Source organism: Pezoporus wallicus, unplaced genomic scaffold (assembly GCF_028554395.1).
Source record: "Pezoporus wallicus isolate ANWC-B61680 ecotype Strahan unplaced genomic scaffold, APGP_CSIRO_Pwel_v1 contig_3815, whole genome shotgun sequence".
In the NCBI taxonomy this organism is placed as follows: domain Eukaryota; kingdom Metazoa; phylum Chordata; class Aves; order Psittaciformes; family Psittacidae; genus Pezoporus; species Pezoporus wallicus.
In genome coordinates, this window is record NW_026637911.1 from 1,533,625 (window position 1) to 1,821,982 (window position 288,358).

Consider the following 288,358-nt stretch of genomic DNA (forward strand, 5'->3'; position numbering starts at 1 on the left):
TATACAATGACTTTCACAAGCTGCCTGAATTGTCATAAGGATGGTGGTTGTCAAAGGAATACATGAACTATAAATAAAAGCTGTAACTGATTATTTCTCCAGGTGACTGCTGTGGGAAATGCTGTTGAATGCTTCACTAAAGTCTAGGGAGAAAACATCCACAGCCTTTCACTCATTCACTAAGCAGGTCACCCTGTCATAAGAAGATCAGGCTAGTCAAGCAGGACATGCCTTTCACAAACCCATGCTGATTGGCCCTGATCGCCTGGTTGTCCTGTAGGTGCCACTGATGGCACTGAAGATGATGTGCTCCAGAACCTTCCCTGGGTTCAAACTAACAGGTCTGTAGCTCCCCAGACCCTCCTTCTGGCCCCTCTGGTAGATGGCTGTCACATTTGCTCACTTCCAGCCAACTGGGACCTCCCCAGTTACCCAGGACTGCTGACAAATGATGGAAAGTGGCTCCATAAGCCTTTCTGCCAGCTCCCTCAGTATCCTTGCACAGATACCATCTGGTCCCATAGACTTGTGTGTGTCTGAGTAGTATAACAGGTTACTATCCCTTGGATTATGGGAACTTCCTCCTGCTCCCTGTTCCTGCCCTCCAGCTCAGCGGGAGCTGGAACAACTGGGTTTTACTGTTAAAAACTGAGTTAAAGATGGAATTAAGTACCTCAGTCTTTTCCTCATCCTTTGTCACTGTTCCCCCCCCCCCCAATTCCAATAAAGGATGGAGATACTCCTTATCCCTCTTTCTGTTGCTAATGTATTTATAGAAACAATGATTTCTTCTTATGTATAAGAACATCCAGACATATGCGCACTTACACTTACCATACAGGTTAAAAACTAGATTGTAGGTTTAAAGAGAGGCATTTGAAGGGTAAAAAAAACTAGCCTTCAAGCTCACAAGACCTCTTCAAAAAGACCTTGCACTTAATTGCTTAGATGAGCTGTGTAACAATGTTATCACTATATACATGATCAGTCTATAACTCACTACAGGTAACTTCTTAAGGCTCCATTCACAATCACCCAAATGCAATGTTAAAAGCTTTTGCAGCAACAACAATTTCTATTTTCCCCATTCGAAGTATTTCCAATTGGAAAAGAAAACCATATGATTCCACACCTTTGAGTAAGCAGCAACATGCAGTGCCTTCTGAACTGTGAAAAGCAGGTACTGGCTTTGTGTAAGAGAAATATTAAATATTGTTATATTATGATTTATCGAACTTTCATGTAGGTTATATGTTTTACAACATTTTTACTTAAAGATGTGGGACAGGTTTATCCACAGAAAGTAGGTGAAAACAAATCTGAATTACGAACCAACTGAATTATCCAATTATCTCCTACTACACTGTGTCACATTCCTGTGGAATTAGTGTGACCTCTGCCAAATTTAAATGTTCTACTTAAATTCAAAGTAGTAGGACAGTAAAGGTCAAAATCTGCTTGATTAAAGCAATCCTCACAGATTTTAAGACCTTTCCTAATTCTGACTTGTTTAAAAAATTAAACCCTTAACCTCTGAGATAGAGTGAGCAACTCTTTGTTACTTTCATGGTAGCTTACTCTTGCACCTTATTCTTTTAAATAATGCATTTACCCCCAAAGTGTTTTATTTGAAACTGATTTCCTTCCAGTAACAGATCTCCCTCATTTTTTTGCCGGAGGCATGTGCTGCTCTTGCAAATGTTGTGACTGTTTGCCAGAAAAGCAACGTTCCTTCCTTGGTCCTGAAAGAAAGTGTCCTCCTGTAAGAGCTGTGAGGTATTATGTGTTTTATACATTATAATTATATATTATATTTTCCATATTCTGAATGCAGTTTACATGCTTATTTTATTGGAAGAAATAAGTTTGACTTTCACACCTTTGTATTTTTTTTCTAGTCTTACATCAATTGCTGCAGTGCATAAAGCAAGAGGATGGATCAGTGAGTGGGCATGCCACCCAGTGGAAATGGGGTCCCTCTTCCTTGGCATTAATTCCTGCTTTAAAATGTTCCTGTACATCCAAGGGCTCAATGTTAAAGCTAGTTTTTAAAACTGTGTAGTAGAAAGTATAACATTTGTGGCGAGATGTTCAATCATCACTGATCACAATACTGGCAAGCACTGCTGCCCGTTACTCCAGCTGCTATGTATACATCACACCACATCAACATCTTAACTGAAGTCACTCCTGCCATCACGTGGCACACTGAAAGCAGTTTAGTGTTCAACAGCATGTGTATTACTAGCAGTGTAACTATTACAAAAGAAACTCAACAAGGATAACAAAGTTTGTCAGATAATCAGGACAGGAAAAAGCAGAGGTTAAACAGACCTACCACTGGAGATACTGCAGTGGGACAGCCAGCAGGACCACTATGTAGTTTGTACATACTTCACTACAGGTATACCATTCACTCAACTGGATGCTCTTTACTCCAGTGCCACACTGTAGCTTTTTTCATATTGTAGTAGCAGGTACTTTTCTAGGATAAAGTATACAGGTTTGTTCCCTTAACTGAGCTCCCTATTGCTGTGACAATAGTAAACCACTCTGATGACCTGCTCATGTACAAAGGAAGAACATAAATGTGAGATGCAAGATTCACGTCCTGAATGAGGAATACTAGGAAGTATTAAAATCAAAATTAATGTTTTAATTTGAAATTGAATAAGCAGTTGCTGTGGCTTAACCTCAGCTGGCAACTAATTCAGTATTTATACAAGCATGATTGCCACTGTACTGCTTAGCATCCTGTTATTTCCACACCCCCCCATGTGCTTTCCCAATACTCAGACATTCAGCTACTGAAAGTTTTCCTGTGCTTTTATATAATCCTCCAAAGTGTAATTCTTCATAATATCCTTCACAGTAGCATTTAAAATCTAAGTAAGCTTTTTTGCAATATAAGCTTAGGATAAAGACTAGGCACTTGAATTCATTTAGGTCTTTTTCGGCAAGGATAATGCAAGATGCCTTTTGTTTTTCATCCCTTGAAAATGGCTGAAGAAGCATCTTTTACAGCTTCCACTGGGCTTTCAAAAACCAAAAATCCACAAAAGGATGAACAAATACATCCTATGTATTCAGCAGAGTTATTAAATGAACAGCAACAATCTCCATGTGTGCTTCTAAGTAAACTCCAACTTCTAAATAAACTCCAACTCAAGTTTATTTTTACATATATTTAGATTTATTTGCTATACATCACTGTGACCTTATAGTACTTAAAATCCAATACAGGATTTTTTTTTGTTGTTGTTGTTGTTGTAATAATCAGTCTTAACTCCACAAAGACAATAATACTGCTGTGGAAGACCAAAGGGGAGAAAAGCCATTTCATTTTATTTACAGTTCTTTATTTTGTAAACATTTAGTCTACACATTGTACTAAGTTCTAGTAAGGATAAAGAGCTATACATAGAGACAGGAACAAAGCCCTGTATTTCTATTCATGTTAAGCATTAGCATATTATAGATGAAACATCTGCCCTTTCTCATTCCCATAGCAGTAAGCTATCTTCAAATAAGTTTTTAAAACTTTCCAGAGATGTAAATATTCTGAAGTAATGTACAACTACATCTACTTAAGCCAACCCACTTGGCTTTTATTCCATTTCTAGAATAATTTAAAGTGCTATAAGCAACCCGTCCATCAACACTTTTCTATAATAACAAAACTACTTTGAACATTAATTTACAAGATAATATACAATGTTCATCTGAAATAGCTGAAATTTCAGCACAAAGTCAGTCACTGTCACACTTAACAGCAATTTTTTTGTGGGTTTTTTTTTGTATTGTTTTGTTTTGCAGAACACAGAATAAAAGCTTTGAAACAAACAGTTCTGTTGAGCTGTTATTGCCACAATGGCTTATCATTTTTCCTACAAAAGTGGACAAGAGCTACTGGAACTGGATTCTAGCCTGTCATTATTTTTTTTTTGAGGTCACATGACAGTAAGTTTGCATATTCCACAAGTCTACTGAATTACAATATTGTCTACCTATAGTACATTATCTCATTTTAATCAGAGCTGGTGCTAACTGTAAATTTACAACATAGACCCACTTAAAAACATCACGACTATTTGTTTCTTTGGACAGGAATAAGCTATATTCTTGGAGTTGATGTGCTACACAGCTACAACAGTATAACAGTATATATCTGACACTTTATGTTGAAGAAAGATGCAGCTGTTTCTGTATTTTTAATGCCCTGCTATAGCTACAGATTGTTCACCCAGTTCGCTTACTTCAGCCTTTTAATTTTGTGGAACTTTGATATTCCCTTGCTATTTTGTAAGTCATTGCCGCGTAGCTCAGTATTGTATTTGGCCCAAACCTGCAGATTATTAACAGCATGTGCAAAACACTCTTTAATACAATCAGCATGCAGCTAGAACACATATTAACCGACTTTTTTTCTAAACATGAACAATAAACAAGACAAGTGGCACTGTTGACTTTGGATATCTTCTAACTTAAGCATATATGTACTGGTATGTGCTAATGAATGCTAGGCTTCTCATCTCTTTGTGGCACCATATGAACTAGCCCATCATTGCTCTGGCCCAATCCCTACAGTACTGACGCCAAATACCCACACACAGCTTTCTTCTTATATCGGTTCACAGAGGGCAACTTCATTCATAAGACTTAATTTGGATACAAAAATAATAACCTATATTCAATGAAGCAGCCCCCTAGCAGGATTGTAGAAAGGTGTGTGTGGGAAACCTGGGAGGCAACTGTAATGAGGATATGAATATTTTGTAGGCTGCAAGGTTTAAAGTAACTGATGTTAATCTTTAGTCCATGTGGTCTCTATTTTGTAAAAGCATCTACAGCTTAGAAAAGTTGGACAGTATATTACAGATGTGAGGGCATGAAAAAGGGTTTGCTATTTAAAAACAAGAACTAGATGGCCACGCTGAAAACTTAAAAAAAAACCCAGGAAGGTAAAATGGTGTGTTATATTGCTCCTAGGGATTTTTGAGCTGCACTGATTAATGTCAGGTTTGGGACAACACCCTGTAGAAATAGTTAAATACTCATTCGAAAGCCCATATTTCTATGTCTTGAATAATGAAGTCTTCTTGCTTAGAAAGTGTGCGATTCCCAAATGTTTTACATGAATGACTTCTTCCATGGTAGAGATCACCATCGAGCCAAAGAGCAAACTCCCCTCTGCAAGACAGACAACATATTAAAGCAAGACCGAGGGAGTAAGCATTAAACTTATGAATGTATCTTTCATTCAGCATTCAGGAACAAAAAGGAACTATGGAACTCTTTAACACAAATACCTCAGAGATGTTGATAAATTTCAAGCTGCAAAGGCTTTTTTTAATTTTTCTTTTACTATTTATTAATTTGGGAATATCCCTTGTTCAGATATGCTGAAATAAAAAAAAACCTAACCAGAATTCCTCAGTTTTCAGCCTCTTCCATATGTATTAAGAAAAAGGCATTACAGTACTCTTAAATGTGAAGAGAACACTGATAAATAAGGGAAATACCCTAGAAGCTTATGCACTTGAATGGATGAGGGAAAAAGGGATTACACAACATATGATTTCTGAAGACTCTGGCATGTCTTAGGATGGCACAATTTCAGTTCAAGCCTCTTCTAGTTACATATAATTTTCACATTTGCATACCTTCAAAATTAGAATGTGTCTATTCTAAATATACCAAGACAACCACGCAAGCAAAGATTAAGCAAAGCATGCAAGGCATCATAACCTTGGAGGGCTGAAACTTCACGCCACAGTATGCTGAAGACAAACCTCCTGTTTAAGTTTGCTCAACACAGGAAGCTGAACACCTGACATAGTAAATCCTTCTTGGCTAGAAGAATCCTAAGCTATCAAACTGAAGACAATTCCAAATTTTCTTTTCAAAGGTGTGCAGACATGCACACTTTTGAGAGACTCTTAATGACAAAAAGAAATTATAACTTACCCTCCTCCACCAAAAGCAAGGGAGTCCATGTCTCCTTTAATGAAGAACATGTTGTCTCCAGTCCATTTGAAAACCTAATAAAAAAACCCAACAACCAATCAGAACAGATTAGCAAGTTAAAATACCTGAACTTTTCATTTCAAGAAAAATCAAACATCAATTAGAAAGACTTGGCTTCAGTACAATGAAAGAGTTGGGTTAAGTTTTTCCACTATGCAAACACTACCAACCTACCGTGCACTTACAGATTCTGTGACAGTACTAGTATGATGACTTTTTTAGGCCAACTCCTAGATTTTTAAAAGTTATTTACTGTTATGATTTATTCAGTAATTATTTCAAGATAATGCATATGGAAAGAAAAAAGCAAAGGCATACAGTTATTATTACTTACCTCAAAATCTGGACAAAAAGTGAACATGAAGGTCTCCCCAGTGCCATAAAAACCATCACTGACTTTAAATGGTTCAGATGCTAATGCGCCAAAAACCTGTGAGAAAAATTATCCAAGAGAAAATACTTAAAAAAACCCTACACAGCATCTGAGACTCTAATAGCTGACAAACACATCAGGTTGTAAATGCTGCCAAATTTGGAATTTGCTACAGGATAAGCACCTGTATGGTGTCATGGTTCCAAATGCATTGATTAAGAGATGGTATGGTGCTCTGTGGTGCAATAAAGTAAGATGACAATGATAAAAGAAGTAAGAGAACTCTTTCTTGAACAAAAGTGAACACAGTAAAAAAAAAAAAAAATCAAAGGGATAAAAACTGAACTCTGGAAATTCTCAGAAATAATGTATGTATTTTTAAAATTTCAAACCAAAAGGTTCTTGCTCCTCTTCCACTTCAACTAGGCTATTTTCAGCAAGTTCCTAGCTCTGAGTTACTTTGCATTGCAATTTACTCATTCCAATACAGGTATCGCGGTAAGCACTGTTTACTCTGTCTTACAACAGACTTTAACTAAGCCTTTGCTGGGTAGTAAAAGTATTTACAATATTCAGGAATAAGAACATTAGAGCTGTAAGTGCCAGCTAGTACTTTGTACTCCCTTTCTCTTGATAGGTCACCTGCCTTCACACAATTTTCCTACCTGTCCATCACTGTCTTTGATAACCAACAGCACAGGCGTGTCTAGTCCCATCATTGTTCGATACAAAGTCTTCAAGCTCATGCCATGCTTTGCAGTACTGTAGACAAGAGTCCATGGATATCCAATGGTCCGTGGTGGAAGAGACTTTGTGAGCTGTTAACAAGATTGTAACAGTGCTCTTAATGTAACACATAACAAGTTTAAGTGCAAAGGATGCTTGGTCGCCAGTTCTTGTGCCTTTGAATGCAGTCAGCCTTAATCCAAACCTTCAATAAACACATTAAATGAGATGACTTTGGACTAGACAGCAAGAACTGCAGTGAAAGCCAAGCTGTTTTCAAGGAAGAATGAAATAAAAGTAAAGACACAGACTAGTATTGTCACAGTGTACTGAAAGTTCTGATAATACAGAAAGCAACACTTTAGATACAAATTGTGCTGTCCTTCTGCACTTAAGACACACACAAGACTATGCGGCCAGATGGGACCACCCAAGGATTCTAAGGGAGCTGGCAGAAGCGCTCATAGAGCCCCTTGCCATCATTTATCAGCAGTCCTGGATAACAGAGGAGGTCCCAGTTGGCTGGAGGTTACCAACTCATCTGGAGTTGGCTGGAGGTGCCACTCATCTACCAGAAGGGCCAGAAAGAAGACCTAGGAACTATAGACCTGTCACAGTCTGACCTCGGTGTCACAGAATCATAGAATAGTTAGGGTTGGAAAGGACCTTAAGAACATCTAAGTTCCAACCCCCCTGCCATGGGCAGGTTATGGAACAGAGCACCCTGACTGCCATCAGTGGCACTTACAGGACAACAAGGTGATCTGGGTCAGTCAGCATGGGTTTATGAAAGGCAGGTCCTGCTTGACTAGCCTGATCTCCTTCTGTAACAGGGTGACCTGCTTAGTGAGTGAGCAAAAGGCTGTGGGTGTTTTCTCCTTAGATTTTAGTAAAGCATTTGGGAGGATTTCTCACAGCATTCACCAGGAGAAAATGGCTGCGCAGGGCTTGCATGGGTGCACTCTTCCCTGAGTAAGAACCAGCTGGATGGGCAAGCCTGAAGAGTGGTGGTGAATGGAGCTAAAGCCAGCCGGCTGTTAGTCACAAGGGTTTTTCCCCATGGCTCAGTACTGGGGCCATTTTTGTTCAGTATCTTTACTAATGATCTCGATAAAGGGATGAAGTGCACTCTCAGGAAGTTTGCAGGTGATATCAAGGCTCTGCAGAGGGATCTGGACAGGCTGGATCAATGGGCCAAGGCCAATTTTATGAGGTTCAACTAGGCTCAGTGCCAGGTTCTGCACTTGAGTCAAACCAACCCTATGCAATGCTACAGGCTTGGAGAAGAGTGGCTGGAAAGCTGCTTGGCAGAAAAGGTTCTGGGTGAACATGAGCCAGCTTGTGCCCACATGATCAAGAAGGCCAATGCTATGAGACAGACACTGATGTGCTGAGAACATTCAAAGAAGGGCAACAAAACTGGTGAAGAGTCTGGAGCACAAGTCTTATGGGGAGTAGATGAAGTAATCTGGGGTTGCATAGCCTGGATAATAGGAGGCTGAGGGGAGACCTGACTAGTGAGGTGGGTGTCAGTCTCTGCTCCCCAGTAACATACAATAGGACAAGAGAAAATGGCCTCAAGTTGCACTGGGGAAGGCTTATGCTGAATACTAGGAAAAAATTCTTCCACAAAAATGTTACTGAGCATTAGAACAGGCTGCCCAGGGAAGTGGTGGAGACACCATCCCTGGAGGTATTTAAAAGATGTGCGGATGTTGCACTTAGGGATGTGTTTTAGTGGTGGACTTGGCAGTGTTAGGTTAATGGTTGGACTTGATCTTAAGGGTCTTTTCCAACTGAAATGATTCTGTACTATTTAATATCACACAAGGTCTTCCTACTAGCATGTTTCACACTATGGTCATGGCATTTGTGATATATTAGTGTACAATACTAAAAGTAACAGATGTAAGTTAATACCTTTTCAATTTGTTCTGGCTGTAATAATTCACTGGGATCGCTAAGATTTGGCCGGAATGCTTCAGGCTCCAGGTCTGTTTTGATATTTGTCTCCTCTTTTGAACTGATGTCTTCTCTTGTTGTTATCTACAACAAGAACAATAATAAAGTAAGTACTTGCCATTCTATTAGCAGGGCAGATAAATTTTGTAGGTTTAAAAATCATGCATTTGCTGATTTGGTTATGCAACTCCTTTAGAAGTTAAGAAATACCTTAGATTTGACCTGACCAAAATCTGCACCATTTCCAATAGCAAGTCCATGTTCAACTATATACTAACAATAAATTACAGTCACCCACTCACAGAAGAAACCTATGGTATTATGTTAAAAAAACAAAATGAGTCCTCACATGCAGCTGAAGGCCTTAAAGTGCTTCTCAGAGGTCAGCTTACAAAGTTCTTGCATTTTAATACTGACATAGCATTCACATTAAATCCAATTAACACGCCCCCCCCCCCAACAGAAAAGAAATTGAAAGTTCAACGTATTTCTCAGTTGCTTCTCATTCAATACTCTTTTAAAGAGTACTTGCAAAAGTTTTCAGATATGTAGTAGACACATGGAAAGCCTGCTGTCAAGTATTTTGAGTAAACCAACTGAATGGAGCCTATTTCTGCTCCATAAGCCCATCTGCTGGAGTACTTATGGGAACCAAAGAAGAAAGAATTGAGAAGGGGAAGCAGCAGTAATACTTATCCTGCATAGTGAGCACTATGCACAAAGATCCATTCATAGTTTAAAATACCTGCCCCAAACATTTGCCCTACTGAGTTGCTGCAGATCACCATAGTGGAGGCAGCAAAAGACCATAAAACTCATCAAATATCAGCTTCCTACCCCACTCCACATCCACTGTCCACTTCACCACCAAGGTAAAGTGGACAACTAGGCTAGCTAAGACCCAAACAGGTTTCCTTCTGTAAATCTTGCTGCAGGAATATTTGAAACTTGCTATGGAGACAGTCAAATCTGACAGAGGAGGAGGACAAAGTGAAGGAAGTTAGTAACTTAAGCCACTGCAGCAAGACTTATTAAAATGTTGAGAGATTTCCTGAGGAAAAATAAAAGAACAAGTGCATCTGAATAAATTATCAGTGAACCAAGTTTCACTGAAAGTCAACAGACTGTCCAAATTATTTAAAACCAGAATCCTGAGAATGTCAAGAAAATACCTGCCAAAACCACCTGCGAACTCCAGAATAACCACCAGTGTGTGCCACACACATCGTACTCTAAACATACAGAACACAACTACAGTATTTCACAATGCCACCATGATAAACTTTACCAAGCTCTTATGAAGACAACTTTCTTAGCTTAAAAAAAGTAAAGCCAAATCAAAGAAGACCCTGAAATACAGATAGGAGTATTTTAACAAATACATCCACCCAAGCAAAACAAACAAAGTCTATGCACTTACCCATACAGCTTCAAGTACAAAAAAGACATCACTATAATGAAGTCTGTAGGCTATCTCTATAAAACATGTTATTTCATCATACAACTCTTTTCCATGTTAAATGCCTTTCATTCACCATACACTACTGCTTCAGCTCCAGAAAAGTTCAGCACAGTTCACTTGTACAGCAAAAAAGCTTATTCCCTTTCTTACTCTCTAATTCTGATTAAAGTGCTCCATGCAAAACATGAATAATTTGGATTGAAGTTGTGTGGGGGAATTGTGACATTTAATGTTGTTGTGTTTGTTTTGTTTCTGTTGGACTTTTTTGCCTTTTTAAAGTTACTATTACAGTAAAGCAACTTTCTTCAATGAAGAACACTGCTTTGCAGAAGTGGACAAAGACAGATGTCTGTTCAAAGGTGTCTGTTTTGCAGAACATGGTGAAGTTCTGAAATTTGCAAATTTATTTATCACTAGACTTTGAAAGGGCAAAATGACCCATGAGCAGATTCCAGGAGCTTCAGAAGTTTGTAACTACCATGCAGTCTATACCAAACACTCTCACATGACCTCAGAGCAGAGAGTTTATAGGCTCTAGCTCAGCATATCACATTTCTCAAGGTGGCCTAAACCTTGAGTTTAGGCATTCCAGGTGAAAGGTATTTGGAAAGAGCTCTTCCAGGCTACTAATACAAGGATTCCCTAGCACCACTTGCCAGAAACAGATTTTTTTATTCTCAAGTGGGAATAAAAATCGTTTTGCTAAATTTATGATTCTCCCATACATGTGCAGCTTTTAGGTTCCCACTCATTAATTTGTGCAAAGCATTTACAAAACACTTAAAAACATATAAATACTGATTATTAAATAAGCAGAAATGATAGCTAAGAAAATGTTTTCTTACATGTAGTTACATAATAGGTGAAAAAAAAAAAAAAGCCAAGATCAGAGTCAAAAAACAGAACTGAAAAGCTTTTACAGTTTAAGCAGCCAATTACTACAGGAAAACAGAATACTCAATGCTTCTATGTTCTAAGCCATGCTTTCCATCAGTAAGTTATGGTGCGATGTATACAGCAACTAATAATTTTATAGTTGTCAAAGAACTAAGAAACACCTAAAGAGAATGCAAACATCAGTTTAAGTCTGTATCAGTAAACCTTCAAAACCCCACACTGAAGTACTGTTTTCAGAATGGTTAGTTCCATTACCAGCTCCACGTGTATGACCTTTGCTGTGTTGAACACTGTAGTTACCTGCTTGTATAATGCGAAGAATACTTACCTATTCCACAGAATTTGTGAAGCTTGCCAAGTACTGTGAGATTCTTGAAAGACTCCTATGTAAAATTAAACACCCATGCAATAATATTTTGGATCCTTCACCTCTTTTGCATTCTTTTTAGGAAAGCTTCTATCTAACACAGCACACCAATCTAATGCAGAAGTTAAAACACATCACTCCAAGTCAAGCAGTACTAAGAACAGCTTTTCAAATTCTGACAGAAAATTCCTGTTTGAAAAGTTGGAAGCAATAATTCTGTAATAAAATTGATTCCATCATAACATTGCACAATTAAAAACATTCAAATCAAAGGAATTTTCTGCTGGATCCTTGTAGTGTTGTAGATAAGACAAACCCACTGAGTGCAGGACTTGCCCTGATCAAAGACACTACAAAGAAAGGTGTTTTTGTATCTGAAGATGGGGTTTAAACTACTGAAGAGGGCACCTGGAGACGTCTGCAGAGTGTGCGCAGTTCTTCGCTATTTAGAGCATCGATCCTGCGGTGATACTCAGCCACTGACACTACCTGAATATGGAGACAGGAAGACAATAATTCCACTGACAGTTGAAGAAAAGTAAAAAGAAGGAAAAATAGTGGGAAAAAGTAATGAAGGGAAAATGTGCAATGGTAACACAAACAAAAACTGCCAAAAGATGTTTGTTTCTGCAAGGACAATGCGCATGAAGGTGATTTTAGACACATGAGTAGACACAGCAAAATTACAAATTAAACACTAATGGCACTAGCAGTCAGATGTATCTCACTGCTCTAGGATGAATACAGAACTGATGTAGGACCTCATAAAGTTACCAGTATCAGGATGCTAAATTAGAAGTCAATGAAGTCGCATGCCTTAATCCAAACCCTTCAGCCTGAAGTTCTCCAAACAGTCTTTACACCCCAACTAATGAATCCTGTGAACCTGGTTTGCTTTACTGGATGAAAACTAGAAGCAAACCTCAGGCTTCTCAGCAGGTTCTGACTCTTCTATCTAGCAGTGAAAATACAGTTAAAGACAAGGAAGAAAGACTAAAGTTTAATAACTCTCAAATACCACCTCACAATATCTTAATCCTGGACTTTCTGTTCACCTCCAAAGCTTTGGGAGCTGCTCATCTGTCAACACACTAACTCCAAACAGCACATCCACTTTGGCAGGAGGTGTAAGCAAGAAAGCCTTTAGACAGAAAGCTCTAGAACATGCTGCTCTGGTGCAACAAGCTGTCTAAAGGACTACAGCAGTAATTTAAATGTAACTACAGCAAATAATGTGATTTTGAGAATGACTCAAAATCATCATTTGTATGAAAGCATCTTAAAACAGCCAGTGGAGAGATTAAATGGATGTCCCATGTAGTAAGAGTGTATTAAAAACGTCTAGAGCCTACCACAATGCATAGGAAGATAACCACAAGTCCAGGAGCTCCCCATCTACCTGCCCCTACTACAGGGAGTTTGGCCAGATACTCGCCACTGTCCCGAGTACAGAGCCCACAGTCATGCATGACTGGCTCTTGAGCAGCGATGATTCACTCTACCCCATGCAACTGCAAGGCAAGGAAAAAGGAATACTTGTGACATCTGGAGTTATTACTGAATAATCAGTAATTACACTCAATTTATTTCCACCATTTTCTACCATTCTCTTAAAAAAAAAAAAAAAAAAAATCGAGAAAAAAATCAAGAAAATTGTTGTAACTTGTGTTGGTTTTCATGTTCTCACAGTCAAACGGCTACAGGCAAAGTTTTAACAGTATTTCACTCAAGCATGTAAGTGATAGTGTAGTTTTATCCTTTTATTTGCTACAACAGTTTACTGTAAATTACATTACCAGCACCTTAGGTAATCCTGAAAAGCAATAATGTGAGCAATTAACGTGCTTCAGGGCAAAAAATATTCTGCTTGGGGACTTGGAATAGTCTGCCAGAGGACAATTCCAAGGGCTAATCAAGTTTGAAATGACATGGCATATATCCTTAGAGATCTAATACTCCCTGCTCTCTTCATAATGGCAACACTGATGAGAAAACATGGGATGAGTCATTTGACTCTTGTAGTGTGAATGGCTCTCAGCTTGACTCTCCACAACAGCTAATATTTAATGAAGTAAGTCAAATTGAGAGTTTGCAAACTAATAATTCAGTCAATCAAGAGGCTTAGGATTCATCCTTTTCGAAAAACTTACGTTTTTAAGCTTTGTTTTTCTGAAAGTATGTCAGAGTACGTAACTCTTGCAGGCTATACTGGGAAAACCAGAAATTCCTAATACAGAACTTTTTTGTCTTTCAACAATACACATGAAAACAGAGTTACAATTGTTTGAATGCCCATGAAAGGCAGCTTGCCATGCAGAAGGTAACACATCAGCCCTTTCAGTCACTGGTCATATCAGTGTGCTATAGATGGCCATAAACATGGAAACTGCTTACATTGAGGCATTCCCCTGCCAGTTTAACAAAGCCAGAGAGACCAACACAGGTGCCCAAACACCCAATTTGCTGACTGGGCTGCGTAATTGCTGCCCTCAAAGCAAATACAGCTAAACTTTCAGAACACAAGTGAGCCAGGAGGTTCCTCGATTGTGTGGAAGACAACTTCCTTCTGCAAGTAGTAGAAGAGCCGGCAAGGAGAGGTGCCGTGCTTGACCTCATGCTCACCAACAGGGAAGGGCTCGTTGGAAATGCAACGCTCCAGGGTAGCCTTGGATGCAATGATCACGAGATGGTCGTGACTGTCAGGACAGTGAGAAGAATGTGCAGCAAGCTCACTGCCCTGGACTTCAGAAGAGCAGACTTTGGCCTCTTCAGGAACCTGCTTAGTAAGGTTCCATGGGATATAGCCCTAGAGGGCAGGGGGGCCCAAGACTCTTGCTTTATATTCAAGGATCACCTGCTACAAGCTCAGGAATGTTGTATCCCAACTAGAAGGAAGTGTAGCAGGTGGGCCAGGAGACCTCCTTGGATGGATAAGGAGTTGCTGAGGAAAATTCAAATGAAAAAACAGGCTTATAAAAGTGGAAGCAAGGACAGGCGGCCTGGGAAGAGTACAGGGATGTTGTCTGGGAAGCTAGGGACCAGGTTAGGAAAGCTAAGGCCCAGTTAGAATTAAACTTGGCTAGGGATATTAAGGATAACGGGAAGGGATTCTACAGGTACATAGCAAATAAAAAAACAGACTAGGGAGAATGTAGGCCCCCTCAGGAAGCTCTCGGGAGAACTGGCTACACAGGATTTGGAGAAGGCTGAGGTTCTGAATGACTTCTTTGCCTTGGTCCTCACTGGCAAAGGCTTTGACCACACCACCCAAGTCTTGGAAGGCAGACACAGGGACTGTGAGAATGAAGACCTCGGGCCCACTGTAGGAGAGGAACTGGTTCGAGACCATCTTAAAAATCTGAAAGTGCACAAGTCCATGGGACCTGATGAAATCCATCCGCGGGTCCTGAAGGAGCTGGAGAATGAAGTTGCTAAGCCACTGGCCATCATATTTGAAAAATCATGGCAGTCAGGTAAAGTTCCTGATGACTGGAAAAAGGGAAATATAACCCCCATTTTCAAGAAGGGGAAAACGGATGACGCGGGGAATTACAGACCAGTCAGTCCCACCTCTGTGCCTGGCAAAATCTTGGAGCAGATTCTCCTGGAAGGCATGCTAAGGCACATGAAATCAACAAGGTGCTTGGTGACAGCCAGCATGGCTTCACTAAGGGGAAATCCTGCCTGACCAATCTGGTGGCCTTCTATGATGGGGCTACAGAACTGATGGACAGGGGTAGAGCAGTTGATGTCATCTACCTGGAATTGTGCAAAGAGTTTGACACTGTCCCACACGACATCCTTGTCTCTAAATTGGAGAGACATCAATTTGATGGGTGGACCACTTGGTGGATAAAGAACTGGCTGGCTGGCCGCACGCAAAGAGTTGTGGTCAATGGCTCAATGCCTGGCTGGAGACCAGTAACGAGTGGCGTCCCTCGGTGTTGGGACAGGTCTTGTTTAACATCTTTGTCACTGACATGGACAGTGGGATTGAGTGCGCCCTCAGCAAGTTTGCTGATGACACCAAGCTGTGTGGTTCGGTTGATACGCTGGAGGGAAGGAATGCCATCCAGAGGGACCTCGACACGCTTGTGAGGTGGGCTGATGCCAACCTCATGAAGTTTAACCATGACAAGTGCAAGGTCCTACACCTGGGTCGGAGCAATCCCAGACACAGCTACAGGTTGGGCAGAGAAGAGATTCAGAGCAGCCCTGCGGAGAAGGACTTGGGGGTGTTAGTTGATGAGAAAATGAACATGAGCTGGCTGCAGTGTGCGCTTGCAGCCCAGAAAGCCAACAGTATCCTGGGCTGCATCAAAAGGAGCATGACCAGCAGGTTGAAGGAGGTGATCCTGCCCCTCTGCTCTTGTGAGACCTCACCTGGAGTATTGTGTGCAGTTCTGGTGTCCTCAACATAAAAAGGACATGGAACTGTTGGAACAAGTCCAGAGGAGGGCCATGAGGATGATCAGGGGACTGGAGCACCTCCTGTATGAAGATAGGGTGAGGAAGTTGGGGCTGTTCAGCCTGGAGAAGAGAAGGCTGCGTGGAGACCTCCTAGCAGCCTTCCAGTATCTGAAGGGGACCTATGGGAATGCTGGGGAGGGACTCTTCATTAGGGACTGTAGTGACAGGAGAAGGGGTAATGGGTTAAACAGGGGAAATTTAGATTGGATATAAGGTGGAAATTCTTTCCTGTTAGGGTGGTGAGGCACTGGAATAGGTTGCCCAGGGAGGCTGTGAATGCTCCATCCCTGGCAATTTTCAAAACCATGTTGGACGAGGCCTTGGGTGACACGGTTTAGTGTGAGGTGTCCCTGCCCATGGCAGGTGGGTTGGAACTTGATGATCTCAAGGTCCTTTCCAACCGTAACTATTCTGTGATTCTAATTAACAAGTAGCTGAAACTGTCCCATTAGGAAAAGGAACGGTCTTATCAGAGCTGAACAGTGCTCCTGAAAGATAAGACTGGACAAAGCATAACGGTCTAAGTGGTTCTCTTCAACTTATGTTATCTACACCCTCATTATTAACTGTTAATATTAAATAAACACTAAGTGAGAAAAAGTTGAACACTTTTACTTTAAAACTTAATGCACCCATGTAAAACCAGGTGAAAACTGTAAGCTTCACAAACATCATTTCTTGAGAGTCAAAAAAGTTTCACCTTTGAAGTTACAGGCTTTTTGATTGAAGAAAAAAAACTCAACAAAAATAATAATAAAAAACACAAACAGAAAAATCAACAAAACAGCTTATGCTAATTTAATTTTATCAGGGCAGCTCCAATTCATCAGTAAATGGGGAGGAAGAAGAAAGGATCAAATTATTTCTGAAGTCTGTAAATATCTCCCAATGAAAATATAAGGTGCATTTATAAACTGAATGCTGTTATTACTATTTTAAGAGAAAACACTGACTTCCTGTTTCAGGGAATTTAGTTTGCTCCCAAAATGTTAAACACTGCTTGAATAAAAAGCAGTACTGAAGAAGTCGTCTTCTCTATCTCAATTCTTCGGGACACACTGATTACATTACAATAATGCATTAATACATGGGGTTTACCACACTGGATAAACAGTCATAAGGTATCATTTTGAAAAAAAAAAAGCCAACAAAAAACAACCAAAGAAATCAAAACCAAGACTAATTTAATTTGTTAAATGAGCATGGCTGCAGAGCTAGCCATTTGCTGTCTTGTGTGGTTTTCAACCAGCTCAGCTTCCTGTCACTCCACTAGTGACAAGGAAGGGATGGTACAAAAGCTGGCTGTTTTAAGCAGGGAAGGGGAATCAGAGAATCACAGCAGTCCCTTGAATTGGCTGGCACTGCATTTCTTTTCCGCTTTCAGTACCTTTAAAACTGCCTGTCTCAAGCTGTTCTGCACACCAATTTGTTTTCCAGAGTAGGCAGAGAAGAACTGAGTACCTTACATGAGAGCAACACTCACCCTGTGATCAATATTGCCCCCTCAGCTTTGCAAGATGGATGGTTAAGTATCTGCTGCAAAGTGCTCTAAGCCCACAGCACATGTACCAAGCCAAAATTAACATATACTGAAGATATGTTAAAATATCTGCAGTAACAAGAATTAATAAATAAACAGCAGTCAAAGCCTGCAGCTCACAAAGAGTCACACTGGCTCCGGAAACCTTTAAAAAGCTATTTTTTCAAGATGGGAGAAATCACTAGTTAGAGCTATATGATAACGTCAGCAAGAGAACTAAATTTAACGTGAGTAAACATTAAACAATGTTTAGGATGTTTGTGCAAAGAACCAAGAATAGGATTTATGAAAACTACTTTCTTAAAGAGGCAGGTAAGGAAGCTTGACTTATTCTGTCAAAATAAAATACATTTAAAAAAAAGAGGAAAAAAAAAAGGAATCTGTAGCAGCATTACCAAAACCCCCGTGCTTTCTTGCATTTGTAGTGAGGCCTAATATGTTAGTATTGTTAAAAATGTAAGCCTAATACTTAAATGGAAGATCTCAGTTTAGGATCAACGCATAACTCAATGCATAAACCCCCTTAGGACAGTGCGTATGGCAAACACCTGTCATCAAGAAAAGGTTATATGCTTGGTGATCAGTGTAAGAAAGTACTGGATCACACTATTTATTTATATATTTTAAGGAGACCAAGATCATCAGTTTATTTAGTCTAAAACAAAACTTAGTACGGAAAGCTGACTTTAAAAGTTCTTTGTAACAATATAATTGGGCTGATGAAAACTCACAGTTCTGACATCCACAGGGATGAAGTACTAAATTCTCATCTTATACACATAAGCCCCTATTATTAGGCCTCCATAATAGCCAAAGAACTACAGCTATTCACTTACCAACTACAGCTAACCAATAAATCAAGAACCTCAGAAGTCCTGCAAGTCTCGAATCATCCAAGCTATTAAAACCATTACCATTTTAATTCCCTTTCTATAATACCTTAAGAATATAAAAAGCCAAAGATTAAGCTTTCATTGCTTTTGCCCCCTCTGGCTACATTGCCTATCCAAGCTCTGCAAAGCATTCAGAGAAGCATTCCCAAAGAAGGCAATCCACCTTTTCTTCTCTTGTGTTGTCTGATGTCTTTTGTCTGAAGTGCTTTGACAGAAAGAATTGTTGCCTGCATTTTTGACATTCTAGAGATCGACTGGCATCTCTTGTATTGCAGTACAAGTCACACAGTAAATACCAAACAGATTTACCAAAAAGTGGGAAGCCACATGACTGTCTTGTTGAAAGGGGAACATAATGCATTGGTTAGTCACCAAAATTCTGATCTCTTATCCTGGGAAAGCACTGAACCCAGCTCTAATTTAGTCTATCAGCATGAAAATAACAAAGGCCTTCAAGGTAAGTAATCCAGAGTGACGTAGTTGCTCCAAGCAAACATTCTTGGTTTGTTGTATCACTCCATTTGGTTCAGCAATTAATTGTTTCATATCAGATGGGTTTTCATCCAAATTGCAGAACAACCACTAATAAAAGATTTCATCAAAAACCTGTACTTAATATAAGCTGCCAGTCTCTTTGCTTCCCACTTTGTCTTGCATTACACAGAAGGGTACCTTCCCTCTTTTCTGTAAGGTTATACTTGCACATTAACTTTCTGATCATTTATTGAAGAAAACACCCCCAACCTCAAGAACAGAAAATGTCTCGTCAACATAGCAACATTTAAAAAATATTCCCATCTGTAGATACTTGTATACCCCTTTTTATGATTTGACTTGGTTTGCACATTAAAATAACTTGCTCTCTACCTCTCCCACAACAAAAAATATTCCCATGATTTCATCAGTTCAGCCTCTACTTAAGAGCTAATAATTATTGCTTTTATTAACACAGTTGAACTCTGGCTAAAATGAAATGTTGATCCTACAGGAAATTATTATAACAAGGGATACTACACTTTTTTCATTAGCTGGGCAAGGTAAATCTACATATCTAAGAACAAATTCTTACTAAACTTCAGATACCTTTTACACTACTACAGGGCACGCTTAAATTATATTTGAATTAATTGAGGAATTACACCTCTGTGCTACATTCTAGTGCCACAGAGGAAAATTAATACCCTATTATTTTAAGAATACTTTGTTAACAACACACCTTTACAGAATCAGTTGTTGCCACATGACATTTTCATATTCTGCAAGTAACCTGGCTACAAAGAAAGATTAAAATAAAAGCCAAAGTCAGTAGCACCTCTAAAAGGAGACTATACCAAACCCAGACATCTGCAACTTTTAAAAAGGTGGAAAAAAGCCTGCCACAGGTAGTCTGAATGAAAAACATTATTTAGATCTACCAGCTGGTAAAAATATAAGTATACTGTCAAAATCACTTTCTCACTATGCCCAAGATGTTACTATTTTGCAAGTCTCAGTGAGAACTATTTCTTTTACGTAGTACTACATTTAAGTCTTCTTGGAAAAAAAAATGATGAAACCACCACAGCTACTTTCATAAATATAATATACTGTAAGCCCAGCGGTAATGGTCCCCCCCATTCATTATAAATGGGAGTGAGACTACAGCATACAGCAATTTAGAATTATCATGAGACCTGCACATGGTTGAATGACCTCCGAGAAGGTATAAACAAACGGCAACTCAGGAGATTTACACTTTTCTAATCAAATCCCAATGCAAAACTACTGTTACTGTTCAGGGTATTTAGCTATAAACAGTATTTTGTATTAGGGAAGCACATGACTCCAACTGAAAACAACCAACCAAAACCAAACACCCTAAAACTGCTGAACCCCTTAATGCTCAATAGTTTTTCGTATCTAAAGCCAACAGAACATCAGCAATTAGGTTATGTACCTGAGAATAATGAAAATTTGTGACTTGCCATCCTGTTTACACATTCAAAATTTAAACTTCCAGAAACTGCCTCTCCGCCACAACATTACAAGAATGCAATAACAGAAATGAACACACTACACTGAAGATTACCAGAGCATATTTATGATTAACTGGCTGGTGCTTTCTTCCCTTCTTTCCATACTAGAGATGAGACATTTCCTTTCTAAAAATAAACTGAGACTAAAAAAGAAATAATAATAAAAAGAAAAATCATTCAAGGTTGTTTGAAAGCATTTTCTGTTCTCTGTACCTGCTATCAGTTCCAGGCACAGGCAGAGCCCCACCACGGCAACAGGACAGTTTGCTAGATGAATGCATTTGACTGACACTGCAGGGAACAAATGAACGAGTGTACAGTAGGGGGATGGATCGCAAACGATGACGGTACAGAAGAAGAGAGGTTCCCTGTATTCAAGTGTGGTTGCAGAGCACGAGTCGGTTAAAAAGGCTAACATATTTAAAGAGACAGAACAACTTAATTTGGTCAGTGAAGTTGTCTAAAAAAAAAAACAAACAACAAAAAAAACAAGACCAAAACCAAACCAAACAAAAAAACCCGACTGTTTTAAAATGAAGCATTCAGGAACTATCAGCCTCACAGCATTTTCAGGTTTGTAAGCTACAAGAAGAAAAAGAATCCTTCTGTCTATAAGCTAAACTTGTTCTGTGGGTTAAATGCCAGTCCCAGCAACAAGGTATTTTTGGAATCATGATTTAATTTTTTTTTTTCTTGAGGAAGGATGTTTGTTTAAACAGGCGTGTGCAGAAGTAGCATGCATAGCAGCCCTTTGAGAATTTCCTTGCAGTGGTGTTACAGACATTTTCCCCCCTGAACTTCCCCCTTAAAAAGAACCTAGCCTTCTGAGTGCTGGGTAGAAGTACAAAATAGGCCAGGGCAGCGGCAGGCAGCATCACAACACTAGAACATTGCTCACTCGTGTTGTTGCGCTGTGATCTAAATACAAAAGCAGAGAAAACCAGTGCCAGAACTTTACTTAACTATACTACAGACTGTGCACTGGAACTCCTCACCTTGTGTTAGTATCTGACAATATAATTTGTGTGGATAGTGTTTTTCTTTTCAGTAAAACCCTTCTCAGGAGCTGGTAACACTAAAACTCTATTTGTTCTAAATTCCAAGAATTATTAAGGTAGCAAGTAAGAACATTTTTATCACTTGGACATTGAAAGCTGGGATTCAGGAAACTCAAATATACAGTTACGTACTAGATACACAGTCAAGAGTGTACGATTCAAAACCATTTAATTTGTTTGTTTTTCTTTTTTTAATAACAAGCTAGCTAATACTGAGGAGAAACAAGAACTGAAAATGGACAGCGTTAAAACTGCTTCAAATCAGATAACTACGATCAATATATAAAAAAGATACAAGCTACAGCCTTCCCCTCCCTTCCCACGCAAGTCTGGCAAACCTTAAAGGAATGGATAGTATGCAGAAAAACTATCTCTGGACATGCAACTTCTAAGCCATAAAGCAAAAGCTAGAAACATAACTAACTGCCCCCCACAAGCTATTTCAGCAGTCTCCTCCTTCCTCCTCCCACCTTCTCCCCCCCCCCCCCCCCCCCCGAAAAAACAAATTCCTCCCCAGTACTAGCCAACAGTGTTTCTCCAAAACTGGGGAGGAAATAAACAATCTAAGTCACCACACTTTATTATTTATTCTAAAACATTTAACCTTAAACAATCCAAACAACTTACTTGGAGGATTTTAGCTTTTCTCTAAATAAAACTGGCTCGTCCCACAGCTTCTCAAAAGGATTTATAAAACTTGCTCAAAAGAAGAGAGCAATAAACTTCTTTGTTACATCCAACAACTCACTTTTTCACCCAATTAGAGATGTAAAGTTCATTGGAGTAAATGCACTAGTAACTCCCTGTATCAGGCCCCCCGCCAGCCTGTTCTGATGGCTCAGGCTTCCTGCAGCAGCCAGCCAACCAGCCAGTCCCTGCCCTGCAGCTGGGGGTGTCTGCCCAGCGCAGGTGTGCAGGACAAGCAGGGCAGGACAGCCTGAGCACCAGCAGTAATCTGTGCCGTCTAAAAGTGGAAAGAGCATTCTCTTGTGACTGACCTCTTGTGAAGGATATATTTATATTAAACCAGAGGAAGAAGCCCACACAAAAAACTTGACCCCGGGAGCATCCCTTTATTAGGATAAATAGAATAAATTGCCCTTTTACTCTTTGTGCATTTGTGGGTTATACTACTGATAATTTGAATCAGGAACTCCTGTCTTGTTGCTAATTGATATATGTCTTGCCATAAAAGTTCTTAATTAAAAGATTCTAAACAGGAGTACCAGCTCCAACTTGACACATGTGCAGAACAGCTTAAACACTTCAGAGCATCCACCCATTTGTTCCCTAAACAAACAGCAAAACAAAATGTATCTAATGATACTGAATCATAATCTTGCTAATGTCATTGTTAGTTTGCAATATCTCAATATCTGTCCATAACCAATGGTCAAAGCAGAAGCCCATAGTCCTTTTAGTAATTACCTGCAAAGTTGTTTTTTTTTAATAAATTAATCTGTCTTGAAAAAAACTAAAAGCAACAGCAGAGAAAAATGAGAGTGCCAACAAACACAGGAACAACTTACGAAATGTCTTATTTCCACTCAGGTACTTTACCTTTACACCTTTTGTCATGCCAGACTTAAAGTCTCAGCTGACAAGATCTCAAAACTGAATGTGATCAACTATCTTGAAACCTCAGTAGAAAGACTGGATGCCGAGAGTGAAAGAACATATTTGCAGTTTGATTAGATGGTATTACAGCGTTTCACCTAGGAATTCACACAATGTCCTGATATCACAGCAATAGAAACTTTATGATGCTGAATTCTACAATCCCTGTATTTAATAGGCATGTTTTTTAAGCAGTATTAGATTAGTAAATAGTAATTTATTTCCCCTGCTCTTCCCCTCCTAAGGGAGGGAAGTTAGCCCAGAGAGATACTGGGGGCTGGGACACAATTACTCAGTTTATATATTACTGTTGGTTCCACAGGAAATAGCGATGTGGGTGACCAGATTTTGTGATGGAAAGTCACAAATGTGATGCACTGAAGGCAAGCATCCCCAAACATGTCCTGAGATTATATACAAAGGCATACATACAAAGTGAAAATTTAATACTCCAATTTCAGAAGCAGCACTGAAAATTAAGGAAAACATAAATCAGAGGAACCAGAGTGTATAACTCCAGTGCCTCAGTGAAATTCATAAGGTATTTGCATTTTTGACTGACAAGAAGAAATCTTGTTTTTGTACTGTTACACTGGTTTGCCTGGGAACAAACAAATCAATAAGCAATGACATCAGTTACTCTCTTAGCAGCCTATCTACTTGTCAGAATGTATTTTTGAAGAGATGAGTCTGCTATTTAATTATATCTAACAGGCACAGATAATAAAGAACTCCCGTCACCCAAGCGCTGCCCAAAAACCCCTGAAAGCTGCCTCAAGTAACGTTTAAAATAGCATAGTTTCAATACATATTAGTATAATAAGGCAGAAATCAACTCTAGATATATAACTGCTACAGTCTTCGAATGTTTTTAAATTTAGAATAGCGTTTTACAGCTCTGATAAGAGACGTACATCTGTATATTTACTCCTTGTATTACAGTTTTAGGATGTAAGTTGTCAAAAACTTCAAATTTAGGAAGACACCTAACTTAGATGCTCAGGTCACCTAACCCGTCATCATTGGAAGGAATCCCAGTAGCTGAAAAGCAGTCTGACATTTTGATATTATATGGCATACAGAAATTAGCTGAACTAAGGTCTAGTTTATCTTTAGTAAAAGGCAGACAAGTTCTATTAGGTGCAAAAAACATTTCAGATTATTAGAAAAGAGTGGCAGGTTTAGGAGTAATGAAGTTAGAATGCAGTAAAGAAATAAAAACCAGGTAGTGGTTACATAACTACTACTTTGACTTCTAGAAGAACTGGTTCTTGGTGAAAGTTGTTGCAGGCGAAGCTAACATAGTATTACAGCTAACTGAGGTCTGATCCCTTCCCCCTTTACTTCTACAAGAAACACACTGAGCACTACAAAAGCCACCGCCTGTGGTATCCTGTACATCACAACTGGCACAGCGTCTTAGTTAGCTGATAATGTTTCCATAAGGAAGGATGTCTAATTTGAGAAATCATCATTTGTTTCCTTTCAACAATTTACAGGAAGTTAGTATTCTCCCCATCCACAAAATTTTCCTCAGGATTTTCAAAGATACACCAAAAGCCATTAAGGGTCTCAAAAGCACAAGCTTTTTAGCTGAAAATTCTGCTTCAGCTCTTAGCAGAGAGACTGCCCCAGTTCTTCCTATTAGATACACAAAATAACCATCAATTCCAATTCCACAGTTATGATTCCAATTACAAGACAGTTCCAAGTAGTGAAAACATCTGAATTTTCACTTACAAGTTATAGATTAAGTAGAAAAAAACAGACAGCAAAGCATGAAATACCCATGCATGATGTTCAGAAAGTCAGTATTTACTCAAGTGAATACTAAAAGCCAGAATGAAAGGTACCTGTCTCTACAAAGGGCACTGCATTATCTTACTGGGCACCAGAGCTTCTCTCTTCAATCACAGGAAGTTTAACAGAAACATTCCTAGTACCGCATGTGACTCCTGAAATTCAAAAGTCTCTCATCCTCCAGTACAAATGCATGTTAAACATGCTTGTTAATGAATAGTAATGTATACAGTGACACATCACAGTTCTTAACAGACAACCACAATGTAAAAGCCAAGCAATAATCTAGCTTGTATATCCAATATACCATTATAAATAGACAACTTTTTGAAAAACATACTGAAAAAAAACCAAAAAGATTGGAAAATCTTATTTTGAGCACTCTTAATGCAGTGCATCTTTACACATTGTGTGCACTGCTTCATTCATGAAGCCTACAGCTTCTAGGCTTCCTCTTCTCTCTACTAATTCAGTTATTATTCAGCTTGTGTTATGATCATAATGCTATAATACGTTTTCAAGTGTAAGGCACAACAAGCAGCTGTTTCACTAAGCATTCAAGCACTGTAGTATACAGTAGCGAATGAAAGCAGATTTACAGAAAAAAAGACCACAATTAAGAACACAAAAAGTTAAGACAGCAGTGCATACTGAAACTGAAAAGCCCATTTTAATATAGAGACATTGTAGGTTACAATAAAGAACTTGAGCTATGTCCAGTACTCAATCCTGAAAAACCTTCTTCAAATGTTACCTGACCAGGAGACATAATCACTGTTTGTGACCTTCATCTTTCTACAAACATACATAAATAGAATTTCAAGACAAAAAAGACAAAGGTAGTGATTATGAAATGTAAGTCCAGAACATGACCCAGTGAATCTGGGAAAAAAAAAAAATCTGCAAATATGTATCAACTCATGCTTCATTTCGGAACTTAACTTCTAGACAATTATAGCTGAAACCAAACTTCTGTATTTTTCAAACAACTGACAAGCTAACGGAAACAATAGAACAGATGAGCTTCCAACTACTTTAGGACCAGCTTGCAGGGCCTAAGACAAGAAATTCCCTGTTTTCAAACATCTTGTGGATGAATAGATTTGTGTGAACCTCAAATATGACTCAATCCTGAGTAACAGTAATAAATACAATCAAATGACAGGGGAAGGAGGGGAAAGGAAGTAACCAGCACTTCAAATAATTATGAGTTATTCTAGTACACAGCAATTAATTCTGTTTCCTTAACAGACTTCAGGTTTAAACAGGAACCAATTTCCTTAACTGACTTCTTCACAAGTGCCCAAGATGAAATTTCCTTAACACCTCTGAAACATTTAGCTGTGGCCACACTCAGTAACTGTATATTTTGCATTTTCTTTCCTTTTTTTTTTTCATCTATACTATGTCTGATGACCAGAGATTTGATCCATCAGCATAAATACTGCATTTCCAGCATTACATGATGACAAAGACACTTAACAGTTATAGTACCCTATACAGATATTGTTTTGGATGTTCTAGATTCAAATCAGGAATCTAAAGCTAGGTGAACAGTCTATGTCAATAAGCCATATTTCTGCATGTAATAGAAAACTGCATTTATATACGTACAAGCAACACAATGGATCACTCCAGTTTTCCAGCTTCCCATTGAAAAAGTTAACTACTTAAAGAATAATTTATTGTTCAAGGAATGTCATTAACTTTGAAAATTAGCTTCACAGACCATCTCAAAGCACTAAGTAAGATAATTCTGATCTCTTAATTTCTTTTCCATCTCCCCTTCATCCTCCAAGATACCAATTAGTCCTTTACATACAAATACAAGGTGCAAAATTCTTATGATAAAAATCACATGGGAAAGCACAAATTGTCATTTCTCCTTTACGGATTAGTGTTTCCTACACAAGTAGTCATTTCCATTATTTCCCCTCTAATACCTTCCTCCCTGTGCTAAACTGTTAGAGCACAATAATTTCCTTTGCACCTAGCATTACTAGAACTGTATAAACCTTTCTTGAAAAATTAGTTTCAGTTGTCCTTACCCCCAGATACGATAAACTGGTTCTCTAAAAATTTTAACAAATTATTTTGTGCAGAAAATTATTTGATCTTATCAGCACACTTTATGTGCGTGTAAGTTCAGCGGAAAGTTGATTTACTTCATTTAACTCTATACTAGATCCCCAATATAGGGAACATTTCACATGACCTCTTGTTTTCCATGTCTTTTTTTTCTCTCCAGTGGCCAACTTCAAAATGCCAACTACCACTTCAGATAGCAACAGCAATCCCATCAAAGTTTTACAATCCATTTTAGGAAAACAGGATTCCCCCCCCCCCCCCCCCCGAACTAAAAAAGTTAAAGAGTCTGCAAGAAAGATCATAAAAAATAATGCATGGGTAGCTCTTCTAATCCTTCTTCAAGTTGTTCTGTGACCAAGTCTGATTCATAATTTGTGCTCTGATCTGTTGGGGTTTCTTGTTTGGCTGGTTTTGTCTTTTTTAAATACAAAACATAGATGCAATGGAACAACATTCATCCTTTACAGGGAACATCAACAACAATTCTTTTCTAAAAGCAACTTGAACTTAAAAAAAGAAACAAAATCAGACCACAAAAGTACTGAGGGAAGCTGCTTCTGAGGCTCTGCACAACAGAAACTGTCAAATCTTACTATGTCTAAATGAAAGTACAGAATATGCTTGGGAAAAAGCAGTTGTTTATCAACACAGATTTCTAAACAGTATTAATTAATTGTGCTAACAGATAAAGAAAGCAATTAGCACGTGAACGCCCATTTGAACTTACATACCAAGTAAAAGAGTATCATGATAAATATACCTCTACACCCACACACAACCCAAACCACCCTCTTCCCTAGTGCATGCCCATTCACTTAAGTACAGAAGGTAAAAAAAGGTAGAGAATTAAGACGCTAGCAGCACAGTTTCATTTCTTACATAATATGTAAAATTCTTGTCTATTCATGTCTAGTGGACACCAAAGAATGGACCGATCTTAAGTGAAAAAGTATACTTTTTAGAGAGCTTTGATAACGGGACTGGCAGAGGCCTCTTAGAAAGTCAGATATTGAAGAACATCATCAGCAACAGAAGCTATGAGATACCGCACACAAAGCTTATTTTAAGCTCTTAGGAAACTGACTACTATGAATCAGTCACCTTTACTGATGGTAATATTAGACAGTAGTAGATTCATGGTTATTTCTAACAAGTCAGTTATTTATAAAGTGTGTATCATACCATAAAAAAGCATCAGCTAAGGGATTCCCTGGTTGGTTTTCTGTTTGTTTGTTTGGGGTTTGGTTGTTTTTTTTTTGACACTTCATACTGTGCAGTGCTTGATGAAACTATTGTTTAATATGGTGGTAGAGGTCTTGATCTCTTTGCTACTTGATCAGTTAAGGTTACATCTACTGGACTACTTTCAGGGAAAAGGCTGATAGGAAATGGACTATTCTATACAGGTAGATAAAGAAAGCATATGCAGATGAAAACCTGGACTAAGTTCAGAGTAAGAGTTCAGGCCTACTCAGTGATTCGTTTAAGAAACCTACAAACCAATCCCTACTACTTGTTTCATATGTTACTAATCTTTGCTTTTGCTTGTTCCTCTTCCTGTAACTCCTTTTCCACTAAAAAAAAAAAAAAAAAATCACAGTACTTCCTTGAAGTGTCTTGATAACAATCTGCAGCTGAACATATTAACAAAGGACTAATAAAGAATAAAAAGCTGACTCAGAGTACCACACCTATGAGGAATGGCTAAGGGAACTGGGGCTCAGGGGGGACCTTACGACTCTCTACAGCTACAAGAAACTAGCTTGTATATGTAGTGAGGTAGGGGTCAGTCTCTTCTCCAAAGTAAAAAGCAATGGGATGAGAGTAAATGACCTCAAGTTCTGCCAGGGGAGATTTAGGTTGGATTTTAGGAAATATTTCTTCATGGAAAGACTTGTCAAGCATTGGAACAGGCTGCCCAGGGAATCCCCAGTGGAATCACTGTGTCTGAAGTGTTCGAAAAAGTGTGTAGATAAACCCCTTAGTTACAAGGTTTAGTGGTGGTCTTGGCAGTTCTGGGGTAGTTGTTGGACTTTAAGATCTTAAATTTCTTTTCCAACCTAGTTGATTCTATGATTCTATGATTAACTCTCTTCCCTGTTTCTCCAGTTTTAAGATACTGTACACCTATAGCTGAGAGAACACTTTTCGGAAGAGAAAGCTATTCCACCAGTTAACTCTTTTGGCAGATCTTGATGAATCTGTCCAACAAGATTTTGCTTTACTCTTCCGTTCCACTCAAGAGTTTTCCCATGACTGTGTTCTGAAGAAGGCAGCCTATTTTTCATCCCAATAGCCACAAGAAGGCTTCGATGATACTGCTCACTTTCTATATTATATTATTTTACATCTGGATCAAGAGCTGACAGAGAAAAAGCTTCTTGCTTTAAAAGAAGGAAGTATACTGATCAAACATAATGACCGAAATTCAATGGGAATAATGGCTATGACAACAGCTACAACTCCCTGTATATACTGATACTTTCTAGAACATGTTATAAAGTCACTAAATTGCAGTTGTATGTAATGACAGGTTGAACCATCTGGTATTGTCAAACACTTCTGATTAAAAAGTTTTTAACAGCTTTCAGATTTGTGCTAGGAGTCAGTCATAAGAAGCCACATTACTCAGTTAAAATGCACAGAAAACCACATTAGCATCTCTCTTACACTTACATAACATCTTTTAAAAAACTTATCCATCTCACTAATCACTTTAACTTCTTTCTAAATCTAGAACACTGTTATTTTATAATCTTAAAGAGATACAAACTTGATGTAATTTTCACTTAACACATATGGAAGTATTTTTTAAATATATGTGTTCTACAGTTGCTTCCAGAGGAGACCTAAATAAAGGCCTCACTCTGCAGTAAATCTTACAGATTTTAATACATGTAAGAAATGGACTGCCTGTACCTTCTTCAGAAATAACTCCTAAAAATTTACAACATCTAGGCCTGAAAAAATTTTGGTCTATTTTCTGTGGAAATTATTCTGTAATTATATTAAGGTGCAAAGTCACTGAAGAGTTCATTAGAAGCTGTGCCTTAAATCTTATATTGATCACTTGCCAGCAGTTTCTGTGTTCCAAAAGGCCAAGTTTTAAAACATCAGATACTTGTAAAGGCTTTGAGCAAAATGCACTGCCACCAAAATACATTGCTGTTAAAAATACTTCAGTATGAAGACTCAAAAGATACATTTTTATGATACTAATGTCAAGGTCTCAAAGCAAAAAACCTCCATGCAAAAATCACTGAACTGCAGAAATAGCGTTTTGTAGCCACAGGCTAATACTTTGGTCAAGTAAGCTAGAAGTTTGAGGTTAGAGTTCTAATATGATTCTGAATTTTGGAACCAAGAACACTATTACCCATAGTCAGACTACTGCAGTTTTTTAAAATTCCTTCTGCGTTTTACATAAAACACATACAGACTTCCTTAATTTCAACATGCTCCACTGTGGGGCAAGGTGGGAAGAGGAAGAAAAGGGGAGGTGGGGGTGGTCAGGAAATCAGTCTTACAGTCAGAGACAGCAATTCCCAAGACTCAAGTTAAACAGTGCTGATGAGTTACTTCTACAATATATGTGACAAGAACCAAACTTCGACTGACACTTGAATGAACAAGACTACAAGCGCTTTAACTGTATGTACACTACAAAACAAAACCATGTAGACATGTAAAGATGTGTCCATATAAACACAGTGGACACAGATTCACATGGGAGACGTGTGTTGGTTATAAAAATAGAGATAGTTCCAGTTACAATATATTACTAAAATCCATGCAACAGCATCTTAATGTATGAAGAAGTTATAACTGAGAAGTTAATTACTGGATTATTGGCAAAAAAATGTCATTAACAGATTGCTTTTCCTTTTTTTTCCTCACCCCTGTTTTGAGACTTACTGATCAGGGATGATAAGTATCAGAACACTGTCAGTTTACGTGACTGAAAACTAAGTCTGCTTCAGAGTTAAAGCTTCTTTGCTGTACTCTCAATCTTTTTAACTCTGAGTTTTAAGTTACAATTCGCTCCATACAAAATGACTTGTAACTGTGAAATGTTGCCCTGAACTGATGTTAGAGCAAAGCATTAGGATGACACAAATTAAACACGTCATGATCATAGTAAGCAAGCTAATAAGCACATTGCTTTGTTAATCTTAATGGAAAGTATTTAACACTTTTAGCTATATTCCTATGAAGGTATTGAAAAAAATAAAATTTGTCTTTGAGACTGCTCTTCTTTACCTCCCACTCTTTAGCAGCATCTTCAGTAGCAGATTCTTCACTAGTTTCAGGCTCCTCCTTCTTTTTTACCACTATAAATCCAGGTTCCCGAAGAGATTCCCCAGTATCTTCTGCATATATCTCTGGACTCCACTGGATAAAGAAGACATACAAGTGATCTGTCCTAGAGAGGTCAAGTAATGATACAGAAAAGAGTAAGTAAGGTAAGTTTGTGATCATGCCTAGTAGTTATGAAGTATTTAAGGTTAAAATAAAAAATACTTACTATTTCATGTTTTACTAGGTATTAGAGACATATTTAAAAATATCTAAAATGCTAGGGTTTTTTTTGTTTGTTTTTTGTTTTAGCTTTATGTAAGTAAAAACAAAGACGACACTGGAGGAAAAACAGGAAACAAGTTGGCAATTGACTAGCTGTGCTTTCATACACAAGTATGGTCCTTCAAGTACTTCTGAAGTGTTGGGAAACTTCTGCTTACAACTGAAGTAACTTTCAGAATAAAACTGAGATTTTTAAAGTTTATTTAAAAAGAACTATATAAAAAAAACAAAAACAAAAAATCAAAACATCAACAAACTGGAATTTAAAGGTGTCTGCATGGTTGTTCTCCCCACCGCTGAAGAACAGCTGAACACTTCTGAGACATGGAACCAAGATAATACAAATTCAAAATTGCTACAGATAGAAGAAATAATGTATTGCTAGATCATAAACTACAGAATATACTAGGTACAGGAAGTACCAAGATTCAAAGTTACCACTTTTTAAGTTATCTGCCAAAAATGGCATAGTTCTCCAGCTCAGAAGTACAGAATGCCCAAGTTCCCAGAAGAAAGTAATTTACAAACCTAATAAATGCCAGCCTATACTGTTTAAGCGATTCCTGTAGGTGGACAGATGGAGCATTTAGAAAAAGGACATGCAACAAATCCACTAATACCTCCTCATCACGGAAAAGACAGCTTCAGAGCCAGAGCTTTATGACTCTGGTTACCAAGAGTTTGAATATTCCTTATGTCTCTCTTCAGAGACATTTATAGTGAACCTATATACTCATCAGCATGTAGAACAGTATTTCCCACCCTCCTTACTAAATCCTTGCAAAACTGAATACTGGAAGAATAGCAGGACATAGAGAGCAGCAAAATCACTCAAAACTGCATCTGTAATTTTCATGTGCCTCTGTTAAAGGGTGCAGCACAAACATGTAGAAAGTCTCTGAACAGGGTCAGTTATTCGAAGTCACCTCTGTTAAAATTAAGGTTCCTGGATAACACTGATGAAAGGAAAAAGGCAGTAAAAGAGAATAAAACATTTCAGATGTGTAAGGCTAGATAAGTTCTATGACAAAGTCGGAACAAGAAGCTGCAGACTCCTCAGACACTGAACAAGATAAAATTTAAAAAGGTCTTACAAGTAAGAAAATTAAGAACTTGAAACAGTCTATATTATAGCAGTTAAAGTAAATAAAACTCGATGTTTAAGGAATCCAAAGACACTCTTCCCAGACTGGCTCATCTGAGATTAAGAACACTGAAATGATGCAGGTTTGGCAGACACCTACTTTTTTTTTTTTTCCTCTTTCTTACCACAGGGTAACAAATACAACTGAGTTAACACTAAGTATTTTGACCAATGCAGAGTAGCACTCAAAGGTAACACTGAATTAAGAAAACAAACACCCTACTACCACACATGACTTTTTGTACACAAAATTTTAGGACACACATTGGATTGATAAAGAACAGATTACTAAATCCCTAAACAGTTAGAGACCCTGCATAGGTGGAGCAATTTCCAAGATCAGATACAGGCTGTAAACTAAAGAACTGTTTCTTCTGAGATAGGTGATAAATCCTGCTTTATATTGAAAATAAGTATTTGCTCTGCTGCATTAGTAAATGAACCAAAGAGACAGTAACCATTTTAATCAGCTGACCTAAATATCACTGTCCTAGGAACATTTAGCTGTATTCAAATTAAATATGAAATGAAAAGAACAAGCAAATTTGAGTTGACTGTAACCACAAGAGCTCACCTGTCCCAGACAGGATTAACTATACCAGAATCAGTGTGACAGACGTTTGTCTCAAGAAACTGCATAATCTCTGCCATTTAGGGATAGTGGTATTTAAAAGCAAGTTAGTGATGCACTACCAGACTCACTTATCCGTGTTGTAAAATTCAAATATTTTGATGTAATTTCAGTCCATTACACATCTCCATTCACAGTGAATACAGAAATCCCCAAACCCAACACCTACTGTGTTTCTTGTGGCAGCCAACTTTAAAGTATGAAATGATTTTATTTTTTAATCAACCTTTGCTCCTTTAGATTAAAGAACCCCACTTACTTCTAATTTTCTTTATATGTTACACTTTCTAGGCATTAATTAGTCTTGCTGCTTTCCTCTGGACTCTCTCCAATTGATCCATATCTGTCCTCAACTGCAGTGCCCCAACTGGACATTCTATGCCATTCAGCTCAAAAGAAAAGATGGAAAAGTGACTTGATCATTGTGTGTAGGTATTTATACAAGATGATATCTGATAGCTTTGTTTCTTTCTTTCCCCCCCTCTTCTGACAAGGATGCAATGATCTCCAACACCCCCAAAAATCACATTCAACTTGAAAACAAGTCAGTTTCCTAGAAGCAAAGATTATTTCAGAATTCAAGATTTTACCAGTGAGTGAACACAGACACATCATGTCTTTGAATCACTGCAACAAGTTTAGACATTTTTCCGATATAGGTGTTTAGATTGCTTCCTGGAAAAGTTTCATGTTCCATATAGAAAGATAAGACAAAGGAACCCCAGCTAGCTCTTCTGAACTCAGAGCTCAAAGAAGTAGAGAGAATTTTTAGAAAGTTTCCAAATAATGGGAAACACAGATAATGACAATAAAAACTTCATTGCAGAACTCACTTCCTTCATCATATACCACTTACTTGAATCTTTCTTTCATTATTTATTTGCTACAAACACAAAGTCTAAGTAATACTGTGACAAGCTACCAGCTGAACCTACATGTCACACAAGTACATCAGTAAAACTTCAGTATTGGAATGAGATATTCCAGTGTTACATACAAGCCAAAAATCAATATGCTCAGTCATTGGTCTTTCTTTTTGTGTTGCTTTATAGACACAGTCAGTGAAAAGTTCCTAATGGTGCAGGGTAAAAAGCTCAAAGATCTATCGGAAAGTGCTGATTTTTGCAGTCTGCCTCCTTACCTTTCTTGTGGAACAGCAAACCAGTACTCGTGCTTTTTGTCCCTCTGTGCATACTGCTGCATTGATGCACTTGCTTGTGAAACAAATGTTTTTCTCATGGGTTTTCCAACCCTGAGACACAGAAACTTGTGAGACCGATGTCGCCTTTTTTCTTTTGTATGAGAAGAACCTATTAGTAAAGAAAAAGTAAGCTATCCAAAAGGTACACATCAAAAGTATTAGCCTATTTTGTATTAGGCAATACAGGTATACAGGCCATATTATAAGTTAGGAATAAGAGATGAGGTAACAAAGGTAGTAATAATTAGCTGTCCTTTTTTTGTGACATAACTTGCATCAGCAGAACTAACTTCAGAGCACAACACACTTGAATAATTCTAATGTTCATTTCTGGTTCCAGCCCCAGATACAAGTCTTTCAGCCTCAACATTCCTGAAAGTATTTCAGAAGGTATTCTCCATGCATACCCCTCAACACTGAATCAGAGAACCCCCCCACTATTAAAAAGATATTCCATATAAATGGCAAAAGACACTGCATTAAATAAGCACCTAGTCTTGATTCACAAATGTCAAAGCTGTACATCAGTTACTTTTCATTTAAAAAAAGAAAAGCTCTGGCACTACTAATACAGGGTTGAGATGAATTTTAATTTATTAGCTATATCAAACATTACAACATGAACACCAAGGTAGAAGTATACTGGATGCTGTGATATGGTATTTTTCCCTCCATCAGTGTATCTAATCGAACTAATAGGATTACATAATTACCCTCAAGGTCTGGATTTTCAAGTCAGCATCAGGTAAAGGAAGAAGGCTTCTCAACAATTGTTTCTTTACTAGACTAATTGCCCAAATCCTAGAACATGAGCTCCAGCCACAAGAGACTTCTTAAAGCAAGGAAGGAAAATGTAAACTTAAGAGTTGTTATGATCAGCTATGACAACAAAGAATTTATCCTACCTCTGGTGTTATATGTACATACAGATATATTCCAGTATTCTAGGATACTCATCTTTTCTTTACAGTTGAAGTTCTCCTTTAGTGTCTATGCAAACTACAGATAACACTGAGTACAGAAAACATCACCTTGATCTAGGAACATCTCTGCTGTATGTTTTCTCAATCAGATTTTCATTATAAAGTTTAGAGAACAGCAGTGTTGCACAAAACAATTCCCCCCCCCCCAGTAAATAAATGTGCAGCTGCACATTTTAGAATGATGCCTGCAGTATAGAGGATAGTAAAATAGTCAGAATACGTATGATTTGGAAGTATTTTATAACTCTGTAAACTCGACAGTAAATAATCAGACTAAAAACAACCCCCCAAAGAACCCTAGATAAACAAAACGCCTATTTCATAGGACTGGCACATGAACTTTATGGCAGTGTTAGGGAATTACTCTGTAACTGATCTGATATTTAGGGCAAAATAAATGACATAATACAACTGAACTACAAATAATATTCAATTGGCAAAGAACTCTGAAAAGCAAGATGAATTTCTGCCAAATGCAGAACATAGTTTTCTATTGAATACAATCTCAACTTTAAGTTAACATAGTGAACTTCACCTTCAAATGTACTTCATGTATCTATAATGCCTGTTACAAATAGATTGTATGTTTTCTTTCTAGCACCCAAAATAGTGCACAATTAAAACAACTGGTTTATCTTCATTAGTAAAGATGTTAAGGCATCAAAAAGTGACCTATGATTTTTTTCAAAAGCAAAAAAACCACACAAATACAGAAACATCTTTCAGTTACTTAAAGAAAAACACATTTTTTGTACTAACTTCAACAGACTTTCAAGATAACTTCCAACTAAGACCTGATTTTTGCAGAGCAGTGCAGGTACTCAAGAAATAATCCTAGTTGCTCCCTATATTCATAGCAATAGCTTCTTATAATCTACTTGTTACTTACCCTGAAAAATGTCTTTCTGTATGTTTAACCTTGTTCTAGTCAGCATGAAAGGGTGACAAGATGCAAGTAAACAAAATTCTGGAATGTTACAATTTTAGTGTTCATTGCTCACATAAACCATAATCACAAGGTAGGTATGCTATCAGTAAGTTGAAATTTATTCTCTGAAATTCATTCATACATATGTACACTAGGGTAAAAATTTAAGTGGCAGTCAACTGATTGCTAAAGAACATTTTTAATTTTGAGCTCAACAGTGACCAATGCAACATGGATCAAATTTACAATCTCATTTATACCTCTCCTACAAAGATACTGTGCTTTAATATGTTAGTAAATATAATTATAGTGAGGAAAAATGACAGTAACAAAGGTATTCACATATTCAGTTTCCTGAGCAATATTTTTCCCCACTGGTTTATATGAAGTAACATATCTTAATGTATCTTCAAACCAATGAGAAATATAAGCAATATGAAGGAAGATGTTTTCTACAGAATGAAAACTAATAAAATTATTATGAGTTAGAGGGAGAAACATTGCAAATCTGAAGGTTAAGAGTGTATCCATAGATACTGACTCACCTTCCAATTGTCCATCTCCCGCAGTCCCAGTTTTCTGACTAGTTTGTTTCTGTGAACTGTGTTGCATGTTCTCTCTTTGTTGTTTTGTTTGTTGCATAGTGTGGGTCTTCCACAGTTTGCGGAGTTCCTCAACTTCTGTCTCTGAGTCCTGAGCTCGCTCTCTCACTACTTTCTCTTTATTAGTTGTCTCTTTCTTTTGAGAGTCTGTGGTATCTTCACAACATGGACATTCCTCTCCTGTCTTACTCTCTCCTTGTGGTTCTTTTCCTAGTGAGGAATCTTGACTGTTGCCCACTTCTGCCTCTTTGTCATGCTCTTCACTACTGTGTGCTTGTTGTAAAGACTGCTGGAGGACACCTGCAGTATTTTCAGTAAGTTCTTTTCCCCCCTTTCTAGACATCTCAGCTCTTTCTGAACCTAAGCTGCAGGTACCAAACTGTTTAACATTTGCAACCATTTCCACACTGGGTTTTAAGTCACTGGCAGCTTCATTTGCGTCTGAAATGACTGCTAAACATTCAGCACTAGTCTGGTTTATTGTTTGGACAGATTCTGATGATGCTCCAGAAGATTTGTCTTGTCGAAGCTCATCCGAGGATACAAGTTCCTCACGTATTGGAGAGAGTTCTGATTCTGTGAAGACGTCTTCTGAAAGAGACTCCTCTGTGCTCCTTGGGGCAGTACTAGCACTGTCATTGCCTGTATCCTGAATCCTGGAATCCATTTCATCTGTATTGCTCTTTGCACCTTTCTTGGAATGGCAATGTTCCCTTAGAGACAGCTGTTCTACATCTCTGTTGAGAAAAAAAGAATGTTGTTATAGCAGGTGACTTTTCCATCAAACTCTTTTATTTACTAAGTTTTGTTTAATGCTTAAAAAAAAACCACCAACAACCCTAGAAGTGCTCTTAATAAAACAACCCTTAAACAACCTTAGGCCAGAGCGTCCATAGTAAGAAACAAGTATAAAATATGTTCTTGTAAGAGTAAACTTATAGTAGACCTTTTCCCAGCATGACATAGGACTTCCCAAGTTCATTACACTGCTTTCACAGGGCTTTTCATGAAACTAACAAGGTTTTTTGAGATGCCTGAAGTATAAAGTTAAAGGAAACACCAAAACAACAGAGGAAAAAAACAACAAAAAGCTACACAGAACCATAACCTCTAAAGGTAAAAACTGTCCATGATCTTTTAAGGTTTGCTGACCAAAAAGGCCAGTACACTTGTATAGGTCTGTCCCACCCTGTCATGAAGTTGACACCTAGCTCACTGATAAGAACATAATGGCAAAAACCATCTGGTCTAACCTTAACTAAGCTAGTCAATGCAGACCAACAGGAACACATTAAGGCAGATCTTACCATTTCGCCCATGCAAAATACCTAAACCAGTGATCAGTGTCTTCTCCAGTCAGGTACCTATCTTTGAGGACACCACTGTTAGGCAAAATAGATCCCTAACTACTTGGCACAACTGAATGATTTAAATAGCAGACATCAGATGTTCATAAATAGTGTAAGAAAAAAGCAAGCATAAAAGAACCTACTTTCCTCAACATAATTTTATTCAAACCTGCCTTTCAAAATCAGCTAATCAGAAATTCTGTGAGTTTTAGAAGAGCACTGAGTATCTTTATACCTTACTTAAAAAATGCAACTCTAAAAATTACATATCAGCAAACAAGCTTTACTCTCTCATATATACATACAACTCTACCTTGTTTAAAGAAGTCCACTTCCCTGCAGTTAGATGGTCAAGGTAGTCTGCAAATATCTGTGCTTTATGAACTGCGACAGGTAAATGTGGCATGATTTTTATTTATTTTTTTTTTAAATCCTTTTTGGCTTTAATGTTAGAGTTCATTCTATTTCTGAAGACAGTATAAAAATTAGGCAACTGACAGAATGGAACAAAGGTTTTTCATAAAGCTGTTTCAAGTCAGTTTTAAATGCCTACCATACTAAATATCAGAGACCCAAACTCACCCTGTCCACCCCTAACAAGCTATACACAAACGCAAACATGCAGTTCCTCTCTTACCCAAAAAGGGAAAAAAATGTACTCCTAATGCCATAAAAATACACATACATCTTAGAAAATGAGTCTTACAACCATTTTTAAGAGCAACAGGAGTTTAAGCAGCAAGTGAAAAATTGTGAACAATAAAGATTTGCACCTAAAGCTGTTTAAGTTGGGCTTTCCTATTCATGTGTCTTTAAATTACTAAGGGATCAAACACATCTGTTCCTGTTTTCACAGTAGGGATGGGGCAGAGGAAGTGGCATAGTATTTCTTTCTATATAGTATTTTTAAAGGAGACTATTGGAAGAAATTAGAATCTGTGTACATAGAAGATTTATTCTATAGAGTATATAGAATGTGAGAACTTAAGGTGAAGCAAGTTCTCATGGGTGCTTCCAAGCTCATCTTCAATGATGTTCTTAGAACAGAAAACAGAAGAAAATGCATTTTTGCTAGTTTTGCATGATCAGCAATATGGCTACCACTCATATTTACTTAAAGTTTTATAAACACTATTCTATCTTACATGCTTAATGAATCCTTAATTTTGCTGTCCACAATTTCCTTATACAGAGCAGCTGACATTACTTCTTCCATTGGACACATGATGCCATACTCTTCACAGCCGTTCTCTTGGACCAGAGGATCCATTTTATGAGGATCAAACATTATATTATTTGGCGTCACTAGCAGCACACCATTGACCGTACCCTAAAATGAGAGGGAAAATATGTGGTAATTTTTCTCCTTTGTATTTCAGCTTATTCTCCATTTTTTTGTAGTTGAAACATGTTTGTAAAGCATTTTTATATTTAAGCAACTTTGCACAGTTTCTTGTGCTTTTCAGTCATCTAGAAAAGCATAACCATTTTTCTGGGGAAGCAAATTAATTGCACCTACTTTCCCAAAATAACAGCTTTGGTCCTTGCAGCTACTTAATATCTGGGTTGAGTAAAAGAACCCCCAAACAACAAAACCCAAAAATACACACTAAAAGCCCCCCAAACCAAAAACCCCTGCACCCTAAAGGATATGCTAGGCAGCTCCTCCGAGGTAAACATAAACCCTTCCCATATAACTACAGGGCTTATTACTAGTTTTACAAATAACTTACTAACTTGAAGCATTGCCTAAATCCTGACTTTTCACTCCTCTCACTTGCTACTATTTAATTAAAGAACAAGAAAAGAATGACCTTAAAAAAATTGTTCATCTTTACACAAAAGCAACAGTAGTATCCAATACAAGTCATTCTAACTTAATGGACTGTTGACTGATTGGACAAGCATATTTATAAAATACAACTAGATTAAAAATATTGAAGATTTTTAAAGACGTGGCAGCACCAAGAAGCAGCTTTAGATGGATTTCATCATAGCTGCAGTACATGAATACAAGTAGGTTTTAAACTTCTAGTATCAAAACATCTGAAGAAAGTTGATACGCATACCATAAGCTGTAGGTTTTTACACAATACAGGTACGAAGGTAATTTACTACACATGGAACTTTTTTCCTTTCTTTCTTTTTTTTAAAGCATTAGAAACACATGCAAACATAACACCAGCTGCCTGCTAAAAAATTAATTAAACTATCTCAATGGTAGAGTTTGAGCTAGAACTATGAACTGGAAGAAGTCTAGCTTTAAGCAGAATGATAGTGAACCTTCAGTCACAGATCTTGAATCCTAATAACTGTACAAATTTAGAAAGACATTCAAAAATTCTGTGCAACAATCACAAGAGTTGCTTTGTGTGAAAAAATGTTCACAGTGATTACAACCATTGTGTATTAGGGAGGTGATTTCAGTTTTGTTTAAAGACAACAGATTGGAACAGTGTGAAATACAGCTACAATCTTCCCCAATTCCAAGAATTTGTTCCCAGCATTATGATGGTTGATGACCTTCACAGTAGAAAAACAAAGATGCTGTGTACTGAGCAGGAAATTGCAAGTTATAATAAACAAACCAAAAATAGTATTAACGCCTACAGCAATGACCAACGGTATTGCCATTATGGAAAAATGGAAACAGTCTCAGGTACACATTCTTAAGCTGCTTTTAAGTCCTGTTAGTTATTCAGTGCCTTGTCTGGTTTTATACATGCCTTTTAGAGTAAAGAGCATATGCTTAAAGTTGTTGAAATCAGCAGAATGTATTTACACAAGTCCAAGGTGTTTAAGACACCAAAACAAAACTGTGACTGGCATTTCTTTCCAGGCAATGTACTGTGGAAACAGATTTTCAAGGTGCCCAAAAGATCTCAAGAGAATGACTGTCAACAGAAGTCTACATCTGGTTATATCCATTGTAGTCTAGAATATAAATTTAACACTACTTCAGAAGTCAGTAAGTCTACTCAGAAGAAAACTGCTTCTCTTTAAAGAGATATTAATTCAGTAAATTCAGTACATAATGCAAAAAAAAGCAGCAGCCTTTCTAGATCTGAAGTCTTTCATTAATGACTGCCCATGAAAGTATTTTATCAAAGCTCTCTACATCTGACCCAGAAAAGTCAAGGCAACAGCCTTGATGGCAGCTGGGCTACATGATCACTGTAGGTCCCTTCCAACTGAAGTACTTCTACTCTTTCACTGACCACATGTTTCATCAACAACAGTCAGGCTGGAGAGAGACATGAGAAAAAGGTAAGGCTGTATGACTGCTCTAGCCAAAGGATTTAAGAGTTCAATACCAACTTCTAGAAGTGTGCAGCTGCCCATCTTCTCGTTTCAGTTATCTTGCTTCAGCCTCAATTTCAACAATTGAGAATACACCAACTTACCCCTCCCAAACCTCACAGTCCAGGCGTATTAATATCTTAATGAAATGTTATCATATCCAAGACAGTAGTCTTTTTCTAGGGCACACCTGATTGTGCTTTTATCATAACAGTAAAAACTTATTCTTTTCCCTGTCCCCCCACCTTGTAGAAATTTTGAACCTTGTCAGTGTCCTCATTCTCACTTCATGAACCAGGTGTACTTTTTGTGCCCCGTTTCCAGGTTGGCTTTTTTTGGTGGCTGTTTTTTAAACCTTAGTATTAGTAATTTTCCTTTACCTACTACTTTTCAAAAGAGGGTAAGTAAACTAACAAAAATCAGAATGAACAAATAATTTCAAAGCTCCTCTATTCACTTCAGTTAAATCAAGTAGCCTGTTTCAGGTACCTCTTTCTGCCTCCAAGGAACAGTTAAAAGAATTAAAGAAACCAGCAGCACACCTTTTCACAAAAGAAGCAAACAGTGTGGCTGCGAGAAAGGACATGCCTACATACACAATAAATGGTGAGTGAAGGTGTTGCTCTGCAGCACGCTGGCTACGCTGATTTATTACCTGACTGGGGTGTGGCATATTGATACCACCCCATTTTTAACCATGCCCAATACCCTACTTCTAACTGTAGCCCTCACCAGGTATCAGAAAACAAATACTGTAACAGAGAAAGTATGTCCAAGTTCCAGACACTGCCTCTCAGAGAATTCCTATATGGTTGTCCAAGAATTCACATGAATGACTTAAGACCAATTCCACACACATACAGAATAAGCAGTCTTGAAAAGTGAGAAGAAATTAGACTGTCTTAACCTAATGCAGACCCTTTCACATGTGAAATTAATCACACTGAAAGACAGGCTTTCACTAGATTGCAGTTTACAAGCATCAGATGTCTGAGATTTCACACCTGAAGCCCTTTCAGACAGTTAACTATGACTTTCAAAATCATTTCTAGAGTGGGAAGCAGAGCAGGAATCTTTTAAGCTTTCTCCAGAAAACCTCTGAAGATACATCCTCCTGCATCATCAGGAAATGTATCAAGGAGAGGATAAGATGACATGCCAAAGGACATTCCTATCACATGTGACAACAGCTAAATTAAATGCTGAACTTATGAAATCTGTCACTCCAATCCAAGCATGTGAGCATACATTCCTCTCCCTATCTCCCCAAGTATGGGCTGATACTGCAGTGGGTTACAACTCTTTAAACAGAAATCTCCTTGAAGCTCGGAAAGATGCAAGCCAAAGACAGATGCTGTGAACATTTCCCATAATATTCTGATGAGGAACAGCACATAAATAATACACAGCAAATTTTAACCCTAGATTTTTCCAGTACAGCCAATCTCTAACAGAGGTTCACAGTCCTTAACTCTTCTGCATCAGAGCACTTAAAACTGGTAAGTAATGACTTGTCTAGGATCGATGTCAAAAAAGTCACCTAAGGACTTCTTGCAAGGAGTGAAGCAAATTAGCTGCAAACTAGAAGAAAGCTACAAACAATAGCTCCAGTATTTGTCTCACCAACTTCTAACACACAGCTTTTGCCAATATACATCTACTGTCAGAAGGCTTCAAGTCTAGACATACACAGATTTGCAGTCCCTCCCATCAGAAAAAAAAAATAAATTAGAGCTGTAGGAGATTATTAATCAGTTTTATCATTAGCATGACTTACCTGCAAACCTACTGCTGAGCAACAGATTCAGCCTTATTCCTATATACATAACCAAACTTCAGGTGAAGGAGGAAATACAAGTACTTTGAGTTTCTTTGCATTCATTCAGCTTGACTGAAGGCATGATTTCCATAGAATCACAGAATAGTTAGAGTTGGAAAGGACCTTAAGATCACCTAGTTCCAACCGCCCTGCCACAGGCAGGGAAACCTCACACTAAACCCGATTAAAGTTCCTAATAGTCATTCACATTTCTGTAGTGTGCGAGAGGAATACATTTTGTGGTTTCTTAAAGCATTCTGAGGTAACATCTTTTGACATTATCTCTGTCCCTGAAAATCTGTGCAAGACTTGTGCACCTATGAGCTGAATGAAAGTGAATTATCTGAAGGCATTTGTGTAATGACATTACTGAGATCTGCAACTACTGCTTCAAAGTAAAAATCAAGATTTCTACTAGACTACACCAAATACAGAAGTGCTTGTTTACAGAATTAGAAGCTAATTCTGCTCATGGTGTTCTGCTTCAGGAAGTGAAGCTATGCAATTACCTATTTCCTTATACTTTAAGCCATGTTCTTCTCCACTGTCAGTAAAGAGATTTACCTAAGGAACAAACAGATCTAAGGGGGGCTATAGGGATGCTACGGATGGACTATTCATTAGGGACGGGCTAAAACTTAAACAGGGAAAGTTTAGACTGGATATAAGGAAGAAATTCTTTACTGTTAGGGTAGTGAGGCACTGGAATGGGTTGCCCAAGGAAGCTGTGAATGCTCCATTCCTGGCAGTGTTCAAGGCCAGGCTAGACAGAGCCTTGGGCGACATGGTTTAGTGTGAGGTGTCCCTGCCCATGGTAGGGGGATTGGAACTTGATGATCTGAAGGTCCTTTACAACCCTAACTATTCTATGATTCTATCTCATGCCCTCATCACAAGAGGATAATTTAACAGTATGGCTACAGGGAAGTTTGTCACAGATTAATCACTTGCTAACTGTTTGCATCACATCTAAGAAACAAGTGGTCTGAGAATGCAAAGGAAAAACTGATTAAAAAAAAAGGTATGTTTATATAAACATATATATGCATATAAGATGATCCACCTACCTATCAGTAACTAAATTTCACTCTGAGTTTATTGTTTAAGTGTACTTTAATTTTACATCCCATACAGTAACAGGAAAATTTGAATGTTTAAATACCTTGCCATTAGTGATGTACTTGCAGTTGATTTTTAGAAATTTCTCTGTAAAAGCTTCCTCCTCTTCGGAGGTGGACGATACCACTCTTGTAGGACGAACACATGGGTGTGCTGGTGAAGCAGCTGACTCTTTCCGTTGGACTCCATCTGGATCCTGTAAGAGAATATTAAGAAAAAATAAACTTAACACCCTGCCTTTTTCAATATTAACTTTAAGAGATTTTGTTGGGTAATTTTTCTTATTTTGGTTTGACATAAAGAAAATTCAAAAATAGGGTCCAAGTCCACTGCAGTTTAAAGGCCTGCTCTGATCTGACAGTTTATGCAATTAACAAAACACAGCTCAACAAGCCCATAAGAAATGCAAATGGACAAAGGTATTCAGAACTGATTTGGGAATAAGCAAAACAATGACTAGAGCTCACATAAAGAAGCCACCCAGTGTCACATGCAAGATTTGAGCAGAAGTTAACAGAAAAGGTTATTTTCTAACTTCAACAGAAGTCCTACTAATATTACTCACTACTTTGTTGCAAGGTCAGCAAGTCCAACCCTGTATTCAAAGCAGGCCTAAGCATACATTACATTATGTCATGTTATGTTGCTCATAATCTTTCCAGTGGAGTTGAAGTCTTCAAGGCTGGAGATTCTACAGCCTCTCCAAGGAACCTACTCCAGTGTTTAACTACCCTCACTGTGAAAAATATTTTCCTGTCATTTAACCAGGACCTCTCCTGCAGCAACTTGCAGCTGTTGCTGCCCACTGTTTTATTACAAACCTCTGAAGACCCCAAACTCTTCTCTCTCACCTGTCAGGTAGTACATACACAGAAATGTTCATTAGTATTTTCTTCTCCAGACTAAAAACGCCCCAACTCTCAGCAAACTTTGTGTCTGATGTTTCCATTCCCTGATCTCTTGATGGCCCTCCACTGGCCTGTCTGCATCATATCAATCTTTACCTTGTACTGGAGGTGCCAGAAGTGGACACAATACTGCAAATGCAGCTTCACGATCCTCCCCCAGACAGGAGAATAAACATTTCCTGCCACCTGCTGGTGTTCCTCTTTCATCTGCCACCTGGCGTATGATTAGCCTTCACCATCACAACAGAACATTGTTCAACATATCTACCAGGACACTACTCCTCAATCTCTGCTAGCCAATCCTTACCCTGTACTGCTACATGAGGTTCTTTCTGTCTCAGGCAGGTCTTGGATGTTGTTGAATTTAATGAGATTTCTGTTACTTCTTCTCTCCAGACTCTTGTCCCTTTGAAGAGCAGCCTTTGCCCTTCCCTCCAGTGTATTGCCCACTTTCCCTAGTTTTTGCTCCCTCCCCCCCCTCCTTACCCCAAGCTTGCTGACAGTGTGTTCTGTCCCGTGTCCCATTATTCAGGTCACTGACGAGCAGATTATCAACAATATTAGCTCAATAGGGACCCTAAGGATTTGCAATTGTCCAACATTACAGAAAACAAACAACAAAAAATAACCAGCTACACACACACAAATGCTGAATCACTTTGAGCCCACTGATACAGCCAATTCTTCCAGCCCATCTTGTAGTCTACCCATTCAGTTCACGTTTCCCCAGTATGTAACAAGGTTACTTTGGGATAGTGACCTTCCTGGGCAGATAACAGGAAGAGTTACCTATGTTGCTGTCTAACAGTACATCCAAAGTAGTGAATATGGAACCTTACAAGGGACAGGACAGACAGTGAAATAAAAGCTACACATACAGTAGGACAGACTGTGCCAAATCCTATTTTATAGTCACAGCAACCCTGTCTTGGAGTTAACCAACACCTAAAGACTCCCATTTCATACATAATTGCTACTTTAGTTACTAATAAAATATTACTATTTGTTAAAAATGTGAACGTTTATGTTTCCTTTTGTTTTCTGCTTTTTTGTTCAGTTCTAGTCACTAGTACAGACTGAAGTTAAACACCTTTAATCACATTCAGGAACATTATACACAGCTTTGTTTCAGTTCATCTCTGGCAATAATGTAGACTTTGTTTGCATCTTACAATTTTAGTTAGAAAGCAAAAAATTCAAAGCATCTTAGAGAACATTGACTTGAATTTTACTGAAAAAAGCTAAAAACTGAACTTCCTGGAAATGATTTATCATTCTATATACGCCTTTCTCCTAAGTTATGTGGTCACCTTTGTGATTCACGTAAGTGGCTGCAAGAATCTTCAGCTGATATCCAAGTCCACTGTGAACAAGCCATCTCTTTCTCATTTATACTGCCATGCAGTATACAACAGGAATAACACTGGGGCAGACTTTCAAATTTAATGATGACTCCCTTGTCACTACGTATTATTTTGAAGTGGATTTTTAAGTTTTACAGGCAGTAGCAATGTAAAAAAAAAACCAACCAAAAATTAACAGGGCAATGCAGGTCTTACATTAGCCACATGCTGATTTGTATTTAACCCATATGGTCGTGTTAAGCTACTCTAGTGTGTGATAAAACAGAAACAAAAGAACATAGTATATAATAATTTCTATCTTACCTCAACAGAGGTTCAGTTGTTCATTAGCCATCTTATTCAATTTCTAGCAAGAACGCATCAGTTTAAATGATCATAGCACACAGAAGACCCTTTATATTATGCAGGTAGCATAATATAGCCTCTTTACCTTGAAATGGGCTTAAATTTAAACTGTACATCTGGAGTCAAAATTGAAGGAGAGTCCAAGATGACAGATTATCAATGCAGAACATAAGAGAATGTATGCTTTCATTCATAATGACAGCAATCAGCAGAGAAGAGAAACACAGAAAACAGGTGCTAAGATTAAGAACAAAACTTTCCAGCCTCTAACTGCTCAAATAGAAATTGAGAACCTTTTGCATTGCTAGAAAAACTGTTTGAAAAGCAAATCCAAACACACAGAGTCCACACTGATGTATGCAAGTGATTTCCATTCTTTGCTTTCTTTTGACAAACTGTATCTACAAATATCCTTTCCCTCCTTCCATGTATTTTGAAAGACCTCAGAAACAGACACTTCCATAATCACTTTATTACATCTTGTCACATTGCTCATTTTACTTTTCCTGAAGCACTTCAGAACTACTTGTAGTAACCCACAACACATAACAACGTGCACAAAATAGTTTTGCAACATCACAGTGTGTCAGTTAAACAACATATAACAAATTGTTCCTAACATTGAACTGTTGACACTAGACAAAACCTTTTGCATAGGAAGATTCTAACTTCTAAAAGATTTTAACCTAGTTGGTTTCTTCTACACTTTCAAGCTTTTATCTATTATATGCACACAGTCAAAGTTTCAGATAAATTACAGGTATGGTTGCACAATTAAGCCTCCTTACTTACTAAAGTATACAAAATAATGCAGAAGAGCAAGCATAAGGTATTTTTCTGATACAGGATCTAGTGCATAGTGATTTCTATTTTCCTTTGACTAACTTCTCATGACATAGGCTATATGGGTAGGTCTATTCTAACATTTACAGTTATTCCAAGACTGATACGGACAAATGTGTTCTTGCAGACTAGTCTGTTTACTGTGCTGCAGAACATTCAGTTTGCCATAAAACATAAAAGAAATTCTTCAACACAACTGACAGCAGACATATTGTGAGAACAGGAATATTAGGCCGTAGTAGTCTACTGCAGTAGACATTTGACAGCTTGACCGAGCACTATGAAGAAAGCTTGGGTTTTGGGAGAAAAGACAGTATCTCGGAAAAGAACAGTAGTAACAGATAAAGAAACATCTGAATAAGCTCATAACTGCACAAACTGCAGAGAAGCTCAGGTTCCAATATGGTGTTTCCTGCTTGGAGGCCTCCCCACAGAGTTCTGTTGACAGCAAGTCAATGTTCCTGGAAAGACATATGAAGCTAGCTCCTAGCTAAGAATCTACATTCAAGCTGAAATACAAAGCAGCTTTGATGGCTAAATAATTTTTATATTAGAAAAAAAAAAAAAAATCTACAAAGGTAGAACTACTGAATAAGCCTTTCACTGAAACTGGCTTCCTCCCCTCCCCATTTTCTTTATTTTGCTAAATGAAATCAGAGAACCCCTGCTCGCACTGCTAAAGGAAGCGGGGGAGCCCTTTTAGCTATTTGAGCATTCTTGCCCATGTGTCACTTCTACAAAAACTCAGTAAGATTAGAGACAAATGTTTAATTAGCTCTGAAAAGTAACAAATACAGAAATGCAGTAGGAACTAGTATTTAAGATTTCAGTGTGCAAGGATAGTAATTTGCTACAAACAGCTTGCCTTCAAAGCAGTTTTCACATAGAAAACTGTCATTTACGAAGACTAAAAGCTTATATTTACTTCTAAAAAGGTACTATTTTAACTTTTCAACTTAGTGTTGTTAAATACTTTCTCCCCAGAATGAAAGGATAGTTTAAGAAGAAAGCATAGCACCTGTAACATTTCTCTTGTAAGGGAAAATTAATTTCAAGGACAACAGGTATACCTACATTTACTGCAGCCTTGTCAAGCTCTGCTTCGGAAGATGTAGGTGATAGGGGACTTATAGGACTTAGAGAGGGGGAGCTGTCCACACTAGAAATGTAGTCTGGGTCAGGAACATACAAAATCTATAAAGAAGATATAATGTAGTTAGAAGTTATGCTTTCAGTTTTACTTTAGATTTCCCAGCAGTTCAGGTGTGAATTTCCTATGCTTTCTCAAAATAAGCCATACAAAAATCATTCCTGTTCCTATTAATTTTAACAGAAATTATGAGTTGACGAAATACATATCACACCAAATACTACTAAATTTTACCTTTTAAAGTTTTGTAAAGCAGTTATATTAAGATTGATTTTCAGTCATTAAGGATTGATTTTAGTTACAATAGAGGAAAAAGTTCACGTAGACAGCATTAGAAGCATACAGCTGGACGGAAACACCCAATACAGTGTTCAAGGAAGACCTGCCCTATTATTTCTCTGCTATTCGAGTAACCAGGAAACAGCCTGGGCAAGTTCATAGACACAGCTCTTAGCACTGGCGGGGGGGGAGCAACAAAACCAAACCAAAATCCCCAAACCAACCAACCAAACAAAAAAAATTAACCCAAACCAACTGTAGTTATTCACCCCCCTTACATACATTATTTTGGCCATTGTAGGCTTTCAAGCTACCTAGACAATTTTGCAATCAGAAATAAACACTGGATGTTTTCAAATAAAGGGCTAATACCAAATGGCCAATAGTTTTCACTTCTTTCCAGCCTGGCTTTCAGAGACAAGTCAAAAGTGAAGGCAAAAGAAGGAAATGAAAAAGATACAAGCAATGGTGACCTCTAAGAAGTGAATGAAAGTTCATATACTGCTGGTAAAGACAGCAAGTTTTCAGACTGGAAAAGAAACATTATTCAGTTTATTAAAATAGAATTGCAGGCAGTAGTATGCCGTCAGGAATGCTGTTTGTAAGTTGTAGCCTGAATTTGTCTTCCAAGTTGGTAAACAGCCTGCTACATTTAAAGTAACAATTTAGCTTGTACCCACGTGTTATTATGCCATTAAGTATATTTAGTTTTAAAAGTCCTCTGATCTTATTTAAGAGAGACAGGTAGCTTCATGAGATGTCCCCCTTTTAAGCAGTTAATAGGCATAAGGAATCACAACCTACAGAAAAATTGAAAACTCTTACAAAGCGAATAGAAAAACCAGTAATAGAAGTAGTTTAACACTTCCTCTGGTAGAAATTAGAAACAAAAGGAAACCAGTCTTTGTTGGATAAATAACATGTATAGTGTAATACCTGTCCAGGAACGACTGCTCTGGAGAAAAGCTTATTTAACTGAACCAGCTCATTGGGTGTTGTATCAAATTTCAAGGCAATACTGTTTAAAGTATCTCTTGATTCCACCTGTATCAATTGGGAAAACAAAAAAGAAAAAAAAACCTGTAAGAAGTTAGTTCAAATAGTGGCTTATAAATTTTATCATGTGTAAATTTACCAGGATTTTGATGAACTATAAGCCTTCATGACTGTCATCCCCTACCCTGCCCTGCCCAAAAAAAAAAAAAACAAAATAAAACCAAAACTAACCAAATAAAAAGAACAAAAAACACCCCAAACAATCACAAAACAAATCCCCACAAGAAACTAAACTCCCAGAAATATACCTACCTCTAAACATGAGGATACTGCCACAAGACACCTGCCTTCCCACTATGCGTCCTTGTGGCCCCAAGTGTCAGTCACACATACTAAGCTGTAGGCTTAGCTACTGCACCAGAACTTCAGGTCTATAAATTCATTTCTGGGTACCACTGGACCAATGCACAATTGTCTGGTTACATAGAACCCTTCATTCCCCAAAACCTCACCTACAGAAAAGCTGAAGCAATCTCTAAATGCAAACACAGTCTCCTCCTACTGAAATAAGCTTCTGTTAACCTGACTTTCAAGTAAAAACCTTTACTGAGATAAAAAGCTAAAGTACTGAAGCAAAACAGGCCAAGTAGGCTGACAGCAGACGGAGCATAAGCATTTTGAGTAGGTGATTCCCAAGTAAAGACAGGGTTTTTTCCAAGTTATTTTCACCCTTGTTTTCTAAAATGCAGTCAGTATGAACCAACAGAAGAAAGTTTTATTCACAGAGACTATTTCAGAATAAAGAATTCTCAGCAGGCATTTAAGAACAGGGATATGACAAGGTAGCATACAACCAAAATAAGTTCACTGCACAATGCACAGGGCTTCATGAACACTGCACCAGGGAAAACAAGAGGTGAACCAATAAAGCAAAGCTATGCTTGTGATGCTAAACATGGAGCACAGCTAGAAAATAAAAAAAAATAAAAAAAAAACATTGCCTCCTGCCTTAAATGTCTTCTCAGGTGTCCTTCTATTTACATCTGCAGAAGCTATACACCTTCCACACTATATAAGTAGCAAGTATTAGACTATCTACTCACAGGTTTATATTTTCCTCCTATTGTCAGGCTGTTCTCTTAACTAACTACTTTTGATAATTACAGAAAAGACTGCTTTCTCTTTTAAATTCCCTCTACTTAATTTTCAAGGGAACAGTGGGGAATTGGGGGAGTGAAAGTCAAACACACACTTTTCTTCATAGCAAAAGCCAGTGGATATCATTAGCTGACTGCATACCCACTAGGTATCTGCCACTTTTCATCCGCTTCCTTAACAAAAATGTGTAGCACCATGCCTTGTATGCCTTGTCAACTGTTACTAGAATTAAACAACAGATATCCTCTACTTCTGTTTGAATGATTAAACTGGGGCAGAAAACAGAATTGAGGCTAGGGTGAAGGGAGTGAAGGAAAGGAGAGGTCTTGGAGCATACACAGCTTTTTGTAGTGCTTGCCTCAAGAATAGACCTTGGCCTTACACAGTCACAGAGAAAAAGGCAGAGTTTGAAACCAAAAGACTAAACCACCTTGCTTTCATAACCATGGTACAGTGGAGGTAAGTAACAAAACATACATTGAGCTAGCCTGCCTCCAACTGTACTCTGTGGTGGATTGTACCAGTTGAATTAATACGTTCCATGTAACTAATCGACATTATACATTTTGCTGTCAGTACACTATAACAAGGCACATTTATTCTTCACAGAAACAGCAAACATTTTGCCAGAATGGAAAAATATGCATCTACAGGTTATAGTGTTAGTTAATATTGAGTGATTAAATACTTAAACATTTTATTTGCATTGCGAGAATAGCTGGCAAACGGAGTTCCTATTGGCTGCAATGCAAAAGTAGTATATAAAAAGTTTAATAATTGCTCCTCAAAACACATTCCCACTTAAACGTTCCAAAGCTTAACACTGAACAGAATGTTCATCCCAAAAGAATTCAGGAAAATAAATGCTCTCTATTAACTTTTCAAAGTTATGTCACATTAGGGAACACATGTCAACAGTACAGGAATAACTAAGTGTAACTGACAGATACAAAGAGAAGTGGGTTGTCCTGCAAAAAAAAAAACAAAAAAAACAAAAACCAAAAATCAGCTACAAATATAATGTACTTTGAAAGCTGTTACAGTTCAACAGATAGAAACAGAGGGCAATCTGGGATACTAGCATAATTAAGGTTCCTAAGAGTTGATGAATTTCCTTCCATACAGAGTTCATTATCATTTTATAAAGGTGCATTTGTCAGCCTAGATTCACTAACGCAAAAAGATAGGATATGGCCAAAAACATGGCAATTAGCTTATTTTAGATAATTTTCCAATTCTATAATGACAATTCTTTAGATAGGAAGCCATTAAGCTAAACAAAGCAGCAAGCATCTCTCTCCAGCAGTATTTGAGATATGACTCTATTGTAGTAGCTCTTATTAATTCACTACTGCATTATCATGTAGATATGCAAAAAATAAGAATATTATCATATGCCACTTTTAATTGGTTCTGAAGCAGAAATCAAGTTAGAACCATAACCTGACCAGAAACGTACTACTTGTCGCACAGATAACAAAATTTGCAACCAAAATAAGGAACTGTGTTTCCATTAGAAGCTCGAGGGCCGTAAAGATGCTCAGAGGGCTGAAGAACCTCTCCTAGGAGAACAGGCTGAGAGAGTTGGGCTTGTTCAGCCTAAAGAGAAGGCTCAGGGGAGACCTTACAGAAGACTTCCAGTACCTAAAGGGGCCTACAAGAAATCCGGAGAGGGACTTTTTACAAGGGCATGTAGGGATAGGACACGGCTTTTATCTGACAGATAGGAGATTTAGATTAGATACAAGGAAGAAATTCTTCCCTGTGAGGGTGGCAAGACACTGGAACAGGTTTTCCAAAGAAGCTGTGGCTGCCCCATCCATAGAGGTGTTCAAGGCTAGGCTGGGAGAGACCTTGAGCAGCCTGGTCGAGTGGAGGGTGTCCCTGCCCACAGCAGGTGGTTGGAACTAGATGAGCTTTAAGGTCCTTTCCAACCCAAACTATTCTATGGTTCTATGATAATTCAGAAGGTCTCCTAAAACAAACTGTAAAGTGAGATGCAAGAGCCTTGCCCAAATCCAAACTCTGCTCTCACATGAATGTTGGAGGACATTAGCTGCTAGGTAGGTATGACTGAGACATTTAAGAGTAACTCATGCCACAGTATAAAATACATTAAAAGCAGCCATTTAAAACCCACAAAGCTTAAGCACTTCAACAGTGCATTCACTCTATTCAGCCTTCAGAAAGAAAACCATCTGGTGAGATGTCTTGGCAGCTACAGGTTTTATCTCACAAACCAGGAGCACATGAATAGCAAATATAAGCTTCCTTTTCTTATTTGGCTGTAAAATTTGCACAGGCACATCTCTCCGCTATATGGGATTTTCAGAGACCAGCACTGATACCTTCTTAAAACAAAGCAACTGTACATGTAATAAAGACTTCCTGAAGTATCTCCTTATTTTCCAAATCCAAGATCTATTTTCCAATTCTCAGATTTTCTGCCATTAAAAAAAATAAAACAAATAAATCTGAACAGCCAAAAGCTGAAAGAATAACTTTGTGAAAAAGCACAGCTTAAGAATTATCAAATTAAAAACATACCAGAACATACCACAGCCACCCCCAGCTTTTCCAATCATTTTTTCCTCACCTATTCAATATTGGAAGAGAGGGTGAAAAATCATAATCAATAAACTCTGTAAACATTCAACTATTAAAACACTATGCTGAATCTTCATGTGATTATTTCCCCTTTTGAGATGAAAGGGGGGTCATGAATGATGACCAGTGACTGCATTGTTTCATGATTTTAAGAGAATGGCAAGATTTGTTCCAATACAAGTAAACCTCTAAAAAACCACCACGAGACATGTGAAAAGACTATTTTATTCCCTGAAACAACTCAAAATAGACTTGAGCTGGCCAGCTGGTGTTTTGAAGTAGTTCAGTACATACCATGCATTCGCTTTGCTTCCTTCAGTATACTGACTCGAATATAAAGATTGAAAGATACTGATTAATGAAAATGTAAAAAGAAAACAACAATCACTTATTCAGGATTGTGTTAACATACACAAACTGCTTTGTACAGTAACTGCTGTTGAAAAAGAGCTTCTCAGAATATTAAGTTGTTTCCTATACTCAAGAGCAAGAGCTTCTAGTCATCAACTCTTATGCAAAGACATGCGAGACCTTACTACCTAGTTACTCCTACCATAGTCACTTACATATGTATACAAATAAGTCTAAAATTCTAAGTTAACTAATTTTTAATAGCTACGACTAGATACAGAAAGAGCCACTGAAGATCCATAGCTTCCATCTTTCTTCGCCAACAGAATCCCAAATTGAACACTCTTTTCAAATCACTGTGTTCCTATGTGAGCAGAGGTACATCTCATTATCCCTTTTCTGTTAACAGAGCACTACTTTTACACACAGATTTGACAGGTGTGCTTGTGTGCAGCAGTAGAGAAACAGATTCAGAGTCATCGCTAACCATGGTTCAAACTGCCTCCACTTCTGTCAGATTAGCAACTGGTGAAGTTATTTAAAAAAAATTATTTAAAACCAAATCCCTCTACCGACATTTTAATGAATTGCATCTCAACAACTGGAGTTCACTCATTCTTCCGTTAAAAGTCAGGCACTGACTAACCATAAACCGGAGTACACAAATAGGTTTTTTAAAAGAATTTCAAGGCTAGCTGTCCAAGAACCAGAAAAGAACAAAACAATAGTTTAAAAGCATTAAAAAGAGCTAACAAAATTGAAGACGTGGGAAGACTAGGAGAGGTGATGAAAAACAGGATAACAATTCGCCTGGAGAACTGACTGTGAATTCTGAAATAACAGATAATACAAATTTGCATCTAATCTGTTGACTGACATTCAGAAAAGGAGAAACTGTATTAACTTAAAAAAATCTGTTCACAGTCTAGACAGTAACAGTGAACATAAACCATTTTTCTGTATCCTTTAGAAGCAGCTCAGGACTTGCTTCCTTCACTTTGTACCAACTTCTGCCGACATCTTCTTGCTGGCACTACATACAGAACAGCAGTTAAAAGTTTTTATGCTTTCAGAATAAAATCTTTAATATTAAAGCTGAAGCCAAAAAGCAGTTAAAGACAAAATGTATCTGATTGTATAATTATCCCCAATGTAACATTATTTTTTTTAAAAATTCCGGTGGGAAGTCTATTTCACCTTAAAAACCCATAGCCTGCATCAGTGAGATGCCATCTTGCTCCAAACTTCAGGAATACAAATAAATCCTTCCCTCCTAAAACCATGTAGCTACTGGAAAAACAAAACATTAAATTATTAAAAAGCACATCCTTCCCAAACACAATAAAAAAAAACAACACAAAACAAAGTAGAAGCCCACTAACTTTTCAAGAGTACTCATGTTTGTGTGTGTGTCTGATGTCTGCCTTTATTCTTCTGCTTCTCAGAGCAGCAACACATGCAGACGTACATGTTTATGTGCCTCTGCTTTGAGAGCTAGCAGGACTAAGAAATAGACATAAATAAGTTTCTCTCTCTACACGTATTAAAGTCATAAATAAGAACTGTACCAAAGTATCACAATAGTTACCAGACCTCTCTTAGACATAGTGAACATAATTTCAGTTTCTTAAGGTTAGATCTGTGTATTTCATTAAAACATACATACACAACATGTAACTGAAGCTCTGAAAATTTATGTTACTTAAGTACTTCATGAGTGAAATGACCAAGACCAGACAAAATAGAGCATTTATGTAGCTGAAATGCAGCATGCTCCATGCATGCAACAGGCTCCTTTAGAACTGGACTAAGTTTAATCACAAAAAGTCTTCAATTCTTATGAATTGCCTTTTTGTCTCACCAGGAAGCAATGCATACTTCAGTACGTACTAAAAAAGTTATTTTTGCAAACAAAACCCCACCTACTGGAACACAAAAATCTGCAGAAGTACATGCAACTTGACGCAAATATATCAATTTTAAGAAGGAAAGCTTGGTGCTTTAGCTTTGCCTGGAATGTTACGTACCAAGGTAAATGCATACGCATGGTGGCAAGAGGAAACTTGAGGGATTTACTGCCTGAATAGGAACCCAAATTTTACAGAGTTACACCTGAGCATTTTTTCCAATAATTTCAAACAAAATGGGGTTAACATAATAGGAACAACAGTCACTTTTACTTTACCATTCTTCAGCTGCTGGAACCTAAGCAGCAGAAATTTCTTTTTTGAATTTCAACTTCAAGGAAGTCTTTAGGTTAGAATTGTATTAAAATTCCCAATATAAACCACACTTCATGCTTCTAGCTCCAATATGCAAATCCTCTGCCCCTCTCTAAATGATTACCACACCATTCTCACACCCACCATAGTGAAGCCGTATCACAGCTTGGCTTAATGCAAAATTAAGAGTTAAGTCTCTCCCGTATCTTACACTTGGAATAAGAGAACACCAAGAGGTCAAGTAAAGACCTTTTATAAAGAAGTTCTCAGTTTTATTTTATCCTGTCCAGCTTCAAAAGCACTCAAAGCTAACTGGTACAGACTTACCTATTTTCATGTCAACCCTATAAATGTTATTTATAGGCTTAATTATATTTCCAGTATATAACATGACAGATACTTCTCACTTCAGTTTCCCTTAGTAACCACAAATGTGAAAAGCTGACTGCAGCATAGTTTGAGGGTCATTTCAAGAACAGAACAGGCAGAGAAAGGCTCCATTTTCAGATACTGCTGCAGAAACAGATCTGTGCAGTGAAAGGTATAGATCTACAAAAATCCTTAGAACACCAGAAGGTCAGTATCGAGCCATAGCTCCCCCCCAACTTCATTCTGTTATTTCTCCTGATATCAACAGTTTATTAATAATGCTGAAAGCAGGGAACTTCCATATGATTTTATAATGTTATTTACTGTTTCTAACTAGTTACCTAAAAGTGAATGCTCAGACCGATTAGCTTGTTTTTCAAAGAAAAACCAAAACCAAACAAACCCCCCCAAAAACAAAAAACCAAACCCAAACATTACTTAGCTACTATTAGCTAATTTCCAATTTAATACCTGTCAAAATAAGCTATTAGATACACATAATTCTAAGCTTAAAAGGTAATGCAAATTATTGTTTTGCTTATATTTTGTAATGAAACTAAGTCTGCACTTGCTATGCAACGACATTCTAACAATAAAGCAGTAACTTACAGAATATTCAATAGTCCCTCTAGGTTTTTGAAAAGACATTCGCCGCCCATCTTTCTTGTCTGGGGTCTTCTTCTGGCCAGTGTCTGAAAAAAATTGAGGCAACGTGCGTGTTAAATTCATTTTACTCTCTCAGTACTGTCACAGGCTGCTGACTACAGCCCCGTGGGCAGACATCTAATTCACCAGTTAAACAGCTTGCTCCCGGTGACTCTGTCTAACAGACAACCGGCTGCTGTAATAGGAACTTCATTCCTCTGCAATGCTTTAAGAATTTGACCAATACCAACCACTGATAACTAGGAATCCACTAACTGCTCTCCAGGAAGCTACTAATGAAGGAAGACTAAATAGGAGATTGACCCCATCAGGCAAGCAACGTTCCTGGAACTACTGGGTTTAATAGATGCTGTATCACACCTATCCTGCTTTCATCTAGAAGGGAGGTGATCTAGAGTTCCTGTATATTTGATCTAGTCAGTGCAGATTTTTTGTCACTGCTTGGTAAGTACACAGCATTTAAAGCTTTTGTATAAAACAACACTAGTGTTTAACTTCAGAGTTATCCTGGCCATAGCAAATACATACAGCCTGTATATACACAATATAGATTCTAAATAAATAAACATCACAAGAACTGTTCTTTTTACTGGGGCATTGTATTTTGATGATTTCCATTTCACAAGCCTGAACCATACTACCTTTTTATACTAATTGGCTTGATATTTATGATAATGCAACAGTGTACTTACATGATTCGACATAAAGCCTTTAATTTTACATCTCTAGAAAAAAGTGGGGGTTTTAACATCCATTTATATACACACATTAATTTTTGAAACTAATCTCTTAAATTATGCCTGTCACAAAGACTCCACCTCAAATAGTTAAATACCTGCTATTAAGGAGCCCAGAACATTTACATGAGATATGCTTTCATGCCACAATGGGATTAGTTATACTCCCATTATGATACACTCAAATTTTTGTTAACCATAACTGAATATATTTAGTCAAATATTTCAAAAAAAAATTAACAGAACAAACAAACCTTACAAAACAGACAAATACTTGCATGAATTTCATATACCCGCTCCCAAAGTTCTTCATGAACAGTTGAAACTATCAAGATACAGGGTAGGGTGGGTGACAGAACAAACCAAAACCAGGCAAAAAACCCCAAACAAATTATATAGGAAGTTCTGCAGTGCCAAGAAAGAGGGAGAGAAGCATCTTACAACTGCTACAACAGGGCAATCTGCAGAGGACAGCAATAAAAGTGATTTATAGCAGACTCAACGTAATAGTCTCCTGGGGTATTTTTAAGGGAATAAATATTGGACTAATTCTACTTTTTTTATATCTTGAAAAAAGTCTGATGGAGAATGTCCCGATACCTACAAGATAAAAAATCATCTATAGATTATATTACTTATAGTAATACAGCTATGAATGACAGTCAAGACTGTAAACCTACTTCAAAAAATTTCCAGAAATTCTGAATACCGAGGCACTGTAACTCTGCCTCCTGTCTTCATTCAAAACATTAAAAGCTATTTCGTCCCTTATTTACTAATTGCAGCTTTTAAAAAGTTACATAAATGAAACCTTAATTTCTGTTTATATTAGTAGCTTTTAACAGCACAAGTAACATCTCTAGAGGAAATTAAGCCAACTCAGTAATGAACAGCATCACTCTAAGCTTGTGTGTAGACTTAACAGTAGCCAACATTCTCCTCTTCCAGGTCAAATATTTTGCTGCTGAAGTCTGACTTTGCAACAACAGATGCCTCTCCCCAGGAAGCTACTGAAAAACTGAAACAACTGCTTCACTGTAGCTCTTCCAAAATTTTCAGCCCATACCAAAGCTTTGCTAGTAGCCTAATCATTTACTTGCAACAACAGTCTGGTTCACATACTCCTAACCAAAAGTCTAAGAACACAGATGAAGACAGACAGCCCAGAATTCCATATATGCCTTAATTATATATGGAACATCCCTACTGTAAAACAAGCATCTTCCCCGGCTGCTGGCCTGGCCCACACCCCTCAGATAGATACAGAGAAGCCCTATACTACAAATGTATATATACATGCTTGTCCTGGGTTCAGCAGTAGCAGTCATGTTTTTTTCCTTTGTGTTAACTGGTGCAGTGCTGTGTTTTGACTTCTAGCTTGAGAACAGTGTGGGTGAAGCCGATGTTTTCAGTTGTTGCTAAGTGATGTTTACCCTGAGCAAGGACTTTGTGAGGCTCATGCTCTGCCAGGGAGGAGGGGAAGCTGTGAGGAAGCAGAGACGGGGTGCCTGACCCGGGCTAGCCGGGGAGGTATTCCATACCACAGCACATCATGGCCTGGGGTGGGGGGTAACTGGGAGTTACCCGGAAGGACAGGGCTTCCGGGTGGAACTCGCTTTCTTGGCCGGTGGTATCGTATTCTCTTCCCTTGTTATTTTCCCTTATCATTGTTTTAGCTGATAGTAGCGGTGGTGATTTGTTGCTGGACTGTTCTTGTCTCAACCCGTAGGAGTTGCACTCTCTCGATCCTCCTCCCCGTTCCTCTGGGAGCGGGGAAGGGGAGAGCCCCGGTGGGGGGGGGGGCAGCCCTCGATTGCTCTCAGCCTGGCACCACTCACTGGGAGTGAGTGAATAAGTTGCCTGACCGGGTTTAAACCACGACAGTTCTTTTGGGCGCCCAACGTGGGGCACGAGGGGTTGAGATAACAACAGATCTGACCGGATTAATAGTCACTCGTCACAATGCTGATTTATTGGCTCTCAAGGTTGTTCCTCTTGATCTCACAGTTTCAGTATATCATATCTTACTTCCATCCGGTATTTGCTGTATTAGTGTCTTTCGAGTGTGGGGCTTGGGCTAAGGTTTTTGTCCCATTGTACTTTATGGTAATGACTTGTAATACAATAGAATCATTGATCATGAAACTGATCTGGCTTATGTTCCCAGTGTGGTCACCACCTTTATACTTTGGGAGGTATATAATAGAAGTGCTTAGCAATTACACATCTTTTTTCTCCTCCTCAGGTGCTCAACCTGTGAAGGAGACATCCTTTTACCCTCCTAGTCGTCCCCCAGACCATTTACATTTGAGAGTTTTGAATTTTTTGAATGGCCTTTTAATGCTGTTGAGACTTGTTTGCTGATGGTGATGGGAATCACCATGCTAACACGCATACAGAGTGTGTTTTGCCCACTACTGATTTCAAGAGTTAAGCAGAGTCAGGTTTGGGTCTTGTCTGGGGTCAAACAACGATGTAGGAGGACCAAGAGATTTTCCCTGAGGCTGGACAGCCATGAGTGGCAGGGTGTGTGGGATAGTATGGGCAAGTATCTAGGTCAGTGGGCCCCTCCAGTACTTTGGAATTTCACTACCGAACAACTGCAAAATCCAGACGAATTAGTAAAACACTTAAATGAGGTGTGTGGTCATTCTGGCCATACCAGAGATGGACAAATCACGGCAACGTGCTGGGGCTTGGCCTATGCTTACAGGGCCTTGTTCAACACTATCCAGCACCTTCAAAAGGAAAAGAATGTCGGCGGATCTGAGGGCAAAGTGACAGTCGCTACTCAAACTTTGGCTGCAATGAACTGCGCAGCTACCCCAGTGGCAAGTACAGCAGCTGCTCAAACTTCAACTGCAACAGACAGCGCGGTTACCCCAGCTCCAAGCACGGTAGCTACACCACCCCCAGCAACAAGTACAGTCGCTACTCAAACCACAGTGATAATCACTGCAGCCAAACCAGAGGACCAATTCGTACCAATATCAGTTGCCCCTGTACACAAGAGAACAAGCAAAAAGGAGGCAAAAAGGGTGAAGCGAGATGAAGAACCAATGAATTCACCACCCGGTCCAGAATCTGATCAGGAGTCATCATCACATGACAAAGAAGAAGAAGAGGTAACTTCTCGACCTCGGACCTCAACCGAGCTGCGGAATATGCGAAAAGATTTTACCCATCAACCAGGGGAGCACATCATCACCTGGTTACTCCGATGCTGGGACAATGGGGCCGATGGTCACGAACTAGAAGGTACAGAAGCCAAGCAGCTGGGATCACTTGCTAGAGAAGGGGGAATTGACAAAGCAATTGCAAGAGAGAAAAAGTCCCTCAGCCTTTGGAGGAGGCTCTTGGCAGCTGTGAAAGAAAGGTTTCCATACAAGGACGATGTTACGAGTCGTTTGGCCAAGTGGACTACTATAAACAAAGGCATCCAGTCTCTGAGGGAATCAGCCATCGTAGAGATGATCTATCACATGAACAAGTTACCTGACTGGGTTTAAACCACAACAATGCTTCATCCATATATAGCCCAATGTTGTTTGTTCATTTTCTTTCCTAACTGAAATTTAAGCTTCCTTTTTCCTCTTGTTAGCTCACGTGTAAGTATCTAAAAAGTCTGCAGACAGGTGCCACTCAAGAGGTCAAGACAAGTTATCTTCTCCAGTAACTGAGCAGTAGAATAATGTCTTGCACAAATAACCACTTCTGTTTCTTATGCCAGAAATAAAAAAAGGAAGGAAAGCTGTTTGTTCTTCAGGGCAGGAGGACCTGCTGCTTTAGACTTCAGTGCACTCCAACTTCAGTAAAGTAAGAACTGGGAGAAGGGGTGGGGAAAGAAGGTCCTTGTTGAAAGCACCCTGGAGAAAAGCAGATGCCAGAGAAACTCCTACCACAAATTCCCCAGGAGATTATTAGCTGCAGTTTATTGTAGGTTGTTATTTTTATTTTTATTTAATGTTATTCCCTCCCCTACTCCCTAAGAGTAATTCCCACCCTTCCCATCAGTGCCCACTTGCATTCCTTCCCTCTGTGGTAGCATTACTTTGCCTTCAGTATATGGATATGGATTCAGGTGTTTCATAACCTGATGAAAAAAAGCCCCCCAAGTCAGGAAGAGCTGGAGGCAGGCAGGGCTGAAGCAAAAACTAGGGCTTTTGTACAATTACAAACCAGGGCTTTTGACAGTACTGGCCACAGCTGTTGAAGCCCACACCTCTGCCCACAGACAGACTGCTTGAGCTGCCAGTTCCTACAGAACACATCCATTTCACCTAACGTCTTAGAAACAAAACTAGGAAGTATTTCAACTGTGAAAATAGGTCACAGTAGTAGAGACATAAATTCAACTTTTGTTGATGGCATACTGCAAAGCCTCCAACTACTTCTCACTGAATGAGCCAGCTATTTTTGAGAGATACGTAAACACATCTTTCAGCCATCCTCATGCTCCTAGTATTCTAGGGAGCACGCGGAAATGGATACAGCATAGGAAGCAGTGGTCTGAAAAGACCTCAACACCAACAAGAATCAGTGTCATCCTTTCATTTTACTCATTTCCTGCTGGCAACTGCTGTACAAAGCCCATCTCATTAGGTCACACACAATCATTATCTCGTCTGCCAGCAGAGAATATCAAAGGCTGATGCACTCAGACCACAAGTATAAGAAAAACCTGACATCACTGAACAAGCTGCACACAGCCTCAAGAGTCACCAGTAACTTGTTGGACATGGGATCTGGGGTGCTAGGTTATCAAATGTCTAGCTGGGCTGTTTCAGAGAGGAACAAGACCACACCTTCCATAACATCAGAGTAGATGCTTTAATTCTGAACTACCATTTTGCAGGCCTGGTCCTTCACAACAATTTGAAACGCCAAGTGAAAAAGTACATAACAGATCCACAAATGACAAAAATATTTCTACTGTCTAGGATTTAAAAGACTGTAACTAGAAATACACAGAAGGCAGTGTTCAAAATGACACTGGACCAATATTTAGTCATAAAGAACACATGTAGAAATTCAAGATTAAACAACAGTAGCATAAGAATGGTTACATATAATCAGCATAATCAGAGAGGAGGATGAACTGTTCCAACATATTTATACAAGATAGGAAAAGGGGTTTTGGGAACATACAGTTTATAAATAAGGCAGCTTTGGCCTTAGCATATGTAACAGTCAGCGGCATTATTCAACAGAAATTTGAAGGCAACTGAAGTTAAATTCCAACATTTGTGGCGGAGTATCAACTATCAGCTTCTATATGGTCTTGTGCCACTGAATTTTGGTTGGCTGGAAATATTCCTGTGGCACTGCTAGTTCAAACTGACATGACAAGAGTGACATTTCTCATTTCTTAGCATGTTATCTGAGGTGAATGGTAGACCTTCATTCTTCTGTTTGCTGGTCCTTCTATAGCACATCCTGGCAATAAAAGCTGGTAAATAGAACTCAAGATTTGTACTGTGACTAACAATGCAATAATACATGCTAAGAACTGTTTAGGAGTATCTTCAAGCTCTGCACAGATCAGGAATGTATTAAATTTTCCTTTACCCTACTATTTTTCTGCATGATAAACTTAAAACTCAAAATACCTTGCAATGCTTCTCAGCTGTTGATTTTCCATTCTTTTCTATGTTAACAGCAATTACAAAGATCACTTTTTCCAGATGAATAAATTGATAAATCAAACAGGTATCCTCCAAGATAAAGCAAGTTAGCTGGAAAAGTCAACACAGTGCCAATTGCTTGTAAGTAATAACTGAGCTTAATATGATTTAGATGAGAAAAAGATTATTTATTCCCTCTTATTCCTGCAACAAGAACTGCAAGTTACGCATTAGATTTACATGTGTTAAGAAAAAGGCAGAGGCAGTAACCTTGTTAAATGCTTGTCTAGGACACAGTTTTCACAGGATCTTAAAAAAAAAAAAACACACAAAAAAAACCAAAATCACACAAAAAAAACAAACCCATGCAGCACATATGGGGTAAAGATTTTTAAAAACTGAATCATAAAAAAGCAAGGAAAAGAAGTCTCTTTTTTAAAATATTTGCAAATACACTGTTACTTAGCAGCACATGAAGCAACTTTCTAATTGATAAAACAGAGGCACAGATATTACATCTTTGTAAGATTAGTTCTCCTTAACAGCCATTATATCTTTAAATTCTATTAATATATAAACAAAAAAGATTAAAGTAGGAAATCTTCATATTATGTAAGGCCTGGTGACTTGTGTTTCCTAACAGCAGGAGCTACATCTCAATAGAGGGACTGTCTCATTGATCCTCCTCCCTCTCCTGCAGATAGATATGCTTATGCTAATTACTGAAACATTCTCAGTTATCTTCCAGTGTCTTAAGAACTAGAAATAAGAGGCCTTAATGGTAGCCTACAAGATGCTCACAGCCTGCAGTTTTGTAGCCAAAATGTTAGGCTTTCAGACCAAGGCAGCACCATAAACAATGACCCCTTTAATGCCCTCTTTAAGCAACTGTTACTTATTTGTGATTCAGTCTAACAAAGTCATGCTCTCAACACTCTTGATCCTTATCACTGCTCTCCACATGATGCTTTTGTTCACATTTTTCTCAACCAAAACCCCAAACTAAATGCATCCAAGACCTCATTAATACTGCGTCAGCACCTCAACACATCAAAATAGTTTTCCTGCAACAGATTCAGCACCGATTCAAATTATTTTTGTGATCCCCCTAACACATAACAGTAAGCCTCCTTTCCTGTTCCATCTGGAATACGCATGTATACAGTTTAATCATTTTATAAGTTTACTGCATTAGGTTTGCAGGTGACATCAAATGGGGGGGCTCAGGCAACAGATCTGAGGGCAGGATTACCATGCATGGGGACCTGGAGAGGATGGAAGAGCAAGCTGACAGGAACCTTATGAAATTCAACAGAACACTCCTCCACACGGGAAGGAAGAGTCTTTGTGCTGTACAGAGTGCCACCGCCTGACCAGGGAGCAGCTCTGCTGAAAAAAAGCCTCCTGTACCTTCCAGCTAACTTCCACATAGGTATCAAGACAACAGAGCCAGGCTCTTCAGCGATGTACCAGGGAAGAACAAAGGACAACAAACATAACAGACCAAAAGGAGAGGTTCTGACTGGATAAAAGGTAAAAATCTAATTGCCCAGAGCAGTTGTACAGTTTCCATTCTTGGACATTTTCAAGGCCGAGTGATTAGCACTGAGAACATTGCCTTCCCCGCTTTATGCGGGACTAAACCATCTTGCTTGCAATTTGAGCTATTGGTACCTATGACTCCTCCCCACATTCTTCTGGCAGGCAATGCAGATGCATGAGGCCACCACCAAACCAAGCCCGAGTAAGATCCACACATGTAACACAATGAGGTGCATTGCTTACTGACGCACAGAAATTTATCATTCATACATGTAGTAAGTTGAAATGCAGCCACGTGCATGCAGGATGTCATAAAGCATCAGCTTCAAAACTGTTTTAATGCTGGAAATGGGAATTAACCAGAAAAAATAAGACGTTGATGAAACATGATGCATTAAAACAAAAATGCAATGCAGTCAAAGGACACTAGATTACTAGAATAAACTATACTTAGATTATAAACTAACCTGGCATATAATTGGAGCTCCTATAAACTGAACTTCAGTAAAACATTTGATACATCAGAATCCTGTTGAACAGCAAAAGCAGACTAAGAATTGTAAACTATGTCAAAAATTCAGCAGAGGGGAGAGTGAAATAGAAACTAGCAGAATGGAGGGGTCTGTTAATGAGTTCCCAATGGACTAGTTTTGAAAACAGTTCAACAGTACATCAGCAAACAAACTCAAAAGCACAATCAACAACAAAGGCTGCAGAAAAAGTCCCAATGCTTGGAAGAAAAAAAAAACAAATCAAACCAACCCAAAACAACAACAACAAAAAAAAACCCAAAAACAGCGGGGCAAGATATAGCAGTACAAACCATAACATGAAGTAAAATATCATTTAGCATCACATGCACCAAGGGAATAGTCAAGCACTTCTATATACTAGTAGCGTGTAAGTCAGAAGATTGTGCATACATTAACATATCACAAGATGACTGAGTCACCAGCCCAATACATTCCAAGACTACATTTGCTTCTTATGCTTGTACCCACTGAAGTATTTTCAGACATGAAAGTGAAGCATTAGCGTTTTTGTAAAGGGTGCTGGTACATTTCACATGTGCTTCATCCGGAACAGTATGTACAAGAAAACTTACAGAAATTTGTCTCTCCAGTTTGAAGCCTCTCTCATACTTTATTATACACCTGTTAATTTCTTGAAAAAGAAGTACTGCGTGAGGGTGAAGTGAAGAAATCACCTACCTTATTCTTATGTCTGCTTTATTCTGAAACAGACTTCTAGGAGATACTAACTTTTACAGGAGGACTTGACAGATGTACCGTAACTTGGCCCTGCACATTTATCTTTCAAATGCACTGCTGTTGCCTTACAGAGGACTGACAAGCCACATGGCTTAACAGGTATACTGTGTATGGTTACCTTACTGGCCAACTCAAAAATTGATAGGAAAAACACAAGTAAATAAACCCACAAGCCACACAGTTCAGAACTGATCAAGTTGAGCCTGAAGAGAAAAACAACAACAAAAATTCTTTTAATAGAAGGCAGCTAGAACAATTTCTCTGACAGACTGGTTAAGAGGATTCTCTGAGCAAGTAGCTCTGAATGACTGGTTTTCATTTCTTAAACTTCTGTACTTTTTGAGAGACATACTGCAGGAAATCAAGATTGCCTGTGCAGTATATTTTCTCCCTCTATGTAGTGACTGCAGACAGAAGTGAAATGAAAATGCTTAGGAGGGAAGAAGGATGAGACTCCAGGCACGGATTCATATCCTCACAGAATCCAAGTGTTATCTGGAGAAACGTCTTGAGTACATCTACTTCAGCCTCCAGTGTGAAGCAGCAATACTGTCAACATCAAATTAGGTCAGCTTAAAACTGTATGCTGTGCCAGGGATGGACCACTATCCTATGTGAAGTTTACTCTGTTGTCCAAGACCTCTCAAGCCAAAAGTCGTGACCTACTCTCTTCTCAGGAGTAAGAGAAGAGAAAAGTAGGGGCAGCAGCCACGATCAGATTGCCTCTAACCCACCATGGTCTTCTCTTTGCAAGGTTAAAGCCCAGCTCCTTCAATCCCTCACAGGTGATACACCCCCAAACATGGAACCTCTGCAGTTTCTCAGAAGCCTCCTCTAACAATGGTACACCAAACCAAAGAGCATATTCATAGTATGGCCCCAGCAGTGTCACTGAAAAGAAGAAAACATATGTCCCTTACTGCTGGCCACAGTCCCTCTTTCACAGCAGACAACACAAACAGCACAATAAGAGACATGCTGTTGGCTCATTTAAGAGGTTTGTATACATGAGACTCAAATTAAACTGAACATTCAAGTTAATTCTGCAGCAAAGATAACCCTCAATCACACATTCTCTAAAGCCCTGACTTGCATTTCCAAGCAAATAAAAATGCATGCAACTTTGATATGCTAACATCTACAGTATTACCAATAAACAAGAAAGCTACATTCCATTCCAGGTGAATCTAGGCATACATACATACTAGCTCTTTCTAAAAATTATCAAGAGACTATCTTCAGAAGTATTTCAAAGCCCACAAGGCTGTTTTGCTGTTCTGGGTTGCCTTTTTTTTTTTTAAGGAATTTTACACTGAAATTATTGGTAGCACCTTTACTAAAGTCATACTTTCTCCACAATTTCTGGTTCTCCTTGCATTTTTACCCTCCACCACAATCATTAATAGATAAAACACCTTCCTAAAGTTATTTCACTGACTTGGCTGCTGACACAAACAGAGGAAACTGGTTAAACAGGTTTACAGCCTCCTGTGGCACTACTCAGTATCCCAGCGTCTCCTCTTTCTCCCTGCTAAGAAATACTATAAACTGTTCTGCACATACCCAAAGTAGTACGCAGGCTCAGAGCAGTGATTTAAGGTACACCATTTGAACAGACTTGCCTCCTGGACTTGGAACCCTTGTAGAGCTGTTCAACTGTTTCGGAAGACAAGCAAGAAAACAATAGAACTTAAATCTACAAATATTTAAAAAAAAAATTAATTTCACTTCTACAATACAGTATGAATAAACCCAGTTGTTTTGCTTCAGAAATGTGGAAACAGGGCTTTAAGGTATTTGCAAAAAACTGTTCTTTTAAAAAGTAATGCATAGTCAATACTGAACCATGCAAGAACAATGAACACTGACAAGATCTTTCTGAAAGTCTTAAGTGGGGGGAAAAAAAGCTAGAGTAAAAATTAGGCCTGGATCCTGAACACCCCACACAGAGACTGAACATTTGGAGTAGTTGGGATTTGCCATAAAGGTTTAAGTTAATGTCAGGGGACCCATCTCTAACTAAAACAGCTTGGATTTCAACTGAAGTATTCTCATCATCCTTACAACTTCTACAGTACTCATTACCAGGGCACAGGCAGCTTGTAGAAGCCAGCAAAACACTTGCCAAAGAAGAATCCTACAGTCACAAGTATTTTTCTTCTGCCCGTAACTGACCCTGTGAAGGAGAAGACAGCATGGGGCAGTCAAGATCTAACTGCCTTACACAGTCTGCTTTGCCTAGGTGAGGAAAACCCCTCGGTACGGTTCTGTCAAAAAGGCATATCAAATTACATATACACAGAAACCTACACTGCTTTCCAGAACTGCAGTCACATTTCATTAACACAAATCTTAAGTATTACATTATGAAAGTATCTGAGGAAATACTTTTCCTGCTCAAAGCTAGGGAAAAGCCAAAAGATTGTAATACAGTCTAAGTTGATCCTTTGTCCCAGGGCAAGAGGGGAAGAAGAGTCACAGAGATCTTTTTGCTTCAAGAAATCACACTTAGCAGACGCTTTAGACCAACAGCTGAACACATGGCCTTGTAATTAAAAGGCCAGCAGATGCTGAAGAGTTTTACTGACATTTCACTTCTGCAAAAGAACATAAGCAATCTTTGTCAACAAGCCTTTAACAATATGTACAGGCCTTATTCAAAGTACTTAATTTCCCTGCTGAAAATCAACTTACTACCTCTTTTTTTCCCTGTATGTCTTAGTGAAGAGGGACACAGAATAATGAAAGAGGTACTGTAAATATAGGTAGTTATCTATTATTCCTCTGTGCGAGAAGTGTGATTTAAGGCACACAAGGAGACATCATCTACATCTGACAGGCTGCATGATAATTCCTATTGCCTTGCCTACTAAAGTAACAGATTTTGTTTCACTTGAGGAAAAAACGATTTTACTCTTCCACGTGGAAGGAATTAAGAAATTTAATTACCTTTAATAATACCTTTTAGTAGAGACCTGACTTCAACCTTACCTACAGACCATGATAAAGATGCTATCAACCACTCAGCAGAGAGCTTCTTGAAACAGGGAAAAAAGGGCAAGATTTACTATTCATTGTGTATCATTCTTGATATTTTATAAAGTATTTTTACAAATTTAACTTTACAGTCTTTCCAAGCAGTCCTAAGACCATGCTAACTTTACTAGTTGCATTATGGTTTGTTTTTAATTTCCAAACAGTAGCATTATGTCTCTAGAGTCCTTACGGGCCAGCCCTCTTTTGCATACCGTCTCCGTACATTCGCTGTCCACCCCTCCAGTTCTCATGGTATTGCTTGCCAACCTGAGTGCTCACTTCAGATGACTACATTACGATATTCATATTTACAGCCCAAAGGCCTCTTGCTCTCAAGCACAGGACAAAGTCTCCTGACTGTCCTGTTGGACCACTGAAAGGCAGAGCCTTACTTCTGCCCTTACCACCACCAAACCTACTTCCAAAGCCTGTTCTTCAGTAGCACACAGGAGCCAGACACCACCTCGTACACAACAGAGCTCTCACTCCTGGGAGCTTGTGTTCCAGTCACCTTCCCTCACCCGGCTCAGTAACAGTACCAAAAATGTGTGTGGGACGGCAGCAGGTAATGAAAGTAAGTGTAACAGCACTGCCGTGAAATCAGGAAGACGTAGAGCAAGAGCAAGGCTGGCTTTTGCTCTCTACCCGTCCTGTGCCACCACTCCTTCGGGGCGCAGGCTCCGCTCAGGCAGCCACCGGGCATAGGCAGGAGCCCCGGCCCCGCAGCGGGACAGGCCGTAGCCCACGTACCGCACCCCCACCTTAACCGTCTTCGACCGCCGCCCCCTCCCTCAGCCACCGCTCACAGCCGCCACGGCACAGCCCCGGCGCCAGAGGGAGGGCCAGAGCCCGCTGCAAGTCTCCCAGCCACACGGGCCGCTCCCCGCTGGAGAAGTGGTCCTCTCCTCTCCCACTCCTGCTCCTACTCGCGCTTCTCCCAGAGCTCGCTCCTCTCCAGGAAAGCTCGGAGGGGCTGAGAAGCCGAACCCGTTACCGGAGAGGCTCCTGACCCACCGTGGAGCCCGCCGGCCCCCACCCCTTCCCCGCCGGTACCTGGCGCCGGCTCGGCGGGACTCTGTGCCCCTCGGCTCCGGCCGTCCTGGAAGCGGACCTGGCGGAAGCCGCCGGGTACGACGCCCCAGAGGCGGCTGGCAGTACCGCGCAGGAGGCGGCCGCCCTTGCCGGTGAAGGTGGTGAGGTAGTCCATGGCGGGAGCTACTAACGGCCGCTGAACCCCATGGCCGGGCCGGACACGCAGCTCCGCCAGCCGCACTCCACAACTCGGACAAACTTTAGAGCTCGGCCCCGCCTCCATTTAAAGGCGCCGCGCTGCTGCCGCCGGCGGCGCTGGGAGCGGACGGCTGCGAACTGGTAGCCGCGTATGGAGCGGGCCGCGACAGCCGAGGGCACGGGGGCCTGAGGCCGCCCTTGCTCTCCTCGCCGGCCCGGGGCAGGACCCGGAGCAGGGGCCTTGGCCGGGGCCGGAGCAGATTCGTTGGCGCCTCGCGGGACTGGGTGTCGCGGTGCGGGGCTGTGCGGGTGAGGCCGCTCTCCGGCGGAGGGGCCCCACAGCTTTCCAGCGAGTCACTGTTTTTAATACAGGCCGGCGGAGCTAGGAGGCAGCCTCCTGAACTGTTTTGCTGCAAGAAGATGGCCCGTCGTGGGCACGACTTTCAGAGGTGAGGCCCGAGGGCAGGACGGGTGGGCACCTGGATCTCCTCACCGCCTCCGTGACCGCTTGGGATATCGCTGCCTTTCAGTCTCAGGCAGGCTCACGGCCACCTGTACATCTTCATGAACTTACCCCCAGTTTGGGGTTTTAGTTACGTTTTGTGAAAGCTCACTGCTTAACAAGCATGTGCTGCAAAGCTTTGTATTAACTTTATAACTTTTTATGTTCCAGCATTCCTTTACTAAGAACCATGGAAATCAAGAGTCAAGGCATATTTTAAGTCTTCTCACAGTTTTTGATACTAAGATGTTTTACTACTGTAACTGTAAAACAAGACCAGCTGTGAGTGACACTGTCGGCTTTTGCTGTTCTGTTTTCATCCCTCACGCTCAGTTTCCTGTCATCTGGGATGGAAGTGTCATCTGGGATGACACTGTCCTCGCTGTGCTAGGCCAGCCCGGGTCCCCCTGCCTTCCTTCGAGTATTTGCCCATGTTGATACCTGACTCAGCCTTTGAACTGTGTCAGTTCAGCCTTCCTGCAGAACATACTAGATACACAAATGTTTCTTTCTTTTTTAAAATGACGTTTGGTTTGTGGGGGTTACTTGTGCCCTTGCATTTTTTGTCCTTGCAATTCTTGGGACTTCTAAGGTTTGGAGAAACAAAACCAGTTAGAGCATGATCCAGCATTTTAACAGAGAAAAAAAATACCTAAGACATTGAATCTGTTATTAAAATCTGCTTTACAATGTGTGTTCTGCAAGTATTGAGGCTGGAAGAACAGCCATACTGTTATATTTAATACCTGTGCCATAGACCTTAAAAACAGAACTATAATGTGCTTATATTCTAAACAGAGAATGATGCAATTATATACTGCATTTAGCTGCAAATGAAAGAATTGTTTAATAAAAAATGTTCTTGTAGAGCCAAATCTATTGTGTACATGCAGAACAGAGGAACAAAGTGCTGAGCTATCTCAACTCCTATTCACTTGTAGCAGCTGCTCAATTAAATCAGAGTTTAAAGTCAGCATTTTGGAGCGCTCATTTCTGAGGGTTACTTGATGTAAACAGTACACTCAAATCCACCTTTCTACTACTTAAATCAGTTGCTGCTCAGGAGATAATGATGCTCAACACTCTTTCCACCCCACCCCCACCCCCCCTCAATAAAACGTTTTCTCTGAAACAGAACAAGAAATTTTCAGCAGAATTAGCTTTCCCTCCCTCTCTCCCCCCACGACCTGCCAATAGAAATGGGTACGTAATCTGTCTGTTCAAGGAGCAATGAATAAATCAGAGTCACTGCATGGTCTAAGTACCACTTGATGTTTGGTATATAAACTATTCTGCCTACCAGATCTGTCTTGCCCTAAACACTGTAATTAGTTTTCATTTCATTACAGTGTTTCTGCTGTGGAGGAGCTATAGTTGGTCTTTAGCCAAATTCAGCAAAATTTACCTACATCTTTGCACCAGGCATTAGTTTACACAGGTGGTGCTCTGCACTTTCGAAACTTTGAGCTAGCTTGTCCACCAGAATTATAGCCACATACACACCTCTCTTTTTATACTGATTGCACGTATTTCCTCTGTGGTTTGGAATAGTTCTGTTTTTTTTTTCTTTCTCTTCTAATCCTATGTTATAGAATCATAGAATCGTTTAAGTTGGAAAAAACCTTTAAGATCACTGAGTCCAACCTTTAACCCAGCACTGCCAAGTCCACCACTATACCATGTCCCAAAGTGCCACATCTACACATCTTTTAAATACTTCCAGAAATGGTGATTCAACCACTTCCCTGGGCAGCCTGTTCCAGTGCTTGACAACCCTTTTGGGGAAGAATTTTTTCCTAGTATCTAATCTGAACCTCCCCTGGCCCCTGAGGCCAAATTTATTGTTATAATCCAATGATAGAGGCTACAGATTCAGATTCAGCTAACATTCTGAAGCATTCAAGGTAAATATTTTGATAACTATGAATTAGTTACATTTTAGCTGTCTTCATCTGCTTTGCTCACAGCTAGTCCAACTGAAGTATAAAATAATCACCTATTACTGCAATACAATTTTCATTAAAATCATTGCCCATACTCAAAAGCATCCATTTAGCAATGTTTTTACTTAGGAAGCACAAATCCTTCAATTGAACTGTCTTAACTGTAAAAACAAGATTTAGGTATCTGTGTTCAGAAAAGATACTAGTACTCTTTAAGATCAGAGACACTCATTGACTACTGGTAAAATTTAAAGACATTAAGGTAATACAATTATTTGTATTGTATTGTACAATAAGTACATTGTTATTACATTGTGAAGAATACAGTCAGAGCTATACTACTTCAGTAGGCCTCTTCCACACAAAAATCCAGTAGTACTATTGTGGGCTTTAAGATAACTGTTTCTACTTTGTTGTGCCATGCCTATGATAGCAAGATTTTTGTCAAAGATGTCAGGTATGAAAGGCTTAATCCCATGTTGTTCATAACATCTAATATACTGGGATTTAAGATTATAGGCCACATTTTCCTCTGAAAAGCTTTGCAACATTCCTTAACTTTTTAATGGATAGTAAAGACATAAACACTACATACATAAGCAGTGAGTATCCCTTTTGCCATAGAATGAAACCAAATGTAAATATGTTCTACAATATTTATAATAATTTTTTATACTTATATTGATCTTGAACAATATTGATGTGCTCAGTGTCTACAAACAACCAGGATTTCACTGAGGGGTAGGCTAGTGTTTCTGTTTGATCTCTGAATGTGCAACAAGGATCTCTCCTAGGTTTATTTTCTGGCCTGTGATATCAGGTGCAGAAACTAGTATCACTGGTAACACAGAGCTTGTAAGTCAGTCACTTAAAACTGGCCCTCCAAAAGAAGGAGCTGACCTCACCTGCTCTTCATATAATCATGGCATGGTTTGGGTTGGAAGCGACCTTAAAGCTCATCTAGTTGCACCCCTGCTGCCATGGGCAGGGACACCTTCCACTAAAGCAGGTTGCTCAAAGCCCTGTCCAGCCTGACCTTGGACACTGCCAAGGATGGGGCAGCCACAGCTTCTCTGGGAAACCTGTGCCAGTGCCTCACCACTCTCATAGTATTTTTTGTTTTTTCCTAATATCTAATCTGAATCTCCCATCTGTCAGTTTAAAGCAATTAACCCCTTGTCCTACATGCTCTTGTTAAAAGTCCCTCTCCAGATTTCTTGTAGGGTTCCCTGTAGACACTGGAAGCTGCTCTAAGATCTCCCCAGAGCCTTCTCTTCTCCAGGCTGAACCACCCCAACTCTCTCAGCCTTTCTTCATAGGAGAGGAGCTCCAGCCCTCTGAGAATCTTCGTGGCCTCCTCTGGACTCACTCCAACACGCCTGTGTTCTTCTTATGTTGGGGGTTCCAGAGCTTGTGCCTGTTCCTGTGCTACCAGTGTCAGCACAAACATTCATTTAGCAGGTTGGTGAACCTGCAGTAAAGGTCACCCATTTAAAAGTATCTTCTAGTTTAGACAGAACTAATTAAACTTTAGTTTGTAAACACCTGTGGAAGCACAACATGCAAAGAAACAAGAGCAGAAGTGGCTGGATGACAGGACAGGAAGGGAGGAAGGTGCAAGCAAGCCTATTTGTATTCAGGGCCAGTGTATGTTAGCTCAAACTGACCGTCCAACTGTGGCACAAATGGAGATGCCTTCCTATTGGTATTACACAGAAATCCACCTTCAGTAGCTGCAGAAATGTCTGACAGAATATATCTGCATTTATGATGCAACACTTAATAACATGTTATGCTAATCTGTTGCTGTAAATAAAAGCACAACCTGGTCTTGTAGCTAGATCCCAAAGTACCAAACCAGAGCAGGGGAGAGTTGCTTGAGCTGCATTCTAAAAGAACTGGTGGTGTAGGGAAGGGAAAACAGGGGTCAGTTGTGGTCAAAAAGAAGAAAAAACACAACAAATTAAGGAAAGAGTATTTCCAAGTCTGACAATTATATATATATATAGAAGTATTTTAAAGGAGAGGAAAATAAAAACACAGCAAGTGGTGCTGACCTGTCATTTCTTTAGGGACAGATTTGTTGCTTATGAAAACAAGTGCAAATTGCAGCAGCTAATGCAGGCAGAATGCCAGCAGATGCTGTGCAAGCTTCCTTAGGTCTTGGCCAGTTTAATGCCTGGTGTACGGGATGTGGGCTTCTTGCAATTCATCTTGCCAAATTTCCAGCACTACCCCAAACAGTTAGCAGAAGTACACCAGGCACTAACACATACCCCTATTTAATTTGGTGAGAAACGAGGTTTGCATATGCTTTCTGAGGTGAGAATCTTGATTTCAGTCATTTGTCAATCAGTGAGTGTTCATTTGTATGTAAGCAACTTATACACAAGTATGTAATTTTGACAGTCTGAACCAAATGCCTCAGTTAAGCTTCCTTACTCATTCTGCAGACACCAGCTCTTCTCAGGTGATGCTAGGAGGATGCTGTATGCCTTTGTTAAGTAGTCTAAATTACCATGTCTGGTCAAGACCTTACCATTTATGTGGTTGCAAAACCCATAAGGAGTGGCTAACATAGGGATTTGAATTAGAACACTTGTAAAAGCCTATCCCCTCCCTCAATTTTTAATGAAACCTATTTTTAATAATGTAAAATAATTCAGGAATTGTTCTTCCTAGTGAAAAAAGAAACTTCTAAGACACAGAAAAACAGACTGCAGTCTGTTTTCTGTGCTGTTTCACTGAAAATTAATTACAATGCAGAATGCACATGCAGCCCTTGAAGGAGAGACTAGAACTAAGGCATGCAGAACTCCCACATTCTCAGGCATATTTCCATATGAACCCACCAATTTGTGTGATGAAGTATGGAAGTACACAGTTCTAGAAGTAAAAATGGTGGCACAAATCTATTTTTGTGATTCAGAAGGTCCAAACAGTTCCAAAGGGCAATTCAGTGTCACTATGTATTTGGGAGTAGTTGAAAAGAGATAACCAGTAGGCGACACTGAGTAAATGGGCCTGTTTAAAGCAGGTTCTTCAGAGAAAACTGTGGCTTAGGTGTGTCTGTCCATACAGGTTTCACAATACCACATCCTCTTTTCAGATCAGACACTCGGCAAGAAGGAAGCTGTCATCTGCATACTAGCCTCAGAAATGCTAAAGCTGGAATTTCAGACTTCACCGGGTAGGGATGTAATTCTGTTTTCACTAACCTGCTCCATGTAAGATTAGAATGAAATGGGGCCAGCCTCTGGCTTGACCACTGATGCTGTTCACTGTCCAGCAGAAAATGTCACATTGAAGGGACAAGACAAAATAAACATGGGCACCAAGGGAATTTGGAGTCCTTGGTTCTGGGCTGCGAAACTTCAAGTATACCTTGTGTTTTGTATCTGATTATTCGTGAAATAACACTGAAACAGACAGGAAGCCACTACAGCATCTTTTTTAGGGGAGTTGCTTTCTCAGTAGAAAACTGAATCAAATTCCTACTTTATTAATATTTCAAATCTGGCTCAATAAATCTTTCATTTCCTTTTGTAGAAGCTGTAGAAAGGTACCACAATTAGATGTTAGGTTTCTCCAGGCTGAGGAGAACATTTGAACCCTGGGCATCTCAGCTGCCCCTTACAATGCATTTAAGCATTGAAACATGCAGTCCTAAGCAGTGTTCCTTAGGTTTAATTTCATAATATTTGACTACCGTAACATTCACTGTGTTTATTTTTTGTCACATCAAATCTAAAGTTTTAGGAGGACAAGCCACTGCTGTCAAATGTCACTGCAACATCTGACTTGTTTGTGCTTTGTCTGTTCTGATATAGGTTGTGGTTACATAAATGTTTTTGTTTGTTAGATTGATACCTAACCTAATCCAAGTCAGACTATTTATATTTGGGAGATCCCAACAAATCCTTGTTACCTTTGAGGATAAAGTAATTTTTTCTTTTTTAGCCAGATTCCAACTCTTCATACCACACTTTAAATTGGAGATTAAATATAGGAATATATACAAATAAAATGCACAATCCAATCTAGGACATTATTGAAACAGGAAAAAAAAAAAGTTAATTCACAAGTGTCCTGTACTGGCACACACAGCATAGTTACAAAAATGCATACTAAGCATATGAAGCTGAATAGAAGTGAGTGAGTGTATTTTACTCCATAAATACACTTAACTGCATCCTGCAGAATAATTTGATCAGATTTCAAAAGCATGCCACAATTTTTTGACACTTGGAGGCATCAAATTTCAGCTGCATATGGTCTGAATTTTCAAATATTCAAACAAATAATAACCTTTGCTGCCTGCAGTTACACATCTTCTCTGAAAAAATGTATCCCAGAGTCACTATCCAACTGTCATTGATGCTATACATTTTTTTTCAGAAAGCTGTGTCAGAATTAGCATTACAAAAATGTGTATTCTAAAGCTAAATCTGTATTTTTTTCCCCCAAAGTATATTTACGGTTAGATGACTAAATGGCACATTCTACAATAACATTATCATGTCAGCATTTGTTAAGCATCAAAGATACCAACACAGAAATTTTCAAATATGGCCTTGAGGATGAAATAATATCATATTGGGACTTTTCTATATTTATGGCAGAACTTTAGTTTCAACTACAATTACATAGCTCTATATATAGACTTCCTTATCAAATAAACATGAAATGACCTCCAGGTCTTCAGTTCATACTTACTTGGTCAGTAGTGGCTTACTATAAACAGAATGTTCTCTTCTGTTCAGGAAATTCTATGAAAATTAATTCGGACCCTAATGGGTATGCATGTGTGCCTGCATATACAGATGCCCATGCAGTTTAAGGATGCTCACTAGGTATAAAACACTACCTGAACAAAATTAATTTTCAGTAGGCACAGATGTCTCCATCTTAATTTCATCATCTTATTGACATTTTGTTCTTTCATCATGTGTTTTGAAACTGGATATGGAAAACACTGACAGTATAAACTGATGACTCTGTAGTATTTACTAGCTAATCCCATCCTCCACAGAGGCATAAATTATGCAAATAATAAATAATTGCTTACAAAAGGTGATCAGAAAATTTATTATTCCTCAGGTATTTGAATCTAAGGCAAACAGTCTTGACTATATACTTGCTTTATAACTGTAACTATTCTTTCCTTAACACTCATTAAATGCTTATCATGTTGTTAATGTACTGTATTCCTGTAAGAAGGTTACTTATACTTGCTCAGAAACAATAGAACTGGATTCCAATTCATAATAGACATTCTTACATTGCCAGACTGGTTCATAATAAAATAGAATGTCCCTCTGGTAGGATAGAGTTGTTAAAATTCAGTTCTGCCATTGTCCTGGGTTCAGCCATTTCTGAATACTAAGCAATCGTATTACAATTGAGATTTCAACTCAAAGCATTGATACAGTTCATTAAAACAAAAAATGACTGGTTTTGATCAGTATCTTGCCACCTCATGACCACGATGTGTGACTTGCGGGTATTCCTCATAGTTATAGCAAGACCCACATACTTTAGAAAGCCTTAGTCCTGTCTTGGGGCTGGGGGGGGAAACTCACATTAATAAACACTTGAAGTGACTCTACATGATCATAAAGGTTCAGTCTGTTCGAAGACATAATCGACTGGTCTCACGTGCTCCCATTGTATTCAGTTGGCATCAAATTGTTTTCCAATTCAGGAAACATCATGGCTTTTAGCTACAGGTCATGAGTTTTCATTGCAACCTTTAGACATGAAGATATCCAAGATACAAGGATCCTCTTAATGGATTCAAAGTGATTTTTCTCAGACATCTGGAAAAAGCAGACTTAAGGACAGCTGATGAGCAGCCAAATAATGCCAGTTCTAAGTAGGAATGCCATCTGAAGTACGGTGGTATGTTATAGATAAATGGGTCAAAAATATGATCAGAATTTTATCAGGAGCCAGAATAAAGCTAATGGCAACAGCTGATCCTTCTGGTTCCAGTTCTATTCTTGTGACAAGAATTACCAATTTTCTATTTTATTTACTCCAGTTTAGGCAGTGCATTCTAGGATTAAGGATTAGTTAAAAAAAAAAGAGCAAATTCTGTTCCATCCTTTGCTGCCTGTTTTGTGGTGGTTCTCCTTAAGTAAAGTGTATGAAAGCCTTTTGTACATACCTTTTCCTGAGCCATCTAAATCTGTGCAGGACATTCCTGAAATTTTCTTTTGAATGAAAACCAAGAGGGAGTATGTTGATCTTATTAGAAGTGAGTTCTGCTTTTTCTTTAAATCTTGCTTCTTCAGGAACATCTGGTCCCTGTCTCCTTCCCTCCCCCACTGGTACCACATCAGAAACATATGCCTGATTAATTTGCTCCCATAGTATCATGTAGAAAACCTGTGGATGGTTACTCACTCTGTCCTTTTGGAGATAATTACTACAGTTTATCCTAAAAAAATCAAATACATCACTTCTAGGTAGCAAAATCATTTGAATGCTGTCCATTACTATATTCTTTCTGAATTAAGAAACCGTATCCTATACACACTAGGTTTAAACCTGAGATTTAGCAGCTTAACTCTCACCTCTGTCTTTGATTACTGTCACAGTTATCCCCAGAAACAATTTGAAGTCTGTTGTCTCTCTTGCATTCAGCTGCATTTAGCTGCAATGCTGTATACACACCATTGAGAACCCATGCACATAACACAGCTTTAAAGACCCTGTTTGCCTTTCTGATTAATTTCCTTCTATGTGTTTAGATGGGCTCTTCTGTAGGCTTCATTTAAAATGCTTAATGGCATTATCTCCCCATCTTCCTCATGTTTCGTCTGAGAATGAAATACTGTGTACACATACTGTATACAAAATCCCAAATACAAATGATGGGTAATTAATGGTTATCTGTCAAGTTTTTTTACTCCAGTGCTTCAGGATCAAGACTCAGAATTGGTAGGTGATTTGGCTGGCAGTGGTTAAGTGTGAAGCACTAGTGACATGCTTATCATCAAGGAAACAGGTTGCTATGTTTTATATAAGTCGGAAGCTTACTTCTCCCAAATATTGGTCCTAATGTTAATGAATTATACTAGTTCCAGGTTGGAAATATATAGAACATGCTGGTTTAGCCATAAACCTTAGTCAGGCCAACAAACCTTGGTGAATGGAAAGGTGATGATTAGAATAGAAGGGATAAAAAAAGCCTATTATTTAGCTTTGATCTGTTTTCTTACAAAATACAAAGGGAAAAAAATCAGATATTTGAATAATGATGGAATTTGCCTCTTAAATTCATACAAATCTGATGTTGCAGTCCTGCACGGGTTATAGCTTACTGCTTAAGGCTACTGAAGTAAGATGTGCTTTCTAGTAGCACAATAACCTAACTGTAGTGTAGTGCAACTGTCTCATTTTTGTTCCAAAAGCTATAGTGATTGGTCCAGCTAATCAGCTGGGCTGGGTGAACGGATGCAGAAATAAGGTAGTGGTGTTGAGTGCTGAGATGTTGATGCTGTTGCAGGAAACCAGGGCCACATAAGTAAGTCTCACTCTGCATAAAATGCAATTGCTTAATTTTTATTAGTAATCTACCATAATACTTATTGATTATAAAGACTCAGTTCTTCTTAAATATAGAGTATTAAATATGCTGTTGTGGTCTTTCTCATCTGTCTCTTCAAGCACCAAAATTACAGCTATTCATTTTAAAGTTCAGGAGTGCCAACAGATTCTTAATTGCTGTAATTAAATCTAATCTTTATTAGGAGCCTGAAAGCAATTTGAAAAAAAAAAACAACTTTAATGTTTTAGACTTGTTTTATATCCCCCATAACTTTGGGGGTTTTTGCACAGAAAGCTTTGCTGGATTCTGTGGCAGTAAAGGACCTCTGGTGTTACTCAAGACTTCATGAAGGAATTAAATTGTAATAATAGAATTAGAGGACATCTGGATAAGTAAAATAGCAAAGTATCAACAAAACTGTTAAGTCTTCATTTGTAAATCTGTAGTTCTTTGAAGGAGTCAATAAGCGTATGGATAAGAATAATCAATTTATAGCAGTGTACTTATATTTTCAGATAGCTTTTTCATGTCCCTCACCAAGGAAATGAAGCTGTTGTAGGACGAGAGGACTCATCATTTAATATCCTTTAAAGTACACAAGCAAGAATCAGATTTCATGACAGAGGAAGAATGATTATCAGTGCAGCCCAACAGAGATCAATGATTTTCAACTTTCTGGATTATTAGTCTAAAAGGAGAGAACAAGAAGATGCTGGAGTTTGCCGATGATACAAAATTATGTGGGAAAGTCAAATCTACTGGAAAAAAGTTTAAAATTGTTCCATAATACAGATCATAAAAAAAGGCAGGTGAAATTCACTGTTTATAAATGCAGAGCAAAGACAAGCTTTCCTGAGTGCATAACTATGTTTATACATATACATAGTGATGAGCTTTAAATGAGCTATTACCATCCAGTAAAGAGATGGATGAAAATGTCAGTCAACAAATAGCTGAAAAGCCAAATAAATATGAATTATTAGAAAAATATAGTTACACTACTCTTCAAATTCTTGTCATGAATATAGAGTACTGCTGCTCACCCTGTTTCAAAAAACAGAAGATGCATTGTACCCAGACATTTTGCAGAAAAAAAGCAGCAAAAGCATTAAGCTGCTTCTCGCTAGGAAAGCAGATTAAAAAATATGATGTGGGTAAGTAGAAAATAGAGAAAAACTATTCACTGTTTGTTATGATAAGAGAAGTAGGGGCACCTAATGAAATTACTAATAAGATTTAAAGAAAAAGAAACATTGGAATTAGATGATCTTAAGGTCATTTCCAACCCTAACCATTCTATGGTTCTATGATATCTGAATCACAGAATTCATTACCACAGGATTTTCTGTAAGCCAAAACTATGAATGCTTCAGAAAGCAGTCATAAAAGTTCATAAAATGGGTCATCAAGACCCATTAAGCACAAGAATGCAGATACATACTCTGCTTTGTGGAGTCCCTGTGCCACCAACTGCCTAAAGCTCAGAGGAAATACCAGCAAGGTGTCTTTCCATACTTGTCGTCTTATGTATTCTTTCCCTAATTGCCCCCTGCTGCTGGCTGCTGTGGGAAATAGGACACTAGGCTGGATGTGAGTAAAACACTACCTGTGCCTTATTCTGCCTGGCCATTCTGATGTTAGGACTTGGCATGACACCTCTCTTTGGTCCCCTTGTTCTGGGTCCAGAAGTCCTCCACAAGTTCTTGGGTCATTTGCAGTGTGAAGGGGGTGACCTCTACAGACTGAGTGAGCTCAGAAGAACAGGTCTGGGGACTTGGAGAGATATGAGACACCTCAATTGCTACAGATTTTGAAGCACAAATGGAGAAATGTTATTACTTTGCCTTCATTTCACTCCCTGTTTTGATCTCTTGAAGTGAACAGGAGTTGGTGTAGCTTCTCCATATCAGTTCTCTTATCCAGAAAATCAAGACATCTCACCAACTGCCGATGTTGGTGACCTCGTTTAAGGAAGAGTCATGAACATTTGTGGGGCTGGCAAAGTCAGGAACCTGCATGGAAAAGAATCCAAATGAATTGTCAGGAAATTCTCAAATGTCTAAGCATTAAGAGCTCTTAAGTTGTGCTCTACATAGGAGACCAAACGTAGAAGAAAGAACTGAATGACGACCACCAAACAGCCTGGGTGGCTGTAGACTGGCCTGGGAAGCAAACTGTGACTCTGAAAGGGCAGAGAACATGTCCTACCACAGCTCTGGATTTAGCACAACAAAAGTCCCTCTGTGCTGTCTCAGCTGAGCTGCGGAGCTTGCTGGCAGGCAGGGCGAGGAGCCTGCCCACGCCCTGGCTCTGCAGATGCAGCTCCACGCTCTCTAATGCAAATAGTTGGCACATGAGTTTCACAGCGCTGTTCTTCCGTGTGCAGGCACAGCAGAAGTGATTCTTTGGTTTTCAAAAATTAACGTGAATCTTCAGAATTCACAGCTTTCAGGAAAAGAGATCATATTTATTTATTTATTTTGTAATCCAAAATAATACTTGATTGTCATGCAAAGTTATTGTCGGGAATGGAAGAGCTATTGCAATTGAGAGTTGAAGTGGCCCACAGAGAGTGTTTCTGAGAAAAGCCTGTAACCTGGTATTTCATTTTTTCATAAAATGAACCTGGAAACAGTCTGTCAAGTGTAATGTCTACTTATGTATGACTTAGCAAACAGAATGCGATACTTTACCAGAAGACAGGAGCAGCAGTACCCAAGATTTGCTTACCAAAGTCCTACAGACGCATCAGAATCAGGTCTCTAACGGGCTACAAAATTCCTGCTTGCAAAATGTACAAGATGGAGCTAAAATAAGTTTAAAACACAAGTCAGAGGGGAGATACTCCTGCTATTGATGCACTGTGCAAAGCACTAGGAGCTGTTACTTTGCCTTCTTTGGCCAAGCACAGAGACTATGAGCATGACCACAGTTGCCCCCACCCCCAGTTGTGTTCCACACCCAAACAGAGAGAAATCTGAGGACTGTGCCAAACAGCTATGATCACTTGTGACTTAAGCTGCCAACACTCAGGTGTCCTGATTGCTCAGCACTTGGAGAAATTGCCTTCGCACTATGCTTTATTTTCTCTGGGTTTGGTTCAACTACCAGCTGTATCAACTGGTAGAAGGCCACATTTTACCTTACCTCTCTGACTGGTACTATGTTTTCTCTCTTGACACACTTTTTGCTAATGGGACAGTATGGTATATATGGACAGTACTGGCTGGGTTTTTAGAGTATTTTTCTGATAGCTCAGCAGTGCAGTGCTACTGGGGTGACAGCACAGAACTACCCCTTGCAGATCCTACAGGAGAACACAGGAATCAGATAGTGAATTGTCAGAATGAATAAGGTATGTTTATAAATACCTTATAAATACTGTTTTCAACACTTCTAGGAAAAGTGAGGGGAGGCAGAGAATTTGTATTTGTTTGGCATTGAGATTGAATTCAGATCTTTAAAATGCACACATATAAAACAAACCATTGGCCCAAACAATTCATATGCTAAGCAGATTCCTGCAAATTGAAGTCATCATGATTTTCTGATGCCCAAATCATTGTAATGATTTTGCTTCAAAGGTGAATACAGACATCGCAGGTGCAATTTGGTAGATGCATAACAGTCACTCACCAACAAATATTTTAAATTCTTAGTATCCTCCATGTTTCCCATGTCTCTAGATTAAGATGATTATTATGTTTTGCATGTACTGCCTTATTGACTATTAGACTTCATTTGTATTTTTAAGGGCACTGTATTTCCTCTGTTGCTTATGAAATTCAACTGACAGAAGCCTTAATAAATATAAATGCTGTTTTCACATGGTGCACATTTTCCATTTGTACCTAATGAGCAGTTCTTAAATTAAGGTATGCTTCTCTAAAGAATTCTTTCAGCCTCAGTAACATAAAGTGTCCAGGCTTTTTACTATGTAATTTGTATTCAGCATTCTCTTCATAAGGACATCAAACTCAACACCATTTCTGACATGAAATATTTTATTTCAGCCTATTACTCTTTTAGTATCAAATGTATTCTGTTTTTATAAGTCACAGAAAAACAGTATTCTTTCAAATGAGAAGTACAGTAAGTTTTACACTGAATACTATTGCCTATCCTTATTTTCTGTGAAGACTAGTGTTTTGCCTTTACTTTTTAAAGCCAGCAGGTAGAAAACAAGACAGCAAAAAGTCTGATTTTATGAAGTGTGCTTTATATGTTTTTTTATGAATGCAGTGTTTACTTATGACATCAGAAATGTTCAGGTCAATTAGGACTTGTAGACAGCACACTACAATTCACTATTTCTCAACAGACTTCACATTTAATATTACTTTTATAGGGCATGATGACATCAGGGAGCACAAGCATTCACTTTCCAAGGTTATTTAGGCTGGATGACACAAGGACTTGCTGGTACCACAAACATTCCCCACCCCTCCTACATGGATTGCATGTAAGCCTGCAAAACAAGCTTGCAAGTGCTGCAGGGCCCTGGATGAGTGATTTGGCAGATGCTTAGAAAAGATTTTTACTCAATGAAGTAGCAGAGAAGAGTAAGCCTTTAGTGGTGATATAAACAAGGATTCAGGAGCAATGTAATGGTCTGTGGTCACCGCAACTAAGTGCTGCCCATGACACACTATGACCAAATGGCCTGGATGTGGAAGCTGTCTTTCCATTTTGCAAACTGGTTGTCTTGACTCAGGACAATGGTGTCTCAGTCAACGAACCAGCATCACAGAATGACTAGACCAGACAACATGTGCTGGGAAACACAATATATTATACATACTTGATATCCACTGCGGTGTTTTGACTGTTTAAATGCTTTTCCATTAATTTGAATAGCAAGATATTTCTTCAAGTATCAGCATTATTACCCTAAAGAAAAAGAATTAGGAACAGAAATTGTGTGCAGCTTGCACAATCACACAAGTCTTAGAGGGCAGACTGCCATGGCATGTTGCAGATAAGGAAATCTTGCTCAATTTTGTGGTCTGCCATGCCTCTTGCATTTCAAAAAGACATTTTGCATCATTTGAGGGTAAAAATTCTTAGAAATACTAAAAAGCAGAGCAGCTGTGGTTTGGTTTATTGCAAAGCAATATTGTCCTTTCCTCCCCTCAAATAAATTCTCCCCTTAACAAAAACATTCATGTAAGCAGGTATTAGTACCACTACATTCTCTGCCACTCCCCTTTAAATTAACAGACTTTCTAACATTTTTTTAGACTTAGTGTCAAACACTTCAGCTCATCTTGTTCCAACCCCCCTGACATGGGCTGGGCAGGGGCATCTTGCACTAAAACATGTCACCAAAAATTTTGCATATGTTCTGAGGCAATGGAAGGGTAACCATGCTGGCCAGTCAGCCCTGCTGTGAGTCAAAAGGCACTCCATAGAAAAGATATGTTATTGCCATCTACATGTATAATACAGAGAGTTGGATTTCTTTAAGGATCTTCGGACTGATCTCCAGTGTTTGAAAGTACTTTGTTTGTATGGTCTTTGCCTTTTGTTTTCCAGAACTACTTCAACTAGAAAATCCAAATATTAGTCTAAAGCTATCTGCAAGTAGATCCATAGGGATGATCTTCAAATTGTTTTCAGATGATGCTCTTCCTCCGTTCTTTCATACACATAGATGCTCAACCACAACCAAATTTACCTGAGACACTGCTTGTTACATTTACTCTCTGTTACTTGTAGTTACACTGTTTTTAGGAGGGGAAGAAAAGAAGTCAATTTCAGTTGAGTGATCCTGTGAGCCACTTTGTTACAGCAAAGTAGCATGCGATTGATTCAGTTGTACTTTAGTAATTTTCATTCCCTTCACAGTTTCACCTATATAAAACATACAAAATATTTAAACTAGCGCCATTGCACTTCTCTAAATTAAGTTTTCAGATGTTCAGTGGGCTTGTTCTGTAATGAAAAGATGGTGCACTCAGTGAAAAGGTGGCACTGCACACGCTCGCATGGTGCTGGGGAGAGAATGTGATTTCACTAGTAACTGATAAAACTATCACAGCAAGGAATCAGCAGCAAACTGTAAGTGACAAAGTGTTTTCATGTACGATAATAAACAAACTGCAGACTTCCTACCTGAAAATCTTACTCTTTACAGAACCACTGAACAATATTAAAAAGTGTACAATCACAAAATAACTAATTTTCTCTTTTAAAATACTGCTTTCAATTACAACAGATTTACTAGGAAACAGTAATAAACTGCCTGACTCAGTTTTCTCAAGCAGAACCTGTACTGAACAAAATACAGATGCTTTTTAAGATTTATAATGCTAAATGCTTAATTTTTCCTGACCCTTATCTTTTATATCCATGTTGATAAGAACAGTCTCTTTTCTCTTTTCACACATAACCCCTGTCTGAGCTAATAATAATAGTTTTATACAGCTGACGATAGAGGTACACATAAAGTTCAGCTGCATTGAGGAGACACCAAAATGTGTGTTAGCTTAGGAACAAATAGAATTTTTAAAGGCTGGGTTTCTTAAATACTTGGCCTCACTTGATCCCTTTTAATAGGAAGGACTGTGTAGAGTGGGGATACTGGCAGAGAGAAGAAGCTAAGAACCATTTCATTCACAAGAAATGGGAGTTCTGTGGCTTTTTTCCTTACTGTTAAAAAGATTTGACAGAGTGTAAACATTTAAGGTTGTATCTTCCATTACAACCCGTGGCTATTGTTCTGCAGGACAAGGGAAAGAAGAAGTTACTTACCACATCTGATATAATTTTCCAAAGAAAGGACACACCATGATTCACATACTCTGAATGAATTCCTTATATGTACAGGAACAAATCTTGACCTCTAAGAAGGTACAATCTCTGGTGCTAGCTTTACAAATCATATCCTAGAAACTTCTCCAAAGGGCAGTCTCATGCTAGTACATTCCCCCAGTGCAGAAGTACTTGATGGGAGATGGCACTGGTGTAATGGCTTAACACTATGGCACATGAATCTACTGAATGGGCATGGTCAAAAATTAAAAAGATAGTCTGGGCCAATTTCTTCTGGCTTCTTGGGTCACACTCTTAACTCAGCTTTGTTTTGGGGTCAAGACAGAGGTTGTTTGAAGAGCACAGAATGAGATGTTTGGAAAGCACCGAGTGGGGATGGTCGTGGTTTAAACCAGGAGAGACTTTACAGCAGAACCCCTGCTGTAATGCTGTGATGCTACTGCAAGTCCTGCACTTTGCTTCTCTTACTCCACTACAGAATCTTAATTCCAAATGTTAATGAACTGCCTAGTACCCAGGGCAGAAGAGATAATCAAGAGAAAAGTGAAAGGGGAACAATCACTTCTTGTTAATTGTTTTCAGAGCAAACCCTGCATGCAGTAGAATTAATGTAAAGTGTTTGACCAAGATTTGTTCATGCCAGACACACCTTTTCTTGCCTCCTGACTGAACACAGGAAAGTGTGTCTCCCTGAGGGCATTCTGCAGTTTTGAGAAGCAATGTTTTGACAGTGGAAAAGTACAAGTCTAAATATAATACATTTTGTCAAATTTTGTTTAAAAGAATGTTTCAATAGATACCTGTTTAAAACTGTGCCTTGCTATTGGTTCCTATGCAAACACTTTTATTAATGGGGTTTCTGCAAGCATGTAATACCAGTATGCGGCCAAAGAGGGGACTGATTGCTTTGGCAAGTGTTCAGGCCATACAATGGACCTTAGGCTCACATTTATCTTTGTCATAGTCCAAAGTGCAGGAGGTTTTACTTTTTTGTTTCTTACTTTTTGTTTACTCACTGGTTCCTCTTCTCTGGCACATAAGAAACTATGTCCTTGAAAAGCACAAAAAGTACAGTTAGCTACTTTATTTCCAGAGCATTTCTTTCCATGATGGATTCTAACACACAGGGCTCACAGGTTTCTGTTTATACAAAAGGAGGAAAACGTGGTAGTGAGAAGGCAAAAAGGAGACTATACCAAGTCTCTGAGGCATGGAAATTCAGTATCTGAAAATCCACACAGCACTGAAATCACAAATATCAGAGGTGGAGAGTTTTAAGGAGAAAGAGTAGAAATAGTAAAAAGACCACTGTCTCTAGCAGTCTGTGTTCCCTCATTGTACACAGCACTTCATGATACTAGATATTTCATGCATGACCCTGTGAGGGGTAGTGGAGGAATGGGTACAGTTACTGGAAGAGAAGGAAGGAAGCGTTCTTGCAATTTTTATTGGTCTCTTCAAAGGTTTTTCTTAGTGCAAACAAAGAATTCACAGACAGCACTTCATTTTGCCCCCTAAGCAGGAGAAAGTCACCTCTGGGAAACGGCATTCAGAAAATAACAAGCAAGTCAGGTCAGGGTCTCCTCACAAGTAACATCACCTGTTGCGGGAAGCCTATGAAGTGTGGTTCTTCATACTTTACTGAAGCTTGAAGTCCAAACTTTGACTCCTCCTCTGTGACTGCAAGCATGTGTTCTGCCTCATCTGAGTACCTAGAAAATATTTTATTCCTCCCCCCTTCTGTTTTCTGATTTAAAGCTACATATTCTTTGCAGTAAGTTTCTATTCACATTGTATAAACAGCTCTTCAGGCACTGCTGTGATACAGTACATGCCTACTGCAATGAGAATGAGAGAATGATAAGAAAACAAAAATTAGAAAGAGGCAGGGAAAACTAGAGAAGAAAAAATCTCAGCACTGATGAAACATACTATTTTTTTTTCCTTAAAATTGCAGTTAGTTAACTAAGTATTTCATAGCAGTAGACATTAAAGGATATGCAGAACTATGTAAAGAAAGCACATTTAAAAATAGGAGCTGTGGTTCCTGTCAGTTATGATCTTCAATAAAAGCAATAAGCAACCTTTTTGATAACTTTCCAATCCCTGAATTTAAGTCTGCATTTAAGGGGAAGACTGCATTAATTTTAATTAACTTCTAATTTCTATTGAGGATGACTTCAATATAATTGAATCCTTCTCCTGTAATGCATGAAACAGTCCAACAGAGCCTATACTCCAGCAGTAAGAGCAGCATGGCTGTAATGCCAGTGTAACTCTGGTTCTGACAGTCACTTCTGAGTACTCTGGATGAAAGCGGTAAGTTTTCACTGCAATTTTTTTGTGGGCACAATATTGATGCTAGAAGGAAAGTCCATCAGACAAAGTCAGTTTGAACAAAGCATCTTATCTCACAAGGTTGCCAGACCCTGGAACCATATGAAAACACAAGCCAGAAGCTGCAGGCAATGGGAGGAACTCCAGGAGAATCCCCCATCGCTGAGGTGAGTGCCAGTTTGCTATCAACCCTCAGCCCCAGATTTCCCACATCAGACTTTTGCTAATATGCAGATTTTTCACAACCTTGGTCTGTGCATTACAAATCACAGCAAAAGCATTTCAGCTTCACAGATGGTAGGTTTGGTCTTAGGCTGAGAGTACTACAAGTTGTCTTGGAAATTTTAAATCTGGGCTTGCTTTCAAGGGAATCTGAAGTGTTTGTTCCAACAAACACATTAATTTTATTAACTAGCCACACCTCCAATATTAAAACTCAACCCCAGTCTTTATTCTGTGACAGAACGTGCCACTGTTGACATTCTGATTAAATCCAAACATCCTAGAGATGTAAAATGCAAACCATAAGAATACAGAGCTGTAGTAATAAATCTGTAGAGAGGTGAGGAATTCAAAGCCACAAATACAACTTTTCTGATTACATATTGCAATAAAACTATATTTTCTAGAGAGATTATATGCTTGCAGCTATTTGTGACGTTACCAGTAGCACTGTAATCTTTAATTCATATTTACAAACTTGCTATCCTCATTCTCGGTGATTCAGTAAATTGCAAAAGTGTTGGTTTTGTTTTTTAAAAAGCTGTCTCAATAAACCCTAAGATATATTTTAATTCTTTGAAGGTAAATTGAATAATTCTCCAGTGAAAATTTACTGCTTTGACATGGAGAGGAATGAGAAACAGAAGCTTCTCGTTGAAACTTTATGTTAGAAAGCTGGACCTGCCTGAACTTAAATAATTACATTACCTTTCTTGCTCTTGCTGTCTTACCAAGGAAAATAGTTTCAAGTTAATACTGGCTGGACTAGGTGACCTTTAAAGGTCCCCTTCAACCAAAACTATCCTATGGTTCTACAGTAATCCATCACAGACTATCCTAGATTAGAAATGTCCAGTAAATATAATGTATACAGACATCACAATCATTTTTAAGGGAAACTTGCACATACTGGAATGGAACAAAATAATGATACATATATGGTACATCAAGGTTGTTTAGGGAACAAAATAAACACTCCCTCCTGGGAAAGGAGGAAAAACATTTAGAAGATGTTTCCAACATTGCTGCTTGTTATTAAAAAAAGTAAACAGTCATTCAGTAATGCCTCCTTTTGCCCCAAGATCTTCTTTGCCATTTTACGTATCTCTTATAAATGAGTATCATAATAATCAATGCTGAGGTGGTTATATACTCATGCAGATTCATATTTTAATCTCTTTTTTCGTATAGCAGATTGTTGCTGAATATTTAAATAAAATATTTTGAACACTAAACTGTTCTGCCAATCTTTTGTAGTACCTGGAATTCTGGAAATGTGTATTTCAGTATTTTTTTTTCCATTCACAGCTACACAGCTTTATATAGCAGATGAAATTTCTATATAAAACTCTGAAATTCCGGAGATACTCCTGAAATCCTGAAACACAGTCCCAGAGCAAGCTCTGGTTATCATAACTACTTTTATAGAAATTAACTGTGTTTAGACACTTTACAAAAATAGGGTTAAATTCTAAATCACCTCTAGAGATGGCTGAATCTCTACTGTTCTAAGGCTGATTCATTAAGAGCTCCAGTCTGCAGTAATCGACCGACCCACTGTTCTGAAGTATGCCTGCTGGAAATCCTCCTAAAAAGCCACTCACCAGCTGGGAGCAGCTAAAGCACTGTAGCTACTGCTCTGATCCTTTCTGTTCCTCCAGTTTGCTTCAGAGGAAAAAAAAAAAAAACCAAGCCAAAATCAAAGTCAAAACCAAACCTACCTCAAAACCATTATTTAATCTATGAGTTTCTGTCCTTAGTATTTTGTCTAACTTTGTAAACTGTCTTTTGTTATTTTGATTGGCTCCGGGTTATCCCCAGCTTTCCACTTCTGATGTGTTTTATGTCTACATCTTCACCCACATCAAAACAGTGAGATCTAAAAGCACTTTTCAGGGCCACAATCCCCAGGCATCCACATCATACATAAGCCTGGGCTCTCAATAGTGCTAAAAGAAAATCCCAACAGGCGTAAGGGGCTAACTAAGACCTGAGGTCTTAGTGCAGCACTCTCCACTGGATACTCACCTGCAAGCTGGGATAAAAATGTGCCTCAGGGTGCTCCAAGGTAGTGAACCACACAGTACCATGACCCCCACTGTGCTCCCTCAGGGCTCACAAACCTCTGTGTGTAGGAGGGGTCTTGGGAAAAAAAATAATGAAATGGCCCAAGCTTTTCTCCTTGAGTCAGTTTTAGCTGAGGTGGTTAAAATAAAGTTTCTTCAGCTTGTGTTGGACTGTCTTGAAAGCCAGCCCTAGCAGAGCCTGGTTTTAAGCTGGGACAGATGTCCTGCACTGGCCACACATGCTTGGCAGGGCTGGGGACAGGGCCCCTCTGGCAGGCTGATCAGAGGACTCATTACTTCAGTCTTCCTTGGAGGCTGATGCTAAAAATACAGAGTATGGTTTTCTTTGGATGGCTCCTCTGATGATCACGGCCAAATGCTGCCAGAAACATGTGATTTCTTTGGGGGAAAGGTGGGCCTTCTGTAGAGGCCACGAGGCTGATCTTGATACTGTTGATGAATCATATACAAAACAGGATATCACATGTAAAGCAGGCATGATAACAAGAAGATGTTTCCTTTACTGCAAGACTCACCAAGTGGGCTCAAGGCACTGTAACAAGATCTCTAACATGCTCTTCAGAATACATGGCCTGCACAAGAAGCTAGCTGGTAGAATGTGTGATTTGTAGGGACTTATTTTTCATCATGTGTGTTTCCAAAGTTCATACTGAACTGTGACACATTAACATGTAGATGTGGTTCATTTCAGACAAAGCACTTTTAAAAAGGCAGGGCATATACAGCACTCTGCTTTGTGTTCCAGCAAACATCACATGCTTTGGGATTTGACAGTATCAATTTATAATTATATCAGAACTAATTAATTTAGCACATTTAAATGGAGTTCTTCTGCAGGTATTTATGCTACTTAATTAATTCTTTGATAGTCTAAATTTAACTCTTGTTACCCGGTTTTCATGTCTGATCCAGAAAGAAAATAACAGCAACAAGTCTGACAAGATACTAAGTCTACTACAAACATATCTCCTAGTTGCAAAGAACGAGCCTGTGTTCCCCAAATATAGGTGTCTGCGGAACAAAAGCAAAGAGTGAAACTTTTCTTCATGTAAGGAAAATAATTGTCCAAAGAACTCAATATCCTTTAATGGGGTTCACATTTCAAAAAACCTTCTAGAGTCCGTGAAGTTTTAATATCCCAGCACATTGGTCTGTAGTGAACTCCAAGGATATGGGCCATGGGCTGAAGCAAAATTCCACTAAAGCAAATGCAGCATCATGGACTGCACCATTGCAACTCCATGAATATGGAAAGGTGGTAAATTATGCGCACAAAAAAAAAAATTGCAACCCCATGTAATGTTCATTCCCTCTTCTCACAGCTGGGTAACTTCTACAAGCAGCATGCAGAAACTCTGGTTTGCTCTAGCCAAAGGCAATCCTGCCCCCACCTTCTTGCACCTAATATGTCAGTGAATCAACTGCAGTCTCATGAATTAGCACCAATTCCCTCTCCACAGTTTCAACAAACTTCTCAGAGTTACTAATCAGAAAGTAAGTTTTCATTTTCACAGTAAGCAAGTTCACTCCACAGCAAAGTTAGTGTTCCTTTCTGTGAGAATCAAGGTAATAATAGATTTTCTTACATATATATTCACAAAGTTATTGGTAAAGATTTTATTTTGTATCTTGGAAATCCAACAAGTGCTGAGCCAGATGAAACAAAACAGAGAAAGGAGTTAGCAGTACTGAGCTAGTGTTGTCTTGTTCTCTTTACCAATCAAAACCACCACAATAATAAAACAGTCACAGTGTTGCTCTATCTTTACTAACAGACCATTAAAATTGTTGTTAGTGGACTTGCTGACTCTTTGGCAGGGCAGGCTGCAAACTGCTTTTATGTGCACTTATTGAATCATTTCCCAAGTTTTTTAACGATAAAACATGTTCAGGCTCATTTAGACACAAACATCCATAAAGCAGAGTTCAACCTTTTAATAACAGATGCATAACGTTGTCTTCCTTCAACCAAAAAGGTCCTTGATTTTAAAGGCAGCCAATTCCTTGTGATTTTACTGAAGAGAAACATGCAGCTCTCCTGCCCACTTACGACTGAATGATAAATTACATTCAAATGTCTGAAATTTTCCACACAGCTCTTTTGTTTCGGCTAAAGTAAAACAAATTCATTTTTTACAATCTTTGCATCCTGCAGTATAAATTACAGCAAAAAAATAGTGTTGTCCTGTTTCTTTATTCCTTAGAGGAATGACCTTTTGTTTCTCTCGAGAGTCCAGCATAATGTAGTAAACCTCTTACTTACGGTACAAGTATTTTCAGTGTAGCAGTTTCCTTGTAATCATGGGTGTGCTGCCAGCACCAGTGTAGCAGGCAGCGTACTGACAAGGAACCCTTCAGCTGGCCCATCCTTCCCTCAGACTCAGGGCAGGGGCCAGGCACCAGCCTGAGGCACCCAGATACATGTTGGAAGGGATAAGTACAAGCAGTGAAGATGAAGAAGCCCAAGTGAAGATGATGAAGCCCTGGCAAAGGAGAAGGCTCTGAGCAGAGGAGCAGGGTGCACCGTAAGTGCTCTAGTTCTTACCTGCGCCTTAAGTGGTAAAACACAGACTTGCTAAAACAGAGACGCTACTTGCAGTCACCTACTTCTTGTATACTGACTCTATTTGTATTGACTTATGCTCAGATTCTTGTAGAGTTGATCTGAACCAATTTTTGCCATACTGATCTTTGGCTTGATTCTGGACTGACTTACTTGCTTTCTGGAGAGAAGCATACAACACCAGGACAGACCCATTCCTAACTAGAATTTACCAGCTCATACAGTAGCAGAAGCAAGGGATAGAGGTTGGAAAGATGTAGTCATATAGAAATTTGGAAGAATTATATATGATAACAATCTTACTGAATTCTAAAGTGTTCAGCACTGGTTTGATCAGAACCAGCCTCGCCTGAACACACCTCATCACCACCCCATATGATGACCCATATAATTTCTCTGGTAAGTTATCTTGCCTTCATGTATCTGTTTACTTCCCAGAGTTAAAAAGGTGATAATTTCTTCTAATGATTCATTCTCTGTGCCTATCACAAAACACTGTTTTTTTTTCAGTTTTTTTTCTGCATGGCTTTCAAAGTTAAAAATATAAATACCAGTGTGTATATATATATACACACACACACACACACACATAAACATATGTCTCTCCGGTACATTCTAAATGACTAATCTGAAGGGCCCTGATTCTCCTAAAATAACAATGTCACCAGTGAAGTACAGCAAAGCAGTACACTAAGAATCACCAGACAAGTCAGGAAGTAGCATCAGAAATAATCTGGCAGGACATCAAAGAAAGAAGCAGGGGGCAGAGTTCAAACCCTGGAAATGCGAAAAGAAAGTCATATTCATATTCTTATTCAGCATTCACATCCCTTTGGGCTTTAACCACGCTGCACATCAATACTACTGTTGCTGATACAAAAATTTAGGATACTTGAGAAATTGAGAAACAGTCTAATCTAAATTAGGCAAACTTCAATTACTAACAAATACAAAGGGATAATAGAAAAACTCATTGTAAAAAGAGCTTCCATCATCTACGCAGGCAGAAATCTGCCCCCACTGGTGTCTTGTAACAGGGAACAGCTGCAGTGGATGGCAACCAGCACTCAGTAAGCAGAACCCCTGATGGTGTCACCATCTCTGAGTGCGTTTTTATGCCTTGGGAGAGATCCAACACCAGTACCCATCAGCTTGTATTTCAGGCTGTACCTGAGAGGAAGCAACAGGCTCAAAGAGGGAATGCTTACAGCAAGAAACAGTGGCTGAGTGGAGAAGTTGCCTGTGTGCAAAGCCACCAGCAGCACTTCAGGGATTCCCACTGACACCTTGTGGGACATGCAGTGAGGAAGAAGCTGCCCCACCACCACATCCCCAAAGGGAGACAGCAGTGATTGAAGCTGTGAGCACCTCAGTATGCATGTGAGGTGAGGAATGGGTGATGAGCAATATGGCTGGAGCCACTGAAGAACTGAGATCTGCCCAACAATTAGCAGCTAGCAGTGAAACAGAAGAGGTTTTAAAGAGGTACTGAATTAGTCTTTTGCAATATGATTATATTGACTGAGAAACTGAGAGGCTACGTATGCTGCCTGCTGGGACTAAGCCTGATTGCCAACTGTATCTACAGATGATTTGCTGTAGAAGTATCTACTATCTGTAGACTGAGGAGGTAGACAAGACCAGCATCACACACAAACTTGGACTTACCTGAATTTCCTTTAATTAATCTCCACTGAAATTTTACACAAGTATCACTATGCATCCACCTCTGTCACTGAAGGTGAGTCCCAAACGCAATCACCCAGGATTTATAGAAATGATAACCTAAATCTGTATACCCACAGGAGCAGTGGGTTTTACAGTCAAGTGACTGAGGATATTCCTCCTATTTTCCTAAGGAACTCTTTGCAGAGGAAGCTTCCCTGTAAAATACAGCAACTGCTACACTCAGCTGACGGATACCAAACTTCTTCCTACCACTCACACTTCACTTCCCTAAAGTTAGATCTGTGATAAGTACAACCCTTATGGCACTCTTGAGTCATATTTTTATAAGCAGTGATCAACTTAAGTCACATTCAAGAGCCACATTTAATCCTCTGGGGCTCCTGCAACAGAGAAAGCCACCTGGCAGGCAGGCCTGAAGAGGAAAGCTGCAGCAGACTGACCCACTCATCTGTCCTGAGCAGGGACAAGAACAAGACATGAGACTGCCATAAGTATAGCGTAGGCACAAAGGAAAAATAGGGGGGTGGGGGGCTCCTCTCCTGCCTGTGGGTTGGCAGCCACAACACATCTGAGAGAGGAAAAGCCCACCCGGGGGTACAAGCAAAGGAAAGCCAAAGGGCACTGGTGAGAAGAGATAAGCAGGACCTTGCTTGAGGGAGATGCTCTGGGGCAACCTCTGAGGAAAAAAACAACAAAGAGACTGTGGTATGGGAGCATGAAGAAAGATTAAAAGTCAAAGGAGGTCTCCTTTGAGGGTGACCCTGGTTTAGGTCAGTATTTGTGTCCATACTTCAGAAATGGAAGTATTACAGAAACATTTTACTCAATTCACTGAACTGAGACAAGAAATTCTTCTGAGAATTTCCAAGGTAGGATTACAGTCAGCATCCCAGGATTCCTTCTATCAGTCTTGATTTGTAAAGTTTGTACAGTTGGAGCCGCCACATTTTTTCTTTAATTGTAGCTGTTTTGAGGGTTGTCTAGGTTTGATTGTGTTAGGATTGTTTACCCATTTTGCAATATAAAGCAGACTCTCTGTCCACCTCCTGCCTTCACAAAACAGAAACATAAACAGAAGAGCAAGGCAGAAATACCTTTTGTAGGCTCACTCAGTGCGTCATTGCACAGTTATCTAATTCTCTTTCCATTTTGTAAAACATTGAAATTCTTTGTTAATCTGATGAGCTGAAGGATGGGGTTGGGCAAGAAAAGGAAAGATTGAGTTTGTGCAGTGAGGAATTATTCAGTATTAATAAAACTTCCAACTCAGTGTAAACAAATTGTATCTACCCTGAAAACTGAAGTCTAAAACTTGCATTATGCAGGAAGAAAAATATCACAGTTTTGTTTTGTTGCTGCAGCTAATGAAAACACTGAAAACTGCACTACAGCAGCACCCTGCTAGTGCTAACCCATCAGGAAAATGTAAGATGCAGAATAAAAAAGAAATTATTTCCCTCTTTTCTTCCTTTTTATATGAAAGACCTGAGTGGTGGAAAATAATTCATGGCAGAAGGGGCAGCCCAACACCAGAGGCTCATCCTGCCTCACTGCCAGGCAGGTATAGACCATGTAATGGGGGGCATAGATTTGGCTCTTTGAAAATAGAAGTGAACGGCAGGTTCCTCTCACCTTTCATCAAAACTGTGACCACAGGGGGATAATTCCTGCATTCTTCCTGTGCCGACAGCACGTCAGGCTTTCCAGGACAAAACAGAATCATAGAATAGTTAGGGTTGGAAAGGACCTCAAGATCATCAAGTTGCAACCCCCCCCTGCCATGGGCAGGGACACCTGGCACTAAATATTGTCACCCAAGGCTTCATCCAACCTGGCCTTGAACAACGCCAGGGATGGAGCATTCACAACTTCCCTGGGCAACCCATTCCAGTGCCTCACCACCCTTACAGTAAAGAATTTCTTCCTTATATCCAATCTTAACTTCCCCTGTTTAAGTTTTAACCCGTTACCCCGTGTCCTGTCACTACAGTCCCTAATGAAGAGTCTCTCACCAGCATCCCTATAGGCCCCCTTCAGATATTGGAAGGCTGCTATGAGGTCTCTATGCAGCTTTCTCTTCTCCAGGCTGAACAGCCCCAACTTCTTCAGCCTGTCTTCATACAGGAGGTGCTCCAGCCCCCTGATCATCCTCGTGGCCCTTCTCTGGACTTGTTCCAACAGTTCCATGTCCTTTTGATGTTGAGGACACCAGAACTAGAAATAGGGAGGAAAACTGTGCACTCATGTAAATGGGTTATCACAGACACACACTCTCTGCCTGTTGTATTAAAACTTGAGTGTGATCAGCATCTGAGTATGATAAACATTCGGAAAGCTCAGTTGTTTAATTGAAACAAATCTCTCCAACACAAATGTACTTATTCCTGGATGCGTTCAGGAATAATCAAAACCCAGGATCTTCAACAAGTAAACACTCCAAATCCAAGTAATGGTTCAGCTCATGAAATCAGGGCTGGAGAACTTTTTTTCCATATCAAATATGTTATTTCTCTTTGGCTGCCCAAGTGTAAGTCACACCAGTTGTAAGCAAACCCAGCCACACTAATTGGACACCTAAACAAGACCCAGTCCTGTTCTTTTTTTCTGGAAATGATGTTTGTTTCTCCTTGCAGAAATACATTATTCCAGCATCAGTGCCAATGCAATGAGTCAACTCCAAGCACTGCTATGAGCTTATAAATTCCTTTCTGCACCTTAGCAAAATGTGTCAGGCCAGCACAGTCTTGGCTCTTGGAGCAAAGACTTTCAGACACCTGAAGACCACATCAGTACAGGGAGCCTTCTGGAGCTACAAGTGCCTAGGACTTGGTGTTGGGACCCTCTTGGATGTTGGACACTGACCCTTGATCCCAGCCTGCCCAGGCACACATATGTGCCCTGATGTGCAAAGATGATACACTCTCGATCTAAACACACCCTGCTGGCCAATCCGTTTGCAAGATGGACTCATGACAGAAAGAGATTCAATAAGAGGGCATTCTGTCCCAAATTAACAATCATCAAATATGGGTGAAGAAGATTTTAATTAGTAGTTTATTAAGAAACACTTCATTAAAGAGAGAGGGGAAAAGAGAAAGAACAAAGCAGGCTTATGTCCTGAATCATGAAAGGAACAAATCCACAAATGCAGACAAATTTTTTCTAATTAGTCTTCAGTAACCAGCTGATGCCTCATAAAAAAAAAACCAAACACACACACACAGGAAAAAAAAAACAAAACCAAAAAAACCCCAAACCCCCAACAAAACAAATCAAGACCCAATAAACAGCCCCCAAAAGTATACATTCTGGTTAGTAAAAAATGTGTCGGATATGCCATACACTTTCCTGAGGGCAGAAAACTCATCCCTTCTGATGCTACCAAGGTTATTTATATAGACATTTATCATCATTTCTTTGAAGTTCATGTGAAAAAGTTCCTAAAAAGTCCTGCAAGGGTATCATCTAATTTTACCATTAGTGACTACAGAGGGTTAGTGACTCATTCCTGGTCTCACCCTAATCAACAGCATTACTTATTCACTTTGAAAGGAATAAGATGAAACTCTGAAGTTGGAATCCTAACTTTGTGAGATCTATGGAATTTTTCTATCCATTTTACTGGGTTCAGGATTTCAACCAGAAGCTTTAAAGGGAACGGAAGTTATGTACTTCTTTGCAGAGGCTTAATTCAGTGTCTAAATTCCTCTTAAATCTGTTCTGAGGGCTCTGGTAATTAAAAATGCATGCACCTCTCACCTGAACCATGCAAACTTGTCCCAGAAAGTAGCAGAGCCACACACATTTCTGACATATTTCAAAATACAAGAGACTTCAGAAGGAGATACAAGTCCGGGTTTTTTTTTTTCTCTTTTCTCCCAGTCAAGCCTGCATACCCGGTATGTGCACCAAGTTAGCAGCCTACTCATATTTTAGCCCTGTGTTGAATGCCAAAATCTGCTTCCTGCTTACACTCCACTATCATTCACAGACATTGCGGTATCAGCTTCGTGGATGACACATGTGCTACCCGGTTCCGGTCTTTAGCAACTAGCCCAGGAGTCAACCTTTTCTTCCATTTAGGGAAAAAAAAAACAAACCGCAACAGGAAAATATTCCTTTTATAAAGCTAGTTGTCGAGACAGCAATCATTATTGAGACAGGGAGGCACATTAGTACAGGCTGTGGTCAGTTCTGGGTGGTATTGGGTTTGGTGGCTTTGTGGTGGAGGGCGGCTGCGGTGCTTGAGGGTGGTTGACGTGGTTTCGGGACCTCGGTGCAGGGGGTGTAAGAGGGGCGGGGTAGGGGGACGGGACCTGGGGATGGGGAGTGTCGGGGACTGGCGGGTGTCCAGGGTGGGCACAGATAAACTAACTGATAAGTAAAAGGACAGGATGATTGCTATGCTTGGGGTGTTAATAAACCCATTAAGCTGGTGTAAGCATCTACTAGGGAGTATCCCGGACTAGCAGATGTCCAGGATGAGAGCAGTTAAACTAACTGATAAGTAGAAGGCCAGGATGATTGCTATGTCTGTAATGTTAATGAAGCTTGTCAGGAAAAGTAAACGACCCTTAAAGACCACCACATTTTTGTATGCATGCCGGAAACTTTTTGGAAAATGATGTAATATGCTCAGATAAGGATGAGCTGTATAGCAATTCGGGGACACACGTTAGGAGGAGCTATCCCCCGTGTCTCCCGGCGCCACAATAAAGAATACCTGCTTGTCAGCTTGAAACTCTGCTGGCAAGTTTGTTCCTGGAGTTTTCTCCGAATCAATTATAAACAGATCAAAACATTCTCTTCCATATATATTTCTGATTCTAATTTCATTGCCTGAGCAGGAAGAACATGAAAGACTTAAGAGTTTTTATATTTTATAGTCAAATTATATCTTGTACACTTTAGACTAATCAGTCTAAATCAACATATAAGAAAAGATACAGTCCAACACTCAAGTGCTGCATGTATCTCATTTGCACAACTCCAACCTCCTGGAATAAGCTGGTCCGTGTCCCTATTAGAAGTTTTTCCTGTTTGCTAGGTTAGCATTTTCTTCCAGACAAAAAGCACTGATGTGCCATGTACCTCTAAAGACTCCTGAAGGAAAACAAAATGCAACAAAAGCTAGAAGGAAAGGATTTACTTTTCAAAAGGTTATATAGGTTAAGCTTCTTTCCAGCTGCAAAACCTAAAATCCCAAGATTAACTACTAGATTCAGAAACATAAAGAGAAGCTACAAAATCCAGTCTGTCATGTGCTGGGTAGCTGCTGTGTAATACTGCTTTCCCCAAACTCTGAGTGCTCCCAGCCTCAGTAGTAGGTCCCTTTTCATTACTAGCCCTCAGAAACTCCTGTGGCACGTGGGACATCAAGACAATGGTACTACAATAATTCTTGGTCCATGCATTTTAACTATATAGACGGGAAGCCCTTTACCTTATTGATAACATACTGCAAAGAAGCAATGCAGAATCTCAATCAGTTCTGCACCTGCAGACATCCATTCCTCCACAGCATGGCAGCACGGCTTGACTTCAAAGTGTGTCCTTACTGGTGGCAGTGAATGCACAGAGCCTTAATGAGTGACACTTGCATTGTTGGGGAAGCCTGGGATGACAGTTCTGATGTAAACTAGCCACAAATTCAGTAATGCTAATGAAACAATTCAGCTATCTTCCCAGTCCAGGGGTGTATATGGAGGCAGGATCACACAGGTTAAGATATTGAACCTGTTGGTCTAGATAGACTAGGTGGACAGGAAGATATCTTAACATGAGAAGGACTCAGTGGCTTCCATTAATCAAGACTTTGATCTCTAGACAATATTAGATTTTGTCCCTAGGCAATAACAGTTCTTAAACTTAATGGGTATGCTAACAGCCTTCATTCAGACTACGAAAGCAGCAGCTGAATACTTCAATGGACTGAGATAAAGAGACAATAGAAGCTACTTCCCAAGGCAATTGTGCACATGGTAAAACCTAAGTAAGGTGATATTTTTAATATCCCCATCTATCTTATTTGAAAAAATGTTTAATTTGTTCTTCATTTATCCAGAGAGAATAGAAGTCAGCATATCCATTAGCTTCCACTGTATCTGAAATTGCCTCAAAAATCACAGAAGAGCCTGCACAGCTTATTAACTGAAAAGCAATGCTCCTTCTGTTGCTTCCAGGGTCTGTGGACAACCTGACCCCTACGTGTTACCCAGGGCAAGCATACTGCAAAACCGAGGCGGCTAACAGCCACACTGGGCAACAAGGACATGCAAATGGCTCTGCATAGGCAGCTATATCCAGTGGGATTTTGTTAGTTCTGCTAGGCCTAGTAGACTCACTGTTTTGCACCAATTTTTTCAGCATGCATGGCTTTGTCAGCCTTCTCCCAACTGGGTCTGAGCCAGCTGAGTGCATCTTTCTTCAAGCTAATGAAGTCTTCCAGAAACAGGAGCGCTGAAAATTAAAGCGAGATGCTGAATGGCTCTATGAGAGCCAGGCTGTGCTTGGCATGGGCAGCAGGCAGATCCTGCTGCATCCTAAGCAGCTTCATTCAATGCTGCTCTCATGCCTTTGAATCATACTGCCTATCCAGGCCTTCCCTTACTCACCTTCTCTTCCCCTCCCATTACCCTGGGTGATAAAACCAGGCTGATAGAGGACTTGCCTTCACTTTGCCAGCCAGCCAGAACAGACTCTTTGCTGTTTTTTTTGTGGAGTCAAGCTATTTTATTTTTTTTTTTTAATCTTTGTTCTTTCAGGACCTGCTGCTTTTGACAATATTATTGTGTAAAGAAAATCTTAGACTTACTCCAGTGTGGAGTAGTAAAATACTCACCAGTCCTCTGAGAGCTCAAAATCATCTCAGTCTATGAATGCAAGAGAAAACATATCAATGAACAACAAAAACCCTAACAACAACCCAACAAAACCTTGTATTTCTTCCTGATTTTGTCTAATGAGTTTTTCCTCTGTCTGAAATTAAAAAAAACAACTGAACAAACTTCTAGTTCTATATAGTGAAACTGTGGGATTCTCAAGCTGTATCAATATCACCAGTAACTGATGTTATATTATAAAATACTACTACTGTACTCAGATTTTAAAAGAAAAGAGGCAAGGACAAGTTATTTACTGTGGTCCTAGAAGCCTAAGGAATAGATCTATTCAAAACACACATAACATGATTGTTTCCTCAGTTATTGTATAGCTAACATCTCATATAAAATTGAATGATTAACACAGTAAAACAAACTTACTTAGCAAAAGAAAAGCTCTGTCACAATATTGTATTTTAGGCACAACACTATTTATGAAGCCTCCCCAAAACATACTGCAGTGCCAAATCTATGCTTGACACACAATTCCTACAGCCCTGCTATGAAATGAGTGAAACCAGGCAGTGCTAGGGGTGTAGGCGTGCAAATACCATCTGAAGACATCTTCGTGGGAAAGTGCCATTTTGATTGTGTAACTGGAGACCCAGAATTCACATCAAGGAACAATTATATCCTCTACTACAGTGGCAATGATCTGATTACTTCAGTCTAGTTGGTAGATGTTGCTAGTGATTTTTATTAGCAAATTGGCCTCATTGTATTTGACAGAATCATAGAATTACAGAATCATAGAATCAACTGGGTTGGAAAAGACCTTTAAGAGCATCAAGTCCAACTTGTTGGATTATCCCAGGACTGCCAAGGCCACCCCTAAACCATGTCACTAAGCGCCTCATCTACATGGCTTTTGAATCACTTGCAGTGATTCCACCACTTCCCTGGGCAGCCTGTTCCAATATTTGATCACCCTCTCTGTGAACAAATTTTTCCTCATATCAAATCTAAACCTCCCCTGGCACAGCTTGAGGCTGTTACCTCTTGTCCTATCACTTTTGAAGCTATTTTGGGGCTGTAACATGTCAAAAGAGCAGGATATATGCCTGACCTACATCTGGTAAAGTCATCCACATTATATGTCAAGAAGGAAGCTTGCTGAACACATTGTGCCCTTAAAAATGCTATTCCAGGAAGAATCAGCCACCATACAAGTTGTTTCCACAGTTCACTATGGCAATTGCCTACCCTACATGAACTACATGAGCTAATAGGAATGATCTCATTTGGAGCACAAACTAAAAGAGAAACTAGGAATAAAAAAGTCCAGCAAGAAATCACTCACAAAAAAAGCCCCAGGTGTGTTGGTTTTAAAGGTTAAAAATCTTTTCAGGCAGAGTGACAGGGTTCTGTGCACTTTTGCAGCCAGTCAGAGTCTTTGTGGTTGCTGCAAGGACATATATAACAAACATGACAGACTTTTGTATCATCTTTCCACTTTTCAGATGTGTTTGCATGCCTAGTGACTGCAGGTCGCTCATCACATTGCTTCTGCTCCTTTTGTATCATCACGTAGATTTCTGGTCTGTTGTGTCTGCAGACCTCGTAGCCATTTAAATATACAGCTGAACCCCAAAGGCCCAGCAGTGTTCCTTGAGGGCAGAATAAAACTACACCAAAACATTGTGGGTGCTGAGAAGACACTTTATCTAGGGACCACTGAAGCAGTGCAGTCTTTGGGAGTGACTGCTGCAGGGGCTGAGACAGAGCACACAGCCGCTTCCTCTACTCCCCCTGCTCCATAGAAGCCTGAATGGGGCTGGCTCCAGCATCATCCCAGTAGGATGGTTCTGGGCCAAAAAAGAAAGGAAGGCCCTCAGCAACCTTCTCCCTCATATGATCAGTCTGAGGCTGGAAGAAGTTTGTCTTTGAATCCCTACGCATTCATAAATGATCACTTCTGAATTAACGTACCATACAGTCATAAGCACATAGATGCTTTTTCTTTAACCATACAGTAACTGTACATTTAGAAAAAGGAAACAAAAAGGCACATTGTGTTGGGTTTTTTTGCTGCTTTCAAAGTGCTTATAGGATCGAAGTTTGGGCGAGCATCATTTATGCCTGATAGCCCTTGGAGGTATAAGCAGGTTAGACAATCTTCAAACTGAGCTGTAGGCTTTGTTGCCATGAGTAAATAAAATGCTTCCTTGTGCCACACACAACCGGTTTTATAATTGTTCTTCATGACTTGCAGTTGAATGTAATGGCAATAATGGGTACGTTAGACTTGAGGACTAAAGACTGGAGACCCTGCTTTATCAGCATGACAGATAGACTACTCTACCTGAGTGTATTCTCAGTACCTTCTCATAGGTTAAACTCAGCTCTGCAGGGACCACTTCACGGGTGGGGGACTAACGTTTACTTTATGATTCTCCACCTTTCAGTCTCTGTGCCACGGCTGCTAATACGGCAGCTCATTAGCATTAATTGCTATAGTCTTTATGACACACCTGACCAGTAGAAACCATTCCCATAACACCAGTTAATTCCAGAGGCCTGGATTGCACTCAAAGCCACCAGCCTGAATTAGTTCTGGGCTAGTGAGCAGAGTGGGAAAGCTTGATATCCTCTTGTTAATTCAATGAGCTCTTACCAGCATAATTGCAACATATTAGCTCAAATAAGTGTAGTACTACTTTTCCTGCCAGTTCAAGTATCCTTATGATGTGGTTTAAGCCAAACTGGCAACTCAGAACCACGCAGCCGCTCGCTCACTCCTTCCCCCCCTTTCTCCCCCCGCTCCCAGAGGGATGGGGAGGAGAATCAAAAGCATTTTAACTCCCACAGGTTGAGATTAGAACAGTCCAGTAACTAAGGTATAACACAAACCACTGCTGCTGCCACCAATGATAATAATGATAAGGGAAATAACAAGGGAAGAGAATACAACCACTCACCACCTGCCGACCGATACCCAGCCCGACCGAGCAGTGCTCCTGCCCTTCCAGATAACTGTTTATATAGTGGGCATGATGTGCTGTGGTATGGAATACCTCTTTGGCTAGTTTGGGTCAGGTGTCCTGTCTCTGCTTCCTTCTGGCTTCCCCTCCTCCCTGGCAGAGCATAGGACTCAGAAAGTCCTTGGTCAGAGTACACATTACTGAGCAGCAACTAAAAACATCGGTGTTATCAGCACTGTTCCCAGGCTGAAAGTCAAAACCACAGCACTGCACCAGGTACTAAGAAGGAGAAAATGACTGCTACTGCTGAACCCGGGGCATCTTACTTTTTTTTTTTCTTTTAAGTAAGATTCAGTGTTCAGTTGGGAAGGTAGTTCTATTCAGAATATATATATATACACATATACACATATATAGACAATATCACAGAGAAGTGTTTGCTCTCTCAAGAATCAACAGTTAGTACTTCTGTAAATTCAAAATCTAGTAAATTCTAGTTTTGTTAGAGGACATGCACAGTTATAATGTACATGATTGTAAGGTGAACTGCAGTTCATCTTTTCACAATGGAGGACAGACATGGAACATTTTCCTTATATACTCCCTTGACTGCACCAATTAGGTCATCTCATGTGAAACGTAACTGTTGTATAAAACATAAAGCATTAACAACAGATTTTTTAAATACCCTTCTGTGAAGTGCAAACACATTTAGATAAAGAGTAAACTCTAAGAAATCATTAACACCTAAAACTTCAGGACATCAAAAATGTCAGTTCAAGCTGTTGTCTCATGGCTCATAGGCCAAATAAAGACCTTATTAAGCTCCCAATTAAAAAGATGAAAACGAGGTTAAAAGACTCCTGATGTATCCACTAACTCCCTCCATGCCTCATAAATCCACACTTTGAGCAGGTAAATAGGCAAAATATGTTCTGTTTATTTAACTGACATTTTAAAATACCGATAAATCAAACTGAGCAAAATTATATCCTAAAAACTTATAACCATCTGTTACAACTCATTTTTCTTAGTCTTTAATACTGTGTAAATACCTTAAAGTTACTGCCTCCTGACTCTCTTATGCCTGTAATAGCAAAAATTGGCTTCTTCCTTGGATATGCTAATTAGGCCAGCTTCAATTAACTACTTTTAATTCCCCAGTACTTTTGTTCTTCTTCTAGTACTGCTCCTTGGAAGGACTTCCTTAAGCACGTTTCCAAATTTCCTCTAAGCTGCTGCTTAAGTCTCTTGCTACACTGCCTACAACAACATTGGGAGCGGTAAGAGAAGCTGAGATTGTTCCTGCCTAGCATGTAATGCAGTGCTGTGCTACATCTCCAAGTTCATGGTAATCTAATTTGGTAAATGCATATGCTACAGCAAAGCTTTGTTCAGAGAAGCAAAGGGTGTTGTGGAAGCAGAAGAGGCACAGTTCTGCACAGGCACAATTTGTACCTTAACATCTAGAGCTGGATCACCCTGGCTCAGTTTATCACCTTATACACAAATCCAGGTACCTATAGGCAGGGCAGGTGTCTTCAGAGCAGTGTCCCGGGCTGGTTCTTGCTCCCACAGGGCCAGCTCCAGCACAGCATGGACATGCTCACCCTTTAGTCTGTGCTGCTTATCCCCATGCCTTCCTCAGCAGCCTCTAAGACTATAAATCCTCTGAAGAAGGGACTTGTGTTTCTTGTCCTGCTTGTAATGAGCCAGACACCAGAGGTTCACTAATGGGGTTCCCAGATGTCACAGCAATTAAGGGTTTGATCACTTAGTGATACTCACAAACTACTAAATGAGATAGCTACTGTGAAGACACTTTGTTCATTCAAGATACTGCTACTGCTTAATGGAGTAATCTTATAATAAATTTGAATCAGTCACTATTTTTAACTCAAGAAGTAAATGATGTGCTTTAACAATGTCAGGGTCTCCGCATTGTCAAATTTCAGTAAGTGTCCAATATTTGAGAAACTTGCATGATGAGTGAAGTAGCAAATTCATTATGTGCTCAGTAAAATTTTAGAGTTAAAGACGTTCTTAATCAAAATCTCACAAGGTTTGAGAAGAGAACATATAGAAATATTTTTAACTTTTGGAATGAGCCACTTTTCCACATTTACATCTCTTTTATAGGTAACAGAAATACATTATGTTCATCTTTATCACAGCTATAAAAATCACAGCATTTCATAGAATTTATTGACATGGGAGACAGAGCTTGTGTCTCACAAGTTGTACTTTCATACTGAGAATCTAGAGTGGGAGCCATAACAGAAGACCTACGCTTACATCTTGATAAAGTATTTTTGCTGCCACAATGTTACAAGAGAAGTTAAAAACTCTTTGATTTGATTACAAATAGGCACAGGATAGATGTCTACAGATGGCTTTGGGTGGATGACTGAGAAACTGCAACAACTGTGCAACTACATGCAAGGAAGACCTGGAGCAAAGAGGTTTATTATTTCCTTTGCTGCCGCTGATAACTTCATGCAGTGATCAGAACCTGATTTCCACTCCATTTTGTGCCTTGAGAAGTTTTACTTCAGTGACCAGATCCTGATGCACAAAGTTATTAGAAATTCACAGATGGTGCTCTCACTACACGTTTTTATTTCAAAGTTCAGTGGTTTCCAAAAGGGCCACATTTTAGCTTTGCAAACAGTATGGACTTCTTCCTAGCCTGGCTTCAATATTGCGGTGTGGTTTGGCTGCCTGGAAGATAGGGAGCTGCTGGGCTGTTCCCACTACCAACATAATTACATGCTCTGATTTGAATCACAGGAACTCCTAACACAACACTTTTATGCAGCTGAAGCAAATTCTTCCCTTACCCCATACAGACAACTGAGTAGCACTGTCCAAAAATGATGGGCCAGATTCTGCTTAAAGCTTTGATGAAGAAAACTCAGAGTAAACATTATGAATACTGAAAGTTTGTGCAGATTTATACCTTCAACCAAGGATCACAACTGAATTTAGTAGTGTAGATTATATTTGTACTGTAAGACAGGCTGAGAAAGTTGGGGCTGTTCAGCCTGGAGAAGAGAAGGCTGCGTGGAGACCTCATAGCAGCCTTCCAGTATCTGAAGGGGGCCTATAGGGATGCTGGGGAGGAACTCTTCATTAGGGACTGTAGTGACAGGACAAGGGGTAACGGGTTAAAACTTAAACAGGGGAAGTTTAGATTGGATATGAGGAAGAAATTCTTTACTGTAAGGGTGGTGAGGCACTGGAATGGGTTGCCCAAGGAAGTTGTGAATGCTCCATCCCTGGTGGTTTTCAAGGCCAGGTTGGACAGAGCCTTGGGTGAGATGGTTTAGTGTGAGGTGTCCCTGCTCATGGCAGGGGGGTTGGAACTATATGATCTTAAGGTCCTTTCCAACCCTAACTATTCTATGATTCTAATTTGATAATCGGGTTTTTAGGCATTGATATTTTGAAGTGGTTAACTGGGTAGCACCTAGTTTCCTCATAGGATGTGCAACACACTGTCCTCTCCTACCTTGAACCATGGCAGCATATAAGTACCTGCTGCATTTGAAAAGCTCTTAAAGCATTAGCCATTAAGAAACACTACCAATTTGACTGCTGTCATACATAATTTAATATGAAGAGACTACTATAGCCTGTATCAGAGCATGTCCTCAACCCCTGAAACTCTTGGTATTTCTTCCCAACTTCAGTGACTTCTGCTAGGATTTCCAGTCAGTACAGCCAACCAGGCCGCCAGTACTGCCACATACCAGGAAATTTTACTTCTCTGATTAAGGCAGCCTGCCCTCACATATCTGTACAGTTGTTCACAGACAGTAATCAGAAGTATGAGCTGGAATGAGGAACAAGGAATGTTATGAAACAGCAGAGCTGACAATTTGCCTTGTAAAGAAACTAATTTACCTGTAGGTACTGTCAGCATTATGAAAACAATGGGGATCAGCATTCATACAACAGAGGAAAGCCACCATGGTCACCGTGACTAAATGCAAATTTCTTAGGAGTAGTTCAATTCACTTGAACAAGAATTTGTTTACAGGTCCATATAAAATTTAAGAGCATTGTGGAACTGGAAGACAGACACTTGGTTCCTAAAGGAATGAAATTATTTTGCTGATTCCAACAACCTTTTCAGTAGGGTTCTGCTAAGGAAGTTTGATCCTGCTTGCATCAGTTAAACAAGATCCCTGAAGCAAAATTTTAAACCATATCAAGATGAACAGAAATGATCTATATTGCATAGTTTGAGCTGAATCTGTCTGTGTGGTATTGATGGCAGCAAGCTTACAACTGTTCATTGGTTTACAGCCTAAACAGACCAAAACCATTCTCATGAAGATAGTTTTGAGTCACTTAAATACAAGACTAAAAAGTACCTTTAAACCCTCTACCCACCAACAAGTACTAAAGCTGTTTACAACGTATGTTTCTATCAAGTTGTGTTTACTAAGAGGAGGAAGTTTTACAATCCTATTTTGCATACAATTCCACTGTTCCAAGTGAAGAAGGATCCACTCTAAAATCACAGAAAATACAAAAAATGGCAGGAGGGAATCTCACATGAGGCACACAGCACAAATTAGAGAGATTACAGAAGCTTACAGAAAAAAAAGCTGATGAAAAATAAAAAAAAAAAGAAGAAGAAAAAGGCAAACATCATCTTCTCTCCCTCTCCCAACAAGAAGGGGAGCTTCCAAGAGTGGGAAAACTTGTTCGTTTCTTCACATCCTTACATCCTAGGAAACAACAAGCTCGGCAGAGGGAATACAAGTCATAAGCTGAGAACACATTGGTTCCTCTGCATCCTCTAATTCAGTTACTTGTAGCATTTCCCTGAGTGGGATACGCATCAGGGGCAGGTTGCTTCAAGCAAAGAAATTCAATTGCATTTTAAGTAAAGACCCTGTTTTTATCAACAAATATGGATTTACCTAAAGCGTAAATTATTTTAGAACTTTAATAATTCAGTATCACCTTTATCAGTGCCTCTTGAATATATACTTTGTTATATGGGACTCCTGTTTATTTAATTTTCTCCTATGATGGTAGATTGCATAACAGCTTTTCCATTATGGTAATATGTCTAGGGTGTGAGTAAACAACATTAGTTAGCTAACAAACTCAGAGATGCAGATACGTTCTTTTATTAATATGAATTTCCCCACTAGGATGGGACCACATTCCTAGCAACTTTTCTACATAAATCACACCAGCAGGATCATCCCAGCTGTCACATATAAATTAAATTTGCCTTCAAATAACATTACTTGATGCTAAATAACCTAGATGCAAATTGGCATCAATAACAATCAATACATTTATCTCATATGCCTTGGGGTTTCACATAAATAAGACTGATATTTGTTAGACTACTGTCCTGATTCTTCTCTCATCTGTGCTCTATCAGAAGTAAACAAGCACAGGGACAGATCCTTCTGCCGTAACCTGAACATGCCTCACTGAAACCCACAAAAATTGCAAAGAACCCCAAAAGTGACCCCACTCTTCTCCTGAAAAATAAACCCCACCAATGAACTCCCCATACATAGAAGTTGTCTTTATGACGGATCTTAGCGCAAACATGGGTTAGTTATGTCTGAGGATCTACATACACTAGACTAGGAAGTAGATGCAAATAACTGATGAACTGAATTACGCTAGCAGCAAACCCTACATTATATTCTATCACCTGGTGGCACTGTTACACAGCCTTCTAATTCCCAGTTTTCAGTAGCTGGCTCCTGGAAAGGCCCATCCCACTGCTGTTACCCTGGGTTTACACATGGCCTCCACAGGAAAGTTTGGGATTGAGGAATCCAACTGCCCTTGACATTACTTTTTCCTTTGGACTTAAAAATACAGCTCCCCTCCCCAAACAGGCATATTGTTGACTTGATGTTTGAGAAGGACACATATCTGAATTACATCTCAAGGCTATTTGCGCATATATTTCATAGTTTTGATACTTCTGCCTTAATCAACAAACAGCTAACTGAAGACCTGGGAGGAACCAGAAGAAAGCTGCAGATGGTTTTAGAGGAACTTGTTTTATTCAGCAGATAAACATAAAGATCATGGAATGCAATCCACAGAAAACAAGAACTGCAAATACTAACAATCTGTCCTGCTTGTAGAAATAATATTTTTTCACTATTTCCTTTAGCAAAAATAGATGAACTCTACATTGTGCTAAAAACAAAAAACAATAAACAATAAACAAAACCCAACAAAACAAAACACAAAACCACTGTAACATGCATCTCATATCTTCCAGAGCACAGAGATAGGATGCTAATTTACAGGTAGCTTATAAACATTTAAAACTGAAAAATCAGTTGTGCTGTTAAGTAAACAGATACCTCTTCAGTGTATGAGGTTAGATACACAGTTTTACATTCATACAGCCTATATGCATTGGTTGGAAAAACATGATCCCAATGAAGTCTCTAGCAACTGAGAAACAAATTATATTTAGGTTTTTTCCTCTCTATTTTTACATCTTATTCACACATCAGTCATCCTGACAGTAGAAAAGGGGTAAGTATCAAGTCTACAAGTGGGTGGGTACCTAAAATATGCTAAACGTTTCCACCTTTTCCCCCTCACAAAAGTATAACTGAAAGAAAACACTTCTTATCAGTATATTTGGAATAAGTTAGCTAGAAATTCTCTCCTCGTGCTTTAAAATTAAAAATTGGTCTTAATATCAAAATATGAATGTAATCAGCAGAATGAGAATCAGAAGTACACTGGCTGATTGCATTATGGCATGAGACAGGGCTTTTCTGATATAGTCCATCATTATTCAAGCTCTTCAAGTGAACTTTTCAACATGTCCTCTCCTCACTCCCTGGGCTTGCTCTTCTACGCTTTTGCTGCTTTCCTCTTGTATTGGTGCTCCACTGACCCTACATTCTCCACATCTACAGTGCTACCCACCTCCAGCACCTTCACCTCCACAATCAGATATCCCTTGCTGTACCCAAGCTGAGCTTATTCGTGGTTTATTCAGATAAATTACAGAACCTTCAGATACATGACTTCAAGCAGATGAAATAATCTCTCACACTTTGTTTGCCAAGTCATATAGATACAAGTTGTAACAGGGAATTTTTGTTCTCTCTCAGTGTAAGACGGCTTCGCTATTCATGTTTTCAAAAATAAACATTCTGTTTCAAGATGTCCCTAAAAGCCATTTAGCAACTCTCCCCACAGAAAAAAATAAATTAATAATTACAAAAGAACTTACTTGCAGCAAGCTGTTCTTGCCAGTGTAGAGAAAAATGTTTATGGCCCTGAGGAATAAACTGGCAAACTATCCAAAAAAAAAAAGAAGTCATGCTTTTTTCTCTATCTGAGAAATGAAGTAAGGATATCAATTTGATGGTTTTTATGGCAGCAAAATAGTGAAGGAGATGGGGCTTCTAAAAGACCATCAAATGCAGGAACCCTTTTCAGTGAATATTGAGGCACTGAGCTGAACCCAATCCACCTACATTATGGAGCTTATTGGAAAAAGTGTTTTCTGGCAGGTTAGTTATAATCAAGTATAATCAACGACATGCTGTTGCTAAGAAAACACTATTTCACCAGATGTACTCTCATTTTAAAAGCCAGTCCTTAAGCACAACCTTCTCATGGCAAAACATTCCTCCTCTCTTGCAAAAGACTCCTCTAGAGTTTGAGGTGAACCCTTCTCAAATTATCTATCTTAACTCTCATACCATTTTGCTTGTGATGAGTTACAATCCCACCTGTAACCCTTTAAGAGAAACACAGTATGTAAAAACTTGGCTTGGTTTGTTTTCCAGCAAACAATAAAATCTTTGCTAATAAGGTTTATCTTTCACAACTGTTGTATTTTCTTCTTCTATTTGACAGGTTTGGAATATATGTATAAAATATTAATTTAAAAAAAATGCAATGAATAAGTACAGATTCAGATCAGTGTCAGATAACGTGGGAATGTTGCTCTACCTTAACTAAAACTATCAAATCCAACTCAGCTGTGCATTATGTAGGTGGTTTAAACCCAGTCAGGCAACTCGTTCACTCACTCCCCCCCTTCTTTCCCTCCCCCTACTCCCAGAGGGATGGAGAGGAGAATCGAAAAGAATGCAACTCCCATGGGTTGAGACAAGAACAGTTTAGTAACTCAGGTATAACACAAATCACTGCTGCTACCACCAATGATAATAATGATAAAGGGAATAACAAGGAAAGAGAATACGACATCTTACCACCAGTCGACCGATAACTCCCCTCCCCCCGGCCCGACCAAGCACCGACCGATACCTCCTCCAACCCCGCAGTCTCCCAGCCCTTCCGGCTCACTCCCAGTTACCTCCTGGGCATGACGTGCTGTGGTATGGAATACCTCTTTGGTCAGTTTGGGTCAGGTGTCCTGTCTCTGCTTCCTCCCGGCTTCCCCTCCTCCCTGGCAGAGCATGAGGCTCACAAAGTCCTTGGCCAAACCAAAACATCCTTGTTAACAGCTCTGTTCCCAGGCTGAAAGTCAAAACACAGCAGTGCACCAGCTACCAAGAAGGAGAAAAATGACTGCTACTGCTGAACCCAGGACAAACCCCAAAGGGATCCATCTTTTCCTACTGGAGCTGAGCCTGCACCACACCACTAGATGACTTTTTGCTAGTTTATAGTCAGCAGTGGTGTCTGTCAGTATTCCTCAGGGTTCACACTGGCACCAGTTTCTCCCTGAGATCCCACCAGTTTTCAGTGCCCAGCTGATGTTAACGTTAGCAGCTATGTTGGGAAGTCTTGATTTGTAGACAATCAGTGTCTCATGTTTTATAAAAATAGAGTTTCTTGTTCATGAATAGAACATATGTAATTTAATTTGCAGAATGAAGAGCCAGTTTCTCAAAACATCATTTAATTTTCTTAACACATTTGAGTTGTATGTTTTCAAAAAGGACTATACTGGAGATGTACTTTCTCTCAGACTTCATTAGAGCAGAAATATCAGAAACTTGGCAAACTACTGAGCAGCCAATCTCAGAATTGTTTACATACAAATAAAAAGGGAGCAGCATATTTTAAACTGCAGATGGATCACAAAAGCACCTATTACACACCGCAGTGGTCACACATGTTCTTAAAAGTATGGCTAAGTGCCTAAGAAACTGCAAGCCAACAACTCTGACAACAAATCATGGTTGCCACATTTCTTCTAGCGGAGGGAAGAGACTGTCATTCTATCATCTGCAAATTAAAAGAATAAAAGAATCTCTCAAGCATGTTAATTAATGAGACTCACTGGAAAAATAGCGGGGCTGCTGCCACTATTTAGTTTTCATGAACATATCTGGCCAATTAGTATCTAAATTTATAAAAGGGCTTCTTTCATAAATGTTGAATATTTTATGCTTGCAAAGTCTTTGCATACTCCTATGTGCATACTAATGCTCTGTAATTGTGCAATGCTCAACAGTACAATAACTCCATGATAAAATGCAGCTGCTCTTCCTGGCCCAAGAGAAAAATCAGGGTTTAGCAACAACAGTTCCCACAGAATTTTTGGGGGAAGAGCATAATAACAAACCAGTTTGTTAAAGTCCAAAAGGAACTTCATAGCTAGCTGTCCTGGAGATGAACCCACCCCAGCAGTTCTGTCTCCTGAAAACCGCATCTCATTCTTGTTTATCTAGCAATAGAGAGAAAGCCTGAATACAGGAAAGGGTAAAAATTAGTTAAGAAAATAAAAAGGCAGCAGAAGAAACAGCTTTTCAAACAGCTTGTTTGGAGCTCAGTAGGTGCTGGGAGAGATTTGGTAGCCCCTCATGTTCAAACTTACACTGGTGGCTTCAGAGGGAGTGGATGCCACTTTCCAAACTGTGATTACCTGCAGTATTTGTGCTTTGGTCCTTTATAAAAGTGTATTTTTTAATCTCTTAAACCAGAAATATTGCCTTGCGCTAACAGCTCTTCCACAATATTTTAAGAACTTTTAAACACTGTTTTCTTCTTTTTTTTTTTTTTTTTTTTTTGAGTGAGGAATCAGAAAAGCAAGGAAGAACAACTGTGCCCTTTTTCTCTTTAATTAAAATAACCCACAAATTTTTATAATCAGTTTTCATCTTTTTTTTTCTTAGCTGCACAGAATTATCAAGCTGTCTGAAACCTCACATTTGCTTTCAGAATGAATAAAATATGAATAATCACAACAGGAGTGTTGGTGTGATAATATTCCCATAGGGAATTTTACCAGACACATTATCTGGAGAACAATGTAGCCTAGGAGTCCATGATGAAGACTGCAAAATTTAGGCTCTTATACCTGGATGAGGAGAGTATTCTCTGCTGATGAAAGCAGTAAACTACCCAATGCCTATAAGGAAAACTCACTTCCTCACATTTAGAGCTTGAATCAGGCTGGGAAAAGTCCTCAGGAGGTCTGAAGTCTATCACCTGCTCAAAACAGGGTCATTTGTGAGGTCAGACCTGTTATCCAGGGCTTTTCCCTGTTGGGTCTTGAAAACCTCTAAAGATAGAGACTGCAAACTTCTCTGGACATCCTGGTGCACTGCTTGACTGGGAAAAAGGTTTCCTTGTATCAAGTCTAAACTTCTTATATTTCAATTTAGGCTAGTCGTCTCCCATCATCCTGCCTTGCACCACTGCAAAGAGCCAACTACCAGATACCTTCTTGGTAGCCTCCCTGCAGATAGTGGCAGGCTTCTGTAAGGTCCCTCTGAATCTATTCCTTCTCCAGCTGCCTCAGCCTTTCCTCACAGGGCCCCTGATCATCTTGGTAACTACTGCCTTTTGATTTTTCCCAGACACCAAGCAGTCTAGCCATCTAGGCCATAATGCACCAACATGGACACAGAGATGCTCTGGAAAATGATGACCATGAAAAAACATGGTATGTGCTAAAGTAATGGTTGATGGTATCTGCCAGTCTCCCATCATCCAAGAACTCTTAGTTTCATCCCAGAGGACAATAAATTCAAAAGTCACAATTTACCCATGGTAAAGCCATACAGGCTACAAACTTCTTCACTTGTCCAGAAATAGCTTCAAAGAGGATCTGCCCCACAGCTTTCCTAGGGACTAAAAGTGAGGCTGAATAGCCTGTAGTTACCTGGATAATCCTTCTTGTCCTTTCTGAAAAAGGGAAAAGGGGGAAGCATTTGGCTTTCTCCAGTCATCATGGACCTCCCATTATCTTCCTGGCCTTTTAAAGGTGATTAATAGAGAGCAGCCTCACAACAACCTCAGCCAGCTCCTTCAACGTCCTTCATATGTATCCCATTAGGCCCCACGAACTTCTATGGAGCAAGATTTTTCTCAAGCCCTGACTTAGCTCTTTCCCACTACCAGAAATTATTGTTTTCCCTCCAGGCTCAAAAGCCTCAGCCTTGTCTGCATCTGCTATCAATAAATCACCCAGCTATTTCAGCACTGAATCCACATTTCCCTTGTTTGTTCTTTTACTGTTAGAAGGAAGTCTCTGCTGTTTCACAGTACTCAAAAGACTGGTGCTCAAAGCACATCTGAGGTGTCAGAAATAACTTTTTTTTTTTTTTAAAGTCATTTTTCCCTTATACAGAATGAGAGAGAGACTGAAAGTGATGCACCCTCTGCCAGCCTAGAGCTTACAGGTAAAATCAGTTTCTTCCCCAGAGATGAAAATTTTAGTATCCCAGTAATACTGATCTTGCAAGCTGAGTAGCTTGCCTACAGAACCATAAAAGATTTCAGCTTTGTCGTGATGTAAAGCAAGGGAATTATAAAATCCTGAAATACTTCCCAGAATGACTCAGCAGATGATATGATAGCAATCGATACGATTAAAAATAAAACCAGATGCTAAGAACAGGGACATGCTGAGATGAAAGGACATTAATGAGAATCACTCTTCTGGTGGATGCTGTGTGTATAGCTTAGAACTTATTTATATTCACAGATAATACACAGGATACACAGTGTATCTGTAAAGGACAAAAGAATGATACAACATTAAAAACTGGATTTTAATGGCTCCAAGTTTTAAATCCTAAAAAAAAAGAGAGAAAAACAAAGATATGAACAAATGCTTGTTTGCTCATCCAGAGTAACTGCATGATCTGAATCACTAATAAAAATCTGCAGGAAAGGTGAATGAGTAAGAAGTTTGCGTAGTTACTGTTGCCACAAAAGCCATTTCCCTTATTATCCACATGTTCCACAAAATATTTCCCTTTCCTTATCACTCACGGTGAGGTGCTAGAATAATGGCCTCCTCTAAAAGTTTCTGAGATCATGTTTGAAAGGTAGCAGTCAGGGGGTGTTCCTCAAAAAGCAGTAAATGTTCAATAATGAAATTGTAAGCGCATTGAATGGGGCAAAGTCAGACATTGCAAATGTGTGTGAACAGCATCTGGATCCTCCAAGAGAGAGCTGGCAGCTTCATCTCCCATCTATCCTTCCCTAAAAGGGAGAGGACATGGCCCAAATTCACAGCATCTACTACCCCACACTCCACCGCTTATCTAACAGCTTTCAGTACACCTAATATGTCACATACTTTGCTAGCATTAGCAACAAACGAGAAAGGTAATTGTGCCAATAGGAGAAAAACTGGATATTTGGGACCTACTACAGAAAGAAAGCACATACAATTCTTCAGAAGAGTAGAAGCAAATATATTCAACTGATAAAAAGAACCTTTCAAAGACATGCTTGGAAAGAGAGTAGAGTATTCTTTGCAGGAAACCTTTCTAGAGTAAATACTCCAATTTTTATCAGAGCACGTCCCCTAAAAAGAATATGGTATTTCTGGAGCACCCCAAATATAATCTCATAGAGCAGGAAGGGATTTGAGCAATAAAAAACAAACAGCCACAATGTCTGCCCTTCAAATAGGTTTTATGCTTATTTTAGAGGAGAAGGCAAGAGGCAGCCCCCTAACTTTGTTTAATCAGTGACTACAATAGCAAGTAATGCCATGATATAAACCCCACAAGATTCTCAGATTGATTTAAATAAGTATATGTTTTCAGGTGCAGATTCACTGTGATGTTTGACCAATGGTCTATGGTTCTCTCATACCACTCTCCAGAAAGGCTAAACTGGTCCGTGAGTAACAAAGCTCCATTAGGACAAGATATCTCTGACATATGAAGTCACTGCTTCAACTGATGTTAGTCCCGCATGACAATTTTATATTATCAGATAGTGTGACACCATATAAATACAGTAATGTGGATGAATTTACATTTAATCTGGTAGCTCTGACATATTTTAAAGCAAGTAATAATTTTATGGACGCAGCCTGGAATGTATGTAAACAGAAAGTGAATCTACTGCACATGTAAACAATATGATATTTATTTATGCTTCCAATCATTGTAAAAATAATTACTTAAATGGACTCACTCAGAAGCATATAGCACAAAAGTTAGGTATAGTTATATCCAGTACATAGTAGCTGTTCAGTTTTCATTTTTATTCTCCCTTTCACAACAGGAGAAACAGACTAGGACTTAACTTATCACTTGAGAAAAAGATTTTTGTTTAGGTTTCCCCACAAAATATTTGCTATTATATTCTCTATCACTCTATAAACACTCTTGTATTATGTACATTAATAATAATTCTTGTGAACATTCATGACTTACATTTACATGCCATTAAATTCTTTGGAAGATCCATCTTCTTTTCACAGTAATACATTTTTAAGTACTAAATTAGTAGTAGTGACTAAACTAATCTCAACTAATTTAAAGTGACTACACACTGAAACTTTCTGTCTTGAAAACAGGATTAGGAGCCCAAAAGAAAATCTGTCTTTTCCTATTTATCACTTTGGCATTAGCTACTAGACAGTTGTTTTGGAAACTTAAGTCAATTAATATGTATTTATGCTTACCTCAAGTGTTGCTTACCCCAAAAGCTTTATTTCTCTTTCACACTGATTTTATATCAGTTAATTCCACTACTCTGAATAGGTAACATGTTGATATTCAATGAAAATACAAATATAGAGCACTAATATGGCCAGGTCAAACTAGCAGAAAACATTTTCTTTATTAAGACTTCTGCTTTCCTCATCTGCAAGTGAGGTTTAAGACGAAAAGAGCTTGTTGATTTTATTTTATTTTTTTTTAATAACTGGAAATAAATGTTTAAACAATGAACCACTGGAGTGAAGGGAACCTTGGCAATTAGTATTTCCCAGGTGTCCTCATGCTGTGTATTATATACACATACACATACTCCTGCATTCTGGCTAAACTACAGAGACTATACCAACAAAAGATGACTCTTGAGACAGTTGATAGTCGTCTTCTAAATGAAATAAGCTCTGCTAGCAGAAGCCTGTACAGCAATATTTGCATTAAGGCTTTCATTAGAAGATAGAAACTGCTGCATTCTTCCACTCTCCTTCGAGATTGTACTCTGACATTTTCTAGTATGAACTACTGTCCTGCTTCACGATTTCTTTTGCCTGATTCCTAGAAGCAGGAAAATATTTTTATGCAACCATCTTATTTTTAAATAATGTATTTACTCCATACCAGTGCTGCAGTTTCATTTTAAATGCAAATACAACAAAAGAAAGCATCCTGCTTCTACAAAACCAGGGTTACTAGGTCTGCTGGGTATATCCTCTTAGAGGCACCTAAGCGCTATACAACACCAGGCTTTCATGGCTTAATGGGAAACAGAATATATATGTCAAGTGTATGTCTTCACAGGTGACAACATTAGCTATTTCAATCACCTTAATAAATTGCTAAACATATATCCTGAGGCATCATACCATGAAGTGTAGTCCTACAATCCTTCACTGGGTCCTACCAGCCAGCTAAGAGCAGCTCGCTGCAGCTTGGGCACAGCTTTAAGCTGATACAGCCTTACTGCTTTGAATCCAGGCTACACATATAATTCTCCATTGTATAAAAATCCAGCCCACTTTTTACAGTGCTGAAGACCCAGATACCTTCTTTTTCTCTTCCAAGGGAATTGCTCAACAATAAACACTTCAGAAATAAGTGGCCTGAATTTTTAAGTCCCTGAGGCACCTAAAAAAGTCTAATTTTAGGTTTTTAAGTGTCTTGGGTACCGTTTCTAGAGTTCTCCAAAAAACTTCATCCAACCCACCATGCAGACTGTTTTTCCTACACTCGCCTTATTAATCTAGGAGTTCCCACTCAATTTCTTCACACCAGCTCAGCACTGGAGGTGTAGGAGCCTTCCTGCCTGCTGAGCCTGCCATATGGAAGACTTAGTTCTCTCCCTCACTGACTCTCCATTCTCTGTTTCATTTCATTCGAGCACACAACTTGCTCCCCATTGCCTCTTCCTCTCAGTTCTTCTCTCTCTTACCTACTTTCCCCCAACTTTTTAATTAAAGAGTGCAGCTGCACTCATTAAGTTTGGAAAGCACCTGAGATGCAGACTGTGGGAAAGAAGAAATGCAAAATAAGTATAATCTTGTGGATTGTTCTCTAAAGTAGGAGCAGTGCTGATGAAATTTTAAAATCTTGGAATTACCAGGATTTTCTTTCCCCATTACACATTCACTTTCAAAAGGTCCAATGTAAATCTGCATACACCTGAAGTGTATATAATCTGCAAAGATTATTTAGGAACACAGACTCTCAGATAAGTGCCGGTATCTGCCCACAGTAGCTGCAAGCATACAAAGCTGCTACAATTTCTTCTGCAACGCATTCAAGGTAAATGCTCATGTGTCTCTGGGTCTGCAAAGCAGACAGAGATTTATATAAAGATTTCTGAAGTGCCTTCTGCATAGCCAAATCAAAACAACATATGTTTAAAATCATTTTGATTTAATCTTTCCATGAGTTGATAAAGTAATGCTAATTACACATTTCTTGATACATCAGTTAAAGCTGCATGGGTCTTCAATAAAATGGGGAGCCATCAACAAATCTGGCAGGGGCATTTAATAAGTAATGTGGTGATGACATTTACATTTTACAACACATGAACTGTATATATGCACATGTCTAAATACAGATGTCATACTTTTATGAACCCAGATTTGAACTCAGTTCTCATATCCATAAAGTACTTTGAAGATCATGATAATTACTGCAAATAAGTTATCAAGGAAAAATTAGAGTAACAGAAAACACAATTGGCATTTGTTTGCTCAAGCTCACTACCATAAACACTATCATTTGCCAATCTGATCTGAGGTTAATGTAGCAGAATACTAATTTTTAAGCTAAATAAACTAAGCCATCTGAGAGCACTGGTTTTCTAACACATTTTCTTAATCTATTTATCACAGTAATGATTAGTTCATGTTGCTCCATCTTGGAACGCTTTTAGTAGAGAACAACTTGCAAACAAGGGCAAAACAAGGTAGACCTTTTTGTAATTGTATTAGGTCAGCAACAAGCCTAATGTGCTTGTTTAAGCTATTTAACAGCCAACTGCACATAAAACATCTCTAGAATCTGGTATTTTTCTATTTTAGAGTCCCAGACCACTGCAGGTGTGTCAGTCCATTCATCCTCGGAAAGTCACAAACGATTTGATTAGACTTCGACTATTAGAGGTTATTACTGAAACAAATCACACAAAATGACTTAAGTCAAGTGGGTGATATAACTTAAAGTATGCTGAAGTTGATGGGATCTCTAAGAAGATAATTAGTGTTTCTCTCAGGTTACCAAAGCCATAGACTCAATATCGGAACTGAGCAAGTACAGTAAACATAGTCATCTGGTACCAGCACCGTGCCATCCAAGATTAAACCTTGAACCTGCCACACTTTGTGAAAATACAGAAAAACTCTTGTTTCTTCAATGTGCATGTCAGGAAAACTCAAGCATTATGTAATGTGCAGTCATACTGGCTCTAGCAACTTCTTCCATGTGATTTAGGTAAGCCACAGAGACAAGGCTGTATGCGTAAGAACATAAACACAATACATGTTCCATTCTTGGTCAGTCCAGCCAGGCCAACTTTCCCAGTACTCTGTACAAGGTAGTGGAAGATGATGCTTAAGAAAAACACGTAAGGTTGGCCACCGTCTGAGGTCTGTTCCCCTCATACTTCCCCTGGGTCTGCAACTGTTAACAGCTCACAGATGTTAGCATCTGTTTATGGGCAAGTTGATTGTGAATGCTGCTCTCTATGGACCCACTGTCCATGTTCCAGCACAGTACACAGAAGCTGCGGAATATCCCCCCCCCCCCCCGAGATTGTCAAGACTCAGCAAGACAAAGAGTTGGCTGTTCTGATCTAGTGTTGGCTGAAATCCCACCTCAAATAGGGCACCAGAATATACAACCTTCAGAGTTCTCTTCCAGTCAACAAGTCTGTCACATAAAGTGCTATACAACATTAAAACAAATCAATCAAATTCACATTATGCGAATTTTGTAAAAGTTCCCCAAAGAAAATGCAGGTGAGTCAAATTTAACAAGTAGATAAATGCAAACCTGAGTCTGTGTTTCCACGCACAGACTGTGTTTTGGGTGATCACAGGAGAACATTCAACTATGGCTGATTTACCGATCTTATATTGTTAATCCTCTTAGGCTAAGGATTCATTTTGGTGGTGTGGTAGGTTTCTACTTTCATTATTACTCTTATACAAAACTCTCCCATTCCATCCTGTTTTAGGTCTGAAGCAATCTTGGCATATCTTCAATATTCCTTTAAGATTATTTGGAGGAAGGAGGAGAAAAAAAAAAGCCATAGAGCAATATTACCAAAGAATACATTAGAAAGTAAAAGGCACTCAAGTGCACTGATTTAACTACGCTTTTCCAGAAAACATGTTCTATATTTAAGTATAAAGTTTGTTTTTTTGGGGTGCTATTCTAACACATTATACTACAGAACCTTCTTTAAAGGAATAGGCAATTTGACTTTTTTAAAGAAAACTATAGACCTATTGTCCAAGACACTAATGAACCCATCAGTGTCTTCATTTTGCCACATTTTTATTTATTGTGGGGTAGACAGCATTGAGCAATAATCAAAACATCTGAGTTTTCCGAAGGCAGATGTGCAGCCCAACTTGAATGCAGGGCATCAAATAATGCAAACACATACAATCATTCACAGCTTAAAATATAGCCTTCATTATTAAAATGAGCAGATTACCAATGCAGTTTCCTTCTTTAAAAACAACAAACACCACAACTTACACTGACAGCCAACTTCAACGGTTCAGGCATAACACAATGAAAAATTGTCTAGAGCAACACATTTTTCTTTAGCTTTAGGCAAGTTAAAGACACACAAATGGTTACCTCGGAGCTGAAGAAATGATCAAATTATATGGCAATAATTCAACAGCACACAAACTCACAATTTAAACATATAACTTCTTTTTCTTAAATCTATTGTCATTTTGTCTCTTCAAAGCACAGCACTGCCATCCATCCCTCTTGTTTGTACCAATCCGATTAGCACGTCTTCCTCTCACAAGTGTAAATGAACCAGGCACAAACACTACAAGGCCACTCTCAAGTTTTCATCAGCTGAGAAGCAAAATGTTGCTTAAAGAATCAGTTCAAGACCAGTCCTGAAATGGGGATGCAACTTATGAAGTATCTTCTAGGGTGCCTAAAATGGTTTTGTAAGAATCGTGTAGGTGCTGAAATCACAGAAGAACATCCAGAAAACTGAAATATTCACAGAAAGATAAACAGAAACTACCCTAATTAATCCTTCACATTCAGCGGGCCTCCTCCTTCTCCAAACTGGAATCGTTTCTAACCAGGAGCCTACTAAAAATCTCTGCCAAAACACTGATCCAACCCATTGTCAAAGGCAATTATGTTCTTCCTACAACCTTCCTCACAAAATTGCTTTTATGCATTCTTCAGTATTTGTTCTTAAGGAAAAAAAAAAGGCAGAAGAATGAAATCTCATAAATGGTGCAAGATAAATAAAGCAGGTTAATTCTTCAGAGTAGTTTGACATCAGCATTAAAACGTGATATTTTAATGCTCGCTGTGGGCATTTGTAATCTTAGTAGCCAACTGCAATTAGCAAAAGAAAAAAAAAACAGATAAACAAGGAGACCTTGACTATTTATTAAGTATATTTGATTATTTTCTGTGAAAGAAAACTCACCAATGGTGTAGTATCTCTTCAACTCACTCCTCCGCGGATTGCGTCTTTGGGTGTTTGTGGTGTTATTCTGTTCTTCCTCAGAAGCAGCTGTCTTAGTGGCAAGCAAAGATTTACTCTGCTGGGGTGCCTGAGCTTCAGGCACCACTGGATTGCATCCTGGCCCACCAATATCCACCGACTGGGACTTCTTCTTTAATCTAAACGCAATTTAAGGCAGAAAGGTATTACTATCCATCATTCTATACCTAGATGACGTGTAGAGTAACAGTGATGTATTCATTGTACAACGATTTGTGCATGTCACAGCAGAACATAGAATAGCAGTGATAAATTAGGCCTTGTATTAATTTCCCTTTTCAGCTCCTCCTAAATCAGTCACAGCACTTGCATCTCACATGTAGCTACAAATGGTAAAATGCCCTCAGGTCAGCCTGCTGAGCTGTTTGAACAATCAGTCCCTCCTCTATTTCAGAGAGATGAGCTGCCAACAATTAACCTATCATTAAGTTGTGTGGCTCAAGTTCCCACAGACAAGGCGAGTACAGAGAAATTAAATAATTTGCACAATGTTGCTGAAAGGTCCAAGAGAAAAGCACTGACTTATGATCTTCTGAATTCAGACAGAGCTCTGCAACTACATTTCTCATTCTGCAATAAGTTCAACAAAGCGTGCTGTTTTTCACTGAAGTGCAGGAGTCCTACTAACCCCAGGTACCATTTTATGCACTGCAACAGCAATGTACAGAGGAAGATAGATTCTCTGTCCTACAGAAGAAATTAGTATTACTCATTAATGGCATCCAGGTAGAGTACAACTTATTAACCACTATCCTCTGAGCCCAAATGTCCAATCAGTTTTTTACCCATCTAGTTGTCCAAGCATATAAACATAACATCGTAACTTGTGTACAAGTACATTGTGAGTGACAAGTGTCAAAAGGTTTGCTAAAATCATGGCAAATGACACTACTGTTCTCCACCCTTCCTCAAATCTAGTCATTTTATTAGAGTTCTGCAGGAGAGAGACTTAGAAAAACTCTCAAATCCTACTTCAGAGTGGTGCTGAGTCCACTCCCACCACTAAATCACTGTCGTTCTAGCATCTGCTCTATCTTAAGCAACATAAAATAGAGGTTATTATACTACTAGATTTATTGAATAGAGACAAATGCTCTGTTATGATGAAGCTCACTATGTATACATAGGATTTTGTATACATGTTTCTTAAATTAGGTCTCTATAAATGTATATACTTGACTACATGATTTGTTCCTGGAAGTAAAAGAGGCTTATGGCATTGCGGTGAGATACTGATTTGAGATGAAGGGATCATCATAACTCTGAAATTTTGAAACAAGTGAAGTAAAATGATAAAGTTCTGTAATGCCAAAGTGCTTTTGCTGACAGGAAAGGCAGAAAGATACAGGGTCTGAATTAATCCAGACTCCACTATAACAGGGTCAGCTGAGTAAGACATGGGTTCAAATAAGGACAGACCTTTACAGGCATCACTTGACAAAACCAAGCAACCTACTCAAATCCATTTTCCTTCAGCCCACCTGAACTGTTTATTGATACAGTCATGGCTGGCATATAGTCTGAAAAAACACTGCAGCCTTTGAAGTGTATCTTCACTAGACCACCACGTCTTGCAAAGAATGCCTGAGTCCTGTCTGTGTTCTGAAACCTGACCCTTTCTCCAGCATCCTGCTTTATTACTAGCTTTGTGTGGCGTTTGGTTTTGATCATTTATATTAAAACTGCATAGCTGACCTGAAATGATTTATTCTTTGACAGAAAAGAATCAGAATGTGGAATGCATCAGGATCATATTCCTCATTCTTGCTTTGTTTCAGGCTGTCTGCTTGCAGAAAAATAAATAAAAGATAAAAGAAATACTGTGGCAAATCCTTTTAATCTTTTGCTCTATGTGTTCTGTAGCAGCCTTCAACTAAGTTTTCAACAACAGTCACCACAGGTATTTCAATATTGCTTGGTGTGACCCTATATGACACTGCTGCAGACAGCATGCCAACAAGCATTTCAAGGTTGTGCTCTCACTCAGATATTAAAACAGACAGCACCTTCCCAGCAAAAGCGTTAACTTCACAGGAGAGGCTAACATGGAATGACCATGAAGGCCCAACTGCTGACAATTAATTGAGAGAACTCATCTGGGCTGAAGTTCAAGCAGGGCCAGAGGAGAGGCTATACGGTTGCTGCTGGCTGGATCTGGAAATGCAGTCTTTGGATGGCACTGAAACATGCTGAGCCACACCTCGGTTTTAGATAACCCTGTTTAAATACACTATTGCTAATAACCCATTAAACCCCTATTTGCTCCATTTATATCTCACTGTACTTTCCTAGAACAGATGTCGCTCACGCCAGTAACATCAGCTGAGACCTGCACTGGCACTCCTCAGTGCCTCTTACCTGCCAGAGACACAAAGCCCAGATCTGCCTCTCAGCATCCTGACAGTTAATCAATCACAGAGGATTTGCTCATTTAGCCAGTCCAAGAGGAATGTGCCTCTCCAAGCAGTGGGATATGACATACCTGTAGGTAGATACATTGACTAGCTTTTGAACTTGCACTTTATTTCTCTTTCCATCCTCTGCACACAACTACAAAGTTTCCTACTGCATCTTGGAAACAGCCTAACAGATGGTTTCAGCCTCTACCTCCTCCTGATCAGCTGGCGTCCTGCACTCTCCAGCAGCACTTTGTGGGAACGGGTCATTTCCCCCAAAAAGAAAATGTGACTGGGTGGCTGAGGGTTTGGGCATCAGCCATCAAGTGCCCTGAGCAGTCTATGCACATGGGAAGTCCTGGGGCTAATTAATTCACTGGGAGTCTCCTATAGATTCTACAAGCATCAGAATTTCATCCCTGGCATTCCCTATTACAAACTTATTCTGTTCCTAACACAATTCATGCACTTTTTCATCTTATAATTGCAAACTGAATTTTTGTAAAGCAGCAGGGAAAAAAAAAAAAAAGGCATTATTCTCTAAACACATCTTGATAGCACCTAAACCAATCATGGCTGGCAGTCCCGTCTGAAAGAAAAGGGGAAAAAAAAGCGCTTAAACCAGTTACAGTAGAAGCAAACAAGCATACAAGGCATCCCAGCGGCTGGAATCTGTACAATTTCGTGTTTGTGAATTTCTAAGTAAAAATCCCTTATTGTAACAGATATCTGGAAGAAAGCCTAGGCCATTCTTATCTACTGAATACAAAAAACCTCCCTGTAGCCCTTGTGATTATTGCATAGATTTTACTACACAGTTAATGGGAGAAGCAAAATCATTCATTTGGAGAGTGATGCTTATTCTTCAGAGATGCATTTAGTATTTTTGAATGCCCAGAAGAGCTGGTTATGAATTTGATTTCTTTGTAGCAAGAAATGTGATTTAAACTGATGTTGACGACCAGGATTTATCTGATTCTGGGGAAAAAGTAAACTTCTGATTTCAGCACAACACTGCAAAGGTCTGGACACAGGAGAAACTACAGACTAGCCACAACAGACTAGCTAATCTATTGCCCTCTGGACACACTGACTCCCCGTCCCCGGCTTCCACACACATCTGCATTTGCACATGGACGGCATTTCTTGGCTGCTGTGGCAATTTGGAGGGATCAGGTAAAAGGCTTGTGCTCTGTAAGCAGGCTCCATTTCCTTCCTGAGGCTCCTTCTGCTGGTTTGCAGCATGAGGCAATGCCATGGAGGGCTGGTGGAACATCTTTTGTTTAATGCTCTTGAATAGCAGCTGCAGCTCTGGCCATCCCCACAAGAAAGAAGAGAGCAGGATTAGACTAGAATGGAGAAAAACACCCGTGATATGTTGAGTTTGTTCCTCATGGGGCAAGATGAAACACTGCAGGAAGGAGCTGCTGACAGGGGACCCCTACAGCCACCAGACATGGGGAAAGGAAGTAGTAAAGGGTTTTGCACTGCAAGAGATCTGAGAAGCACCAAATGAAGGCAAGCAGCAAGTCTGAAATAAACACAACTTAGTACTTTGAACAGTATGTAACTGTGTAACAGAGACAGTTGTGAAGGCTAGGAGCATTGCTTGGTACAAAGAAGGACACGAGTAAGGCAGAAAACATCCATTAAGGTCTATGACACATGCAGGTGCTCCAGCAAGCTAATTCCTTGAGCCAAGGATTGCTGGAAGGTGGAGGGGTTTCACACAGAAAGAGCCACCCAGTGCATGCCCCATCTCCCCCACTACTACAGAAGAACTACACACAACCAAGTGCAACCTACTTGCAGTTCAAATCTGAATTGGTCATTATGAACCACAGATAGAAACAAAAGCAACCACCACAAAGCAGCTAGAAAACAGAGCACCACTAAAATCGGTATGTCAGTAAACAAGAAAAACCTGCAGAAAAGCCCTTCAAGACTGTTCCTTTACGTTTTGATCATGCACCAGTTTTCTGATAATACAAGCAGCTTACGAGATCACTCAGTGGCAGAAAACAAGAAGAAGATGACCTTCACACGGGCGGCATTATGAAAGGATTAGGAATGAACTGACACCTACACAGCTCAAAAGCAATCCAAAGTAGCAGGTATGTATCAACAGTGCAACATCCAGAGCAGCCTCAGGAAAGAATACAGGGCAGGCGCAAGAGCTATGTGCAAAAACACGGTGACACTTTAACAACATATCGTATGCTTCTCCATGCCCTCAGCATATGCGTTTGAGCATGTAGAATAAGCATACAAAACACTCTTTTTGCTCCTTTACACACACTACAAAAAATTACCATGCAAATTAAAGACACAACGATTGTTAATTGTCAGAGAGCAAATCAAAACCACCCTCTCCACTTTCCAGTCATCCCTATGGAAGTGGTCCCAGCACATTCAGGAAAACTGCCACCATCGTTCATTTTGTAAGAAAAACCAAACCAGAATTTTCCACCAGGCTTCAAAAGAAAAGATTATCTAATTGGAAAATTGGTTTTGTGATGTGTGGAACAGGCAACCCATACCTTTCCAAGACCTGCAGACAATGCTGGTGCCTCATGTGTTTCAAGGGCACATCATAGAATAAAGACTTACAAAAACAAACACAAACCTTGTGATTATTCCTGGGAGCATGACAGCACTGCTACAGGTAAACCCTTGGAGGACCATTTACAGAAGACATATAGATTGGTTGCTGCCAGGTTACATCCATGAATTCCAACCGGGAGAATCCAGAATCCACTTGTGGTTCAAGAGTGACAAGGCATTCTCACTGCCTGGGAGAGAAGGGTTAGTGAGTCCATGGGCAAAGGAGTGAAAGCACTCTACACACCGCAGATGGACCTGGAGATGTGCATGCGCAGGAGGATGAGGCACGGCAGCAGTGGAGAGGGAGGTGATGATGATGATGGTGACGGAGAGGAAGATGGAGCAGTCACACTTAATACATAATGTAACTCAGTTAGTCACAGCATATACAATTCATTCTATTTTTCCTGCCTAAGCTTTTGTAAGTATTAAGAACTCAAGATCATATGGCTTCGCCATGGCTGTATAATATTTTACAGCTGCTTTACTTGGTGGAAGTAATGTGCTCTACAAGTAGGGTATGTGTTTTGTCACGGATGAGAATCTCTTGATCTTTTCCTTCAGGATTTTGAGAGAGTGGGTTGTAGTGCTGTACTATTTGCTGACAGTTATCTTGATTCTGGACATGTTTTAGAAGAGATGTGTAAAGTAAATTACTATTTTGAATTGTCCTATTTTGTTAATGGCTGCTATACTGTTATTTAAATAACTCCCACTAGTTCCATTTTCACAAAAGCTCTTCCAATGCTTTATGCAAATCTACTTTAGTATAATTTGCACAGGTCTTGGAATTTCCAGCTCTGTCATACTCGGCACAGCAAAATTTCGCATAATGGTTTTAAAGTGACGATAATTTCTGTTATTCTTGTTTGTCTCATTAATACTGTAGCATTGTATCTAATGCAATTGTATTTATAAGGATGGGTTCAAAGTGTGCAAATTATTTTAAGGTTGTATCACTATGGAAAGTCTTCACCTGATTAGAAGGAGCTATTTCTGAAATCTCTTTACTATAAGCTATGCAAACAGCACTCAGATCCTATTCCCTTGAAAATTCCTGTGAGATTTTCACACATCCTGTATCATGCAGGACCATATCCTATATTACCAAATTCAGAGTTTTCAAAGGCAGTGTAGCCAGTGGTCTGGGAGCTGCATGGCATAACCTGAGACAGAGGGAATACCTCACCTACAGTGAAGCCATATAAACTCGTAGCATATTTCCATATAATTAACATTGCCATAATAACAATTATTTTCTGTGCTAACTGCAAAGCTGTTTTATCCATAGCCTTTAATTTAGGCAATTACATTTACATTTCTGATTCCAACCCTAGGCTTGACTGTTTTCTGAGTTGTTTACAAGTCAGCTGCAATATCCCTGGGCATTTAATGTTCCTGAGATTGCTACAGCATATTCAATCATAACATGTATGCATTTATGTAGCAAAATTTCAAAGCAAAAGGACCTGTTAATTTCTCAAAGTGATGGCAGAGGAGGTTGAAAGTTACAATATTCTTACAGTAGCACAGATTTGTGTGTTCTAGTTCTACCATCTCGAAAAAAAAAAGCATCAGCACAGCAGGCAGCTGCAGCTCAGCTTTGAAGTTGCTGTGGGTATGCTTGTCCTAAGATACAGAAATGCAAATCTGCACATTCTTCTGCCTTGCCAAATAGCTCATACAACTGAAATGTACACTGTGAAACAACTTAAAGACTTCTTTCAAAATATAAACCAGATTTATACATCATTATTGCCTTTATTCCATGGACGTGCATGAGATAAGATGTTCTGATCTCATCACTGAAAACTCAGTGAGGTGTAAAGGCATTTTGCGAACAGGGAAAAGATAATAAATAAAACAGTGAGTGAGATCCAGCCAGGAGCATCTCGGCCCAGGCCGATATAACAGTCCATTAGCTGCAGTGCCTCCAGGCAAGTGGGGACCTTCTGGTCTGGCCTGGGAGCAGAGGTGCAGCAAGCAAGAGAGCCTCTGGCTTTAGCCTGAGCATTAGAATATGCTCTTTGACTTGCCACCAGGCCAGGGGGCTGAGAAGGGGTGTCAATACAAGCAGCAGAAGACACAAACCTCACAATCATCCAAACTCTCCTCATGCTCCTTCCCATGTGGAGCCTCCTCACTTCTGAGAGCCACAAGACTCCTCCTCACACTGAGGTTTCAAAATGCCCTTTGGCGAAGGCTATCTACTTCCCACCAGGCATGGGGGCTAAGGGGCTGCACTCTGAAAGCCATTATTGCTGTTTCACTTTTCTAAGAACCAGGCAAAGCACATTACAAAGATGCTAAGACTAAAAGAATAACTAATACCTAGAAGTCTTTGGGAGCACCCACCTGCCTTCATTGAATAGGCTGATGACAAGACTGGACAAAGGCTAGCAACTTAAACTGTAAGCCAAAAAGTACCTATCTTAGGCAACTGAGTTATCCAATTTGTACAAATACCATGTCTTCATACCTTTGCAATATAGGTTAGCAATGAAATAAAGATTGCATACATTTGCAACGTGTGCATAATATATTCTTCTTTAAGTCCTCAAAGGACAAAAAGTAACTGTCATAAAATGAAGCTATTAGCACCAACTCACAAAGGGCAGATTTTTGTTACAGTGAAGAGAGAGATGGAAGCTGTTCCTTGAAGAGACTAAAGCATCTAGCACTTCTCCTTGCAAAGAACATAAACTGGTTCCCAGAGTGCTCTGCAGGACATAATAATGTCAGATAAATCTCTGTGGAAGCACCTAACTTACAAAGGCAAGTTAGAAACTAGGCAAAATGAGAAATCCTTTATTATCATAGCCAAAGCAAAATTGAGGTGTCGGTTTCAACTCATGCATAACTCTAGGATTTTTAATAGACTATATAAAATGAGCTTTAGGTTGGCTTTTTGACTGTTATCTGATATATACACCAGATCCTATGCTGAAAACATGTTCATTCAAGCTATTTTTTCTTGAATATCACCAGGCACTAGCCATGCAAGTTTGGAAAAGTGCTTGCCCTGTTATTTTGCATTTCCGATTCATAAATCAGGTTGCCCAAGCTCATACCAGATGGGAGAGAAACATCTTCAAAGATCCAGGAATATTTTGTACTTAAACAAGATAAAATTACCCTACTACCCTCCTGCCAGGACACCCTCCTGCTCCAGTTATTCAGCAACCAACCCCAACCAGCTTTCTGTTTTCACCCAGGGTCAGTAACCTGGCAAAACAGTTAACAGCATGCCCTCCAGAGCTCCAACAAGAGCCCAGAGGTCTGACTGGGGAAGCCAGCCCATAGCCAATTCACTCAGACACTGCGGCCACACAGCTGACAGAGATACAGAGCCTTAAGATCCCATCAGACGCAATTAGAAAATGGAAAGTCTGTTAATTACAACTATTGAGGAAACGCTATCTTTAGCATTCATGTTTTTGTGTCTTGTCATCCCAAAAAGCAAGCAGTACCACTTGATAAGCTGGTTAATAACAGGTTGTACTAAGAGAATTATATATAAAGGAAAAAACATACATCTGAACTGTTGGAAACAGTGCCTACTTATTTAAAAGAAAACGGAAAAGCCACACAACTATTTTGTTTCTCAGTTCTGTGGTAGTAGAAGGATCATTTTTATCAACTTTTTACTTCGTGCTCACAGGAGTGTAAAGGTTGTAAAGACACCTCTTCATGTCTTCACCCTCCAAGCACAGCCCACAAGCACTAGTGATGCACCACCTTGATTGCTTCAGAAGAAGCTCTGTTGGACAGGGAAGCAGGAGACACAGGATCTGCAGGAGCCACAGGAGCGAGAACTGGGGCATGAGCATCCCCAAGAGAGAACAAAGTAGCTCAAGCAAGCAGAGTTAATGTTCAACCTGAACCCAAGCAAAGGTATTCCTGGGACAACAAACTATGTTTAAAAAAAGGAAAATAAACCCCTTCAAAGAACATGGAAGGTTTTTATGTTATAAGAACATTTGAGATTTCAACAGTAATTTCAACATCCCCTAACTGTGGGGACAGAAATGTGACGTGATCACAGTGAGAATTCCCACTCTCAGTGAATTCTAGGTCTCTAGAGCTGTACACAGGAGACACTGCTGGCATCCCTCCTATACTAAGCATGTGTTTTACTTGGATATTGGCTGTCAATGGACAATGCCTAGAAACTTCATCAGGGCCATTAAGGCTCTTTTCATTCAACCCAAACCGTTCTATGATGATTCCATCTTAACTTTGAGAGTTGTAAGGCACTGGAACAGGTTGCCCAAGGAAGCTGTGGCTGCCTCATCCCTGGTAGTGTTCAAGGCCAGGTTGGACGGGGCTTTGAGCAACCTGCTCTAGTAGAAGCTGTCCCTGCCCATGGCAGGGGTTTGGAACTGGATGAGCTTTAAGGTCCCTTACAACTCAAACTGACCTATGATGATTCTCTGATGATTCACTCCCATCAGTGCAGTTTTCTCCTTGTCTTAGCTTTCGTTTTAAACTAAGCATTATGACAGCCAATTTCTCTTTTCAAGTTTCCTTACAAAAGAATTTTCCACTTATCTTTTAAGATGACTTAGCCCTGGGTCCTTTCAGGTCCTCCCTGTAATCCTGGTTTCCACTCTCATTATCAAGCCACTCTGCTTTGATGACACAACAATCAAAGCATATTGCTGGCTGCTTGAAGCCACTGGAGATTTAGGTAGCAGATTACCACTATTTTAAAATACCTGTCTTTAATAAAAGTGATTCCATTCATTTTGATTTCTCCCATTTGCTAAACATAAGGCACTTCTGGTCTACACAGAATGGTGCCACCACCAGATCTCCTGCTGGACAGGGCAGCAAGTGCCCTGGAGGCCTCGTCTGTGTGCAGTACCAGAATGGCAGAAACATCCCTGTGGCCTGAGCTTCATGCAGACAGGCTGGGCATTATACTTATAACCATGACAAGCAAAATAAATACATAGTCCAGTACTTACATAGTTCAGATCAATACAGAGATGTAGAACTCTAAATTTTAAAGTGCATGTTTAAAAATACTTACATGGTTTTAATATTTAAATAGCAAAAGAGGTTTTTCAGTCTTTCTTGGCATGAAAATATATACTGTTTCTACATGACACAGAGGAACTTAAACATTAGGAAAGAAAATTGCTTAAGAAAGCAAGGGACTCTCTTATTTTATATCCATAGCAACAACATCAGTAAATATTGAAAAAAGTTTTTAAAATACAGCAACATTCATTTTGATAGGTTCAGACTGAAGGCTTCATTTTTAAGTTGTGTGTTTAATAAACTCACCTTCACATCACATACTGCAGTTATCGAGTTTGTCAGTATGTTCTCAGAAGCTGAACATTCTTCTGACAAACGTTCCCAGTCAATTCAATTAAAATGGAGAGCAGCATGATGAAGTGTGTTACTGGTCAGTCTTTAATAAACCAGCTGTGCATTTCCGAGTTTCTCCCAGCTCTGACAGGGACCCTGATTCAGCGGCATCCTTAGGACTCTTCCTGACTCTGAGACCACCAGCAAGGTGGCTCAGCTGCCTCCATACAGGGAAGGAGGTGACCATTAATGAACAGCACAGATTATCGACAGATACCACCCATGTGCAATGTGCATCTGTAGCTGTCAACTGAAATGTCAATAGTAAAAAGATCAGATTTGCAGTGGTTAAAGTACCTGGACTCTTTTCAGCACCCTAGGATGGCAGAGCCATATTCCTTGACCCAGCTGTGAAGGCAGGTCACAGATTGCCAAGGACCAGTCGGATCAGTAGGCACATGCACATGTTGACATTCAGGAGGAGCTAGCATCCTTCTGCAGTTACTCAACAAGCTGCTACACCACAGAAACACTTAAAAACTCTTCCTTTCTGTTGCAGAGCATCTTGAAGGTTGTAAGAAGCTGCATTAATAAGCAAAGTAGTTGACGCCTGAGAGACAAGTTAAGTGCCCAGGATGGTACAAGCCTATTCAGATCCTCACCTTAAGGCTCAGCTCCTGGTAAGCAAAACATACCTGCACAACACCAAAGCAAAATGATCCCTCTCAGCCTTTTCCTCACTTTCTTTCAGGATGCATCTTGCATCTGTGCTCCTGTGCTTGAACACAGTCTCTTGGGTCAGTGACAGGCTGAGAGAGTTGGGCTTGTTCAGCCTGGAGACAAGAAGGCTCGGGGGAGACCTTAGAGTAGCTTCCAGTACCTAAACGGGGGCTATGGGAAATCTGGAAAGCAACTTTTTACAAGAGTACATAGGGACAGGACAAGGGGAAATGTCTTTAAACTGGCAGATGGGAGATTTAGATTAGATGTTAGGAAGAAATTCTTCCCTGTGAGGGTGGTGAGGCACTGGCACAGGCTGCCCAGAGAAGCTGTGGCTGCCCCATCCCTGGCAGTGTGCAAGCCCAGGCTGGATGGGACTTTGAGCAACCTGGTCTAGTGGAAGGTGTCCCTGCCTGTGGCAGGGGTTGGAACTGGGTCCCTTCCTTAAAGGGGGACACTTAAACCTTTTTGTGATTCTGTAAGACATCAAGCAGGGCAGTCCTCACAAATGCTCCAGGGACATTGCAACAGTATCAAAGAGATCACTAAGTTTTATCTGCAGACTGGGTACCTTAATCTTTCAGCTGTGGGTAGGGGGGACACTGGGGGAGAGAAAGGAAAAACAGGAAGGCAGGGGAACACTAGCAGCACTCCCAGGCAGCACCTATGCTTCTGGGGTGGCAGCGATGTCTGTCTGCCTCTGCTGCTCGGGCTGCTTATTTCTCTTTACATCTGCAGGTGAGCCTGGAAGTCTCACATGCTGAGATTCAAGAAGACAACCTAAAACATAATTCAGTGTCATGCTGAGGTAAAGACAGGTCGTCACCTCACAGCAGAAAAGGATGACCTTTCCCTTGAACCACCATTTAGATTTATGGCTGTGACAAGCAACAATCTTTTTCCTATTTTCCTTTTTACTCACAATGACACAAAATAGACAAACATAGAAACAGGAGACTGTAGAACACTGCTGCCCTGCAGGGCTTTATATTATTTTTAAATCAATAAGCCCAGCGAGCAGAATTGCTATAAGCAATACAGGTACACCCACTACCAGAACCTAGCAATCTATAGGTATTGTAATAAATGATATTATTTAAAGAAGAATCCAGTAAAAAAGCACTATTCTGTGGTTTTCCAAAGCACAGTGAGGCTTTTCTTCCTGCTTAAAGCAGAACAAAATGCACCTCAAGGCTGGTCTGGCATTGCCAGCTTAAGATTCACATGATTTGACATAAGCCTTGGCAGGGCAGCTGAACAGAGGAGGTACAGGAGGAGATGAGGAGCTGGTGTCTGACAGTACAAAAAAAAAAGGAGATTCAAGCACAGTTGGAAGTGATCAAAATCAGAGCCCAGAAGACAAATGAGGCCACAGCATGTTAAATGAGGCAAGTGAGTTTGGAAACATTCATGTATTTAGCTTCCTAACTAGAGCTCGTCTGCAAGGCAGAACTGTTAAACAACCACCTGATCAGAATTTGTAAGAAAACAGCATACAGCTTAAACATGGCAGCTGCATTTAGATGCATGCAATAAAACTGTCAAGATTTTAGAAGTCTTGCCATATAAATCAGAGGCTTTTCGCCCAAATGCAAAATAAGAATCAGTAATTTTTCTTTTCAGGAACCATTGGCAGGATTTCAAGATGCATTTAACTAATACCACAATGTGTGGTTTTTTCCTTAGCTAATCTTCTATGAAAAGTAACTATTAGGAAATCAAAATATTATGGCTAAGTCTTGCTAATGGTTCTCCTGAACAGAAAGGTAAAAGCTCTCACACATGAAATGTGAGGTAGAATTTAGGAAAATAAATCAACAGAAAAAGATTAAGAGATTAGATCCTATTCCCTCCATGCACTTCAACAGCCCTCTGCATTTATCTATACTTAGTTCAGATCCCAGTAAATGTGGGGCTAATTCCTTCCCATATTAGCAGCCTGCAAAAACCACTTATTAAAACCGGTGTAAGTCTTCACAGCAGACTCAAAAGGATAGAAAAGAGAAAAGGCCTCCTGCTCACCCAGTCTGGACACAGACACTGCTTGGTGCCTGCATTCACTGAGCACAGACAAGAAAGGGCCAAAAGGCACTCTCTGCTCCCTCCCGTAGCTGTGGTGTGCAAATGGCTCTGCTCCAGCTTTGGGTGCCAGGCAGGGTCTTCTCCTTGAAAGTCTGGCTGCATAAATACCCGTGCCTAACTCCTTCAGTACAGAGCTCCAGTGTTCCATGCAGCCAAGATTGCCACTTTCAGAACGGTTTAAGCTCAAAAAATAAACTTTCCACTAAAGTCAAAACCCAAAAGAAGTCAAGCTTTGGACTGGGAAATTCTTATGCTTTCCAAATTTTGTCTAAAATAATACTTTCCTCTAGAAAAATTCATGCTTTCAGTAAGTGAAATCCAAATTTAACTTAGTTTGCCTCTAGTATTAATGCTGGGTTTGCGTTTTTATAGAAATATTGGAGAGCGACACAAACATTCATTTGGAGCTACCTAAAATCAGACAAAAAGCTTGTTTCTACTCTGCAGCAGGAATATGCAGCAGAGGAGATTTAGGTTTGATGTAAAGAAGAAATTCTTCACTGTGAGGGTGGTGGGGCACTGGCACAGGTTGCCCAGAGAAGTAGATGTGCCATCCCTGGCAGTGTTCAAAACCAGGCTGGAAGGGGCTTTGAGCAACCTTGTCTAGTGGAAGGTGTCCCTGCTTGTGGCAGAGGGGTTTGGAACTGGATGAGCTTTAAGGTCCTTTCCAACGCAAACCATTCTATGATTCTATAAATTACATACACCAGTCCAGTGTCTGTCTTGGTACTGACCTGGTACAGTGACATCCTGAAGATCCAGTCCCACAGCTTTACCAAGATAGTTTGGTGCCTAGATGACATATGTAGAAAATCGTAGGAAGCATTATTTATGTGAACAAAATATAGAGTTCCTTGACCTTCCATTCCATTTATTCTCCAGTATATACAAACAAACAAACAAACAAAAGCTTGGAATTCAGTCATGTATAGAAGTACACATATTCTGAGAATATAAAGCTTTTAATGTTAATATGATAGAAATTAGTGATCTGCTCCTATAAAAAAAAAAAAACAAACAGGACACGTAACATGTAAGTGGAGAAAGGCTAAAGACAGTGTTTTATGTATGAGGACTGATCTACAGATGAAGAGGACTCCATCTGTTCTGCAGCTACTGCATCTCATCTCTACAGAGTGCTGAGAAACAAGGAAGTTATATAACTTGATATAAAGCTGATGGGGCCACTGACATTTTAAATCCCACTGTGTGAAAATCAATTACAAGATGTGAAAAGAAAAACCCTCTTCAGAAACCAAAATCTCCATCCCATAATATACCCCTATATATTTTTAAATGAGTAATAGAACTTCAGAGAAAGAGAGTGTAGGAGGGAAGCAGAAGGGATGGGCAGAGTAGAAAAGGAATAAAATAATTACAGATCATTTCAAGATGCTGTTATGATGTAGTAAAAAGACAAATAACTTTGATGACATCATTTTGATTTTGCTTACGCTAAATAATAAACAGGTAAAATAATACTGACTGACAACATGGAGCTTAAATGGAATAAATTTTTTGTATACTTTTGTAAGAAAGTGTATGCTTTTTAACCTGGTATAAGAGCCATATCTACATGTCTTTTAAATACCTCCAGGGATGGTGACTCCACCACTTCCCTGGGCAGCCTGTTCCAGTGGTTGACAACCCCATCAGTGAAGAAATTTCCCCTAATATCCAGTCTAAAACTGCTCTGGTGCAACTTGCAGCCATTTCCTCTTATCGTATTGCTTGTTTCTTGGGAGAAGAGACTGACACCCACCTTCCTACAACCTCCTTTCAGGTAGTTGTGGAAAGTGGTAAGATCTCCCCTGAGCCTCCTCTTCTCCAGGCTGAACAACTCCAGTTTCCTCAGGTGCTCCTCATAAGACTTGTGCTCTAGACACTTGACAGCTTCACTGCCCTTCTTTGGATGTGCTCTGTCATCTCAGTGTCTTTCTTGCCCAAAACTGAACACAGGATTTGAAATACAGGCTCACCAGTGCCAAGTATATGGGGACAATTGCTTCCCTGGTCCTGCTGGCCACATTATTGCTGACACAAGCCAGGATGCTGTTGGCTTTCTTGGCTGTGTGGGCACAAGCTCCTCATGTTCAGCTCTGTCAATCAGCACCCCAGGCCCTTTTCCACTGAGCAGCTTTCCAGCCACTCTTCCCCAAGCCTGTAGTGTTGCATGGGGTTGTTGTGACCCAAGTGCAGGACCTAGCACTTTGCCTTGTTAAACCTCATACCACTGGCCACAGCCCATTGATGCAGCTTGTCCAGATCCCGCTGTAGAGCCTTCCTACCCTCCAACAGATCAACATTTCCACCCAACTTGGTGTTAGCTGCAAACTTCCTGAGGTTGCGCTTGATCCCCTCATCCAGATCATTGATAAAGATATTAAACAGAACTGGCCCCAGTACTGAGCTGCATTTTGTTCAGCCATTTCAGGACTTCCCACCACTCAAACAGCAGCAGCAGAATTTTAATGACTGGGAAACTGCAGCAGTGCTGTAAGAGAAAATTGTAATGCAGCAAAGCGCTGCTTCTCTGGGTGATCTCCTACATCTACTACAGTGCCAGTACAGAGTTCTTTAAAATACAGCTTCTAGCAGAAAAAAAAATAATAAAAAATTAAAAAATATAAATAAACCCAAAAGTCTGAAACCTTCTTATTCAAGTTCTATAGTTACAATACCTGGGGAAGATGTAACCAAAAGCAGAATTACCAGATAGCTCCCACTGCTGTCTAATGGTATGAATTCTTTCTTTACTTCCTTTTAAACTAAAATGCCTTTGCATTTTACACGTTCACTGAACTCTCCTTCTAAAGTTGCCTTCTGGGTAGCAATTAAATGTATAATTGAGATCTTCAAGACATGAGAAGGCAAATTCAGTGCCTTTTTGCATGGCTGCAGGGAATGAGATAACACAAATCAATTTTATGCCCAGGCACACTTTTGCACACATGCATTCAATATGCATCGTACATCCCCTCTTAAGCCTGAGGGGCTGCTTCTTCCACAAATAACGCTTCCAAGGTTTTTGGAGAAGGGATTTTCAAAGTTTCAAGATGAAGTTCACAACTGTACTAGTTGATGGTAGATATTTGATGCTAGATTTGTAGACAGTCATGTTGGTCTAAAGAAGATTTGACTTTCTCCTCTGATTTTGTTCATTAGGCATTAGTGAAGCTGGCCTGATAGTCCTTTGAGACTCATTCCCCCACTTACAACCTAAATCTCCTCTCAGAAGACTGACACGAAGCAATTTATCCATACTGCTACCTTCTTACAGTTGATATCCTTGTTTATTCATCAGCATCTTAGTTCACTTACAGGGAGGAACAGATTATTCAGTCACTCAGCCACTGCTCAGAGAGTCATTGATAAAACTGTCTCACTAGGGGTGACAAGGCTAAAAATTCAAGATGCTGCAGCTTTTGTCAGAGCAGAACTGCAAAATAAAAACCCAACAATCCAGCCTTTTATCACCTCTTCCTATCACTAAATGCTGAAAAAGTTTCCAAACAAAGACAATATTAAATCACTACAGCTCTTTTCATCTCCCTATCTTTACATCCATACAAACCACCCACGATTCAGGATTTGAAATTAGGCTCAGGAGACAGTGCTTTCATCTGGTCGACTCAGTAAAACCCCAGCAAGTCTTCTGCTTCCCATGCTCAGCTGCCTTCTGACTCCTCCTCCTCTGCCCATCAAGCAGATGGCATTACTCCAAGATCCCCCCTTCTTAATCTTGTTTCTTTCTAATACTTCTCCATTCCTATCATCCACTTCCTCCATGAATACAGGACTAAAGAAGCATATAAGAAAAACTCAGATAAGAAAATTAATGGAACTAAGAGCTAAGCCACTTCAATACTATTTGTACATGGACTCTTCTCTGCAGGAGGGATTTTGTTTTTTGTTTTTTTGTGTGTTGTTTTTTTTTTCAATAGAATAAAAGATGGATGGAGAAATAATATAAGCAATCAGATTTTGTAAAGCTTCCAAGAGCAGAAACATCAGGAGAACTACTGCCGATGAGGTAGCCTGTGCATTTCAATCAGGAATAAAAGTAATGGCTGCAAAATCCATTTAAACTGGCTGCACATAACAAAGTGATAAGAAATCACTTCCTTTTTGTTTCTTAGGTCTTTATTCTGGCAGCAGCTTGAAATTATCACCCTCTGACAAAGGCCTTTGCTCAGGAGAGCAGGGCTCTTTCACCAAAGATGAGCTCAACGGAGCTAGGATGTCCCTGCCTTGTCATCTCAGTGTCTCTTCCTCTTACTTTAGCAGACCCTCCCCCACCCTGAAGGTCCCTTCTGGGAGTCACATGCCTTCTGCATCCTCAGGTCTTCCTCTTGCTTTCCCCTCTCACTTTCTTATTCCTTCTCTTGGGAGGCAATGAATTGCAGGAGATACATAGATACCCATTTAGTCCCTCTTGAAATTTAGGGCTCCTTTTTTGCCTAGAAGGGTGTTTCTGGTTGTATCCCTGATAGTCCATATTAAAGTACCTTCACCTGCACCTGCTCTGTTTTGCTGGAGCAACAAGAGGGTAAGAGGGACAGGGTGCCATCAGCATGGAGCACAAAGCAGGACCCAATGAAGAGATTACATTTTTCTGGTGACTGAGGTGTTAAACACGCACACACAAAAAGTAAGAGATTATTGGTGTGTCTGTGTGCTGTTGTTTCTGGTATATGACCACCTCACTCAGGCTACCTGAAAAATTCAGACAGAGAAAAACAAACCTGTATGGGGCAGACTTTCCATCACCATTTTGAAAGATTTACAATTATACAGGGCGATCCCAAAAGTGAGCAACTGTTGTACAGCAACAGAATACAAGAGACACAATTAATAAGGCAATAATGCCCTCTCATTCCTCCCACTTCTCTCCCCTGATTTCCTAAGGGTGGAGCCAGAGAAATGCCCCCATGATTTCAGCCTAGAAAATGCTGTGCTTGCCCAATGCCCGATTGGCTTCTGCTGCAAGCCCCACACTACAGGCATACCCCTAGGCTTTCCAGATACCCAAATAGGTCCACACAGACTTGGCTGCATGTAGCATCGTACCTGATCATTGCCTATTTGGGGGTTTTGTTGTTGTTGTTTTCCCCATAGATGGCTTTAAATCAAAGAGTATCCCCTCTGTAAATGTGATAATGTGCATACGTCTTTATAAGCCAACTGTAATTCTTTTACCCATTAGCCTGCTTATGAGAAAATGAGAGCTTTAATTCCAAAGCACAAAGTTAGAAGCCCCTTTGTCAGACAGGATGTTGTCACCAGTCTTAAAGAAACAGACAGGATGTTGTCACCAGTCTTAAAGAAAAAGGCCCAGTCCGTTCAGAATCTGTGGATACTTCCAGATACCACATACCACAAGTAAAAACTGTTTTTAGCATATTCCTGTACTCAGAAAAACAAGGCCTGCATTAAGAAATGACAGCAGCTTTCAAAAGTCATTTCTCCATGGAGTCACTCCAATACCAGGAACCCTTGTCAAAACCAATCTGTTTCCTAAGTGACTTTCTCAGCACTTTCTCAGTGTCACTTGCTGTGACACTGACCTCAGCCACCTCTCAGGTCAGTGCCTGTCCGTCATAATGAGAGTTTTACCTCTTGTCACTTCTGAATTATTGGTGCCTTCAGAACTGCCGAATCAGGAGGGTGTTTAACTGGTGTTAAGACCTAAAATGCCTGCTTGCTCTAAAGCTGTGTGTTTTAGAAATGGGCATCAACTCAGCTCTGAAATTAATAAAAAAAGGCGGCTGAACATTTCCCCCTCCACATGCCAGTCTCTTGACCTTCCTTTACCCTGTGAACCAAGACTGCCAAAGAGGCAAAAACCTTCATTGAAGCTATTAAGCTCACCAAGGAACTACATTGAGAGTTACATTTTGTTTTATTTTACCCTGAGATAATCTGTGGAGGAGGAATGCTGTAAATAACTGCTTTTCCCTACCTCTCATTCCATCTTCTGTCCCTTCTACCAAACAGGCCACATGGGACAGACTGGATGACAACCCTTGCCTTCCCTCACCACAAGCCATCTCACTTCTAGTTCAGTGACTCATCCAGGGCAATCATATGAATAGGAATTTTCCAGGTTTCCTGCAAGTCGCATTTCATTTTCATGCTCTTTGTTTCCACCAGCAGTTGTCGAGCGTGCTAGCTAGCTCTTAAAGCCAGCTTGATACATGACATGTGAGAAGATAGCGAACACAAAACTTATCAGACCTAAAGGGCTTGCAAAACTGCAGTTTGAAAGAGATCACTGCCTTATAGACCCCATGAACCACTTTGCAGGTTTAGAGAACAATAGGGGTCTAATCCTGTTGGAAACTGGGGAACTGCAATATGTCTCTTTTTCTGATCAGAGGCAGGTTAGAGGCACTGAAGGTCAATTCTGAAAGGAGGCATACATCCTTAATTTCCCAGAAGAAAACCAGTTTGAGAAATAAACAACTTCTTGCATTGACATTAACTATAAATAGCACAAGGAGGCAAAGCAATACCAGGGCTGTTAGTGAGCATCTCTGAAGTTCAGAAAACAGGTGGCTAGAAGTGACATTTGGAAACAGACTGGCAATTTATTCCCATTTAGCTGTCATTTACAGGAAGAGGGAATATAAAAGCATGAAGTAATTTGGTTATTTACCCCATAAAATGATGTATTGTTGACAACATCTAAACTCGTTATGTTTAACATCATGAGACCCATCCTTGTGACAACTGTCTTTTAAAACAAAGCTTTAAAAGGGACATATTTGATTGCCAGCTCCTGTAATAAAATTAATGTTCCAAAGGCCATAACAGTAAACTCAGTGATGATTTTAATTATTTTGGCATCTTACTTGCATCTTGAAATAAAGGTTTCAGTTGGGAACAGGCTGAGTCCTAGTTCAATCTTCCTTCTAGAAATGGCATTTAAGGGACATAAATTATATTTCAAAAGACTTTTAACAGGTGGAATGCAAATTTAGGAACCGATATCACCAATGACCTTCGATTTCACCATTTCCTTTTACTAAAACAGGACTGATTGTTAAGTTCACCTTCAAAACAAACCAAAACACATTATGCAGTCCATGCAGTCCATATTATAAAAGATTATTAATGCAGTTTTATTCTTCTCTAATGGTTTCTTTCTTCCTGTACTTTCAAGAAGAATACATAGACTGCCTTATAACCAATACAGGCCCTGTCCATTGCTCTTCTTCACTTCCACCTCAAAATCCATCAGATCAAATTTCTCTATCTTGCAGTTTATGAAATGGAAGTGCACCATTAGAAAGGCTCATTTCCTAAAGTAAGTGGGTTGCTAACATCCTTGTCTTACATAAAGGATGTTACATAAAAAGTACCCAAACAAGAAATAGCTATTAAAAAGCAAAAAAAAAAAAAAATCACAAAAAAAAAAAAAAAAAACACACCAAAAGAAAACCAAACCAAAGCAAAATAAAACAAAAACCCCGCACTGCCTACAAACCCAACACTAAACTGCTTGGTGTCTTCTCTAGAAAAAAGTCTCATTGCAATTTTTCTTGTTCTCTCTTAATGTTAAAAGTACATGAGGGTATAGACATTAAAACACATGTCATAACTGAAAGAATACATTCAGGCAGAAGTGAATGTCTAGAAATGCGGAGCAGAAGAATTTCCACTCTGTAAAGTCTACTCATGAATGCAGACACATCAGCAAACTGATATGGCAATCAACTCTCTCCAGTAATTCAGGCGGTGCTTAAACTCAGCTTCCCACTAGGGCAGTTTTTGCATCACTGGTCAGTCCTCCCAGCTGAAAAGCTACAGGTTCACTTCTCCATGCTTGCCACTAATCCTTTACATACCCCTACTTCCCTAAACCCACCAAATAGGTGTATCACCTTTCTCTGAAACATGCAGGGAGCCCATTGTGCTCAATTTCAGATGTTCTAGCTGCAGGGACTTGTGTGCCAGGAAATTACACTGCATTTAGAAGTTAAGAAGGGCATATAAGCAAATAAGGAAAAAAAAAGGATGTGCTGTGATATCCATGGCATGGGCGGTCCAATTAATTTTGTCTTAGCAACAGTTTTAGCATCAACCTATCAGGAAAACTAGTGTATATAGAGTATCCACACTGCTTGGGAAAGCAAAGCTTTATCAAGTATACCAGCTTAGTAGGTATTTTCCAACTTCAGTAGATTAAAAGTGGTTACACAGTGAAGTGCAATGTTTCTTCCCTCACTATTTACAGTGACATTTTCTGTACATTTAGAATGAACATTTAGATCAGACCCCGAAAAAAAGTACATGTTGTCTCCCTGTTCTGTTCTCTGCAGCACAAATGTTTCACTTCAGCAGATTTTTCTGCTTTGAAAGGCAATGCAATCAGATGCTGAGCAGTAAAATGGAATTATTATTTCAGACCATGAACTGCACTGCACACTGTGAAACAACCATATTCCTGTTTAAAGGAACATCCTGATGCTCAGAAGCACTGAACAGCCAGAAACGCCTATTGAAATTAGAGCTAGTTAGTGCTCAGAACCAAAGCTAAATAATAGTTAATTTTCAATTTTTGCATTGAACAAGTCTGATTTTTGCATTGAACAAGTCTGATTTCAGCATCCACGATCTTTAATCCTCCAAATTCTGGGATTCAAGTTTTGTTTGTTCATAAACAGAGTGCATACTTCACCCCCATCTTTGCCAGGCAGTGGTGATGCCCCCAGCTGTGTAGCTCAGCACGCTGGGCAGGCTTCTGCACTAATATAGCAGGGATCCTCAATATCTGAAAAAAAACAGGCCAAGTGCGGGAGGGTTCCTCTGCAAAACCTCCCTGCGCTGCACACCTACAGCACCTGCCAGTGCTGTTCATCTTCCACAGTCATAGCCACCATCAAACAGAAAGGGAGAAACTAAGGACAGAACAGAAGCCACCAGCCGCGCAAGGTGAGGGCAGCTCACCAGGACAATGACTCCTGCAGCAATCACAGAAAATACTGTCTCTCTCTGCCTGAAGCCTAAAGGCTGATACAACAAATTTGGTTTTATTGACGTAAATCTATGCCAGGGAATGTGCGGTCTATGTAATTAACACAAATTGAGCTGGGAGTCCAGGATAAAGAGATGGAAGCTGGCATGTGGTACACAGCATATGGTTCCTGAGCTTCCTTTGGAAGACCAGGTCTCTCCTCACTCCCCGCCAAGCCACATTTGAGCTGTGACAAGTCTATTTATTAGTAACTGCTACTGAGAAGCTGACACTGTATGCACAGCATTTTCACAAAGGTAGTATTTCTTGACACTGCTCTTTAGCCTTCTCTCTTCCTGCGTTCGCAGCCTCACACTTGATCCACAGATTCCCACTGAAGCACTAGCTCCTTAGAGGCTCCTCTAAAGCTTCATGTCAGAGAAACCACCCACAGCAGAAAGGTATCTTGGCATACCCAAGCCTCAAACCTGTTCACTCCACAGATCAGAAAGGAAGACCCCAACAGTGTAACCCAAGCTGATCCCTTCTTCCTCAGGGCCTTATTTCATTCCCAGTGCTCATTGCTTCACCTCAACTCAGCTCTTTGTTACTAGAAGTGGCATCAGTAAGTACCAGCTAAGCTGTCACCTGCACCCTCATCTCTAGCTCCCCAGAACACCCATCTCAAAAAGGGCAATTGGGAATCAGCCAAAATGGGAACACACATGGCAGCATGGAAGAGGATTCAGGTACTATGAAATTTCTGGAGCTTCCACCACTGCTTCTGAGGAAAGGCAGGAGCAATACACTGTTATCATTGCAAAAGCTTCTGGGAAGAGAGTAAATAATAGGCAGCTCTTCCTGACAGCAGATCTCACCTTCCTTTCCATTGAGCAGACAGGGATACCACAGAAGTATACACATCCTTCTACCTGTGATGGTTGACATACTTCTGTCATGTATAAATAGATGCTGTCCTCACATGTTTAGTACCTGTGCATCTTCTTGTGCCTAGATTAGCAAAGCCTGCCTGGCAGTGGGTAAAGCCTGAATGTACCTCTAGTCACGTACCTCAATCTTTCAAACCTTAGTGCAAAGGAAAAACATTAAAAAAAAAAAAAGCATCACTGTTTTTAATGCCAACTTTTAATTTCTTTTTCTAAAGTTGACTGTAAATAAAATAGTCTTAAATTATAGCAGCTATCTCCCATCTTAAATAAACTGTTTAAGAAACCAGGACTTGCAGCAGCAAAGAAAGGTGCTAGAAAAATCCAGAAATTGAGGTCCTGATGTGGCAAGCAAAAAAAAAAGCAGTAATAAGCTTGCAAACTCATTAGGCACATTCCCCTGCTGCCATGACCTGTTGGACTCCTCAGGCACACAGCAATATCCATTGCAACCTCACTAATCCACTCTGTCAGGAATGTAAGACTAACACATAACTGGAGGCAAATTCATAGATCTCAAGATTTTAAGACCTCTCTTTGCCCTATTACACTGTATTTCTTACTAAGGAGAATGAGAATCAGGCCCACTGCTTCTAGACAGTGGGTTCCTGGTATCTGATAAAGCTATGGCAGAGAAATAAAGCTTGGCCGCAGGAAGAAATTCTGATGTTTAATTTTGTAAAGCTGAAATAAACATTTTGTCAGCCTCTCATTGAATCTTACTTACAGAACTGTCTATAACTCCATATATATGTACTGCTCATAAATCTTTCACGGTAGAGAAGCAAAGTAGGGCAAGTAATAAAATACCTGCCTTTGTAAACTGAGAGATAAAATGAAATATTAGATGAGGAAAGCTCTGAACAGCTGGGGTTATTTATTTATTCCTCAGCTTCTAACATGTGGAGGGTGATGTGACCATTCATTCTACAGCAGCACCAGGCATCCTGTGTTCCTTTCTAGCTTGTCACACCATTTGGGAGAACTCTGATTTCATATTTTAAATTTAAATCTAACATTTGCATACTCGGGACACATCTGTCTGCAACAGGCAAAATTTGGCTTTCCTTTAGGCTAACTGACCCACTCTACCCTCCTGCCTGCTCTGCCTGGTCTGTCAGTTGACAGGAGATATATTCTCGGTGAACAGTGTTACCTAGTATGTACTCTAAATTCTCAAAGCAGTTAATACTGTATCCCTTTACAACACGGGAACATAACGTTTCCGTACCCCACTGCAAGCGTGAGCAGAAGCTATATGCACTTGACTGTAAGAGTATGTGAAATTAATCCTTTTGATCTCACATTTTCCATGGGTTTCTTCACTAAATTTTTGCTTTGCTTCTTCATTTTTAAGTTGCTCTTTATTTTTTGCACAAGTTTTAAGTGATCACAAGTATTGTACTGGTCCTCAACTGAGTAACACATTTTGGATCCTGTATACTACCACTTTCTATACTCCCTGTCCTTCTTCCTACACATCCTACATCTTATTTCTTTGTAAATTTTCCCTTTGCTCTTCCAATTCTTGTGTCTCATTTATTTTATCGCATTATTTCTCTTTCCATGTTAATTTTCATCAGACTGCAAAAAAACAGTTTGCAAGAACTTTATCTTTACACTGCACAAGTTAACACTAAACACATCAGGGAGGCTTTAGGAAAAACCTCTGAAGTGATGAAATTTTTTGTGAACCTCTGCTCTCTCTGCAGGGACATTTTTATGTCCTGTCACCATGATGTTGCATAATGAGCAGTTAGAAGACATCACGTGGACATGGATGAATTCTCCTTGCAGCAGTAGGCTGCACGGAGGGCTCAGGCTGACATTACAGCACAGAATGGACCTCAGTGTGACTGTTTACAGTAATTATGAGTGACATATTTAACTCTATCAAGTCTCATGAACTCCCTTGAGAAATACATACTAATGAAAAAGAGCCAAGTAGTCTTAACTATGAACTATGGTTTGTTCATTGCTAATAAAAAGTTAAGTTTTAAAATAATTGCTTACTATTTCTTCTCTACTTCTGTAGTTTAAGGAAAAATATAGATCAATACATTACTGTGACAAACAAAGCAATACAGAACAGAACACAGAACACATTTAAATGCAAGAAAAAACAAAAGCCATTATGGAAAATAACTTATAATTATATAATTATAAACAGTTATAATGAATTCATATATGCCCTTAAAATCCAACTTATGTATAATATTCTCAGAAAAAAGGCAAAGCCCTAGTTTCATCACATTTTCCAAGCTATGGCTGGTTGGAACACTTTTTTATAGAAGACCTCTGCTCATATTCTTCCTAAAGCCCCCATAACCCTTGACACACTCTCCAAACCCCACCTGGGCTCCAGTACTTAGAAGACACCATGTGAAATTCCCTTTTTCAGTTTTTCATGTTGTATAGCATGATTATACATGTAAAGTAAAACTGCTCTTCCCTTTCTAACAGAGATAGCATTTGCTTCCCCAAACCTTCTCCCCACCCAAAAAAAACCCCAAACAAACAAAAAACCAACCCCAAAACAAAACCAAAAAAAGATAATTTCTCTGGATTTTGCCTTTTTAAAATTAGGGCAAGACAAATGTTTTATTTTCAATTCCTTCCACAGTCCCAAAACCCGGTGGTTCTCACATAAAGGTCAGTCAATGAAAAAGACTGTGTTCATCCGAGGGTTTGTCACTGGAGTAATAACTAGCAAGAGCTATACAGCTAATATAAATCAGGCATTAGGAGTCCAGTGAAAGTCAGAAATGATAGGAGAAGCCTGAACTTCTTATTTAGAACTAAATGATACTTCCCATTTTCTTTTAACAACAACCACAGTGTGAGATTTGTTTTTGCTATATATTATTAATTATTAATTTGAATAAAAACCACAACAAATACTGCAGTAAACTGACACATCTGGGAGAAAGCACCCTGGTTTAGCAGAAGCCACAGTAATTTTGACTTCAGAGGAAACTGACCTATAGCTCCTTTCCATTTCTTGAGGGACTTAGAGAACTCAACATTGGAAAGGCTATAGATACCAAATAGATACATATATTTAGGCTTTCCTGCACCTAACATAAAATAAGCAAGTGAACTGCTTTAAAATACAATCTGGCTTTTCATTTGCAAACAGGAACACAAAGCAAAACTCCATTCCAGCCATTTATTATAAAGGCTGGCACATAACAGGGCATATTCTCAGAACTGAACAAACTTTTTGTCTTCTGGCTATTTTTTAGAGATACTGGATAGAACAAACTAATGAAAACCTTAATTTTCTCAGTTTCTATTAACTTCCTAGCCTTCATATCTTGAGAGTTAAAGCTAAATAAAAGTAAGTTTTTCCTCCTCTCAATAAAAACATGCAACAAACAGGCTTGTTCTGGTACCTCAGCATTTCAAGATTTAGCATCTTTGGCACCTACAGCATTTTTCACGCTCCACAACACATCTGGGCTCTTCCAGAAGCTACTGTACCAGCATAAGAGTAATGTGAAGCATATGGCTACTGTGAGAGAAAAATAAGTGTAGTATTTTGGTTTTCTTGCCACTTCACTCCTCAGAGCCCAGCACTCACTGTGTAATCCCACAGTGGTAATAATCCACACTAAAGCACTATCTAATCTGCAAAATTCTTTCCTATTTTGTGTTATTCCCAACTTTCTTTCTGCTGCCTTCATCCTGGATCCTTAGGGCTGTACGAGAACCTGGTGGGATGAGCAAGAGAGGCTGAAGGCACCCTCAGCTTAATGCATTTCACAACGGAAAGTTCATCATTGATGAACTAACATCCCTCCTTCAAAATCTTATTAGACTTTTTGTCACAATTCATATACCATTGACAGGTCAAAATGTAAGCAAGGGTCAAATTTAGACCCAAACTTTAAATAAATTCTGCATAAGTAACAAGAGCTACCTGCACAACCACCACTGACAATTGAAGGTGACAAATCATCTCTGCAAAAAGAAGTAGCCTGAGGTCAGAATCGTCTCACTGAAAAAATAATCATCACAGTCCTGCTTTTCAACAGCAAAATTGCTCATTTCTGTGCCTACTGCCTGTCAAGATAGATTTTGTTGTATTAAAAAATCATACCATTTTCAACACAAACATTCTAATTCTGTGACATTTAAGTTAGGTATTTCCCTTTCAGTCAGCGTCATATTTTCTGTTTATTAAGAGCAAATGGGGGTGAGATAATTTCTAGTGGAGTATTACCGGAAACAAAGTATTTTGGGTGTCACTTTTTCACTGAAAGTCTGAATGGAACTTAGCAGTATAGTGAGGCACCAACACAACCCTGCTATGTTGCATCAGTAAATTATTTTTATTCTGTTAAAAATACTTGGAAACAGTAAAAAAAAAAAAAAAAAAAGGCAAGGAAATGTATCTTAACTGCAGTTATTATATTGCTTCTAGACGGTGTAAGGAAGTTTGGTATGGAAAAATCCAATGGTAATTGACTTTGTAATGGTAGTTAGTAACAAATACTGGGAATGGAAGTGTGAAGAACTGCAAAGACACAGATTACTGTGGTGGTTGATCCTTCCTGGCAGCAAAGCACCCACCCAGCTACTCACTTCATCCTTCCCCAAAGGGACACAGAGGAAATGGGAAGAATGAGAATGAGAAAACCTGTGGGTAGAAATAAAGACGGGCAAAACACCTACCAAGTACTGCTGCAGGCAAAACAGCCTCAATCTGGGGACACTTAGTTTACTGTCATTTAGCATAAATAATTCATAATTCACATATTAGGAAACAAACAAAATACATAAATATTTCTACACTTAGAGGTGGGAAAAAAACCCTCTCAGGTTTATCTTTATACTTATTTTGTTTAATACACAGTTAACAGCAGAAAAATGACTCTGGGCAAATGTAGTTGATGGTTTTGGTCATGTTTTTCAGGATCTGTTTAGGAAAATTTCAAAGTTTTGAGAAACAGCTCCTAAAAACAAAGTTTTCCCAGTCAGGTCTTCTTTACCGTCTTCCCTACTGCAATTTTGTTTTGCACGTTCCAATGACTACACTCACCTAGAAAGGGAGGGGAAAGCCCCAGTATGTAAGTCTTTGCACATCATGGGGTGGATTGGCCACAAACCCTTAGGCTCCCTGGGATATATCTTTCAGGCAGCTTATTTTACTAGCTTCTTGTGGAGTTCAAAGCCCATATAAGCTACTGCTGCACACAGCATTTGCATAAACCACTTGGTGGTGTTTAGGAGAAAATCAAAGGACAGCAAAATGCACTGATTTTGAAACTTCTTGATATTTATTGCAAGTAAACCAAATAACAACTGTGGGAAATGTTTTTTGCAATAACCTGACCATCCAATAAATCTGATGCAGTCAAGCTATTCTGTTTGACAGTATGTGACATGAGTTATCAAAGTAAATGTGAAAACACTCCAAAGTATTGCTTGAAATTGGCAACAGAAGAGTTCAGGTGTTGAACTAGAGCTACTTTATCTAGCAATAAAGCAAATGCCAGAAGATTTCAGTGGTCAGGTAATTTACACTCTTGCATGTATTTTCTCCCATAAAAACAAAGTCTTAATACCATAAGTCCTGCTTATCTTTCCCACTCACACCTAGATCTAACAATCTCAAACCCAAATTAGATGGTAGTAGCACAGTACTGCAGAGCACAAATCTTTAACATGTTCTGGATGCCAGTTGGGATGCTCTTAGACACAGCATATCCCTACATCCAAAGCATGCTTCAACAGCACATGATTATCTACAGTTTCCCAACGGCCCGGGTGCCTCAGGACAGCTGCAGGAGAGGAGACAGAGGCAGATCCACCACCACTTGGCACTGCAGGTCTGCAAAATTCCAGCTTCTTCCCAAGAGTGACAGGAGGGCTTAAGGGCTTGACTTACCTGCAAGATAACTCCTCCTCCTTACCTTTCCTCTGCAGGAGGTCAGCTCTACCACACATCCTATCTGGAAGCACATCAAGGACATCAGCTCCTTCCCCAGGACCACATCAAATGATGAGCTCAGCCCAGCCTGACTTACTCAAAGTACATGTATTTTTGTTACAACTGGTTCACACATACACATGCTTCAAACATCAGAGAACACAAAACGCATCTAAAGCGTCCACACACGCAAGTTCAGCTTTGCTGAGGTAGGGGATGACGGCATAAATCCAAAAACATTTTCAGCTTCTCTTTGAAGAGTAATTTCCTTTCGTGCCTAGCACTATTTATTCAGTGCATAAGAGTCAAGAGTTTAAAAGCAGGATGACTCATACTTGTTTATAAGTTTATAAATTACCTGCAGCTAAGAAAGATGTTGGGAAAAAATGTCAGGAAGGTTTACATACTCTTCTTTGAAGGTGAAGTGATAGCTAATGTATTCATTTCTGAGAGCAGCAGTTGAACGTTAAAATCAAAGTGACTTGGCTTTTCCCTTCATCATTTTATCAATGTACACCACTTGCTAACACAGATCTTTTAAATATAAAGCAGAGTTTTATAAAGAAACTTGCACTGTTTAAACAACTAGAAAACCTGATATCGATTGTCTTGACATTATACCCTCAAAAGTGGCACTTCAGCACTGCAGTTTTACAGCAGACATGTAACTATGGCTGATAGCACCATGGGTTTGATGTAACTATGCCTGAAATCACTCAAAGAAAGGTTGTTTCTTAGTCCTGTCAATAAAATTAGAAGAGCTCAATTTACCTACCACACACAGTGATATATACACTAACATCTTTAGTTCCTCTACTTAACTTGCTTGGGTACCAAAGGTGGAAGGAAGTTGCATCCTACCATCCACTACCAGCTACTCTTGGTCTCTGCTGGACTGTCCTCAGCACAGTCCCAACAACCCACCAAGGGTAAGTGTGGTGGTTTAAACCCAGCCAGCCAGCCCGTCCACTCACTTCCCCCCATCCCTGCCCCCCCCCAACTCACAGAGGGACGGAGAGGAGAACCGAAAAGAATGCAACTCCCACTGGTAGAGACAAGAACAGCCCAGCAACCAAAGTACAACACAAATCACCACTGCCACCACCAATAAAAACAATGACAAGGGAAATAACAAGGGAAGAGAACATACCACCTCACCACCAGCCAACCGACAACTCACACCCCCAGCCCGACAAAGCACCGACGAAGCACCGACGACCGACACCTCCTCCAACCTCGCAGTCTCCCAGCCCTTCCAGCTAACTCTCAGTTACATCCTGGGCATGACGTGCTGTGGTATGGAATACCTCTTTGGTCAGTTTGGGTCAGGTGTCCTGTCTCTGCTTCCTCCCAGCTTCCCCTCCTCCCTGGCAGAGCATGAGGCTCACAAAGTCCTTGGCCAAACCAAAACATCATTGTTATCAGCTCTGTTCCCAGGCTGAAAGTCAAAACACTGCACTGCACCAGCTACCAAGAAGGAGAAAAATGACTGCTACTGCTGAACCCAGGACAGTAAGAAAGAGAAATTATTTTTATGCCATGTGGAAGTGGTCATTGATTTTACTCACTGGATGGGCTCGCTGACTTACTACAGACCTTTTTTTCCCATCCCCTAGAAAAGGAGGGAAAGCAAAGCAAATGCACAGCACACCCCAAGATAAATCTCCTCTTCCCCCACCTTTCATAAAAGTGGAGTAAAGATGAACTAATCAGAGGGTAATTAGTTACAATTTGCACAATTTTGTCACTATAAGTAAAATAACTTTTTCTCAAGATTAAAGGGACTGGAAAGCTTTATGTAAAACCTTTCCTGACTTTTTCTTCTCAGAGGAATTTTTGCAGAGCTTTCTTACAGTATTTCATGCAAAGATCTGATTATGTATTTTAATTTATTTTCTCTGTAATTAGTCTAAAAAGCTGGGTCATATGAATATTTAAACTGCTTTAATTTGAGCAAACCTTCTACGGGGATATACAACATATGAGCTGGAATTTGGGGCACTGAACTCAGTATACACACTGGTTTAAACAGGACTAAACAACCTTGGAGGATGGGCAACACAAACCAGGTTCTGGTCCTCTCCATCCCAAAGCAACCCAGAATGCATGCATTTCCTGAAATTCATAAAAGGTCTAAAGAGAACGTTCTCAGCATAGCAATCTATGTCATGCATAAGGATGAGGTCAAATGTTCACCTGTAAAGCAGCAGCAATGATTCAAAGGAGTTGCTCCTCTTCTGCTGAGATGTGATAATTCACCACAGAGTTCTCATAATCTGTGCTAAATTCAATTTATCTTCCTTTCCATGGAAACAGACCTCAGACACTCATATTTTTCAGTAGAGGGGACAACAATATCTTGAATTACTTTGTCTAATAAGGAAACTATTTTCTAAGAGGGACTCTTCTTGGATGTACACCAACCTGGTAGTTGATACCTGATCAAGAGGCAGTGCTCACCATAAAATGAGCCAGCCACCTCCTTTAGCTTCCACTTGAATTGTCTGCCTTGTGACCCAAGTAAAAATGTGCAAGGCTGATGCTAGCATCAGAGGCACGTACTGCCCGCAACACTCATTTTATTTAGGATCAAGAGACAGGGTTAAGAATTGTCTTTGATTCACTGTCATGGAGAATTACACACAGAAATCATTTTGTTTTGCTCTGAATTCTAGGCAGTACACCGAACATCTGTATGATAAACGATATACCTACCTCTTAAAAAAGAAATCTCTGTGATGGGAATGTTTGCCTGGTGCACAGAATAGTCAGGAGGAGTCAGGATTGCCTCAGGAATTTTAGATATCCTGGATTTTTTTTCTTCTCAACTGAGAGTATTTCATTACTACAGCATGATGAGTGGCATTATTATCCTATAAGCCTACAATCTTCTGTTACCGTGTATGACCAAGAGATGATTACATTACAGGGAAGTTCAATATATCATTTCCTTTAGGAAAACTGACTTAAAATACTGGCCACATATTTTCCCTTGATCACCTTACGATGTTGTTACTGTGGACTAGTAGATTATTCTGGTATACTACACTTCTTGTTCTGCTTTAATAAAGTACACTGGTCTAACGCTGTGTTCATGCACTACCTGGCCTGGTATTTTAAACATCTTTAAAAGATTATCAAAACCTTATGTCAAAAAATGTTGTGAGCCTAGAATCTGACAGCAAGTCTTAATGCTCCAAAATTTCTCAATCTAATATTCTTCTGAATGTAGCTGTTTATTCCACAAATCTACTGACATCTGAAACCAAAGGACTGCAAATCAAGTGTCCGTTTTAACACATAGACACCAATCTGTTGAAACTATTTGCAATTGCCAAAAAGAAAGGATCTGCATATGCTAAGATGAGCTTAAGTCAGATGATGGCTGACTGAAAAAGCAATTGCCAGAAACATGAAAACTGAATAAAATTGGAGGAAAGTTTTTGCACCTGTGATAGAGAGGGACAATTAACTGCAACCTGTTTCTACTAGCAGAAATATGGATGAATCTGGGGAGCTGATAAAATCTCATCAAAATGGAAATATAAACCAGGGTTAGCAATATTTTACACTTAAATAATACTACAGTCTTTGCATCTCTATTGATACCTGCACATATCTTATCTGTAGCAGAAGTGTGAATGTAATATTGATCCTGTTATTACATTATTTGCTTGTATCTCTATTTTCCAAACTGTGCTTTAAGTAATATTGCAGAGAAGTATTTCCCCTTAACACCAGCCATAAGCTAAGGCTCTTTTAGCTTGGACAAACTAGTTAATTTGCTATAGCATGCCTCATTAAAGTCAGCCCTTCTCTAATCAGGTGAGTTGTCAAGTCCTCCATCTGTGCTTACTTTAGGTTTCTTATAAATTATGACAGGTAAAGGTTCTTCTCACACATGAAGCCCAGTGACATGTCTTTTTTCTCTGTTACACATGATGGAGGTCATGCCCTATCACAGATGTGGTGCAAATACACACATATCCATTCCTTAATATTTTTTCAATACACTATGTATCAAATTTTATGAAAATCAGCACTAATCTGCCTTTTAGAGAGCCTCATCATCAGTAAAGGGTTTTAACATCTTTGCTGTAAGGCAACAAATAAATACCCCCATCTTACACTTCAAAGCTGAGATCCAAGACAGATTTAGGCCTAACATGCGATAAGGGTAGAGCCTCTGCTTGAGCCTGTTCCCACCTGACATTCAAAACACACTCATCCAACCCAACTGCATGGCTGTGGGCTCTATGAGCTTCAGAAGAGCAGCAGAAGATCTGAACAGCAGGCTTATGCACAGCTGCTGATCACAGAATCACAGAAACATTTAGGTTGGAAAACACCTTTAAGATCAAGTCCAACCATTAACCCAGCATGGCCACAGCCACCACTAAACCATGTCCCTGTGTACCACATCTACACGTCTTTTAAATACTTCCAGGGATGGTGACTCAACCATCTCCCTGGGCAGCCTGTTCCAATGCTTGAAAACCCTTTCAGGGAAGAAATATTTCCCAATATCCAGTCTAAACCTGCCCTGATGCAACCTGAGGCCATCTCCTCTTGTCTTACTGCTTGTTACCTGGAAGAAGTGACCAACACCCACAGCACTATAACCTCCTCTCAGGTAGCTGTAGAAAGTTATAAGGTCTCCCCTGAGCGTCCTTTTCTCCACGCTGAACAATCCCAGATCCCTCAGCTGCTCCTCATAAGACTCGTGAATAAGCAAGGCCTGGCCAGGACCACCTCTGCTCAGCCAGGTTTTTAGCATACAGGCAATGTACTGCTGCGGCGACAACACGATAAGGCAGACGCTCAATAGAGTTGATGTCAAGACTTCTTCAAGTGTCACAGGAATGAATCTGTCTGGAATTTGCAGCCATTTGTCTTGAAGGCTGCATTTATACAGAGTACAGGACAGGGAGTGTGCTGCTTTACAGGCCACCTCCTGAGCCCTATCACTGTTGATGGCATAGGTAAATGGCACATACAACCTAAATGAATAGGTATCATGGAAAAAAATCTACAGATAAGCCAGAAGGTGAAGCAAGGTCAAGCACTCTTTTGCATTTTGCCTCAATTCAACCTTCATCTCTTGCTGGATCACAAGACATTTTCTTTCCCCCATCTTCTTCCAGACACTCGGGCAACTCTTAGAGAGCTCTTGAAGAAAAGAAGTTTATCGCAGCCTTCCTTGCATAGAGCTGAAAGTTCCTACTTTGCTTTGTTTGCTGAGGCACTTCTTCAGCCTATGCAAAGCCCAGACATGTAGATCAGTTTGCATATTTCTCTGTCTACAGTCAGCAGACTGTCTCACACCACATCACAAGTCTACGGCTGGCTATAAAAAGCTCTGTAAGGCACTGACAGCAGGCAGGCAGCAGGCAGGCAGCAGGCAGGCAGCACATTCTGGCAACCAGGAAGCAGATGTGACTTCCAAAAATGTGCTGCCTGCATTAGGTCCTGAGCTTTGGGGAGCTTCACATCTCAGGGAGCACATGGAATAAGAATGAATTAATTTCTCATTAAAAGTCTTCAATGACAATGTACAATGTGCTCACTCTTCTAATGCAGCTGGGAATTTATCCTTGCCTCCAAGCCGAAGTTTTCTTCCTAGTTAATATTCTGTGTTGATTTCACACAGTCACATACTTGGTAAAGACAGTCTTGTCTGGATGAATAAATCCAGAACAATACATAGGTGTCCTGCTCCTAAATGCAAAGAATGCACCCTTGATCAAAAGCACTGAGTGACCATTTCATGTTCAGGACCCATTGTGACCCCTTTGAGAGAAGTGACTGAATGTGTTTAGATTTTTTCATGACAGATACACAGGTTTGGGATTAGTGTAAAAACCCACCTCCGTTGTTACAAAAGCATTTGAAATTGCCATTGTACACAGACAAAATACAGCAGAATTTTCCAATATTTTCTTTGGGCACTAACACAGTAACTTGTGATAATCAATCTCTTACTATAAATTAGACAAAATAAGGAAAAAATGGTACAATTTTATCTGGTTCTAGTTTTTCTTCTTTTCTTTGTGTAGTAAAAATAAAGCATGGAAGACGGTCATGGAAATTTTTATAGCCCAGTTTTGCAGAACAGCCACAAATGTAAAGGTTTACAGCACTAGTCAGAACTGAAAATTAATGGCACTTGTGCTGAGACCTCATTTTACTTTAGTAATCTGAACGTGTATGCACAAAAGTAATACAAAAGCTATTCAGATACATGAACTAAGTGAAATTTTACAAGCAGTTTTGCATATTATAATATGCAAACTATCTTTAAAGTAGTAAAGAAAAAAGCCCTTAACAACTCAGTATTGCACAGCTTTTATCTCCCCCAAGGGCTGGTCCAAAACCTGCTGACACTCAGCTCCCCTGACCAGAGTTGATTTAAATGGTCTGATCCATACAGCCACTTGGGTGACACACCAAGGACACTCCCTGACACTCCCTGACACACCAAGGAAAACACCCCACTGGCAATCAAAAGGATAGGAGTTATCCCACTTTCCTCTTGGCCCTAATCTGCAGCTGTGCAACCAGAGTCTTGAGGAGTTCTGCCTTAGAAATAATGCTATTTTAAAACTGTCTTTTCAACCATAGTGTTTTCTGTCATTTTGAAATCTTTAATTAAAAAACAAAACAAAGAACATTCTAAAGTGGAGGAGATACCAATTTAGAACAGCAGTATTTTCAATGCCTCAACAGAAGAGCAAAAATATGCTATAAAAACAATCCATCAGAAGCATAAGATGCTCTTTTACAACTTCATACCCTTTTCAGGATCAGCAATTTTCCTTTTCCTTCTCTCCACATTAAATCACAGGCTAAGTGGTATTAGTAACTTCAGGAACAGCTATTCCTTCTATTCCCACGATACCTGGCATGTGGTGAACACGTAATTTCAAACATTTACAAGAGCTCATTACAGCTGCTTCACAGCTCTCTGCTGAATATAATTTTTGAAGAAAACACATTAAAGTGTTTAGGAAATGATGCAGAGGAAAAGTAACTTCTAGCATTATGAAACCACATCATTATTACTCCTGTAAATGATATTATAGACAGCTACAGTAAATCTCCTTCAGATTATCTCAAATCATTCTAGAAGATCTATGCCTTACTTGATTGCAAACTAAACCCAGAGCAACTACACATAAAAGCTCTCAGAAACTCCACAGATACCCATAGTTTCCTGAATACCAAAAATGCTGATTTTCATGCAAGTTCCATAACAGCACAGTTACATACCTTGCTGCCTTGCATTATGCAAACTCTACAACACGTGGCCCACATACCACTGTGAGAAAGAAGAGCATGTGCAATTTTGACTGTCCACTTGCAAAATACTTAAATACATTGACATCTTCAACAGAACTGGTTATTACCAAACATAATGAACAGAGCTGCAACTGGCAGTTTTGTTATTCTACGCACCCCACAGCAGGCAAACACGTGTTTGTCATTACTTCCATATTTTTGACCAAGAGTTTGCAGCTGAGCAGTCAAACCTCCAACAGCATTTGTAATGGCTACAAAAATGCTATTTTTGTAGCCATTTCACTCCAGGAAGTCCCTGTAAATTACCCTGTCAAAAGAGAGCCAGCACCTATACTGTGCTCCTCATCATAATCAGTGCAGAGGCTCATCAATATTACATAGACCTTCCTAATCCCATGCAGTACTTTCGAAAGAAGCAGGCAGGCACAACCCAGCTTAGCAAATATGTCTGTAATTGCAGAACAAGTTGGGTTGTTTTTGTTTTAGATAGTTTCCCCTGCAGTTTACATACCCAGCATACTTGTGACAGCACAGGAACTGCCACAATGGCCAGAACAACTCTTTTTTTCTTCCTCAATCCTATTCCCAGGAGAAGCCAAAAACTGGAATTTACAGAGACAGCATAAGAAAAACAGCAAATATATTATCCATCTGTACTTATCCCTCTGAAAATTGATAGCTTAGGAACTTTCTGAATAGATCAAAGAGATAATATCTGGACCACTGTGCTTGATCCCTTTTTCAACCTAGTTATGCTTTTGGCCTCCATGGGAACCTGTGGTAATTTACTTTGGGTGGAAAACAGCTTCCTCTGTTTCTATGCCTGCTACTCCCTGTTCCTGAGCCTGGTGATATGGTTAGCGTATCCAGTACTATTTTCTAAATCAGACAGGCATAATACATTAGCATACTGATCAGGCACTACCCCCTCCTCTCTTCCCCGCTTCAACAACATGGTTGCCACCAGGATGTGATGACCCCTGTTACAGAAAAGACAACCTGTGTTGCCAGTGTTGCAACAAAACCATTTGCCCACCAAGGATGTCATCAGGATGTGGTGATGAGACATAACCTACAAAATCAAGCAGCTGCAAGTTCTAAGTGGGACACAGACCAGAACTGCTGCTGGACAGCAAAACCAATGATGCCCAGGTATGTGGGTCACCCCCACCATCACCTCCTTCCTCCAAGACTGAGAGACTCCGGGCAGTTTAGGTAAAGTTTGAGTCCAGATTGCGAATACTGTGTCACACAACGATTATTAAGAATTTGATCCAGTACACAGATAGCCCAGGTAACTAAAACCTCTAGACAGTAAGAAAGCTACACTAACTACTAGAAATTCTGTTTTAACTGAAAGCTATGATAATTACTAAGAATACTGCTACACTAAGCTAACCGCTAGAAATTGTACATAACAATAATGCTGATTATTAATGTTTTCATTTAATAATAAGGCTGGAATCAGAACTAATCCTGTGGCTAATCCTCCTTCTGCCAAGTATCCCTAAGAGAACATGTGTGTCCCTGTAGCACTGAGTGACAATTTCAACCCTATTGACAGCTAAATTTAATGGATGCTCTACAGACTTCATGTTTGTTTGTGTATATATATACACATTCTCAAACTGAAGAGTTCCTGCTTACTCTCTCCTCACAGGGAGGCCACACCACACCTCTGGGTAGCTTTGCCTCCCCTCTCTGCCTGTTTCTGGTAAGCACTGATTAAATAAACAAAGTTCTAATGCCCAAACTTTGCTATGTACAGGAACTACTTGCCTATGCAAATGTGAAAAACCACCTGGAAGTTTTCCACCACAGTACAGACACATGAAGCTGGCAGTGCACCAGCTTTTCAGGTTAATATCTTTGCTGAATTGTTGATGTAGCTGAAATAGCTAAAAAAAATCCAAGTTAAAGTGACTTCACTTCTTACGATACTTCCATACATGGCTTTCCATACATGGAGAAATGTGGCTTTAGGATACTCCTTATTCATGATGAATTATAGAAATACAAATGAATTAAATACTCTGAACATAAAGCTGACTTTGAAAAGCATCATTTGAAATAAAAATATTAACTTTGAGTTACATGGTAAAAATCATTACTAAGACTTTGAGTTCCAGCACTGGTAACAATTACGCATTCTGGAGTCTTCTGTAGTCCTCAAGCAGATACCTAAGGTGGATCTGTCTGCCAGTCAACAAACTATTACAGCTGAACTTACACAGTGTAAGAGCGCCCAAAGGCTTACATTTTCTGCTTGAAAGAGCCATTTCTGTCACCATGGAATACATGATTCAGCCTTTCCAGGACAGAATACAGTGCTTTTCCTTCAGTTGCAAAATGTGTGTCCAAACTGTTCATCTTCCAAGCATAGGTAGACTGACAGACAGCCATTTTACGTATTGTTCCTTTTTCCTAGTGTTTCTGGTTGCAACAAAGGCAAATGACAACCCCCAGAGAGATGTATGCCATACCATCAGCATGCTACAAACTAGACAAAATCTTTAGTGAACTCTGAGGAGTAGTTCAATACTCTTTTGATCTTTGGACAGTGGTGGACAGGAGGGAACAAGAAATATATATATTATATGTATTAGACAGATGGATAGATAGATAGATAGATAGATAGATAGATAGATAGATAGATATGATTTCATCTCCTTTTAAAACAAGCATGCTAAAAGTAAACCCAGAATAATAGAGAAGTAATTGAGAAATATACTGAGACACTGCAAAATAATATAACAACCCATTCATTTCTAAATGGCACAAGTTCTGAGGAGCACACAGAATCTACCAAGGACTTGTCATGGCAGACAAGTTTGCTTGAATCATGCTTAGTTGCTAAGGAAGGTAAAACAGTAAAAAGCTCCAATATATGTCAGGAAGACCTTGGAAGCAGAGAGCCCATCAGTTTACCATCAGTGTCAGCCTGCTGCTGTGCCTCCCCAAGTGCCACCAAGACCTAATTCTTTTACTATCCAATGTATTTTGTAGTGGCCTCTGGGACTGCTCAGAACAGCCCAAGAAAAACAAGAAAAAAGGGTCCTTCAACGCTGCTGCCACCAAGAAGCTGTAAGAACCATAATATACCTGTGTAAATCAAAGCATAACCAGACAGCTTAGCTTGCATGATCCTGCTGTGTTCCCTAATGCTCTTATATAGCATACCACGATAGAAGTCACTGACACTAGCAGGACACACTGCTCTTTCTTACATACATAACACAGCATCATGCCAGGTCAGGCATGACAACTGCCTCCAGCTGCTGAGAAGGGGGCACTTTTAGCATGGGAAGCCTCACCTGTGCTCTTCTGCCCATTTATAGCACCTTCAGGAGAAGAGGGTATCACCAGTAGTGCTTGGCAGAGATCTGCCAGGATAGCACCAGCACCAGCCACCAAGGATGGCACAACCATGAAGAGGTTCAAGAGGAGCAAGTTCACGCTCCCTGAAGAAGGCTGAGGATGGCAAGCCCTTTTTGACAGCAGCCGAATCTCTGTGGGGATCAGGGCTGCCCAGTGATGCTGACAGCATGATGGCACCATAGTGACTTTTCCTTCCTCACTGCAGCTAATGCTCCCTCTTACCCTCCACAACCCAGAGCACAAAGTTACTCCCAGGGGCAATCACAGGAGAGTGGCTGCAGAAAGGCACGAACGCACAGGACAGCAGGGCCCAGAGGATGCACAGATCCTTGAAATCTGGGTCAGGGCATGCAGAAGAGCCCCAGTGGGTACCTTCTAGGCTGAGTATCCTTTCATGGGCTCTTTTGATTAATTTCAAGGCAACATTAAAGGGTCTTGTGCACAAAAAATTCCAGCATTGTTTAACAACACAACAGATACCTATTCCCTGCAACACATTTTCATATTGTTTGCATGCTCTTATGTGTATGTGAACAGTTACTTTGCACTGATTTCACTAAGCATGCCACCGGATTAGTAGCAATAAGATCGAAGTAATAAGCCTTAAATAGATTTTTAACAACATTTTAAACCTGTTGATTAAGGTTGTTAGGGGATTAGAAATGAGTTTAAGTCACTTAGGGAAAACTATATTAATTTCTGTTTAGAAATAGGTTCAGATAAATAATTCCTTCCACTTCAGGAATCTTTCAGGAAAAAAAATGCTGCTATTAATTTTCTTCTTCACTTCAATGTCTCAAAAAGGTACAAGATAATAAATTCCTGAAGCAAGTGTATATTGGCCAGCCCTTCATTCCCTGTAAAAAGTATATTGCTTTCCACTGCCCAAGTACCAAGCCTGTACTTTAGGAATTCACATCCTTCTACAGATAACTACTTTTCATTAGCAAGTCATGTACGCATATTTTTATATCCTATAAAGCATCCCTGTATATAGCTCGGGCACTGTGAATTTGTTCAAATATTGCAAAACAGAATCATAGAATTTGTTCCAATGTTGCAAAACAGAATCATAGAATCAGACTCATTTAGGTTGGAAAAGACCTTAAAGATCAAGTCTAACTGTAAACCTAACATTGCCAAGTCCACCATTAAATCATGCCCCTAAGTGCCACATCTACACGTAAAGAGACAGTCACAACACCTGCCTATTGATTACCTTGACTTTACCTGACTGAGGGTGATTTAATCTCTCTACTGATGAGGGGGGAGACAAAGGAAATTTGAAAGCAGAGCAAGGTCCCAGAAATGTATGATGTGAACAAATGCAACTCTGTGTGCCAAACACTGAGCAGTTCTGTAGATACTGTGCACAGGTTGCTTTTGTTAGAAATGCTCAAAAAGCAGAACTGTCCTCAAATGGCGACAAAATAAAAATTAGCAGCTGTGAGAACACTGTTATCTGAAGAAATAGCATATGATATTGTTTGTATTCTTCTTGATTTTCAGTGTAATACATTCCATGGATTTTCCTTTTTCATAATGAAACACTGAGTCAAAACCTAGCTTTTTGAGAGAGGGAAGAAGAGTGGAGGAAAGTAGACAGGAAAGGAAAACAGCTGCAATGAAACAAAGCAAGAATTGGCAGTCTAGAGCCAATGTCCACACAGGTATTCTGAGCAGCTATATGCTGATATGCATATATATCTGTTTTCCTAAAGCCTCAATTGACTGTATATAAATAGCATGCAGGGAAAAACAAACAAACAAACAAGAAAACAAAACACCCAACAAACCACATGGAAGACTATGGATTTTTATTTTTTTTTTTTTTACAGTTTGATGCCTGGAATGTAACAGGATTATGTGGAAATAAATCCTGACATTGATGATACATGTGATTTTCTAAACAGCACCATTTCTTATAAATGCTCAGTTAAGTATCCAGAGCAGATACTTACTGCATTCATCTTAGTCACTATATCATTATTTAGGTTCCTGCAAGGGATGTATGGGAAACTATTTCTGAACAGTAAAGCCAGAGAAAACAAAGCAACAACACAATATTAGTAACTGAGACATTTCTCACCATTTTCTGTCATATAAAGCTGCAAGTACAGGATACATTAGAGTCTCTGTCACATCAAAGCAAATATTTTACATCAAGTCAAACCAACTGCATGGGAATACTGTTTGTCCAAAGTGACCATGTGTTCTTATTGCTTAATATAAAGATCATCTCTGATGCACTGGCCTGACAAGTTTTATTTGCATTGGACATTGTGCCAGGTTTTAGTGATGTATTCGTCAGTTCTTGAGGCAAGTTAAGCAATGGACCATAAAACACAGCAGCTTACTTAAAACTAATGAGCCAAAGTCATGGAAAAATTTCTAAAACTGGCCCTAAGAGGACTATCATAATAAGCAGAACAAGCAACATGAAGAATACAGTTGCTTTCTTTCTCTTTTTTTCTTCATTCTGAAAATTAAACTTGTTTAATGCTTTCTAGGAAAACAAGGGTTATAGTCTCAGTGTTGAGTCTAGAAACAAAAAAATGATGCTAAAGGCAGGGACACCTTCCACTAGACCAGGTTGCTCAAAGTCCCATCCAATCTGGCCTAGAACACTTCTAGAGATGGAGCAACTACCACCCCTCAGAGCATACAGACTATACTTCAGCTTTTCTAAAAAGCTATTCACCTTCTATATACACAACAGTTTCAGGAAATTAATATGTTTGCACTTTAAGAAAGAAGAATGTGCAAAAATTTCACACAATTACAAACATGCTCAATTAATTGCAACTTAAGGAAATACCATTTCTTATCAAGAGGCCTATGAGAAACGTTCCTTCGTGATATCCATGCTACATATCCAAAAATACAGATTTTTTGCAATTCCAAGGCCAACTTTTTTGCTCCACATATTCCCAGCATTTATGCAAAATCACAGACAGTCAATACCAAAGAGGTACAAAGTCAGGAAGCAGTGCAGCCCAGGTCAGTCCCTTGTCTGTGCTGTCACAGTGCTCCGTGTACTGCAAGAGCGGCCTGGGGGCTGCAGCAGAGCGCAGTACCCCTTACCCCAAAGCCAGGGTGGCCGGGGCCAGCAGCCGGGGCAGCACCCAGGGGGGCAAATCCCATCTCCTGCCCAGAGGCACCGTTACTGTACGAGCTGCTTCTTCCTAACGGCCCCGCGATTCTGCGAAAGGTTCCGCCTGCGCCGCCGCACCGCGCTCCGCTCCCCAGGGCAGCCGGACGGGCTGGGTGCACGCCCGCCTCCCCGGCCGGCAGAGCGGCACCGCCAAGGAGGAGGAGGAAGACGACGCCGGTGGTTTCTGCTGCCCGGGGGCTGGTGAGATCCAGCTACGGGCGGCTGCTGGTAGAGCCCTGCCGAGCGGCGGCGGTGCGGGACTGCCCCCTGCCGGAGCGCAGCGGAGCGGTGTCACCGAGGCCACTGCCGGTGGGAGCGGCGCCGTTCGGCAGCCAGTGGCGCGGCACCGGCACCGGCACCGACACCGACACCGACACCGTGCGCAGGGTCGGCCGAAGGAGGCTGGGGGTCCGGCCCGTGGGTTTGTGCGTGCCACACAGCCGTGTGACATCTTCTGTCACAGCAAGCTGGACTGCGCCCGGTGTCGGGTTTATTCCTGACAGCCAAAATACATTTAGCTCCACAGTTTTGCTGGTTTGTTTTTGGTAAGAGAAGATCAGCTTGCTGGAGTTTGACCATGACTTGTAATGACTCACAGTCACAGGCCGTGGTCGTCGTGGGGGATTTTAACTTCCCTGATGTTTGCTGGAAGGACCACTCGGCAACCTAGCCGCAGTCCAGGAGGTTCCTCCAGTGTATGGATGATAACTTCCTCCTGCAAATGGTGGATGAGCCGACCAGGAGAGGAGCGCTGCTGGATCTCATCCTCACTAACAAGGAGGTGTGGTAGGACTAGTAGAATACCAAGTAGAATTGCAACCCTGGACTTTAGCAGGGCAAACTTTGGCCTTTTCAAGCAATTGCTAGGGGAAATCCCATGGGCAAGGCTGCTTGAAGGTAAAGGGGCCCAAGATAGTTGGTTGACATTCAAGGACTGCTTTTTCTGTGCTCAAGATTGGAGCATCCCGACACGTAGGAAGTCAAGGAAGAGGGCCAAGAGACCTGCGTGGCTAAATAGGGAATTGCTGGGTATGCTCAAGTGGAAGAGGAGAGTTTACAGGTCATGGAAGGAGGGGCTGGCCACTTGGGAGGAATATAAGGCTACTGCTAGAGAATGTAGGAAGGCAGCTAGGAGGACTAAGGCATCCTTAGAATTAAACCTGGCGAGAAGGGTCAAGGACAGCAAAAAGAGCTTTTTCAAATACATGGCAGACAAAACTAACACCAGAGGCAATGTAGGCCCACTGACGAACGGGATGGGTGCCCTGTTGACAGAAGATACAGAGATGACAGAGTTACTGAATGCCTTCTTTGTCTCTGTCTACTCTGCTGCAGGCAGTCCTGAAGAACCCTGTACCCCTGAGACCTTAGATGAAGTCAGGTCGACGGAGCGGTTTGCCTTAGTCGATGAGGAATGGGTTAGAGACCAGTTGAGCAATCTGGACATCCATAAATCCATGGGTCCAGATGGGATGCACCCGCGGGTGCTGAGGGAACTGGCAGAAGTCATCGCTAGACCACTCTCCATCATCTTTACCAAGTCTTGGGAAACGGGAGAGATGCCTGAGGACTGGAGGAAAGCAAATGTCACTCCGGTCTTCAAAAAGGGCAAGAAGGAGGACCCGGGTAACTATAGACCGGTCAGCCTCACCTCCATCCCTGGGAAAGTGATGGAACACCTTATCCTTGGTGCCATCTTAAGGCATATCAAGGATAAGAGGGTTATGAGGGGCAGTCAACATGGCTTCACCAGGGGGAAATCATGCTTGACCAATCTTTTAGCCTTTTATGAGGAAATAACACGGTGGATGGATGATGGCAGAGCGGTGGATGTGGTCTACCTTGACTTCAGCAAAGCATTTGACACAGTCTCCCACAGCATCCTCACGGCTAAATTGAGGAAGTGTGGACTGGATGATCAGGTAGTGAGGTGGACTGCGAACTGGCTGAAGGAGAGAAGCCAGAGAGTGGTAGTCTGTGGGGCTGAGTCTAGTTGGAGGCCTGTAACTAGTGGAGTGCCTCAAGGGTCAGTATTGGGACCCGTATTATTTAATATATTCATCAACGATTTAGATGAGGGAATTGAGTGTACTATCAGCAAGTTTGCTGATGACGCTAAGCTGGGAGGAGTGGCTGACACGCCAGAAGGCTGTGCTGCCATCCAGCGAGACCTGGACAGGCTGGAGAGTTGGGCAGGGAATAACTTGATGAAATATAACAAGGGAAAGTGTAGAGTCCTGCATCTGGGCAGAAACAACCCCAGGTTCCAGTATAGGTTGGGAAACAACCTGTTAGAGAGCAGTGTAGGGGAGAGGGACCTGGGGGTCCTAGTGGACGACAGGATGACCATGAGCCAACACTGTGCCCTTCTGGCCAAGAAGGCCAATGGCATCCTGGGGTGTATTAGAAGGGGGTGGTTAGTAGGTCGAGAGAGGTCCTCCTTCCCCTCTACTCTGCCCTGGTGAGACCCCATCTGGAATATTGTGTCCAGTTCTGGGCCCCTCAGTTCAAGAAGGACAGGGAGCTGCTGGAGAGAGTCCAGCGCAGGGCAACTAAGATGATTAAGGGAGTGGAGCATCTCCCTTATGAGGAAAGGCTGAGGGAGCTGGGTCTCTATAGTTTGGAGAAGAGGAGACTGAGGGGTGACCTTATAAGTGTCCATAAATATATAAAGGGGGAGTGTCACGAGGATGGAGCCAGGCTCTACTCAGTGGCAAACAACGATAGGACAAGGGGTAATGGGTACAAACTGGAACACAAGAGGTTCCACTTAAACTTGAGAAGAAACTTCTTCTCGGTGAGGGTGACGGAACACTGGAACAGGCTGCCCAGGGAGGTTGTGGAGTCTCCTTCCCTGGAGACATTCAAAACCCGCCTGGACGCATTCCTGTGTAACATTATCTAGGTGTTCCTGCTCTGGCAGGGGGATTGGACTAGATGATCTTTCGAGGTCCCTTCCAATCTCTAGCATACTGTGATACTGTGACTTAGAAGCTTAGAAGGGTTTCAGTTGGAAGGACCTTAAGATCATTCAGTTCCAACCCCCCTGCAATGAGCAGGGACACCTTCCACTAGACCAGGTTGCTCAAAGCCCTGTCCAACCTGGCCTTGAACACTGCCAGGGATGGGGCAGCCACAACTGCTCTGAGAAACCTGTGCCAGTGCCTCACCACCCTCACAGTGAAGAATTTCTTCCCAATATCTAAAATAAATCTACCCTCTTTCTGTTTAACGCCATTCACCCTTGTCCTGTCCCTATATGCTCTTGTAAGAAGTCCCTCTCCAGATTTCTTGTATAGGCCCCTTTAGGTACTTGAAGGCTGCTTTAAGGTCTCCCCAGAGCCTTCTCTTCTCAATACCGAACAAGCCCAGCTCTCTCAGCCGGTCTTCATAGGAGAAGTGCTCTGAGCATCTCCATGGCCACCTCTGAACTCTCTCCAACATGTCCACATCCCTGTTCTGCTGGGGCCCCAGAGCTGGAGTCTCACAAGGGATCAGGAGACCAGCTTTTAAATAAGCTGATCAATGCAGAAAATTTTTTCATGCATTATCACCTGCTACTTTCAGAGCAGCAGTATGAAGTAAGGCACTACAACATTATTAAAGCAGCAGTTTGTTTTTCATCTGACAAGCCCTAACCAGTTCGATCCATGTGCACCACACAGAGCTCCTGTGAGTATAGGAGGGATGTTAGCAGAGACAAAATTTTGACTATAACATGTGCAACAGACTGCATATGCTAATGCATCCGATCACCAAAAACATGATGAAGCACTCAGCGTGTCATGCGCACAATCCCGAAAGGAAGTCAAATTCCCAAGAGGAATCAAGAAACATTCACTCACGTATATTTATTGTAGGAGAAAAACTGCAACAGAAACATCTGTAAGTGAATAAAGAAAATATAATTACATTCATATGCTAATACACACTTCAGTTTATTTGTCCTATGTCTGCTTCTTCAGACTATGTTAAGACCTATAGCTAAAACCTCTAAGTTAGAGTAGCTCTGTTCAAGCAAATCTAAAGAGCAGGGGTGGGCAGATGCTTCATTCAGTTCAGACTGTCACAAATCCCTTTCCCTGCAAGTGGAGGGCTAATAAAAGTGCACAGACACAGATTATTTCTGTTCCTCAGAATCCACCTCTGCTGGCAAGCCTCTCCTGCAACATCACATTTGATACTGCTTCTATCCTTCTGGAAGTGTTACACAGTTTTGGAAGGGTCCCATGAAGTGAGAAACATTAACAGCCTATACTGAAGGTATGTACTGCTGCTGTAATTTGCAAAGATGACACTCACTTCATGATAATTCTTTTTAAGAAGCTGAAATCTTTCCACCATAAATAAATGGTGGCATATTAAAATTGAAACAGGCCAGATTTCTCAGAGACCTGCAAATTAATGTTCTCAGGCATCCCTTCAAGACTTCACACTGATGGCAATAGATTCTAGGGAGTGGGAATGAGAAAAGTAATTAGCCTATGGTACAGTCACAAGACAGACACAAGTGTAGAAGAGCTTGAATGCAGCAGCCTAATAAGCTGGGAGGGAAAGGATGTGCCTTCACCCCCAAGCCTTTCTCACCCACCATGCCCAGAGGTAGGACAGGGACATGCTTCCCCCTTCAGTAACTGCAATTCTCAAGTGATGTTTCTCAGTCTCAAGAACTATTTCAGCTAATCCTTGCTGCTGCTCACACTTGTTGGAGAGTTAAATGCCATCTTCTGGAAGCTCACAAAGAAAGGCAGCTGTTCCATCAGAGGAACGCCTTAGGCATGTGGGATAGGAGTAGGCTCAGTGGCCTTCCATTAAATCAAGCACGGGCAACCTGATGCCAGGTACCTTATTATTCTTATCAAATTTGAAAGTCCTAAAACCATCTTCTACTTGGTCAATACTATATGCAGACTTTGCTTACTGCAGATCAAAGCGGACATAATTACTCTCAAAACCATGTTTCCAGATTATGACATTCAAAATTTGATGCAAGTCTCATAAGCATAGAAGAGAAAAATGTTCTGCAGTGGGAGGGACTAACAGCATCTCAGGTGATTATTATTCCTGTGTGCTCTTCATCTTTGGTAGTGAGCCTGCTTACAACTCTTCATGTGCCCAGCTGCTGGGCCAGGGGCTAATAAGCCCTAGCTCCTGACCTAAGAGTTACGTATATCCCTTTCTAGCATGCATTTGAGCTAAGCACAGTTCTGTCAGTTTGTTCTTTCATACATAGGTCTGGAGTCCGAGGAACATGAGGAAACAGACTTTGCCAGCATCCATTGCCAAATTAGAACAAGATAAATGATAAGGGCACCCAGCAAACTCGTGTCAGAAAGCCGGAAACCATGGTATAAATATCTTTATGGGAGAATAGTCTTATTAAGAACAGAAAGAGAAGCAAACAGATTGAATTAATCCATTTACTCTGAGAGTTCTCTGAAAAGAGTCTAGATCTTGTCAAAACTTGACAAAATGTTTTGGATGTTGGTGTTTTTTTCCCCCACAGAATTATACTGTTTTATCAAGGCTGAAATGTTTCACAGGGATGTACCAACTGCAAGGGAAAGGTTTCTGTGTGGTGCATTTTTGTCACTTCCAAGAGGAGATGCCAAATAAAAAGAAAATCTTTCCAATCTGAAAACAGATACTTTAATACAATTTCATTTTGTGATGCTGTTTTGAAAGATGTGCATCTATTCCAGCACAGAGCAGAAACACAAGGCAAAATGAAATTGCCATTGTTCAAAAAGCCCAACTCGCAATTTTTAGATCGTGCCAGTGTGGCACTTTCGTGGATAGAGCAAAGCATCCAGACATTGACATAAGCACCTCTTTATTTGCATGCACCATAGCAGATTCTTGGTCTTCTTTTAAACAGTATTAACTTAAAAACAAACATATGCAGATCTTCCTTCAGAGGCTTTTAGTTAGAAGGCTGTAGCTGTTCTGACAATTCCCATGTGGCCCAGGCAACAATTAAGAGCAATGCTTTAGAAATGCAGGCTGCATTTTCACATTTCACCATTCAGCAGTGGACATCATAGACTCTTTTCCATCTTGGGATCTATATCCAGAGCATATGTCTGTGCTACATAAATGTCAGATCTGACATATATGAAACTATATATATTCCTGCCCTCTCTCTCATTTTTCTAATGCAGGTTACTCATGCATTTTATTGCACTAACACAACATTTCTCCTCCTACAAACTCCACATGTCACATGTAACTCATTGGCTTGCCCAAACAACATGTCCTTGAAGAACAAGGGAAGCTGTGATGCTGTGCAGAGCTGGCAACCATGTATCTCCTACAAGTGTTTCATGTTTAAGGGTCTCCCCAAGGGAAAAAGAACCCAACTCAACACATTCTTGCTGATTACAGCCTTCTGTCCCAGTCTACCACGTGACACAGTGCATAAAGCCAGTTTAATTACAAATTGATAAAAAGATGTTAAGTTTAACCCAAGTCTGAGAATTCATGTTTAAAAGCTGTTGTCCTTACTTAACAAAAAGAACCAGTGTCCAGAAGGGGAACAAAAGAAACCCAAGCCTAGCAGTTCAGCAGCAGCTCAGCTTCTGGAGCCAAGTATCGCTCAGGCACTTTGCTTTGCACATCACAGAAATCCAGCTGGTCCAAATTAGTAGGAGATCCAGTTGCAATTGGCCTTTTAATAGATTTCTATCCCACCACTCACTGCAAGTTTGCATATATTCCTTTCTTACATCAGACTCTTGGGAAAAAGAGAAACTTTTCTGATGAGAAGTAGCCACATCAGTAGCAGTTTGAAAAATATCCACCACCCCCCCATGCAGTAGTATTTTGCAGATGGTTTTGCCAGGAATCATAGGACCTATCATTTGCACTTTCTACATTCCTCCCATGTAGTTATAGGTTTGAGAAGCACAACAGATGGAAGAAACAAGAAATAACCATTTCTTACTGAATTTCCAGTGCTCCTGAGGCATAAGGAGATTTATTCCTCAGCACAACAGAGAACTGCCCACAGCAGCAATGTAAATTGGAAGGAGTTACTAAGGTGACCAACTATCATCATCCCATACAGGAAAGACACTATTAGAGCTAATAACAGAAAGACTCAAACAAATACATAACCAGTGCAGGGACAAAAGTTTCTCTAGTTTAGCTCATTCTTGCTAAAAACTTCTCCAGCTCTGTTCCCAATGCACATTTTCTTTCTACATGCATTCCTACTGCCCACACAGGTACAGCAGCCTGCAGCTAGCAGGCTCACATCCAGAATAACAAATGAGTGGGAAACTGCTGTAACACAGCTAAAAATAAACAACCTTTCCATTCATGATGCTGTTGCTGCAATGTCACACTATTCACAAACTGGGAACCAGTTTGTCTCTAACTCCCTTCCTCTCCAGACAGCCCTGCCTTTGTTTTCCCTGGCAACCATTTAAACACCACATAGGCAGAAGATACATGAGCCTCCTGAATACAAGGGTTTCAAACTCATGTTGCTGTTGCTAGACCCCAGCCATCACAGACAGAAGAAACCACAACAGCTGGACCAACACTCTGTGTGTGAAAGTCAGGCTCACTATGTCAGATCATCCAGTCTGCCATCACCCATTACCAGAGTGATGGCTTCTTCTGCTTAAAAGCATATTCTGCTAGTTTGTGAACTGTCAAGTGGTATTTATTTTTTCACTCGGAAAATAGGGCCTTATTAATGACAACTTAAAGTTTTTTAGTACAACACAGGAAAACGAACCACACCGAGGTAAATCCCAAACTCACAAGCACAGCTAACGCAATCTACAACCTATTTTACCCCAAGGTATTGTGAAAACAAAATAAAATCTAATTATTCAGTTTAATTATGATCTAATCTCTTCCAGGGATCATGCATTATTATAGGCAAAAGCAGACATCTGCGTACGGAGAGAAGGAGACATCTGAGATTCCCTGGTAAGAATTACAGTGGTGCTGCATGCGCTCCAAATTATCAGTACCTTAACAAGGATGCAAGAGTTGTTCTTACACCACCCACCTCCAGACAGCTCAGAATGACTAAAACACAATAAACAGATACTAAAACATAAACAGATTTTGCAGACACAGCCTGAGTGCTAACCTTCAGAGTTGAGGAGGAGGAGAAAGAAGAGAGGAAGAGAAGATGGGAAAAGCACCCCTGCTTTGCTCTGTGGCATTGTCCAGCTGGGAAGGAAGAGATTAATGCCTAAACCAAGGCTTGGGTGCTACTGCCACTTGAGTATCCAGCTTCTCAGTGCACCAAAGGGAGATCTGTGGGGTGAAAGGCTTTTGCCTGTGGTGAGGGACAAAAGGAGAGAAGTGACAATCCACAACTCTCTGAAAGTATTCATAAGGAGGGTACAACAGTGGAAGCTTCCAGATAATTTCCAGGTTCTTTCCCACTTACAAGATGATCTTGCCCAAACTGTTCACATCTGTTGCTTTTTTTAAACGCCAAAGTACTCAATACCAGTGGGTACTCACAGCAGAAATGAGACTGGCATGAGTACCCAGTCTATCACATTCCGCTGGGAGCCACCCTCACAGGAGGAACAAGTATTTGTCTGAACAGGAATCACTGTCTGAATTCTAAATAAGTTCGAATATTTTAATAAACAACCATCTCTAGTCTTCACTGCCAAGGAAGAAAAAGTGTTTTGTTCTATATCCCCAAACTGAGTTTATAGCTTTAAGGAAAATCTTTCAGAAAGAGATAATAGCATAAATAATTACAGAAAATTAATCTTAAGGGAAAAAAAATCAGTCTTTAAATTCAAACAAGACAACACATTAATATTTACAGGAGGACTATGGAAAGACAGGAAGGTACAAGAATTATATAAGGGAGAGACTGAATGCCAATATAATGATTAGCTCTGTCCTTCTGCAAAGCAGCAGCAGATGCCCCATCCCCTGCAGCTCTGCCTCTGGGACAAGGTAGGAAAATCAGAAACTAATAATATGTTGCAATAATTTTAGTTGTACACATTTACACCCCTCTGAGGACAAAAGAGGTCAAAGAAGACTTAAAGACAGTTCCTCTTCTTATTAAATGTGTGCTGTGCAGAAAGCACCTTTTCTTCCAGAACAGGCTAGTTAAAAGACCAATGCAGCAAGCAACTTCATTGCTATTCATCAACACTTCTCACAAAAGACCAAAGAAAAATCCCACATTAAAGTGCTGTTTCACACAAAGACATTTACTCTATCACTAGCAACTTGCTCAGCCCCTGAAAAAGGATGCTCTCTTATTACTTCCCTTCTATAATATTATTGTACAGCAGATATCAAACTGTTTCAAACGTATCATTTAATGGCAGACTCTAGCAGAAATAATGTATTTTACTAACTTTGTTTCTAGTTTTGACTAGAAGTTTTATGGTGGGACGGTCACTATTTGTACATTGAACATTACCTGACATAATAAAAGCTGACTTTAAAGAAAGTAATAAGTAAATTATCTATTGGGTTTGCATGGCAAGGTTTTGGTAGTGGGGGCCTACAGGGGTGACTTCTGTGAAAAGCTGCTAGAACCTTCCCCCGTGTCTGACAGAGCCAATGCCAGCTGGCTCCAAGACCGACCCACCACTGGCCAATGCTGTGCTACCAGTGGTGGCAGTAACACCTCTGGGATAACGCATTTAAGAAGGCAAAATGTTGCTGTGCAGCAGCAATTGCAGCTGGAGAGAGGAGTGGGAATTTGTGAATATCTTGTTTTCAAAATATTCAGAGGTTTCAGATGGCCACTGGCCATTAATTTTATGTGGCTTTAAAATCAGACTAAAACCATTCTTAACATTTTTGCCAGGTTTTTTTAGCACAAGATGACATCTGCAATATTCGCTGAATGAGGCTTTTAGTCCCTACTCCATTTCTGAAAATGGAATGAGTATTCTTCCTCCATTTCAAGGATTAATTTTGCAAATGACACTTTAAGCACTCCAAGCACAATGGAAGAAGTCAAAAATAAATCCTACAAGTGCAAGAGGACAGTGCAGATGTGTATGAGTCTCAAATGCATTTCATTCCCTGTGCTGACAGTCTTATGTGTCCAATAAAAAAAAGGCTGTTGAAACCACCACAATGATAATATTAAGTTTCATCCTCTTCTCCAGCTGGAAGGGCATTTGGGTTTATGTAATGCAGCTATTTTATCTTTATCACAACTCACTTGCATGGCTGGGAGATGTGGGCAGAAGGCAGATATGGCTGGCCACCCACACCTTGAAGCAGATCAGCCTTCTAGCAAGAGTATTGGGGGCTTCGAAAAAATCTCTCATGGAACTGCAAACCTACGAGTTGCAAACTCTCCCAATTTCCAGCTTAAGGTTTATCCCACATCATTTCTTATGCCAGTCCTTTAGCTACTCCTCCCAGCCTTCAACCTCTCTTGACTACAGAAAACATAAAATACCAATAAAATGGCTGCCTGAGCTAGCAGAGACTGTCAACCCCTCCTAGACACAAGCAAGCAAGACAACAGTTCCAGCTCAGTGCCACACATGGGGAGTAAGTGCTGCTGAAACAAAGAACATCATGCACAAGCAAGCATTGTTCCTTGCCAATGTATAGCTCCATATGAATTTAGGTAGCGCAGACCTGCACCACACAAGGAGAAAGACATGCCATCACAGCAAAGGAACACCACCTGAGTCTGCAGGAGTTGCTGAGAGCTGGGACATGTGCTCCCCCTTTTTAAGAGAATCTGGATGGATTCTTTGATTTGTTTTTGAATCCTTACTCACTGATTATATAAAAGGTTGATTTACCATCTCTATCATTTTCTAACTAGTTTTATAATACTCAGAAGAAATGTGTTACAAAGTTTCTAACAGGTCAGGCTGCTTCCGGGTCACTGCATGAGATGGAGCAAGGCAAAGGGACTACAGGCAGAGCTCAGAGCCAGGGCTCAGTACTACTGAATACTATCTAATAGCCACAGGCAAAAACACCCTGAAGGTCAGTGATGTTCCCCTCTCTGTTTCCTGAAAGCAGATGGTGGAAGAGTTTGGAATTAATGGCTCTGAATCGCCCAGCTTGGCAACAGCTCCCTGCAGAGACGAGCAACTTTTTCTGCTGACAGCCTGTGAGACGGCTCTCAATCCAAGTGACAGTCAGTGTGTCCAAGAACCACCCTGCAAATAAAATCTGGGAAGATGTATGGCTGAATGGCATCAAGTGCATTAAGAAAACCTCATTTCTTGTTCATAGTAAATTTACTGTGCAATTCTTTCAGTCACCAAATCATCTTTTCATGTACAGTAATTCCAGCAAAGGAATGAACATACTGAACCAGGCCAAATCCAGTATTTTTCTCCAACAATCAATGTAACAACATAAACCAGTGCTTTAGAGAGGCACAGGATAAAAGCCCCCTTCTCCTCTCCCATACACACTTTAAAACTCGCTGTAAATCTTTAGATTCAAAAGCTAGCTCAAAATCTTTAATAATGCGATAGTATTTAGTGCTACCTGCAGGTATTATTAGCACCCACAGAAAAATGCAAGGCCTCTAAGGTTCTTCTTCACTGTAGCCATCATGGTGATTTATCACTAGATGCAAGAAACCTAATTAATGTCAGTCAATATGTTTGTTTTTTTTTAAAAAAAGTCATTTCAATCTTCTTTTTTTATTATCCAAGATCACATATTTCCAAGTCAGGATCTTTCATCCTGACTTGGAAATAAACAAACTTGGTTATCTAAAGCCATGCCTGCCTTCTCATAAATGTCCTGGTCCAATGATAGGTTAAAAAGAAGTTAAATCTTTCCCTTTTCATATATGATTGAATTAAAACCCTACCAAATTAGAATGACATTTCTGATCATAAAGTTTATTATTTCCACTTACTTCCTGAAAACTTTAAAGGAGAACAAAAGTAACCCTATGGCTGAAAAATAAGCCTTGCAATGCTAAATTAAAGAAGTTCAGTCTACTCAGCTCATAAGGACGAAAGATGAATTGTCACTGAATTTATGTGATTACACATGGAAAACAGAGGAAAATTACTTTCCAGTCTTGCAAATGAAAATGTAAGATTCAGTAGCTTTAAAGAGAGCTTAGATGAATGAAGCCTTAAAAAGATGACATTTTCTGACAGTAAGAGAAATCAAACTATGGAATAATTTCTTGGAGGGGTATCATACCCAGTGGGGTGAGCAGTGTCGCAGCGGCACTGCTGCCATGCCTGTGCCTGCCTTTGCACCCACTGATCCAGACCCCTGCCTGCCTGCATGCCAGCCTCCCAGTCTGCCCTCAGATATGCCCCACGACCATCAGCTTGGGGGGCACTACCAGACTCAGGGCCACCATCAGCAGCCCTGCTCACATGGGGACGGCTGCCATGCTGGCATCCCCATAAGCAGCCTGTCCTCTCTCCCCTCCCTGCTAGTGATGGACTTGTGCTCAGTTGCTGCCACCAGATCACATACACCATTGTTTTCCAAGATCAAGCACTGCTATACAGTACTGCTAGAAATCTGCCTATACTAGAGACAGGGGAAAGAAATTAGTGGTGTTGTCAAGCCTGGTGACTCTCATTATTCACAGCATCAATACAAACTTGCTTTATGTAAAATGACAGCAAAAACCAGTCTGAATAAAGGGCACTTATACTGAGGAAATTCATTGTTTTATAGACAATGTATGCATGTTGCTGTCACACATCCCCCAGGAGAGTCCTCCTGTATGCCACTCTCCTCTTACCTCCCACGCTCTTCAAGAACACCCTATCTGTTAACAGCCTGCACGCTTCCCAATATTTTGCCAGCACATTCTGACATTTAGAGTGTCTCTATATCCTCCTGAACAAAAGAGCCTGTTTTGTTCACCAAGCGGAACCTGCTCCGCTTTCATCAACAGAAAGATGCACTGAGCACAGCAGGAGTTAGCACAGTCCAAAGCAAGATGCCGATGCTCTCAGTTCCAGAAAATATTTTTAGGCCAGCAAAGAGCACTGTGAAGAACTTCAGGACCTACCTGTGATCTAGCTCAATGCCTCCCAGGTCTCTGCTGCTGCCTCTGCACTCTGCCCCTCTGAAACTCAAAGAAGGCCTTATCTGATATTGCTGCAGGTACTCTGTACCGCACACCTGCCTCCAAACCCTGGCACTTTCTGGAAACAAAAGCCATGAGACATTGAAAATGGGGTAATAAGCAAACCACAGCGTCGAGCAGAGATGCAGTAGTAGACTTTTTTATGACAGACGACTGTAGAAAAAACAATATAGTGCTCAATTTTGGGGGTATTTTAGTCCCCTGAACATTCACACCCAAAAAAATCCAATTATAAAGAAGTCCCAGTAATAGTAAAAACTACTCCTGAAACCATGGTTAAAAATTGAATATCCTCAGGGCTACCAATACAAATTGCTTCCTTGAAAAACAAAACCAGTAAAAATTAAAAGCAACAACATGTACTTTTCAAAATAACACAGGCATCTATTCTTCATGTCCCTTGCAATCCACTACCAATACAGCAGACCAGTCCCTCTCAATCCCCAGCGTACAAACTAGGCACTCTGCAGGCCTCCAGCAGCATTAACCCCAAGGGCTCTGGCCCTCTAAAACACAAATACTAGTAAAAGAGCAAAGGCAGTCCTTAGAAATGCTGAGAACTGCTCACAATGAATCCCTTCATGCCCAACAGGAGTATTTCACTACCCTTCACAGAATAGTAATTCTGATTATGAATATTAGGGAATCATAGAATGGTTTGTGTTGGAGAGGACTTTAAAGATCATCCAGTTCCAACCCCTGCCACAGGCAGTGACACCTTCCACGAGACCAGATTGCTCCAAGCTCCATCCAACCTAACCTTGGACACTGCCAGGGATGGGGCAGCCACAGCTTCTCTGGGCAAGCTGTGCCAGCACTTCAGCACCCTCATAGTGAAGAATTTCTTCCTAATACCTACTCTGAATCTACCCTCTGTCAATTTAAAGCCATCCCCCCTTGTCCTGTCACTACATGCCCTTGTAAGAAGTCCTTCTCCAAAACCAGTGGTTTTTTTTTTTTAGTGCTACAGACATTAAGTTTCACAAAGTTATGACTTCTGGTGTCACAAATTATTCTTTTATCACAGATTATTAGTATAATTAGTCTCCAGAATTATTCTATATGTGACATTTAAATATGCAAACAGTTTATCACAGTGCAGTCTTAATAAGTAAAATAAACCAGAAAATTAAAACAAAAAATTCCCTTTGAGTCTTCTTTGTGTAATTTATCTGAAGAGCTCTTGGTTGAACATCTCTGCAGATTTTCATTATGTCTATCACATAGTCTATTACAAGCTGTGTAAAGAACTTCACTCTTATTTCCCAACCTGCTGGTATAAAAACAGGAAGAGAAGAGATGGAGAAAAACACCACAATCTTCCAACACAGCTACCAAGGTAACACCAATCGAGAATTTGCAGGTTAAGGTTGGTAGGACATACTAAATTATATAAACACAGCTTTAACATGCATCCAGAATCCCTTCCCTTGAACTTCCAGGAAAAAAAACGTCAAATGTCTCACTGGAAAGAACAGGATGTGCAGTTTTAGGAGGTTTTATTCCTGGAAATTTTATTTAATTCAAAACTGGGTTTATCACAATAAAGCAGGCATCAACCTTAATGGTGGGATGGCTCTGCAGTCCCCCCTCCCCTAGGAGTCAGCTATCAAAGCTGTCTGTGAGATGCTGCCAAAATCTCAGTCCCATTTCTACTGGGAGTAAAACTAAAAATACCAGTCCAAATTAGCAGCATGCAAAGACAGTCATTAAGTACCTTAACACATTCCTGACAGAACAGCTCCTGACAGAGCTTTTACTCAATTATATTACCGTGTATCTTAACCATGCATCTGTATATCGAACCACAAGAGTTCAGATTATTTTTAGGTTACTGCTGGGGAAAAAAAGAACAAAAACAAAAACAAGCCCTACTTGACAGTTGGGGCGGTGAAAAGTACTAAACAGTTGACAGTGAAAGCACTAAAATTCCAAGCTTGTTCCAAGAAGAGTACCTCTGTCCTTTCTAAATCCATGGAATAGCTGTAAGTAACATATTTAAGTGTATCCACTTTAACAGAATATTCAATACTCTTTACAAAAGGTACAGTGGGAAACGTTAAGCTCCACTGCACTGTCTTCAACTTCACAAACTTTCTTTCCCTTCCTACCACCAAAAGACACAAAAACAAACAATATATTGTATTGATGAAATTACTTACATTTCCTGCCACAGCTGCAGCTGCTCCTGTGTCACTGCTTGTTTTTCATCTTCTAAAACCCAAATCTGCATATACAACACATTTTTAATAACAGGAGCCAGTGCAGGTATCTGAGTCAGAATTGCTGAGGACAGCTGATGTCCTATAATTTATGTTACAAGTGACACTGTTTCACCTTACTAGCTAATTGGCTTTGCTTTTTCCCCCAAGCTCATTTCTGTCCAAGCAATGCTCACACAGGAATGAGGCAGCTTGGGCTTTTGCTGATGTGGAAGATGCTGGAGAAGGGCACAGCTATCTAACTGTGACTCCGACTACTGGGAAACAGCGGCAACAAAAGCAGCACTGTAATTGTGAACCTGCCACACAGTTCATATCACTTCTGTTGCTTCTGCTGCTCATTACCTGACTGCTGTAACTGCCCTTGTTTCTGGGTTTGTCAGGGCCAGCTCTGCCTCCACCCATACCTCTTCCTCTTCCACCTTCCACCAAATGGACACACACCTCAAGAGCTCTAGCAGTGATCATTAGTGATGCTAGAAATACTGCCCTCACCCATAAATATTCCTTTATTTCCTTTCACTGTTGTAATGTCATTGTACGTCTTGTCTTCAGGTTATGCCAACGCCATTTCAATGCCATTTTCAGGGCCACTCTTCATGTCCGAGGCTGAGCTATGCAGACAGCAGAGCATTCCCCCCTTCCCTTTTGCATTACAAATGACAGCTTCATGGATTGTCAGCAGAGAAGTGAGCAGCAGCAAAAGCACCGTGTGTTAACCTGCCCCCTCCTCTCACCAGGTCACTGCTGCTCCTTTGCTGCCTGTCAGAGGTGAGTGCTCGATGAACACCACAGATTAATTTTAAAAACACAAACAGAAGTCTCAAAAGTTTCAGCTCTCCTTCAAAGCTAAATGAATTCAGCTCTTCACGGGATCACTTTCAGAGGATGGTCTGGTTCTACACATTTTAGGATGGAAGATGGTAACTGCTACACTATTTTGTGTCATTTTCTCCTTTCCTTTTTCTTCAGATCCTCTAGCTGGCAAGTACCTCAGATTCAGGCGATGGGAAGAGGAAGGGAGGAACCATCATACTTGTTTCCTGTTATCTCAGAGTTTTGTGGAACACCATCTCTTACAGCACTCCTCAGGTGAAGCTCTGCAAGGCTCTGACAAGCAGGTCTGCTCACAGAGCCACAGGCCGTCTGAGCTACTGATGCCTCCATCCCCCAGCATCGGCTCCTTCTCCTCTCCTTGCAGGGGCTGGCTCACCAGGGCAGGGTAAAAGGACCTTTTTCCCCCCTGCAGAGGCAGGAGCAGCAACTGTCTCTGCTGCTGCGAGTGCCGACAGTGGGGATGTCTGCCCCTTTCAACACGGGCTGTGAGGCTTCCAGCACGGCTCTGTCTCACCACAGCACTCGGGCAGAGAAAGCAAACATGGCACCAAAGCTGCACGACAGAGATTTCTATGTGTGAAACCTCTTATGTAAGCATTTGGGCTAATCAATCTTGTACTGATTTAGTCACAAATTTTCATGGGTTACATTTCCAGGCGCTCCCAGTGCAGAGACCAGTCCTCAAGCTCTGCTTTAGCTGCAGTAGAAATGCTTACCAAGATACTGTGATACAGCTTGAGACAGTAGTGTTACAATAAAAAGGAGGTAATGGTTCCTTTCCTTAGCACTCCATCAATAAGGTGCAGTCTAATCTGAAGTGACATTTTTACTGTGTTTGCAGAAACATGAAAATTATAGGGTGAACTTACTAATAAAATATGTCAAGGGTTTTATTATGACATTTTTCTTTCTTATATTCTTATTAGAAATAATTAGAAATTTAATTAACAATTGATGACCAGACTCAGTGTCTCTGATGAAGCCATTACCATCAACGAATAAAACCGGCCTTCCCACCAATGCCCTAAAAGTAAATTTAAATAAGCCCAAGCTCTACAGACAAGGTTCTCTGAACTCAAACTGAACTTGTGCTTGTTTGTAAAGGGGTGGTGTTGACTTTGAGCACTTTGGGCCTTATATCTACTGGTATAATGTTCTGAATTTAGGTCTCTTGCAGTCTAACCTTCCTTGTGAGCATCTTTCACCCTCTGGTTAAAGAGGAACCTCTAAAGCTAAAAATACTTCTAAGCATCTGATTTCATTCATAAGCTCTGTCCCTCCCTAGGATTGAAAGCTGTCTGTCATATACTGCATGTATAAATCAAGATCTAAATAAATAAACCTTCTTAGTGTGGAAAGGATCATGAAAGCAGCAGAACAATAGCTGTACTATGTAACAATCGTTTTGAGCATGTCATCAAAATAATTATGATGACAACAATGACTCAAGTGACAGTTTAATCCAATATTATTCATTTTGACCCAGTCACGTTTGCAGTAGTCCAGCATGGCTGTTTAGGCCAAATGAAGTCCTCCTAGCCAGAACAACAAAGTCAAAACAAACTGACAGCAAATACTTTTTTTCAGATTACCACTGCCTCCAGGCTTTCATATCTGAATTTCCTTCTAAAAGGAGTATCCAACAGCAAATCTAATTTGAGCAGAAAAAAGGAAGGGTGTTATTTCTCTGATATTCAGAATGAGAGAGAAGCTTCAACAGACATGGGAACAATTCATTGATGCTTGTATAGTATTTTGAAAAAATGAAGCTTTTGCTTTGATCACAAGAATTATATCACTCATAAAACCTGCCAGCAGTTAGGAACTTAGAATGTAATCTTTAATGACTGAAGTTACATAGAAGAGAGCTTGAGATTCTCCAGGCTATCAGTAAGTATATCAACAGCCACAGCTCCTTGTCCTTCATTCCCGGTACTGCCAATCTGCCCCAGCAGTGCCTTGTTTGCACAACGAGGAGTGTATCAGGGAGGCTCACCCTTCATTTGGCTGAGGGCAGGAGGTTTCACACATGGATGGCCACGATCACATGTGCAATGTGATGAGAGCCCGGCCAGTACAGTTTACCGGCCCTCCCAAAATCTGTCCAAGGCAACACAAACACAGGGAATACTAATAGAGGAGAGAGAGGGGGATGAGAGCGGGACAAGAGGGGGATGAGAGCTGTCCTTCCACCACAGGAAAATGGCTGCAGTCTGGCACAGACTATTATATGTGCCTCATCCATCTCCACTCAAACCAAAATTACTTCATCTCTTGATTTATTATCAGTGGCAAGAATACATCACAAGGGATAACAGGCAAATTGGAGTGATCCTTGACTTCCCATGGGATACCTTCAGGAAAACTGGCCTCGGAGCCTACAGACACATGCATCATAAGAGATTACATTCTGGATTTATAGTCCATTTTAGCTTTTTGTCTTTTAAAGCTTCTACAGAGATGGGGAACAACAATCAATTCTGATTTAATAAATAAACCAGTGATATGTAATGTGAAACTGAAAATCTGGAGTTCGGTACAGCTGCCCTGTTTGCTTCCCAAGGTCAGTGAACACGTACTCCTGAGTGCAGAAACAGCAACACTGGAAAAGGATGCAGGTGCTAATTTCTTTAGAATACCATATTATTCAATGTTCAGGCCTAACATTAGTCCAGATGCTACACTGCAAGAAGCTGAACAAGCCATGGCATCACATCTGTCTGACAGAGGTGACTACAGACATTTCAAAAGTCATGGCACTACCAATACACATTCTTACTAAGTCACTCATGGTTTAGCAACTCGAGACCTTGTCGTCTTACTTATGTGGCCTTACTCCAAGAAAATCTTCCTCAATAAAATGTAGGATGTCTTCTAAGGAAAAATAGTATAATTAATTTCCCCTCCTCCAGTGATTAATAAAACCTGTGAAGGTTTGTCCCTTCACAGTCTGAGTGATGCTGCTAAGTGGTCACCAGACCACCTCTTGCAATGTCACCCTTAGTTTGGGACATCATTTACAACCGTAAATACAAACTCTATCATTTTGTGAAGTGGTGATAGAGCCCAGGATACTAACCATATTGTTTTTTGTTGTGTTTATCTGTTTCTTTGTATCTCTGCACATCTCTAGGGATTCTAATATCACTTTCCAACAGTGCATTTTTCCCGTTTTCCATAGAATTAAATGTCAGCAGATGACAACTTATACTTTGCTGTTGCTGTAATCTAACTGTACTAAATAGGGAACAGCATCTGATTGCATAATCTTTTTGCACTAGCTCCATGTTATTTTAACATCTTCTTCTGCCTTCTTACTAGGCTGAAGATCAAAAGTGTAAATGGTAAACCTGTTACCAGCCTGGTTTTCAGTCCACTTAAACTGTGATTCAGCAACTTTGCAAAACTGACAGGTAAAACTTATTTAAGAATCACAAAATTAGCACACAAGATTAACTGCTCAGATTTAAGGGGTTTTGATAGGGTTACCTCAAGGAGATCTGAATAAACAGTCCAGCACATTATATAATATTTCCACCAATATACGCAACCCTCTGCCTATTTTCTTGTACCATACCATTTTGCTTTTATCCTGTGCCACCACCTGTCCTGTTTAATTTGGTTTATACTTTTGATGCACAGAAACAGCCACAAAGTTGGTTCAGCATTTCTTTCCTCTTCAAGCTTAAATAACACAGCTCTGCTCTTTCTTGTTCTTTTCAGTCTCTAAATCCATTTATACTGTATTTCTAGAGACCCTTTAGGAGTATTTTCATAAAGACTAAGCATTAACACCTTAAAATAGGAGTTACATTGCCTCTAATGGTCTTTTAACCACTACTTCCTCACCTTGTTCACAGGGGATGCAGTAAGTCTCTGGAGGACCCTCATGGGGCTCCACGCCAGTGGATGCGCTGGTGGGAGGAGATGGGCTGAGTTCAGCCCCAAGGGTAGGAAACAACCCATGGCTGAGGGAAGTTTGTGACTGCTTGATTTACACTGGCCTCAAGTTGTGCTGGGCTCAAAATCCCAGAGTACTTTCTCCCCTGCTAGAAAACACAAGGTGGTTTAAGGCTCAGAGTTTCAACATACTCAAATTTTTATCTGTGCAAAACAAGAACAGGAAGGACTTGATATTCCTACCCCATGCCTCAGTAGATACTGCCATGGTAAATTTATAGTAATTCAGTATTGCTACTGAGTTCTACCCACAACACTGCAGAGGCTGGAATACTGCAGAATGTTAAGCAGTTTATTTTAATTAATTGTTACATTAATGCTAGAGGAGAGAGCTTGTTTTAACATGTGCTAATATTATATCTGATTCCAGCAACTGATTATAATGTTTCTTTGCAGATGTACCAAAGTCTCCAAATGAAAGAACAAATTCAGGGTTACTTATTAAAAATAACTTCTTAAAAAGTGGGTAAGAAAAATTAAAGCCCTAGCAAAATGAAAAATCAAGACAGAGTAATTTGCTTTGTTCTCAACTTAAGGGAATTAATGGGCCTGCAGTAGGGTTTGCCATAAGCAGTTTAATACTAATTTATTTTAATCAAGAGACTGAGGACATTTCCCACCCATGCAAGCTCCTGTATCAATTCACCTTCAGAAGAGTTTAATAAAAATAAGCATAACTTGGCAGAAAAAACGCATGCATTTCAATGTTGTTGGCTATCCTGACAGTTTATAGGGGTTGTTCCAGATCTTGAATAGCTCTGAAAATCAGGCCCCCAAAAAAGTAAGCAAAGGAAATTTTAAATACTTCTACAAAACCACAAGGCCCAAATGTTAATGCCTGCAAGTAAACCAGAAGTTTCAATGGCTAAAAATGTAAGTGGCTGCTAGGAAGCCACATGCCTTAAGACCATATCAAGGCACTGTCAAATCAGAGGAAATCACGTATGCGCAAAGTTGTCACCCGTCATCTTGGATATCCATTTGTATTTATTGGAGCTTCATTTCTTGCACAAGGGGTGACTCAGGCTGCTCTAGGATCCAGCATCTTTCACAGTAATGGGTTCACTAAAGCTGTAGCTCTGCTCTTGGCTTCTGCGCAGCAGTTGGCCTGAGGTTACAAACTGCACTGTTTATTGAGCCTCATTAAGACTGTTGTCATGTGGAATCATCTTAGCTTGGCTTTAAGAAAATATTACAGAATTGCATAAATGTGCAATTCCTTTTGAAGTTGGAATGCTTAGTTTGTAACATATTCCAGTGATTTTAATAATGATTCTAATCATATCCTACGAGGAATAAATGGCCACATGTGTTGGTTTAAGACCTGCCTCCAACAAAGGTAATAATTACACCAAAATAATTGGAGGTCAACTTGAAATTAATGTAACAACACAACCATGTGTCTAAGGAACAAAACCCAAATCCTCATCATGCAGGAGTTGTAAATGCACCGTTTGAGTCTAATACCTTTGGCAAGAAACCAAAGAAGTATTTTTAATTTCATGTTCAATGTTCAGGTCATGTAGGCTGGCCCAGAATATTTATTGAACTGTTATCTCATATACTACAAAGCAGTGACAAAGTGGGTTCTGCATGAATGCTATTAAATCTCCTTCTGGTGCCATTCCAACTGGTAGCCTTATTGTAGAACAAGACCTTAGCATCTTGTGATATATCGTACAGTAATTAATATAACAAGCCTGAGATACATTATCATAATGCTCCTGTTCCAGAAGTGGGGCTGGCTTCTGGGAGATATGGAGGAGAAAAAGAACACTTCCCCTAATATGGTTGCACATTCCCTTAGAACTATTTTATACATCCATACAGAAAGCAAGTCTCAGAAAATAAGGATGACAGAAAGGGGTATTTAAGCAATCATTACAAAGATGGAACATGGGTAACAGTTTTCAGTGGCACAGGGACAGACTCAGTAATCCCTTCCAAGCCTTTTTGCTATCTTAAACTGTGATAAAGAACACAAGAGAAAGAATGGAGTCAAGCTAAAATAAGGAGATAATTCCTAACACTAACATCAATTAATAAAGAAATCATCCAGGCATTGAACCTGTTTCTGCTAACATCAGCAGCAAATTTCTCAGCAATTTTGTAAGATGACATCCAATGCAGAAAAATTAAAAGCTCCTTTATCAAACTAGATGTTGCAGTAATTTCCTTGGGGAATTAAGGTTGGTTTTTTTTATTCCTCAAGTCATTCCTATTTTAAACAATATTCAAATTAATTTTCACCTACATAGAAAATGGAGCTCCCTCTCCCATATTACACAAAACCAGTCAGAGCTGGAACTTAGCATTAAGCTCATGTAACTTAAATGATAATTTAATCTTATGACCAGAGAGCCCACTGTTAACTGGGGGATGCATGTGAAGGGAGGATGTGGAACAAAGATGTATTTGGCAACCTCAGGGTATAATCACTGGGAAGTGGTACTATATTCTCATGGACCACAACCCTCTCCATAACTTGTCAATCCATCTCCTTCACATTCCTTTTCTGAATTCTCTTCAGTTAACCAGGTTCCACATTCTTTCCTGCACCTTCCAGGGAATTACTCTACGCTACTAAATAGAAAGAGGAACATTCCTCAGAAAATAATCAGACATAAAAATACCATCTTGCATATGGAATATTTGATTATTTCTACATTTTGTATGTAAATATTTTAAGTCCAGATATAAAGTGTGAGGAAGGCTACAGAACTCTGCTAGCTGGCTCACAGGAGAAAGTGTAGTTGTTTCTTTATGCTTTTATTCTCAGTTACAGTTTTTCCATTACCAGTCCACCAGGGCATCAGGAATTAAACTCTCCCAATGTAGCATTATCTTTATATTTAATCAAGGAATTTTCTGACTGCTTAAATTTAATGCTATTACAGTTCTCAGCTCTAGATCATACTCTTAAATGAGCAGTCTTTGGAACCATCAAATAATCATATCAATTCAAGTATCCTTTCTCCAGCTGAAATTTTTTATGCTTGAAAGTTCAACATGAGAAAAGAAAATCAGAACCCAGAGGAGTTCAGGAGGACTTCTCATCCTCCACTAACCCAGCAGGCCAAACAGAAATGTAGAAAAATAAATGCAAGACCCTCCAGCATAACATCTGATATAATGATATCAGTCTTGTCTTTTTCTTTTCCTGTTTGAAGAGTTATGCAAATCTCCTTTTCAACTCTCTATCACTATGATCATTTCAAGTGAACAGCAATCTGATAGCCTGTTTTATAGCCTATTTGGAATATTCTTAAATGTCTAGTCTCTCTTTTTTCTTATATCAGAACTGGCTATTACTATACTTTGAAAGACAGTTTAAAAGTCTGCAACTTTTATGAAAGAAATTAAGAAGACTGGGACAATCCCACTCAGCCTCATGGTATCACTGATCCATTTAAACACGTAAAAGCAACACAGTGAAAATAATTGGTAAGTTTAAGTACAAACAGATGATGGAGATGCAGTAGGAGGTAATAAAGCAGCACTTCAGCACAGAAAACATGAACTCACGCCTTTCATTCTATAGCCCAGGATGCCATTAACTTTTTGGGTTGCAAGTGCAGCATTGCAGTAGGGAAAGTAGCACTGCAACAGGGAAATTTCTAATGAAATAATGGGGGGGGGGGGGGGGGGGGGGGGGGGGGCATATTATCAAATCAGCTCATTCATATTGGATTTTTGTTGCAGTCCACCCAAAACACCACTTTCTTTGAACCATAGAACAGTGTAAAGTTGATGTTAATGTGAATACGGCTATAGATAGGAGACAAATTTAAGACCAGGAGAAACCTAACAGGAAGATTAATCTCATACTCATAGGAAAAACAGATAGTTTTGAGAATATATATTTTAAGTTTCACTTCAGGAAAGAACATTCTTACTGAATCAGAAACAAATATTATCTAGCTACCACATTAGATAACTATTCAAAATGTCAGTGAAAATGGGTGCAGAAGCAGGGGATAGGAGGAGACAATTTTAGAGAGTGTTATCCTGTCAGGTACTATACAACTCTGGATATTCCTTTAACTCATGCTTTTACCAGGTAATCTGATACAAAAAAAACATCTAGCAGGATGATTTCTTAAGTACTATGCCAGATACAGGCTTTGCAATTATAACCCTTGGAAGACTGCATCCACTTACTATTGCCTGTAACAAAACAAAGTGCAAATGTCAATCAGGATTCTTCCTTGAAAGGCTAATTATCAAAACCTTTTCTATAGAACCAGCAGTGTCACCCTGAGGTGGGCTACCTTCACATTCAAGAGGGCAGAGCCATCAAAATGTGTTTATATATATATATAAAACTATTTTTTCTCAGCTCTGTTCCTTGTTTTCATTCATCCTCTCTTAATCCCCCCACTCCTTTCAACTCTCTTCTGCCTCCTTTATTCAGTCTTCTTCTTGGGCCTTATTTATTTACCATAATTTGCACAGAGAAGAAAAAAAGATACAAAATACAGAAGAAAGCAGAGTATTTATAATGAACTTGATGTTATCTGATAGGAGTTATAACTGGAATTTTTAAGGACATTGCATGACAAACAGATTGCGAAGTCATCAGCACTGCAGGCCTGTGCGATGCCCTATCTTCCCAAAGAACCCCCGGGATAGAGATGGCTAACAGCATTGCCCCTTCCATGTCCCAGAGCACCATGCCAGCAAGCTCCGCCATCAGTGTTACAGAAAACATCTGTCATTATTTTCACCTCATAGATCATGGTCTTTAGAAGCAACAGGCCCTGCACAAGCACTGTGAGAGACAGAAATCTGAGCCAGAGCCCTAGGTTCTAACGAACTTACCAAAACCCAAATTTAAAGGTGGCTCTTAAATGGCTCATTCTTCTCTATCTGCCAAACATTTGCAAAACATTATTGGGTAAAACTATGTGGCTTGAAGAGCACTTCAGCTGCCAGTGTATCACAAATCCACACTTTTAGCACCACAGAATGCAGCCCTACCTACATTAATGAAAAAAAAAATAAATAGAAGGATGTTATTTTACTCTTGCACGCACTAATGCAGTTTCTGTTGAAGCTAATGGACTACTCACAGTGGTAACTGCTACTCTTCATAATTACTAGCTGTGGTCACTGGGGACTTTAGACAAGACTTTACATTTGTGCAAAACCCCATGTATCTCACAGTAAGTGCTATACAAGCACTTTCAGTGATTGCCCACAGCCTGGGCAGGACTACAGGGCTTTGGGCAGATCATTTATTTCCCCTGTACTTTGACACATACCTGCAAAACAGAACAGGTTACTCTGTGGGATGCTGAGAATAAAGTACATTAAAAGCCTTGAGAAATCACTATTCAGCCCTTATGTATATCTATTGTACTTATGATTTTCAATTCCTGAATCCTGTGGCTTATCTTTCTGAGGCTGAATCTCATACTTACTTCTTTACATCCAAAACATATTCACAGGAAGGCACCTCCCACCTCTGCTTTCCTATTTACTGAAGCAACTTTTTCACTCCAATTGTGTGCAGGAAGAAAAGGCAGAGTTTTGCCTTTTTTAAAATGGCATTACAAATACAACTGTACACTTCAGCAGGAAAGAAAACACAAATACCAGAATACACATAATTTAACAGAGACAATCCCAAAGATTTGACATTAGGTATGAGACGTTTACTAAGGAACCACAGGGGTAATGGAACTTTTTATTTTTCATATATCCTTATATCACCACTTTTACCAAAATGCAATATTTTAAAATTAAAAAGGGCTCATTAAAAAGGGCCCAGCTTCTCCTCTCCCTCAGAAGACATATGTAGAGATTCCACTGGGGAGCAAAGAGCACTGCCTGAAACCAAATGATAGCAGACTTGGTTGTGATCTCAGTTCAGCTGAGATGAACCACCAGGTTCAAAGGGTTACACTTCACATACAATGACATATGGCTAGGGAGATCTCTCACAAGGAAGGAATAGATATTACTGCAAATACATGCCCGAGATTGCTGGAGACTCATGAGGCTGTAATCCTACCATAAGTCAAGGCTATCTGCCTTTACATACATAAATCTGAGAGGTTTTCACGAAGAAGTTACAGCATATAATTAAACCCTTTAGCAGAGATTACAAGGAAAGGGTGATGTCTTCATCTTATTGGTACTTGGGGCTTAAGTGAAAGTGAGGGGAGTAGGAGGGTGTCACGTTAACATGGGTGGTGTCATGCCTTATGTGACATCCCTGCATCCTAGCACACAGAGTTAGAATCATGCTCATCTCCTGAAAGCATAAGAGGCTGCAGTTCTGTGGGCAGTGTTAACAGTGAAGCAGAGCAGCTAACTCCCAAGAGATCTCCCACAACCATTTTGTCTGATCTCAAAAGTTAAGCAGAGTCAGGTTTGGGTCTTGTCTGGGGTTAGACAACAATATAGGGGGACCAAGAGATTTTCCCCAAGGCTGGAGAGTCATGAGTGGCAGGGTGTGTGAGACAGTATGGGCAAGTATCTAGTCCACTGGGCCCCTCCAGTGCTTTGGAAGCGTCGGAGATGGAAGGCAGCTGTATGGAGTCCCCAGCAACAAGCTGCAGAAACTGCTTAAAGGGACAGTGAATTATTTTAAGCCTGGTGGGCCCATGGCACTTCAGGCCATCAGAGCAGAGATGCAACACAGAGATGGACTCATGATCGAGGGGTGGACTTAACAATGGACACTATTGCCCAGGTTATTCACGAGTGTGAACACTGCACACAGTCTCTCCTCTCTGGAGGACTGGTACAAGAGATGGAGCCTGCCATCATGGACCAGATGGACTCAGCAGCTTTATAGGGACTGGTCCATGCACTAAGATAAGAGTGCACCGAGATAAGAGTGATGGTATATTGAAAATGTAGGAACTGAGCATGACGTGAATGGTATGGAATAAGGGGTGGATAATGTCCTGGGTTCAGCAGCAGCAGTCATTTTTTCTCCTTCTTGGTAGCTGGTGCAGTGCAGTTTTTTGACTTTCAGCTCGGGAACAGAGCTGATAACGATGTTTTGGTTTGGCCAAGGACTTTGTGAGCCTCATGCTCTGCCAGGGAGGAGGGGAAGCTGGGAGGAAGCAGAGACAGGACACCTGACCCAAGCTAGCCAAAGAGGTATTCCATACCACAGCACGTCATGCCCAGGATGTAACTGGGAGTTAGCCGGAAGGGCTGGGAGACTGCAGGGTTGGAGGAGGTATCGGTCGGAGCTTGGTGGGGCTTGGGGGCCGAGTTATCGGTCAGCTGGTGCTGAGGTGTTGTATTCTCTTCCCTTGTTATTTCCTTTATCATTATTATCATTGGTGGTAGCAGTAGTGATTTGTGTTATACCTTAGTTACTAAACTGTTCTTATCTCAACCCGTGGGAGTTGCATTCTTTTCGATTCTCCTCTCCGTCCCTCCGAGAGCAGGGGGAGGACAAGAAAGAGGGGGGAAGTGAGCGAACGAATTACCTGACTGGGTTTAAACCACGACAGAAAGCCAGGATCTCATCACTAGAGTAGTGCTTCAAAACATGACTTCAGTTGCTGATCCCAGGCTGACCACCTCCAGCAAAAGTTACAAGCAGCGAGGACCATCTCAGAAATCCTTAATCAAAATGCCCATTGAAATTATGTTACATCCTCTGTACAAGGCCATTTTTTTTTCCCTTACAAAACACATACAAGACAGTCAAAAGGACAATTTACTTAAACTAGTAAGTAGTAGTATCTGTAACGATTTACTGCAACAGTAGAACAAGACACACATTAGAGAGAAGAGTATCTTCTCATCTAGGTTACAACGCTCTTTATATAGAGCCGGAAGAGCATTCAGTTCCCTTTGGTTGCAATGAACAGTCTGAAGGTTGAAATTACATTCTCTATCGATCACTGGAAGACAAGCATAGGGACAGGCTATTGAAAAATTTCACAGTGTCCTTTTGGCTGCCTTCCAGTCCCATCTCCAGGTGGCTGCTATTCTATTTAATGTAACTGGAGTCTACCCTTAGGATGAATATCTTTCTTCCTGACAGTTTTTATTCTGTTTCAAGGCAGGGAAACAGCCGCAGACCAACAAAGACTGCCTCTCCCCAAGCCTCAGCCAGAGAGCTCGGAAACAGAACAAACAACATGGCCCAAATGCTGCTGCATGACCCTCTCACAAATGAGTTTCTCTGCAATTTCACTGGCAACAGAGGCTATAACAGTTGAGGTTAGAATAATCACAGAAATTGAGTTTCAACTGAGAAGATTATAAACCAGCGATGTGCTCCAAGGAAAATTTGTTCCATATGTGCAATACACAGTAACCACTCAGAAAAAGATACTGTATTGCTAAAAGATTGTAAGATAGAGCTGATTCTTGTACATAACAATGTGGGTATTTTTTAACTCAGGACACAGGCTAAACTGGCAGTCTGGTTGCATGTAAGAGCTTTCTACTTTTAATTAGGGATTCTAGAACAAAATCGAACCTGCTGGAAGAGCCTTCAAAACCTTCACACATAAAAGGTTAAACAAATTCTCTAAGTAGACAGTCCTGGTTAATTACTAACACAATTTGCACTGTTGGTACTGACCAGGTGTTAACGGTACTGCAGTGCAGTTCAAAAGCATGGCTTAAAAAAGCAAACTCACAAAAACATCAATCTGTGTCTAACCCACAGTGCCCCTGGGGCACACACTACACATATAAGGGCAAGTTCTCCTATGATGTGATTGTTTTTCATGGCTGCTAGCTTAAAAATCAGCCAAGGCTCTAACTGACCAATTTCTCTTAGTTGAGTTACAAGCTCTCCTGGCTCTCTGGCTTAGCCAAGTACCAATGCCCCTTACAGACTTTCTTCCCACTCTGCATTGCAGATGTCTGTGCAGCACAGAGGCTCTGATGCACACAATAAATTGGCCCCTTCTGCTTGTTGCACCTGCAAGAAACAAAACACTAAGGAGTTCAGAAGACATTTATGCTCCTGGAAATAGCCAGGACTGATTCTCATTTACCCCAACTCACTGAGTTACCACAATCACATCACTTTCAGCAGAAACATCAGTTAAGAGGTATTTGTGTTAGGGCCACAAGCTAAGAACTATTCCATTACAGCACACTTGTGCTGGGATGTTGTTAACATCTTCAGCAATTCCCTTAGGAAATGTCAACAGCAACAACACAAAAAGAAACATTAGTTTGTCTAAATACTAACAGGAGCCTGTAACAGTTTCTAAAATGTAAAAAAAAAACCCACCACACTCAAACCCAGCATGATTTCTTCTTGTTGCAAATATAAGTAATACTTATGTTGGTTTGGAGAGCAAACGATGGGGAGTCAGCTTGGATGTCAGAGTGAAGTTGAGTGTCCCTCTTCACAGTATGCAAGGAACATATTGATCATGCGAACAGAAGGAAGAAGATTCTCTCTTTGGGATAACAGAAGTAAATGTGTGAAGAACTTGCTTTTAGAAAACGAGGGAAGTCTAAGGGGATGGCTAATATTTGCCACTTACTGGGTTACTGTTGTCTGTACACAGGTTAGGGCTAAGTATCTTGGACTTAGCATATTGCTTACTTCTGCATTTCTTATGGTCACAAGAGTCTAGTACTGACAACTGCACTAAGAAACCCCACTTTCCAAACATACAACACTCTTGAGAAACCTTCCACACTTTATAATATGCTAATCATTACCTATTTTAGTATTTTTTATTATGTACTTTATACTATACCATTATTATTTCTCATTACTGTCACGGTGTGATAATTAGCAGTGTGCTTATTATACTCTTTTGCACTGGTAATAAACCCGTATTAACTGAGCTGGAAGCTCGTTACTTCTGTCCTCTGCACCTAAAAAGCAACATTCACCTATGTACCAGGGAGCAAAAGGCCACAGACCCCATCCATTCCATCTGGAGAGGAGAGAATGCTGGAATGTGCAAAAGGAGGACCAAGCATAATTAATGTTCAGTACCAACAAGCCTGGGATTTACAGTTTTCATAGGATTTTATTATGTAGGAAGTGGTTTTATCACATGAAAACAGAAACCAAGCCACAGCCAGCTTACTGTCCTTCAGAGGGTGGGTATTACCCTGCAAAAATCTGGAAGAGGCAATCACCTGCGATACTTTAGACAATCCCATATGGTTCTCCCTCCTATAGCTAGCACTTCTTGGGCTCTCCCTTCACTAAAGACTCTTTCTGTTACGCCCAGGTTTCCACACCCAGGTCTAAAAGCCAAACCCTGTTTAGCTCTTTTTAAGCTAAAACTTCTCTGCAATGTCTCAGACTTCCTGGAGAGCGCTGACAGAACACAGGGCCTCCCAGCACAGATCAGGAAATAAACTGTTTTTATCCCTGTCTCTTCCACTTGGGAAACAGAACATCATCAGATTTTTTTAACATCAACTAATGCCTACAAGGCTGCCTCACTTACTTCTTTCAGGTTCAATAGTTTTTTTGCTATTATTTTTATAAATAAGGACAGAACTTAACAGAGTATAAATGTGCAGTTGTGCTTGAATTATTTTAGGATTTTTTTCATCTAAAAATAAAATCACTTCACTGTTAATAATTAAAAACAGTTATTCTGTCACTACAAGTTTCCATACTTACCACATCAGATTCTCTGATTTTTTTTTCCATTTCCTAGCAAACACAAAGATATTTTTCATTGCTAGAACACTTGAGCTGGAAGCTGGAAGTCAGGTTAGAAGCTTACTCATCAGTTAGTAATTAGGATCTTGCAGGTCAGGTTCTGCCCCAGGGTCAGCTGTCAAATTACCTTTTACTGCAGCAATGTCAAACACACACCCACGTCCACACCCTGCATTTATAGTCATAAATGTAAGTACTTTCACCCATAGGACCTGAAAAGTTATTTGGCTGGAAGAGGACAGGTCAGGCACAGGACTGAGTTCAGTTTTTCTCATGAAAGTGGACAAGAAATCCAATCACTAGCCTCACACCTTTACCTTAAACGGGAACAAAAGCCAACGATCATGACCCTTGTGAACAGCAGACATGATCATTAAAATAAAGCCAGTTCTATCTTTTTGCATTGAAGAACTCCCCAGTTCACACTTTGGGATTAAAAGTATCCAGAAAAAAAAAGTTATTCCAGCTCAACAGGCAGCAATCACAGAACAAAGAACACTCCAGTTGGTGCTCAAGTTCGTGATGAAATAGTGATCTGGGAGGAAAAAAAAACAACTGATACTCAGCATCAGTCTCAGGGAATAGAAGGAATTTTCTTTCCCCTGACACACACATGGATGCTGTACTTCTGGATCCTGCCGATAACACATGCTCCTGAGGCATTTTCCATTATCATCACAGGCAATGCAGACATGCTTGTCAACCTCCTTTACTATTCCCAATTTCCTATAAACACTATAGTGTTCCACATGTTTAATCTGCTTTAGATCTTCAAATGCAGTTTACTAGTTTGGGGAACTTTAAAGGAATGTACTTAATTCAAAAGAGGTTTATGGGCATTCTTGCTTATAAGGTGTTTTGAGACTGAGTAATTTCATAGAGAAGACCCATGCAAATAGAGAAAGACAAAGATTTTTTTTCTCACCTCCCCAGCTCAAATCTCTAATTCCCACTAGGACGAATGGAATAAGGTCACAGTCTCTATTATTATTCAAGTCCATTCCTACCTGTGACCATGACAAGACAAGATCTGCTGCAGAGAAAGCTGGCAGCTGAGACAACAATGTCCTGACAGCAGTCTTGTTTCTAGCTCACAATCTGTTTCTGCTATTAATATTTTTAATATAAAGGAATGAGTCTGGTCCCTAAAGATTACAGGGGGCAGGAAGAGAGCTTGCCAGGTTCCTGACAACATTCTGAGTCTATGCACCACTTTATATTACTGTTTGTACAGACCAAAAAGGTCTGACAAGAGGACTAGTGATTCCTGTAAAGTTAGGCATATTTGCAGAACTAGAGGCAAAATTTGAAGCCATAAAAATATCGAAAAGGCATCATATTTTTAAATCAAGTCTTCACTGAACCACATTTAACCTCATTACCATCCATATATCATAACTGCACTTTCTCTTTGGAAGGAGATGCATGGGTTCCACAGGATTTTGCCATTCTTTTCGAATTAGTATTTCTTTCGGGGCCCACAGGGAGAGCCCTGAAAGATAAGCAATAATACAACTTTTCTGTTCAGACAAAGAACAACACAAAAGATGCTCTCACTTTGTGAGTGGCTTTGCTTAAAGCAGGACAGAAACCCAGAATGGCCAAGGAAGGGCTATCAAGTGACAGAGGAGGGACAGAGGCCTTTGCACAGTGCATTTAAATAGATGGACTGCTAATGTACACTGACATCAGTGTAAATCACTATAGCACAGTAGGCTTTAGCACAACATCTACAACAATAACTTCAAATTCAGTATTAAAACACAAAGCAACATTAATCTCAGACCCTGCAGCTTCACTGGGTTCTGACAGGGTTTTACAGGATACGGGGATGTAAGCTTAGGCGATGAGTACATACTAGTTTCTCTTCCTAGCTGTGCTGGGTGAGAAGGTTACAGCCCCAAGTCCAGCCAGCTTATCTGACCATTCTGCACATCAGTTCAGACATAAATGATCTTGGGTTAAAACTGTTTTTCCAGATAGAGTTTAACGCATGACACCCAGAAACGGAAAAGAATCAGAAATAAAATGAGTACAAACACCCATGTGCAGAGTCTGCCCACCCTTCTGAATTTGAAAACCCCCTTGTTGCTACCTGTTGTTCCTGAACATTGCCCAAAATAAAACCAGACTTCATAAATATTGTTTCCTTTTCTAAGTAAAGGAAAGATTTTTATGAAGCATGATGTAATATTCAAGACATCATGACTCTCATCAACTGACATTACAGGCAGGTGCAAGAGCTGTAAACTCACAAGAGAAAAAATACAAATAAAAGAAACATCCTAGTATTTTATGGAGTTCTATTTGAGGAAAGACATTTTTGCCCCAGAATGTCTCCTGATACTCTGATTAAATCCATCAACTCACTGTAATGTGAACAGCACTTGAAACTCCATTGATCAGTGTAATCACTACTGATATTTTCATATTAGCTTATATGGGTTTAGCATTATTCTTTACTTGAATCTTCAAACATGCTTTCAGAAGACAAGTCATTACTAAGGATTTTATTATGCACAGCCACACTAAAATTATTTTTCAGTATTTTCCATTATCTTACTGAACCTTCTAGAACAATGTCAGCCATCATCAGGTACCCTGAAAACTAAACTCAGACTTTGCACTGCCTTTTGTTACATACACAAATAATGCAAAACGGAATTAGACTTTCTCCAATTTGCTAAGAATAGAAGCCTGTCCTTGAAATTTTAGGTTGGGCAGCAGCATGAAGACATGAGAGAATATCAGCAAGGATACCAACAGGACTTAATTCCTCTTCTTCACCTACTATCATCAGAACACATACTCAGAAAAACTACATCTGAACCTTCCAATGGATAACGCCAATGCACCTCATGTGCAACCTGCAACAAAACAACCTCCAGCCTCAAGTCCAGTGAGTCTGGCTGTGTGGTGGACAGGCAGATAGTTAAGTCTGAGAGCAGTTGGAGAATGCATACATCTTCACAAATTTATCATGTTCAGGTTTACACTTCACTTACTAGAGCTCAATGCAGTCAGTATGACAACTGCTATATGAAATTGAGTCATGGGTGAGCAATCAGGGCTGAAGCTACCCTTTGCATACTAAGTACCACTACACTTTGACCAGCAAGTTAGCCAGATCAGATTTTGGGGCAACAACCTGAGAGTTAACTACTGAAGTTCTGGGCCAAAAAAAATTCCCACTGGTAAGACACTGGTGTTGTACAGGAGTAGGCTTAGGCCGATTCTTCACTTAGGCCCACTGGATGTTTGGTAATGACTCAGTTCTGCAAGAACCTTCCTTGTGCAATCCACAAGTCTTGAAGCCAATGAGTAATACTATTTTTATGAATTAGACTTCATTTAAATTACAACCTATTTAGTCAATTTTCCCAGCCAGTCAAGACACATTTAATCAGCTTTACACCATCACTGCGTCAAAGTAGTGAACATAAGGTTATGGAGCTACTGGCTAAAGATCCAAACAGCTATGTGCAGACAGGAGAAAAGGTGTAGGTTTCAACCCCAGCTCATTCTGGACTTGTAACTCTATGAGTATCCTTTGATGGGCATATCTCATATTTTTGCTTACTGGACTCTGCCTATCTTGCTACAGGGTCAAGAAGACCTATTGAAACTGGAATAATCCCATTTCCGTTGACTCCACCAGCTATGGTTTAGAACACACACCAAAAAAACAAAACACAAAAAACAGCACCACCACATTAGCTAGGACACTGATTTCAGAAAAACTACCAATATTGATAAACTGGAGCTGGAACAACTGGTTTCTTCAAACAGGGGAATGACTTCCTTCCACTACCAGTACCAAACACAATCAGGCTCTATTTCTGACCAGTCTAGTAGAGACTGTAGCCTTTTTTTGAAAGTGGAAAATACTGTTCCTTCAGGTTCTGGGGAATGATTATGTTTTGGGGCTAGCAGTGTACTTGCCATTTCTGACAGTCAGGTTCTGGTTGTAACATTCAAAGATTTGATTTTTCTATTACATTTACATTCCAAAGAGAGACACTGGATTTTAAAACTGATGCTCCCAAACAAGTATACCTCTTGCTTTCCATATTGACTTTTACTCCCAAATCTTGACCAAATTTGTATGTTTAGAGCTTCCCAGATGCAGCTTTCAAGTACAGGAATTTCTTTTATTAAACTGAAGCACTGGGACAATTTGTTTCAGTGTTACACTCTCTAATATTACAGAGAACTCTCAGCATCAATAACTTGTACCTGTCTCAAAAACGATTTTCATAAACATCACAGGAGACAAATCAGCCTTAAGCAATGCCCTTGTGCAACATACCACATTTATGTATACCTTCAGACTTCTGCTACATGGCATATATAATTTACGTGCAACAGTCCCTGCTTCTCTCTCAAAATACTAGTACTCAGATATTGTTATGAAATATAACAAGGGAAAGTGTAGAGTCCTGCATCTGGGCAGGAACAACCCCAGGTTCCAGTATAGGTTGGGGAATGACCTGTTAGAGAGCAGTGTAGGGGAGAGGGACCTGGGGGTACTAGTGGACAACAGGATGACCATGAGCCAACACTGTGCCCTTGTGGCTAAGAAGGCCAATGGCATCCTGGGGTGTATTAGAAGGGGGTGGTTAGTAGGTCGAGAGAGGTCCTCCTTCCCCTCTACTCTGCCCTGGTGAGACCCCATCTGGAGTATTGTGTCCAGTTCTGGGCCCCTCAGTTCAAGAAGGACAGGGAGCTGCTGGAGAGAGTCCAGCGCAGGGCAACAAAGATGATTAAGGGAGTGGAACATCTCCCTTATGAGGAAAGACTGAGGGAGCTGGGTCTCTATAGTTTGGAGAAGAGGAGACTGAGGGGTGACCTTATCAGTGTCTATAAATATATAAAGGGGGAGTGTCACGAGGACGGAGCCAGGCTCTACTCAGTGGCAAACAATGATAGGACAAGGGGTAATGGGTACAAACTGGAACACAAGAGGTTCCACTTAAACTTGAGAAGAAACTTCTTCTCAGTGAGGGTGACGGAACACTGGAACAGGCTGCCCAGGGAGGTTGTGGAGTCTCCTTCCCTGGAGACATTCAAAACCCGCCTGGACGCATTCCTGTGTAACATTATCTAGGTGTTCCTGCTCCGGCAGGGGGATTGGACTAGATGATCTTTCGAGGTCCCTTCCAATCTCTAACATACTGTGATACTGTGATACTGTGATATTCACAGAATGAAACAGCTGTCTCTACCAAATTAACAACAGTTATCACAGCTACAGTAGATTGAACACAATATACATTTTAGTTTAGAACACTTTCTACCATCCTCGGTGAGAGAAAAATAGTACAACATAAAATACATACAAACACACCACTAACAGTGTTTGACAAACACCCCTGTCAGTCAGGATGGCCGAGCGGTCTAAGGCGCTGCGTTCAGGTCGCAGTCTCCACTGGAGGCGTGGGTTCGAATCCCACTTCTGACAGCATTTTTGGGGGGATTACATGTGGCTGGCAATCGGTCACTGGCAGTGCTCCTGAGGGCTCAATTCCAGGGCTAGTCCCGCTCCATATATTTATCAACAAGATTAACCCTGCAACTAAGTACTTTGGGCTTGTCTGGAGAAAAGGAAGCTGAGGAGCGATCTCAGCTTCCTGAGGAGGGGAGGTGAAGAGGGAGCTGCTGAGTACTTATCGCTAAGATTGACTAACAGGATGTCTGTAAATGTTTCCAAGCTGCAAAATGGAAAGCTCAGACTGGACATTAGGAAGCATTTTCTTCCTGAGAGGGTGATCAAACACTGGAACATGTTTCCTAGAGAGGCGGTTGATGCTCCAAGCCTGTCAGTGTTTAAAAGGCATTTGAACAATGCCCTTAACAACATCCTTTATTTGTCCAGCCCTGAATTGGTCAGGCAGTTGGACTAGATGATCAGTGTAGGTCCCTTCCCACTGAAATATTCTACTCTTGTCTTAAAATTAATTAATTAATTAATGGGGTCTTAAAATGGGAGATCTAATTATCTCAGCCTAAAGAAAGGAGCAGTTCAGAATGCAGCCCCGCAACGTCTTGTTTTGTAAAGATTTTAAAACCTCTCGGAAGCACATATGAATCAGTAAGTGAATTGTATTTTCACATTACATGTTTAGAGTTAAGTACACAGTGAGTGACAGTCTGGAATACAAAGTATTTCTAAAAAGCAAGGTCACAAACATCAGTGAATCAAGTGAAAGACTGCAACTTTTAGCACCATAAACTGGAAATGTTAAACATCCAGCACTGCAAATGCTCAGCAGATATGCAGTAATGACCTCTGAACATGCATAGAACTTGATTATATATTTGCATCTAAAGAAGATAAATCAATGACTTATTCCACAGGAGTAAACAGATTGAGGGAGTGTTTTAATTATGTAATATTAACACAGACTCCAAGAAAGGTAATTAATGCTTTCCACGGGCAAATGCTATTAAACATTCCTTGAGTGAGTTGCTCACCTACCTGAAATACTTATCTTCTGTACACAAGTTTTGCTAGATATGTATCTTTTTTTTCTCCAGAACCTTTACCCTAGGGGGGTGTTAACCCATCCCTTTGTACTAGGCAAGCAGCACTACAGTCCATCAACATATACAAGGATGTTTTGCAGCACATTTGCAGAAAGCAGTGTTAAGATCACCCTCTCTTAAACTGTTAATGCTAAATCAGCATTTAATTCCATGTTCGAGACAACAATTCTACCAGCACTGGATTCTGAAAGCAGCACATCTGCCTGCTATGAATGCACAAGCAAGCCCAGTGTCCTGGAGTCTGCCAGACATTCAAAAAAATCAACAGGCAGCTGCCTAAAGCAGTAATCAACAACTGCAAGCTGCAGGGTGCAGGGATGTCTGGCTTTTCTGTGGGATCCATGTTGGATAAAATCTGCAATCAGTATGCTGGTTGTCATGGCAGGGGGACATCTAGCTCCATCTAGTTGGAACTAGATGATCATTAAGGTGCCTTCCAACCCAAGCCATTCTATGATTCTGATTCTATCACCATACTCCTAGTTCATATGCTCGCATGGGAGGGAAGGCAAAGGAGAAATATTTAAAAAACATTAAATAATTGTATGCCACAAGCAAAACAACTCTGAAGTACAGAACTTCCTGGGCATCATTTCAATTATAATGTGAATACTGAGATCATATATATCAGAACAGATGTGCCTACACAGTATTTGACATGGTTAAACATCCTAGGAAGCTACTAGTGACAAGGCATTTACTAAACAGATTGTGCATTCATGCACCTATTTAGAACTGTAGTTTCTACAGTCCCTTCCTGACGCTATTTCAATCCCTGTTGAGAGGCTTGCATGGGGGGAGAGAGAGAGAACTGCTTGGGGGTCCAGCCACCATTCTGGATAAGAAAATGCCTAACTCCAATGGGAACTCATAAGTTTCTCCAGTGCACCTAAGATTTCATCCCCTGATTCAAATCTCCATTTTGGACAAGGCTGCACAGGAGTTGCTGGACCTATGAAACACCAGCAACCCAACAGAATGCACAGAGCCATAGGTTAAAAAGTCCACAGCCATGAGCTCTGCATAGTTTGTAGTTAACAGCATTTCTCTTTCAGTAACACACCATAATGACAGAATTAGGTATGAAGATGAGATTTCATTTGGATTTTCAATATAATTATACAATAAAATACAATACACTTCCAAGTCAACTCTTCCATATTCACAGGCTATAACAGTCAAAACAAAAGAGGCAGAGGGAGGGTTAAATTCAAGGCCATCGTAAACAACAAAAACCATAGGATTTCATCAAGAAACCCCTGTAGAAAGTTCAGTTCCTTACTCTCTAGCAGATCATTCATCCTGAATTAAAGGCCTGCACAGAATAATAAAATCTGCCAAATCCTATGTTAATCTGCTACACAGATTACAATCACTATTAAGAATACGCACCGAGTTGTGGCAATGCACACATTAACTGATACAATGATAGCTGCGAAGGCAGTCTCTTCCTATAAATCGGCCTACAGAAACTTACATGATGCACTGGACAGAATCTAGAGAGGCATTTGAGGGAAAAAAAAAAAATTTGAAAAATCTGATTACCAGTATGCATGGCAGCTATTTCACCTTCACACACCAAGATCTGCACTTTTATGTACAAGCTGGTTAGTGAGGCTACGTTTAAATTCTTCACATGAACACGTTCAGCTCTTTTTAATTTAAAACCAAAATAATCATATTAGCTAGACAAGATATCCAGACCTAAATAGCTTCCATTATTAAAGGAATCACAAGGTCAACTTTTTCCAGGATTGAAACTGCATGTATCTTAGCCATTGCTAGTCACAAGGACCGAGACCAAACTCTCAACATTCGCATGAGCTGCAAACATTTCCTGTGAGGAAATGTCACGAGGCAAGAAGTACAGAACCACAGGCAGCTCAGAAATCTGTTCTCTCTCTGGAGAAGTGCAGGAGGGAATGCTTCTGGTAAATAAGATACAGGGAATGACTGTGTTGTTTTTTTAAGAAAGAGACTATACACTTTTTCAAACAAACATATTTCAGTATGCCAATGCAAACAGGACATAGAAGCCACAGAAAGAGGTTGTGCTTCACCAAAGGAACAGTTTTCTCTCAGCAAGCCTCTATTAAATTCGATCTCTCAATCAATAAGCAATAAGGATTTCCTTATTCCTGTGCAGCAGCTGCAGCCAGAGCTGTACCTGTGAACACAGCCCTTACTGAACAGAAGGGGAAGAACACAGGCAGACCCCACACCCACGTGAAACCCCCCTGAAGGGGTTTCAGGGGAATAGATCACTATGAGCAAGGCAGGATTCTACCATTACCACCCCAGCACTGTCATACATGATAGGATATTGCCACATTGCATGTTTTCCTTCATATAAAATTTTCTCCAGTAGACTAATGGCTATCACCAAATTTTTCTCATCCTGGTCTTATGAATGTTGTCCACGGACTAGAGAATACAGCACAGCAGAGACCCTCTCACTATATGCTCATCATAAGGCATAGCAGATACCCAGATCTGTTCAGTGCTTATCACTCAGCATGAGTGACTGAACAGCTGAAATGGATGGAAACTGCTTCTATTATTTCTCTTCTGACACCAAATCCACACATCACCTTGAAAAGAATTAGACAAAGTTCAGCCAAGTATATGCTAAGGAGGTGGACACAGAGGGAGCTCTGAGATACCTCATTTCTGCTACTGCTCTTTAGTAGACAGGACAGTATATTTCCAATACTCTGTGGTCTTCAAGGATTTTTAAAAAGAGAAGTAAAATGAATAATCAGGATACCATGGCTCACCTGCTCCCTTTGTCATTAAAACAAGCCTACACTGGCAGTTCAAATCATCTGTTTATCTTACTGAGAAACAATCCATTACCAGCAGATAATGATCTTTTTTTGCCCTAATGAATCTACCTTGAAAGGAATCTACCTGGGGCTCTGTTCCATTCACAGTTATTAAAACATGAAAGCTGGACTAACTCTGCTGAGGACATTTATGGTTAAATCTGATGTCAATTAAATGTCAGCTTTATGAACTGGAATTAATTCAGAGAATGTAAGTCTATCCTTACATTAAAGGTGATGCATGCAGACGCTATTCTCTCAGTGCAGGAGTCCTGGATCTCTATTGACACAAATCACACTGCAGAGGGGCAGGCCCAAAGGGCAGCCTTGGCATGAGGAAACACGGCTGTCCAGAAAGTGAAAATAAAACATAGCTGTTTCTGACAGCACAGAGAAATTGTGATAGCACAGGCAGAAAGGTACCTGCTGCGAGCCAAGCTTTTTTCAGCAAGCCTCAATTAAACAGGATCTCCTATGGGCAGATGTCATCAGAGTATCGGGCAGCTTATTATTGTTTCTGCTGCTAGTACTTTTTATAAAACATGTAAATGGTTGAATAAAACAGTATTTGTTTGTAGGTATGCCTGTCCTGAAGCCAGTGTCTTGCTCTTTGAAGGGTCATGCTATCATTTCACTGTGGGCCAGTCCACCAGCTATTTGCTCTCACCCTTTCCTCAAAGGGGTAGTTTCATACTTGTGTTTAACTGGAATTAATCTATTTCCTGTTCCTTCGGTGCTAGTGCTAGGTTCTGACAGCTCCCCTAGCACAGCATTAGTGAATCGCCCCATCACTGCTGTATGGCTACAGACTCCCCACCAAAGCAACCAGGTACTTCAATGCCTCCTCAAAGAGGAGGGCCTGGAAGCCTTACATCATACAACCTCTTATGAAAACAGAACTTCTCATCTTTCTTTCCCATTAACTAAAATAAGGAGCAGAGCTATATTATAGCCTTAAAGCATTGGGCACAGAAGAAGATATCCAAGCAACAACAGTGTTGATATCCTTTACTCAGTATCAGAATCATACAACCGGTTGGGTTGGAAGGGGCAGTTCCAACCCCCTGCCATGAGCAAGGACACTTTCCGCTAGAACAGGTTGCTCAAAGCCCCACCCAACCTGACCTTGAACACTGCCAGGGATGGGGCAGCCACAGCTCCTCTGGGCACCCTGTGCCAACGCCTCCCTACAATTACAGTAAAAATTTTCTTCCTAACACCCAGTCTAAATCTATCCTTTGTCAGTTTAAAGCCATATGCCCTTGAACTGTCACTACACACCTTTGTAAAAACTCCCTCTTGAGATTTCCTGTAGGCAGCACCCAGTGTGGTGTTTATTGAATTGCAATAATAAGAAATACCTCTGCATTGTCATGTGCAGTTTTGCTTACCTCCCTTTTTACATGAGAAACGCTTTATTTTCAGGAGAAAATATTATAAATAGCAACTAGAATATAATAAATAATCTGCAAATGTCCACAAACATGCCTCTTTATCTGACTGGTACCAGTTAAGGTAAAATACAAATTACAAGCTCTACATAAGGAAAGATATATAAATAGGCAAGTGGGTTCGAAAACAAAACACAGATCTCAGAAAGTTATATTCACCTGTCAAAGCAAGTAAAATACCAGATGAAAGGGAGGCTAGGTCTGAATATGATTAAAGCCTTTTTTTTTTTTTCCCCAAAGAGCACAGGTTTGACATGCTGATGCCTGCATATTTAAAATATACAATAATAAAGATGAGTTATTGAGCCATCACCAATTATTTTAAAAGAGCAAATTGTTTATTTATAGAGAAACTGACATTTATAAAGACAGACATGAAGGACTCAGTTGAAGAAGCAACAGTCTTTGGAGCTTGGAGGTTTTGTTTTTCCTAACTTTACTTTGCTTCATCTCCATTCCTAAGTTGAGAAGCATCACATTTCAAACTAAAGTGCTATAACTCAAATTGAAGGCTCCCTGCCTCCCAGTGGTCAAATGTCACAAACGTCAATTTGTTCAGCTCTTTGGATAATGTCAGGTCCCCAAAAACTGGACTAATGCAGTTAAAATTAAGAGGAAGCGGCACTGAGTTTACGTAGAGAAGCAGTGAGCAAAGGGCACCAGCCTGCCTTGCACTTCGGCTGCTGAGGCCCACCAGCAGGCCAGGTGTATCAGACTGGGGATACTGGTGTCGCCCAGATTTCCAGCATCTCCAACCAGAGTTACAAAGCCTATTGGAAAGCATGGCTCAGTGTCAGGACTCTCCCTTCATGGATCGTAGGTGTAGCTGCATTGCTTTACCTTCCTCTCCTAAATAACCTCTCCTCCCTAATCAGACTTGCTCCTCAGCTGCAGTCCAGCCCAGTATCCACTTAACACAAAAGAACATCCATTCTCATCAGACCAATGGTCAGCCTAGCTCAGCATCCTCGGGGACAGTGGCCAAGACCAGTCCTAAGAGAAATCAATGCAGACAGCGAAAGCAGCAGGACAAACAGTAGGACAAAGCTTCCCTGCTCCCAGGAATTTGTGGTTTGGATACTTCATAATATAGAGGCATTTTTTCATGTTTCATAGCCAGCAGTGGACTAGAGAGTCACTGAGGCTGGTGGGGAGCTCTGGGGATCCTCCAGTCCATCTTCCTGCTCCGAGCCAGATCAGCTGCCACAGATTGATCAGGGCCATAACCAGTCAGGTTTTTATTCTCTCCCAGGATGGAGACCATACAACCTTGTGGCAACCTGTTCCTGTGTGACACACTAAGAAGTTTTTTCCTACACTTTTTAGTATTCACATACTGCTGAACCGAAGTCCAGAGCCTGCCTAGGCACTGCCTGAGGAGCTGCATGCAACCCTGGTATGTGGGGTCGTGATTATAGTAACGGCAACGTTTCTCACATCTCCCTACACTCTGGTCAGGACCAGTGCTCTAATTTAATGTGAAATTGTGATCTTTAAGGTGATCTGGTCTTAGGACCAGAGCATTCATTATGTCATCGGAAAACTCTGAGATACTTAATTTTTCTGGGTTCTGGACTTTCCCTATGTTATCCGTAACAATTCCTTTCTTTGTCTTCTTTGTCTTGAGCAGTGGAGGCATCTGGCATTGCTCCACAATGCACAGACAAACAGCATAATTCTGTTTACAACTAGTTTCAGATAAATGCCAAACTATTTCTCATCTCTCAGATCAGAAAAAGTCATGCAAGATGCAGTGATTTGCCAAAAGGTACATAACCTGTCAATGGTATCTTTCATTCTTGGAACTATTCTCATAAATGGCTTTTTTGCTCTTATGTCGAATATGCTGCATTTATTTCTCCCCTTCCCATGAGACTCACCATTTGCTGTATAAATCTGAAATGGCTTCTGATAATTCATGCTACAAAAGCAGCATTATCTATTCCAGTCTTCAGATTTACTTTTCATAAACATCAGTATGAATAGAGAAAGACATTAGAATAGCATCATATAATGATTTGGGTTGGAAAGGACCTTAAGGATCATCTAGTCCTAACCTCCCTGCCACAGGCAGGGACACCTTCCACTAGACCAGGTTGCTCCAAGCCCCATCCAACCTGGCCTTAAACACTGCCAAGGATGGAGCAGCCACAGCTTCCCTTGGCAGCCTGTGCCAGCACCTTACCACAGCAAAGATTTTCTTCCTAGTATCTAATCTAAATTTATCCTCTTTCATGTTAAAGCCATTCTTCCTCGGTAACAACCACCTTTTAAGTCTGAGCCTTGTGGCAATCAGCACTGGGCACAGCAGAATATATCCAAGCAATTTCACAAGTCATTGAGTATCTCAGCCTACTTGACATCCTGTGTAACCAGAACTCCCCCTTTCAACACATCAAGGCATTCCAGGAACTTCTGGATTACTTGTGTCCTGCTGTGCTCGCTCTCCAACAGATACCAGGCTGGTTGAAGTTTCCCCGTGAGGACCCAGACTTGTGAATGTGAGGCTGCTCCATCTGTCTATGGAGGGCCTCATCCACCCAGTCTTCCTGGTCAGGTGGCCTGTAGAAGACCCCCACCGTGATGTCACATGGCCCCGCCCTTCCTTTAATCCTGACCCATAAACTCTTGGTTATCTTCTCATCCACCCCAAGGCAGCGCTCTGCTCACTCCAGCTGGTCACTGATGTAGAGTACAACACCCCCTCCTCATCTCCCCTGCCTGTCTTTCCTGAAGAGCTCTGTCCTTCCATTCCAACATTCCACTCATAGAAGCCATCCCACCATGTCTCCATGATATTAGGAAATCCACCCTAGAATTCTATGTTCAGAAAATAACCTTGTTCATGTTAAGGAAACTAAAATAAATAAATAACTGGGTCTTTGGGGATGAAGGAAGGTTTCATCTGACAGTATGGTTCACACAAGAATATGTATTTGAAATGCTGACCAATCATTTGTCATACAGAGGAACAAAAGGGTTTGCGTTATAAGGCTTAATTCTCTAGTGTTCTTTCACTGTGGTTATTTAAAACGCAAAAAGTATCATAGAGTTATACTAAAGATGGGAGATCAAACAGGGACAAAAGACAAGACTACACAATCATCCACTCACTGATTTTGTTGCACAGTTTTGGATTGACTATTGAGAAAGCTCCTTTACCTCCTTTTCTTCTGGAAAAAAGTGAACAGCAAAAAGTGAATAATAAAGCCCGCTTTCTACCTTGACTGAAAAATTAATATAAGGGTGGAAGTCATGCTGTAGTGAGGCCATTAAAAGATTACAGGTATTATGCTGAATACAGCAAGACACAACAAGCCCTCTATAGTCCTGGGCTGGCCCTTTTGGCTTTGCTATAATGCTGATAGAACGAAGAATCATGCACCAAACATTAGCCAAAATAAATTATGCACCATATCTAGTAGTAAATGAATTATACAGGCTCCTCAGAACTGCTCTTTTCATAAAGAGCTATCCCTCTAGACAGTCTGAGGAAAACTGAGTGAATTTTCTTGCTGTAACTATGAGAACAGGAAACAGAGCTAAAGCTCCCATGTAATCAGTTTCAAAGCTAGAATTTTAATATGGCTACCTAGTTACAGAAGATTTTCCATGAACATTATACTCATATTAACAATGAATTTTTTGATGTTTATAAGCTTAGAAACTGTTACAGAAATAACAACACAAAAATACTGGCTGTAGGCAAACCAGCTTCCAGTGTTCTTCTGATATTTACAATTAGGGAGCTTAATGAAATCCAGGGTATCAGATTTGTTTCATAATCCCTACGCCTCTGACTTGTACTACCATGACATCTTCCAACAAGCATGGAACAAATGGATTATATCTACAGCCTAATTTTATAGTCTTCCCTTCGACTGATTTTCTTGTACTTTCCAACAATATTTAAGAAAATATTTTGCAATTAATTGAAAGTCATTCAGTGCTCTCACCAAATTACTCCTCGATGAGTCTGGAGCAGATACACTTTCTTCTTCTCCTCAAGTGCCTTTGATTTCTTCTCTGCATGCACAGACATGCACTTAATTAAAACTTTCCATCAAAGTGGCATTAGCTAGACACACAAGGCATACCAACGTGCTCTCAGGCTTCCTGCCAGAAAGCCAGCAGTGCTGATGCTTTCCTTTATTTACTTCAAAGTGTCAGCAAAACAGGCAATTTATGACCACATAAATACAGAACCAACAACCCACAACCACTGTCTGCGGCAATACAGCACAGACACAGCCATTTCGTTGGTCCACTTCCCTCAGACTGGTTCATGTTGCCAGATGCAGAACCAGAACACGCTTACCAAGTGTCTTCTGTAACACTGTAATAAAATAAATTACCAGGATGAGTGTTTAAAAAGGTGTCAGGGAGCAGCATGAACAAATCCCATTAGCAGTCAACAGGATTTGTGTACTATTCACCACATTGAAAACTTAACCCCAGGGCATAACACATACAAGCAGTATGGAGGTATATCACATTGTGGAATGAGGTTTGGTTTTGATCAGGATATTGGGATTTTTGGTAGGAAATAAAGATACAGGGAGGAAAGCCTTTTGATATAATATAGTGTTATGATTGTGGGCAGGGATTTAAAAAAGCATCTGATGAAAGGCAGACATCTGAGAAATCATGTAATTGCCAGAAGCATTTGAAAAAGTCTGTAGCACAAAACAGCAGCCCTCATTACATGGCACCAGTTCTGCTTTGGAAGGTTTCAGAGATGTGGTATTTGGCAAGCAACTCCAGAGAGAAAAAATATTTCTGATCACCAGTGTAGGTATTCCTACATGTGAGAAATATATCAGAGTCTAGATGATGCCACTTAGCTCTGCTAGGTGCTGATTGTCATACATGTGCTTTTCACGTCTAAGTTGAAATTAACTAGAGTGGCTTTAAATTGAGACTAGGTGTCATGTATGGCAGTGCTGATAATTCTCTAATCTATATTTCCTAAAAATGAAAGAAATCTTACAAAGTTATTTCATAGTCAGAACCTAACAGGAGCAGTTCTGTTAAGACTGGAAACATACCAACAACGGGAGGTATCTGCAAGGCACTGAGGCCCAAGCTCAGGATGAAATCTGAGCTTGAGGAAAAGTTCATCCTTGTCTGGGAATTATTTTATGCTTTCCTGTGCAAGAACAAATGACAGAACTGGGGTGTGAATACATTTAACTGACTTCATCGTTCAGCAAGACTGACCTTTAGTTTATACCTTGACATGTTTTTCTTCCAGATGCATTTCTTGAAAGCAAAACCAAACAGCATTTTCCTCACCCTGCATACTCTTGGTAAAAAGTATTGTTAGAAAATTCAGGTGAAATTTTGACTTACAGAATAGGAGCAAAGGAATTTCAGTGACTTCAGAAATGCCAGGGTTTTGCCCTTCAGAAGGAGCTTGAACAGGGTATAACACAGAACACACCCCTCTACAATGAAGAGCCAGCCACATACACAACATAACTGAAGGGTCTCGCTCAGAAACTCTGTGCCTCCTGAATCTTCTAAAGCATAAGGGAAATGGAAAAACAACAAAAAAGGTGTCTGCAATTTTGCTCACACATTAATTACTTGAGATCAACTGGAGAAGTAAATAAACACACCAGCATTCCAATGCAAAGAAAAACACAGACACAAAAAAATCCAGTCACTGAGATGTTAAGTCCTCTTTGTAATTTCAAGTGCCAGCCACTTTTGAAGAAGGAACTTAAGGTATTAAAGGTTATAACTGAAGTGCAAGTGTAATCCTATAATTAAAGACTCTGCAGGCAATAGTCAGATGGTCTTACAAAAATTCTAAGATGTAACAAAGAAACACAGTAGGAGAGTTAAATAATTCTGAGCATTAGAGCTACAGCATGAAGCTGGTGTAGAAATGGAGATGACCTTCTCTAACAAAAAGATACCTGCCAGGTTGGCTGGTTAGTTTGTGTAAATGCCTTTGAAAAGGCTCTACATGAGGCTGAGTGGAACCTTATTGTAAACCAGACTTCTGTAAAAATGTAACAGAGAAAACATTAATCACTTGAGATAAATTCAAATAGAATTAAATTTCTTTTATACTTTTATTTTTAAAAACATAGATTATATCCAAATATTAATTCACATTTTATAGTTAAGGATGCAGCTGCTTTAAGGAAATTTTCAAAAGCTGTTCACCACAGGTTAAAGTTTTTGTGAATTTATTTGTATGTATAGGAAGAAAAATATTTATTAGATGGACTGGTAAAATAAAAATGTGTATTTTCTGTGGTTTGTTACATAGGCAAACATTTTATGTAACTTAAGCTCCCGAATATGAACACTGATTGAGCTTTTTATATTGTAGTGGGCCTGGCTGAGATGGAGTTAATTTTCTCCATAGCAGCCTGTATGTGCTATATTTTGGATCTTTGATTAAAACAGTGTTGAGAACACATCCATGTTTTGGCTATTCCTTAGTAGTATTGCTAATATTGCTTCATCAAGTCCTTCTTTGTTTCCCACTCTGTTCCCTTGCCTCGAGTAGGCTGGGGAGTGGGCAAGAAGCTGGGAGGACACACAACGGGAAGAGGTGACCAGAAGTGACCAAAGGAATATTCAACACCCATATGATGCTGTGCTTAGCAATAAAAGCTGAAGGAAGAGGGGATATTCATGGTTAGAGCATTTGCCTTCTACAGCAACTATTACATGTGTTGAGGCCCTGCTTTCCAGAAAGCAGCTAAACATTTACCTGTCAAAGATGTTATTCTTTCTCTTCGTCCTTATTTTCCCTTGTGCACTTTCACTTCATTTATTACTGTCTTGATACATGAATCTTCTTACCTTCCTTCTCTTCTCTCCTCATCCCATGGGACAGTGGAGTGAGAGCAGCTGTGCAGGTGTTTGGTTGTTGGCTGAGGTGAACCCACCGCATCATCTGTAAATGCTTCATGACGTTTTTTGTAGATCCATGGCAAAACAGGTATTTATTATCCTACTACTTCATTAGTTAGACACTGCTACTTTGGGGTTTAGTTTCATTATTACCAAAAGAAGTAAAAAATGAGGAGTAATATTCAGAGAAGTGAGACTCGACTAAGTTAACAGAGGGTAAGCCTTCCAGACGTGCATGTTTAAGGCAGCTACGAAGTTGCAGAGAAGAGAGTTCCGCATGGAACTGGTCACAAGGAGATCATAAAGAATTTAGGTCAATTGAGTCCAAGTGGATAAACTGAGTGCAAGAGGCAGAAGATGCACAACAGATACTCTAAGATAGATGGACAGAAAACAGGAAACTGGGCATAAAGGGTCAGTAGTAGTGTGTGTGGCAAATACCAAATCCAATTAAAAGAGGAAAACTTAGCAAAACTTGATAAAGGAAACACCTGACAAATATAAGTTGCCAATCTGCAGGGAAGCTGAAGTTCTGGTGTAAGGTTAAGTTCCAGAGGTACAAACACATAAAGCTGTCCAGAAATAGAGAGACCTTGATCCCTTACATCCTGGATCCGTTGGCCCTGGGGTAGTGAACATCTAGGGTGAAGAAGAAAACTTCCCTGCTGCTATCTGATGTGAGCAAGCAATCATTTATAACTGGATCAACATGCTCAGGTCCACTTCCTCTCCTTCTTGCCTACCCACACCCAGAACAAATGCTGCTGAGAGAAGCTGTGGGTTATCAGAAGAGAGCCACATTCCATGTTGGAAGGACGAATTCTGCAACAGAGAGACCATCTATGCACTGAAGGCTTGAGTCACCCTATCTGAAGGGCTATGTGATCTGTTAATAAATCTGAGCTTTCATTAAGCAAAGCACAGGCTAGAAAAAATGGCCAGGTTTGTAAAAGGGGAAATAACCCTCGAAAACCGAGACAGTCAGTATAGGATGTTACACATTTTGTTGTCCTATATATAGCTGTATACTAGACCGTGTCTGTTCTAAGTCACATAACCATCTTTATCATTTTGCATTATTCAGCTTCCAGGATGCAAAGCAATAAAACAGTGCAAGACATTGCAAGGTCATTATTTAGGAAACGGCAGTAAAAGAGTCCATGTTGGTAGGTATTATTTTGCAGTTCACTACCATAACAAAGTTCAACAATAGGAAGGTTTATGCAGTAACAGTGCAGAAGAGAAAAAGCATGTTATGGCTTCACTCAAACAGTGTCACTTCCAATTAAAACGCAAAAGAAAGGCAATAGTGAACACCATGAGAATTTAGGTCAAAACAGATCATTACTTCTGTACACTTAAAAATCCCACAGAAAAGAACATGCCCTTAGTGTTCAGCAATGGACAGTTTTGCAGACACCCTTTAGAAGCTGGCAGAGGTATCAGAACAAAGACAGCAACAGTTAAGGACTAATGCCAATAAAACCCATGAAATTTAGAAACCATGTGTAAACATAGCCTTTCTGCAGCCAAGAGGAAAGAAAAAACTAGGTCCATATTACCTTGAAAACACTACAGTCTGTTCATATCTGGAGCTTATAAATGAACACTACTTCTGTAACTTTCTAATCAAAACCAAATATAAGAGTAAGAAGTCAGTAACTGTCACTGACCAAAAAACTGATGAGCCTTTCCAAATCTCTTCACCCTTCTTCTATACCAGTCATATTACTTGCCCAGCTCAGCTACCATCTAAGGCTATAAACATGCCAATGTAAGTAGACACTGTTTTTTTCCACTTATCACAGGACTCAACTCACTGCTGACAGACCTGGCATAAGAAAATTTACTGTAACCTTCTAGGATGGCTGATTGGAGTATGATTTGGAAAGAAAACTGTTTGCCTCCAGAAACAACAGCTGTGTCATGAAACTCTCAGACCACTGGCCAAGGCTGCCAGCACTGCCATTCACCACCTGGCTGCCCATCACAAAGCACCAAATTAGCCATCAGCACATTACAGAAGCTACCAGCTGCATTAGCCACTAGTGCATCAGGCTGAACTCAAACCCTTACAAAGACCACAATAAAAATAACCCTGAGTTCATGTCGTGGTTTAAACCCAGTCAGGTAACTTGTTCACTCACTCCCAGTGAGTGCTGCCGAGCTGACAACAATCGAGGTCCGTCCCCCCGCCCCGGGGCTCTCCCCTTCCCCGCTCCCGGAGGAACGGGGAGGAGGATCGAAAGAGTGCAACTCCTGCGGGTTGAGACAAGAACAGTCCAGCAACAAATCACCACTGCTACTATCAACGACAACAATGATAAGAGAAAATAACAAGGGAAGAGAATACGATACCACCGGCCAAGAAAACGAGTTCCACCCGGAAGCCCGTGTCCTTCCGGGTAACTCCCAGTTACCCCCCACCCCAGGCATGACGTGCTGTGGTATGGAATACCTCCCTGGCTAGCCCGGGTCAGGCGCCCCATCTCTGCTTCCTCACAGCTCCCCCTCCTCCCTGGCAGAGCATGAGCCTCACAAAGTCCTTGCTCAGGGTAAACATCACTTAGCAACAACCGAAAACATCGGCTTCACCAACACTGTTCCCAGGCTGGAAGTCAAAACACAGCACTGCACCAGCTAACACAAACGAAAAACATGACTGCTACTGCTGAACCCAGGACAGTTCACAACAGGGCAATCAGGATGCCTGGAGATCAGAGTTCCTTCCTCTTTCTGTTGCTTTTTCTTTCTTTCCTCCAAAATACTTTGAATTAAACCTGGTAACACTAGCACCCAACAGCCTAAGCACCGGCAACAGACCTCACAAGCGCTAGCTGCTCTCTTAGTTCTATGGACCTTCTTGAGGTTCAAACCAATGGAGGTGAAAGGACACACTACACACAGCAGGAGAACCCAGACAGACTTGGATGTGGCAGCTAACTTCTAATTAGCCAGAGATACTACTGGTAGTCTGCGCACTTCACAGGTCCAAGCCCAACTGAAACATATGCAAGGCTCCTCAAAAAAAGGGACAAATGGATGCAGCTCCAGAAATGGAGCCATACTGCATACACACTTCAGCAAATGTCCCCATGCTTCTCACCTTCTTGCAATTGCTTCTTTAAGTCTGCTAAACTCACTGAGAGACCAAATGGCTGGGCACTGGTGGTTACATTTGTCACTTAGGCCATCTTTTGAAACACCCTCATCTAGGTTAGAGCAGGAAAAGAAAACTGAGCACGCCATCCCAGAGAAATACTCTCCAGCTTGTGGACATAGTGTAAATGTGTTATATAAGCTGTTCCCAAACTGAAGAACACATGTAACCACATGCTAGAGTGCCCCTGAACGTAACAATGCCAGCAGTAGGCAATCAGAGTTTACTGCAAATCCTCCGGATGCCTATCCTTGCAGAACAACTTCCACACATCAAGATGGTTTCCACGAATAAAAATCCTTTCTCTAAAGCCATTTACATACTTTTCCCTTTCACAGAGGACAATAGCATCAGCAATTGCTCTTTCAAGACTGAAATAAGTGCACAACGCGAACAATACAACACATGAGAAACTCAATGGTATACATACTGACCTCTGCTATTCCAATGCTGGTGTCTATTGTTGATTTAATTAACTGGAGGAAAATTAACACAGCAGAAAAAAGATGACAGCCGAATACAAGACAACACAGAGAAACCACAGTAGTTCAATATTTAAAAGCCTGGGATCAGCTCTCAAATTAAATTGAAATCAATAGGAATTCACCTCTTTGTTAGCAATGTCAGTGCACATTAACAACACAACTTCTTACAAAGAACTAAGAAATACCTGCCCCACATGTGAATTTTGTCAAAGTTGTTCTGATCAGTCACTTTTATTGACTTCATTATTCAGTCCATTCAACAGGGATTATCCACTATAAATAAACTCTGTACACAAAATTACCAGAAAGGTATAAATAAGAAAGGAAACAGGACACTATGTACCTGATAAGTTCTAACGATCTGGTGATAGGAAGTGATTCAGTTTTTGAGTCAGAGTTTTGCAATTTTGTTAAATGTTTTGTGGAGATTCTAATTAGCAATGTATCATCAGAACTAAATAAAAATTGATTTTACAATAAAATTAACATCAAATTATCATATCTTATAGAAAAATAGCTTTGTTCCTCATGATATTTCCAGGTAAATACAGTATTTCTTTCCAGGCAGAGAATTAATGTCACAAACTGTCCTGGGTTCAGCAGTAGCAGTCAATTTTCTCCTTCTTAGTAGCTGGTGCAGTGCTGTGTTTTTGACTTTAGGCCTGGGAACAGCGCTGATAACACCAATGTTTTTAGTTACTGCTCAAATGTTTAGTCTGACCAAGGACTTTCTGAGGCTCATGATCTGCCAGGGAGGAGGGGAAGCCAGGAGGAAGCAGAGACAGGACACCTGACCCAGACTAGCCAAAAAGCTATTCCATACCACAGCACGTCATGCCTGCAATGTAACTCGGTGTTACCAGGAAGGGCTGGTTCACTTCTCGGTCGGGCTGGGTATCAGTCGGCAGGTGGTGAGGCATTGTATTCTCTTCCCTTGTTATTTCCTTTATCATTATTATTATTGGTGGTAGCAGTAGTGGTTTATGTTATACCTTAGTTACTAAAACTGCTCTTATCTCAACCCATGGGAGTTACATGCTTTTCGATCCTCCTCCCCATCCCTCCAGGAGCAGGGGGAGGAAAAGAAGGGAGGGAATGAGAAAAAGACTGCGTGGCTGACTTATGGCTGACTGGGTTTAAACCACGACACAAACTCAAGTTTTTCAAAAACTCTCAAGTTTTAGGCAGTCTGCTTGTAGGTGTTTATAACTTTTTAAAAATTATCAATAAAATCTCAAGATTTTCTTGTTCACAGTTAACAGTCCTCCGTGAAAATTAAATTCAAAATGCACTGCAATGAGGAGAACAAAATACCTGGCAAGTACTCAATCGCTGTCTAACCAAAATATGGTACCAATTTCAAGAATACTTGATGTAATTTCCCAGTTTACACATAGGAGGCTGCTAGTATGGAAATCCACTCAGCCTCTTCCCCTCCCAGAAGTAGGAAATCCTTTATTTATTGTAATTGGTTCAAAACTGTCTGTGCAAAGTGCAAAATAGCAGAACACAGTACAGAGGAGAAGCAGAGAATTTAATTTCCCCAGATGTGCCTTTTCTCATAAACCCTTGTTTGTGGCCACAAAAGAGAATTTCATCTTGTCTGTAATATTCCTCACAAGGAATTTTCATTTGCATAGTAATCAAGATTCAATCTGGGAGGAAAAAAGAAATAAAAGAATGACATTTCAAGGCTACCAATCAAACACTATTCTTTACTTTGCCATTGCTTCATAATGCTAAGAAAAGATAAAGAGACTATCCTAGGAGTAAAAAAATGTTTAAATTAGCACAGAAGGAGCTCATATGCCACTAAACAGTGGCAAAAATAACTAACACACCTGAACGTAATGTAATGTAACATGTTTATTTCACTTAGCAGAATGTCTTTAGTTAACCTGAGTGTTAATGTTCTGCAGAGGCAAACAATTAAAAGCAGAAATCCTCAAACGGGAAGTTTGCAATTCCATTACTGTACCCTCAGCGACAGTTATCTTAAACTCAGCATATTGACAAAACAACAGATTCTGCACTTACCTAAAAATAAGACCAAAGTTTCCTCCTCCTAAAAAGCCACTACCATTTCATACAGACACAAAATACCCCATTGACTCTGTTGCCTCATGAGGCAGCAGTGCCCGTGCTTGCAAGAGCACAAGGGACCGGCAGCCCCTGGTAGCACCTGACTCAGGTTGAAGATGCAGCTCACACTGAAGCCTTGTGCAGCCACTGTGGGAGCTAATGCCTCAGAAAACCAAGCTGCTTTTTCTTACTTGCCACCCCTGATTCCTGCAGGCATGCAACATGCTGCTTCCTATGTGCTACTTAAGGGCAAGCTAGCTTCCCCTCTTCCCAGCAATTCAGAAGAGATGAGCTACTTCTCCAGGTACCAGATTAAAGGTGCTCTGCCACTCACAGGACAAACTTTTCAGTAGGCTGCCATGTGACTGGGGCACAAACGCTGAAGTCTTTGAGTAGCTTGTACTAGAAACCCAAAAGCCTTCAAACAAGCACAAAAATCAGGGAGTTCACATAGGGGAGGAATGGTCTATAGTACTTTTGTTCCACAGAGAACTCACACTCCCCTGTAGAAAACCCATAGGTGCTGGTACCTGGGCAAACTGATGCTGTGATGGCTTGTGTGGCTGCAGGCATTGGGGTGGAAGTATGACCATGCTGTCTGCTGACAGATATAGGATATCTAATACTTAAGAATAGCACTCAAAAATGCAGGAAGTAGACAGCATGGATTCAAAAATGTTGGATTTTGGGTTTGTTTGGGTTTTTCTGAGACATTTGAGGTATAACATTGAATCATGCAGAATAAGAGATGGAGGTGACCTTATATTCAGTATGGACTCTGTGAAGTGGCAAAAAACAACCTATCCTACACCACTGCTTTGTTGTCCTGGTGTTACTTGCCAAACCCCAAAAGCAGGAGGGACGCCCTACATCACTAGAACAGTGCCCTCTTAGCATTGTTGCTGTGACCCATAATGCCTTGGGGATACCATTTGCCTTTGCGCTACATGGCCTGTATGCCTCATGTCTGTCAAAGCAGCCAGAGCAGTACTGCAAAGAAAACCCAATCACTAGAATAAAAAGAGCAGTATAGCTAGCTTGTGTATTTTGTATAACAACACATTCGGAAAATGTAAAATTTTCAGATTACAGACACAACAGCCACACTATTTTTGGAGATGAAAAGCGTAACAACAAAGGTGAAAACTGACCTCTTAGTGCCAAACATGATGGTGAGGGCTTGTTTCACATTTACGAATGCACTGCTCTGCACAGGCTGTTTCTGTTGACCTGGATGAGAAGCAAGAGAGATATTTAGAACAAGCAACTCAGGACCTTGATTTTAATATCCTGAACAAAAAGTACATTAAACGCCCTACAGTGCAACTTCAAGGAATACCTGGCAATTTTACACAAAGGCTAGCAAAACAATGTAAAGGTTAAGAAACAAAAGATAGAAGTTAAAAACCTAAAACCAAATCCGGTCTTAAGCCCGAGGTTGTTACAGCAATTATTCCACAAAACAGTTAAGTATAATGCCATGTGGTAGTGGAACAACTAAAAGCCCTTGCTCTGAAAGGGAAATTCATGTGCCCAAGTGAAATTTGGGTGCCTCAAAGCAACTAAACAGGATCTTCCTGAATAGCCAGTCTGAACACAGCTATATAAATTTACATCTTAATTGCATTTTGGTGCCAGAACCAGGCTAAGGTGCCAGAAGCAGTGCCCAGCAGAACTGGAAGCAGAGACTCAAACTGCCACACAAACCGGGAAGAGCAGCCCAGGCAGTGCCCTGCATGCTCCCAGCCTCACAGAGTCCCTCCTGCAGCCCCCGTTCACAGTGCTCCAGCCTTTCACTGCCTAAGGAGCAGCTGAAGAGCAAGTGGAAAGCGCAGGCAAGCATCAGCACCTCCAGCTCGAGGCTTCCCACACCGGCTCCCTTCCCATGAGACTGCAGTGGCTCCAGACATTGGTTCATTTCCCTTGTGAATACCATCACACATGCCCACTGCCCTCACAACATGTAATTTTGATGCTAATGAAACCATTCTGTCCTATTCCCAAATGTTCAGCTTAAAGCAAAAAGACATAGCTTACAAAATAAATAAAATTCTATCCTAGTTTAGTTGATTTTTTTTTAAATGTAAATGTGCAATCTAAATACAAATGTTTTGTTCATTAGGAAGAAGCTGTGATTACATGATCCTGACTGACAGGAGGACTTTTGTCTACAAACTCACTCCTAAATTAGTAAGATGCTCAAGGGGACTTCACGTCTCTATGTCAGACCAGATAAAATGACACCAGGTAAAATGTCTTGTTACCTCCAAGCAAGGAAGTGGCATTTTCACAGCACCACATTTCATTAGGAGTTTGGGCAGTGACATTTTTGTCTCAGTTTACCAGCTGATCTTAAGGCATTTCCTTTCTTGTTTTGTGTAGGGCTTTTTGTTTTGGTGTGGCTTCTTCACTTGTACAGCTGCAACGAGTCAAAGGGAACCTCCCTCTTCCTTCCTATGCCCTCTTGTTCCAGAATCACTGCCTTGCAGCTGGGCAAGCAACACAAATAACATCAGCTGAAGTACATTTTCCTTCCCATGCAATTATTTTATTCTCTCTGCCACTCACTAAATCAGTCACTTTACACTGAGAGCATAACAAATGCATGCTCCAAGTTAACTGTCTTGATCGGGAAGTTCTAAAGCCTCTAAACCAAGTATCCACTCCAATTGAAAAATCAACGGATTTGGGGCATGCATATTCCCTGCATGTTTTGGGAAATCATACTCCAATGCATATTTATGATTGTCAGGCTAACTTGGAGTCTAAGCTGTATCTACACTGTCAGATACACAGCACAGAGATGGAACATGGATGAGATTAAGGACTGCAACTCAGCCTCTGCCCCAGTGCACACATTAAGTATCTCAAGTCATTTAGACAGCTTATTATATAATGTAGAGCCTAAATCTGCAAACACCCTACAAAGACCTGAGTCAGGCATTCCTCTTCTCTTAGAAGTAGCAAGGTTCAAGCTCCTTAATTTAATTTGCAGAAGTATTTAGGTTGTGACCTGGTAGTCCAGTTCCCATATTTGAAAATGATACAATCACTTAAGATCCCAGGAGCACACTAAAAATTTTAACCCCAGTTTATTCAATCATTTAATGGTCATCTCTGTTTCCACTAAAGAGCATCATTCACAAGCATTTAATCTATTTTAAGCACCTTACATTAGTAGGTAAGGCTGCCTTTATATTCATAAGAACTTCAACTGAAGGGCTCTGATGCTTTCTGTATCCTCTTGGATATAAATAATATTAGTGATGACATAAGATACTGCAGTTTCTCAGAACACAGGACAAGTTATTTGAGGAAAATAAACAGGTATGAAACTGCTGAGCAGCTGAAGCATCCTCCCTTGATGGTGACTGGTGCAAAAGTAGGAAGAGCAAGGTGCTGGATGTTACCACCTGTACCCGCAGAAACTTTGCTGGCAGCATCACCTTCCTTTTCCTTGAGGCACAATCATATTCTTTTCAGAAGAAAAAAAAAACAACCCAACCAATTGATACAATCACCAAACATATTAAATGAAACATTAATTTGGACTTTGGACTTTTTTTCCCTTTACAGAAGGTTTTTGCATAGGAACACTTCCCATAGCATTTCACTGGCTTAGTGAGGGTAGTTGTGTTAGCTACTGCCTTTCAGCTGAATCTCATCCCTTTCTGATGGAAGGTACCATCCTCAGGGTAAAGTGTCAGAACAGCCTGGGAGAAGCATCATTACTCTCTTCTAAACAGCTGCATTAAACATCTAAGAAAGCCTGTTTAAAACAACAGACACACTTTGCACTAAAGCACATGAGAAATACTGTTTATCTGTTAAAGATGCATTTTATACAGTAAAACTGGCACAAAACCTCAGTAAACCTTTTGATCTACACCTGATATATTTAAGCATAATTCACCCATGTAGATCTGAGTACAAGTATCACAAATAAAAATATTTTTGGTTAAGAAACAATTGATTAGGATAAATATGGCATTTGAAAAATGGAAAACTGTTCATAGGGAAGTATAAAAGATCTTTATCAATGACCTGGAGGAGGCAATAGGCTGCACTGTCATCGAGTTTGCAGATGGCATCAAATCAAGGGAGACCATTTGATATGCTTTAGGGTAGGGCTGTCATCCAGGGAGATTTAGACAGGCTGGAAGGATGAGCTGACGGGGAACTTACGAAATTCAGCAAGGACAAATACAAAGTCCTGTACTTGGGAAGGAAGAAACTCTTGGAATGGCACAGGCTGGGCACTCTGGCTGGAAGCAAGCTCAACACAAGCCAGCAGCATGCTGTGGTGCAGAGACTGAGAACAGCATCCCAGATTTTACTAGCAGGAGCACGGCCAGCAGATAGAGGGAGGGTTCAGCCCCCTTTATTCCAAAATCATCAAGCCATTCCTGAAATAATGCATCCAGTTCTGCAACCTGTCCTCAATGCAAGGACGCTGATAGCCTGGGGGCAGTTCAGCAAAGGCCCCCAGGCCAGTCAGGCTGGAGCATCTGCCCTGTAAGGAGACACTGGAGAGCTGGGCTGCTCCAGCTGGGAGAAGGGGTGGTTTCACAGGACCTAACAGCTCCTTCCAATACCAACAGGGAAGTTATCAAGAAGACAGAAGCAGGCTCTTCACGGTGATGCATGGTGGGAGGATGAGAGACAGTAGGTGTGAACTGAAACAAGAGGCTTTGACTGGATATCAAGAGATGCTTTTTACCATGAACACAGTTGGGCAGTGGTCCATATTGCCCATAGAGGTTGTGCAGCCTCCCTCCTTCAAGTTTCTCAAAACCTGGCTAAATAAAGCCCTGACCAACCCAGACTGATCTCACTGCTGACCATGCATTGAATGGACTGGAATCCTTATGAAGTGCCCTCCAACTTGAGTTATCCTGAGATCCTATGAGTTTACTTAAGTCACAGTATGATGAAGTGACAATGAGAGCTAATGCGGATGAAACAACCTTTGCACTTCAGTTAAGCTTTACATGTTTTATATTGCTCTAAATTCTTCATACTCACACTCCAAAGGCAGGGCCTTTGTGCTGATGGGCCCCTCCAAAGGACTGCAGTACTACCCAAACACTTCCCTATACTCAGCTACATCACCCACTGTTATCCACATTAATTTTTTTTAAACTGTACTTTCATACATTTGAGGGCTTTTGAGTAATTCCACCCAATGCTATCAGAGATTAAAAACATTAAAAATTGGAATTCAGTGTGTGATAGTATCAAACTTAAATAACATCCCTTATTACAAGTTACTGATTTGCTGGCGCTTATTAAAAAAAAAATTCTGACAAATGCACCAGTACCCTCAAAGATACCAAAAGATATAAAAACCCAAACAGAAGAAAAGGATAAGATCACCTACAGCAGAACATTTCTGGTAGGTCAGTATTTTTCTCCTGCTCTCTGTCTTGAAAACATTGGTTTTCTCCTGCAAATGTCTGCTTTCTTCCTGGGGAACTCTATAGACTATTTTAATATAGCAGCCTGAACTGCTCACAGTAAAAGGAGCCGAGTGAAATGCAAATCTATCCAAATCACATAAAACAAGAAAACATCACCTGAATTTTCAAATACTTTACACACCAGAGTAAAAAACTAAGGTATAAAGTAACATGAGAAACTGTTTCACAGCAAGTAAGCTCTTTGCAGTATAGTAGCATACTTAGCTAGGATCACAACATCTTCCCAGAAGCTGTGCTTCAGAAAACATGCCTTACGTCTACTCAAAGTCACCAGGAACATACAGGGTTAACCAGAAGAAATGTAATAGCCCCCAGGATACAAACAGTGAGACTGATTACTTTTGGCCTTAAGCTCTGTGAAACCCTGCCCCAGATCACTCATTTCAGCCTTCATAGTGCATTGCACAACCATTTCTAAATTAAATCATTTATTCAAACATTTACAAAACACATTTATTCTCTATATAGTTTAGCTTGATTTTTTCTGTTTTGTTTAATTAACACTTGAAACACTTAAGACTTGAAAAAAGCATACCTTAACATTCAAATAAACAATTAGCAGTTTAGTTTAGCAGCTCCTGGTGCTAACTCTTTAGTAGCTTCTTAAGCAACTTAAATGATAAATAAATGAGCCAATAAAATGAAGTCCTATTCAAATAGACCAAAATAAAATGTAATTACTAATGTAAAGACTGATTTATCTGAAAGGTAAATGAAATCTTTAACAGCAACTCTCATGCAGTGAAATAAACCTGATTGCCATCTGTTGTTGATTAAAGGTCAGTTCAGTACCAAGAGTTTTATAAATAATTAATTTTGCCTACTGTAAATCATGAGGGTAGTCAACATTATGGCCATCCAGAAGTATTAACTCTCTCTGTTTTTTTTTCTGATATCTGAAGGGAAAGTATTTAGAAATATAAAAATTAACTTCTTATATTTCACTATGGTGATTATTTTATCTGTCAGCAGTCTTTTACAGCAACCAAAGATCTAATATTATTGTCTATTACGATTACATTTGTAATCCTTAGTTAATCTTCTTACACTTCCATTTTTTCTTTACAAATTAATTACATTATGACTGCTGTATGCTTTTCATTTGAATGACAGTTTCCATGTCAGATGTTTTCTTCTTCCAAAATGAAGTTAAATATTTCTGGTTTTAAGATAACAACAACAAAGAATTACCAGTTTGCCTCTTCATCCCAGTGCCAGCCTGGGTGACCTCATCTGATAATCCTTCTTTCATCCTTTGTTTCTAAATCCTCATGTTTCATTCTTTAAAACAATATGATCACCAAAGCCTCAGGATATCCTTCATTTCCATTTGTTTTCTTTTGTTTCTCTTCCCTTCCTACATTGTACAATACCATGTATGTATCTTTCTAATGTCAGAGCTAAGCACAGCTTCTGCCACAAAGTCCACACAGTTTATACAATGCAGCAACGCAGGTGTGCTCCAACTCATTCCCTGGTAGATCATCCGCCTTTGCCTGTAGGTAACTCAAGGCAAATCCCAACTACTATAATAGGAAAGAAAAAAATCCTTGGCAAGTTCTCTGTGAGCATGCTAAAGAAACACTGATTTTTAAATAAGACTGATAAAAATACACAACCATTTGCCCCGGGTATTTTGCCCTCTTCCACCTTCACAGCAGACACACAGCTTCCTTTCCCATGATTTCATGATGAAGGGACATTCCTCTACATACTTCAGATCATCTTAAAATATAAATTCCTTGGAAATCAAAGCTTGGGGGGGGGGGGGGGTTGGGAACAACAAACTGCTTCTCCAGGCACAATAGCTGGGGTATTAATTATTGAATAAGTAGTGGATGTGACCACAAACAGAAAGCAGCACACACAGGGAGAAGACTCACAGGGAGTAACCAGGACAGATCAGGACTGCATTATTTTTATTTGCAAAGAGTTATAAAGCCTGGTGAAGTTGGGGCCGGGGGGGGGGGGGGGGGGGAGGAGGAGGAAGAGGTGCTGAAATTTAAAGTAGACTAAAAAAACTGGCTAAGAGATCCCTTTCCAAAAGCTCACCTGAAGTCAATGAACATTAATGAGAAAACTAAATCTGTTGAGACAGAAATGGCAGCTGCAATGGTTCATTTACTGCTCCTGTAAGACGGGAAGTTGGTGTGATTTATCCATCCCTTTCTTCTTTGGGAAAATGAAGATTATCCCAAAGCAGAAACAAAAGGATCATGACCTTAATGTTCCCCAAAGCTGAAGTAACTAACACCACTTGCAGCAGGCAGGCTGCAGCTTTCAGACACTATTCAATGACAGTTTTCCTCCAGTAGCAAGGGAGGTCCTGTTCTCTTCAGGCCTATTCTGTTTTTTAAGTCCAGTACCTCAGCTTGTGTCCCTTTAGTTGTACAAATATAATGCTATATAGGACTACACTAAAACCAGACAGCTGAAATGAATCAGACTAAAATCTCACCTTAAAAAAAAAAAAGAAAAATCTTTAAAACTTGATATTTTCTTAAGAAAAAAAGTTAGACATTTCACAGATACGGTGTACAGTGCAGGTTGCATTGATACAAGGAGAGCATCAGTGAACTCTGGAATCATAAACATAAATCATAATCATAAAGTCTGTTTCATAAACAGACTTTAAAGTCAAAGCAATATCTGAGTTACAACTTCTGAAATGGTCATTAAAATTTAAAATCTGTAAGAAATACTTGGACCTTCTGTAAAATTAGTTCTAAAGGGCATTCCAAAGACAGATCTTAATCTGCACAGGAAAGACACAATCTCTCATTACATATCCCATGTATATAATAAATATAAAATCAAGAATGTGTTGACCTTGGCTGGATGTCAGGTGCTCATCAACTTTTGTCTTGCTCCCCCTCCTCAACAGGACAAGGGGAGAAAATAAGACAGATATCTCATGGGTCAAGATAAGTATAGGGAGTTCACTCACCAATTACCATTACAGGCAAAACAGACTCAACTTGGGGAAATTATTTTTTTTGGTAATTAATTGTAGCAGAGTAGGACAGTAAGAAATAAAAGCACATCTGAAACCCTCCCCTTCATTCTGGGCTTCTCCATCATGGGTCCCTTCCATGGGTGCAGTCCTTCAGGAACAGATTGCTCCAGCGTGGGTCCCTTCCATCAGGTGCAGTTGCTCAGGAACAGACTGCTCCAGCATGGGTCCCCCGCAAGGTCACAAGTCCTGCAGCAAACCTGCTCCAGTGTGGGCTCCTTTCTCCATGGAGCCACAGGTCCTGCCAGGAACCTGCTTTAGTGAAGGCTTCCCATGGGGTCACAGCCTCCTTTGGGCACCTCCCTGCTCCAGTGTGGGGTGATCCCCAGGCTGCAGGTGGAGATCTGCTCCACCATGGACCTCCATGGGCTGCAGGGGTCAACTTGTTTCCCTATGGTCTCTTCCACAGGCTGCAAAGAATTTCTGCTCTGGCACTGGAGCACCTCCTCGTCCTCTTTCTTAACCAATCTGCTGTTCATCTCCTTTTTTTCCTCCTTTTTCTTTTTTACTTTTTTTCCCTTACTCCTCTCATACAGCTGCCACCGCTTTTTTTACCCTTTCTTAAGTATGTTATTGAAAAGGCACCACCAGCATCACTGACGGGCTCAGCAGTGGGTCCCTCTTGGAATGCCTGGCACCAACTCTGTTAGACACGGGGGCAGCTCCTGATGTCTTCTCACAGAAGCCACCCCTGCAGTCCTACAACTACCAAAACTTTGCCGTGTAAACCCTATATACAACCACCTCCTGTCTCGTTACAAGCCATTTGAGAAACTGTGTATCAGATTTCTGTGTATCATTTTCTAATGCTGCAGACAAAATATAACCTGGTTATATAACGTATAGCAGCAGAGGGAGGGCTGCAGGGATCATAAGTAATTCCACAGAAATAGAGATGTAGTGATAAAACAATTCCTGGGACCAAAGCTTATGAACTGCTCTCTTTCCTGTACTCTTTTGCACTATTATGAAATGTAGCACTATAAGCTCAGGTCAGTATTACACAAGGCATTGTACTTTTTAACAGATAAAAGCCCTCTCCCCTCAGAGTAAAATAATGTCAACTAAATGTGATCACTGGCAGTCTGAGACTACAGACAGCCCAAACAAAAGATAGAAACCTTTGGAGAATGAAGAAATGGAAATGAGTTTTGGCTGCAGTTATCTAATTCGAAAGGAGCAGAGCACAACTTGGACAGACAATGCAGAATGTCAAGCACACAAGTTTATTAGCTATCATTATAAAAAGAGCCATTACAGGGGTTTTGTTCCTGATTACAGATGTTATAGACAACAAGAGTAATAGATTCATCTTCAAAATATATGGATTTTCTTTTTCACATTTTGACTTTTAAACTAATGCTATGATAAAGATTTTCATTTTAACTACAGTTCTAGTGATAATTACTTATATCTAAAAACAAGTAAAAAAAGGTCACTTAAGTGTACAGAAGGATGTAAACCAGCAATTTCAATATATCAATTTCTTATTAAATAGGCACTCAAGCACTTCCACTCAATCTAGTCTGTGATATTCAAAAGGAGGAAAATAAAAAGAGAATGACATTTACTCAATATAGTCTGAAGGATATTTATGCTTAGTCATTAGCTGGTTGAAGAATATCCCACGATATGATAATGCAGATCTTCCTGACTGTATTACAAATGCTTCTTCTGACACAGTTCACTTACTAAAAGTCTTCCCTAATCAGCTGACAAGTCTTACTGATGTATTCCTGTACTATCAACACCAAAAAATCCCTTTCATTCATAATTACTGTGGCCGTCCCACTACCGTTCAGTTAATGACAGTAATGTTTTCTACGCTATCTTCTGAAAGCCATAAATACAGAAATAACATAAAAAATTTACAATACCTTGTTTTCCTTTCACAATTTATATATATCTTGTTTTGCTGTATCCCACTTCTGCTCCTGTTCAAGAAGAAAGCTGACTATACAGTGAAGGTCTCTGATGGAATCAGATCTAGGAGTGCTGCAGACTGTAGACTGTGCCACTCTCAAACCTTTTGGAACAGACCTGTAAGAACTGGTGAACAGGTTTTCAAGGTAATGGTCACACTTCCAGTTTTGTAAATAACTAAATTATTCCACTTCTTGGCACTAAGCCACTTTCAACCCACCAACCACAGCTGAAGCCAAGGTGGATTTATCGTAACAGAAAAGTCTTATACATGACTGTAGCCCTAAAGGTGATTCTTAATTTCTCTGCCCTGGTCCTGTTCCGAAGAACACCTGGCTGCAGGGACACTGTGACTTTCCACTTCTCAAGACCAACAGACCAGGTCCTGCTGCTCTCTTTTCCAACCACGACTGAATTCATGGTAAGTTCGGAAGTTACAAAATTGGCTCTCACAGAAGAAATGATTATTAGAAGATACTGAATTATTTTACAAAGTCAGCAAAAACTAAATAAAAACCAAAATTTGCATTACCCCAAAACTAAAACCTTTCAAAGATGATGTGTTCCACTCTCTTAAGGCTGTATTTGGTAGATAGGTGGAATGAAGTTCCACATGGGAATGTGATCCAATGAAGTGGATCACATGGGTGTCAGCGATTTAGGGAATACAACAGGGCTAAAAGTGATCAGGAGTTTACTTGCTTCACACTCTATGCCCAAAGCAAAATGTGATGTATTTAAGCCATTTGTAATATATATATTGGCCTAACCATAACCTGTTCTTGAAAACCTCAAAAGATGGAGGTTGTACAATCTGAAATACTACCCTGCTATTCTAAACATCAGAGATTTGTTCCTGAAAATAATATTCTTTTCCACAACTCAAGCTCACTATGTATTACCTTCCCAGCAAACACAGAGAGTGATTCTTTACCCTGTTTCTCACTAAGACATTTCACATATTTGAGCACTGCTCTCATGTCTCTTCAGTGCACGTCTTCAGGTCAAAATCCCCTTAGAATACACTTTTTCATAACGGTCATGTTTTCTAGACTTCTGGTCATCTGTCTTCATGTTTGAAAGTGTGAATGTCTAAAACTGGAAACAATATTGTATGCAGAGCTTAGTAAAATGGGATTTATCTTACATATGGCAACCCTGGTTCTATATTCGATACTTGCTTTGTTTCTTCTTCAGCACTCTACATCAGTAGCTAATATTGTTTGCTATTGTTCTCTCATTTTTTTCCCCTAGTGTTTCTACACAGATCATCATTCCCTGTTGTCGTGGTTTAAACCCAGTCAGGTAAGCTGAACCCAGGACACCTGTTTTGTGCTTTGTAAATTCAGAAAACTCATACTTCTCAAAAAATTTATTAATGCATTCTGTGATTGCTTTATCCAGGTTCCCATATATCTTAGTGGGAAAATCACTATGTTCATATGATTTAAGGTTTAATAAATAAAAATAATAGAACACCTACTTGATCAATCATCAGTGGGGTCAAAGGGTCTTTGATATTAAAGCTAGAACAGGTAATCTGAATGCAGCATGCTTTATCACCATCACCATGCTCACTGTCATCTACAACTACAGGAAATACTGCAATGTTGTTATACCTTTGCTGTCTTCCGGCTAAGAGCTGATAAGAATGAACCAAGTTAGAGGAGAAGAGATTGAGATGATTTTCCCATCTCTTACAGCTTCAGGTAAGTTTTGAAAATCACCTAGAATGCGAGATATTCCTGCTCAGTTTTTTGATGTGTCTCCTCTTCTAGAATCATAGAATCGTAGAATAGTTAGGGTTGGAAAGGACCTTAAGATCATTCAGTTCCAACCCCCTTGCCATGGGCAGGGACACCTCACACTAAACCATCTCACCCAAGGCTCTGTCCAACCTGGCCTTGAACACCACAGCTTCCCTGGACAACCCATTCCAGTGCCTCAACACCCTTACAGTAAAGAACTTCTTCCTTATATCCAATCTAAACTTCCCCTTTCCTTTTGTCTCTTAATTCTTCTGGACTTCAGTTTAGTTCCTCTGCTCTCCCTCCCCACAAAACCCCCAAGAAGAAAGGAAAAAAAAAAAAAAAAGAAAAAAATAATTCAGACCTGGTCTGTCAGAACCTATACACTGCAACAGCAACATTGCCTTTGACAGGAAATACAGCTAAAACCAAGTTTTTGCACAGTCCTGAGCTGGTACGGGTTTGCCAAGTCTCTGAACAGGTACCTACGTCATACTTGTCTTTCTCTAACAGCTCTATAAGCATCCATAAAAGGAACAGATGATGCATTTCATTTCTCACTGTTCTCTTCCTTATTTCTGTGCATTCATTTCGTTTTTCTCCTTACAGGCAGGATCTGACTCACACAGTAGCAAAAACAGTAACCATTTCAACCTGTCCAAATTAACTTCCTCATTTCGCTGAAAGAAATGTTCAGAGATAGTTACCAAAAAACTGCCCGCAGCTTAAAACTATGGGAGAATAGAATTGTTAATGTGAAAGTCTGTGTTAATAACAAGTTACAAGAAATTTTAGTAGAACAGAATATTTCAAGTTGGAAGGAACCTACAGTGATCATCTAGTCCAACTGCCTGACCAACTCAGAGTTGACCAAAAGTTAAAGCACCTTGTTAAGGGCATTGTCCAAATGTCCCAAATATTGACAGGCTTAGGGCATCAACTACCTCTCTAAGAAGCCTCTTGCAGTGTCTGACCATCCTCTCAGCAGAGAAATGCTTCCTAACAACCAGTCTGAACCTCCTCTGGTGCAGCTTTGAATCATTCCCATGTGTCCTGCCTCTGGATCCCATGGAGAAGAGCTCAGCACCTTCCTCTCCACCTCCCCTCCTCAGGAGGTCATCAAGAGCAATGAGGTCACACCTCAGCCTCCTTCTCTCCAAACTAGACCAACCCAGAGTCCTCAGCCGCTCCCCATAGGACATTACTTCCAGCCCTCTCACCAGATGCGTTGTGCCTCTGGAGGCAGCCTTCACATCCTTCTTTAATTGTGGGGCCCAGAACTGCATCCCAGATTCCTTTCTGCATGGCTGCTCCCCAGCCACTCCTCTCAGTTTGTACTTGTGCCTGGCATTATTCCATTCTAGGTGCAGCATCCAGCATCTGTTATTGATAAATTTGTGATTGAAGATTAGACGCCACAAGTTAAATCTGAATAGTAATATGATCCCTTTAAGTATATAAAAAGCCCTTTCAGACCATATACACTGTTGGAACAAACAGCCCATAAGACTACTCAAATAGTTTATTGATAAAAGCAAGAAAATTATTTTGGCTTTTCCAAGAAAATTATGCATGGTCTAACTCCTCCCAAAGAAAGATAAACGTGGGAATTGCAGATATTAATATAAACACTTGAACCTGTCAACCTTGATTCACCAAAGATGCTATATGTACTGCTGGTTTACAGCACTGCTGCAAAGAGATTACAGAAGGTCTAATCAATGCAAAGGTGTTAAAGGAAGTTTTAAGAGACAGTCCATCATTTGTTGAAATTCATTCCAGAAATGGCACATTTCCTTTCAGAATTTTTCATATCAAAAAAGAGCAGTGAAGGAGCTTTGCATGTGGTTATTTTCCTCGCCAAAATCTGACAAGGAAATTGATCCTCTTCCAAGAAGAGTTGGAGAGTTGTCCTTTGGCAGCTCTTGTTTGATACCTCAACAAATCTCTGCAGGGGAACAAGAAAAAAAAAAAGAAAAAAGAAAAGAAAAAAAAAATCTTTCTGCCAGAGGTACAAGATTTATGGTCTGAATGAAAAGATGGGGGGAATCAAACAACCAATCCACCCAATTTTAACTGTCCAGAAGGTTTTGCTAGTATCTTTTGGATGGCATAGCTGTAGGGAAAAATGAACGGTCCATCATGCCATCATGGGATCCACAGGCTACTATTACAGGCATGCATAGTTCTCTCTGCAGTACATGCCATTATCTTGGTGTCCAGTAGAAACAACCAAGGGATCTCCAGAAGCAAAGATTTTCCTTTGAGGTGCACATGACCACATCTGAAATTCAAAGATGCCATACCAATATGCTGCCTGTAGGACAGGTACAGAGAAATATAACATGCATTGGTACTGAATTGTGTAAACTGATAGAAGTGTAGGGATCTGCTGGAGACTCAGAAACTGTATTTTGTAAGGGAAGAATAAAATCTCCCAGAAAGTAGTAGGTGAATCAGGCTTACTGAGATGCCTTATTACTTGCTAAATCAAACACATGGGTAAGCAGAATACTTAACACCCTATAGCTCATAGTCCTGAGTTATAACAACATCTGGGAGTATTGCATTCGCCCTGTGTCATAAAAACTGTCCCCACACACACGTTTTTAGTTTCACTATTGCCATTCTATTGGAGTTTGGGGCTTTAGAGTTCACCAAAGAGCTTACATGTAAAAATGAAATAGCAAAGCTAGATTACTATGTGCTTATCTTCAGTTTAGCTCTCAAAATTAACATTGTGACAGAAGGGTACATTATCAACATCAAATACAAATTTCCGGGAAAAGAAACCATTAAGATTTAGATTCTACTTTATTTATTTAATGTTTCACTTTGGGAAGAGGCAATTTTCTCTTGCCTCAAATCCATGCAAAAGCCATCAATCCTCTTAAATACCTGGAATGGCTACACTGTGAGGCACCTATTAAAATCCATCAAGTTATACCTTTTTTGCATGAGTCATTAGTTATAAGCTTGCATTTCCTCAGGTGCTGGTAACTTGTGAATCCCAGACACAGCACACTGACATGGGAGCCAGTCCACAGGCTTCCAGGTTTGCCAAATACAGATGAGGGTTCTGCAGGTTTTTGGAGAGGGCTGCCCAGATGGTACCTAACCCAAAGGAAGACCAGCTCGCTGACTGCTAAACTAGCTTCAGACACATGATCTGCAACTTCTTTTTCCTAGGACATTTTGGGGGGAAAAGGTACCACAAAAGGTTACTCTCCTATATATTGGCTCTGGCACATCCTTGGGACACTAAATTTCAGCTACTAGAAAAACTGAAGAATAATTCTTGTCAAGCAAAACGTAGGTATATCAGGTTTTGCAACCAGAACAAGCCTTTATTTTGGGTAATATGGAAAACTGATAACAGCTGGTTAAGAATACAGATAAAGCTAATGTATTTCCAGTACAACTTCCTGGAGTGGGTCACATTCATCTGGTGAGTCAGCTTCAAAGTCTTCAGTCAAGAGTATCTCCCAAAACAATATACAAAAAACCACACTGGGAGCTGGGCCCTGGAAATCCCATTTGAATAGATTCAATAGTTTACAGCAAGCAAGAACACCTAACTAAAAAGCTGAGACAACTGCTCAATGAGCATAAGTGAAACTGGTCATGCATCTCTTTCTTGGACTTAGTGCACATTATTCTAAATCAGAATCTACAAGTATTTAAGAATCTCTGGAAGACATCACTTTTTCTAGGTTCTAGACACAGGGATGTTCTGTTTTGACAACAGCATGCAGCCACTATCCTGTAAGAGCCTGAAACTTCAATAAAGTCAGTCTTAACACATATTTTGTGAGAAAGACTAAGTAATCAACAGGCCATCCTGCTCACCTTCAACACTCTGAGGAATTCAATGTCTGTTGTGTAGTAGAATCCAAAAGATTCAGAATTTCCAGAAGATGGAAGCAGGCAAAAAATTACCATAGCTTTGCTGAAACAAAAACCTACCATATCAACACCAAAGATCAGGAAATTATTGCTGCAGGATAATGACACTGACCCTTGGATTTTTCCACTCCCAATTTTCATTCTCCTTCTGTTAAAAGAGACAGTGTTATCACGTTGTTCTTTTTATAAGGAAAAGAAAATACATTTAGAAACAGCATTTGAAAACTAAAGAATGCAATAACAGCAAAAGAACTTGCAAAATCTTTACAATCAGAGACACCAGGAAAAACAGCAGTCAAACCAAAAGGTGAATGTAAAATAAATAAAAAGCATCAGACAACTAGAACAGAAACAAATGCACCCTTAGAAATACTTTGAAATTCCAAATTACTTAAGAACTGGTAAAATTACTGCTACAATCACTTATAAACATGGAAAGAATATTCCTACAAGAAGCTAAATACAGCATTCTTGGGTTTATTTTGCCTGAGAGAAGATATCACAGTCTGATCAATGAGAAGTCTTGATCACCTGAAAGTTCTGAGCAGCTTGAAGCAATCACACACGCATCAGTTGCTAAAATACATTTTTTGAAGACACAGCAAAAATAAAAAAATTAAATCACCAAACTGTGTAGAGAAAAACAGACAGTTTTCCTCCTAACTAGCAGTTAACAGTTTCTTCTTAACTGTTAGCAAAATGAATTGTGTTAGCTGGCTACTTCTTACAGAACAATAAAGCATAACACTTCTTTCTTTAAGATTATTTTTTATTTCACCACCTAAGAATAACTAACAAAACTGAGGATCAATTTATTATTAAGATCTTTCATGTAGGTCTCCTGGGAGGCACAGTCTGAAACTCAGAAGCAAAGTCAGGAAAGATGTTATTGCCCTTGGGTAGCCAACATTCATCACAGCAGGCAGCCTTATTGTCCAGCGTTCTGTAACAGTTTCTCAGTAGGGAAGGCAACATGTAGCAGCACAATGATTTCCAAGATAATGCCTAAAACCACAGCCTCTGGTTCAGAGAGAGCTGGTTAGAAATAAGTGCTTACAGTGGCAGTGGAAGAAAGGCAGAATGACTTGGTTCTCTTTTTAGTCCTGAAGACTGGTAAACATTCTGCATCATGTTTAGAAACTTCAAAGGAAGGGTTTTTTCCATTGTTTTTTATCTGGTCTTACTTGCTTACCTCTCTTCTACAGTTCTCTCCTGAGCTCTACCAGTTATGATATCTTATCTCATCACAACAGGAACTGAATATACCCAGGAAACACCTAGATTTTTAACATACTACAAACTGTTTCCCAGCTCTTTATACAATAGGCAGAACAATCATCACTGTCAATTTCTGGTTTACTTAAAGCATCTGAAAAAGTTGAACTGTCAATCACAGTCATTAGAGTTAGTTGAGAAAAAGAAGATATTGCAAAGGTTTACAGTCAACAATTTCATACAGAAAAATAAGTCATTCAGCTCTAAAGCTTTTCTATGAATAGTGGGCAGCAGTGGAGTATGTTAAATTGAAATGGAACTGACTGAAAATATTTCCATCAGAGGCACTATGGCACTGTGCATGTTTGCATGTACGCACACATGTGTGTGCGTAAAAAAGGCAGTGGTTTGTAAAATGGCTGTTTTCCTATTTCTCATTAAATCTTCTTCAGATTACCTTGAAACAGATTTTGAAACTCAATTTACAGATCTGTTCCTCATTTTTTAAGTGGCTCCACTCACTTCTATGGGCTCAGTTATTTTGCGTGAATTAAAATATCAGCAGTTGGCATCCTACCATACTGAGTAAGGACAGAGTCAGTGAAGGACTAAAACACCTGAAGGCAAGATCCAAAATACCTTCTTTGATGGCTTTAAATCCAGAGGTCCCACTCAGTTCTTCTAGTGAAGCAAGGCTACACTGCTGTCAGGAAGATGAGAGGTATGAAGCCAAGACAGCAAGTAGGTGGGTGACAGATGCTTCAGTTTCCTATAGAGCTGCTCAATTATGCTTTATGGAGTATCTGTCCACTAACTGCAAGAAGTAATATGCCAGGACATGATGTGCTGCATGCCACATTCACAGTGGTGAAATGCTCCACAACACCACAGCCTAGTCTTTTTCTTTGGGAAAATGCAGAAGTCCATGAAGTGTAAAGAAACACAGCAGCTCCTGGAAGACTTTGGGAGACTTCACAAATCAATGAATATGAAATCAATTAAATTCTATTCAGGTGAAGATGTTGCCCAGTCATCTGCTGTTTGGGTCAGCTTCAGGTATGCTTTTGGTTAAAAATCAAGAAAAGTAAGAGTAAATGGCATACTTCTCTATTAGTGGTCAAATTGGCTGCAGCCAGCACTTGCGAATAATGCGCCCTGAATAGCTACTTCATTTCTGGATTTGACATTTTTAAATCATGAGGTGAAAAGGTCACGTAAAAGGAATATGAGTTGCTGCAGAGCAGTAGTTACATCCACAGTTGCCACTGTACTCTCACTCTGCAGCTACAAGACACAGATCAAGTGCTGATACCCTGAATGGGCATGAAATATGAAAAGCCCTCCAGGCACCCAACTTCCCATACAAAATGCAACAGGAGTACCATCACCGCACTGAAGGACTGAGGCACTGCTGACACAGACAGGACTGACAGGCATGAAACTAAGCTGAGGAAAATGCAGAAAGATGTAGTCCATGAATTCTGGCCCTATTTTCTTGAGAAAATGGAAGCTGTATTAACCAACCTGACACTTTTTTGGTTGGCTTAATCTCAGAAAGAAGAAAGTGTCCAAGCAAACTTGTGAGGATGAAAAGTCTCAGATATTTCCACTAAGCAACTTCTGTTGGTGTTTTTCATGTGAGAAATGGAAGATACAAGCCACTGAATTTAAAAATATTATTGCTGTGGCATGTAAAATATTAATCACTCTAATTCTTTTCAAGTACCTTATTAGAAAACAAATCTACTTGATATTGCTTCAGTCTTGCAAATGTTTTGCTTTCAAGCAATTATACTATAGTCATATTGCCTCTCAAGACAGTTTCTAATGAGAAACCCCATTAACATTCAGCACTTTAAACAGGTAGAATTTGAGTTTGGTGTTCACATTTTCTTAGCCAGCTAAATGATTAACACAATTTATTTGGCATAATAAAAACAAAAACAGAAAGCAATAGAGACAACAGGTCCAGCAGGTGAACACTTAAATACAGTTTGGTATTAATCATTTAATTTCACACAGTGGCTCCTAAGCAGCACAACTGTATGTGTACTCTGTGCCCATAAAAATAATGGGAGCAAAAAACTGGATGCTCTAATTCTTAAAGGATGTTGATCACTGGGGATTAAAAGTATTGTGTAAGAACATGAAAACAGCACCAGTCTTCAGCTATGGGATAATGAAGCTATTTGAAAAATACATGTCAGAAAGATCTGGCTTCCATTTTTCTTCATGCAATTTAAGAAATGGGGAAAATGCATTATGCTCGTCTAAAGCTATAGTGATGAAGCACACCCACAATGAACAAGGTCAACAACTGTATCTGTTTACAGTCAGATTATGAATCTGCTAACTTGCGATCCTGAAAGCTCCTTACAAAGTCAGATTAACGTGGAGTTTCTGTTTATCATCCTGACATAGCTGAAGAACCTCAGATCCAAAGAATACAAACAGCTTCTGTTTTCAGCACTGTAAATTTCAATAAATAGCTCTCTGCCTATTTCCTGAATTTCAGTGAAATGTGTGCAACATTGCCAAGCAAACTATATGGAAATCACAACTTGTCTATTTGGGTATATCATAGAATGGTTACAGCTGGAAAGGACCTTAAGATCATCTAATTCCAATCCCCCTGCCATCGGCAGGGACACCTCACACTAGACCATGTTGGCAAAATGGGTATCAAAAAATTGAAAAGATAGTTATTGTATTTTAGCAATAAGTTATACCTGCAGGACATATACGTATGCAACCCAGAATTTAAACCCCTTTGTTCAGCAGTAAATGAACTGAATCCCCATGTTTAAATACTGAAATTTAATAGGGCACACACCTCACAGGAGTTTATGGTGATTTCATTTTAAGTGGCTCAGGACTAAGTACGTGTAGCAAATTGCAGTGACACAAGCAGATAGCTTGGGCTGCCCCATCTGTCATCCTACCACAAGGTCTTGCAATGGGCCTGTCCTTTTGGGAAGCTGTAAACTACTCTTTGGAAGCATATTTGCTTCTATCAGAAACCCCGTTTTGCAGCAAATGCTGTTTTTCACAGCTCTGAATATGGTCTACAGAGCTGACATCCTTCCTTTCTCTAAGATTTAAATTAAGAGTGCAGAAGATCATAGAAATTAAACACTCACTGTCTATAAACAGAATTTGAGGAAAGTGTGAGTTCACGTATTTAATAAACTAAATATTAATTACTTTTTCTAACCCCTTGGTCTACCCCTTGGTTAGAGAATGCAAATAAGCATTGTTCAAGTCATGCTAGTTTAGAAACACACACACATTCTCTCCCTTGGCCCAAAGGGGTGGAGGGGGAAGAAAGAACATATTCAGTACATATGAACCTTGGCTTTGGGTATGTTTAGAAAGACGAGCTACAGGAGAGCAAAATGGCCCAGATGGCAAGCAATGGTACCAGCATGCAATCTTCTGCCATGGTGGCAGAAGCATGCTCTAGGTGGCCATCTTTTCCCCATGGCACCCCTGCCAGAAATTACAATCACCTAAAAACAGAGATTGCACAGCAGGAACACACTGGTTCATCTCCCATGAGACTGGGAGAAAAGAGGGCAAGTCATTCAGAGTATCAGACTTTGTCTCCGACTGGGCTTAATCTTATCACTACCATGAATTTTATTCACTTCTATGTGCCTGACCTCACTGTATTTTGCAGTAGCCAAATGCAGGGAGAGACTAATGATGAGAAAAGATCTTTCTGCAAAAAATGAGTCTTTTCTTTTTTTTAAACAATTTGCAAACAAAATCTAAAATTAAAAACTGCAACTCATTAAACTGTCTCTAAGATGCTGCTGAGGAACTTCTCATTTTGCTTTATCTCAACCATGCATTTTTCCCTAGTTTTCTTCCCCATATGAAATTACGCTGCTGGGCTTTTTTTGTTAATTAGAAACAAGGTCTCAAGACTACATCTCACAACAGCAGAAGAAACTACTCCCTCCAAGAATACATCAAGCTGATCCTCTGTTATATGACAGGAATTGTAAATATCGGGAAAAATTGCTTACAAAAGGCTGACTCTAAATTACCTAGTTTCAAACTCTGCATAGAGAAGAGTGACACAATACCTCACGGGACTGTTGAGCTGCAAGTAAAAGAAAATAATATCAAAACCTTCCCATTCATATTAAACTATAATTTGTGAGCAACATGTGCAATAATATCTAAAGAATTTGTAAGAACTCTAGGTCAGAGCAATTTTTTACTAGACCTTATGAAAGAAAAATAAAAATATTAAGAGAATAGATGAATCCACTGAAGATAAACATGTCTGACACTGAGTGAAGTCACAGACATGCTCAAGAGAGTACATTTCAAATAGAACATGAAACAATGTATCTGGACATATCTAAATATAATGAAAAACATTTCCAAAGAAGCCACTCTATTTAATATACCACTGTCCAAGTCAGTCCCACTCCAAGACAAGAAACTTCAAAACACACTGCCCCAGAATAACATTTTGGATTAATACCCTCTACAGATGGAGTTTTCAGCTTAATGAATAACAAGTAGTATGAACTCTTTCAGCCAGAATTATACCCACTCAAATCTGAACACAGGAAGAAGCACAGAGATGAACAGAATGCTTAAGGCTGTACTAAAAAGCCTAAATACCTGCTCCTCCTAGAACGCCTAAAACTAAAAATCTTTCATCCTAAGTATTTGGAAGAATATGGTATGACTGACTTGAGGTACTAACACCAGCCCATCCACTGAAAAACAGACAGCAGAACTCCTAAAGAAATACAGCATCACAACAGCAGAGCTGAATCAAAAAGCTACCAAACCTGCAAAATCAGTTCAGTTCTTATTCTGTACTAGAAATTGAATTCACTTGGAGAAAAAGCAGACTGATTTCACAGAAGGTAGCATCTTGACTCAAGAAAATGATGGGAAGTCACTCTCAAGAAGAAATTACACCATACAGCCAATTAAAATTCACCTCTTCAGTCATGACACAGCATGAAGGTTTACTTTGTCAAATGAGAGAATACTGCTGACAAAAATGAACTACACTACTAAGGAAGTAATTGCGTGAGAATGACTGTACTTGCAAATGGGAGGTGTAAGTTTTCCATTCAGGAACTCAGAAAATCTAAGAACACAACCAGAGAAATTCAAAAGCAGGCTACATCAATTCAAAAAGGATCAATATAAAATTGTCTCACTGCAGAAATTCTCAGCTTGTCAGCATGCTTCTCACATCTACCTATTTGGCGGCCAAGCACCTAAGAATGACATTTTGCTTTTAATTTTCCAACAACATGTACATAAACAAAAAAGAAATTACAGTGATAGAATTCAGTTACCAATTCTATCATTCTGTGAACACAAAAGTTCACAAGATCATAGAATGGTTCAGGTTGGAAGGTGGTTGTAACCCACCTCCCACAAGCAGGAACACCTTCCACTAGACCAGGTCATAGAATCATAGAATAGTTAGGGTTGGAAAGGACCTTAAGATCATCCAGTTCCAACCCCCTTGCCATGGGCAGGGACACCTCACACTAAACCATATCACCCAAGGCTCTGTCCAACCTGGCCTTGAACAACGCCAGGGATGGAGCATTCACAACTTCCCTGGGCAAACCATTCCAGTGCCTCACCACCCTTACAGTAAAGAACTTCCTCCTTATTTCCAATCTAGACTTCCCCTGTTTAAGTTTTAACCCGTTACCCCTTGTCCTGTCACTACAGTCCCTAATGAAGATTCCCTCCCCAGCATCCCTATAGGCCCCCTTCAGATACTGGAAGGCTGCTATGAGGTCTCCACGCAGCCTTCTCTTCTCCAGGCTGAACAGCCCCAGCTTTCCCAGCCTATCATCATATGGGAGGTGCTCCAGTTCCCTGATCATCCTCATGGCCCTCCTCTGGACTTGTTCCAACAGTTCCATGTCCTTTTTATATTGAGGACACCAGAACTGCATACAATATTCCAGGTGAGGTCTCACAAGAGCAGAGTAGAGGGGCAGGATCACCTCCTTCGACCTGCTGGTCACGCTCCTTTTGATGCAGCCCAGGATACGGTTGGCTTTCTGGGCTGCGAGCAGCACACTAAAGCCGGCTCATGTTCATTTTCTCATCGACCAACACCCCCAAGTCCTTCTCCACAGGGCTGCTCTGAATCTCTTCTCTGCCCAACCTGTAGCTGTGCCTGGGATTGCTCCCACCCAGGTGTAGGACCTTGCACTTGGCATGGTTAAACTTCATGAGGTTGGCATCAGCCCACCTCACAAGTGTGTCGAGGTCCCTCTGGATGGCATTCCTTCCCTCCAGCCTATCAACCGAACCACACAGCTTGGTGTCATTGGCAAACTTGCTGAGGGCGCACTCAATCCCACTGTCCATGTCACTGACAAAGATGGTGAGCAAGACTGGTCCCAACACTGATCCCTGAGGGACTCCACTCGTTACTGGTCTCCAGCCGGACATTGAGCCATTGACCACAACTCTTTGCGTGCGGCCATCCAGCCAGTTCTTTATCCACCGAGTGGTCCATCCATCAAATTGATGTCTCTCCAATTTAGAGACAAGGATGTCGTGTGGGACAGTGTCGAACTCTTTGCACAATTCCAGGTAGATGACATCACAGTATCACAGTATCACAGTATGCTAGAGATTGGAAGGGACCTCGAAAGATCATCTAGTCCAATCCCCCTGCCGGAGCAGGAACACCTAGATAACGTTACATAGGAATGTGTCCAGGCGGGTTTTGAATGAGTCCAGGGAAGGAGACTCCACAACCTCCCTGGGCAGCCTGTTCCAGTGTTCCGTCACCCTCACTGAGAAGAAGTTTCTTCTCAAGTTTAAGTGGAACCTCTTGTGTTCCAGTTTGTACCCATTACCCCTTGTCCTATCGTTGTTTGCCACTGAGTAGAGCCTGGCTCCATCCTCGTGACACTCCCCCTTTATATATTTATAGACACTTATAAGGTCACCCCTCAGTCTCCTCTTCTCCAAACTATAGAGACCCAGCTCCCTCAGCCTTTCCTCATAAAGGAGATGCTCCACTCCCTTAATCATCTTTGTTGCCCTGCGCTGGACTCTCTCCAGCAGCTCCCTGTCCTTCTTGAACTAAGGGGCCCAGAACTGGACACAATATTCCAGATGGGGTCTCACCAGGGCAGAGTAGAGGGGAAGGAGGACCTCTCTCGACCTACTAACCACCCTCCTTCTAATACACCCCAGGATGCCATTGGCCTTCTTAGCCAGAAGGGCACAGTGTTGGCTCATGGTCATCCTGTCGTCCACTAGGACCCCCAGGTCCCTCTCCCCTACACTGCTCTCTAACAGGTTGTTTCCCAACCTATACTGGAACCTGGGGTTGTTCCTGCCCAGATGCAGGACTCTACACTTTCCCTTGTTATATTTCATCAAGTTATTCCCTGCCCAACTCTGCAGCTCTCCAGGTCTCGCTGGATGGCAGCACAGCCTTCTGGCGTGTCAGCCACTCCTCCCAGCTTAGCGTCATCAGCAAACTTGCTGATAGTACACTCAATTCCCTCATCTAAATCATTGATGAATATATTAAATAATACCGGTCCCAGTACTGACCCTTGAGGCACTCCACTAGTTACAGGCCTCCAACTAGACTCAGCCCCATAGACTACAACTCTCTGGCTTCTCTCCTTCAGCCAGTTCGCAGTCCACCTCACTACCTGATCATCCAGACCACACTTCCTCAATTTAGCTGTGAGGATGCTGTGGGAGACTGTGTCAAATGCTTTGCTGAAGTCAAGGTAGACCACATCCACCGCTCTGCCATCATCCATCCACCGTGTTATTTCCTCATAAAAGGCTAAAAGATTGGTCAAGAATGATTTCCCCCTGGTGAAGCCATGTTGACTGCCCCTCATAACCCTCTTATCCTTGATATGCCTTAAGATGGCACCAAGGATAAGGTGTTCCATCACTTTCCCAGGGATGGAGGTGAGGCTGACCGGTCTATAGTTACCCCGGTCCTCCTTCTTGCCCTTTTTGAAGACCGGAGTGACATTTGCTTTCCTCCAGTCCTGAGGCACCTCTCCCGTTTCCCAAGACTTGGTAAAGATGATGGAGAGTGGTCTAGCAATGACTTCCGCCGGTTCCCTCAGCACCCGCGGGTGCATCCCATCTGGACCCATGGATTTATGGATGTCCAGATTGCTCAACTGATCTCTAACCCATTCCTCATCGACTAAGGCAAACCGCTCCGTCGACCTGACTTCATCTAAGGTCTCAGGGGTACAGGGCTCTTCAGGACTGCCTCCAGCAGAGTAGACAGAGACAAAGAAGGCATTCAGTAACTCTGTCATCTCTGTATCTTCTGTCACCAGGGCACCCATCCCGTTCGTCAGTGGGCCTACATTGCCTCTGGTGTTAGTTTTGTCTGCCATGTATTTGAAAAAGCTCTTTTTGCTGTCCTTGACCCTTCTTGCCAGGTTTAATTCTAAGGATGCCTTAGTCCTCCTAGCTGTCTTCCTACATCCTCTAGCAGCAGCCTTATATTCCTCCCAAGTGGCCAGCCCCTCCTTCCATGACTGTCAGGTGAAGTTCCCGAAGACCGGAAAAAGGGTCATATAAGCCCCGTTTTCAGGAAGGGGAAAATGGATGACCCAGGGAATTACAGACCAGTCAGTCTCACCTCTGTGCCTGGCAAAATCTTGGAGCACATTCTCCTGGAAGGCATGCTAAGGCACATGAAAATCAACAAGGTGCTTGGTGACAGCCAGCATGGCTTCACTAAGGGGAAATCCTGCCTGACCAATTTGGTGGCCTTCTATGATGGGGCTACGGAACTGATGGACAGGGGTAGAGCAGTTGATGTCAGAAAAGCTTGAAACTATGAACTGTTACCACTTCCTTCTGAACCTCACTACACTTTACCAATTATGGTTTCTGAGAACAATCCTTAAAAACTACTTGAGACTGAAAACAGCATGGAAACAGAGAAATGACTGAAATATGATGGATTCCGAGGCATTTGCATTATAAAATTAAAGTGCAAAAAGTGCTGAATGAAAGCAAACGGTAAGTCATTCCTTATTTCTTATTATTAAATTCAACTATCTATATGATGATACGAATAATTACAGTGCTGCTTGCTGAAGGGCTACTAAAATGGCACTGGACATTCAGCCCACTGTTTAGAAGTCCAATTTTTAGGATTTAGAATAGAATTGAAATCAGGATTGAATTAAGACATCACTTATTTCTTACTTGTTCATTTTCCAGGAGGTGAAAATTCTTAATTCTTCATTCTAAACCAGAAGAGATCATCTCTGCTTCTTTGTTCATTTTGGTACAAAACCTTCTAACACATCAGTGAACATATGTCACAAACCTGCCTTCTTTATGGCACAGGTCCCAGCAGGTTAAACCAGGAGGTGACCCATATGGGAAACACCTTGATGTCATTAGCTGAGGAGGAAAGGAATTTTTACATACTCTTGCAGTTCCAGATGGAAGTCCAAAGGAAAGCCTACAAATGCTTCATCCTCAAGCTTAGCATCACTGTTCTTTTTTTAGCCAGAAGGGGCTTATCTTATTACCCTTCTTAGCTGTGATCTCAACATAGAACCAGAGAACATCATCATCCCAAAAAGCACAGGCAGTGCAAGGAAACAGGTAATCTGGACACTTCTGGGTGCCTCTCAAATGCCAAACAGGACTCTGTTACCATACTTCGACTTTGTGCATCCCATGTATGTGAAAACCACACTGTTTCCTTACTCTTAATTCAGGTAAAACTGATACAGTTGAATAAGTAACTGCAAGAGATGCAGTTGCCTGCACCAATATAATTACAACAGCTTCTGAGTCACAGAGGAAAATCTGGCTCATGCTGATACATTATGCAGAGCATCTCCAAAAATGACTGTCCTGATAGCATTAAATAAGAACTATGACCATGGAATTGGAAATGTGGTTATTGTCTCCACAATACTAAATTTATCCTTCCCATAACAAATACAGGGAAGTGAAAAAACGAATACCTTCAAAAGATAACAAGCAATTCAACAACAAAAAATTCTACGGTCTGCTCATTACTTTTATTTTGGTCACTCAGTAAATGAGTCAAAAATCAACCAAAAAATTTGAACTGTGAACTGCAATGTTTCAAGGTCATTATTTTCCAAACACAAACAGGATTTTAGTAGAAATTAATCGGAAGAGAATGAAGGTTTTTTTTCTCCTTTGTTCCTGTAATCTGTTTATTTCACTGGCAAGCATAGTAGAGCTACTCGAAATTTGCAAAACAAAGGAGTAACCCAAAATACTATTGTGTAAAAACTTCATTTATGCAAGTTATTTTTCTCCCCACATCTGGCTTGACACCTTGCAAGGAACAAACATGAGATATTTACTCCTATCCTGCAACTAAAGTACTCAAGATCTGTATCACAGAGCCAGTTCTCTCATGCAGTGTCCTCTGACTGCTCTACCCACAGCAACATGTTCACATCCATTCCACCCACTGTGGTAAACAGCATTTAGATACTAGCCACATGTAAAAAAATACCATAAAATCTGGTGCTGCACCAGAAAAAGCCTTATGTGCATTTAAAACTGAGTAAGAGAAAAAAAAACCAAACAAAACAAAAACAAACTCACACCCTCAGTAGCATGTCCACTTCATAGCAGCTTAGTCCCACATTACCGATTAGCCAGAAGGCAGAGGACAAAAAATACATGTGTACTTAATTTTATTAAATATAAATATAAACATGTAACACTTGCTTCCCTATTGAACAGACAGTAGGAATATTCTCCACACATGGCTCAAAGCTGTTAGCAATACACTATCTGACCCTTCGCTAACACATGGAAAGAACCTATCTTTCACCAACTGCTGATTTGTAGAGATGATTAAGGGAAAACTATCCAGCATCTTCCATATGTTAAAATAAAATCAGTCAGTCAAAAGTCTGTCTGTTATAGATGCCAGACCCTGCTAAGTAGCTCTTTAAGGAAGGGTTAAATTTCTTTGTTTCAATGAGGAATTAGTGTCATTTTGTACAGTTGTATTTGATTTAGGTCATAAATTCATAGTAAAGACATCTAACATTAGCATTTGTTAATAGGAATGGATCAGAACTAGAACTTCCAAACACAGATAACTTGTGTAAAGAGGAAAAATCCCACAAGCGTAGGCATGAATTCCAATATAGCAGTAATCTGTAACACACTAAGCCACAGTCCCAAGTTCTATTGGATAATATGTTAATTTAAACTTTGAATTAAATGCTTTAAGCATCCATACTCAAGTCATGCTTTCTGCAACTGGGCTCATGGATTATTGGAATTTTTAAAGTGTTCTTCTAGTGGTCTCACATAAACTACTTTTTTTACATCAGCATTTTTTTACCAAAAAAATGCGGAAAAATTAGTGTGACCTATTAGCAATACTAAAACTGTACCCAAACTGACTAAAGAGTCAAGAAAATTAAAGCATGCCAAGGCAGGCTACATGATTGATGGGCAGGGATGCAAAGTTTTGAGCCAAATGGTCACCTCGGATTCTTTATTGGGATTCTCAATTAGGAGTCAGACACCCTTAGAAATACATGAGCTCATTACTGCATGGTATAAATGCAAATGATCGTTTGCACAGAATCAGATTTTCTATTCATGCAAAGTGATAGATCAGTTTTATGGATCTATAGAAACATCCTCTCCTCAACTTCAAAAGAGACAATAGCAGAACAAAGTAACACAAAAAAATCACAGTTAAAAAGGAAAAGGAACTTTACCTACATGTCACATGCTAAGGAATGACAGTAGTCTCAGCTTAGCTATGATGATCTACCAGCTGAATGAAGACTCTTGCGTTCCTCCTAAGTGCTCTTGCACAGCTCAACAGCTATATGTTTGAAGAAAGTATCCTGGAGGGGTATAGTTTGAAAACCTTCCATAATAATGTTATATTTCTCATCCAAGGTTCTGAAGTGGATTATTAGTTTGATTTCTTTGGAGAAAACACTATCCTTTTACCTTTCTTTACCTGCCAGAGAAGAATGGTTAACAATGCACCCAGAACAGACTGGAAGATGTAATAAGATTGTCATTCAAGTTAATTGGTTACATGTATCACAAGCATAAAGAAATTTGCAGGCTTCAGATGTGCTACAGCTCAGAGCTGGTCATAATCACTAATTTATCAAAATTCAATTTTTATTAAATGGAATAGGAATCTTCCTAAACAAGGACAGATGACAAAACACTAGTGGTTTAAAATTGCAGCAGTCCAGAACTCCAAACAAACTTGAGTAATTTAATCCTGGCATGGAAACTGCATGCTTGATGCATTGAAATTTGCATGGTGCCACTGTGTAAGCTCTGCAGTATAAAATGTCAGGTACAAGCATCTGGAAAACTACAAGCTGCTTACACCAGCTCCACTGCTTCACACCATCTCAGTCTTGAGTTTCCACAGATGGGCACAATTTACCTTAATTTACCCATAAAAAAAGCCATTATATTCAGTTTTTTTCTAGACTATTCTTTAAAATCCTTCTGATAATCACACACTTACATGAACTAACTTAACTTGACTCACTAAAGCACATTGGTGAGTTACTTTGCCCTCACATAGGTATAAATCTGGCTCATTTGGTAAAAGTGAATTAATTCACCTTGAAAATATGTACAGACCTTTGGAGAAAAAGAGATACTGTGCTTTTCACAGGAAGTTATTTAAAGCCAATTCCTCTTATCTTTTCCCTTCAAAGACATCCTAACTGAGAAGGCTGGTTCCAGTTTGATAAGGATGCCAGTACATACCAACCCCTCATATACTGTGGCTGCAATTTTCACAAAGTTAAGAACCACAGGTCACCAAGAGTCTAAACAATATTCTCAGATGCATAAACACCTTTACACAGTTTACAGCTATGTGTTCACATAGCATTTCTTTCCACCAAAACTTCTTCAATGCTTAGAGAGAGGAAGGACACTATTTACTGAGTAAGCAGATAAGGTATCTGGTCTCTAGTCTCATTATAGCTGTTCAGTACACAGACTTACAGTTCAGTTCTAATGCTAGGATGCCAGAAGTATTAATTTCTTCATAAGCCTCTCCAAGGTGATCATCACTACAGTATTAAAGTATTTTTGCCAACATTAATGAATTTATCTTCTCATATGCTATGCTGTGCAGCTAATATTATCTTCATTTTACAGATACAGAATTGAAGCATAGAGACTGAAGTTAAATAGAAAAGACTTCATTTAGTTTGGATATCCAGCCAGCTCCAGCCCTAATATTTTAAGTCCCACAAGGATCAGAAATACAATTTTACAATAGTAAAACAGAGGAAGAGTAACGGTGGTAAGAAGATAGAATAATGAGGTAAAATACCCTTAACAACATTTTTTTGCCTGGTTTACAACAGGACAAAAAGAACTGGAAACTTTGGATTCCTTCTGGACTTTGTAAAGCCCTCACAAGACAGACTCAACTACTTACATGTTTTCCCAGTTGCCCAATGCCATTCTCATCTTCCCTCAGCCCCATCGTGCCTCCATCACTATCCTCAAACAACCTCATCCAACAAACATTAAGATTTTGTCCAGGCAGCTCATCCTAGCCTTACTTCAATTCAAAGCCAAGACTTTCTCTCTCATGGTCCCCTGCTCCATGGACAGCTCTTTTTGCTTCAGCACTTTAGTCAGGGTGCTTGCTCATAAAGCTACCTTCCAGTGCCTCAATCCTCTAAGGACATTGGCAAGAATATTTGTAAGAATACAAAAAACATTCAAAATTCCAGTTTTACATCACTACTGCTATACACAAGAACTGCAAAAAAAGAGCAAACGCTAGGTAAGTCCTGCTGGACACTGTCTTAGAGGTGAGTACATGCTCAGCTGAAAGTTGTGTCCTTTGGGACCCCTGAACACAAGGAAACTGAATGGAAAGCCATGCCTGGAGGTAGACGCTCAGATGAAACAGCACAGCAGTACTGCTTTACACCCAACACTTCAGGTACTGTCTGAGGATAAAGTAAGCACAAGGTTACATAGGGAAAGTACATAAACCAGCTATTATGGCAGGGACACCTGAGAAAAATGTTATATTCACAGCCTTAATTTTTATGAACTATATTAATAGTTTAATGTGAAAATAAAGCACACACATTCGTTCTCTAAAAACAGCTGGTTATGTAGGCCTCTAAAACAAGTAAATACACACTCCACTCAGTGTAGAGAGCTTACTGGGCGGAAACATAACATACAGGAAGACATAGGGAAGTAGTAAATAGGAAAATCAATTGAGCAGTGAAGCTTTAATAAATGTGAGTTCCACTTCAAAACTTCCCCTAAAATTTCTTACACAAAGTCATTCCACTGTTTCCATTTTAGAGGTATTTAAGTTGCACACTGCTTCAGGTAGAACTTCTCAGCAGAGCATAAACTCAGGTTACAGCTTTCAGGTAAGGCAGACCTTAGTGAAAAAAATGACAGAAAAAAAAAAAGGGTATAACAGTTTTCATATGGAAAAAGAGCATCACAGGCAAGTGTTCTACATATACCAGCTAATTCCGGCTGCTGACATCCTTTCTGGCATAAGGAAAATTCATGCAAACACAAACACAATTTAGTTTTGCCACGGTGATATACAAATGACAACAGAAGGTATGAGTGGGACTTCTATCACTGGTTTAAGTCCACACATAAAATGAGTCTAATTCCTTGAAAAATGTTAAAGCAGAAAATACAACTAGGTGCTTGAGGATTCATCTGAAAGTGAGATTGACTACTAATGAATTAGTGTTAGTCCTATGGCCATAGCACTTCCCTGCAGTCAGTGTTCATACTGATACTAGGAAAAAGAAAAATCATTTTAAAAAGAAAAAAAGATATAGTCGTAATCCCAGAGAAGATGACTGAAAACCACAGAGACTAACAACTACAAGCTCCCAAAGGAAAATTAAAGCCAGAATAAACAAATACATTATCTTTCCCATTTCATCTGTTTTCCTTACTATCGCCGCTTGTAGCCCCGGATAAGAACTGTTTCCTTCTCTAAAAAACGATTTAAAAGCTGTTACAGCTTCTCTTTTCAGGAGCTACAGAAGTTGTGATAATCATTGATTAATCATCTTGGAATGTGCTTATATCAACAACATAGATGTCCGTGCTTTTCAGTGCAACAAAATGCGTAAGACAACTTGGAACTGCCACAGATTCAGATGACTGAAAAGATTATATATACATCAACAGTATATAAATATCAATTTCTGAAATATAACAGTATTAATAATTTAAAAACACAACGGAAGTATAAAGAAGACTCGCAAGTGAATCAAATTTTCCTGCAGTGAGATTTAAATACTAACATTTAGTATGCTCTGTATTATTTATGAAACATGAAGATCATTTTTTACTAAGCTTTTGTACAACTATGGTTAGATTAAAGAATAATAATGTATTTGCTGTTATTTTAGAAGGTGTCTCCATGGAATCTGGTTGTGTTATGCCTTGGGAAAAAAACAAAGTTGCGACTACAGTATCAAAGTCTTATCTTTATGTGCATGTGGTATTACGTAAAAGTTTCTGGATACTTGTTATCTATAAGAGTACTTGAGTCAACTATGTTTTACCTACGATTTTTTTTTTCATATTATGTGTCCCAAAAACATTTTGCATAAAGGAGCACGGGAGGCAGATGATACTTTTTCTCCTCCATTTTCACAGCTCAAGTTCATAATGAAATGAATGGGATTGTACATATCAAGTGTCTAGAAAAAAACGCATGTCAACTAAGCAACCACATTATGTGTTCACACAGCTTTTTTCTTTTTTTTTCCTAAATCTGATTTGTGGCATCAGCCACTGAAGATAGACAAGATGGTTTCTGATCGCTGAGAACACCTTCCAAAACAAAGATGTGTACAAGTAGTACCACTGAACAAACAAGGTTCCTACACAACCAAGAGGTGATGGTTTGCCTTCCAGAGGTATCTTGAGTTTGGTACTGAACTGCTACAGCTTTACTGTTGAGGCTCAAAAAGAAATACCCTACGTCCATGACTGCACAGATGTTAACTATGCCTTCACAAGCATGCAAAGGGCTGACCCAAATAGTTACTTTTTAGTCACTGATGACTGAAGAATGCGTAAACTGTAACAGTGGATGTTACATGGCTTAAGGCCCTTATTCACAGACTGATAAAGTTCCCGGCTTCCACAGACAACAGTCTTGCTTTCACTACCATCAGCTTAAGCTCTGCTTAGAGTGCTCAAAATGTCCTATTTCACTCATCTTTCACTGTTGACCACCAACGGATTTACTAGAAAAGCATTAAACAACTTGTACCTATTTCACCACTAAAAATTTCTTTATGTTCTCTCTCTCCTATTAGGGCACTGACTTTTTTTGTCCTGGTTATTTTGTTTGTGTGTGAAGCTATTGCACATTCACAAAAAGCAGCTGCATCCAGACCACAGTAACTTGTGACAGAAAACAGAGTAACGGACTAGTCTCAAAATTTAAACAAGACTGAAAATACATAAACAGCAAAAGACTTTATGAGATCAGTCTCATCAAGACGTCTTTACTGACCTATACATACTTATGTACATACAGAAAAAAACATTGGACAATGTGTAGCTCCTTAAACAGAGTCAGATCTGGTAGCTGGAAGTTGAATAAGAACAGCACCAAGGTAAAAATAAGTTATTAATAGAAGATACTTAGGCTAATACCTGGAAAACTCACAGTTGATTTGGATGCTTTCACAAGTGTCAAGGGAGGTTTATGCCAAATTCTTAAATGAAGAATTTTTTTTCTAAGTAATAAATCTCATTCAACCAAGAATTTCCCGAGTCAGATAGTTTTTATTATGTAGGAAATCCCTGCACATATTCCTCCAGTTTCATAATGTCCATGGCTGCACTGGGTGACTTCTGTTGTTCCTTCACAAGTTTTACATTTAAGTCTCCTTTTCAAATCAGTCAGTCAAGCTGCCAATATCGATCAACTATTACTCAGTAAGTACTTTGTTACTTCACCCTTAATCTCACAGGGCTGGGGTAAGAACAAGACCCCCACCATATAGAACAAAAGGTCATAAAAGCCTATCAGGAATATATAAATCAGCTTAGACTTATCAGTCCAAGCCTGAAAACTGGGTCCAGGAAAAAGAAAATAAAGAGGAGCCTCAAGCTATTCAAGGAGAAACCCACACAAATTTGTTTGCCATACAACACCACAGCACACTCAATCCTGCTGCTCAGAGTCCCATTTTTAATGAATGTTACCATCCCCAGGCTATGTGGGTAACACATTACACTGACTCCAGAGAAGGTATAATCCTTTCTTTTGTGACCAACAGTGTATTTGTTTGTTGTGTTTAGGGCTCTTCTAGGAACTCACAGCAATCTTTACCCTCATGCCATTTAAGAATTCAGGAGCCAAAACTTCAATTAGTTCTTCAGTACAATAGCTGTGAAAGACTAACATAGGTTTATGCAGTTTCCTCCCTACTTCTCTCTTCTCCAATTTTTTTTTCTTCCTCCCTAAACTGCTGTCAACAGAGATCTCTCTCTGTGACAGAGGCTTCTACGCAGTCAAAGATTTTTGACCTGCAGATCCAATAACTGTCTTTGAAACTGTATGACACATTCATAACATACCATGAGATATCCAGGAGATACCTTCTTCATATTTGTCTAATCTTCAGTAAAACCGGTAGGAGCAGATGCTAGAATAAAAGGGTAATTTACAGCTCAGTGCTGCAGTACACCACGTGAGCATCTGCTCCTGGCACAGAACACCACCAATGAAATGAAGTGTCTTTTTCAAACACTTGAAGGTCTTCACCATGAGCTGTGGAACATGTGCAATTCTTTGCCTGCTCAAATTCAAACTGCTCCTTCTGCTTCTGATGGCAACAGTTCACACACCAAAGGAAGACACCCTACCTTAGCAAGTATCTGCTGCAGCACACCACGTGAGCATCTGCTCCTGGCACAGACCACCGACAAAATGAAGTTAGTGTCTTTTTCAAACACTTGAAGGTATTCACCATGAGCTTTGGAACACGTGCAGTTCTCTGCCTGCTCAAATTCAAACTGCTCCTTCTGCTTCTGATGGCAACAGTTCACACACCAAAGGAAGACACCCTGCCTTAGTGAACATCTGCTGCAGCAGACAAGGAAGCCATCCTGAATTTAAGTAAACAGCTCTATTAAAAGTATCAGTGTCTCCTCAGTGAACTCATTCATGAAAGGTAGCAATCTGGTGCTAACCTGACCCCCAACCATGCTTGTCAGTAGTAACTGTTTGCTTGTGTAAGGCTGTCACATGTGTTTCAATGATATATTTTATTTAGTGGTTTTGCTAAAGTAACTTAAACCAGCAGCTCACTAAAGGGTGAAGAAGAAGTTACAGCAGCTCATCAACAAAAAAAAAAAATGCTGAGACCTTCTTGTAAATTAAAACCTGACAGGTAATGCTGACAATCCCAGCCTGCTGCTTTCAGCTACCAGCCCTGAAGAATACCTACTTTGCTATGAAAATTTTCTATGGCATTATTATTAGGGTTTGGGTGGGAGGTTTTGGGGGTTTTTTGTTTGTGGGTTTGTTGGGGTGTTTGGGGGGGAAGGATTGTTGTTGGTCTTCTTTTTTAATTAAATTAAACGTTTTTAAAGAAATATAATGATATTTACATCTCTTTCCATAGTTCTGTTATTCCCCAAAGTCCAGGGGGGGATGATCCCATATAATAAGAGATGACACACTTTATTAAAAAAAAAGGGGGGGGGAATGGATGATATTTCCTTAGTTTAAACAAATAATGGAGAAATCAGAGTTTTCAAGGGAAGCCATGCATGGAGAAAGAACATTAGTCACTTTTTATTTAGCCTGAAGGGAAAAATAACTATGCGGAAACACTGCAGCTGCATTAGACATTGCCCAACAGTTAATATGTTACCCCACTACCTCTCAAATTACTTTCATCTCCAGTAGTTGAGCTCAAACCTGGACAAGAAATGAAGAATCTGCTGAGACTCTACAGGAATTACACCACAGCATATATTCTAGGGATATGTTTATATGCTCTATCAGCATATGCTTTGCCTATCAAAGAATGTTTGTTTGGTAACATGCTGAAATAATTCTATTAATATGTATGAACTCTGGAACTGTAACAAGAAGTATTAAAATGTCGTAACAGTAAAATGCAACACAATAAAACAAATTATTACTCCAAGAAAATAAGGAAAGGCATTTTTAACACTCGGACTTTGAAGGCTATTGATATTTTGAACAAATTTGTTTTTAAAATACCTGGTATTATTTCCGCTCAAATCAAATTGCAGGAGAAAAATGGAAGATTGACATGCACAAAATTTTTCCTCCTTATTTTTCCCTATGCTTTCAATGGTAACACAAGCTGTTCCTTCCTGCTGCATTCTCTTACAGTCTTGTGCAGCAGGCAAAAAGCGTCTACTCAAGAATTCATTATTTTCCTCCATTATTGCATACTCATAAAAATGGAACTGACAGGACAGCAGTTTATTCATGCACAAGTCAGATCCCAATCGCACACAGTAACGGGCTTTCAGAAACCCACAGATCAATTGTCAATAGTTGGCGAGGGGGGAATCGCTTGGGAGAGAGGAAGAGTTGCAGAGGTACGGAAACAATCACAAGCAGCATTCCTGCCTCCACTGCAATGACACTAATTAGCAGAGCCAGGAATATACACAGTAGAGACGGCAAGTTCTTCGTCTTTAACTACTTTAAAATGTATCTGAATTTTGATGAGGCTTAACGTGCAGACATTTAAGCTTACATGAATATTTATCTCTGAGTACTCCACCAAATCTAAGTCAATGTGCAAAGATAATCGTGGCTGTAAGCGTCAAAAGTCAGGTCATTAAACTGAGAATAATTACTGGAACGGTCTAATGAAAATTAAGACAGACTGTCCACCAAGAGCACCTTACTGGCCCTTGCTTGGTCCAATTTTTTCACCACTGACATGCTAAACAGCAAAATTTTCTTAAGTCACATTGAGTTACACAGAAAGCTCCTCAAATTCCTCTTCCCCTATTAATTTATCATTTTTATTGGATTGCTGCCTTAATTCAACTTTGCAAACAGCAACGAGCCTCCTCGGAGTACGGAAGCTGCTTCCCAAGCCTTTCCTCACTTCAGAGCACAGGAGAGAAATTAAGCAAATTTTGCCGCTCTCCACACATTAAGTGAAGAAATTTACACCACCTAGTATCAGAAACACAAGCGTTCAAACCGGGTTTACTTGTGATAGGAACGACAACAGAACAAAAGTTTTATAAATGAATAACAAAATCACATTTCAGAAGAAAAACTTGGGGCAATGCTACTTATGTTACTTACGTTTGCTACTGACAAGTTAAAATACCGTACCCCTACCAGACTAAACGCGCACCCGGAATAAACTGTCACACGAGGGAGCACGAACGTATGCCACTGCAGCTTCTCTCAGCAAACACTTTCTTTCCTACGATAGATACCATCTGTCAAATCAGAAATCCTCCAAGCACCGCAGCCTCGCTGATTCGGATGATGCGCTGCCTGCGCGGCTACCTACCCGGGATTCCCGTACCGCGACTCTCCGCGGGGCGAGCGCGCCTCCCGCCTCCCTGCGCGCCTCTGGCAGGAGCAGAACGCGCTCAGGCTGGACCGGACCAGACTGTCCCTCCCGGCGTCACACGCACCTGAGGGGATCGGCTGTGACCGCCCGCAGGCCGCGCGCCGCGGTGTGACAAGTTGCCCCGGCCCCGGGGCGTCCGGGCGGGCAGCGGAAGCCGGTCGCACCGCGCGTGTCGCCCGACTCCAGCCCTCAGGGGCAGGGGGAGCGCTGACCTCGGCACCCCTGCGGCGGCACCGCGGCACCGGCTGCGCGTCCTTCCCGCGCCCGCGGACAGATTTACTTGCGGACGGCGGCGGGAGCCGCAGAGCCGGAGCGGCGGCACCCGCCTCCCCTCACGCGGCCCCCGGCCGCGCGCTCCCCTTCCCGCCCAGCGACCGCGATGCGCGAGCGCAGCCCCGGCTCGGCGGCCGCGGCCGACCGCTTTCGGACATGCTCAGTGCCCCAGCCGCCGCGCGGAACATACCACCGGGGGGGTGGGGAAGGGGGGAACGCGAAGAAACAGGGGGCAGAGCTGGATGCGACCAAGAGGACGAGCTAAAAATAGGCGCCGCAGGAAGGCACAGCTGGAGCTTAAAGGGGCAGTGGCAACCGCGCTGCCCGCAGCGATGGGCTCGCGGGTGACCTCCCCCCGCGCCGGTCCATCCCGCGGGGCCGGCGGAGAGGCTCTGAAACCGGGGCGATGCCCGCGCAGTGCCCGCGCACGGGCAGCGGAAGACCTGCGGCTAGTGCCGCCGAAAGGAGTAGGGCTGCGGCTCCGGCAGGGCTCTCGGAATGTCTCACGGGGCGGCGGCCGGCCTCTGCCAGGCCATCACCGCAGCACTGGGCCCCTCACCTGAGGACCGGGCTATGTACCGCAAGGCCGGGCCACCCCCTGAGACGGCGGCTTCAGAAACCGGGCCTAGGAGGTGTGGGAGAGAATGCCGGGCGGTACGTGCAGTGTTTGTTACTCGGGAGGAAGCTGCGTCCTGCTCTGAGGTCTTCGGTTTGGTGGACGAGACTTGGGGGCAGACACACGCAGAGCAGTCAGATGAGAGTGCAGCGGGTCCAAGGCAAAGAGCTTCCAGAATACCCCCCCCCCCCCCCCAGTGTGATTTTTCTAGGCTGGAAGATCCATGTGGCAAGAGAAATTACATGATCACACTTTCCTTTCGCAGTCACTACTGTGTTTCAAACCTAACAGCTGTAGATAACTGTTAGAAATTAAAAGCCCCCTAAGTATTTGTTGAGTTCCTGGTGTGGTTTTAAGCTGTGTTTATCACTCCCTGCCTTCCTAAAAGACCAGTAAGAATAAACATGACAACGTTGCATTGTTTTAGATTTATAAACATACTACAAAGCCTATTACCCTAGCAGGACTTAGGAGGTTTTGCTGAGTTCTGCTTTTACAGGGAGAGAAAATTGCTGCTGCACAAAAATAACATCTTTACAGTATGAATACTGAGTAAGTTCTCACTCATAAAAGAATATTGGACAACGTTTGCATAGTGATAACTTGCTACTCTGATGATATCTCATACAATAGTATGTACAGTCAAGATTACCACACTGAAAAAGCTTCATTTATTTCACTAGACACGAGAGGATAGCACTGGAAGTTTATCTTAATCTGAACTCTTAACACAGCCTTCAGCAAAAACTACCACAGACAAAAAGCTCAGTTTCATGTTGGTGAGTATAATCAGGAAAGGAAACATTACTTGTCAGTAACATCAAATGAAGTGAGAGCAAGGAAGCAATTTCCCTGACAGACTGACAATAGGATAGATTATTAGACAAGATTAGGTAGGTAACTGTGCTGCATCACTTTATGAAACAAAAGATGACGTGATGAAGCTTATAGTATTTAAAAGGGAATGAATCATGTTCACTAATTGTTTCCTCATTCTGTGTTCTCTGTAAGCCATGAGATACACTATATTCTGTAGTCCGTCTAGCAGCACCCTGCGTGTGATGTATTATAAGAAGCTATAAGCAATGCAGTGTGCATAACTGTGCAAACTGATGAAATAAATAAATTATGTAATTCTTTCACCTGCGGCTGTTGAGATAGACCGCAGGGGAAATAGAAAAGGCAGTTTTCTGAGTGCAGCCTCAGATTTGGGATAGTAGAGGGCTGATGTATTTCTGGCTGCAGCTGGAGCTCTGCAGGAGCAGTAGGCAGCCTCTGGAGAATTTCCTAGAACAGTTTGCACCTCCACCATCCTACAGCTCTAGATAGATCAGGAGGCCAGAAAGGTCCCGAGTCTAGAGGGAGTGGCTCCCAAATGGGGACTCTTTCTGTCTAGAGAGTGCAGAAGACTGTCCATCAGGGCAACAAATGTCTCTGTTACGGTAAAGAAAACATGTGTTTTTTGAAGTCTGCATTATCGTTCTCTTCAGGGGTAGCTATATCATCATTCTCACATCTCTTTGTCTATGAGAAACCTCTTCAGAGCTTGTCAAATATAGCTGCTTTTACAAGGAGAGATAAACATACAGGGAACTTTTTTACCCATGCTGTGTAAATTGCATGGAATTGTAGAAAAAAGTAAAAAATAAAAAATGCCTAAGATAAAAAGTTCTTATAATTCTAGCATTCAAAAGACATCAGCATCACCCAGACACAAATTACCAAATTGGATATTAGCAAGTAAGTGGTGGCAACGTCTGCTTCATCAACCAGTGAACTATAAATTATTCAGAGGGAGACACCCATCTGAAGCTGGATACCGTTCCTCTTCCAGTTTTGCTCAGCAAAAATACCCATAGCATTGCATTTTCTTCTACATAGTAACAAAGATTTAAATATCTGTGATGCTGCTGTGCCCTGGCCAGGCGACTGAAGAGGAACAATTCCTAAGCACACAGAAAATGTGCAGCTTTGGTCTCCACGAATAGCTCACCACCTTACCAGTCTCTGTTCATATTAACTTGGGAAGGCTCTAGTAAAATCTGTCTTTTTCAAATGTATCTTCTATAATTCCACACTGCTGATGATCTGAAGCTGTGACATACCAGTGACTGGCTCTGGCTCTTAAGATTTTCACCTTGGTCCCCTCAGTTTTCTTCTGTCATTGTTTCCACCCTTCTTCTTGATGGCAGTGCTCATATTACCTCTTCTCTACCCCTCTCCTGGAGTAACTCAAAGCTACATTCCAGCATCCTTACCTTTCAAGTTCAATGACCTAGGTAACTTTGCTGTATAGTCAAGTACATAATTTTCCTGATAGATAGAATATGCATTGTTTTTTGTTATTTATTTTATTATTACTATTATGATTATTGCTTACAGGACAAAACTAATTTTCAAGGGATGTAATTTAGAAGTTTTAGTAAAGACATAAATAAAAGGTAAAGGTTATTTCCTCATGGTTTATGATCTTTATGTGACAATTTTACTGCTTCTTGAGAAAAATTTTTGAGGAAAAAAAAGTGAGGAAAATGAGCCCAACCTGAAAGATTAGGACAAAAATACTTATGGCCTGAAATACCAATTAAAAATGTGGATCAGATTATTGTGATATATCTGTAGCATAATTTTCAAAACCCACATCTAATCAGTTCCAAAGTTTAGGACAATGTTCAAGTCATTGTGGGGGGCAGGGAGCATGAGTTCATTGAATTTTAAGAAAAAACAGAGAACTAAAATAGAAAAAAAGTACAAGGAGGGTGGTTAGAGTGGAGGAAAAGGAGCATTTAAGGGCCTTCTGCTGTGGAGGTACATGTGGAGTAGGGATTGGAAAGGGGACCATCTCCTACAGAACCCTAACAGGCTGGAAGTAGGGAAATCCAGGATGGGGATCACAGGGATGGTGGTATGGGGAGTAAAGTGGGGAGATCTGGTATATGAGAGCAGGAACACAGGGCACATAAATCCTCCTGCTGTGGAGACTACCTTTGGAGGGAATGAGAACAGAAGGCAAAGGAAGTTTTTTGTCAGAACAGGGAAATAAGACACAGGGGATCGAGAAATGTGTATTCCCACAACTAATAACTGATACTGTTACACCAGGTCCCTGAAGTGAAGGGGAAAGAGAAGGAGGCACAAGCCACATAATCATGCATTTAGAGAAAATGACCTATGTCATTTTACATGAAACTGAGCCACAAGTTGGCAGCTACAACTCAGTAACCAGCACTTGGAGTCACTGTTGACCATCCTCTGAAGTTCTCCGTTCAATATGCAGCAGTAGCCAAAGAAGCCAATGAAGCCTTAGGCTTCACTGGGGCAGTGGCTAGGTTTCATCTGCAATGCTGAAGGGCAGAGTTAGAAAGGTACAGAGAGAGGTGACTCTCATGAGAAGCATCTGCTTTGTGAAGGTAGAATGGAACTCTAGAACTCTTCAATATGAAGAACTGAAGTATGAGGGGGCGCATGGCTGAGGTTTACAAAATTGGAATGCAGTAGATAAGACAAAAAGTGGACGAGAATGATTCTTCACCAAATTCCACAGTACTGTGCAACCTTGGTGAAATTATTGCAAGTGGAAAACAGATGGAAGGAAGTACTTTCCAGCACCCTGAGGTAGACACAGTAGTCTTCTGGAAAGTATCACCCCAAGAGGTTTTGTAGACAGGCCTCATCAAAAAGAACTGGCAAAACCTGTAGGCAACAGATGTGTAAACAGTGAAAGGGAAGGCCGGGTAGTGCCTGCAGTATCTGGGATCCAAGATCTGTGGATTCTAGGACAGTACTAGGTGAACAAACTGCAAAAATGTTTAGGCTTATGTATTGTCTCCAGGTAGTATCTTTCTGCCACTGCTGGAGACAGTATACTGGGCTAGACAACATCTGTGACAAATTCTATTGTTGCAGATTACACTGTGTGTGGTCCCCAGGATCATATCCATGCTTTCAACCACAAGTGTGATCTCTTGTTAGCTCTAGAGGTTGCTAATGGCATGCTGCTGTGTTATTTAGATTTTAAGGGAAATGCAGCAAAAAGCCTCTTTACATTTGATAAACCAAGATTTTATATAAAAAATCCCACTTTCACTGTTAATATTCATTAAGCATCACTAGCAAAGGCCTTTGGAAGTTTAAAAATAAATAGCTTTCCCTGCACTGGGATTCACAATGGCCAAAATCCTATCTCACATGTAAGCCCTGACTACATAGATACCTTACTAGGGATATTTAGAAGATTTCTAAAGAAGAGTCTGACCATATCCCACACTCATGGATAAGTGATTATTGTTACCACTGCATATCCATTCCATTTGCCACTTGCAGGTCTCTGCTACCATACACTACGGAAGAAATGACCAGTGGACATGAGTGGTTTAAAACCCTTGGATATCCACTCTTTTGAAATCCATTATATTTCTGGTATCCTTTCTTCTTCCCTGACCCTGTCAAACAGCCATATTTGCTTCTAGCAGCTAAGGCTGTGTCAGTGGCAGGCTGAGCCGCAGTTTTTGGTCCATGAGAGGAAACAAATGACAAACCACATATTTTCTATAGCCTCCTGATAGAGGAGTTTGATCAGAGCAGAGCAAAGGGCTTCATCCTGCCGTTGCTACACAGAAACTGCACTGACAGCAATGCACGTGTGGCCCAGTGATGAGTCTAAATTCTTTCTTTAAAAAGGTTTTGTATAGAAATAGAATTGCGAGGAGAAACAGAATATAGCTGAATTTCAAAGAATAGGTTTCATATTAATGGGAAAGGAAAACAACCTTATATACTAACATAGGAAGAATGCAGAATGTGTTCTAACTCAGAGCAAGTTCAGCATTTCCAGTGTGTCAGATTTGTTGGCCATATTCCCCTCAGACATTTTCTTCACTAATCGATGTTTTTTTCCTAGTCAGTCTGCAGGAATCTACTTTTTACTGCCGTTTGTGGGCTTTGAAGGCTTTTATCCCCTTAGACATCTGAATTTAAATGTCCATCCCTGACTTCTTTAACTGAGAGTTCTGTCAGGAAGTTGGGGGGCTTGGAAGTGAACATTTTACTTTAAGGTTGTGCGTGTGCTGTTCTCAGTAGTGTATAGGAAACTTACTCAGCTCGTGCATTACTTTCGCACATTATGTAGATTTGCATGTGTGAGATTAATTTGCTTTGTCTTCAAAGACACCAGTAATTGAGCAACATGTTATGAATTCAGTCACAGGCTTATACTACTATGTAATACAAATGTATGAAGTGTTTCAGAAAGATTTTCTTAGCAGTCTTCAGTAATAAACCATAGATCAGTCCAAACTTCTTTCAACATTTCTGAAGTTGTGCCCCTGTAAATACAGAAAATCATACCTTTTCTGTTATTTAATTATCATAGGGCATACAAGTTGCAGTGGCCATTATAAACCCAAAATAAATAGACAATATGAGATCTTTGATGTGGGAACAAGTGTGTGTCCGGAGCACTTTGTATCAGGAAGCTGCCAGAAGCATCTGTCTCTCAGAGAGCAGCAGTAAGAGCAGACTGCTATTAGTGCAGCTATTAAAAACAAAAGAGAGAAGTGCAGCATACTACTTTGGGATCAACATAATCTAATATGGCCCCTTGATTTTCCTCAGTAATCTCAAACAAGACATATAGTTGTTTACAAAGGAAGGTTATGCAAGGTCTCTGGTAGTCAGCAGAGCCATGCAAGGGCATGCACTGATGTGATTGAGATGTTGGTTGTCTTCTGTAAATCAGTACAAAGACTAGATGTATGCTGAGGTCATCTATGATTTCATAGAAACCATAAATCCTGTACTGTAAAAACTAACAGCGGCCAAGGTATAATCATCTTAAAAAGGGGGACCTCCAATAGCCAACAGGAAATATGCCATGGGGAAAAAAAAGCAAGTTTTCTTAGGAGCTAATTAAAAACTTTCCTTCCGTGCAATTTCCATGGATTTATAAAGCAAAAACCATTTGAAAAAAAAACAACAAAAAATCCACAAAACAAAACAAACACCCACCCCACCCCCCACCCCCCAAAACCCCACACCAAATAAATAAAAGTAAGGTCTCCAGTGGCCTTTATTAAGAAAGAAAACATCTTGCTGAAGCTAACAATACCTCACAGATGCTCTTCTAAGGAGAATTAGTTAAATGCTCTTAGAAGGAAGACATGCCAGTGTTTGATAGAGCCTTATGAATTTTCAATCAGCTCTGGGAAGTGTAGACTTTAACCACTTAGAAGACTGGTCCCACCATTTAAAAAACAACCAAAAAAACCCTAACAAAACAATACAAACCAATCCCAACTGAAAAGTAAAAAGGGAATGTAACTTCTTAAATATTAAATTCCATCTCTGGTCTTCTGATACCATGCAGGGTTAGCACCCAGCAAAAGCAATATTAAGGAGCATGGAGGATGGTAAAAGGCAAGGAGGGCACTAAAAGGACCCTGAAACATTCATGCATTGCAGTTTGCTGATATATTAAACAAAATGAAGGAATATGGTTACTTGATTGGATGTGCCCCTGAAGTATCGCAGTACTAGAATCACTGCGATAAAATTGCTTTGAGATTTAGGAATTTCACCTTGGGCATAACAAGCAGAATTCCCTTTGCATGTTTTGTGCAGGCTTTAAGGAAAAATACCTAGAATGAAGAGTTAAGTACAACTTCTAGTCGTCATAGGTGTCCTTGGGAGCTTATTGACAAAGCACCAAGGTTATGGAAGTTTTAGTGTTGATGCTACAGGCAACCACAAAGTGTTTTAGGATCAGGAAGATCATAGGCCTGCATAGCTGGTGTAGGCGCCACAGTAATACCAGTGCCCTTCTGTCTGGAGGTAAACAAAAGGAAAGGCTGGATTGCAAAACCGACATGGTGACTGTCAAACAATGTAAATATGTCTTAGCTGCTGAAAATTTCTTGTTCAACTCCAGCTTAGTTTGAAGCTAAACTAAAAAAGATTACATCAATAAACAAGCAAATTTTACAAGTGCCATAAAAATGCTAAATGAGCTTCAATAAAAATGAAATTCTATGTTTTGATAGAAATTATGTAACAAAATTCCAAATTAAATGAACAAAAACCAGAAAATAAGTGGATATTTTTAGAAAAAAAAGTCCTAATGTTTACTGAAAAAAAGGAAAAACCGTCATTCATGTTTTGATTGTGAAATTTCAGAACCTGTTTGCTTTTATTTAAAATAGATAATAATAAAAAATAATTCAAAAGACAAAAGTGAATTATTTCAGCATTTTTAAATTCCATGATAGAAAGGCGGAAAAATACAGAACTATTTCCTTTATTCAACCCCAGTTTTAAAAGCTTTTTACTCCATACCTGTTTTTTCAATACAATCCTCACAATAAATTTTCCCATACTAAACACCTGAATGTCATACTGCCTTTTGCTGCTACTGTGAATTTTTGGTTCCCATCGTATTTTCTTTGCTGAATGATGCAGAGATAAATGACTGCTCCTGGTAATGCAGCAAACAGCCCACATCTTATATTTAATCAATATTTAAGCCAATGCAAACAGGATTCCTGATTGGATTTCTGTTTGCTGCTTTGTTACAGCATAAACCTGCTGTTTCTCAGCAGGCTGGAAACTTCTGGCATCTTCTGCTTTCAGGTCGTGAATTACAAATACTTTCTCTTAAAAATGAAGACATTTACAGAAACGAGTAAAAGGGTCGCAGGTGCACATTACTGGCTGTTTTTATTGTGGATTTTCAGAGATTCTGAGTCACAGAAGATATTTTCAGCTGTGCTTTTAACCACTTTTTCTGCTACATTGCCTAAATGGAAATTGTTTTGATCTTGGTGCTCATTTGAATTTAGGTACTTTCTCAAATTTCTTTCAGTACACAGATCTCTAGCTATTTGATTCTTGTACCATTAATCTTACATCTTCAAAGGTGTATTGTTTACAGGTTCTGGGGCAGAAAGCTCTTTCTTTAATTATGTTTTTGGATGTATAATATACAATTACCAATTGCAATTTTGTAAGTTCCAAAAAAGCGGGCTGACAGGGATGACTGATAGAAAATTCATGAGTTTTCATGAAAGAAATACCTGTGTTACTGTCGTTCTTGTAAATCTTAAAACATCTGTGCTATTTATTGCTGACTCTGATAAGGGTTTTAGACAAGAGGCTGAAGTATAGCTTCTGCTATCATGGGCAAAGTGAATTCCAAATTCTGTGAGATTTTTTAAATTCTTAGAAAAACATCAGTTCATTTTAGATTTGTGTTCAGTTCTTGCTCAATTCTGAGTTCCAAATTCATGTTCTTATTTTATCTGTAAATTGATGGCCATGAGGGATTACCTCCTGAGTAAGAAAATGGTATGGAACAGTGTTTATGATACGAAATTTTTCCAGAGTTGCATTTCTACCAGTTCAGTCACTGTTTGCCTTAGGAGTTTACTGCACACAACAGCAATACCTTAAAGCACTTCACTTTCTAAAAACTGTAATGTTGTTTTACAGTAAAAGTTCATAAAAATAAAAAAATGAATCTTTTTACAAAATGTCCAGGTGGTCCCAAGCTACTTTGACTTATCAAATTAGTTTAATTTTTAAAATGTCGACATTTAGATGCATTTAGAAGTTTTGTTCCAGTACTGATTTTCTGCCTTTCCAATATACACAGTTATAGCACAATGATATGTTGATTTCTCAAAAGAGATATAGGGAAGATAGGAAAGAATGGATAGGTGGACTTCAAATATGTTGGATCTCAGTGCTATACTGGGCTGCTTTTATGTGTTCCTGTGCATTTCTTTTGTCTTCTCAAGTTATGATTTTACAGCAAGCTAAACCTGTTCTTTAACTGTAAGAGAACATGTGAATAGAAAAAAGCGTTAACACAGCTGTACAGGCCCTAATAAATAGCACCAGCACTAATTGTAGTTGAGAACGCTCATTTTAGACCCTCCTAGGGAGGTATGCAGAAAGGCAAATGCAGTAATTCATTTGGGTACAGGATGACACAGTGCATTCCTGAGTTTGTGAGCATCTATACTGACATTTGCTAGCAGAAGAAAAGTTCGTTGGAGACAAAAGAAAAACAAAACCTGGCAATTTTTAATAGAAATACAGCTCTTTTTTAGCTGTTGGTTTGGTTTTGGTTTTTATTATTTCTGTAGTTTTAACATGAGTTTATACCTCATTCACTTCCTGAATTTTGTTAAACTTCACTTTTCTTTGCCCCTCTTTTCTGATTTTGAGTATTCTTACCCATGCCAACCTTCATATATAAATACATGAAAAACATGGAATTTATTAACAGGTCACTTTTGGAGCAGGGCTATCTCGTACCCTCTGGTTTGGGGATAATGAATCAAGTATACGTGAAGCAAAAGGCTGTAAGCCTAGAGTGGCTTTGATGTTAGGTAACTGAAAGAACCCAGGTGACAGCTTTCCTGCTTTTTCCTCTTACATGAAAATCTGAAGGTTGGAATTTGAATGTGTTAGTTATCATGTCTCTTGTTCACACAAGCCAAAGAAGTTACAGTGTTTGACCAGTGCTGTGGAGCAGGGACCCGTATCTTGGTTCCCATTGCAACAAATAACTTAGCGTTCCCATGGGAATCTCCCCTAATGCAAGTCTCAACAGAGTTACATTATACCTCCTTCGCTAATACTTCATTATCCACAGAAAAGAAATAGGAGAAAACTTCACTTATTAGGGAGCTTAAGTGTGACATATCAAAAGCATCTTCCCCACTGTATTTCAGATAAATGTGTTGAGAAGGAATAGAGAAGTCTGAAGTCCAAATTGGGCAGAGTGGAGATTTAGGAACAGGCTTTCCTATTCACTGGGAGTGAACTAGCCAAGAGCAATGGGGTATAATGGGTTTCAGAGCAGCACTGGTGCCAGTTGTACAGCACCCAATCCTCTGAATCTCTCTGAAAGCTCCTGCTGGACTAGGCTGCATTGACAAGTGGCAGCTTTCAGAATCCACTGAAGAGGATGCCAAAATTTGGATGTCTAGAAGGTCAGGTACCTACATTTAGCTGATACAGGTTTTAGATGGGTGACAGTGGGGCCTTGCTTCTTTTCCTTGAGTCTCTGTGCCATCCTTTTGAAATGCCATAATTTTCCAGCTGTTTGAGCCAGATGGATGAATGGAGGTGGCTACAAGGGACTCCCATACTATGTAGTGGGGTTCTAAAAGAGCTATTGAGATACAGAGGCTGTGGCAATATAAGCACAGATGCATAGCTGTATGAATACTTGCTTGTCCCATTTTTTCCTTTCTGTGGTATATTAAATGATCGGGAAATATTATCTCCTACAAACATTTCTGCAGATTTTAATTATAGCCTACAGTTCTGTTAGATATGCCCTAAGGCTGAAAGCTCAGGATATTTCCTTTAACATTTGCTCTATTTAAACCAACAGATAAATGTTCTCTGAAATAGTCGGGTTTTCCCCTGATGGTAAAACACAAAGTAAAAACATCCTAAAATTCCCATTGCACTGAAGTAATACCATGAAAGGGCCAATTTTCAATAAGACTCAGAGCAGCCTATAGCATTTTACATGCAGAAGTTTGGGTCATACAGACTATGAAAGTATGAGAGAGTTAGCAGCTCACTGGCCCGAAAGCCTGAAGCTCTGAACCGAAGGCCTGCACTTGGGCACTGACTAATGGGAAGTTGGGCAAACTATCTAGAGAGGAATTTTCAAACAAACCTTTGTAAGGTCCAGGTTTAACAGTGCTATGCTTTCATATACTTGGAGTTAGAGGACTGACTCCTTAAAGTTTCACATCTGAAAAGCATGTGAACAGAAAAAACCCTATCAAAAAAAAAAAACAAACAAACAAACCCAGATTGGATGTTTCCAATGGTGATGAGATTTCCAAACATAAAAAAGAAATGCCATAACTGAGTAATTGAATGTGTTTCTCACTAGAGAAAATTCTCTGCAGGAGAATTATTCTTTTTTCCTGTTTGTAAACACAATATTGTATAATAGGCTCCTAATTAGTTGGTTTTAGAGTCATCATATGAAGTGAGTTATTCAAAGCTGTGAGTATTTAGGCTGACTGAAAGAAAGAAGCTTTCAAGATACATATGTTAATACCAGAATGAAAGGTGAATGGCATTCTGCATTTCATTTCTCAGAAGAACAGGATATTTCATTGAAAACTAAGACAGTTCTCTCAGATAAAGGTCATCTGGTCATCTACCATAGGCTACACCAAAGATCTGACTGCAAGAAATGTCACCATTAAAATAGATGCTTCAGGAGAAAAATAGGTATCCACATGATGTTGCTTTTGCCAATGAGATCTTCTCCTTTAAAAGATACCATGTATGCAGAAACTTTGGATACTGGCATTAGGATCCTAGGGCAGATAGCCAATATTGCCATGCCATCAGGGCACTGTCACTCTAATTATTGTGATTAAGTGCAATGTTATCTAGGGAGATAGTTGCATTCAGACATCAGAACACTGATATACATTACACAGTCTTAAAACACAATTGTGTTAGAAATTTGTAGAGGTAAAAACATAATCATGCTGTACACGAAGATAGATAGCCAGTGTAGTTTCACCCATGTCAAATTAACATTATTTGGGTAGAGATAAACTCAGGGAGGAGGGAAATCCTTTGCTGGCACACACTGTGTCTCCATTCAGCAATGGCTTTCTGTGGGTGTTTATTTATTCACTTGTTTAATACTGCAGCAGCACAGATTCAGTAGTTATCATATGTAACAAAACTAATGTGTTCTGGTGACTCCAGATTTCTTTGCAGAAGTGTTTTCTCCAATACTGTTCAAATTCAGTTAATAAACACTACCAAAATATATATACCCAACTTCTATAAAAGCAGCCCATTGTGGAAGACGTAATGGAACCCACATCTCTAGATCCAAGCAGGCCCTGAACACTGTGTGTGAATAACAGTGAAGACCACAGTGAGTACAGATTTAATATCAACACTTCTTAAATGTAACCTTTAGTCAAAACCAGAATGGAGATTACTACTTTTCTTGTCATTTATTTTCCAACTTTCTCTAAGTATCTTAAGTTCTTGTGCTTTTTTTGATATGCTTCCTTAAAATTTCAAAGTAATCCAAGCAAATAGCCCAGAAGCAAAATCCAAAGCCTGATTTCCTGTGGATTTCTGTCTAATGTGAATTAATGAATGAGTTTGCAAATGAAACATTTGCTGTCATCTGCAGAATGAGGTGACACTACATTTGCCCGTAGTTGAAATATAATTTTAATATCTCTGTATGCAATATTGAATTGCAGTGACAATGTATATGTCTTGCCCATGGAGAACTGGTAAAAAAGAGAATACACCTGAAGATAATCTGTAACTCTATTGCTCACCTGAAGATGAAAATTCCCACTGAAGATTTTCAGGGAATCAGAGAATAAAATAGATCTTCTTCCATGAATGAAGCCAAAGATGATGGCTTTCAAAGGACTAAGATATCATATTTTATATGTAACATATTCCACTGTTTATAATCAATGACATTTTATAGATTACTGACAAAAGCCTGGTGTATTTTAAAAAAAAGTATTACACTTTAAGACAACATTTCCCAGTAACAGACTGATGAGAATAGCGAATCTGTTCACTAAGCTGATTTGAATTCAGTGCAGTTAGCAAATGCCATTTGGTGCAGGAAGATGAATCAGGCAAACACTTGATAGAGTGAAGACAAATGCTGTGTAAGAGGGTATGTCACAGAAAGGACAAGGTCACCTTACTTTTACTTTGCATTTATTTTGACAGCTACCTTTGGTGTATGTCTGCACTTCCTGGTTTCTTTGAAAGTTTTTTTTAAAAAGCTTCCTTTTAAGGCACTGAAATTAGGCAAAACTGAGGTACTTGTCAGCAGTTAAGCTGACAAAACATTTTAGAACTGTGAGCTGCAGCATACCCTTAACAGTGGGAAGAAGAATATGGTCACGTAAACTGGTTTCTCCCTTCATATGCTGCACTCAGGCCTATGGCATCTCTCCAGCACAGAAGCAGAACTAGTGGCTGGTAAGTGGAGACTGGGGAAGTGATCTGGTAGCTGAAACACAGTCATTACTTGGTCCCTTCACCCACCAACAGATTGTAAGAAGATTTACCTGTCTTAAACTATAGAGAACATGCTAGAACAATATATGTCCTTGTAAAGCTCTGAAAGTATTACACTGAACATCCTTCTCAACAGCCTTTCACGCTGGACACTGGTTAATAGAGATACAATTGTTTATTACTACTTTTGATAGTCACAAACATATGGAGTTGTTTCAGATGTTTAGTAATAGGTGTGGCTGAACCTTATTTATAATGGACATACTTACAGATATGCATTCTAAAACATTTGAAACTAGCTCAGTAGAGAAAAATTAAGCCAAAGATTTAGAAGGTGGCAGCACAGATTTATTAGGAAAACTTTTAAAATAAACTTAGGGTTCTCAATAAGGAGTGACTCTGAACTGTCGCAAAGGAAACAAGCACCACAGCACTTACTGCACTGAACAGGACTTGCTATCTACAGGAAGTTGCTTTAGAAATTTGTATTTACAGTATGCATTATGGAATTTCATTACTATGAAGTATTTCTGTACTTCACAATATCCTTGTAGGAATAAACAGCATTTGCCTGCATTATTTCTAAATTTAGAGTTGGAGTACCGCAAAATGCAGGAAGGCTTCTGATAAAAGTGTTCATGAAGTAGAAAATCTGGTTCTTAATAATTGTCATTATGCTACTGCCACATCCTGGCAATGTCCAAACTCTCTAATTACCTAACTAATTACCTAAGGTTTTGATAGTAGAGTTACTTATACCTATCTTTTCTGGCAAGGACTACAAGTATTTTTTCTAGCACTGTAATGGTGAGTTTGTACAAATACTGCCAGGATTTGCAGAAACGGTATGTTTCTTTTGTTGGGTGAAGGGATGATTTAAAACCTGAACAGGTTGGGTTTACACAGGAATACAGCTAGAAGAGAAGGAGATGTTGTCATCTCTCCTGTCTTCAAACATCTTCAGCACTCACCCAGAAATCTACAGTCTAATTGCCTTCTCTGCCTGACAGCCCTTGAATCCCTGTCTCCTACTTCCCTGTATCCAGTGATCAGACTCCTGGGTAGTCTAAGGCAAAGTGCTATGTTTGTCTCTTTTGCAGAAGCTGTTTAATTTTGCATGAAATAATCAACAACTCAACGGACTATTCAGTGAAAACATGAATGTCAGTCACTGCTCTAATGACGATGTTCATCTGGGAAGGGGAATACTCACAGCTAATGAATCCGTAAGTACTTCATATTGAATAAATATTGGAGCAAAGTGTGCAACACAAGCTTCTCCCATTCTGCACACATTTATTATCAACAGGCTGTAGATCAAAGCTCACTTTCACTTACTGTCTTCAAGATATACCAGATGGGTATGTAATTATCACTTGCAAGTGGAACAGTCTTGAAGAGGAGTCCTACTAGGGAACAGTGCACTGCCTCTGCTGCTCAGGGCACTCTTCTGAGAGGTGGGAAAGAGGCTGCCATCTAATCAGAAAGATTGATGTGCACACAGAGGAGCATTCAGTTGAGACATTAGGTATTTCTCATCTCTGGTACTTTAAACAAATTACCTCTTAGCATTTTGGGCTCAACAGATTCTACTTTGCTCTATCTTCCCAGATCAGCGCTTCAAATTTTATTCAATAACCAGGCAACTGAAAATTTGTAATTTGAGGATTGTCTCATTACCAGCAAGTACAAATAATGCTAAGGAACAAGTCTTTGTGTTCTCCAAGAAGTTACTGGTGGATCCAAAACACACAGAATAAGAGGATCCTAAAGCATGGAAATTAAAACCTTAAAAAATATGATTGAGGATGTGTGGCAGATACTTTAATTGTCTTTACTGCATTCTTATAATGGCTTATGAAAAGACCTACAAAACCTGTTTTCCCTCAGCTTGTTTTTTAGTTAAGTAACCAGAAGAATCATGGAGGGAAAAGCCTTTTGAAAGGAAAAAAGATATGGGGACTGAAGAGTCTGAAGCAATTTGTCAGTGGCAGATTACGTCCTCTCTTTATTGCAGAGCAATCTTCAATAAGATTAATGAGAGAAACAAAACAAGCTTAATAGATAAATCCTGTAGGGATCAGATGCTCACACTATGTATCTACAGTTACCATATAATCTTGTTTGAGCTGATTAGATTGTTTTCTCAGAAACCTGAGTAGAAATGTAGTGGAAGATGGAGCTCTGCACATTACTTCCAAATTAAAGCATGGAATGGTAGTAAACACAGGTCCTGCTGATTCATGTGGTTGATGCACAAGCAGGAAGTGTTAATAAGACTGCATTTCAATAAGCTGTCACATTTCTGTGTTGTAATTTGGATGTACCATTTTAGTGGGAGGTTATTCACATAATGTAGAATGATATAGGAAAGTCTCAAGGTTTGTTCTCACACTGTCTAATAAAGCAAATAAGATTTAAGTGTGAAGTTTATCTGAGAAGGATCATCTGTGTTTTTCTTCTAGTGAATACATAGAACATATTCCCTTTCAGGGCTATGCAAGATTGGTGTGCTCCCCTTTAAAAGATCATTTATAGGTAGGTTCCTATTTGAGCCTTATTCCCTTTATGGAACACAGAAATGTATTCCTTACAGATACTTTTAACGGTTCAAATACACACATTGAGATCTCTGATGTATGAAGTGATACAATGGTGGTGTAGTTGAGTTGTGGGCAAATGACTGCATAGTTAGTTTTGATATGCTATTCACTATGTGTTTATTTTGCTGGAGTAAAATAATTTACTCTTTTATGTGAAAAATATTGTTGTTCATAGTTAATCTCTTTTCCTTTGGAAAAAAAAAAGCCCCAGCTTTATGTTAGAAGTAGAAGTGGTCATTTATATTTACCAGCAATAAGGGAGACAAGATTTTGGATGAGGGTGGGAGAAAGACATAATCTGTAAGTGTTACTCAGGTAAAGGCTTTTTTATTGTGTCTATATCCTATAAGGAAGACTGTCAAATGCTCAAAGGCGAGTGAAACATTCAGCTCTGGTTGCCTGTAATTCTTCCAAACCTGGGCATAAGAAGGAACCATTTCTCTACCAATTTGTAACTGCATTTTGGTTTGTAGTGTTACACCCACCTCTCTTCTCTGCAGCCAACCATTTTCTATATTTTTTTAAAGGGCCTTAATGCTTGAGGTAAAAGTCAGGCTCACTTTCTGTCTAAATACGGAACCAGTATCTTAAATACACTGCCTCTCAGCCATTATAACTTAAAGTTGCATCTTTTTGTTGCTTCTAGAAAACAGCTTAGTAATAGTGAAAAATTAATCTACTTTTAGGAAGTAGCATTAATCTGGAATATTCTTGCAATGTCATATTAGGCCTGTAGTTTTGATATTCTGACATCTAAGCCATATTTTTTCATATATATGTCATCTACCTGGACTTGTGTAAAGCGGTCAGTTGCTGAGGTGAGATGATTGAGAGAGGACACCTGCAACACCGGAGTGGAGCGGGGAGAGATCAGCGTCCAGGAGCCGCAACTCAGAGTCACAAAAGCCATTGAGGAGGGAGCCTCAAGTCCTCAACAGGACCTGCCCAGGAGCCGGCAGCTCCGCTCTCGCGAGCAGTGACTCACCGGGGGCGGAGCCAGCAGGGGGCTCGGCGGCAGCTGCGGGCGGTTAAAAACCTGCCCAGGGAGCACGCGGAGGCCGTTTGCGCGGGCAGGCGATGGGGTGACCGCCTGATCAAGAGGACTCGACTGGAGCGCAGGAGGAGGAAGGACCGCTTGCTTGTGCAGAGAGACGTAGACGGACCGATGGACCAGATAGATCATGGTCACCACTCGATCAAAACCTGTAGTGAGGAATAGCGTGGGTACCCAGACTGAGCCTTCCTGCAGACATGCGGCCGTGCAGGTCTCTGACTGCAGTGAATGCCTGAGCCTGGCACTTGTATCGGAGAGAGCCAGTGACACCGCTTGTGTGGGGTGTCAGCAAGTAGATGACCTGCTAAAGCAGGTGATTGAACTGAGGGAGGAGGTAGAAAGGTTGAGAGCTATCAGAGAGTGTGAAAGTGAAATTGATTGGTGGAGCCACACCCTAAGGCAAGGGCAGAGGGAAGTGGTTGAACAAGTGGTGGATCCCCTTCCCCTCCTATCATCAGACAGAAGGAGTAAACTTAAGGGACAAGGAGGTATGGAGGGAGGTCCCTCCTCGGAGAGGTAAGTGAAAACCCTCACAATCCCTTTCTCCCTCCCAGTTGTCCTTGAATAACAGGTATGAGGTCTTGGAACTACAGGGCCAGGTAAATGGAGATGGAGGGGTAGATCTACCTAGTGAGTCACCTAGGGCTTGTCACTCACCCCCATGCCTTAGAACTTCCTCAACCAAGAAGTAAAGAATTGTGGTGGGTGACTCCCTTCTGAGGGGAATAGAAGGGTCCATTTGTTGTCCTGATCCATCCCACAGGGAAGTCTGCTGCCTACCTGGGGCTCGGATTGGAGATGTTAAAAGGAAACTCTCTGATCTGGTGCAGCCTTCTGACTACTATCTGCTGCTGGTTTTTCAGGTTGGCAGTGATGAAATTATTACAAGCAGGTCAAGGGCAATGAAGAGAGACTTCAGGGCCCTGGGACAGCTGGTTAGAGGGTCTGGAGCACAAGTGGTGTTTGCCTCCATACCTGTTACAAGCAAAGGTGAAGAGATAAATAGGAAGAGACTGTCAATTAATGTATGGCTATGGGACTGGTACCAAAGGCAGGGGGTTGGGTTTTTCAATCATAGGCTGCTATATGAGACACCTGGTTTGCTGGTGGCAGGTGGGATACATCAGTCCCAGAGGGGGAGAAGTTTCTGGGGCAGGAGTTAGCAGGGTTTATTGGCAGGGCTTTAAACTAGGTGGGAAGGGGAGATAACTGGGCCTGTTGGGGACAAGCCCAAGAGAAACATGCTAGGGCTTGAAGAATGGCAGACTAGGGAGAACTCTCACTCTATTGTTTCATTTGAGGGAAAGGGTAGTTGTTTAAACCCTGTCCTGCAGGGGAAAAAGGGTACCTGGGCAAGAGTTAGTAGAGCTCACAGAGCTCTAGGTTAGATTTGAAGTGAGAGGGGGTTGTAGCTGGGTTTGAACTAGTGGGGCAATGTTCTAGTATGAATAAAGACCAGAAGGCCTCCTGCCTTCCAAGGATGCCACTAGCATGCTCAGCTCGCTCCCTGAAATGCCTGTACACCAATGCACGCAGCATGGGGAATAAACAGGAGGAGTTAGAAGTCTGTGTGTGGTCTAAAGGTTATGACCTGGTGGCAATTACAGAGACATGGTGGGACAGCTCACATGACTGGAATGTGGTTATGGATGGCTATGTCCTTTTTAGGAAAGATAGATCAGCAAAGCGAGGTGGTGGAGTCGCTCTTTATGTGAAAGAGTGACTAGAATGTATTGAGTTCTGTCCAGAGGCAGATGAGGACCAAGTGGAAAGTCTGTGGGTACGAATTAAGGGACAGGGTGGTACGGGTGGCACAGCTGTGGGGGTCTATTATAGACCTCCTGATCAGGACGGAGTTGATGAGGCTTTCTACAGGCAATTGAAAGCAGCCTCACGACTACATGCCTTGGTCCTTATGGGGGATTTTAACTACCCTGATATTTGCTGGAAGACTTAGACAGCCAGTCATTCACAGTCTAGGAGGTTCCTCCAGTGCATTGATGATAACTTCTTAATGCAAATGGTGGACGAACCAACTAGGAGAGGAGCGCTGCTGGATCTAGTACTCACCAACAAGGAGGGTCTGGTTGAAGTAGTGATGGTCAATGGCAGCCTGGGCTGCAGTGACCATGAGATGGTGGAGTTTAGGATCTTGTGTGGGAGGAATAGAATACCTAGCAAGGCCACATTTCTGGATTTCCGAAGGGCAAACTTGGGCCTCTTCAATCAATTGCTAAGGGAAGTATCATGGCAAAGGGTACTAGGTGGTAAAGGGGCTCAAGATAGTTGGTCAGCATTCAAGGACCACTTCTTCAAAGCTCAGGATCAGAGTGTCTCGATGAGTAGGAAGTCAAGTAGGGGAGCCAGGAGACCAGCATGGTTAAACAAGGAACTGCTGGGCAAACTCATACGGAAAAAGAGAATCTATGGCTTATGGAAGGAGGGGCTGGCCATTTGGGAGGAATATAGGACAGCTGTTAGAGGATGTAGGGAAGCAATTGGGACAGCTAAGGCCTCCTTGGAACTTAATCTGGCAAGTCAGGTCAAGGACAATAGAAAGGGCTTCTTCAAATACATAGCGGACAAAACTAACACAAGAAGCAGTATAGGCCCACTGCTGAATGAGGTGGGTGCCCTGGAGACAGAGGATATAAAGAAGGCAGAGGTGTTGAATGCCTTCTTTGCCTCTGTCTTTACTCCTGCAGACTCTCCCCGGGGGACCCAGATTCCTATAGCCCCGGAAGGAGTCAGGATAAAGGAGGAGTTTGCTTTGGTAGATGAGGATTGGGTTAGGGATCAGTTAAGTAATCTGGACATCTATAAATTGATGGGTCCGGATGGAATACACCCGCAGGTGCTGAGGGAGCTGCTGGAGGTCATTGCTGAGCCACTCTCCATCATCTTTGGTAAGTCGTGGGAAACAGGTGAGGTGCCTGAGGATTGGAGGATGACAAATGTCACGCCGGTCTGTAAGAAGGGCAAGAAGGAGGACCTGGGTAATTATAGACCAGTCAGCCTTACCTCCATCCCTGGAAAGGTGATGGAACAACTTATTCTTGACACCATCTCTAGACATATCAAGGATGAGGGGGTCATTAAGAGCAGCCAACGTGGCTTTACCAAGGGGAAGTCATGTTTGACCAACCTTATAGCCTTCCATGAGCAAGTAACTAGGTGGATGGATGATGGTAGAGCGGTAGATGTGCTTTTTCTTGATTTCAGTAAGGCATTTGATACTGTCTCCCACAGCATCCTCAAAGATAAGCTAAGGAAGTGTGGGCTTGATGATCAGATAGTGAGGTGGATCAAGAACTGGTTGGAAGGAAGAAAGCAGAGAGTTGTGGTCAATGGGGCAGAATCTAGCTGGAGGTCTGTGACTAGTGGAGTCCCTCAGGGGTCGGTGCTGGGACCAGTGCTGTTTAATATTTTCATCAACGACCTGGATGAGGGAACTGAATGTACCCTCAGCAAGTTTGCTGATGAGACTAAACTGGGAGGAGTGGCTGACACACCAGAGGGCTGTGTTGCCATTCAGCGAGACCTGGACAGGTTGGAGAGTTGGGTGGGGAGAAACTTGATGAAATTCAACAAGGGCAAGTGTAGAGTCTTGCATCTGGGGAAGAACAACCCCATGTACCAGTGCAGGCTGGGGACTGACCTGCTCGACAGTAGTGAAGGGGAAAGGGACCTGGGGGTCCTGGTCGATAGGAGGATGACCATGAGCCAGCAATATGCCCTTGTGGCCAAGAAGGCCAATGGCATCCTAGGGTGCATTAGAAAGGGTGTGGTTAGTAGGTCAAGAGAGGTTCTCCTCCCCCTCTACTCTGCCTTGGTGTGGCCACATCTGGAATATTGTGTCCAGTTCTGGGCCCCACAGTTCAAGAAGGACAGGGAATTGCTTGGAAGAGTCCAACGCAGAGCTACAGAGATGATTAAGGGAGTGGAACATCTCCCTTATGAGGAGAGGCTGAGGGAGCTGGGACTCTTTAGCTTGGAGAAGAGGAGACTGAGGGGTGACCTCATCAATGTTTACAAATATGTAAAGGGTGAGTGTCAGGATGATGGAGCTAGTTTTTTTTCAGTGATGTCCAGTGATAGGACAAGGGGCAATGGGTGTAAACTGGAGCATAGGAGGTTCCATGTGAACATCAGGAAAAATTTCTTTACTGTGAGAGTGACAGATCACTGGAACAGGTTGCCCAGCGGGGTTGTGGAGTCTCCTACTTTGGAGATATTCAAGGCCCGCCTGGACAAGTTCCTGTGTGATGTACTCTAGGTTATCCTGCTCTTGCAGGGGGGTTGGACTAGATGATCTTTTGAGGTCCCTTCCAACCCTTAGGATTCTGTGATTCTCTTCGACACTGTCCCACACAACATCCTTGTGTCTAAATTGGAGAGACATCAATTTGATGGATGAACCACTCGGTGGATAAAGAACTGGCTGGATGGCCGCATGCAAAGGGTTGTGGTCAATGGCTCAACGTCTGGCTGGAGACCAGGAACAAGTAGTGTCCCTTAGGGAACTGTGTTGGGACTGGTCTCGTTTAACATCTTTGTCGCTGACATGGCCAGTGGGATTGAGTGCGCCCTCAGCAAGTTTGCCGATGACACCAAGCTGTGTGTTCGGTTGATAAGGGAAGGAATGCCATCCAGAAGGACCTTGACACACTGGTGAGGTGGGCTGATGCCAACCTCATGAAGTTTAACCATGAGAAGTGCAAGGTCCTACACCTGGGTCAGAGCAATCCCAGGCACAGCTACAGGTTGGGCAGAGAAGAGATTCAGAGAAGCCCTGTGGAGAAGGACTTGGGGGTGTTGGTCGATGAGAAAATGAACATGAGCAGGCAGTGTGTGCTCTCGCAGCCCAGAAAGCCAACAGTATCCTGGGCTGCATCAAAAGGAGCATGACGAGCAGGTCAAAGGAAGTGATCCTGCCCCTCTACTCTGCTCTCATGAGACCTCACCTGGAGTATTGTGTGCAGTTCTGGTGTCCTCAATATAAAAAGGACATGGAACTGTTGGAACAAGTCCAGAGCAGGGCCACAAGGATGATCAGGGGACTGGAGCATGTCCCGTATGAAGACAGGCTGAGGAAGTTGGGGCTGTTCAGCCTGGAGAAGAGAAGGCTGCGTGGAGACCTCATAGCAGCCTTCCAGTATGTGAAGGGGGCCTATAGGGATGCTGGGGAGGGACTCTTCATTAGGGACTGTAGCGACAGCACAAGGCTAATGGGTTAAAACTTAAACAGGGGAAGTTTAGATTGGAAATAAGTTGGAAATTCTTTCCTGTTAGGGTGGTGAGGCACTGGAATAGGTTGCCAATGGAGGTTGTGAATGCTCCGTCCCTGGCAGTGTTCAAGACCAGGCTGGACAAAGCCTTGGGTGAGGTGGTTTAGTGTGAGGTGTCCCTGCCCGTGATTCTATGATTCTATATATTTCTAGCTCTAAAATGATAAAACCTGTGTCTCTGAGCTAGGAGCTGTAGAAGAGTCTGAGCAGCTGTTTGGTAAATCAGAGTGCTCAGTGCTTTCTCTTCCTCTGTTTTTACTGCTGAGGTTCTCAGCACACTACCTGCAGCACCTGCGCTTCCTCTAGCCAGTGGGTTTTACTGGGGTACCACTTCAAAGCATGACCAGATAAAAAGCAATTGATCATGGAACAGAATTTCACCATAGTCCGGCCTTCATTCTGCATGGAGGTTGCAAGCAGTTCAGTGTCCAAACCAATAACAAAATTAATGCATTACATACAAAGAAGCATACACATTCATAAAGGATGAACTACCCATCAAATCTCAATCTTAGGCAAATAATAGAGTGTTTGAAATCATCAATAATAAATAGTTTTATTCCCCTCTACTTAATATCAACTTTATTTTATGTAAAATAAATCTTTTCAAACCAACTTGATATTTTTCTTAGATTATAGATCTAGTTGATAAATAACATCTATTCATTTTTAAAAATTCTGTCAGGCATTTGCCCCAGTAGGATCTCATATTTTTATTAGGAAACTAGACTCACAATTATAAACTTAGCCTGCAAACATTAAATGGATTCAGGACTTGCTAGCTAGTGTTTTTTAAGATGGGGTTGTAAAGAGAAGATGCTTGTGTCGTAATGTGTCATAGAGGTTTCCTACAGAGATGTGATTTGAAATCTATGCTATTTAACATTTTTGTCAGAGAAGAAATGAAGAGAAAATCACTGAAACAATTTATGAATGATACAGAAGTTTCCATAATGGTAAGTAATGAATATGGACTATCACCAGTTCAGAGTCACTTAGTTTAGTAAATTCAGCAAAGTAAGTAATTTGCATTTCAGTATGATTAATATTGGACCACTGAAACATATCAAACCAGGGAGAAATAGCCATCACAGCTGGGGGATGAGAGACTGCCCTGTGAACCAGTGGGTCTGAGCAAAACAAAGCCCTCTCCCAGAGGAGATTTGGTACAAAATTTAACCATGTGCATGCATAATTATGATCTTGAAAAGTCCAAATCATTCTTGTACAGTCTTGACACACTGTATTAATATTTACTTAAATTGTCCAATATAAATGGAATTGTTTCTTCACAAAAGGACCTGCTTACATATTAGCCAGACCAGCTTCTGAAGTGCAGAGGTCCTAAGCCCCACTAGGCAATTGCTGTACCACAGCAGGATGGAACAGCTCCCCTTGCATCACCATCTCACTGTCCTCTCTCCGGGGGTGACTTTCTGCCTTCTTTCTTCAGGCCTTTCCCTAGTTTATATACCAGCTAAATGACTAAAATGCTCAAAATGGGAAGCAGAAAGTTCAGTGACCTTTCTGCAAGAATTAAAGCTTGCATCTCCTGCCTTCTGATACAATTCAGAGTAATTTTTGTTACAGCAGACTAAGAAGGGGCAGAGCCCACTCTTGGGCCCGGCTAGTGCAGGAAGGCTTATGCCCTTATTTGTGGCCTCTTGCCCTAGACCAGGCACAGTCAGTGTCTGGTGGTTGCTAGCTGACAGATAGACCAGTAAACATTATGAATGACACAAATAAATATGTCCCAGCTTTATTTTATTTAAAGGTGTAGAGTGCCTTACAGAATACTAGTATTTAAATAAAACATTTTGTTTCTGAGATGTCTTTCAGTGCAGCTTGGAAGAAAGAAAATGTTTCCATTCATTCTTTAGCTTGCCAGTAGTTAATTTGGGGGAGGGAGTGGGGTGTGAAATCAAAGAATAAACAACAAATATGTCAATGCTTTTTTAAGAAAGCAAAATTGATTTAAAGAAAAACAGTCTAAATAGCTGGAACCTTGGTATGGAAAATCTCTCATTCACATTTTCTGCTGTAAGATGCCATTGACTTGTGCTCTGTAAATTCTGTGCTTTTAGCCCGAGGCATTTGTCACAGAAGGGCAAAGCTAAAAGACAAATGATACTTCTGTTGCCATATTCATGAAGTTTAGAAAAGTGAGGATCTGAAAGCTTAGTTTAGTACAGAATTTCAGAATAGTTTGGGTTGGAAGGGACCTTCAAAGCTCATCCAGTCCAACCCCCCTGTAATGAGAAGTGACCTCTTCAGCTAGACCTAGTTACCCAGAACCACACACAGCCTGGCCTTAATGTCTCCAGGGATGGTGTATCCACCTCCTCTCTGGGCACAGTAGAGTTAGTTTTTCTAAGTTTCCATTTTTCCTGAGCTATTGCTCCTCAGGGCTGGCACATGAGTACATCTGAGATGAAATGGGCAGATTTGCATGTTTCTCCCTCCCCCTCTGCTCAATGTGTCCACACCTTGAACACAAAGCTTTCTTCTGAGAAGACCATGAGAATAACATGGGGCAGGAGAAATAAATACTGCCCTGCCCTGCATCCATCCCCAGGCTGTCCCAGGACACCATCAGCCCCACAGGCTGGGTGAGACCCAGCATTGTGAGTCCCTGGGGGCTCACTTTCCAGAGCATGGCACAGGGCAGGTCTCTGGCCTGTGGGATGGCACTCATTATGGGATGGGGGAGGAAAGCATTCTGTGTTAGATTTATTATGAAAAGGAACCAAGAATGGGGGAATGGAGCAAACATGGTGGCTTGAGGAGGAGCAAGCATGGGGAAAAAATCAGATCAGAGCAGTCTGTCTGTCTTCTCATTAAACTCAATTTCTCTTTCCTGAGTGAGGAGCTCTCTATTCTGTGAGTGTGTCTGTGTGGGGGGTTCTGCATGCAGCAAGTGGAGTCAATTCTCACAGAGTCAGACTGCAGGTCAGAGGCTCATATGTCCTTGGTGCCATCAACTGGCGTGAGTGTGGGTGCGTGGATGAGTCCATGACTGTCAGTGAATATCATGCCAGACTAGCCAGTGAGTAGAGTATCTAGATTGAGAGCTATCCTATGTAGCTGTGTGTATGTCTGAGATAGGGGAAGGTTGGAGTTGTGGTGAGCACGGGTACAAGCGTGCTGCTAAGCTCTGCAAAGACAGGTGTAGTACCCTGGGCACATTCTGGATACAGCAGACCACAGGACAGACTTCCCCTTACCTCCTTTCCATCAGATAGAAGACTGAGGACTCCAGGGTATTAGTGAATCACACATACTTGGTTGAACAGCACAGCTGGTGTTCTCACAAGAACAAAATGCACCTACTGACTGCCTTGGAGAGACCAGGATGCAGTAGACAACTAGAATAAAGGTGCTTAAGTCTGGTCTGAAGGTGAATTTCCCTGTGTCAAGCCACTGTTCTGGTAAAGTTTTAGACAACCAAAGTCCAACATATGGTGGCTACGCACCTAGGCATGAAGATGAGTAGGCTGGCATAGCAGGGCATGGGTCTTGTAGGAAGGCACTAAGCATGACCCTTCACAGCCAAGATTTACTTGCATGCGTGGTCTGCAAGCTCTGTGTCTCAAAACACTCTACAAAGGAAATATTGCTATAACCCGATGATAGCAGAATAAAAATATGACTGGAGCAGAATCAACATAGGTGTGATAGCTGTAGTACAGCTAGCATAGACAACAGCCCTGAAAAAGCAAGGAGAACAGGGCTTCAGTCCTGATTGGTAACCAGAAGACAAAACCTGTGGGGACCCTCTGTGTTTACTCTGGTGAGGTACAGTTTATATGCAGAGATTCTGGCATGGGCAACTTCTTGTTGTTATGCAATATGGTTTGACCTGAAAAACCTTTTACTTTACTCAGCAATTCATTGTAGGCTCAAATCAGTGAACCAAAGATGAGAGATCAGCAGTTTATTCAGTACCATTCAGCTACATCAAGCACACCTAAAATATGAGAACGAACACTGCAAAGCTAACATTTCGAAGTCAAACTCGAAAGAATCATATTTACATTGTTGTCGGGAAGATGCCTGCATTTCTAAAAGCCTCATAAGCTTTGTGGCACAAGTGCTAAACTTGCATAGTAATAAGCTGTATTTTGGCAATAAATTTTATTAATGCTAATAAAATACCAGTGCAAAGATACTTAGTTCAAAGCATGTTTGCAGTAGTTAGACTTGGAATTGTATCTAGTGCCTGATTTAAAGCTGAGCTGTCAGTACTTTACACCTTTCATGCAACACCATGCTCTTTCCATGTCATATATGAAGGTGATCATGGAGTTGAAGCATGAATTT

General features: G+C 40.3%; 1 protein-coding gene, 1 long non-coding RNA gene and 1 other non-coding gene across 11 annotated transcripts; 2 read left to right on the forward strand and 1 right to left on the reverse strand.

The window, feature by feature from the left end:
• Window positions 1–3,170: 3,170 nt before the first annotated feature.
• On the reverse strand, window positions 3,171–224,442 carry OXR1 (oxidation resistance 1). Of its 9 annotated transcripts, none has more exons than XM_057408211.1 (17): window positions 224,364–224,442; window positions 131,302–131,467; window positions 126,202–126,398; window positions 58,154–58,236; window positions 50,778–50,885; window positions 49,487–49,606; window positions 44,996–45,148; window positions 39,860–40,044; window positions 37,309–38,102; window positions 34,793–34,961; window positions 31,556–31,718; window positions 12,223–12,303; window positions 9,047–9,172; window positions 7,066–7,218; window positions 6,362–6,457; window positions 5,968–6,041; window positions 3,171–5,190 (listed from the first exon to the last, which is right to left on the reverse strand). In XM_057408211.1, the coding sequence occupies exons 2-17, from the start codon at window positions 131,358–131,360 to the stop codon at window positions 5,055–5,057; spliced, it is 2,697 nt and encodes an 898-aa protein (XP_057264194.1). In that variant the 5' UTR covers window positions 131,361–131,467; window positions 224,364–224,442; the 3' UTR covers window positions 3,171–5,054. The 9 variants fall into 9 exon arrangements, with proteins under 9 accessions (XP_057264194.1, XP_057264196.1, XP_057264195.1 ...); XM_057408213.1 differs by having other exon boundaries at window positions 131,302–131,463; window positions 224,364–224,430; XM_057408212.1 differs by lacking the exon at window positions 224,364–224,442 and adding an exon at window positions 215,962–216,129.
• On the forward strand, window positions 76,829–91,733 carry LOC130598627 (uncharacterized). The gene is made up of 3 exons (XR_008972040.1): window positions 76,829–77,285; window positions 90,598–90,743; window positions 90,843–91,733. It is a non-coding gene; the product is annotated as an uncharacterized LOC130598627 (long non-coding RNA).
• Window positions 205,166–205,248, forward strand: TRNAL-CAG (transfer RNA leucine (anticodon CAG)). Its single transcript has one exon. It is a non-coding gene; the product is annotated as a tRNA-Leu (tRNA).
• Window positions 224,443–288,358: the final 63,916 nt, after the last annotated feature.

Excerpts from the sequence above, each read along its gene's own strand:
- OXR1 (XM_057408211.1), bottom strand. The coding sequence starts at position 131,360 with ATGGTCCTCCAAGGGTTTACCTGTAGCAGTGCTGTCATGCTCCCAGGA. Across the intron at positions 12,304-31,555 it reads ATGCTGCTAAAGAGTGGGAG|GTAGTGTCAGTGGCTGAGTA; the intron begins GTAAAGAAGAGC and ends CTCCATATTCAG. Across the intron at positions 6,042-6,361 it reads CTTTTTGTCCAGATTTTGAG|GTTTTCAAATGGACTGGAGA; the intron begins GTAAGTAATAAT and ends TTTTTTTATTAG.